General features: G+C 34.6%; 10 protein-coding genes and 1 long non-coding RNA gene across 21 annotated transcripts; 7 read left to right on the top strand and 4 right to left on the bottom strand.

Annotated features, from left to right (window-relative positions):
• Positions 1-13,783: 13,783 nt before the first annotated feature.
• Positions 13,784-15,744, bottom strand: LOC127843836 (protocatechuate 3,4-dioxygenase beta chain-like). Its single transcript, XM_052373707.1, has 2 exons — positions 15,672-15,744; positions 13,784-14,565 (listed from the first exon to the last, which is right to left on the bottom strand). Exons 1-2 carry the CDS (start codon positions 15,676-15,678, stop codon positions 13,952-13,954), a joined length of 621 nt encoding a protein of 206 aa, XP_052229667.1. The 5' UTR covers positions 15,679-15,744; the 3' UTR covers positions 13,784-13,951.
• A 16,021-nt stretch (positions 15,745-31,765) lies between these two features.
• LOC127843835 (uncharacterized) lies at positions 31,766-33,780 on the top strand. The gene has a single exon (XM_052373706.1). The coding sequence runs from the start codon at positions 31,797-31,799 to the stop codon at positions 32,481-32,483; it is 687 nt and encodes a 228-aa protein (XP_052229666.1). The 5' UTR covers positions 31,766-31,796; the 3' UTR covers positions 32,484-33,780.
• A 19,976-nt stretch (positions 33,781-53,756) lies between these two features.
• Positions 53,757-85,800, bottom strand: LOC127843821 (eukaryotic translation initiation factor 3 subunit E-A-like). The gene is made up of 12 exons (XM_052373666.1): positions 85,669-85,800; positions 80,472-80,589; positions 79,700-79,817; positions 77,135-77,177; positions 76,706-76,810; positions 74,457-74,582; positions 71,737-71,982; positions 68,519-68,620; positions 67,822-67,931; positions 66,306-66,408; positions 60,413-60,544; positions 53,757-54,036 (listed from the first exon to the last, which is right to left on the bottom strand). The coding sequence occupies exons 1-12, from the start codon at positions 85,756-85,758 to the stop codon at positions 54,010-54,012; spliced, it is 1,320 nt and encodes a 439-aa protein (XP_052229626.1). The 5' UTR covers positions 85,759-85,800; the 3' UTR covers positions 53,757-54,009.
• Positions 85,801-85,930: 130 nt separating this feature from the next.
• On the top strand, positions 85,931-107,282 carry LOC127843826 (E3 ubiquitin-protein ligase rnf146-like). Its single transcript, XM_052373685.1, has 2 exons — positions 85,931-86,108; positions 104,853-107,282. Exons 1-2 carry the CDS (start codon positions 86,012-86,014, stop codon positions 105,917-105,919), a joined length of 1,164 nt encoding a protein of 387 aa, XP_052229645.1. The 5' UTR covers positions 85,931-86,011; the 3' UTR covers positions 105,920-107,282.
• Positions 107,283-113,064: 5,782 nt separating this feature from the next.
• LOC127846169 (beta-1,4-galactosyltransferase 2-like) lies at positions 113,065-119,566 on the bottom strand. Its single transcript, XM_052377346.1, has 9 exons — positions 119,538-119,566; positions 118,958-119,115; positions 118,375-118,516; positions 117,545-117,638; positions 116,987-117,174; positions 115,472-115,594; positions 114,730-114,841; positions 114,308-114,446; positions 113,065-113,081 (listed from the first exon to the last, which is right to left on the bottom strand). Exons 1-9 carry the CDS (start codon positions 119,564-119,566, stop codon positions 113,065-113,067), a joined length of 1,002 nt encoding a protein of 333 aa, XP_052233306.1.
• Positions 119,567-120,183: 617 nt separating this feature from the next.
• On the top strand, positions 120,184-130,623 carry LOC127843834 (peroxiredoxin-like 2C). Its single transcript, XM_052373704.1, has 5 exons — positions 120,184-120,716; positions 122,436-122,558; positions 124,662-124,770; positions 126,436-126,558; positions 127,377-130,623. Exons 1-5 carry the CDS (start codon positions 120,504-120,506, stop codon positions 127,502-127,504), a joined length of 696 nt encoding a protein of 231 aa, XP_052229664.1. The 5' UTR covers positions 120,184-120,503; the 3' UTR covers positions 127,505-130,623.
• A 1,194-nt stretch (positions 130,624-131,817) lies between these two features.
• LOC127843823 (pituitary homeobox 1-like) lies at positions 131,818-173,470 on the bottom strand. 9 transcript variants are annotated; one of them, XM_052373674.1, is made up of 3 exons: positions 173,392-173,425; positions 157,912-158,153; positions 131,818-132,550 (listed from the first exon to the last, which is right to left on the bottom strand). In XM_052373674.1, the coding sequence occupies exons 1-3, from the start codon at positions 173,398-173,400 to the stop codon at positions 131,848-131,850; spliced, it is 954 nt and encodes a 317-aa protein (XP_052229634.1). In that variant the 5' UTR covers positions 173,401-173,425; the 3' UTR covers positions 131,818-131,847. The 9 variants fall into 9 exon arrangements, with proteins under 9 accessions (XP_052229634.1, XP_052229630.1, XP_052229629.1 ...); XM_052373670.1 differs by lacking the exon at positions 173,392-173,425 and adding an exon at positions 163,784-163,989; XM_052373669.1 differs by lacking the exons at positions 157,912-158,153; positions 173,392-173,425 and adding exons at positions 152,315-152,556; positions 157,329-157,533.
• Positions 173,471-186,666: 13,196 nt separating this feature from the next.
• LOC127843837 (pituitary homeobox 3-like) lies at positions 186,667-187,767 on the top strand. The gene has a single exon (XM_052373708.1). It carries the CDS (start codon positions 186,836-186,838, stop codon positions 187,751-187,753), a length of 918 nt encoding a protein of 305 aa, XP_052229668.1. The 5' UTR covers positions 186,667-186,835; the 3' UTR covers positions 187,754-187,767.
• A 3,131-nt stretch (positions 187,768-190,898) lies between these two features.
• Positions 190,899-249,342, top strand: LOC127843817 (phosphatidylinositol-glycan-specific phospholipase D-like). Of its 2 annotated transcripts, none has more exons than XM_052373650.1 (24): positions 190,899-191,047; positions 198,133-198,191; positions 198,398-198,476; positions 199,438-199,646; positions 200,005-200,053; positions 200,706-200,766; positions 206,560-206,673; positions 207,964-207,991; positions 208,536-208,675; positions 209,088-209,277; positions 216,004-216,167; positions 217,677-217,789; positions 218,760-218,851; positions 220,110-220,229; positions 221,209-221,292; positions 235,128-235,278; positions 237,583-237,635; positions 238,378-238,481; positions 239,077-239,263; positions 244,396-244,575; positions 245,323-245,410; positions 245,897-246,003; positions 248,073-248,156; positions 248,654-249,342. In XM_052373650.1, exons 1-24 carry the CDS (start codon positions 190,927-190,929, stop codon positions 248,729-248,731), a joined length of 2,655 nt encoding a protein of 884 aa, XP_052229610.1. In that variant the 5' UTR covers positions 190,899-190,926; the 3' UTR covers positions 248,732-249,342. The 2 variants fall into 2 exon arrangements, with proteins under 2 accessions (XP_052229610.1, XP_052229611.1); XM_052373651.1 differs by lacking the exon at positions 206,560-206,673 and adding an exon at positions 201,160-201,270.
• Positions 249,343-257,971: 8,629 nt separating this feature from the next.
• LOC127843871 (uncharacterized) lies at positions 257,972-261,808 on the top strand. Its single transcript, XR_008032392.1, has 4 exons — positions 257,972-258,051; positions 260,804-261,000; positions 261,369-261,466; positions 261,703-261,808. It is a non-coding gene; the product is annotated as an uncharacterized LOC127843871 (long non-coding RNA).
• Positions 261,809-267,551: 5,743 nt separating this feature from the next.
• LOC127846650 (uncharacterized) lies at positions 267,552-269,695 on the top strand. 2 transcript variants are annotated; one of them, XM_052378087.1, is made up of 3 exons: positions 267,552-267,900; positions 269,067-269,294; positions 269,560-269,695. In XM_052378087.1, exons 1-2 carry the CDS (start codon positions 267,690-267,692, stop codon positions 269,291-269,293), a joined length of 438 nt encoding a protein of 145 aa, XP_052234047.1. In that variant the 5' UTR covers positions 267,552-267,689; the 3' UTR covers position 269,294; positions 269,560-269,695. The 2 variants fall into 2 exon arrangements, with proteins under 2 accessions (XP_052234047.1, XP_052234046.1); XM_052378086.1 differs by having other exon boundaries at positions 269,067-269,303.
• Positions 269,696-272,353: the final 2,658 nt, after the last annotated feature.

The raw sequence follows: 272,353 nt of genomic DNA, 5'->3' as shown, positions 1-272,353 counted from the left end.
AGTGTACACTGTGTCTGATCTTTAAAGGACAGGCATTGTTGATATGAGTGTACACTGTGTCTGATCTTTAAAAGACAGGCATTGTTGATATGAGTGTACACTGTGTCTGATCTTTAACGGTCAGGCATTGTTGATATGAGTGTACACTGTGTCTGATCTTTAAAGGACAGGCATTGTTGATATGAGTGTACACTGTGTCTGATCTTTAAAGGACAGGCATTGTAGATTTGAGTGTACACTGTGTTTGATCTTCAAAGGAAAGGCATTGTTGATATGAGTGTACACTGTGTCTGATCTTCAAAGGACAGGCATTGTTGATATGAGTGTACACTGTGTCTGATCTTCAAAGGACAGGCATTGTTGATATGAGCGAACACTGTCTGATTTTAAATGGACAGGCATTGTCGATATGAGTGTACACCATGTCTGATCTTTAAAGGACAGGCATTGTTGATCCGATTGTACACTGTGTCTCAACCTGAAAGGACAAGCATTGTTGATATGAGTGTACACTGTGTCTGAAACTTAAAGGACAGGTGTTGTTGATATGAGTGTACATTGTGTCTGAACCTTAAAGGACAGGCATTGTTGATATGAGTGTACACTGTGTCTAATCTTTAAAGGACAGGCAGTGTTGATATGAGTGTACACTTTGTCTGATCTTTAAAGGACAGGCAGTGTTGATATGAGTGTACACTGTGTCTGATCTTTAAAGGACAGGCATTGTTGATATGAGTGTACACTGCGTCTGATCTTTAAAGGACAGGCATTGTTGATATGAGTGTACACTGTGTCTGATCTTTAACGGTCAGGCATTGTTGATATGAGTGTACACTGTGTCTGATCTTTAAAGGACAGGCATTGTTGATATGAGTGCACACTGTGTCTGATCTTTAAAGGACAGGCATTGTAGATATGAGTGTACACTGTGTTTGATCTTCAAAGGAAAGGCATTGTTGATATTAGTGTACACTGTGTCTGAACCTTAAAGGACAGGGATTGTCAATATGAGTGTACACCGTGTCTGATCTTAAATGGACAGGCATTGTTGATATGAGTGTACACTGTGTCTGATCTTTAAAGGACAGGCATTGTTGATATGAATGTACACTGTGTCTGATATTTAGACAGGCATTGTGTATATGAGTGTACACTCTGCCTGATCTTTAAAGGACAGGCATTGTTGATATGAGCGAACACTGTGTCTGATATTAAATGGACAGGCATTTTCGATATGAGTGTACACCGTGTCTGATCTTTAAAGGACAGGCATTGTTGATCTGATTGTACACTGTGTCTGAACCTTAAAGGACGGGCATTGTTGATATGAGTGTACACTGTGTCTGATCATTAAAGGACAGGCATTGTTGATATGAGTGTACACTGTGTCTGTACCTTAAAGGACAGGCAGTGTTGATATGAGTGTACACTGTGTCTGATCTTTAAAGGACAGGCATTGTTGATATGAGTGTACACTGCGTCTGATCTTTAAAGGACAAGCATTGTTGATATGAGTGTACATTGTGTCTGAAACTTAAAGGACATGTGTTGTTGATATGAGTGTACATTGTGTCTGAACCTTAAAGGACAGTCATTGTTGATATGAGTGTTCACTGTGTTTGATCTTCAAAGGACAGGCATTGTTGATATGAGTGTACACTGTGTCTGATCTTCAAAGGACAGGCATTGTTGATATGAGTGTACACCGTGTCTGATCTTTAAAGGACAGGCATTGTAGATATGAGTGTACACTGTGTCTGATCTTTAAAGGACAGGCATTGTTGATATGAATGTACACTGTTTCTGATCATCAAAGGAAAGGCGTTGTTGATATGAGTGTATACTGTGCCTGATCAAAGGACAGGCATTAGCGATATGAGTGTACAATGCGACTGATCAAAGGACAGGCATTGCCGATATGAGTCTATACTGTGTCTGATCCTTAAAGGACAGGCATCGTCTATATGAGTGTACACTTTGTCTGATCTTTATAGGACAGATATCGTCGATATGGATGTATAATGTGTCTTAATCCGATAGGAAAGTCATTGGCCATATGGATGTACACTGTGTCTGATCTTAACTTGAATTAGCCACCACATTTAATCATTACAAATATAGCAAAATGCCATGCACACTGACATAACGTATTTTCCGGTTTTATTTCAGTTTTAATGAAGCCTTACATATTTTTTTCGAACTTGTACGAGTTCTTTTTCTGGGTTAGTTTTTCATGTATTTAATAATTGTTTCCAAATGTAATGTTTGTATCTAGGAAAGACTAAAGTGCACTGTTTCGACCGAGTAACGGTAATAAAACATTTACAACTACATTAATAATCGTTATGTTGTAATAGGCTGCTTAGAAATTGGCCGCTACAAACGGAAAACTCATGTCAGCGATTTGAGTATGATACAACACAGACATTGCAATTTCTATTTTAGAAAGCCTCTTAAACGGTTATTCCCCCCCCCCCCCCTCTCCCTGAACCTTACTTTAAGTAGTCTAACATTCACCGCATAGCTTCATTGAAATGGCGTTTTAGCGTTCGTTGAACTTACCTTTCTGGAAACATTATCTACACGTATATTTTTTAAGATGCCTTATCGTACTTACGTTTAAGTTCATTACTGACAATGAAAATAACTCATAAACAAACGGTAGTTATGCTGCTATACTGCTCCACATTCTTGGTCAGTTACGGTTTGTCCTGAAACAAACAAATCACGTTAAACAATATTCATGCCGCTCTCAAAATGTTTCAAAGAGTTGACACTTATGTTGTTAGTCTATCGACATATACGTTTTAAAGTTGTGCTCACTTCAGCAACTTCATAAATAATCCAACATATTATTCAAGTGTGACTAACTTTATTATTTTTTTACATTAATGTACTTAGTTTTTATTTTTCGTTCTTCCCTGTAAAATGTTTTACACTGTCGTACATAATTGCCTCTGGTGAACATACATAGCACATGCATGCATCGGTATTTTAAGTACTTTCAAAAAAGAAAGATCTGAAACATTTTCTGCTAAAAAAAATCACGTGGCTACCTCTATTTACAAAGTGTAAGATCATAGAATTTTGCTTCGCCATACTCATTTTAGCTGTTTGGAATCAGTTTATTTTCGCTGAAGTCATATCAATAATTAAAGTCGTACCCGGAAACATGTCTTATAATAGGCCTAGTGTGAACAAACTACTCATTTGTTATCAACACCCTTGGAAAGTCAAATATCTTGTTACAGTTGCACCTTTATTAATTTTGGCGCATATCTTGAGCGTTTAAATATAATTGTTCAATCTAAAACATACAATAGTTTTAATAATTAATGCTACAAGTCACACAAAAAACAGTTGTTATATTAAAATGGTGAGGGAAATATTTTCTGTTCGTTTATATTTTATTCCCTCTGAAACTGACAAAGTTGCCTCGGGATTAGGCTAAGTTCGAACAGCAAGATCAAAGTATAAAATCACCTAGTTGAGGAGTGGAACGTCTTAGAGGAAACTGCAATTAAACTGTCAGAAGAACATGACTCTCCATGATATAATGGATTTGCCAAGTAACATGAACTGAAAAAGGAAAATATGTTGTCTGTATACTATCGAGAATGACGCGATATGATTTTGTCACATTCGAGCATTCACGCCGGGTATGCGAATACTTCGTTGACGGATGGCACTTCACTAACAGAGAACAACAAACGCCACGCGCGAGAGGTTAGTTCTTCAGCTTTTTTGTATTTATGTTCTGTTTATTTGGTTTTTAGACACAGAACATTGTTTGGGTGATTAATGGTATAGCACTTCGTATTGCGAAGAAAGCAATTCGCGGAAAAACGGTGAATTGTTAAAAAAAAACGATAAAATTCCATCGATTATCAGCATGAATTGAATGATCAGTACATATTTTAACAAAATAAACATACTTGGAAATAAATCAAGAACGTGCTTACTATTCGAAATAAAAGATCAATATATCCAGTAATGTTACAACATGTAACATTTTAGTTTACTAATGTATTTGAGAAAATTCAAATGTTTTAAGATTCGCTTGCAAATTTTTAATCTGCACTTCGTTTACCGATCTTCTAAAAAACAATGGCACTTCGTTTCCCGATATCTAGACACTTTTTTCCAGATATAACACACTCGTTTTTTGTGAATCAAAAATGCCGAATTCGCTGTTGAATACTGTTAAAGTAAGCAGGCAGTAAATAAAAATGTATGTACTTAGTACGCAAATAAAAAACGAATTACCGAAGCATGTTCTTATCCCTTTGAAATATGATTATGATTTGGTATAAATGTGAAAGATAAATGTTAAACAAATTGGATATGTCTAATGAGTAAAATCTATATGACCATATATTTAAAATTACGTTCTAAACGGTTGATCTAAAGCATTTATCTTTATGTCCAAATGAAGGTACTAAGGCTATTTACTTATATATTAGATAGCATGTCATGAATAATCACTCTGCTTAAACTGCCTCTCAGAGAATAATATCAGCAGCGATGCAGGTCCGAAATTCTATTGGAACTTTTTGGCTCAATGCCAGTAAACGAAAATAGCAATAAAATAATGGGCGGGGTCGATTTAATCACACGACAGTGGTGTAAAAAGTTATGCATATCCGTCTTTGTTTTTAATATAATCAACGACGACACTTTCCGCCTAAACTGGATTTTCGTCAAGAAGAGTCTGCCTCTAAAAGAAAAGTACAATAACGGCGCAAAGTGTCGTCCCTGATAAGCCTGTGTGTATTGCACAGGCTAATCTGGAACGATACTTTACGCCAATGCATTAAACCCCCTTTTTACAGAGCTAGGCTTATATATATGTATATATAAACATGTATGTGTGTGTGTGTGTGTGTTTGTTTGTGTGTGTTATGTACACATTTATTTAATAATAAATATTATCTCATTTGAAAATTGCAATTATAATAAACATAGTATAAATTAATAGTAATGTGATTTTTGAAAGATATATTTTCAAAATGTTTCGTATGAATAGCCATTATATAAATAAATGCATTTAAGGTAGAAGATAAAACTCAGTTATTAGAGTGCCCGCTTTGTTGAAAGTCTCCGTAATCTGAAGTGCCCTTTAAATATCGGTAAACAAAGTGCCTGCAACTGTATGTATGCCACCTATTACAACATGCACTATCTTTGTTTATATTTCATTGAATACTATCAAAATTTCAGTATTTGAAGCACAGTGATTACTCTACATGCTGGAATAGCAAACAATTTCTTGCAATAATTCTAAGTAGTTTTGTTTTGTTAAAATGTTTACTGTTCATCCAGTTTATGCTGTTTTCCGATCGAATTTTCTATTTTTGGGCAAAACTGTACCATTCTTCCGTGAAATTGTGTATTCCCAATACAAAAGGATACACCATTTATCAACTCGACCATGTGTCTTGTCTTAAAAACTAATCTTTAGGATATAACTTTAAATAAAACAGAGGAACTTACCTCTTGCGCGTGGCGTTTGTTGTTCTCTGTTAGTGAAGTGCCATCCGTCAACGAAGTATTCGCATACCCGGCGGGGCATTATACATTTCAACAATTTAAAGAACGTAACGACGACCATTAATTAATTTGTACTAAAAGACGTTCGGTTCTGAATTATTAATAACAAGGAGGGAACTGGCCTATATTTATATACTAGTAACTGCGTTTGTCGGGTATGTCAGAAATGTGAAATTATATTGCTCTGCTGAATATTGAGCCATTTAATAATTAAATAGTGATAATATAAAAATGATATTCTTTGTTTTAAGCTCACCTGAGCACAATGTGATCGCCTTTTGTCCGTCGTCCGTCGTGCGTCGTCCGTCGTGCGCCGTCAACATTTGCCTTGTGAACACTCTAGAGGCCACATTTATTGTCTGATCTTCAGAACATTTGTCCCATTCATACCTCGACTGAGTTCGAAACTGGGTCATGCTGGGTCAAAAAGTAGGTCACTAGGTCAAAAAAAAGAAAAACCTTGTGAACACTGTAGAAGTCACATTTGAAGCCCAATCTTCATGTAACTTTGTCAAAATATTTGTCTAAATGATATGTTGGTTGAGTTAAAAAACGGTTTCGGTCCGTTGAAAAACATGGCCGCCAGGGGGCGGGGCAGTATTCCTTATATGGCTATAGAGAAACCCTGTGAACACTCAAGAATTCACAATTTTTGCCCAATCATCATGAAACTTGGTCAAATCATTGGTTTCATTGATATTTCGGACGAGTTCGAAAATGGTCCAGATCGGTGAAAAAACATGGCCGCCAGGGGGCGGGACAGTTTTCCTTTTATGGCTATAGTAAAACCTTGTTAACACTCTAGAGGCCACATTTATTTCCAATCTTCATGAAATTTGGTCAGAAGATTGGTCTGTATGATTTCTTGGATGAGTTCGAAAATGATTACGTTTGCTTGAAAAACATTGCTGCCAAGGGGCGGGGCATTTTTCCGTATATGGCTATATATGGCTATAGTAAAACTTTGTGAACACTCTAGAGGCCACATTTATTGTCCAATCTTTATGAAATTTGGTCAGAAGATTGGTCTCAATGATATCTTGAATGAGTTCGAAAATGGTTACGTTTGCTTGAAAAACATGGCTGCCAAGGGGCGGGACATTTTCCCTTATATGGCTATATATGGCTATAGTCAAATCTTGTTAACACTCTAGAGGCCACATTTATTGTCCGATCTTTATGAAACTTGGTCAGAAGATTCATCCCATTAATATCTTGGACGAGTTCGAAAATGATGCCGGTTGGTTGAAAAACATGGCCGCCAGGGGGCGGGGCATTTTTTCTTATGTGACTATCGTAAACCTTGTCAACACTCTAGTTATGTTATAAAGTGCTGCTTTAATGTATTCTTACAATGAAGACAATGTTAAGTTAATATCCTTCCTATTTTGCATATTAAACTTGCAATAATGTATATATTCTTAAAATAAAAATATCACCATTTATTCATAACGTCTTTATTTTATTTTTTTAATTCAGTTGCCCAATCTTCATGAAATTTGGTCAGAACATTTGTTTCCTGTGTAGTAAAGTTTGGTTTTATTATGTCATTATTATGTACCATTAACTGTTTTATTTACCTTATCATGACACAGAATTTTCATAATTAACAACTGTTTTAGTCATTATTACTTATGGTAAGCCTATCAACTAAGAGATAGCTGAAAGAAAGACAACATGTACACAATTTTGCGGTATCTATCTCCCTTGTTTAACCTGCTGAGTCATATTCTCCAATCTAATTTTAGTTCAGCTCTAGCATTTGTTAAACCCCAGATATTGATTATTGCAGTGTTTACCACTCAGCTTACTGACCCTCTCACTGTGCTGTATGCCAGATGTTAACACAGTGGTCAGTAATAAAAGCTGGTTGAACTGTTTGATATATTTTATTTCACAGTGGGAGTATTTAATGCATGTTTTTAACAATTAACACAAAATATGTAATTTAAATGGGAACTTCATATCAAAACAAGATTCCATAATGATTCACTCTATATAATCGTATTTAAGATATGTTAACAAATATCAAATGGATACTCTATGAAAACAATAAAGAAATAATTTCAATTATAAGTTTCTGGAGATAAAAAACAGAATCAGAATAACCTTCAAAATCAAGATTTACCTTTCTTATTTGCCGAGTTCATTCAGGCTTTATGTATTTAAACGATGTCAGAAAATTGAAAATAAAACGGTAATGAATGATACACAATATTAATGAAATGAAATATACAATTGATACATTTTCATATTTCTAAATTGTTTAGTGTAAAACAGCCTACTGTTGAATAATATGTTTATAAAATGATTCAAGTAAACGGCAATACCTTTACTTAATTGAATTACAACCAGTCAGCAGTGTCATCCTGATCGAAGATAAGCGATTGTGGAATAAATATTTCCGCATTACATAAGTGCTCACACAAGTTACATAACTCATGACCATCCCGTGACCAGTTCACTTGCGTAAGTAAACGAGACCGCACTACCACACCTGTATACGACAGTTGAGTTTGAAAATGGTTTGGATCTATAAAAAAAACAAGGCCGCCGGGGGTGTCTTTTTCCTTATATTTATATAGTAAAAAAGCTTGTGAACACTCTAGAAGTCACATTTTTTGCTTAATCATCATAAAAGTTTGTCAAAACATTAGTTATGTGGATGTCTCGGACGGGTTTGAAAATGGTCGTGATAAGTGGAAAAAACATGGGCACCAGGCAGTGGGGCAGTTTTCTTTATATGTATATTGTGAAAACATGTGAACAGTCTAGAAGACATTATCTTGATGAAATACGGACATATCTTGGAAGAGTTCAAAAATGGTTCAGCTCTGTTAAAAAAAAATGGCCGCCAGGGGGCCATTTGTTGTTCATTCTTCATGAAACTTGGTTAGCGCATTTGTTTCATTGATATCTTGGGCTGCAAAGAACAGGTCATTTCTTTTTAATTTCAGGTGAGCGACTTTGGGCCTTTCAGGCCCTCTTGTTTAAATTCTATTTAAAATTCTTTAAGATAAATGTTTGTTGACACTTCTGTGAATCGTTGTATTACTTAAGACACCAACTGTTTGTTATAACGGTAATATATTACACGTTTGAAGGGTCCAAATAACGGAGATGAATGCCATGAATAACATCTAGACATGAGAAGAGATCGATCGGACACTCACATATTTTCTTATAAGTTCATGTCCTCAGTATGTTTTCACACATAAAACCTCGACCTCGTCAAACATACCAGAAACAAGCAGTCATCGCAATTATAGTTTTATTAAGTTTGACTATAAAAAAGCGCATGTTAAACATGTTGACAAGTGAATACACACGTGTTTAATTAAGGAGCCATGTTAAACAGACGAATTACTTTAAATGTCATTGTCTGTCAGATTCTGTTTGGTGGTTTTCAAAGTCTTTGAAAGTTATCGACGGGGACTTATTTTGATATAATATTCTTCGATTTATAAGTATAATATGAACGCTTAATTGGCTTTTATTTTTCATAATGATATAAACCCTGATTGGAATCTATTTAGCATTATATAGAGAATAATAGGTTAGTGTTGATTATAGATCAGGTTTATCATGCGAGGCTTAGAAAACAAAAAGCACGAGCCTTGGCGAGTGCTTTTTCGTTTTCATGCCGAGCAGGATAAACCTGATCTATAATCAACACGAATCTACTATTCTATTTATCCCACGTTTTATTCAGTTAACCTTTTTATTTAATCAAAATAAGTTTAACTGGATGATTTCGCTGGATTTATGACGTCATTTTGTCGAAATCGCTGTAAAAGTGGGATAAAATATAAACCCTGATTGGCTTTTATTTATTATCATAATATAAACCTTGTTTGGATGTTATTTATAATTATAATATAAACTTCGATAGGGTGCTATTTACATTTATTTTTATATAAACTTATTTGATGCTATTTATCATTTTTATATCATTCCTGATTTGATGCTATTTATCACTACACTATAAACCCCGATATGCAACTAAATCCGTGATTGACAATTATTCAAAGGTCAATACGCACTTACCAACAATACAATCTGTTACACCACTAGATGAGCGGATTGAGACTTCTTTCTATTTCGTTTATAATGCTGCTTATTTTTAGAGAAGAACCTCTCTTGATCATTAGGTCGAAATAAATTACAAAGCACACAAATTAGTTGCATGTAAACATCCTTAAATCCAGCTTTACGTTTTAATGTCACAATAGAAGCCTAACAGACACAGTATTTCGGGGTGAGACGGTGTAATTAAATCAAATTATGCGAAACAAACAACCCATTAACGATTCCAGTAACTGGAAAGGGAAAATTTTTATTCCGTTACGAGGAATGACTTTAATTGTAGTGTAAATGAAAGCCGTAAATTTTCATGGACGGCACTTACTCCTTCAAGGCGAAACAAACTTTAATATGTTTGAAACAGATAGCGCGATAAACAACTTTTTTATCAGTATGTAAGCGTTATTTCTTTATATTTTTTATTCATTTTAAAGCATATATTGTATACATGCATGTTTTTTAAATTTGCAAACAATGGTTCTAACAAAGTATACAGAAACTATGCCTGATCAAGTTTTAGTCCTTGGTTTGTGGCATTTCTATCAATGACAACAGTATGTGTTCTGTTATATATAATCAATGATCTTATAAGATTGAATAAAACAAACTAAATAAAATATTTGAAAAAGATAAACTAACATAAAAGTGAATAGTATATAAGTGGACAAGCATTATGAGAATTTAATTCGATTTCATTTTTGTTCAAAGATTTGCAATGTGCCATTACTGAGGGCTATTTCTTTCTCAATCTGGATTTAAAGTTTAAGACTATGGATAAAACAATTAAAATTTGGTATTTGTGTTCTGTACATCATGTTAAAGATAAAATATTTCATCAATATAAGAATAAAATTCACAATATTATTACCGTCTATTGATTTAAATGAGTTAATTCCGAAACTAACACCTAAGAAGGATAGTTTAAAGTTTAGTTGTTTTAGTTCAAGAAAGGATTCAAGCTAACTGATTCCAAATAGGCTAGATGTGTTTGCACTCCCAAAATAGATGTTCTAAAGTTTCGATGTTTTCACCGCAGAAGTCAAATAAATTAGAGTTAGATAATTTGCATTTAAAGAGATATTTATTTGTAGCTATAATTCTATGGACGTATTTATATTGAACATTTCTCAGTGTGTTATCAATAGTTGCTTTAAATGGCATGATAACTATGTGTTTCCATTTAAGTTCTTGTTCTCTAAAAAGGACTTGCCATTAATTTTGGGTTTTGGAGTTTTCAATAGGGTTTTTAATTGGTAGTGTGTAAAAAAAATTCTTTTTTTTTCTTGCAAGCATGTTTTCTACAAATGATGTGTTATTTGTATTGATTATAGATTTAATATGTGTGGGTATGTTTTTGATTAATGTGTAGTACTTTAGGAATTTACTTGAAGGTATTCCGTATATATAACATATATTATCAAAAGAGTAGACGTCCTTAATTCTGTAGTCGTATAATTGGTCGACATATTTTATATTTCGTTCAAACCAATGTTTATAGAAAAACGTGTTATTGTTTGAAGTTATGTCTTTATTGTTCCATAAAATAGTTTTACTGTTGGTTTGGGTTTCTAGGTTATGAGCAACATTACTCCATGCTGATAGAACATTAGATAGAAATATGTTTTCGTTTGCAATTTCATGTTAGATATTATTGTTGATGTTACATTCAAAAAGTAAGGAATCACCTTTTTTGTATTGGTACTATCTTCTTTTAACACAGCTGCATTTGATTGCATTCAAGAATGAGTTTAATGTTCGTTAATTGGATACCCCCATTTTCGACGGATTGAATTAACTGAGTTCGTTTAATTTCGTCAAGTTTATCGTCTCATATGGAATTAAAAATGTTTGAATTTATATCGATCGTTAATAATATCATTTGGTGGATTTGGGAGAACTGTTAATAAATTAATTAATTTAGGAAGTGCAAACGTTTTTAATACCGTTTTCCGATTTGTGCACGCTACGGTGTTACCATGATTTGAATCAGTTTTTACATTTCTGTAATTTAGGCAGTATGTTTTTTTAGAACTGTATTATTTTCATTATTTCTGAATGTAATTCCTAACGTGGTGGTTTCGTTGAATGTCCAATAATTAAACTTCATTTCTTTTTTAATGAGAAACATTACTTTTTTTTAAACTTACCTACCCGTAGCACAGTACAGTTACGTTTGTTTAGTTTAAGACCCGATGTCATTCCGAAAAGGGTTAGCGACTCTATTAGGTTATGGAAAGAGTCGTAATTGTCATTTAAAAAATAAGTTGCATCGTCAGCAAATAGGGACTGTTTGATTTTTTCTCCATGTTCTAGCGATATGCCATTTATATGTTTATTTGATTGGATCGGATGTGATAGATACTCGATACATATAATAAATAAAGATGTTGGAAGTGGACACCCTTGTCGAACCCCTCGTTCAATGTTAAAGCTGTTTGAGAAGAAGCCATTGTTGGTAATTATACTATTAATATAGGTATAGAACAGTTGTACCCATTTAATGAGACTTTCACCACAGTTCATATTTTCTAAGCAAGCGAACATAAAAGAATGATTAAGTGGATCGAATGCCTTTTCAAAGTCTGCAAAGAATAGTAGACCATTATTTGAATTGTTGAATAGTTTAAGTTATGTTGTTATTTTATTAAAAAGCCACAATGAATTTAGCAAGTACACGCATTAAAGTATGTAAATGTTGTAATGACAATAATGTATATTATTATTTGTGTATATGGTATTTTACTTCATATTTGAATATATAATAACGTAAATGAAAAAAACATCTTGTTACAGTTGCACCTTTTTTAATTTTGGCGCTTGTCCTGAACGTTTGAATATTGTTCAATCTTAAACATACACTAATTTTAATAATTAATGCTACAAAAGTCACATCAAAACATTTGTTATATCGAACATGGTGAAGGACATATTTTCTGTTTGTTTATATTTTATTCCCATGAAACTGACAAAACGATGAAAAAGCTTTTAGTAAAGGGTTATTATGTGTATGCGAAGAGCGAGTACCAACACGTCAGGAAAGCAATGCTATTTCCATTGAAATTGGTAATGGCATTATTTTAACTCATATTAAACAGTTCACATTTGCATTGAGTGATTTAAGTATGCACTTTATAGTCGATATGTGTCCGAATCAAACTAGTACTGCGTATCCATCTTGGTTTTTAAATTAAAAAATAAATAAAGATAACATTGCATGGAATAGGTAAATATTGACTTGGCCAATGTCTACTGTAGTATTATGTTGATTTATTGAAGTCATGTTACGCTTGCTAAGATTCCGTAACCAGAAGCTTTATAGACATCGGTGCGACTAATTTCTAAATACTTCTAAAACATTTGTTGAATGTTCACGTGTTTATCAACCAGAATATGATCTGCAGCGTGGTTTATGTGTTATATATGCGAAAAATCTATGTTTGGAGTATTATGCGGTTAACCCTTCTTAAATTAGAATGTGTTAATATTTTTTTTTTGAGAAGTTAAACTACGACAAAATAGAAATAGTCAAAGACTTCGAATTCGTAACATAGTGCGGCCCATGCTTCATGGACCGACCATTGTTCACTCATGTAGTTAACAGTGTGCTAGATGGCATTCAAATGGCTAGTGGCGCTGGTAAATTGAGAGCAATCGCATGATGTCAGGAACAGAACAAAGACAAAACACATCTCCTATGAAATTTAACGACCTGGGTATTAAATGTCAAGGGGGTACAAATGTCATTATCTGGTTATAATGAAACATCGTAAACACCCTATAAGTCGCCGATTTCCGAAAAATAATCAGACAGTCGCTTCAAATATAAAACAGTGCACACACAAATTAATAAAATTAAATTGACGACTCGATTTTGTTGTATCGGTTACAAAACCTCGTTATCTAAATTAGGCAAATTTTCGTCTTGAAAGTATTTTATTTTGCAATTTGAGATTTCTTTTGTAAATTGCAAGTCCTGAAAAATCGCATCAGTGGCTTGAAGTATCGAACACTAAGACAATATCGCTGCATAAATAGGCAGAACGATAGCAGTACGGAGAAATATTTGTTATTGTTTTCTTTCTTGTATAAATCAGTTTTTTTTCTGCATGAATTGAAAAAGCGTTGTTTTCCACTCCCGTTATATTTGACGACAACATTGATAATTAACAACAAAGAAAATGTTAACGTGAAAACAGTAGTCAAAGTACTTAAATAAAATTATATATTTCATTCATGCGACATATCTAGCGGCTATATGCGATATAACCTTGCACCACAGGTCTGTACATTTCCCTCTCTAATGCCAGTCTGATGGTTTCTATTTTTGTTTGTCTGAAACCTTGGCGTCTGCCAACGTACCATTGATACGAGCCAGGACAATGTCAAAGTGTGCTGTAGCTATGCAGCACTCTCCGCCACCGTCTAAAGTGTCGCAACTGTCCATGATAGGGGTCACTAAGTCGCTACTTCCGGAGTGACACACAGCACATGCGTCCTTCTCTCCAAGGCTTGAATCCCCGCTGAAATACAGCTGCGTTACAAGCGTAGAAAACAGTGGTTTGACGATCCGGTAATGGATGTGTGCCGGCCTAAATTCGTCATCCATGGTATACTTGCCCGGACGAACAGTAATGAAGGCATACTGGCCGTCATCGTCGGAGAAAAGATGCCCCCTACACTCGAACTTTGACGAATATTTACCATCCGCGCCAGCTTGCCAGATCTCAATACGCGCCTTTGGCAACGGTCGACAGTTCTCGTCCAGAATCCGGCCCTCCACTACAATGTCTCGTGATTTCTTGGAACTGTGGCCCCTTTGCTGGCAGATCCAATTAGTTCTCGGAGCATTCTCTAAGTAATAAGGGCCGAGGATATCCGAAGTTGTCGGCTTACACGTTTCCTGTTGTCCGGCAATAGACGTTTCTATTGTGCCTATAAAAACCAGACATATAATAGCAAACATATTTCTGTTTTCAATATTTTAACATTGGAATATAACCTTTTCTTCACTTCAGATTTTTTCAAGTTAAAGTTTATATTAGTGTTCGTATCTGCGCGTAGCAAAATGCATATTTATATGACAAACCCAGAGAAATCGTTGATTGAGTCAGTGCTTAAGTGAGATGAACATATTAAATCAGAATTAACATATTGCCAATCCTTGCAGAAAAAGGAAGATTGTTAACGTATGAAACCAACTCTAAATAATTTGTGATTCGTATATATTTGTGCAAAAAAGTTTATCCTTATCCTTTATCATTTGCTTAGAATCACCAACTGTTAGTTTTTCTTATTAATCGCTTTATCTTTAAGTAGTTGATTCATTTAATTTGCATGTCATCCATGAACGTAACAAGCAAACATGTTTAAGCATTTGATGAGATTATGTGAATTCGCCATACAACTGCAAGAGAGTAGGAAGAAATAATGTATACAAAATAACGGTATTACGAAGGGGATGGGTGGACAGACAGCGATAAAATAGAATAGACATGTTCAATGTATATATAAATAATAATAAATGTTTGCTAACCACAGTACATTTGTACAAGAATTATCTAAATTAAAGCAAATACGGCGTTGGTGTTGATTTATATTGGTGAAACTTCAGTTAAATCAATGAAATCAAAGATCGCGGATGCTGTTTTTGCATAGTTCTTAGTTATATTACATCCGCTGCAATTACGGGGTGCTTTAGTTTGGGTGTCTTATTTTTCCTTATTATTGGAGCTACTTTGATTATGCATCTATTGGTAATACACAGACATACAATTTGAAATGGAAATAAAATCATGTATGGTATCCGGCTTAATGAATCATACATAAAAATTTCATATGTATCGTCGAGCAAGCTTGTTTTAGTGACGTGCCATCATACACACATATTTTACTCGAGTTTGGTAAGCAAGTATCGCGAATCATCACTAACCTACTCAATATATTGGTCAAGTTGATGGAATTTTTTTTTTTTATTTAATCAATCAAAAATGGTATTTATCACGCAATCGTTTAATACACTTAGAAATACTACTTGTTACCTGACATGCGTGCGGGGTAACTGCATACGACGAATTTCTTCTTAAAGGATGTTTCTCGTCTAATTGTATGTTTCGCCTAAGTAAAAACAAAGCGTAAAAATGACGATTCCCAGACAGCCTGAACGCGAAATGGCTTTGAAACCGATGGAACGTAACTATTTAACATGTTTAAAGATCAACGATAAAAATCATGTGGCAACAATACTTTTATGAAATTAAATAAACACGTTGACATAATTCAATATGGTAGTCATTCATATATGTGAAAACATAGCCTTACAGTATACAGTATACATGCTGGTGCTAACAATGTATCCTCCAAAATAGGACAATCTGTATTGATTTCGAGAGTTGAGGGAAAATAGTTTAGCGCTAATCATTCTGTTTAAAACCTTAAAAAACGCAATCATGTACTCCTTTATTTTATTTCTTTTATTTAGCCCTTGCAAAATTAGAAAATGTCCGGTGCTTTAAATTCGTAATTCACGGTTTTTGAAAGTGAAACATTTTCAGTAACAATGCTCGAAAATTTTAATTTTTACGATAAAATGACGTCGTGTTTTTTACGTCATGACATTATATTTCACGTTAAAGTATTAATTTAACCATTTAAAAATGTAAACAAATGTAGCAAAAGCAAAAATGTAACGGAAATGTGTTTCTATCGGTAGATTATTGGATTTAATCCACTCGTGATCTAAGAAATTAATATTTCCCCTCATGGCTGCTCCATTGATGAAAAGTGTAAGTTCTCTGATCACTCGTGATTTAAATTCAATATTATACCCAAACCAGCGAATAACCTCCATTTATTACACAGTAGCTCCAAAATATGTTCATGGTACATACCTTTATGAATGGCTCTATTAAAGAATCTCTACTGAGAATGTATCGATTTCCGTACTCGAAGAAATTTGAATCAGTTGAACCTAACTAAGTATAATGTTATGGTCTTGTGCAAAACGTAAAGGAAGAAAACGGTATGAATATTTAGGAAACAATTTACGCGTAAATGTATGCTTATGGAATTCACGAGTACCAGGTGAATATTGTCAAGCCATACAATAAATGAAATTGAACTAATTACTGTGTTATTTTATTGTTCGCATTTTGTGTCCTAGTTTCCCGAACATGTTAATCGCAGTCATGATGTTCGCATGGAGAAACCCGTTATTGTGGCAAAAAAATAAACAGTTTTGTTTGTCATCTAATGAACGTGAATGAAACAATTGTTCTGAAAATAGGTACAATACTATGAAAAGACGATGGGAATTATTAACAAAAATATATATCTATCTGATCTCACAACCTGTCTTACTAGGGGGCTTGAACCCCATATATTGTTTTATAAATAATACATTTAAAATATAGTGTTGTACAAATAATTCATAGACGACCTTCAACATTGTTTTACTTGGAGAACAATCTTTATATTTCAAAAGGCTTCTACAGAACAAAACTCTTTCTTCTCGCAGATGACACACTATCATTAAACCTCAGTTATACGATTTTAATAGACATGTAAAGGTATGATAATCGTTCAATTTTTATTTTACCATTTGAACCTTTTTTATACGTATCAGAGTATTAGGGTACTAATTGTATGGCTACATGAAACTAACGTTAGCAACAATTAACAAAATGAATGTATGAACTTATTACAATATTTTGTGTATGGGTCTATATTATTTTATAAAATATATCTCAAATCGAGATACATTTGACTCTTAAAAAAAAGCGGTAAAAAGGATCGGCACAGCTAACAAACACCGCATTTGATTGCACTTATTTAGGCTTTTGCCAAAGTGCCTAAATAAACACACGCCTCTGAACTGGTTTATTATGTGTGGTCTACTTTAGATGCAGTTAAAGAGATTAAGAACATTCCCGTTTGTCACATAAACCAGATTCACCATATGGTGCAATGTTAGCAGTTTAGTTTTGCTATATTTGTCCGCATTTGTTCGTATATCTTGCGGCTTAGCTAAACATATGAAACCACGAAGAGGCATCTTAAGAATATCAATCATATACATTAAGCTATGTTATAGCTATATTTGCGATTGAAACATCGCAACTTTGTTCGTTTGTGAAAGCAAAACAAGATGTTTATTTCTATTAACGTTTCCAAACATTATGACATATAGATTGATTAAACGTTTTTTGTTACTTTTATTAAAGACAAATTATGTCATAATTTTATAAGGATATTCAAGGACAGAAATCACTCAAATTTCTTTGCCCGCACATCTTTCATGACATTTAAAAGTTAATTTTGCGAATATATTCAAATTCAAAAAAAAATCGGATTGGCATCAATCATCAGGATTGTTTGTGTTAGTTCAAATAAGAAACTTCTTTAAAAGGCAGGCCTAATTAAATGATGACTGAATTACCACATTGGTTAAAAAGGCGTTCAGCTGACGCAATTGAAGCCGAATTGACTTGGATCAGCTCATCGATTTATGACCCTTAGATACTTAGGTAAATTAGAATCTTTTCCCCCAAAATGTGTATATTTATTTGTACAGAAGTAGTTTATACCTTAATGTCTTTAAAAGCTCACAAATCTTTCGTTGTATAATTTATGGTAATGCCAACTCAGAATAAACCTAATATAATTTTTTCTTAATTCATGTTAAAATGTAAATCCACCAAAGTGACACATGTATTCATACAATATCATTGTTTGAAATATGACAGTGAGAACTTAACGGTACATTTATTTATAAATAGTCAAGCTGTGGAATTCATTAAAACTATGAAATTCGTTTGTTTCAGTAACAGATGGTTAAAGCCATCTCCATAACCGCCGACACATCATGGAAGGCTTACAGTTCGTACCAGAATGCGGTGTATTATTTATCCACTGCACATACATTCATTGTTTTGCATACGAACATTTTGTACATGAATCATCTGTAAGTATGCGTTGAAATGCGTTGGAATTGAAATACAATAATTATCAAGTTAGGCGTAATTCATGAAGCAGTTTCTGTACTTTTAATCCCTTATGCCATATTGGATGGCACACTAGATTATTCAAAAAGACTATATTTAAATCAAAAAACTTGTATAGATTTAATTATTAGTGAGCTGTAAAGATAAAACATATTTACACAATTGATCAATCCTGAAAAGAAACCCGTATAAATCCCATTATCTATGATGAACATTCGGAGCTCTAAGATTTCTTTAGAATGTTTTCATGATAGGAGCAATTTATCTATTCTTCACGAAAATTGAAACTGGCAGAGTTAATGACTTTCAACTTTACTTTATTGCATATCATTATTGCTGGTAGTAAATGCATAAAGGTGTGTATATGTCTGCGATTCATGGTACAAACCTGTTGTCGATTACATTTTAACTGAAAAGTAGTGGCTTTTTATTAAGCATCTTTAAAAAAAAATATTAATGTTGGTAGTATTCAGATTCATTCACAGAAGACAATATACAAGCATATTCAGAATGTTTGAAACAATTTAAAAACGTTAATTTACTAAATTACCACTGCAATATCTGACATTAGAGGTATATTAAATTATACTTTATATTTGAAAAATGTAAACTTTTAAGGTTTAAATGGTACCAATGGATATATCAACACCACACGCCTATTTATCTTACACTATTCGCATCCGACAATAAACACCCCAAATAATACTCTTAAAGGTCCTGGGTATAATCATTACTTGGTGTCTAAAGAGGACATCTTAAGATTGCTCCAAGAAAAGCAATTAAACCTGGGGCCTTATGCTTACTAAGCAGACGACAAATCTGATACGAACAGCAATTTATTGTTCGTACAGGTTTTCAAATGATAGATTGATCATTGCAACAAGATGATATGCACTGCTCTGTAAACATGCATGCAGGCTTAGTATAACTTTAATTGTCAATTTTTTTAAGGTCTGATAGTTTTCATATTTTTAATAATATACTGTGTTTGAAGGGCTCTTACCATTTATGTTAAATACCTGCTGCAGGTAGCATCGAGGATGTCACAGATTACAAACATGTTAAATAAAGAAAATATATTCCGCTGAGATAATTCCATATTTGAAAAGCAAACGATAACATATTTACCAAATAAAGCACATTCTATCAGAGATATAGTTTACGTCCACAGCATGAAACCACTCTGCTTTACAAGACATTAAAATATACTGCAAGAGTGTAGTCAAGTGACCAATGTGTCCGTTCATTTAGCATGTGGAAAATACTACGGATTAATACAGAAAATAATGGAAGACCATTTACGTTTCTTCTTTTAACTTATTTGCTTTTGATATTACTTATTTGTTTGTTTGTTTTTCTAAGTTATTTTATGCGTGTTCTTGAGCAGGAAAATGTTTCTTCAACGTTTACTTAATATTGTTCTTTATTAATTTCTCGAAGGCTCTATAGTTTATTTAGCCTCTATTTTGATTAAATGTATTAAGCTGAAACTTCATAAATCTACATGGAACATCGTAGGAAGTCCAGATTTCAAGAATGATAACTCTTTGGTTTTTTGGAGTTATTGTCTTGTTTTATTTAGTGATAAAGTGATATTTTATTTTGACCATTATAAATCAAATAGTATTGGAGAGATTCAAATTTAACTGCATACATCGATGAAACAATTTTCGAAAAATACACTGTAAAAGAACAATAACAATAACCTTTTTATTTTAAGATGTAATTGCCCTTTGTTTTCAGGTGCAGAGTATAACGCTAGTAGCGTCACAGTGATTGGGATCAACAATGTTAAATAATTAGTGGACATTGTGAGGTATACAGAATTCGTATTTTTTGTTATGTTTACATGAATCATTTTCGATAATAACTCTATGTTTTATGTTAGAGAATCTTATGAACATTAATTAAGGGATTGGTAAGGGTATTATCGATGTGTACACACCGGTCTGACTGCAAATAACGCACAGAAATGTGTTTATAATACGCGCGGAAATTAAAGGGCGATATTGTGGGCCGAATTATCCATTAAATGGCATAAAAAGGCAATATATTTCAGGGATTTATCCTCATATCCACCTGTTAAATTAAAACCGACCTTTTCACGTTTTGGTAAATGGAAAAAAAAGAGAAAACATGAATTCATTCAGATTTGCAAATCTTTGTTGTAGTAATATAACTATTTTTCGAGGGCACAGTTATACTAAACATTTACTATGCTCTAAAATATACATTAAATGCACATTTTGACGATTGAAAAATAAACAAACAAAAAATTATAACTCGTTTGTATATTGCCATTACGAATCTAATAATTTATTACAAACGCGAAACCATTGAATAATTTGGAGAGTTCTGTTTTTATCGTTAGATTTTGTTACATAATGAGGTTCGCTTATATAAAGTTAAAAATACGCCACTCATAATATGAGCGCGAATGGCCGAGTGGTACATGTGCTAGACTTTTACTCCAAGAGTCAGTTGTTCCAGCCCAGTTGAGTGTGCCTTTTTTCTTTCTTTAATTTAAGATCGGTATGATTTCCGAACATCTCATTTTAATTAAACATATAATACAGATATTAAAAACATTTACAAACCTCTGGTCACTTGAAACAGAACTACATTGTACAGCTAGTTAGATCTATTTCAAAACCTAGTTCAAAAACGGTATACTATATAAATTTATTATAAATATATACTCTGCACTTAGTTTGCCATCTATGCATGACACGCGTCATGAGTAGTTTAACCAGTTACTAACAAAATTCAAGGACACAATCAGGGCAAGCTGCTCCTTATTAGGTTCGTAAATGGCAATATATAAAGCCGCGAATGTGTTTTGTAGATTTTCATCCCCACGCTTTTTGAAAAGCGTGGGGATATTGTGGTTATCTCCGCCGTCTGTCCGTCCGTCTGTCCGTCCTGGCCACTATCTCCTCCTACACTAATAGCACTAGAACCTTGAAACTTACACACATGGTAGCTATGAGCATATGTGCGACCCTGCACTATTAGGAATTTTGATCTGACCCCTGAGTCAAAAGTTATGCGGGTTGGGGTGGGGCAGGGTCAGAGATTTTCACTAATTTCTTGAGGTTATTTTACATTAACTTCTTCATTTCTACACCGATTTACTTCAAATTGATACTGAACCTCTCTTATGACAATAGGGTCAATCTCAACTATGCATGGCCCCATTACCAACCCTGGGGCGCCCCACCCACATAGACCACACCCACCCAAAATTGCCTTTTACTATAATTTCTTTGTTTCTACACTGATTCACTTCTAATTGATACTGAACCTCTCTTATGACAATACGGTCAATCTCAACTATGCATGGCCCATTACCAACCCTGGGGCGCCCCGTCCACATAGACCACACCCACCCAAAATTGCCTTTTACTATAACTTCTTCATTTCTACACCGATTCATTTCAAATTGATACTGAACCTCTCTTATGACAATACGGTCAATCTCAACTATGCATGGCCCCATTACCAACACTGGGGCGCCCCGCCCGCATAGGCCACACCCACCACAAATTGCCTTTAACTATAACTTCTTCATTTCTACACCGATTCATTTCAAATTGATACTGAACCTCTCTTATGACAATACGGTCAATCTCAACTATGAATGGCCCCATTACCAACCCTAGGGCGCCCCTGGGTAACATGCGGCGTGGGGATTCGCGTCGGCCTCTGCCGAGCCATTTCTAGTTAGAAATTCATATGGACACATTTTTGCGGACAAGGCCATTTTGAAGAAGTTAGAGTTTGTACAAAAAATTTGTTCAAGCGACCTTCATGTCACTGCTATATATGTCACAGGACAAAAAAGCAAGCGGTTTTATATATACATAATGTGAACCTTTGTATGGAACTGTGTAACCGTTGTTACACGCAGCTTTAAGCGAGCGCCACAGTTAGTTCATGGCGACATGACGCCTTAATATGATCATACAATTTGCCAATTAATATCGTTATCTCATCATTAAAGGTAAAAGAAATGAACTCAAACTATTCCCATATTAGGCTTATACACAAACACAAGTGTACTGTGTGACCGCCGTGTACTTTAAAGTGAACAAATTGATGTCAGTTTTGATATCAATATACTTTATGCCGATTTATTTTGAAATACCATCCTTCATAATACATTTATGGGCTGAAAACGAACATTTTATTTCATTACACAAGTTTAGGCCACACCAAATTGATTTGTTGGTCTACGGATTTTTTTGAAAAAAAAGTTGAAGAGGCGAGCGAAAAAAAAAATATTTTTTTTGAAAACAGGAAAATTCTCGAGCGAGCGAAGAGCGAAGAATAAAGAAAATCACATATCGATAGAAAAATATTGGATTATCAAGAGATACAGGTTTAAATAGCTATATTTTACATTCAAATCAATTCTTATACAAAGAATATATATCGACCTAATATTTATAGGAGTAAGTTGCATATGACCTTTGAAAACAAAATATACATGTAAACCATATCATTGAAGTGAGGGACACATGTTTATCTACTACTGCATATATTTGTTTGAAGTTTTAAACAGTGAAAGTTGTGAAAAGGTATACCATGTTGCAATAGCACTTGAAGAGGGACAATCATTAAGATGATAATGACAGACAGTCGGACAAAGGTCATGCATATAGTCCATTGTCGCTACCTTATTTTAAAAGGGGCCTATCGATGGCTAGTACGGTATTGTATTTTTCTGAAATAAATGTATACATTACAAAGAACTTATTTGATGTTTTTGAAATACACGGACCTAGCTGTTAAACATGTTCCGTCAACCATGTATTTTATAAATGATAAAACATTGTCCCTGTGAAACTTTTAGAATATAGCCAGCATTTAATGATTTTATGTTTATTTTTTGTTCACTTACAATTGTGTTATAGGAAAATTTGCCTACTTATAGGGAAATACCGTCCATATGCCCATTTAATGAAGAAAAAGTATTTAAAAAAACTTACGTCATGTTTCCCGATGTTGTTTGAAATTGAACGTGCTTCAACGGTATCTGCTGATAGATGTATGTTCGAACGTAAACAAACACATTCAAATAAGTCACAGAACGTAGAAGATGTGTTTACATTTTTAAGGGTTGGCTGCAGCAACTTTTCACCGCAATTTGTTAAAACGGTCATGACAGCGAAACATGTATTGCTCGCGCAGGAAGCCATTTTTTCTGGTCGTCTCGATCGAACTTTTTAGCGTCTGCAGTTATCGATTAAAAAAGTTACGAAACACTCTATTTGTCATTCGTATTCAGCGTCAAAATCGTTTCTGATAGATCGCGTTTTTTTTTCTTTCACAAATTAAAACAAATACATGCGCTATGGTTACAGAAGGACACAAAAATGAGTGCGAGCGGTAAAAATAAAAAATATATATAAATCCATTTAGAAAAAATAGGTGCGGCAAATCCGACGACCAACAGATCAATTTGGGGTGGCCTTAGCCATGTTAAAAAATAAATATGCCCCAAAATGCGAAGTCTCTTTAAAGTCTATACTCTGACATTGACCTTAAAACAAGCGACATGGTTGTTGCAAGCGACGCATTGCCTTGAATTGTTAATATGTGTAACTTTATTTTGAAATCCTATCATGCACCATGAAGTTATCGAGCTGTATCCATATATAAGGAGTAAGGGATTTGCACATAAGTGAAACGGTCTCAGTGACCTAGACCTTTAAGCAAGCGATGGGGCTGATGCACTGTCTAGATAATTTCTGCCTGTAATTCAAGGTCCAATCATACGCAATACCATTATTTTCTTTTCGATTAAAGGAATATACCAAAACTCTAAGCATCCGTAGCGATTTTGATTTTTAAAGGCGTAACATAATTATGTTCGCTAAACTTCGCCTATATAATAAGTTGTGCAAATTTGTTTCGAAACCCCATAATGCACGACTAATGTATGGACCGGAAAGATTCCATCTGAGTTCCTGTGCTTTATGACAAAATCAAACAGGCCTCATGTAGACGTTGGTTTTATACGTACCTTAAAATTTCGATGGATATGAGTAAGCAATAAGAATACAAACCCTTTTTACACTTTATTGTTAAACTGGTTTAATTTTTGTTCTCATACTGGTGGCCGTCTATCATCACCACCGGAAATATATGACCAGCGAAGCGCAAGTAAACATCACGCAAGAAGTAGTGCTCGTGAAAAGAGTAATTGTACCATTTTTATCGCGAACGTTTTCCAAAAACTGTGTGACAAATTAATAGTGGACATTTCAAACTTATATCGTAAGTAGTTGGAGTTCTTTATTAATACATTCGAGTGTTAAAATAGATCAATCTATTTCTACCAGGTACCGAAAGTTAAGTTCATTGAGACATCTTTTTTCCTTTTGTCCGAGGAAAGTATACTAATTTTGCCGAATTGTTCAATGGTGTGCACATAGAATTATAAAAACTATCGGTTTTTGCAAGTTTCAGTCCAAAAATCTAGTGAGTATGCAAATGTTTGGCTAAAATATAAACTTCGTTGTGTACGGCGAATATAACCTGGTGTGTACGGCGTATAGTAAAATAAAATTAAACTGTGTACGGCGAATATTTAGGGGTAGACCGTATTCAACATTCGGTTTTTTAACTTAATGACGCTTTATTTTTAAATCTTTTTCTATAAAGAAGGAATGTAGTTGACACTTGTTTGTAGTTTCATTTTATCGTTCGTCAAAAAGTTGTAACTCTGTTGCTCTGGTATCTTCAATACCATTGAGTAATTAAATTGTAATTAAATTGAATGCGTTTTTATTCCCTTTTATTATTGTTTGATTTGAGTTACAATGCTATGACGTTAAATTTTATTTACACTTAAATGTATTATGAATATTGTTGGGCCAAGTGTGAGGTTGAGCGCTCTATAACCGGTTTAAACCCCCAATGCTTTGCATTGACCGTTCCAAGGCGGTGACCCCAGCTTTATTCATATTTTGTGTTTATGTTGGTTTGTATTGTGCTGTATTGTGCTGTTTTGTACTGTTTGTGCAATCGGTCACTTGCCTTAAATAAAGGACCAACTAATTGTTTTTAATGAGAATTCAATATTGCTCCAGCAGCTGGAGTTTCACTTCTTTATATTGCAGTGGCATATATTTCATTCTGGTTTCTCCTCTTTAGCATAACTCTATATTGTGGATAGATTCTATTTTAAAAAGCAAAACAAGTGTAACATGTTCCCGCAGTGTATGTTTGGATCATAAATCATTTTCAGAACGAGTTTTCGTCTGAAAATGGTATTTGCAACCACTAAAAAAATAGCAGTTTACTGCATAGGCGTGGTAACATAAGTTGTTTCTTGGATGGGTTGTGTGATGCTCGGACACGTTTTGACAAGGTATATGAAAAAATGGTTGTTTTCTTGCCTGATCGGGCAATTTTTCAATCAATATTTCCCGGTCGGGCAAGTCAAAAAGGGATTCCCAAACTTTCCCAATCGGGCAAGATCCCCGACTGATTACATCATGTTGTGCTAACCAGACAAAACGGTTTTGAAATTAAGTATGCAACAAAACAAAACAATTCATTAACGAGTCTAGTAATTTAGAAGAATGGCATTTATTCAGTATTGTGAGAAGACGTTAGTTGAATTTGAAATGTAGTTAAAACAAAAACCAAATTATCTTCGTTGCCAGTTTAAATGAGGATCACGTTTATACATTTGTACGTAATTGTCGAATAAAGCATTATCATTTTGGGATATTTTTAACTGATTATGATGCACTATGTACATATGAATATAAATGTGGATTTCATCTTTTAAGACGGTTTTGATTGACAATGAGAATTCACGTTTGTATATTTACCTATTATATGTATATGCAGCTCATATTTCGAAATATTGTAAAGCTACTATACAGAAAATGGAAATAATTCTCAATAATTTTGTTAAATGACACATTCGCCCAGTCTTTTGTAATATAATAATATAATAATATGTAAAGGCACAAGAACAATTGGCGAATGGCGACTCCCAAATCAAAGCGTCCAATAACACAGATTGTGCACTTTGTGCCTAATAAAATGAGCACACACAATGTTAAAAAATCAACAAAATTCTTTTTTTTTTGTGTAGTGTATTCTCGATTTGGTATTTACTGATAATCGAACCATGCCGACAGACTTTCGTCTAAGAACTCTCAACTTAATATCATAAACATTAACACATTCCTTCTTGTAAAGTACAATTATTCAGTCGACCACCATGAAGTAAGGCTGCTCAGGAGGTATTCACACATTTGTAATTCTTGAAATTACTGGCGCTACGAACGTATTTATCATAAATCTTGAATCCGTCATCTTAAGTGGTACACATAGTTCGGTTTGGAAATAAATATAATTTAATTTGGCTGAGTATTAGAAGAATGTATGGTCGTGTGTTAATGCCGAATATAGACCTCATTACATGGTGCACTATATGAACTGCATTGAGAACTTGAGTTATCACATATAATTAGACGTTTATTGATTAAACCTGTTACGGGTTATTTGCCTTATAAATGCCACAATTTATATCAAAAGAAATTCAAGGCAAAGGTTGTAGAATACGCACCACAAACTAATCAGTACGGGTCACGTCCCATTCGTGTTTTTTAACATCGATATTGACACTATGATATAATGGGTATTTATTTGCGAAATTATTATATGAATAACGCTCATGAACTACGTTGACATTTTTTTTCATGGCCGGTTGTTTGAATATTTAAGTCTCTGGTTTGACTACGAATTCCGTATGTTATAGAATTTTATATTCTGTTGACAGCTTTATTGAAGTTTCCACTTTGAAGTGCCTCTTCAAAAGCTCGCAACAAGGTCAATCGATACAAACACATTTATTTTCGGCTATTGGAGCCACATTGTCAGTTTCACGTAGAAGAACATCATGTTTGGCTCATATAAATAACTGTTTTCTTATTTAATGTTCATCTTTACATGTTCACCATTTCGTTTAGAAATAGCCGAGTGTAATTAGGTTAAGCTTTGAAATATTATTTTATTTACCATACATCTGATACCTATTTTATGGTTCTTTAAAAAACGATAACCATGAGTATTTGAATTAAAATATAATAACTTAGGCGGGTCTTTTGCATGAGTGCGCATTCATTTCACAACCTACTGGTGTAGTGTGTATTGTGACATACGCAGCTCTTGAGGTACGTATGTATGACATAAATTGGCCTGACTTTCAATCTGTCAAAAGTCCATATAGCATAGCTAATTGATCCAAATTAGTGCTTCTTCTGAGATTTTGTATTTTTGCATGAAAATAGAGAGGTGCAGTAAATAAAGGAGTGATGCATTAAACAAAATAGTAGAAAGTTTAAGCTATCTCGAGGGAACGACTTAACTAACTCGTTACCACGAGTAAGTCTGCCAATCAAATGGTTTATTATACCAATTTAACTTTTACCCATGATCATCATGCACCCCTCATTTATTTACTGCACCGTTCTTTTTTAATTGAAATCCTCATTTTTCTATCACGCTCCCTCGAATTAGTAAGTCAGTGCCACGACATAGCCAACTCATTCCCTCGAGTTAGTAAGTCGTTCGCTCGAGTAATAATATCGTGGGAAAATAGAGGAGTGCAATTAAAAAATATCTCCTCTTTTGTTGTATGCGTCCCTCTTTAATTTACTGCACCGCACATTTTTTGATTGCACTCCTCTTTTATTTAGTTATGCACTACTTTTTTATATCTCGTTCCCTCGACTTAGTCTTTCCCACGACATAGCTAACTCGTTCGAGTTTGTCGTGGAAACAAGAAAGAAAAAAAGAGGATCTATAGCATTTAAAAAAGAGGAATGCATGCCAATTCTATGCCACCATATATATCCGTGCTGTGATTTATAATATTTATAGTATAGGGAAGCGACTAATTAATTAGTTCTACTGGTTTTAATATATCGATTTATTTAGTGGATATATAGATAAATTGACAAGATTGTTGGTTAAAAGATGACTGTTCTTGTATTTCGTGATGCAAATTTGTTAGCCAGAATGACATTTTTAGTGGTGAATACACAGCAGTTCGATTCCATTAGGCCAGAGCATGGCTCTCATAAAATATCATAGAGTATGCGTGGCAGAATAAAGAAAAAATGTTGCACATTAGTTTTCAAATAATTAGCATATGTGCTCTTTTATCATCAGTCGTTCACAGCGTTATTGTATAGGTTTTACTTGTTGTAAAAAAATGTTTTCGATGAAACTTTCACAAAGATGTTACATGAATATGCCGAATAAAAATTAAGATTAAGAAAGCTTATTCATTTTCAGCAAAGCAACCTTTCCTAAGTTAGCAAAGCAACATTGTTTTAGTGAATTTTATTATTATTTTAGTGGACAATATTTTTTTAACTAATCGTTTCGCCAATCCATTGTTAAGTATAATACAATACGTGTTGTTCAAAGTGTAAATTGATTCTCGTAATTGTTACCATGTCGATGTCTATAAATAGTAATGAAAAGCCAGTTCGACCAAGTAAGTTATATGCTATACAGTGTAATGATTATAAAGGTTTGTTCTAAGTTTAATGCATGGGCAGGAGATAAAATGCATTCTAAGAAGCCAATCATATGTCAACATGTGTACAGCAATATGATGAAGGTTTAATCGTCAACTGTAGCGGTACATTGAACAATCGAATTTGAAATCTATGAAACTCTTTTAAGGCTCAAACAAATATTAGCGTTAATATGAGCATCCTATTATATTAAATCTACTATTTATGAAATAATTTTTAAACTGAAAAACTTCTAGTTAATAATTTTTCAATCTAACATTATTTCTCAGAAAATGAGCATATCTCACCTAGTGTTACGTTAAAGGGATCTTTTCACGGTTTGGTAAATTGACAAAATTGAAAAAAGTTGTTTTAGATTCGCAAATTTTCGTTTTAACTATGACATTTGTGAGGAAACAGTATGACTGAACACTTACCATAGTCCAATATAGCCATTATATGTATCTTTTGACGATTTGAAAACCTAAAAATTATAAAGCGTTGCAACGCGAAACGATTGAATAATTTGGAGAGTTCTGTTGTTGTCATTTAAATTTACGAAACTACGAAGATTGCTTATATAAGGTATAAAATACTTAATTTGTGTATATCCGGCGATATAGCCGAGAGGGCTAATGCGTTTTTATTTCAGACTAACTCCAGGACTCCGGGGGTCACTGGTTCGAGCCATGGTACCGGCTACATTTTTTTCCTTTTTTTAATTTTATTCTTTTTTTTTACTGGAGCTTTTAAGATACAATGTTTACATTTATCAATATAAAGCATTTAATGACAAACTTCAAAATATGGCAAAATCTGTGAAAAGGCCCCTTTAAAATCCGACCTTGGTTTTAAGGACGCGTACAAATTGTCATTCTACCGTCTGTGTTACTAATCAGCGTTATCGACTTATGTAGGCATATACATGTACACGGTGGCTTGAACCTGACACGTACGTTGTTATGAATATGTGATTTTTCTGATATGAGAAACTCGTTCATTTGTTTTTCATGAATAAATCGCGGTTTTAAATTTGTGCATTGTGTTAAGGTTATTTGGTTTTGTACATTTAATACAGAGACTTGTCAAACAGTAAATAAATATCTCAAATACTGCTATTAATAATTAATGTAAAATTGTAAATTATTGCAGATTTAACAAACAATAGACTTGCTATGTATCGACAAGACTATGCCGACTTATCATTTTGTAAATTGATATGACCCCCCCCCCACCCCATGACCCCCCCCCCCCCCCCAGATATTAAAAGCAATAGTCAGCCGCATATCTGACAATAAGTACATTCGGACAGTCTTTTTCCAAAACCATAGTTAACTTCACTACAGTAAATAGCATTTGAACCTTTGAGTATTTGACCTTAGGTTAATTAGGACAAACTATTTTCAAAAACACATTAAATTACGCTATTGTGAACGAATTTGAACATTTTGTAAAAGTAATTTATGACAAATGTGTTCCAAAACATATTATAACACACGTAAACGCACACAACATATTTCAAAAGTATGTTATTCTACGCTGCTGCGGTAGATGTATTTCAATGCAATTTAAATATGCGACGAGGACCACAAAACATCAATGTTGACTAGGTATTTTCGAAATAGCAGACTATTCGACAGTACAAAAAATATTGACAAAATCTTGAATCAAACGGCAATTTAAATAAGGAATTTCAAACACAAATGACCATTTGGCATTGCAGAGTATTTCCCGCTCATTGGGCCAAATCGTAATACGGATAGATTTAAATTATGCACATATGTGTTTGTCTTCTTATTTAAGTATATAAGTTTATATCAAACACGTTATTACTTATTTTGTATGTTATATCATTTGTTGATGAATTTATTATTATGGTTGTATAATACTAATATGTGAATGAGTTTTAGTTGTATAATAATTTCCCATGGATGTATGACAGTCAAAAAAAGTTTCGACTATCTTTTGTTTTACATTTATAAATAACTTATGGCGGAACGAGCCAGCATTTATTGACATTTTGCTAAAATGATTATGAAGTGAAGAAAAACGCTGTCTCAAAACGAGTTCGGAGTAATTGTTTATTGACGCTGTACTTGATCCATCCTTAGAATAACAGGAAAATGCATGCGAAAATTAGCGACTATTCTCTAAAGTTGTTGCATATTATATTGCTTTTCGCAACTTGTCATAATTTATACAACCAATGTGCGAAACAAAACAGCTATTCCTGAATGTATTGAACGGTAAATTGTGTGTTCCCAGTTCGCACTGCCACGGAGTTCAGTGACGCGCATGATTTGAGAACATCTGAAGAGCCTCGTCTGATAGCTCGCCTTTCATTGGGGGACATCAGCCTACGATTCAGTATATATTCATCCGCGAGGAGCGCGCTATTTGCATTTTCCAGCCGACTTAATCTGCTAGGGATTTCTAGCAAGAGGATTTTGATTCCGTTGCTAAGAAGAACATAGAAAATTGCAAATTTGTTTTAGATATCTCACAGAGGACAAATTATTGAACGTCACAACGAAACATATAAAAGGATTGTCCTTTAATCCATCTGGACTTTGTTCTGATTTGACGATACGTTATCTACTTAACTTCGGATATGAAAACAAAAATGAGTATATCGTATTTTATTTTGGGTTGTTGGCTTTTGAACGAAGTCAGTGCGTATCAAGACAGAAGTTGTAAACCGACATCAGCCGATATTCTCGGTCCGTATTACTACCCCAACGTTCCTCGTCGGCGGCAGATTTGCGAGCGCGACAGAGCATTTCACCAGCAACGCCACCTGTTGGTGGAGGGTAGAGTGATGGACGAAACATGCCGACCGTTGAGCGGAGCCCGCATCGAAGTATGGCAGGCGGATGCGGACGGACATTATTTATTCAAAGACATGTGCAGGGGACATTTCTACACTCAAATCAGGGGAAACTACGCCTTCCTGACACTGCGACCGGGAAAATACTCCACCGACCCGACGGGACGTTTGTTCCGGCCAGCGCATATTCACTTCCGGGTGGTTGCGCCTGACCACGACATCTTGGTAACGCAGATGTACTTCGACGGGGACTCAAGTCTTGGTGTAAACGATTCATGCTCAACGTGCTCCTCGGATCATCCTGACCTGGTAGTGTCCACGCACGAAATGTGCGCAGACGAGAGTGGCAAGTACTGCATCGATATCGCGCACTTTGACCTTGTGCTCAGACGTGGCAGTGGCGTCGACGTTGTCAAAGACGTGGATGACTCCCTTCCGGAACTTCTGGACATGGCTAAAGAAGGAAAGTGAACGCACGTACGTGTATGTGTTGATTCGCGTGTAACTGTGGGTTGAGTGATAAACTTAATATAAGTATATTTCAATTCAGCAGCGTTCATGTAGCAATGCAACGAACATAGGGCAATGCATTTAAAGACATGTTCAGTGTTCATCTATTTTATTGATTTTAAAAGTGTCATTACTATGACATATTGGTTTAACGTATATATATAACGTAAATATTTTTATTCTTTATTTATATTAATAATACTAGTTGCCTACACGTAGATATAAACTTAATCCGTTGATAATTGGATGACAATTTTTCGTCAGAAGTTATAATATGTAAAAACATCGTTCTCATATAAAAAAAGGAAATGTTATTTTTCCCTTAGTTTCAAATTTAAATCAAATAATGCAGATGAGAACATCTTTACATGCGACTGATGGCTTATTTATGCAGACATGTATACATAAAAATACAGTTGTTATTTAAAAGACAAAGCTGTTTTGTTAAATCAAAGCAGTCGCTTAGAATCTGTATTTTTCATTCAACATATTTATGTTTTTACTTGTGAGTTAGCTGATGCTAAAATCAGAAAAGTACCAACTTAATTGTGGCAAACTTGTGGTAATTTCTTTAAATTGCGATTTTATCAGAGAAAAACGTATTTTAGCCATCAGTAAACGGACTAAATGGCGTTTAAATATGCATTTGATTTCCATGCAATCAAGCTTGAAAATAAGGTTTAAACCTAACACATTTTAGCTTGAATGTCTCATTTTGAATAATGTGTTACTTACATGGACACAATCGATCACATTTTAAAGATATATGTAAATAAATTAATGTAAATTAAAGTGTATGTTCGCTACCGAACATCACTTTGGTGTTCTGGTGTGTGCGCGAGCAGAATGAGCTATTAAAAATGTGCTTATCATAAAGTAATATATTTCAAATCTAAATTGAACAGGAAAAAAATAGTTAGTGCGATCTACGGATTTGTTCGCACATAGTTATCTGTTTTTATTTGAGTCTTATTTAAGAAAACTGGTGTCTTGATAGGCAGTTAGTTATTTTAAATGTTTATATATTTTGATAAAGTAATAATTTAACTGCTTGCTGTAATGGCACTTACAGTAGTTTTTTTCTTAGCATAGATAAGTTTTATTAATATATTGTTATCATACGCATACCACATAGTAATAATACGTGATAAAATGTGATTGTATTTAAATATTTATCATATAACAACGATATTATAGGTAGTATACACTAGTTCTACATGAATATTTGTCTGTTAGAAAAATAAAGAACCCAAACGTATATATTTAATGTTCTTTTTGACGATGCTGCAAAGCATCGTCTAAGTTATCATACCAGTGAAAAAATATTCACAATGGCGACCTATGTAAAAGACCGAGCCAGTCCGATTGAGATAGCTCGATTTTTCTAATCGGCACACCTCGCTGATTATCATTGATAAAGGTAAATATTAATAGAACAGCATATCCTTGGGAAACAGATTAAATAAGTGTATCAGAACGTTAATTTTAAATTAGTAATTTTACATCCATTTTATTTTTATGGACCAATGAAACAACTATATATTTTCTCTATTTTGTTTGATATTTGTTCTCGATTTTGTAAATAAATTGCGAATGAAAACATGTAAAATTAACTTTTTACGTGATCAAAAAACTAAAGAATGCGAACAATTTCGAACCTGCAAATTGTAAACGCTGCACTGCTATGATATATATAGATAAAACAACATTTCTTTGCGTAATTGTCCGTCCCGCTAGCGCAGTGGTAAGGACGTTCGATTTTTCACCTCTTCGACACCGGTTCGATTCCCGCAATTGGCGCAATGTTATATTTTGTCTGTTTTGTGGTCACCATTTCGGACAGGTGTTTTTTCCGGATAATCCTATCCTATAACCCGCAGCATAAGACCATATAAAAAATTAAAAAGTATTTCAGTACTAAACAAATAGCTGGAAATTGCAGCTATCATTCAAAATTCGTCCCAACTGTCGTCAATCTAATCTTATTAGGTAGGAGTGCTGGACACACTCCGGGTCCCAACATTATGCAGCCTCAGCGCGGAGGTAACCCATTACCTTGGAAAAACACAAATACACACACTGGGTGCAGCATAGGCGCGTATAGACTCAAACAAGGCAACAAACTAAAGTGCGGGCACAATCATTTTAAATTAACATATTGAATACGATATTCTAACAGAAATTACACAACCACCAAGTGTACATACCATGTTTGATATTTCGTTCGATTGTTAGATTTCAGCATATACATGTATTAGGTCATATCGCTTTGATTAGTTAACTTATCCATTAGGTCCTGGGCGAACTGGGATAGTCAAGTGCTCTTACGATTGAGCTCACCTGGTCCGGCTATGTGCTCATACCTACTTTCGAGAATCATCATGAAGGTATTGCCATACTTAATGAACAAGAATGTGACCCGCCTCCCATTTTCGCTCAAAGGTTCAAGTTACCCACGGGTACTACTTCCCCGTACCCCTAAACTTTTTTTTCGTACCAAAAATGTTTCGTACTCAATAAATTTTCGTACCAAATTTTTTTTCGTACCCAAAATTTTCGTACCCAAGTTTTTTATCGTACCCAAATGTTCGTATCAACATACACAATTGTGGTGATATAGATAAACTTAAATTGATGTTTTATATCCATCCTCTTCAAAAGCATCGTCACACCAGTACTGTCAGTGCTTTGATTAATTTCTACCATTATGTCACCCTTATTACACATGTGTATTTGTATTTAAATTTATTTAATTGAGATTATGTTAAGATAAATAGATTATTAACAGTTTAATGATAACATGCTCAGTTTAGGATGTTTGTCAATTTTGCAAACCTAACCGCTTATTTATCGTTTTTATTGCAAAATGGCAGCATGAAGATTCCTGATAAGGTCTTAACCGAAATATCACTGATGTTGATCTTAAACAAATAAAATATTTTGCAGTATTTATAACTATTATTTCGCTAAGCGGCCACTGATTCTGATGCAAATAAATGTGAGTCAATAAATGTGTAAAAAGACCAAATAAAGTGGCAGTACGGAGAAAATAACAAATGCATGAAGTGTTAAAATGGCAAGGTTAAAAAAATAAATACATGTTAAACTCTGATCATAAAAACTACAATAAGTTTGAATAGGCTGTAAATACTGACTGGTTGGTATACAAACATTATTGTAGAAAGGCTTTACGTTTAGGCCTTTAATTAATAAAGCTGATGGAATGAAAAAACTGGTTTTCGAACAAACAATAACATAATTCAATAGTTCTTCACAACGATTACTTAATATAGTAAATGACAAACTTGACCACCTTGTAATAAAAGGAAACTCTTATAACAATTTGAATACGTTTGGCAGAAATGTTCAATTAATATGGACAACACTTTTAATTCTGCCCTTATTGCTGGCCTCTGGTATATCGAAAATGGAATATATGCACATATATGTTTGTTGTTCCCTAAATAATAATTTACCATAAAAACTTTAATAGTTGACGATTACTGCGGGCAACAGACAGTTGGTGATTACCAAAACATATGACAGATGATGCAAATATGCTGACTTTACGGATTTCTTACAGCCAACAAAGCGTTTCACAAATTACAAATGTATGTAACAAAGTAACGAAATTTAGTTTCCCAACGCTTTTCATAGGACCACTCCAGCTTGCATTGGTGGTATTGCGGATATGGTGTCTGCGTACATACCTACATACCAGCGTGTGCGCAGCTTTTTAAAACAAATAAACTTGACAAATAAAGACCCAAACGTTTTGCATACACGTGTTTTCAAACGCTAGTATACCGCCTTGATGAAATACTTTTAATATTTTAAATTAGAATACATGTATTCGAATTAGTTTCGATAAAAGTATCATCCTAGAGAATAAGAGTTAATCAATAACGTTTAAGATAAATGTGAACTGAGTGAAAACTAAACCGTGATTACCACATTGCCCTATTTTAATCTGAGGACTACATTACATATAGCATTGTTACCGGACAAGAGTACATGCAAACGTGTAAGATGACTACCTCGCCAAGCCTTTGGGTTTGCAAAAGGCGACATGGCTTTAACGACCTTCGCGAGTATGTATGTAATACATACTACACAATATAAAATTATTTAAGAAATAATAATTATTTTTGATAATTAGTTATTGATAAAGAAAACGGTTAAAATGCAACTCGATTGATATTCTTCTCTAATTGGCACTAATCTTTTGATAGTCTAGACCATATTTTTTTAACACATGTTTGGAAAGCATGGGGCTAAGCCGATCTCTAATACAGTGTGTGAAACAATTGTATAATCGTGTGTAATTTATAATGGGTTTTTCTCTCATTTCTTCGACGTCAAAAAAGGGAGTACGGCAAGGTTTTCCCTTTTCGCCCTATATGTTATCATATGCATTTAATTACTAGCATATTATATAGGACAAATTACAATTTAAAAGGAAGTCACATAGACAAAATCGAACTAAAACACATATTATTTACAGATGATGCCTGTTTTCTTCTTGACCTTAACGGCTGTCACAAGTTTTTGAACAATTCATTATCGCCCTTGACACATTCGCCACAGATATGTAAAATTGTGTCCTCATAAACATTATATTGGGACTGTGAAAGAGCGATCGCACTTGGATAAACAATAAGCAACAAAACCAACATAACGACTAAGCCCAATATATTTAGGAATTTGAACACTGTCTACATAAATGGAAAATGGAATCCTTAACTAACAGAAAAAAAAGCAACTATAAGAACCTTTTTTGCCAAATCTAATATAAACATTAACAGTTTTAAAAAGACCAGATGACCGTTAAATTTAAAATTAAATAGAACTTACATGATAAGACGTGATCTAATTATTCAATAATATAAAATGGAGGTTTGAAGGGACCTTTTCACAGATTTTGGCCTGTGTTGAAGTTTGTCATTAAATGATAAATTGATAAATGTAAACATTGGAACTAAATAACTCAAGTATAAAACAAGAACAAAATTAAAGAAAGAAAAAGAAATCCTCAACTGGGCTCGAACCACTTACCCTTGGAGTAAAAGACTATTTCTTACACCACTCGGCCATCCGTTCTCACATATTGAGTCGTGTATTTGCTTTATATAAGCAATCCTCGTAATTCGTGTTGCAAAATATAACGATAACAACAGAACTCTCCACATTGTTCAATCGTTTCGCGTTTGTAACGCTTTATAATTTTCGGGTATGTAAATCGTCAAAAGATGCATATTACAGACATTCTAGAACATGGCAAATGTTCAGTTTTACCAAGCCAGTTACAAATAATTTTTAGAATTATTTTGTTAAGCGACCACTGATTCTGACGTAAAAGGGATTCAATAAATGTGTTAAAGAGGCCAAGTAAAGTGATTGTACGGAGCAAATAACAAGTGCATGAATTGCGAAAAATGGAAAGGTAAAACTAATATAGAACCAATAAACAACTATGAGTTGATTGAATATGCTGTAAATACTGACTGTGGTTGGTTGGCTAACGCTGTTCAAGGTAGACCTAAAATAAAGGGCATAAAATCATGAAAGCTGACATAATGAAAGAACTGGTTGTCGAGCTATACTATTCTATTATTTTATAATACATCAGTGACAACACAAACAAGCATTAAAACTAATCAATGTTTCTTCTTGACAATCATCAACACAAGTCATGGACACATTGGATCAGATTGCACAAAACTGCTTGTATTGGCAATATATAAAACTTTAAATACGTTTGGCAGCAATGTTCAATAAATATGGACATCATGTTTGTATACTGCACTTTTTGCTCGCCTTTGGTATATCAAAAACGGAATACAAATATGTTTATTTTTATGGCGTTAAATGTTTTCGGGGTCAACTTCCGTCGAACAAAACTACGATTTGTAATGCCTATAGAATAATTTACCGTAAAGATTTCAATATTGGATGATAAACACAGGGAATCGACAGTTGGTGCTTACTAAAGCATATGATCAAATAACACACGATGCCAATCTGCTGACATTACGGATTTTTTACAGCCAATTATGGATTTCACCAATTATGTAAACCAAACAATCCGATTCAGCTTCGCGACGTTTTACCTAGGACCACTTCTGCTTGGATTGGTGATATGTTAATGTGAATATGGTATCTAAATGCAAGCGTGTGTACAGCTTTTAGAAAAATATATAATAGATAAAAACACACACACGATTTGCGTTCACATGAAATTGCGAACACTAGCATATATACCGCATTTATGAAATACATTAAATATTAGAATCTCCATTTAGTTTCGATAAAAATTTAAAAAGTATTATCCTAGAGAATCATAGAGAAATTGTATTTGAAGTTATCGATTTACCCTCATTCTCTACGAATGAGCCAAAGCCAAACCTTGATCACCAAATGTAAACTTTTAATATGTAGATTACAGTAAATATATCATTATTGCCGGACAACAGAATACTGTAAGCTGACAACCGCGGATATCCTCTGATTTTGCCGTAGGGGACGCGTTTCCAACGACACACACGACTTTGTTAATTAAATACAATATTTTCAACCAGTCTCAACCTTTGATTGAACGACATTATTTTCCTTTGAATACTTTCGTGTGTATCAAGCGACAGTGTTTTAATGCATTTCAAGTTATGGGTTTATTTTTTTACTCAAGTATATTGATGTTTACACTTCAGTGGTACCGTAGTTTCAGATAGATTTTCTTCACATTTGTATTTTCATAACATGCAGTGTAGGATATATGCAATTGATGTATGCCTAAAGTCAACAAAAATTATTTCTCTGTTTTTGAAATTGCTCTCTATTTTAAATGTTAAACATACAGTAAATTTGGTATCAGATGCATTTCCAAACCATCCAAATATTTTATTTTTTTTATAAAGCAAATGCAACGGACTTCAATCTAGTAATTTACCCAGGGTCGCTGCCAAGTCGTAATCTAAAGCTGTTGACAGCTACCGGTATATCGGTTTTGAAATGTAGTTTGACCTTTAACTAATGTGTGGATGCCGAACAATTTAATATATTCATTTGAAATAATTATTGTGCCATTACCCAATAATGATGTTATCCGAGATTTAGCAAAGACTGAAATGTTAAACCTATATTTTGTGTCCTGTATAATTTGCTCTTTAATGCTTTGTATTGTCAAGATAATGAGCGTATAATGGCGGATATATCAGATTGAAGACGCATCAAAGTCGATAACAAACCTCTATACGATTGTTATATTCAGGGACAATCTCTATTAGAATTCACGGAAACTTCATTAGCATGTCTTGACGCATCATAAAATAGTAATTTGACAATATATTTTAGGGCATGCTGTGGATCTAAGCCATTTTTACAAGCGAATCTAAAATGTCCAGCATAATTTTAGAACGGACTTGACTTTTTTCTCATAAACAGCAACCAAAGTGGATTGTTACAAATATATTTACATACATTTCTAGAAAAAAATAAGAGTATTAAATCATTGACATATAAACGTTAATGCACGTCACTATATTTGTTCATACAAAAATTAAAAGCAAAGCAGTGCATATAAATTGTGTTCTCGTATTAAACGGTAATTAAGGTAAAAACAGGTTGATTCTCTCATTTATAATTACGGTGTTGGCAGTGATTGCATTATTTGTTTAATCGTTTCTCTATTGCAAAACATAATGCGTATTGCGATGTACTAATATACGTACAATGAAGATATATAACCCTTCAATGTGCGCGCAGAACACAAAATCGGTCGAATTTTAAGTAAGCAATACATGTATTTTGTTGATTTAGTGTTAGTAAAACGTAAAATAAATATTGTCTCCCATGAATCGTCATGTTTGTATATACTAAATGGCGACTCTCAGGGGAGCATGCGTATACGATAGTTAACCGCGTTAAAGTGAGAAAGTTGTCGCAAAACTTCAAAGATGGCGTCGTTTAAGTGTTTTTCGTGAAGGCGTAGCGGATATTTTCACCCGGGAAGCCAGTTTATATTAATATTTCTTTTAGATGAATAAGCCCTTTCGGCTCTACAGTGTTTGTGCTCCCCTCGGTTTTTCCTATGTTAGAAGGTTTTATGCAAAATAACTTTCGTGAATGAATTCTGCATTTGTGCGATTGTTTTGGAAAACATTTTCACTTGAGGAAATCAATAGTTTTCTTTTTTCTATTAATTGTTATATTAATAATTTTTTTTATTATATGTTTTATCGCGTACTTAACGCTAACATTTAGTGTGTGTAATATAAGACATTCGAAGGTATTATTAACACAGTGTCATTCTTACCTGTTTATTTTAACACATATGGACATACTTATGTTTGAATATGCATCAAACGGAATACTATGCCTACTAAACGAAATACTATGCTTACTATTTCAAGATATCAAGACGCCAGTTATATATTTTGAGGATGCCAATATTAAAAAAGACGGCGTAACGAAGTGTGTACCGCTCTAGAAAGCGATAGGTACATGAAAACCCACCAATCAAACAAAAAAGATTACGTCGGAGTACCATGCCAAACAATCACATATACGTGCAATAAAAGTGTAATGAAAAACAGAAAAGAGTAAAGCCGGTTTGATACTAGTATAAGGTTGATGTAACCAAATACTGCCATTGTTGCGATTCGGAATACATGAAGCAATTTGGAATACCTGACATCTGCTTAGAAGATGCATATCGGTGGATGTTTTTTTTTAAATGAAAACTTAAATATTAATTGTTTATTTAATACAATGACATTTGACGCGTTTTACCATAACGATACTGATACATGTATGTGACTTTGATGTGACACATTTTGGACGACCTTCTTTTAAACCAGTTCTGAGTTGGTCACTATATTATAATCGCAAAAAGTAAATTTGTAGTGGATAGAAAGATTTGTGCAAATGCAATACACGATATGATTTCAGTAGAAGTGATCAATATATACATGTATTTTTTTTCTCTTTTATACCTATATGAATACATATTATTTATGATTGTTGTATTGATGGAATAAAATATTGGTTCACTTAGAAAGATTATTTCGTTTGTTCCTAACATTGCCGTCTAATAGTAAGTAATGTTAATATGTCAAATGCAGAACGAATTAATTCCGACCCAAATCTTTTTTTATCATGTATGTAAGTGCTGAATACAATTGAAAATGTATGCAGAGACATCGTAGAAAGAAATGGCGTAACACAGTCACAGATAATGGTTTATTTTCATAACAAAGTGAGAAACTAGCATCATGACATATACGGAACAAAACGTGTAAGTAAGTAGCACTCATAGCAATTATATGTCAGACGTGTCTATGTAGACTTTATAAATTAAACAAAAACACAACAAACATCAGCTGTACATGTTTTGTTTGGTTCGTGTATTTTTATTTGCTGTTTTAGTCCGGCTCTGTTGAAGGATTCTTTCTTGCATATTCTACATTTAAACTCATGTGGTCCATGAATGGAACATGGTATTTCAATCCTCCCCTGATGTAAAATTCCTCATTACATATACTGCAACGAAAGATGCACTTATTTTCGCCCTTTAACCTGCATCATCTGAAAAGACAGTAAAAGAATGGTTAAAAAAAGTTTTTATCAGAATAAGGTCGACACATCATAAACTACATTAAATTAATTATAATATTACTGAAAGGGCTGATAAACGTTATATTATCTCGTACATCAGCCACCACACAACCCGTCTTCTTGAAAATAGGTGAATTGATTCAATTGGTCGGCAGGTTTTTCGTACAGCATTATTATTATTCTACAGTAAGTAACGTGATTAAAAAAAACACTTATATTGCACCACGTAACATGCTATAAAACTATAATATTGAAGTACACATATAAACTTTATTTAAGATGGGTAGGTATATCATGTCAAGCTCTTTTACATATGAAAGAGCTGTTTGTCATTTGTAAGTCAGGTCCCAAAATGTGCTTAAAAGGAAGTCAGTTCCAAATAAGGGGGTTAAACCAATAATGTTTGCCAATAAATTAATTATCAGTGATAAAACGGCGTCGGTAGAATGAAATAATCCTGATTTTATTTATATTTTACTATTCACGTGTGTCAATACTGTGTATTATAAGAGAAAATGATATTTGTACATCCAATTTATCGAACGTCCCGTAAGTAGACAACATATTTGTGGACGGTTTTCCTTCAATAACTGTTTTATCCCGACGTCTACGATCTTGAAACAAAAAACCGAGGGAGCACAAACACCGGAGAGCCGAAACGGCGTATTCATTTATAATAATTATAAATACAAAGGGGCTTACCGGGTGAAAATATCCTCGCTTCCTTTAAGAAAATCCAACAAACGACGCCATCTTTGAAGTTGTGCAACAACTTTCTCACTTAAACGCGGTAAGCTTCCGTATACGCATGTCCCCTGGACTCTAATTATTTGGTCAGATACTAACGAACACTGCTATGAACTGATTATGTCAATTGAAAAAACAACAACAAATAATCAATAATTCAAGGTATTTTATGCAACTTAACTGCAATCTGTATGCACATGTATTCAAGCATTTCAGTATTAATATATAATAATATTTTATTTCAATAAATGCCATTCTTATCTATTAAAAATCACGATACATATTGATCAGCAGCCATTTTTTTTAAACGAAAATTTCGTACAATATTTCGTAAAATAAACTTAACCAATTAAAAATCAGTGTTCCTTGTGGCAATTGCCGAAATTTCAACGCCAGATGTGGTCTGGTAAAATAGATGTTTGTAGATATAAAAATGCTCGTTGTTATTCCATTTTAATTTCCCGAAACGATATTTTTTCATACGACACATGAACACTAAAACGGTGTTCGTGTGTCGTATGAATAGAAATATTCGAGGGAAATTAAAATGGAATTAATTGTGTCACAAATAAATAATCAAAGCGCAAAAAGCACTGAAGTTGTTCGCTATTGCATAATTTAAGACGCAATTCATTTTTCAAAATTAATCGCAAGTTTGAAATAAACACACACCATTCACATTTATGAAGAGTGTGTCATAACGTACGGGTCGAGCTTTGTGTGCACTTTTTATCATCCTATTTATTTCATACAGATAACTTAGACAAAATAAAAACAACATGGCTTTTTTTGGACGTTCTGAAAGCATAGAAAGTATGATGAAAATGGCACTAAGAACTGAATATTAAAACAATTTGCATTCACCATCATATTAAATAAATATTGTTGGAATATCGAATACCTATCTCACTAAGAATATAATTTCATGATGAAAATTCACTTTACAAAACTGTTGATTTTTGACACCATATACAAATTCAAAATATACAAGAAGATCATTGATGAAAATAAATAAATAATAAATCTGCGAGCAATACTTTTTACTCACGAATTAGGTAGTCATCAAGACAGCCCTGTTGACCCGTACGTTGTTGTTTATGCATTACTTGTAACCTTAGCAGTTCACACGGTGTCAACAACTCTTACCTTAACATAGGTATAGAGCACTCATTCGCTTTTTCGGCATAGCTGTTTTACTCAGCTTTTCATCTTATTGACTTTTACATAACGCCCGCAGACACACATGAATATTTTCGAATATTTCATAGGCTGATTCGAGATAAAACCTCTGAACTTTGGCTACATCACTGTGCTCAGCGCAAAGGATGTAGCACTGTTCGGTGTAAGGAATTCCGGAATACTCTCTGAATGTTGAAATGACACAAATTGTGGCCCAGTTACAATTACGCGTTAAAATCTATTCAGCAGAATTTCAGTTTTGCTTTCAATATGAGAAAAGAATCATTACCAATATAGTATAGTGTCACGATAAGACGAAAATCGTTTAATTATCCAACCACAATGTTTGCCGTACTCCTTCAGCACGTCTGGAATCGTTCCTGAACGCCTGGATAGGCTGCCCTTATTTAAGATTGCTATTTTGAATTCAATTTTGTATCGAAAAGCATTGTGCTAAAATGTGCCATTTACAATTCGCAATGAGATTTTTAATGACCCTCGTCATGCGAAAGTGGGTCTTATTCCATATGCGCCCATATATATATATATAGCCCGCTCAGCCTGCTCATCTCTCAGTCTGGTCAGGAGATACATAATGAGACCATAACATATTGAGTGATTTTATAGCGAAGCATAGCCTCTGACCAGACTGCGCAAATTCACATGTTGAGTTTAAGAAACGCTGGTCGAAACGCATAAGACCCATTTTCGCATGACGCGGCTATGAAAGTGTGATTTAAATGTGTCGAAAGAAAACTGCGTTTAAATCAAACATTAACATACAATATATTTCGATAGTGAAGAAATATACTCATAATAAGGCATGTGAAGACACATATGATGTGCACTCCCGTAGTATATTTTTTTATCTTCTTACACTATTGTGTGGTTTGACACTGACAACATACATTTCATGCGGTGAATATGCAACTTATAAGTGAAAAAAAAAACACAATAGTTAAACTTTTGTTTTCATTTTATTTATTTATTTAGAAAAGTAAATTGCAAACTTTATTTCAAAGTCAGCGTTTACGCCGACTACATTTTAAAAAGATATTTCTTGTTCTATTTAGTCGTTTTCGGTTTTAGCGATTATAAAGCATTTTTGAGGTTGTCTATAGTATACCTGTAGTAATTGGTGAACTCATGTCCAACGTTTTATAAATTGAGAACTGTGAATTTAAACAAGCTTAACCTTCTACTATTGCGTTGTTAGCACCCGTAAATACAAACGATCGCCGCTATCTGTTGAGAACAAAAGAACGTTTCCCAGAAATCCCCGCTGTAGAAGCATGAACGAGGTTACGAAACAGATCATTCGTGTTATATTTAATTGTTTGTTATATTCGGTTTTAGCGATTATGAAGCATTTTGTTGTTGTCTATCTTATCCCTGATGTTATTGTTGAACACATGTTCAACGTTTTATAAATTGAAAATATAAACAAGCGTAACCTTATACAATTGTGCTGTTTTCCGGAATCTATTAATAGCCTCAGATTAACAAGCGTGACCTTATACTATTGCGTTGTTATCACCCGTTCAAAAGGACTCTCCCTTGTTTATCAGCAGCCACATCTATTAATAGCCTCAGATTTTGAATGGGCTGAGCAAAGATACTACGTCATGAAGACGCAGCAGAAAGTGGACTATTTAAATCATTCATAAACAATCTTAATCATTCATAAACAATCTCTTCCGCGACATGTATAATACAATCATTGTTTAGTGATTCTTTTCTATATAAGCTCCGTTCGAAACTATAACATTTAACACGATATTCATATAATGTTTCCATTTGTGAATAAAAATAGTTGGAGAACTCAAACCTGTTGCATAAATTATACAACTCTTTCTAGCGCCGATGTGGCAGGTAGAAGGCTCTCCGTAGATAAGCCGAACCGACTTGAAATTTTGAGTAACAACATTAGCTGATCGCTACGCGACCAACTAAAAACGAGCATTTTGTACCTACACAAATCTATGTAATCATACCACATCTAGCGTTGAAATTGTGGCTATTGCTATAAGGAACACTGATTGTTTAGGTGTTAACTTTATTTTACGAAATACTTTACGAAATTTTCGTTGATTTTGAGCGTTATAGAGACTTTAAGCGTAAGGTTACGGACCTGCCAGATATGTTAGTGACGAGACATTAACTACAAGGCGTCTGAACACATGTATTCAAATACGAGTTTTAAATAGATATTTTGTATAGACACAAAATGCAACTTGAAATGGGCCTTTAAAACGTGGCGTCGGTACTTGAGATACAATTCATTATGTTTTAGCATTATCGGTTTCAATGGCAGTATAGGACAAACGAGACTCTATAAATCTGCATTCTGTCAACCCTGAAAAGGCGCTTGAATGCATTATTAAAGAAAAAGAAAATTATGAATATTTCGGAAAATAACAAAAAATATGGCTAATCCAATATTATATATTATAATAATAATAATTATTATTATTATTATTATTACCTTTATTACGCTTTGCAAGAAGATAAAATGTAATCAAGACAAAATTCTTTTTTTCTATTGTGTTCATTTAAATATCATCTTAAATTTCACTTGCAAACCACAAACGCGACTAGGGAAATAGACACTATGAATATTGTGTGGGTGCAGATTTATTAGGGTTCATTACTTCAAATACAAATAAGCAGCCTTATTAGCAGCCTACGAAGGTTGACAAGGTGCTAATAAATATAGACGTTATACTTATTCAATACAATTACCAAGCACCCGTGAGTTGCCTGTACGGAGATTATTGGGCGCTTATTACTTCTATATTGTTTGTTTTACCTAATTAACCTCTTTATTGATATCTGGAAGAAAATAAGAAGCGGTTAATTAGTGCTTCAATGTTATTAAAACCGTTGGGGACCTGCAATTATTGAATGGACGCAAATAAATATGGGTTCATTATTTATATAATGCAAGAAAGGCCGTATAAGTATCTTCTAAAGGTTTGGGACCATTACGTGTACAAAACAATGAAGATTGTTTTAGCAAATGTGAATGCACACATTGCCTTTAAAGTCTGAACTTAAACCGTATAATATTCACCATATATAAGTTTTCTGCTTGAAAGAAACAAGAGGTTCATAAGTTCACAATCATTTTTAAACACATATAAGAACGTTCAAAGATTCTATGGCCGCGGAGGAACAGGGGTCCAGATTTATTAAATGCAGTGCAACCCGTATAAGCGGCTCAAATTGATTGGGACGCAATACTTATATAATGCCATGAGACTGTATCACCACATATGGATGCTATTTGGATGTAGATTGATATGGGTCCTTAACTAATATAAACATGTTTAAAAGTAATTGCGCCATTTGCAGCTAAGCTGGTATGTATGCAAATTTCTGAGGACTCATAACTTCCTTCTCTCTCTCTCTCTCTCCTTCTCTCTCCTTCTCTCTCTCTCTCTCTCTCTCCCTCTCTCTCCCTCTCCCTCTCCCCCTCTCTCTCTCTCTCTCTCTCTCTCTCTCTCTCTCTCTCTCTCTCTCTCTCTCTCTCTCTCTCTCCTCTCTCTCTCTCTCTCTCTCTCTCTCTCTCTCTATATATATATATATATATATATATATATATATATATATATATATATATACATATTTATTGAGGTTTGTAAACAATATCTGCTAAAAACTCTTAATTTTAACATATAACAGTTCGGACGCCTTGTAGTAAACGTGTCGTCACGTAATTCCAAAAACCACCATAATCCTTTTAAATTGCAGTAAAACGTAAAACGACATTATATATCGAAAGGCTATTTGATTTAAAAGTTCAGTGTAAAGTACAGTTATTACATTATTAATGAAAGCATATGTTGATCTCTTGTTTGAAATACAAAAATACACAATCAAATACACACGTATGTCATACATGAAACATAATTCTTTCAGGTGATAAAACAAGCATTATGAATAACATAGAAGATTATCTATCTGAATATAAAAGCTTCATTATCTAGAACAGATTACTCCTTAGACGTTCAAGAAGGACATCTTTATATGTTTCATATTTAAATTATGTTATATATTCTCTCCACATTCTTAATACTAGATGTTCAAGCGTCTTCAAATGGTTACGCCATCTTTGACTCGGTATTAAAATACAGAGAAAAATGTGTTTCTGTTGTCGGAGTTGTTCACGTGCGCAAACCAATACTCATTTATTAATTTTGTTTCACAGTTCTTACGGATTTCAATCTAAAAAGCCTAATTAAAACAACCATGATATTGAATAATACGTAACTATCATAGTGAACCAGTACTTCATTATTCAAATGCATATGTAGACATTATGGAGATATCTGCTTAAGTTATCAATACAAGTTTTCAGTTGTCGGACATTAATCTTTTCGTGTTTATTTCGGTAAAAGTGTTATGCATTTTTATACTTAATTGATTGACCTTCTGGACTAGTAAGTTTTTTCCCGATCTTCAATTAATATCAATAAATTTATATGAAATAAATAATGATACATAATACTCATTGGATTTCTTGAAAGTCAGTTTTCAACAAATATATAATCGTTTTGAATGTTTTAGTAATATTGACAATATAATGTATTCTATGTTTGATTGCGTCTTTTTCATCATGAATAAGCCGACGTTTGAAAAATGGTCAACAAACAATGTCTAGCAAATATATACACATATATCAGTATTGTCCAGTTTCTGAATGTTTTCATATCTTTAGTTTGTGTTGTCACGGCAACCGATGTTTTATCAAAATATTTTAGAAAAAAAACAGCATTAAACGGTTTTGTTAAAACAATTACTTATATATGATACGAGTATTTTGGTTTGAAAACAAATTGTTTGTAACACTGCGCATATAAATCGTATATGTTCAAAGCTTACGGTTCCTGATTATGTATCTCTACTGGCTTCTCTCCTGTATAACATTATCTTGTGCAAATTAACCTTGCAAATACCAGAATACATGAACTCCAAATAATACATTCATTAAACTGCACAGTCGTGCATATACAATCTTGAGAATTGCAACAAACCACCAAACCAATATCCATTTAACCTTTAAAATATAACTTAAATGTATTAATTATCATTATTAAAAAAGCATAGACATAATAGATATTTTTTTGAAATTAACACAATAGTAATATGTGAATATTAGGCGCTTGAAATCTTAATATGTTAAATAAAAAAAGAAACGAACAGAATGACAATCATAAAATACCATGTTGATTCACTTGCATTTAAGAAGCACTTAAATTGCGAAAATGGTTAAATGACATTTTGGAAAACTTCTGGCATTAATAATTAAACCAATTAAGCTATACAACAAAGTAAAATAAAAACAGTATATAGAGGATATTTGTTGGATTCGGTGGATTATCGATTTTAATTCACGAGTGATCATATAAAATATATTTTTTCTGTGATCACGAGTGAATTTAAATCGATATTCCACCGAATCCAACAAATTTTCTTTTTATTTTATGCTTTTTTTCACCGTTTATATATTTTGTTTAAGATTTAAGTAAAGAATTTCGGTGGGATAATGACGTCATTTCGTCAAAAAAAATGACGTCATTTCACAGTAAACAGTGAAAATTATCGATAATTTTCACTGATAATTTTCTTTGTTTGAAACAGTGAAATTATCAGTTTTAATTTACTGATATTTCTCTATAAACCAAGGGAAAGCATAAAATAAAAACTAATTATTCCTAATAATTAAACCATTTTAAAGAGAAAATCACCAAACGACCATAATTAAAGCGATGTTTAGTTCGTTTACAGAAAAACATAATTCACATAATTGCTAATTAATTTGAATGTTTGCCGAAACAGGCTATCTCGTCGTTTTTAAACCTGAAATGTTTTCATTATCAGGGTTGATATCAGTTAATATAAACATAAATTGGCGTCGTTCTGCAGTACATTCAAGCGCCTTAACATTTAGTACCATGTCTGATAATAATATTAGCTTCGTAAGCAAAGTCTGTGATAGATTTGAATGCAAATGCCAAATAAGTGCATTAATTGTCCTCATCAACGAGCAGTTCAAATGACTTATTCAAGGTAACATCCATCTAATCTCATACAAATGCTAAGTCTATTTATTATAGATCATCGGCTCACACATTCTTTTGATCTTTTCATAATGGTTCAGTAGTTTTGTAAATGAGCTCGTTTGAACATAACAACGCCTCAAGCATCGTTAACTTTTTCTTTGTCAAGAATATTATTACTGACATGTCAAACAGACATTTGCAGAAGCACTCCATTATATTATATGACATTTATTAGAGTATTGTAAACAGGTAATAACCGATTCTCACAACCAGAAATTGTTGTCAAGGACCGGATTCTGGACGAGAACTGTGCACCTGTGAGAAGGGTTGAGGTCTGACAAGCAAGTGGTGACAATAAATATCCACCAAAGTGCGTTTGAGGTGGGTGGGGGTAGGGTCTCATTTTCCTAGACGTCTACGTGGACGTAAGAATGGCGTGTTCCTGTTCATCCTTGAAACGAAATCATGGATGCAAAATATTTAGACAATAACACTCGGCAGATCTGACCGGACGTCAGTAATCGGCGCTAGCCGAATAATGGCCCTGCACTGCCGTGTGTTATCGTTTATATTACATAACATCCTCTTTTGCTAATTCACAAAGCAAAAACTTGCTTCGCATACTTGTATTTTCATTGCACACTTAATCTCATGACGACACACAATTTTTAGCTGGATTTTCTGGATTTTAGTGACAACAACTTGGACGCGTTGGTTTATTTCATTTTAAAACATCTTTTAAACCATCGAACGAATCGAAACAAGATTTAAGTTTGTGTGTTTTTATGCATAACTGGAACATTCGATAGGAATAAAATAAATGGCTCCTACCAGTCATTCGATTTCGTCAATCGTTGGTCAGAATTTTCAGAGTGACATTAATCTTATCTTAAGTGCAGTTTCAGTTGCAATCGATAATTTAATTATTGTAACTGTGTGCTAGGTTTTTCATCCTTATGTTCTATCCTTTCTTAGATTTGTTGTTTAACTGTATTAATCTATGTTTGCTAAGACTGAACATGGACGCCATTTTGTTCAGTATACGAACGTTGATTGTTATTGTTTACATTTCGATATTTCCGCGCATGCGCATTGACTGGAGGGCAAAAACACTGGTTACAGTAACGTAAAGCATGTATAAATGGCTTTTGCTTCGTCAATATTTTGATAACAAATGCGAAATAAAAATGAATATCTTTAAAAAAAATAGTGTTAATATATTATATTTAGTACCAATAAATGTATATTCACATATATATATCGATCCCTCTTCATAAAAACAATGTAGTTATAAGCATCAGAGTAAACGTGGTGGGAATACTAAATACTGACAATCCCACAAAACAAAACAATGAAATTGCCTTATTGTTTCTGATAGTAAGACTTTAATAAATGATATTGCAAAAATAATAAAACACTTATTAATTTGATAATAATTATTAGTGGTATGGATAGGTTTTTTTTCATCAGCTTGTAAGAGGTGCATTTAATCAATGATCAAACAAAGCCAAAAACGGAATACATAAAAAAAAATAAATGTTATGGTTATATACTTTTCCAATCAATACATTTTTTGTTTCGTTAACATTGAATGCCAATGTTAATAAATTTTATCATACAAACGCGGAAAAAAACCTGCATATTATGCAAATTGAATTGTCTTCGCATGTATATTGAAATCTCTTTACTAGTGACACGGAGCGTATATTGTCATCTAGAGTCCGTGCTAGTGATAATTAGTGATAATTTAAAGTCTAGCATTCTATTATATACACATTATAAATTTCATTTCTTTAACGCAAGTATTTTTTACCATATTGTGATAGCTTCTTTTCATGATGGTATTTTGTACACTGAAGTAACGTAAAATCTTTACACGTACTAGCGAAGTTTACATTTGCCGGATCCCTTAATTACGTAGCAGTAATACTGCACAATATGTTAAAATTATATTTATTGAACACTGTATTATAATGATTCAATTTACTGGCTAATATAATGCACTAGTTCCTGTTAATCCATTTCTGACAGATTTCGCCATTTTGTAATGTTGAAATATTTTATTGAAGCCACTTTTCTTTTTTGCTTTAAAATTTGGCTTTACTGATTTCTCAAAATGCCAAGAGATGTCATGGAGGTATCGTGAATTGTGTTTAATGAACAGACAATCGTCTGCAACATGTGGTTTATGGCATGGACCCAATGTGCCTTGGTTTATGACACCCTGTTGTCTTTGTCTGGACGGTCTCCGATCATAACGAGATAATCGATTTGTGATGAACAAAGGTGCAATTTAACACCTATGCTGCAACACAGAGTGTCAAAACTGGTGTAACAATTAAATAAATCAATAACATTAATCGATAAAATTTATTTAATGTGTAACAAGGTTAGTTTTTTTAGACATATAGAGGTTACTACATGCATACAGGTATGTTGCTAAGATAAAATCTATCTATTTGTTGTTTGTCTTCATCCTCAATTGTTTTCGTTCATTAAATCTATTTTATTCTGAAAGAATTACAATTTCTGAGACTTGTTTTAACTTCAAATGGTCGCAAAGAAGTGCAAGTAGAGAAATTTTGTGGTATCCATATACCGTATGTGCTCTAAAATGGTTTTCCACTCCCGAGTTCGTTTGAAGTAAAAACAAATAATAACAATATTATTCAAAAATAAAGTTCCTTGCATGCTTATGTCTTTTCAGACATCATAATTAAAATTATATTTGATATTATGCATGATTATCAACAAAAACGTTGATTTTGTCAAGGCAGTACTACGAGATAGATATTGAGATAGAGCTTCTGTATATGCGCTTTTTGCCCTCCAGTAGAAACTCGGGTCATTTAGCAGGTGCGCGTGACGTCACTCGTCAACGTTCGTATAAGCCACGCGATCCGATTCATTTCCGATATTCATTTCAGTACAAATCCGCTTAGTTTGTGTTTTAATATAGCAACACATTGTTTGGCATCATCTATACCCGACTTGAAGGTCTTGCCCATGGGGTGTCTTTCCAACAATCTGACATTTCAGCGTATTCTTGCTAAATATTTTAGAACGCAATACTGTCAGTTATCAGAGATTTTGCATATTAAGTTGTCATTTTGGAATATTTGCCCCTTACAGCTATTTTGTGTGAAGCTAATGAACATGATATGGCAGATTAATAAGACTACTGACAAATCACAGAAACAGTTGTAAACCTTTCATGGTTATTACTCTTTTTTACTTGTGTTCCAATTACGATGAACCAAGTAACTGGTTGATATCAGCTTTTCAGTTGCTTCTTCAGCTTTTCTCAAAACATGGCGAAAATAAACATTATGTTATAACACAACTTTGATGAGTAGATCAAGAGCAACTAGAACTGTTTATGCCAGAAAATTAATTGTGCAAGAGGAAGAGTTGTTGATAGACTAAAATTAATAATATCGGCAGAAATGAATGCTGCATCATACTTGACATTTGGGTTCACAATTGTTTAAGTTCTGATATTTTGCTTTGGTGAATCAAGACTTTAAGTTTGAACAAATCCTTCTGTGTACCATTTGAAATAATGATTAATATCGAGTGGCATCAAATGCATCTGTATGAAACACAAAGAGATATACAAAACAAAAAAAGGTTTTGTTTTCTTCTATATTTAAAATTTGTTACAATACCGATTATTTGGCGCTGATGAACAAAGCCTGTTTCTAGAAATAAATAATTAAGTTCCAAATTTATAATTAAGTCAAACACTTTAAAAGTCAAGAAAAGCTTGTAACAACACTTATTATGGTTACAGCCACAGTGTTCCATTCAATGCACTTAATCTGCTAAATCTGCGTAACGCTAGACAAGAGGGCTGATCCTAGCAATGCTGGTTGCCGTGGTAACTACTCCTGGGCACCCCACTGTGGAACCTGCAACAGAAGTCGATAATTGTTGGATGCCAATGATGTATGATAATGTTTCTTTTATGAAGAGAAAGATCTGGAGAAAAAACAAAAGCAAGGTGCTGTAACCTGCTCCTTTTCAGCCCCCCTGCCCCATCTGTAAAAACCCGTTTAATTATGGAAATGTTAAATGGCAAACGAATAGACAAAGATCTCAAACCTTAATTACAAGCATTAGACTAAGGAATTCCCTAGATTGATAAATGATTACATGTCAATACAATAGTCAAACTTCCCCCCCTCAGCAGCACACTGTACCTTTTGTATCCTAGCCATTTCCCTACAACTATGTCTACCATAACATGTTAATAATAGTATTATACATTTCAAGACCTAAATTCCATTACAGAAACGTTGCAAACACAGCATGTATCAAGTGGCAAAGTCAAGATATGCTTTCCAAGTTCAAGATAACAAGATCAAACATGAACCTAATCTAAACGAAAATTTCACTGATTGCAATACACATTCTAGGCAATGATCATTATAATAACATTAAGTTACTCTAGGAATCATCATCATGTGGCAAAACTAATGAAACAGGTCATTACAAGTAGTTTCACTTTCATTCTAGTAAAGGACCACTGTTCCTAAAACCAATACAAAACCGGTGTGCCTTGTGATTTCAACACAGATTTTAAAAAGCACAATGTGCTGGTGAGCCAATTATTGGATGTCCTTTTGAAGAAATAAAATAAATACAATGTGTGAAATCAATCTCCATGGTTCAAACAAAAATCTCAAACCCAAATTCAAGCACTTTTCAAGGACTTTTTAAGGCCAATGTTCATTTTCAAGGCCGAGAACCGTACATTAGTTTCCTTTAAAAAATTCATTTTGAAGCCAGATTAACACAGTAATAATATATCATTATTTGCTCAAACACATTATTAAACTTATTTCACAATAACTCATACATGTTATTTCTAGTTATTACATACAAATACATGTTATCCATCCTTAACTCAATGAGTCTCGCATATGCATTACTTTTTAAAGTTATTACAAACTAACACATTGTCTCTTTCTATGCTCACATCAAACAGACTAGTTCATTTCATTTAAACAGAAGTCAGTTACTACAAGAGGGCCATGATGGCCCTGAATCGCTCATCTGACTAACCAAATACATTTCATCAAGATAAACATTCTGACCAAATTTCATAAAGATTAGATAAAAACTGTGACCTTTATTGTCTACACAAGGTTTTTCTATTTGACCTAGTGACCTAGTGTTTGACCCCAGGTGACCCAAATACAATCCCAACCCAGATTTCATCAAGATAAACATTCTGATCAAATTTTATAAAGATTGGATGAAAACTGCGACCTCTTCTGTCTACACAAACAAATTGTTGACGGTTTTTCTATTATTTGACCGTGTGACCTAGTTTTTTACCTCAGATGACCCAAATACAATCCCAACCCAGATTTCATCAAGATAAACATTCTGACCAAATTTCATAAAGATTGGATGAAAACTGCGACCTCTATTGTCTACACAAGGTTTTTCTATAATTTGACCTAGTGACCTAGTTTTTGACCCCAGATGACCCAAATACAATCCCAACCCAGATTTTATCAAGATAAACATTCTGACCTAATTTCACAAAGATTGGATGAAAACCTAGACCTCTACTGTCTACTCAAGGTTTTTCTACTATTTGACCTAGTTTTTGACCTAGTGACCTAGTTTTTGACCCCAGATGCCCCAAATACAATCCCAACCCAGATTTCATCAAGATAAACATTCTGACCAAATTTCATAAAGAGTGGATGAAAACTGTGACCTCTACTGTCTACACAAACAAATTGTTGACGGACGCACGCACGCACACACATACATACAGACGCCGGACATCACACGGTCACATAAGCTCACCATGTCACTTTGTCGCGTTTCCCTTTTTGGGGGATTTTTTTACTTACTCTCTAATTATTACATTTGTACATGTTTGCACTATATTCATTGCTTTTTCCATAATTATGTTTGACAAGATTAAATTAAAATTGAATTGAGATATAATAAGCATGGGACACATCAATGTATTAAAAAACAAGATATTTTAGAAGTTTTCACAAAATAATCAAATTATAAGCATATAATCTTCATATTTGTGACCCCCAGGTCAGGGCCAAATTTGACCCAAATGGCGTAAATTGAAGAAACTTGGTAGAGGACTATGAGATGTAACTGCATACTAAATTTAGTAGCCCTAGGCCCAATGGTTTTAGACAAGAAGATTTTAAATAGGCAGTTTTTCAGCATTTATTAAATTTTGTGACCCCTGGGGCAGGGTCAAAGTTGACCCCAGGGGCATAATTTGAAACAAGAGGACCAAGGGAATGGTAGACCCTATATACTCCAACATGTAAACATTAAAGTGAAGTATATATCTAATATAAAATGTCTAAATGATGATGCCAGATCTGCTCATTTTGAGCAATTTCTTCATTTATCACAATGATTTATAAAATACCAAAATCAATTCCTTCATTTTCCATTACAATTTAAGTCTTTTAATTTGGAAAGTCCAAAATGTGTCATTTGGTAAAGCATTAACCCTTTACCAAATGACACATTTTGAACTGTCCCAAATTGAAAGATGATGCAGACAACACTTAAAATTATAATGGAATATGAAGAAATAGCTTTGGAAGAGTATAAATAATTGTGATAAAAGGAGAAATTGCTCAATATGAGCAATTTCTCCTTTAATCACAATGATTTATACAGTCTTCTGCACCAAACCCATAAAATCCTGTTACCGTTTGGTAATGGGTTATTCCAACCAAAAATGTGGAAATGGATTAACCCATTACAAACAATAACAATAATTTACTGGTTTATTGCAGACGACTCTAGAAATCATTTGTGATTAAAGGAGAAATTGCTTATTTTGAGCAATTTCTCCTTTTATCACAATGATTTCAACCCTACCAAAGCTATTTCTTCACATTCCATTACAATGTTCTTTGTCATCTGCGACCTCTTTGAATTTGGGACAGTCCAAAAGTTGTCATTTGGTAAAGGGTTTATGGGTTCAACAGAAGTTGACCTTACATCTTCACAGGTGTTATGCAATGAAGGATTTCTTGAAGTACTGTTAGGGGAGTTACCCTTCTACCTCAGATGACTTAAGAAGACAAAAGAAGAAATTGCTCATAGCAAGCAAAATCTCCTTTAAACACAATGTTTTCTACCTATTTGGTTGAGGACTATAAGATTTCACCACATACCAAATTTGGTAGCCCTAGGCCTTATGGTTATGGACAAGAAGATTTTCAAAGTTTTCACAAAATATGCAAAAACGTATAAACATGCAAAGTTCAAAGAGCTCCTGCGGCCATGTTTTTCGACGAAAAAATTTTCTTGAACAACTTTTTTAGGGGAGCCTTTAAGGATCATCCCTGTAAAAAAAATTGAAAATCCGACGAGCCGTTTCTGACGAGAAGATTTTTTAAGGTTTTGACCATATATGGGCATGGCGGCCAGCTGGGTTATGTGACCAAATTTTTTTTTAACAATATTTTTTTCCCGTGACGTAAGGATGCTCCACATGAAATTTGGTTGAAATTGGCTCAATGGTTTAGGAGGAAAATATGATCTGCTCAGGTACGCTAAAAAGTGGACTTAAACATTGAGATAAAAGGAATTTTTGCTTGTTTTGAAGAGATTCCTCTTTTTTCTCAAAATTGACAAGATATCATCCACTAAACAGGCAACCCATGTTCGCATAAGGAAAAGGGTAACTTGGAAAAAAATGGTATCCATTTAACCCTTTACCAATCAACATATTTTGGACTGAACAATTTCTCAATTTCTCACAATGATCCAACCCTACCAGAGCAATTTCCTAAGCAATAATCACCTCCCATTTTAAAAATGGTATCCATTTAACTCTTTACCAATCAACATATTTTGGACTGAACAATTTCTCAATTTCCCACAATGATTCAACCCTACCAGAGCAATTTCCTAAGCAATAATCACCTCCCATTTTAAAGGAAAAATTATTTCTCATCAACAAAACTACAGCATTAATTGATTTCTGGTAGTTAACCCTTTTCCAAATTGAAAGAGGTTGCAGACGACAAATTAAATTATAATGGAATAAGAAGAAACTGATTTAATAGGGTAGGAAGCATTGTGATGAAAGGAGAAAATGCTAATTTCAGCAATTTCTCCTTTTATTTCAATGATTTCCACAGTCACAAACATTTGCAGAAAGAATTAACTGTTCTGGGTTAAGGGTTTATGTGGTCTGCAGCAAAGCCATCAGAAGAAAATCGTGTCAGAGAAACCTGGCCTGTTGCCAGCAAATCCTTTACTCTAATAGCACTATTAATTGGAAAAAAGAGTAAACTATAATTATTTCTAAATCTGCCATCTCAAGGAGATAATTCTGGACTTAATGGTCCGATGTTGCTCATTTTCGACAGCGCTCGAGTTTTTATTGATATGAAGACACTGTGCAAGTTTGGAAAGAATTGAATGAAAAATTTGGACTTTATTGCATAAACACCATTTTCTCAATTCAAGGGGAGGTAATTCTGTACTTCATGGACTCATAATGCTCATTTTTGTAGGGTTCGTGTCCTCATTGATATAAAGACACTGTGCAAATTTGGAAAGGATCGGACAAAAAATGTGGAAGATTTTTGAAAGTTTTCACAAAATAGGCAAAAACGAATAAACATGCAAAGTTCAACGAGCTCCTGCGGCCATGTTTTTTGACGAATCAAATTTCTTTGAACAACTTTTTCAGGGGAGCCTTCAAAGGTCATCCCTGTGAAATTTTTTGAAAATCTGATGAGCTGTTTCTGACAAGAAGATTTTTTAAGGTTTTTACCATATATGGTCATGGCGGCCATCTTGGTTATGTGATCAATTTTTTTTTAACAATTCTTTTGTCCCATGACCTAGGGATGCTCCACATGAAATTTAGTTGAAATTGGCTCAATGGTTTAGTATAAGAAGATGTTTACAAATTGTTTACAGACAGACAGACAGACAGACAACAGACAGACGGCCGGACGGTGAGTGATCACAATAGCTAACCCCGAGCTATCGCTCAGGTGAGCTAATAACATTTTGTCTTTCACAGTTCTGTTGTTGTTTATGTCTGTTTAAGATTCAACAGTTTTAACAATAGTACCTTCCTGTTTCACCAAAAAACACATTGCAGGAACGCTGTTTGCTTCTCAATTTCATGTTTTCTGTGTGGGTTTCCCCTTTATCGTGGCTTTTCAAAGCGCTTTCCCCCATCCCCCAACACCAATGGTCTTCATATAGACCCAACATAGTGCTTTTCGAATGTCATTTGTTTTCTGTACCCAGGAATATTCATAAGTTTCGTGCAAAACATAACGATTAACATCATTTTGACAACTTGTTTATGACCAGAAAATAGCTCAATGAATATTCATGTTTAAAGAATATTGAGGTATCCTATAAGTTGTAATTATTTAAGCTTTTTTCTGCATATCATCGGTGTTTGTGACTAGAAAGTAGCGCCAGGAATATTTAGTTAACCACCCTGGTTTGAAACGACACTTTCCCATCGCTGCATTTTTACTCGCGAAAATTGATCACAATGGAGAACCTCTGACGTAGTACACATAATCTGTGACGTGTACACTTTACATTTCGTACCCAATAGTGAACGAAACTTATATTTCGTACTCAACTTTTAGCGCAAAGGAATTTATGATAAATTTTCGTAATATTTCCCTTAAGAAAGATTTAAGTTTATAATTAAAGCAATGATAAAGTAATTTTGAACAGAAATAAAAAAATTCAAGGCTTTTTTACATGAAATAAGCACTTTTCAAGCACTTTTTCAAGGCCAACCTTTGTTCAAGGGCTTTTCAAGACTTAGACTCGTTTTCAAGCACTTTTCAAGCCCTGTGCGAACCCTGATCTCCTTAATATTCAGTAACAATGCTAATATTAGAAACCTTAGCAAATAATACAGACATTCAATGTGAAAGCAAAAAAAAAAAATTAATTATTTTCATCAAAATGAAAATAACTACAAATCTACAAGCGGATTTTTAGGTTTAAGCAACCTAATCTAGTGAAAATGTACCACGTTAATGGGTGTTGTGTTCCAACTTCAGGTTGAACATTCTTTTTGTATTTTACTAATGTTGTATTAATTCGGCAAATGAGCTCAATATAATAACATCAAGGCTCAGTTAAGTTTCTCTATAATAATAATGAAAGGGATGACATTTAAAACAAGGCATTGGTGTAGCTCTACTATATGGCAAAACAACATTACAATGATTCTAATAATGTACTCATACACTTGATAGAAGTTTCTATAGCAACTGTTACCTCGTTAGATTTTGCGTTGAGTTTCTTCTCTATGTTCATGGCAAGCACCTGAGACCGGAAGGCCAGGTTTTTGGTCTTCTCTATCACCTGTTGGTATGGTGACACAGCCTGTGTTCCCATGACCACGTGACCCTGTGAACACACATGTCTCAAATAATATCACAGTGTAAAGCAACAAATAGTTGTTTGCAAGAAAATTTGGCTAAAAAAATTTGCAAGAAAAAAAGTGAAAAGTCATTTGGCAATGTGCTTTCATTAAAGGGATCTTTTCACGGTTTGGTAAATTAACAAAATTGAAAAAAGTTGTTTCAGATTCGCAAATTTTCGGTTTAGTTATGATATTTGTGAGGAATTAGTATTACTGAACATTTGCCATGGTCTAATATAGCCATTATATGCATCTTTTGACGATTTCAAACCTAAAAATTATAAAGCGTTGCAACGCAAAACGATTGAATAATTTGGAGAGTTCGGTTGTTGTCGTTTAAATTTGTGAAACTACGAAGATTGCTTATATAAGGTATAAAATACGCATCTTATGTATGCTTGGTAGGATAGCTCAGTTGGCTAATGCTTTTTTACTTCAGGTCTCCGGGGGTCACTGGTTCGAGCCCTGCTGCGGGCTACTTTTTTTTTCCTTTTTTAAATGTTATATTTTATTTTTTAACTGGAGCTTTTTAAATTTAATGTTTACATTTATCAATATAAAGCATTTAATGACAAACTTCAAAACATGCCAAAATCTGTGAAAAGGCCCCTGTAAGTGCCTACTTAAAATGTTGCCAGCACGAAGAACATTTGGTTTTTGAAAATACCACAATTCGGCCAAACATGTGTTTAATAAGTGCAAGGCTTTCAAATAATGTATATTTATGTATTTCTTAAAACATTGCACGAGTGGCATACCTGGCACTTAATTCTGCTATAACATATTTAAATTACCCTGCCAGCAATAAATACTGACTGACAGAAAGACAACAACTTAACACACACAATTATTATCATCAGATATTGCAAATGGACGTAACAAATAATCCTGTTTTTTTATAAAACTGCTTGTCACAATCATCTATCCTTCTAAAACACAGCTTTAAGTTCCAACCACAGAAAATTGATACATCATGCAAACTTCTTTAAATAAAAGTAATCATTAACTTGGTAATTAGCAAATATTCGATTTTCTCTCTTGAAATAGCCAATGATGTGTTTTACACCCTTTGATATTAACATAGAAACAGTTAATTTCCTGGGTAATTAAACACGGTCCGACCCAGCTATGGATATAAATTACAGAAATGACACTCGTAAATTAATTGGGTTAATGTAACCACTTTAGTAACACTCATTTTCTAAACAACTAATATCTTTACATGAACAAAATAGAAACAATTTAATCAAACCAGATCGTGTCTTTGGTCATTGCTTTTTTGACAGAAAAAATGTCAAACAGGCATTTTAATTTGTATACAAAATGGAAAACAGGTTTGTGACAAGATACCATATCACGTGTATAACTTGTTCTAAAACAAGAGCACCGCCTTGCAGGTGCAGACCGCTCATCTATTTTTCTTTTTAAAGGTGTAGGGACCTACCTAAATTTCAATCACAAAGGAGGGAGGGGTGGAGTGGAGAGGGGTGTATAGTGTGGGAGTGTGGTCATTTATTACATTATCTTCCAAAAATGAAAAAAAAAAAATGGGGGGGGGATTCTTGGGTGGGATGGTTGGAAGGTATTTCAAAAATAAAACAAGAGCACCGCCTTGCGGGTGCAGACTGCTCATCTATTTTCTTTTTAAAGGTGAAGGGACTCTCAATTTCAATCACAAAGGAGGGAGGGGTGGAGTGAAGAGGAGTGTATAGTGTGGGGGTGTGGACATTTATTACATTATCTTCCAAAAATGCGGGAAAAAAATGCAAAAAAAAAATTAACAAAAATTGTCGGGGGCGGGGGGAGGGGGGGATGGAAGGGGGGGAGGGATTCTTAAATAAAGAAGTTATGGCAAGTTTAGCAAAATTTAATAATTTGACCTTGAGAGTCAAGGTCATTCAAAGGTAAAGGTAAAATTCAACTTGCCAGGTACAGTACCCTCATGATAGCATGAAAGTATTTGAAATTTAAAAGCAATAGCCTTGATACTTTAGAAGTAAAGTAGATCCAAACACAAAATTTAACCATATATTCAAAGTTACTAAGTCAAAAAAGGGCCATAATTCCGTAAAAATGACAACCAGAGTTATGCAACTTGTCCTTTAATGTCAACTTATGATAGTTTGCATGTGTTTACAGTATGAAAGCAATATCTATGATACTTTAGGGGTAAAGTGGACCAAAACACAAAACTTAACCAAATTTTCAAGTATAAAGTGCCCATAATTCCGTCAAAATACCAGTCAGAGTTACAGTAAATCCACGAATATAAAACGCCCTCGTGCATAATACGCACCCCCGAGTTTGGTCAAAATTTATCGGTAAAAATTGAAAATCCGAGTAAAATACGCACTTAAAAAATCAGTGTCCGAAATCGGCCATTTCCGAAAAAATGTGTCAATATATTTTTTTGTGCTGTGAAAATAGCAAATCAATTTGGTGTTGTCAACTATCTGTTACCCCGGTATATTGATCGGGATGTGTTAGTGCTGTTGTTACATGTATGACAGTTGCATAATAAATATATCTGTCTATTGTTTATATTACCATTGATTGTTACCGATAACACACGGGCCCCTTGCTGACATCCGGGTCAAGCAGTCATAATCACAAAAGAAAGAAGCAGAGACGCTGTTTTTTGTTTTCACATTTAAATCAATTTGACAATCTTTGGGACCATAATAATTTTAATAATTATAAAGTAATAAGAAGACACAATGGTTACTTCCGTTTTTATAGTTGTCTAGATGAATTACTTTTTCTTTTTTCAAGTTACAAACTCGATACTTTAATATAACTTAAAATACAATTAAACTGCTCGTGTTTTTCATGATCTAGTTAATTAAAATATGCTGCTGTCATTAAGGCTAGTTTGGGAGTAAAAAACAAATTAATTAATTATCACCTTTCAATTTAATTCGGCAATCGGCAGACAGGTGAAATAGACTCTATTAGCATCATAAAACTAATTATTTAATTACTACATTTTACTTCAGATATGGTAAATATGCAGTAGAAAGATAAATAGTGGTCAGCTAAGAAATATTTATTTACGGGTATTGTCAGTTTGTTTTTTTTCATTTGCGAATCTCTTTATACGACTTAGCGTCCAGTCGCTATTTTGTAGGCAGACGACGATATTAACTGCGTATTCAAAGTATACAGTGTCTGCGCATGGATGACCCAATATTATCCGATAGCTCCTCCCGTTCTCACGTTTCATTCGACAACGTCATTTCATGTGTAAGCGAGCTCAATGTTGATTGGCCAGCTACCATGCGCACTTCAATAACAATAAGGTCAAGCGATGTCTCATAATCGGGTACAGACCGGGTTTCGTTTACTGTTCGAATTGCGAACACTTTCATTAAAACAAAGAGACATACCGTAGGTTTCCATGTATAGCGCGCTCCCGTGTATAGCGCGCAGGCTGTTTTTTTAATGCAAAAATGGAGAAAAAATATTTAAAGACAATAAAACCAACAAATCGGACCGAAAATGGCCGCCATTTTTCTATTGCACAATCCAATAATCCGGGACATTGGAAAGCTTAATTAAGCATTCAAAATAGGAAGCGTCATTATGATTAGGAGCATGGGTTGCATAGCACTATACTTTTTTTACAATTTTGTAATTTTCTAGCAAAAGATTAACAGTCCACGTGCATTTCGTGAAAACGTGAGAAAATAAGAATTAGTGTTCATCGTGTGATTTTTCATCGGGGAAAGCATGGGCATTACCGGTTAATTTGAATGTGGCATGGGAGACAAGGATACAATTGTTGAGGTACACCACTGTTCAATGTTCAATATTTATACACACAAAATGCAATTGCATATCTTCACGTTCTCATGCATATCTTCACGATCTCAAGTGTCAATTAGTTTCTCAAATATCAATAAGCGTCTTAACAAGTCGTGGCACATATTACTCAATAACATCTGCCAATTACGAAGTGCAAAATGACCCCCTTTCACACCTAACGTTACCCGCAAAAAAGACCTCGTTCCCACCTACCCTTGCCTGCTCTCCAGAATGTCGACAACAATCCCCATCGGAATTTATCAATAAAGAAGTGTAAAAACACAAACAAAGAAATGTCCGCAAGTTTATTCAAACAAATTTATTTTTGACCAAAACTTCTTCTACCGCATTCATATCTACCAGTAGCGACTTCTTGTTGTTTCGACAATGGCCGCTCAGTCTGTATGATTATAGGGTGGTAGTTTTCTTGAAAAAAACATGGCGGCCATTTTGATTATTAACGATTACCGGTATACAACATATTTTTTACCAATTTAGCAGTCAGGATAGCGTTGTATCAATGTATAGCGCGCACCAGCTTTTTAATTTGAATTTTGGAGGTAAAACACTGCGCGCTATACGTGGAAACCTACGGTATATAGAAAACCAGTCGGATATAAATGGCGGATGTTTTCAATGAATTTTTACTAGATTTTCGCATTTTCACAAATAAGATTTTTATTGAGTCAAATTCTCAATATTTTCGCAAATGACTCAAATGGCGAACGACAGCGCGAGCCCTGTTGCACCCCTTTGATGTAAAGGTGTAGTTCAAAATGGCTGCCACGAAGCCAATAACAGCGATTAAGTTGAAAATTTGCACAGGAAAAATTTTGTTCTGCTCTTAACTGGCATATTATACGCACCCCCTACTTGAAGAAAAAATCGGCAGGTAAAAAAGTGCGTATTATATTCGTAGATATACGGTACATAACTTTGCCTGCACAGTCCCCTTACAATAGTTAGTAAGTGTTGCAAGTATGAAAGCAATAGCTTTAATACTTGAGGAAAAAAGTGGACCTAAACACAAAACTTAATAAAATTTTCAATTTTCTAAGTATAAAAAGGGCACATAATTCTGTCAAAATGCCAGTCAGAGTTACATAACTTTGCCTGCACAGTCCCCTTATGATAGTTAGTAAGTGTTGCAAGTATGAAAGCAATAGCTTTGATGCTTAAGGAATAAAATGGACCTAAACACAAAACTTAACCAAAATTTTCAATTTTCTAAGTATAAAAAGGGCACATAATTCTGTCAAAATGCATGCCAGAGTTATCTAACTTTGCCTGCCCAGTCCCCTCATGATAGTAAGTAAGTGTAACAAGTTTGAATGCAATAGCATTGATACTCACTGAGAAAAGTGGACCTAAACGCAAAACTTAACCAAAATTTTCAATTTTCTAAGTATAAAAAGGGCACATAATTCTGTCAAAATGCACGCCAGAGTTATCTAACTTTGCCTGCCCAGTCCCCTCATGATAGTAAGTAAGTGTACCAAGTTTGAATGCAATAGCATTGATACTTTCTGAGAAAAGTGGACCTAAACGCAAAAACTTAACCGGATGCCAACGCCGACGCCGACGCCAAGGTGATGACAATAGCTCATAATTTTTTTCACAAAGCTAAAGATGAGCTAAAAATAGATGAGCTAAAAATGCAATAGTGGCACAGGGTCCCTTGCCAAAGTTTAACAAGAGACAAGACAAAAATACAACAAGGATAATTTGATTCACGTGAAATAGACGGTAACCCAAAAAATGTTTCTGTGGAATATTTGAAATCTGCTAATCATCAAGGCTCGCTTAGATTGTCTGATGCAAATAGGCAAACCTCTTCTTTGTTTTCAGTAATAATTTAAGAAAGCAGACTTTCTCTCTAGGTCAAACTGCTAACTTCTGATTCCTGCTCTGGGAATAATTATACCATATTACAAGATTTACCAATTTTGAGTCTATTTTTGCATCCAGTCTTGCATTTCTGATCAGGTTCACAATCCATCTTTCAGCATCTTCAGAAGTCATGTTCAACTTCTCAGCTAACATACTAAAACATAAACACACAAAAAATCACTGCATTAAAGAAATTTATCATTAGATGATATAAGATTTTCAAAAACCTGGAACATTTAAGTTTCTTATAATCCCGCTGTAACAAATGTATGATACTATCACAGGAAAACTTTTCTTTTAAATGAAATTGTCAAACAGTCTCAGGAAGTAAAGTCCTTTCAAAACAAATGAAGCTCAGTTATTTTTTATTAGATATCTGTGGTCCTTTTTGTAGCATGAGAACAAATAGTTATACCGGTACATGAAACTTAAGCAATAGAGATCAAGCTAATACATTTCACAAAAAGCAGAAATCTCTCATAGAAGACCACACAGATATTTTATTCAACTAATTTTTGGTACTTTATATTGAAAAATAATAGAAATGGGCTGTGCTATGCGAAAAGGGGGTTTAATGCATGTGCTTCAAGTGTCATCCCAGATTAGCCTGTGCAGCAGCACAGGTTAATTAGGGGCAACTTAGCCTGTGCAGCAGCACATGTTAATCAGGGGCAACTTAGCCTGTGCAGCAGCACAGATTAATCAGGGGCGACTTAGCCTGTGCAGCGGCACAGGTTAATCAGGGGCAACTTAGCCTGTGCAGCAGCACAGATTAATCAGGGGCAACTTAGCCTGTGCAGCAGCACAGGTTAATCAGGGGCGACTTAGCCTGTGCAGTGGCACAGGTTAATCAGGGGCGACTTAGCCTGTGCAGCTGCACAGATTAATCAGGGGCGACTTAGCCTGTGCAGCGGCACAGGTTAATCAGGGTCGACTTAGCCTGTGCAGCGGCACAGGTTAATCAGGGGCGACTTAGCCTGTGCAGCGGCACAGGTTAATCAGGGGCAACTTAGCCTGTGCAGCGGCACAGGTTAATCAGGGGCAACTTAGCCTGTGCAGCAGCACAGGTTAATCAGGGGTGACTTAGCCTGTGCAGCGGCACAGGTTAATCAGGGGCGACTTAGCCTGTGCAGCAGCACAGGTTAATCAGGGGCGACTTAGCCTGTGCAGCAGCACAGGTTAATCAGGGGCGACTTAGCCTGTGCAGCGGCACAGGTTAATCAGGGGCGACTTAGCCTGTGCAGCAGCACAGGTAAATCAGGGGCGACTTAGCCTGTGCAGCAGCACAGGTTAATCAGGGGCGACTTAGCCTGTGCAGCAGCACAGGTTAATCAGGGGCGACTTAGCCTGTGCAGCAGCACAGGTTAATCAGGGGCGACACTTTCCGCCTAAACTGGATTTTTGCTACTTAGAGACTTTCTTTAAACAGCACAGGCTAATCTGGGACGGCACTTTACACACATGTATTTAACTTCTTTTCAACAAAACAAAGCTAAAATGAAATCATTTTCTAAGTCCATCGTTGACATTATTTTAAACAAGGAACAGGTCACTGCTCATTACATACGTTATGCTGATGCATTCATGAATTCTGCAGAATGTCTCGAAGATCAGGAGGCGGGCATTCTCAATGAAGTCATCCAAGCAGGCAACCAGGAAGAAGTCATTCACGAGAACCTTAGCACAACATACAAACACTTAACAATCACCAGTACTCCAAATAATTGTTTATGATATTATTTGTTCACTTCCAGTTTTTGTTCCACAAATAGTTTTTCAAATCCAGGATAAAGCATCAATTAGTATTTGTATATTAATTTTATATTACAAGTAATTAAAATCTTAAAATTAATATAATGTTCATATTTGGAAAATCACTTTTATTTAGATTTATTGAAAAGGTTTGAAATTGTCTATTTGTCTATTTCAGTTAATCATATGTTGCTAGATATTTATCTTAAGGTGACATACATACATAAAATATTGTTTTTGTAAATTAATTTCCTTTACGTCTATAAATTTCCTTCAACAGTCTATTACATTGTTCATCAGATTCAATAAAGCAATATTTTGTCCACAAGAAACTGATTTACAAAAACAGTATGCTGTATTCTTAGCAAAGCACCAAGACCCATTTGTGAACAGGTACATGTACTCACAAATTATTATAATACTTACAAATGACAATTTACAAAAAAATACCAGATAAACAAAGCTTAAGTGTTCGGACCAAATCACAATACCAGGAAACAAAGTGTACAAACCGATTCACATTCTCTGAGTTTTTTCTGGGCTCCATCAAAATCAAAGTGCACATAGAGGCACTCCACAAACTCTGTGATAGGGTCCTTGTATGTGTAAGACTCCTGCAATACAGAACAATCCAGACTGACCAAAGACTTGACTATCATGTAATGACAGCCCACCCTCCTTCCTTTTATACTTCTTGTACAAAAGACATACAAGTTTACCCACCTTTAACTGACAAGTACCTGTATGACCTTTCTTATTTCCTAACCTGTTCTAGATTGTCGGAACCAGGCAATGCAAGTGTTAATGTATAAAAATCACCATAATGCATATTTTTAATTTTATCTTAAACCTAAACAGGAATTTTGAAAATACTATTAAATAAACAATTATGAATATTTTTAGTACATCTGATTGCTACATGCAACTACTATATGGCAATGTGAGGTATCACTATTTAAGATGCTGTTCTGGCATTAAAAAGCTACTACAGTGGAACCCCTCTAAACCGAACATAACCGGGACCAAGAGGAAATTCCGGTTTAGAGAGGATTCCGGTTTAGAGGGGACATTGGCTATTTTACTTTCAGAAGCTCAATTACATAGCTGATGTGGAAAGAAACATGTTCAGCAAAATTTAATAGTTTATTTACATATAACATTTACATGTATTGATACTGCATCACATAAGAACAACACATGTCACTTAATCTATTGATTCGAAAGCAATATCATTTACAACATAAAACAAACAGTGCACCCTGAAAAACAAACAATTTCACACATGTATGCATTTTTAGGTGAATTTAGTTCCTTTTTACACTGAAAAACATCTTCCAACGACACAGCCACCCATTAGACACTTTATAGTCACTAATTCCTAGTTCCTTAGCAAAGCTCCATGTCTTTTCCTGTATGATCGGACCAGAGGTCGGCAATGACTTAGCCCTTACAATACAGAACCAGTCCCATACAAGTTTGTTGATGTTTCTAAATTTAATTTCATTGTTAAACCGACTTTTGTTTGGTGAAGAGTTTTCCCAATGAGATATGTACGCAGACTTTTTTCGCACGATATCCCCGATCGTTGACATTCCTACCCGATATTTCTCTGACAGTATCTTGAGTGTTGGTTTAGGGAACATCTCTTTTATCAATTTGAATTTGGCTTCTAGAGACAAATTCCACGCGCCTTCGCTTAGAAGGAGGTTCGGATATTTTTTAGTCTTTATAGTTATCTTAATTACCAATTTGAAAATCTAAATGAATATCTGAATGCAATTGCTTCAAGAACTCTTCAAATCACCATTTTATATGACACTAAATTAGCATTTGTAATAAACTTCACAAAATATAATAGCATTAAGATTATTAAAATTTAACACGGCTTCCTACATCAACAACAAAACACACTAAAGAACTCTATGTTTGTAATCAGTAATTATAATCATTATTATCACCTCTATTGATCGATATGTACATCACAGGACAAGTATCTTTAAATTGGTTTGCGATTTTACAGTTTACAAATTTTCGACCACCTTTATCAATTTCACGTGTCTTTAATCCGCTATTCACAACTTTTCTACACTAGGTCTGAGGTGCGATAAACCGGCCCTGAGCGGTTTAGAGGGGTACAATTACGTATGGAATGACCCAATTTTGATCCAAAGAATGACCGGTATTCGGAATTGAGGGGATTCCGGTCTTGAGGAGATATTTTACGCATGGTTTTATAGGGGAAAAATGGGACCGGACAATATGTCCGGTTTAGAGAGGATTCCGGTATAGAGAGGATCCGGTTGAGAAGGTTTCCACTGTACTAGTATTTACCAATATCATCTAAAGGTCAGACATTTTTTATACTGGAAACAACAGGCTTTAGGGCATATATAATATATTTTTCTTCTTCTTGTTTTTCTTTCATAACATAATGCTTTGAAAGGCATAGACTAGACTTTCACAGTTAAGCATAATGCTCACGTTGGTCATAAAAAGAGACCATTGACAAGTTCTGTACCAGCAACAAAAATAGGTTATTTTCCAAGATGTCTATGGCTTTTATAACTAGAAAATTAATTACAAAAAATGGTTCATGGCCATTGGAAAAACATTTACGATGGCATCCATTGACATTTCCTAACTATTTCTCTCAGCTATCAGTAATTTAAAACATTTTTATTGACTCAATTATAGCCATCTTATTTCATATCATGATGCCTGTGGGGCATATACTTTGTTAGAGATTATCTAGAATAAGACAAACAACTACATGTATTTGATAACAAATTGCCCCCAAACAAGTATTCCTTCAATAAAGGGTATAGCCATAAAAGCACAACAATTTCATTGTTTTTTTTTTGTGTGTTCTATTATGCAATCCATGTACACGCTGGCCTAAAATTGACATTAACACATATAGGTACATGTCAAGAAAACTTTTTAAAGGCAGATACACTTTACACAGCTTCACCACATGGTGGTCATTTGTGGTATGATTTTGTTTAAATACATGACAAAGTTGCAGTCCAGATAAGCTGTTATATGTCTTAATTTAACATTTGACCTCTAAGGTTGACCGTGACATTTTAGAAAGGGTAATCTGTGTTACACTAATTAAAAGAAAATCCCCTCTTAAAATAAAACAAGAAAAGATAGCTAACATGTTGTTTTTTTAAAGATCATGTCTGAAAAACAAATATTTATATTGCTTAAAACATTGCAAGTGCTTACTTGAAATCCTGAATTGTTTAATTAAACAAAAACATCTGTTAAATTAAAAAAAAAAATTAACTAAAAAAATATTTTATTTAAACTAAAAAATTCATTTTTAAGGTATATAAATAAGTATTATAGAATTCATCGGCTAAAATTATTCTGCATAAAAAATTCCCCATGGAAGTACCCTGGTCCATTTCTCCCAGGAGTGAGAATGTACCATGTTATGTTTTATATGGTAACTGAAGAATCAAGATACAACTGAATGATGCAGTATGGGAAGTAACCTATATGTCTTCAACTTTGATAACAATGAATTACCCAGCTTTTAAAGATCAAGCAGCATACACGTACCCATTTTTGTTATATTTTTCCTTATTATTCTGAACATATACTTTTTAAAATACATTTTTTTAATTCATATAATCATTTTATATATAAATAATGACTTTCTGATATTTAAATGGTGAAATGACACATCTTTAAGAGACATTCATGCATACACGTCACATACCTGTTGAATAACTTTGACAAGGTCTTTCAGAACAGCGCGTCTACGTGACTTATTAGTGATGACAGCAGTCGTGAGATATCGTAGTATATGTGGACACATGGTCTGGATCGCATTCAGATACAGCTGGGAGTACAAGAACATGTCGATGATCAGGTCGCGACCTTTCGGGTGGTTGAAGAACACGAAGAGACTCCAATGAATGAGCCAAGTACGCTGTTGGAGGGACAGCAGGGCACTGCCAAAGGTCTGAAAGATCATTAAGATTTATAGAAGACCCTTTTGTTAACTTAACACCATGCATTTAACAATCTATTTGAAGGTTTCCTCAGGCATTTATGTCATATAATACAAGCACAATAACCATTTATCATGAGTGATATACAAATCCGATTAGACTACAATGTACTTCATTTTTTCTATTGTTCCATTTTATGTTTTTTCTTTCAATTGTCATTGTTAGTCTGATTCAATAGTTATTGGAAATAGTTTTATGTATTTAAATTTTTGTTATTCAGTCCATCATAATTTCAAAGTTTTATTAACCATTTAACTTGCTTTGTCAGCGATGAAACAGGCCAAATAACTTATAGTGCTGCAAAAAGGCACACATAAGTCGCTTATTTGGGAGAGTAACTGGCCACTGATCATAAACAAAGAGTTTTATATACACAAATGTTCGTCTGGGTCTGTAGATTATGGTACGAGATTTCATTTTTTCGAAAAGTGCTGGAGGGCTTCAAAATCCAAGACGGCGTCCAAGATGGCCACCAAAATGGTCTTACTCACGGTATACATTACGACTTCCATTTTATGTGGGGAAAATTGCTATCCACCTTCTGAATCAACATTTAATGAAGTGTGCATCTTAAATGCTTTACTTACCTATTACCATGTAATGAAATGCATATGTGTGCATATTTTACTGAAAATCAGCAAAAAATGCTCCAATTTTGGGGGAGAAGTCTAATATCTTAATGTATAACTATAAAGTATTTGATTAAAATATATTTAAAAACAGGTAAAATCAATAAGTATATTAATATCCTTTAAAACAAACGAAAAGGTAAATTTTCATGGTCAAGAATACGATCCAGATATCATTAAATAATATTTTAATTGATGGAGTGATTTGTAACTGTACTTTAAAAGTTGTTACCATTTATGACATTGGTTTTACTATGTTCTATTTTGAATAATAATAATACATTTTTTAAGTTAAATACTGAGTTATTTTCAACTTAGTTCAACTATGATTGTATGTCATGCTGCAAATACATGATTATGAATCTGAATTAAGTCAGATCATATCTCCTTTTTCGTAACACTTTATACAGATGGTGCATTTGTAATAACAACTGTTAAAAGATTACATAGTGACTAGTTACTTCATGCACATGATATGAATTATGATACAGGAGTTGTTTTTCAATGTTTTTCGCTTGTAAACCTAATTTGTTAATTTGCATCATTTGTATGAGTAAATTCAATGTAAAACCAACATTTGTAAATAACGTTTGAGTCTGTATCAAGCACTCATACCTGGTGCATTGATTGTTGAATAAATATGATAAATGGAACACTGCATGGCTGTTTTTAACATTTGTCTTAAGAAGTCTTAAAGCGTTAAAAATCAACATTTTCGTACAATATTTCAATGCCAAGAATACAATTCCGTTATTATTTGCTCATGATTTAGAAAATATCATTGTTTTAACCTTAAAAGACCTTGACCTTTAAATGACCTTGATGATGTTTTAAACAAACTTCAATAGCTATGGGTATTATATATAAAAGGTTAAAAGCAAAACTTGTTAAATTTGATGGTTATAATGTATGCCAAATGACTTTCCATGAACCAGGAAAATGGCTGCATAGCGTATGTAGTCTTGGTTACCATGGTTACCAACACAATTTTAGGCATTTGCTTTAGTTTAAAAGGAAGCTTGTTAATGTGGCTATATGATAAAGAGGTTAGTAATCACAATAAATGTAAAGCAATCGAATTAAAAAAGAAAATGATATGTCAATACTCAAATTTTCGTATATTTGTCCAGTTTGAACATGAAATGACCTTGACCTTTGGTGACCTTGGTGATCTGTTTGGTAGAAGCCCTATATCAATGGATTACTTCTTTCAGATATTGAATGCAGTACATATAGATGTTCAATAGACGTATTAAATTCATCTTCACTAGTAATTGAATCATAAAACAGCGGCCATCTTGGACGCCCTCTTGGATTTCTACGCCCTCCAGCACTTTCGAGAAAAATGATATCTTGTTCTGAAATCTACAGACCCTGGCAAACATTTTGGTATATAAAACCCTCTGTTTATGAGTTGTGGCCAGTTAGATGTTATAAAGCTTAACAAATTTGCAGCACTATTAATTAATTACTTGAAAAGTGTACAAGTAGACTTCTCCACAAACGAAACACACTTTATTTGCTACTGCAATTGCCGTGGCTAAATTAAACATAACATTACTCGGGAATGTGCGAATCATTGGGCATGAAAATACATCTACATGTAACGATGATTAATATCTTACGCTTCAATTTAATCACTTGATAAAATATGTAAATAATATGTCCGCCCCACTTAAGTATTCCATGGAGACCAATTGATGCATCTATCAACAGACAGAGTGAATAATATTATATAAACACTCACTGCAGTGTATAACAAAACAAAGGTCACAAAGTGAAATAAGGTCACATACATTTGCCTCAATGACTTCCTTGAGCCTGTTCAGATCCTCCAGGGCAGTCTCCCAGTTCTGCATGAGGATTTCAGAGGCCAGCTTGCCCCACAGAGCATTCAGGTAGTTACGGTCGTTAGGGGGAAGCTGAAATTAGAAAGTAACGTTGTTAAGAGGAAGTTGTATTTTGACAGAATGGAAGGAGGAAGCTGAAATTGAAAAGTACAGTTGTTAGAAGGAAGCTGAAATGGAACGGTACAGTTGTTATAAGGAAGATGAAATGGAAAGGTACAGTTGTTAGAAGGAAGCTGAAATGGAAAGGTACAGTTGTTAGGGGGAAGCTGACATGACCTTTGTAAGCAACCAAGTAAGAAATTTGAATACAAATGTCCTACCAATAGGCCAGAAAATTTTCAAAATAGAAAACTTGCAACCAAAAAGTAATTATCACATTTACATTAATAGATTATTCAATTGACTCTCTATTTTTGAAGCATAGGATATAATAAGGGATACTACAGTTTGCAACGATGTCAACTGCGTGTTCAGCATGAAACAATTTATCTCTAATGAAAATGTTTGAGGGACAGAACAGTTTCACACTCAACTTCCAACATCAATACAGTTTGCGTGTGCCCCTTTATACACAATGTATTTAGAAGATTGTCGGTGCCATAGCAATTGTACTTAAAAGCTATGTTCTCATATTTAGTAATTAATACCATATTGTATTCTGTGTACTAGTATATTTTAGATCATACAAGAAGCGCAACACCTGAAGGGTTTCACAGGATGGAATGTGTGGACAGATGAAATGAATTTGAAATAATGGCAACCATAGTTTTGTAGAGATTTTAATATGAATGTCATTATTTCAATGTGTGCTATTTTAGACGTCCGGTCCAGCTCTGGCATGTGTAATTGTTTAAATTACATAAAATCCTATTTTGTGCCTCCACTTTAATCTATACTGAAATTTATCTTCAAACCAGCTTTCTGATTTTAATTTTTCATTCAAACAATTGATGTCATTTCTGTGACAAAACACAATAGTTTATATTAGACTTTCTGGATTTAAAGGACAAGTCGGACGTGGAATTTAATTTAACAGTATTTTATTTGCATAAGAGCACTTGCCTTTGTATACAAACAATTTACCACAACTTATGTCATTGGTAAATTTTACTTCAAATTAATATTATTTCAACAACTGAAGACAAACTTTGTATTTTCATTTATTTACAATGCGATTTTACTTTACGATTTTTGCGAAACATAGCCCCGTGGCACTTAAGATGTGAATGGTGGTTAATCAGTCAGGCGTGAGTGACACCATGTCATAATCAGTCACAAAACTCTGGGGTTTTGTGACAGTTGTTTGACCTCGTTCTACCTAACACACTAATTGGTTCCTACGGTATTCTCCTCCACAATAAAACCAGTACCAGATACCGGATGTCATCCACATGGAAATTTTGCAATTAGATGCAGTATTACGTAAAGCATTTTAACAATTTATGACGGAATTAATTACACACAAGTCAAATGTAAATGTTTAAATGCATTCTTAAATGAGTTGATAATTCGCTAACTGCTTTTACTCAAATAGTTTGAAAAAGCCAGCAGTCTTTAATCAGATTTAATTGTTTATTTAAGCCGATAAGATGTACAGTTACACCATTGTTTTGTTTTCACACAAGTCATTTTCCTTGTCTCCATGCCCGGGTCTGACCGCTGTTGATACAGACCGTGTATCAAACTTTCCGTCAATAACACGGTGATATATTGTAACACAGTCTGCGGTTTAAAGAGTTAACTATTTATTCTCCGAAATTGCTAAATTTGTGCTATTGGCAAATTTTGCAATTGAAAGGTTTCACCAGAAGGGGACAATAATATCTAATAATGCAAAATAAGACGCAAAATCTGGTGCAACACCCCATAATCGATATGCTTGTGATTTGTGTGCAGTTCACATAGTCTAACCTTGAATGGCACTTTCCTCTTATATCCAAGTGTTTCATTTAAAGAAAGTCACTTAGTAATTAAATTCCAGATCAGGCAGAAATTGGCCGAAAGTGGTGTCCATTATTAGCCTTTGCAGATTACACTTCATGCACATGCATTAAGAATGGTTTAAACAAAGAGGTTCATATATTGTATGTAATTCTAGCTTGTATATCAGATCCTATACTTCCTCAAAAGCATGACAGGTATTATCATTAACAGGTTGTGTATCCCAACTGCCTGTGGTGACATTCTCTACCTACCAGGATGCGGACAAAGTAGAGGAACTCTGCAGCTGCCGAGTAGTTGCCGCACTCGTACTGGAACTTGGCATAGTTGTACAAAGTGTCCACCATCTCAGCCTTGAACTGGAGTTATAAACAACACAAATACATGTACATCTGTCACCCAGCCAGAAAAATCCCCGACCGCCATGAGGATAGAACCCGGGACCTCCTGGTTCCAAATCAGGCAGACACTCTACCGCATCGCTATAAAAGCTAGCTCATTTAGCAAGGCAGTATAAGTTCTCCTTATACCGAACCCTGCTACACACATCCCCTCTTATTGAGAAATTCTTCCATGAATTTCCCCATGCCACGACATCTGAGTTGTTACTGTATGTTACTCTACCAAATCACCAATAGCCAATCAATACTACTATAATCTGCTTCAGCTACTTCCCAACTTACACCATGCTCTTTGAACAAGTAATCTGACAGCTGTCTTCCATCCCTGAAATAAAAAACAAACAAATGTTGATTTTTTTCCAATTATCATTGATATCCAAAAATAAAACAAATATTCCAAATCAAATTACCAACAATCACATTTAATCTGGTAAACAAATGCACAAAATAAACTGTCTAGTACTGGTGCCTATGAGTGTTAGTGCTAACTTCAACTTAACAGCCTCTCTATTTAGCAATTGTACAAGGTCAATATGCTTATATAACTTAGGTTTACTTCCGCTACTTCCCAATATACAAACAAGAGGGCCAATATGGCCCTAGTTCACTCACCTGAGAGGAGTAGGTTCATTCAATCTTTACCAAACGTCAAACTTGACCTAGATATTGTACAGACAAACATCCTGGTCAAGTTTCATCATTATTGAACCAAAACTCTGGCATATGGAGTGATTTGTTTTCGTAAGATTTGACCTGGTGACCTATATTTTGAGTTGACCCCCCTTACCAAACATCAAACTTTGCTTACAAAAATAAATATTATGACTAAGATTCATAAAATCTGAAACAAAATTGTGACCTCTAGAGTGTTTACAAGGATTTTGTATAATATAATGAAAATTTAGACAATCTAAGGGCAATAATTATGGCATAAATAATGTGATATACATAAAACCAATCGTTTCACCAATTTCATGATGATTGGAAAAAAAAAGTGACTTCTAGAGTGTTCATAAGCTTTTTTTACTATATAAATATAAGAAAACTGCCCCCCCCCCAAGCAAGGTTATTCAAATGACCGGAACCATTTTCAAACTCAACTCTCATATCAACTCAAGGAAACAAATGTTCTGACCAAATTTCATGAAAATTGGGCCAAAAATGTGACTTCTAGAGTGTTCACATGTTTCCACTATATACATAAAGAAAAAAATGTCCCGCCCTCTGGCGGCCATTTTTTTTCACGGATCTGGACCATTTTCGAACTCGTCCAAGATATCAATAAAACCAATGTTTTGACCAACTTTCATGATGATTGGGCAAAAATTGTGACTTCTAGAGTGTTTACAAGGTTTCTCTATAGCCAAAAGAGGAAAACTGCCCCCCCCCCCCTGCAGCATTGTTATTCAAATGACTGGAACCATTTTCGAACTCAACTCTCATATCAAGGAAACAAATGTTCTGACCAAATTTCATAAAATTGGGTCAAAAATGTGACTTCTAGAGTGTTCACATGTTTTCACTATATACATATAGAGAAAAATGCCCCGCCAACTGGCGGCCATATTTTTTCACAGATCTGGACCATTTTCGAACTCGTCCAAGATATCAATAAAACCAATGTTTTGACCAACTTTCATGATGCTTGGGCAAAAATTTTGACTTCTAGAGTGTTTACAAGGTTTCTCTATAGCCAAATAAGGAAAACTGCCCCCCCCCCCCGGCAGCCATGTTATTCAACTGACCGGAACCATTTTCGAACTCAACTCTCATGTCAAGGTAACAAATGTTCTGACCAAATTTCATGAAAATTGGGCCAAAAATGTGACTTCTAGAGTGTTCACATGTTTTCACTAAATACATATAGAGAAAAATGCCCCGCCCACTGGCGGACATGTTTTTCAACAGACCGGAACCACTTTTGAACTCAACCAACATATCAATAAGACAAACATTTTGACAAAGTTACATGAAGATTGGGCATGAAATGTGACTTCTACAGTGTTTACAAGTTGTTGTTTTTTTTTACCTAGTGACCTAGTTTTTGACCCGGCACGACCTAGTTTCGAACTCAACCGAGATTTCATTAGGACAAAGCTTCTGACCAAGTTTCATGTAGATCGGACAATAAATGTGGCCTCTAGAGTGTTAACGAACAAATGTGGACGGACGGACAGACGACGGACAAAGACTGGTCACAAAAGCTCACCTGAGCAATCAGGTGAGCTAAAAATCAAAATCAGAAAAAAATAATTCTTATTATTTTATGCTTTCTGGTGGTTTATAGAGAAATATCGGTGAAATAAAACTGGTATTTCACTGTTTTAAACAGTGAAAAATAACAGTGAAAAATATCGATATTTTTCACTGTTTTATTGTGAAATGATGTCATTTTTCAACGAAATGACGTCATAAATCCAGCAAAATTATCCAGTAAAACTTTTTTACAATATAAATAAACAGTCAAAAAAGCATCAAATAAAAAGAAAATTTGTTGGATTCGATGGAATATTCACTCGTGATCATAAAAAATACACTCGTGCTGCGCCACTCGTGAAAATATTATTTTATATGATCACTCGTGAAATAAAATCGATATTCCACCGAATCCAACAAATATCCGCTATACAATCACCATTTTTGTGTATATGTATAACTATATGTATAGTTCAAAAGGTTCAAATACAATACGTTCCAGATAGTGAACAAGAAGTATTTTACAAACTGTGTTGTTATAATGTTATCAAACTTTAAGAAAACATGTGTTTTTTTCACCAACTGACAGGTCAAGGATAGTTTTAACATTAAAATTTTGGTGAAACATCCGTGATTCCTGATCAAACCTACCGAGAGCTCTGCATTTGCCGCATCACCTCCAAGTCTTCAAATATCTTGGTGATCATGTCTGTTTCCGCCTGCAGTGATTTCAGCTGACCAACAACATTGGTTCTTTTTTGGATAAATCCTAAAACAGAAATAATATTCCATAAACAAGAGCACCGCATAACTGGTGCCACGCTCGGCTACGGGTGCAGTTTTGAATAAATGAAAGCTTGTCAGAATTTATTTTTTTATTAAGGTCACAATGAAATTGACCTTTGACCTAGTGACCCAAAAATGGGTGTGGTGTGTAGAACTCATCAAGGTGCAACTACATATGAAGTTTCAAAGTTGTAGGTGGAAGCAATTTGATTTTAGAGCCAATGTTCAAAACCTTAACAAAATGTTAAGGTTTTAGCACGACGCGGACGGCACGACGAGCTGGCTATGACAATACCTCGAGTTTTCTCCGAAAACGCCGACCGAAAAATCATTAAGTGTCTCTTATTATATGTTTGAAACAATTTTATAGATGTAAGAGAAAATTGAAGTTGTTACTGATAAATAAACTAAACCGACTCCAAACAATAAATGCATGTAAATTAATATTTCTAGCAAATTGTGCAAGAGCGTTAATTGTCGCTTAAATTTTTTTACATCCTGTTTGGCAATTATTTTATAATAATCAAAGTGATAAAAGTTTCTAACTAAGTTGTAAAGGCATCATGATTTCTTAATTTGAATAGCAACAGCACCACTCACAAAATAGTGTGGAAAAACTCATTTCAAACACGCCTACCTCCTGGTACTTCCTGGTCAGGGTATAATGTTTTGTGGACGTCCATAGCAAAGTCCACCATGTTTGTATTGCTCAGCAAGTCTAGCTTGCCTTTCAGCATCTCCTTCTCATCATACAGCTGGAAGGAAACAAGATTTGAAATAATCAAATAGGCTTCATGTATCATGTTCAGGCTGCTAACCCTATACTCCTCAGATATGCACTATGAGGAATTTGAAGTCTCTTAGAAAATAAAAATAAAATAAATATATTTGTTCCTAGATTCAAGTTTAACAGGATTCATTCATATCCCTAAGATACTGATGAGCAGCAAACAGCATGAAACCTAAATAGACTGTGAGTTACTCGCAGTCTGTTTTGGTTTTATGCTGGTTGCACAGTGTTTTTTTCCACTTCATAACCCAAAGGGTTGCTTAGAGTTGCAATGCGCCATCTTTTTTCCAAAGGTACAAAATTTGGTCACCAATGGTTGGTCACCAATGAAAGGGCTAAGGAACCCTGAAACAGCAAAAACTTTTCAACGTTTACCTGTTTTTAGCACAAACTCATGCAAATGGTACCATTAAAGCAAGAAATAATGGCTTTTTATTTACTTTGTCATTCTTTTGTGTGCTCTATCCACCATATTAGGAACTGTTGTAATATTGTCAACATCAGTTAGGTCGCAGTACACCAATCTTTTGCACATTGCGATATATGATGTAACTAAGTCGATAACAATGTTGAACAGTTGTCGAATATTAACACTGTTCGAAATTTCAAAATTAAAATGTCAAAAAGAATAGTGTGATGAAATATTGTTGTGTTTTATAGGTTGAATGCAATGGATAACCACTGTAGGCTGACATTCAGGTAAATTTAATCTGTTTTCGAAGTTTATTCATCGCTTTCCTTTTGGTAACCAATGACGTCTGTTTAGTGATGGGCAAGAAATCTGTGCGTAAAACTGCAATTGTATTTATGAAGGGGTGCAAATGTACTCCCAGAGTCGCCATAGCAAAAATTATCAAAGACTCTGGGAGTACGTTTACAGTACAGGCACCATGTACTTAAACAAAAACGCCTGTCTGCGGTGTTCACTTTTCCCGTCCGATGGCTGACATTTCGCGGGGGACGGACACGCAACTGACAGCGGTGTTCGGCAAACACCGGAAATCGCTGCGAATGCATGCTATCGTTAACAGGAACACCAGTGATCACAGCGATGACTTTCTTCCAAAGTGTCTAGAACCCATGTTTCTTATCCCTAAATGTTAAATAAGCACGTGCACTATTAATTATTATGTTGGTCAGTACAAAAGGCCTATAGAAAACTGCAGACTGCGTCTTTGTTTTATTTCCCAATCAAGCACCCAAAATCCAATATCCTATGTATTACGAAACACAATTGTAGATAATTGTCTTCTGTCAAAACAATGATTGTACATGTCAGTAAACATATCGAAGTAATTTTCGTATATGATCTTGGAAACAGGACTTGCTTTAACCCTTTCCCCCTCAGAAGCAAAGTGAAAAAGGATTTTGCAAACATCATAAAACCAGAACAGCCTGCGAGTAACTCACAGTCTGTTCAGGTTTAACGCTGTTTGCTGCTCATCAGTATCTAAGGGTTGGAAATGAAGCCTTTAAAACTTGAATCTAGTAAGAAGGGCTTTAATTAAATATAACTTTGTAAGGGACTACAAACACGTAAAAATACGTACATCTAAGTGGTAAAGGGTAAACATTTACAATTATGATATTTATTTTCATAAGATTTGCTGAAAACAAATAAGAACCAAACAAACGTACACAGACAACACAAAATAAAAATAACCAGAGATGGCGCGGCAGAGGCCGACGCGTATCCCCATGCCGCATGTTTGACCCAGCGGCGCCCCAGGGTTCGTAATGGGGCCATGCATAGTTGAGATTGACCGTATTGTCATAAGAGAAGTTCAGTATCAATTAAAAGCAATTAGAAGTGTATCGGTGTAGAAATGAAGAAATTATAGTAAAGACAATTTTGGGTGGGTGTGGCCTATTATGGGCGGGGCGCCCCAGGGTTGGTAATGGGGCCATACATAGTTGAGATTGGCAGTATTGTCATAAGAAATGTTCTGTATCAATTTGAAGTAAATCAGTGTAGAAATGAAGAAATTATAGTAAAAGGCAATTTTGGGTGGGCGTGGCCTATGTGGGCGGGGCGCCCCAGGGTTGGTAATGGCGCCATGCATAGTTGAGATTGACTGTATTGTCATAAAAGAGGTTCAGTATCAATTTGAAGTGAATCGGTGTAGAAATGACGAACAGTAAAAGGCAATTTTGGGTGGGTGTGGCCTATGTGGGCGGGGTGCCCCAGGGTTGGTAATGGGGCCATGCATAGTTGAGATTGGCAGTATTGTCATAAGATGGGTTCAGTATGAATTTGAAATGAATCGGTGTAGAAATGAAGAAATTATAGTAAAAAGCAATTTTGGGTGGGCTTTGCCTATGTGGGCGGGGCGCCCCAGGATTGGTTATGGGGCCATGCATAGCTGAGATTGACCGTATTGTCATAAGAGAGGTTCAGTATCAATTTGAAGTGAATCGGTGTAGAAATGAAGAAATTATAATAAAAGGCAATTTTGGGTGGGCGTGGCCTATGTGGGTGTGGCCTATGTGGGCGGGGTGCCCTAGGGTTGGTTATGGGGCCATGCATAGCTGAGATTGACCGTATTGTCATAAGAGAGGTTCAGTATCAATTTGAAGTGAATCGGTGTAGAAATGAAGAAATTATAGTAAAAGGCAATTTTGGGTAGGCGTGGCCTATGTGGCCTGGGCGCCCCAGGGTTGGTAATGGGGCCATGCATAGTTGAGATTGACCGTATTGTCATAAGAGAGGCTCAGTATCAATTTGAAGTAAATCAGTGCAGAAATGAAGAAGTTAATGTAAAATAACATAAAAAAATGAAAATCTCTGACCCGGCCCCACCCAACCCCCATAACTTTTGACCCAGGGGTCAGATCAAAATTCCGTCACTGTCACCGTCGCACATTTGCTCATAGCTACCATGTATGTAAGTTTCAAGGTTGTAGTGCTAATAGTGTAGGAGAAGCAGGTGGCCAGGACGGACGGACGCACATCAATACAATATCCCCACTTTTTCTCCGAAAAACGTGGGGATAATTATAACAAATTAAATTCAAAAAACAGTTTATTTTCGAAAAAGAGTTGTGTTTGTCAGATACACAATACCCCCTATTGTGCCCCTTTGAAATAATATTTCAATATCATTTGGCAGGTTTAGAAATTATCTCTCTTTTAAAGCTTATTACTTCCCTTGGATTGTATTTTTTTACTTTTGACCTTGAAGGATGACCTTGACCTTTCACCACTTTTAATGTGCAGCTTGATGAGATACACATGCATGCCAAATATCAAGTTGCTATCTTCAATATTGCAAGTTATCGCAAAACTTTAACCAAGGTTAAAGTTTTGGAACAGAATGACAGACAGACAGGCCAAAAACAATATGCCCCCGATCATTCAATCCTGGGCAGGGCCCTCACACTACTTTGGGGGAAGGGGTCCGCAGCCCTTAGGAGGGGGAATTTTCGCGGCGTTTCCCTTTTTGGGGGATTTTTTTACTTACTCTCTCATTATTACATTTGTACATGTTTGCACTATATTCATTGCATTTTTCATAAATTAGTATGTTTGCAAAGATTAAATTGAAATAGAATTGAGATATAATAATCATGAGACACATCTTTCTATTTAAAAAAAAATTAATTATATTTTTTTTAATTTTTTTTTAGGGGGAATGTTTCCCCACAAAAGGGGAAAAAAGTATACTTTTCAGGTGGGGGACTGCCGCCGAATTTCGGCGGCAGATTTAATAGACTGAGGGCTCTGCAGGGGCATAAAAATCGCTTACACTTTCTCCCGATTTTCAGAAAAAGACTTATACATGTTGAATGAAATCGAATTATATAGATGACGCTGTTCATTGGTCGTTGTAAAAGAATATTCATGAACTGTACATGGCACTTTGTGTGCAATAAGATACAGTACAATAATTGTTGCAATATTAAACGAACTAAAAGATGATAATGACACAGCATTTTTGCCTTTTATTTTATGCAGAGGAAATGTCAATACCAAATCATTTGCGAGATACCCCAATACTTAAATGGAAATTCACTAGAAGTACGAAGCTTTTACAATGTTGTCTGCTCTTCCCAGTTTTTTGTGTATAAATTAATACACCCACGCCTATTTTCGTGCGCTTTTTGTCAAGGCAAAAACTGGACACGAAAATATCATGGGCATATACATGTATTTATTTGTGGCTACAATTTAACATGAACTGTACACGATGCGCGCACACCACATTAAGTGATTTACGCATGTTAAAATACCCTTGTCCAGATTGGACGCTTATTTCATCAAATCTTTAAATAGAAACATATGCCGAAATTCATTTGATACTTATTTTTGTTGTCAATATTAACACTTTGAAATGAAAGGGATCAATACAATACATTTATGTTCAATTATTTTATTTTTAGCGAACACGATGAACACCGCGGTAGATATGGGTCCGCTGTGATTTGCGGTGTTCGCCTTATGGAAGACGACCCCCGCGATATTTGATCTGAACGCCCATCGCTGGGTTCATATTGGTAAGCAAACACAGTGAGATGAACACTGTGGCGAGTGGCAGTTGTTTAAGTACACGGGGCCTGTACTGTATATAAACTAGTGGAAACATGTGTCTTAATTCCAAGTTACACTTAAAGCTACCCAGCGAACATCTTATACTTAATAGTCTTCAGACTGATATTAAGATGCATTTATTTTGTATAATTAAAAACTGACATTTATGTGATACAGAGATAAAACAATATGCACAGGAAAATGACCCATTAAATGTATTGTGGGCCTTAGATTTTCTGGGAAAACTCAAACACTCTTCAAAGACTTAGAGTCTTCAAAACCTCTGCTCTTGAATGCGACTTTGGCTCGTGCATGGTCGACTTTTGAAGTGAAAATGTCAAATGGAATTTAAACACTATCTAAGTAAGAAATCATAATAGTTTTTAGAATAATATTTATCCGGACAGTTGTGTCCGAAACCTAATCAACTGTAAGTACCATATGTAACTGACCGTTCTCTAATTTTTTACCTTAAATGTCTTTTAAACTAATTCAAATATACACATTTTATATAACCTCTTTAACAGACAGAAATTCCAACAACGGGAAAACCAGATGCCGGTCCAAATATTGGCCCATCCGCGTGGTAAGATCAAACTCCGCCATCTTGAATGCGATATCTTGACAATTCACCGCATACTCGTATTTCTAATTGGAAAACAACCAACAAGAACACCTTTTAGTGATAATTGCGTTTTTTTCCCCAACAACATTTTAAGTTTCAATTTTAATTCATTCACTTTTAAAACCCTGTTTACATTCAGAATTCGAAAAATACTATGTGTCTAGCTTTATAAGGAACAATCTAATTCATTTTTGTTGACTAAACAGACATAACAGTTCAGTCATAAGTCTCATCATGAGTTCAGAAGCTGATAGTGGTAAAGGAAAACTCGTCCAGGCCGAAACAGAAAATCTGCCTGAAGGAAAGGAATTCACCACACAGTCAGATAATGGTATCTTCTGTTAATTATAACCATAGGAACCGTTAAGTAAAAATATTCTATTAGCCTCTAAACCTATAAGTTCGTGCACCTTAAATTTCAATGGCATATCTTTCATGAAAGATTATTAGACAATAAATAAACGTGATATATACTTTATGATGTATCTTTTGTTTAACAAATAACGAGTGAAGTATGTTGGTTGACAGATAATAATAATGGAATTACGTACCTTTAAACATTCCTGTATATGGTAGTCTGCGTCACACAGAATTACCCTGTGACAAAATCCCAAATTGACGCAGTGAGAACCTTTATCGCAATAGGCTGGACAAGATCTTAACGTATGGTCTCGTGTCAACATTTGGGGGAAAAATTTTCCGCATATACAGCATACTTTAATCGTATTGTAATGCAAAGTACAGAGTCCAAAATACAAATTCTAGACGGGCCTCCAAAGGAAACTACTCTTACAACATTTTACGATCAAAACATTGACAAACATAGCTGTCTGGTGAAGGAAATGTGCAGATTTTAAACATTGTTTAGGCTATTTCTTTGGAACGAGGTCAGAAAAACAGACAATTTATATCATATTTATTTTTTTTTTTTCTCATGATTGTTGTCTTATCGGCTGTGGAAATCTCGCGTTACAAAAGTGAACAGTTTTCGGGTACGTGCGTTCGAATGTTGCTTAGAAGTTTACGTCATAAAAAAGTACACGATCTTATAGGGCTGCACGAAGTTATAGGAATAGAGGATATACTACATATATATACAAGGGATACAACTGTGAAAATTCCTGCACACAACCATGGTGTAAACAATAGCGAAAAATTTGCTTCCAAACGCAATAAATACACCAATTAAACTGTATTACAACAGCCAAGACATTTATCTTTCAGAAAATAATACACTTAGCAATAAAGTACAAGCTTTTCATTGAACTAAGAGAGAAAGTTTCATTCAAAATGCTCAAAAATCCTTACTTGGACACAGGTGTGCACAGCTGAAAACTTAGAATTCTAGCAGTAATTTTCGTATTCCTTTGTTATAAAGCTCTTTTGCTGGTACATATTCTTGGATAGTTTTTTTTCATAGTAAAATAGAACATAATAACTATTTAGTAAGCATATTTTGCTAGAAATTCACATCAATCTGCTTCAATTTCACAATGACAATGTTTTACTTTCATTTTGGATAGTTCACATGTATTTCAAACAGTGATTTGATTGGTTGAAATTCCACTGCAGTAATAAATCCAACCAGTCACGTTCCACGTAACATTACCTGACAAATTGCATACAAATCCTTGAAGATAGTAGAAATGTAAACAAATTTAATTTTTACGGTGTTTTGCATATATGCAGTTACATGCAATTATGGAAGGTGTCTACTTTGATTAATAAAGTGTCTATGGATAATAAAACAAGGTAAAATTTGCTCAACTTCTCTGTAATTATTAAATTATGAAACAAAATGTGTCAAAGTGGGTGTGCACACCTGTGTCGCATTTCGAAAATTTTACCGTTTTTCATGAAACTTTCGTTTCAAACACAACTATGAACACTTTTACTGCTATAAACATAGTTATTATCTGATAGATAAATGTCTAAGCTGTTGTTATACAGTTTTTTTGGTGTAATTATTGCTTTTGGAAGCGATTATTTTGCTATTGTTCAGACCATGATGTTGTGCAGGAAATTTGACCTTGTATATATGTATATAGTATAATAGAGTATTTTTTACCTAACGATCCCTGTGATTATAACATGTTACCGAACAGTTTAATGTTTACAGTTCGTGCACCTTAATCTTCAAAAGCATATCTTTCATGAAAAATCATTAGACCAGAGCTCCAGATAAGGGCCGTACAGCCGTAAATGCGCCTTTTTCATGAAGATTTACGCATTTATTTTTATAAACTGGACGTACAATTACGACATTAATATCCATTTTACGCATTTTTGAAAAAAATCTGGCCGTACCGATACGTCTGCGTCAGCGAGGCGTGATTTGTTGGTCTCTAACCTAACGTCGCTTTTTGTTAATTTAAATTACCGAAAAGTTGTAGACTGGGTTCATATATTAATGTCTATTCTGTCGCATTATTTCCTGTAACTTGTAAATCCATCAAAAACAATATGTCTGCGCGCAATGGAATGCCGGCTTAACCGAAAGCGGTTCAAAACAACACTTTGTTTTCATATAATGACTACATACAGTGTCGTCTAACCATCCTGACATTAAATCTGTAAACCCAGAAAAAGACATTGTCGCCCCGATATTAAACGATTTGATTGCATCAGTGGCTTAAAACGTTAGAAAACACGATGGGAAACGGATGAGACAGTGAAATAAGTGTTCATTTACTTACCCTTCTCAAAATAAAATACACTTTTTAACAAAATACGCTTTATAAAGTGTATTTTTTCTGCATTTTTACTGAAAAGTGTATTTTTTCTGCATTTTTTTCATAATTAAGTGCACTAAAGTGCATTTTTTCTGTATTTTCATTATCTTTAAGTGTATTTTACTGTTCTTTAAGTGTATCTTCTGTAGACAAAGTGCATCTTTTTATGCAATAAGTGCATTTTTTTAATGAAGTGCATTTTTTGTGCATATTAGTGTATCTTCTGATTTGCAAAAAAAATATTCTTTCTGTACAAGTGTAGTTTTAGAGCATCTTCATAAAAAAGAGCAACACTATAGCAAATAACTGAAGTTAAAGGACAGAGATATAGTGTTTAATAGGAGGATTGTACTGAATTCTTTTTTATCTTCACATAATGTTTATGGTCTTATTATTGCAATTTGTCTGCTCATAAAATATGTGAATCAGTAGAGCAGCTTTTAAAGGGAAAAGTACAACTAAATCAGGCTGTGGGTAAATAATTAAAAAAATTGAAAGTGTCAAACAAATTATGTGGGCTTGCCAGAATCAATTATATCTCCACAACATAAAAAACAAGTATTTGAACTTTCTTACACTGATATTTAACCCCAATTCAATTAATGTCTACCACATTGACTATTAACATACATTTTAAAAGACAATTTAAATAATATTTATAATATTATATTTATTTCCTAACACCATTCAGTATGCTATATTGAAATATTCACAATTAAATATAATATGCTAAGTGTGCTGTGTATTATTCAATAAATATCAGATAAGATCATGATCAGATAAGAGATCAATTAGCATCATAAACACTAATCCCTATCAGTGCTCCATCTAGCCAAAACAAAGGGGTGTTTATAGAATTTTGATTGGTTCTGGGACCATCTATTTGAAAACAAACCACTTTTGATTGGCTGGAGCACAGCAAAATATTCTGAGGACAGGAAGTTATTTTTGTAAACAATTTGGTTTCAGCAACTTAAATTGAGCTAAATTTTTAGGTATAATTCAGCAACATTTATTCTAGTGTCAAATGTCTTGAAATTCTTTCAGCACATGAACTATTGTGTGATGAAAACAATGTGTATTTACTACAATGTGTAAATCAACAATAAGTTTGTTGCAAAGAAGATTCATAGTGGGTGGTTAAAGTGATCAACAACTGCCGTTTTTGTTTTTTTGGAATGCTGAGGAACAGCTGTAACAGGTTTGTATTTTCATTTCTGCATCTCTTTTTAATTAAATTAATTATGATCATTATCATATTTATGTATTGTCACTGGGAAATGTAACTGGATGAGTAAATGTAATGCAATTTTAAGGAAAAAAACACCATTTGAATTATTATGGCTGTATTTTATGGTTATTGTCATCTTAAAATTTATTTATACCTATTTCTTGTCATTAATGAACAGATTTCTTTCCCCCATATTTAATCAGAACTTTAATATTTTATATTTGAAGGTTAAACCCCAAGGTGAAATTTACATTGATCGGAAGATCCATTGGACAGAATGTGCATCATCGCCTGCCAAAAAAGGGAGCAAAAGGGGGACTACCTGATGTATGGACATGTATACCAGGTTTTACCCTGCACGAGCAGGCCAACTTGAGGGGAACAGGAGTGGGAAACCGTGCCCTGTAGCTTGTCCTTGACCAAGAAAAGATGGATTTGTTGAGAGGTAAAACTATATAATAAAGGTTATTGCAATTCAAAGACGTCACACTTCCGACCAGTCCACACAGCCAAAGGAGACCACATATATTAGTACATTTATTAACAGTATTTTCTATCAAACGTAATTTCTTTAAATTATTTATGAAAAGCGTAAAGTCACATGTGATCACGAGATTAAAATTGCAAAAATAAACAAACAAAAACAACAAGCCAACAAACTTGTTTTGATTTAAATTTATGATATTTATAGCAACTGTTGAACAAGATTACCATAACAGCAATATTTAACACTTACATTATAAAATATCTTTCAGGACCTGATCTCAAATGAGATCATGCACGAGAAGCGCCTCACAGACCATGACAGTAGTATTCAGACTTGATCAGCTGGTGAAGTGCTCTATTAAGGGTTGTTTATGAATGCATTCTTTGTAAGGAACAGTGTATAACAACAAATATAGTGACAGGGGCTAAGCTGCTTAATATTGTCAGCATGTATGCAGTGAATTTCTTTGGAAATTCAAAACAACCTGTACGTACTGTTTCTCAGAAGGGCATGTTTTAGCGCAATAATGAACAAAAAAAGGAAGATCTTAAAAATAAGGTATAGATTTATATAAATTTCATGAATACTGTTCATTTATCATATATTAGGATCCAGAATATGATTGAATTAAATGTGCTGCTTTTGTCCATATCAAAAAGGGATTTTGAATTAATGTAATATATAAAAATATAGTAAATGATAGGAAAAACATTTCAGCTTAAGGAGGGGAAAACTTTAATATTTTTGAAGTGGAAACCATCTGTATTTGGCTGTTAATCAGTTACCGGTAATCAGAGGGGAGAAAAATCACTGGTATGAGCTTGATATTTTCAATTGTTAATTCCAGATAGGCAATAGCCCGTTTGAATCCTCTCTTTTATGTAGATATGTAACATTTGTTTTTGTTTTTTAAGGTTTAACATTCTAATAAAAGTGTGTATTTATCTATTGAATTGTACTTTTTGTTTTTTATGTATGTGTTTACACTAACCTTTCATTTAAAGAATGAATGCTGACTTTAAAATGCTGGGATTTTTTTTAAATTTGGTTAATTTTTAAGCATATTAATTTGAAGTGATGAAAAGTACACTTGAGCGTATAATGCGCTTAAAAAATTCACTTCCAACACTTCAAAAAGTGTATCATTTGTATGACTGAAAATGCACACAAGTGTATTAATGCGCTTAAAAATTCACTTTTAATATTGTAAGGTGTATTATTTGTATGACCGGGAATGCACTCAAGTGTATTAATGCGCTTAAAAAAATTCACTTTCAATTTTGTAAGGTGTATTATTTGTATCAGTGGAAATGCACTCAAGTGTATTAATGCGCTTACAAAAATTCACTTTGAATACTCAATGAAGTGTTTTATTTGTAAGTCTGGAAATGCACTCAAGTGTATTAATGCGCTTAAAAAATTCACTTTGAATACTCCATGAAGTGTATAATTTGTATGAGTTAAAATACACTCAAGTGTATTGATGCACTTGAAAGATTACTTTAGTTACTGATAAGTGTATTATTTGTATGACTGGAAATGCACTCAAGTGTATTAATGCGCTTAAATAATTTGCTTTTAATTCTGTAATGTGTATTATTTGAATGACTGGAAATGCACTCAAGTGTATTAATGCGCTTTAAAAAATTTACTTTGACCATGAAGTGTATTATTTGTATGTCTTAAAATACACTCAAGTGTATAAATGCACTTAAAAATAAACTTAAGCGCACTTATTATCATAATAAACGCACTTAAGTGTATTTTTCGTGGAAAAAAAATACACTTAAATGTATAAACACACTAGTAAAAAGTTGTTTTTTTTAACAGATTAAAATGCACTTGTTAAGCAAAAAATACGGTGCCAATAACATGCGCATTAAATGTGCATTTAATGCGCATTAAATGCGCATTTAGTGCACTTTTTCGAGAAGGGTAGCTTACTAGTTGGCTTGTGTTTTCTTGTAAAGAAAAATGAAGAAATAGTATTAGTCATGAGTTTTAATGTGTAGTTGTATTTGCATAATAATTCAGAATGGAAAACCTAATACAGTAACTATTTAAGAAGCTACATGTATTTATTATAATTGCTGCAAATGTTTCTGTAAAGTCAGTTATACACCCTTCAATATCCAAGAACACAGGTAGTACAGTACTACCTGTATTTTTGGATATGGTAGTACAGGTACTAATTGATTTTAAGCGTTACTCCGTTTCTTTCTGTCAGTGGCAGTACCGTTACTAATTTCACAAATCCTTATCTGGAGCTCTGTTAGACAATAAATAAACTTGCTACATACTTGATGATTTATCTTTTGTTTAACAAATAACGAGTGAAATATGTTGGTTTACCGATAATAATAATGGAGTTACCAGGGCTCAACATTAACCTAAAAACTTAGTACTTAGAAAATCTACTTGCCCTGAACATAAAGCCACTTGCCCAAACATAAAATATCACATTACCTGTAAACCTCATATTTTTTTAATAAAGATCAAAATGATACACCACAAAACCTTATTTTTTAACATTAAACAAAATGATTACAGCAATTTGTCTTATTAAAGTCTAAATTAAATGCTCTTTGTTCTTTTTTGCACTTGCCCAGACGGACAATTAGATTATAAAATAACTTGCCAGGACCTAACTTTTACTTGCCAGGGGCAATAGGACAACTGTTAATGTTGAGCCCTGGAGTTACATACCTTTAAACATTCATGAACATCGTAGTCTGCGTCACACAGAATTACCCTATAAGATCGTGCACTGATTTTGATGACGTCACAGCGAGGCCCTTGGATGTGTTTATAATAACCCGATTATGATTTTGTGAATATGTGTTTATTTGTATTAAATATGTGTTGTTTTAGATGAATTTCGTGTATAAACTGTATTGAAAAGAATGGTTTAAACAAAACTGGTCTTCATAAAAACGAAATATTAACTGTGATAACTGTATTCAGAGGTCTAGATAAAGTGTATTTACTAAAGGAAAATAGCTACCGGTAAATAAAATTATATTCACAATGGAGGCATAAAAAGCTGTCACCCCTTCTAATGACAGTTGTTTTGTGACAAAATCCTAAATTGACGCAGTGAGAACATATATCGCAATCGGCTGATCACGATCTTAACATATGGTCTCGTGTCATCATTTGGGGGTAAAATCTTCCGCATACACAGCATACTTATGATACTTTAATCGTATTGTAATGCAAAGTACAGAGAGCACAATACAAATTCGAAACGGGCCTCCAAGGGAAACCACTCTTACAACATTTTACGATCAAAACATTGACAAACATAGCCGTCTGGTGCAGGAAATGTGCAGATTTTAAACACTGTTTAGGCTATTTCTTTCGAACGTTTCAGAAAAACTGATAATTTATATCATATTTATTGTTTTGTCCTCATGATTGTTGTCTGATCATCTGTGGAAATTCTCGGCTAACAATAGTGAACAGTTTTCGGCACGTGCTTTTGAATGTTGCTTATAAGAATTTAGTTAACGTCATAAAAAAGTACACGATCTTATAGGGCTGCGTGAAGTTATAGGATCAATAGAGGATATAGCGGATTTTAGTGAGTATTTAAACCGATAGGTTGAATGTTTTTTTTCAAAATACTTTTATTTATGTTAAGATTTATAGTTTTCTATGAATTGAATACAAAAAGCCTATCATTGTTAAGTCGATTCATGTTTTTGTTGACGTGTTTCAATGTTTACAACTGTTACTTTTTTCAAAAGCAAAACAAGGTCACGTTATGTATGCACCGTTTTTGTGACGACAGGAAAAGTGCAGACGAATGGTTTCTTGAATTTTGCAGATTTTTTTTGGTAAACATAATGTTCATTGATGTAATATTTTAGTATTATGCGTCCTTTACAAAAGTAAGAATGCTCAGAAACCAAATTGATGCGTACCATATAAAATAAGCATGAAAGCTGCAACTCGGGATTTAGTGAATAACGGACATGTGGTGACTCATATTCAGGAATGTAGGATTGTCTCAAAATAAATATAAACTCAATTGAAGTTGTCCAATACACATGTGGTTAGCGTGTGGCTATGATATTAATTAGTGAAAACGTCATTTTTAATGAAAAAAAATCAAATTATAACGAAAAAATTGATTTCTCTGAAAACATATTTTTCAATATCAAATCTATATATATATAACAAGGTATTCAACTCAAAATGACCCGAATATAGGGTGCATCGCTTTGAACAGCCATTAATTCATCAAATGTGCAGCGATTTCCATGAACTTGGTCTTATTAAACGCAGAAATGAATTTCCTTTCTGGAAATGTACATATATTGCAATTATTTTTTACAAATGCTGTGTCAAATTTCAAGAAATAACAAGATACACATGTAATCCGATAAAGACCTAAGCGATCCGGTAATGGCAAAATCAGTGTACCATGAAATTCGCGCTGTAAACAAATAATATTCTTTCGCGAATTTAAATTCGCTAGCATGTTTCAATAGGAAAGACATGTGTCTATCTAGGTTTAATGGTTTAATTACTGAATGCATGGTGTTAACGTTGAAATGAGACTCAAAGTCCTTAGCTATCCGTTATACACCAATCCACTGTAGCATTTTAAAACTTTATAGTTTTTAACCTTTTACCACTTATACCTCAGTCACAAAAAGAGCCTGATCATCGTCCTATCAGGGGACAGTGTATTTTAACACCCATCGGGCTGGCCCCTTGCGGATGATCTAACGGACACTGGGTCATTTTGTAGCATGGGGCGGTGTCTGGTTACATTTTAACTATCACTTAAAATTTTGCCAGATGTCGAGGAATCGAAGGAATCAAGTTGAGATTGAAAAAAAATCGGTCCATCAAAGCCCGGTTTCTGCTGACCGAAAGCCCGATTGGATTCATTGTACATGTATCGAAAAAAATCAAGATATTTCCCCGGGACAAATACATCAGCTGGCAACTGTCTGAGGGCCCCACAGGATTACTGCCAGACGCTGGACAGAGCTCATCATCATACATGTACAACAATCCTGATGTCAGGCGATTGCCAGGTGATAACTGTGCATTGATAGTCCGATCTTTTTTCGATCTCAACTTGATTCCTTGCTGGGCCCGATGTCGGGTAAAATTTCAATTAAGACTTAAAATTAATCCAGGCGCCGTTCGATGCTACAAAATGTCCCGGTGACTGTGCCATCATTGGCTGGGCGCCAGCCCAATGATTGGAATAATATGTCGTCTGCATATCGGACAGTGATCGGTCTTTATTTGTGACTGAGGTATTTAACTGTGTCACTCATCAGCTGGCGGACGGCTTCGATGTGTCCAGTCTTCTCAATGCATGTAGAGCCGATACATCAGCCGGCGACTGGATTATTTGGGACTTAGGCATTAGATATGTATTTTGACGCATTTGTAGTCCCTTAGAAAATTAAATTTAATTAAAGACTATTCTTACTAGATTTCAGTGTTTAACTTTAAGTCTTCATTTCCTACCCTTAGATACTGATGAGCAGCAAACAGCATAAAACCTGAACACAATGCGAGTTACTTTGCACATAACCATTTTCACTTTGCTTCTGAGTGGGAAAGGGTTAAACTTAGTAGAAAAACACAAATGTAGCACTTTCTTTCTGCTATGGCTGGAAAATAAGCGGCATAAAGTAATTAAATAACAGTAATAATGGGTATAACATGGCGACAAATACCTATTTTGGCATGGACTTTCTTTAGATCATCAAGTGATTACCCCCTCTGTTGGGGCCATCCTCAGATACAGTCAGCTTAGAATGATGTTATCAATAAGAGTGTGTGGAGGCTTTTGTATTTGAAAATGGCAGAGAAAGATGGTGTTGCACAGCGCCAGGCAAAAAGGGCCTGGGAAAAACACCATATATTATATTATTATTCTGGCCTATTTCTTCCATTCTGTTGTGATGGTGTTAAAGGGTGATGAATGAAGTATCCAAGGAACCAACCTATACATGTATGTGGTTCTGGCATGTCCACATGATTGCGGACATGTCTGTCTTGCCAGAATTAAAAAGGGTGCAATACCACTAGTAAGTATGTGCAAAAATTAAAGCTTTACACATCTCACAATCTATCACATATAACTTGGTTTGTTAGTGCCCTTGGGCTTGTCTGTCTTGAACTACAATTAAGTTCAGAATTGTTATGTGCCAAGAAATAATTTGTTTGATCTTTTTGTCCTTACTTTTAAGAGCGTTGACAACTCCCTCAGGCTCTTATCATGGCAAATGTTATGCAAAAAATCCCTGTCATTTTGGCATGATCACGTGTTGGTGACTTTCTACTCCATTAAAAAGCCAGAACTACAAATCCTAAGCACAAGTTAGAGTAAGTATGTGTTGTGTTGTGGTTAGGATTGAACACATGATGACTTGTTGGCGTCGCCCTGGAGGGCGGCGACTAGTATGTAATGCATTTTTTTTTCGCTTATGGGAGGAGAAGTTATTTTACGGATCAATGTATATATTTTTGTTTTAAGAATATCTTGCATAGTGGTGATCTTTTGTGTAAATTAGTGTAAATAAGTACTGCATTTGTGCCTATTACATTTATTACAACATTTATTGCCAATAATGCAAAGCTTATTGTTTTAATTAATAACTGATCCACAACTGATCACAGGGTAAAGATCACAGGGACTGGGCAAATACGCGAAACTTTCTGGTTTTGTATAAAAACAAAACATAATCAAAATATATTTATTTTGTGGTTTTTCTAATTTGCTTATTTAGTGGAGAATCAATGTAGTACGATATTTGACGACCTATCACGAAAGCAAGTTATTGGAAGGCGTAGTGGTACGAAAACAAACAATGTATTAGTTTATTAATAGACATATAATAACGATTGCTATACACAACTTCACCAAATAGCAGTATATTAGTGAATGTCAGCCGGAATAGCTCAGTTGGGAGAGCGTTAGACTGAAGTTGTTTACGCAACAGTCATATAAAGGCCCCCAGTTCAATCCCGTGTTCCGGCACGAACGGAACAGTTTGGCGGCTGACAATATTTTCAGTCAGGTTAATAAATATAATCAAGCTTTATTTTATGTAGACATTTTAAAATCCATTTTACTACAATTGGACAATTTATTAAAATTAATGGATGAAACGTGGTGACAACGTTAATTAAAATTTCTTACATCACTTAAACATCTTATAAAAAATACACATGTTTTTATATTAACAAATAAATGCAAACAACACATCTATTATCCATGTATTTTTTTGGTTGTCTATCATAGGCTTATCCCTACCACATATAGAGCATGAAGCGCGACACGTATTATTGATTGTAGCAATGAGTTGCGATAAAGGAAGCAGCCGCTTATCAAGGAGGAGCTGTGTCCCAGCAACCCGTTTCCCTAGAGTCAAGCACTCTTCAGAGTTTTTTTTTAAGAACCACATATAGAGCGCGAAGCGCAACACGTATCCAGGTGGTATGGGCCCTTTAGCCTTATCCGACCATTACGTCCATAGTTATATTCCTTAGAATTTGAGAAATTTTGAAATCCTTGTTCGAAGTCCAAAATTTTCATCCGATTGTTCCCAAACTTTCACAGGTTTTTTTTATGCCCCCAGAACATAGGTTCTGGGGGCATATTAAAATCGCACCGTCCGTCAGTCAGTTAGTTAGTCAGTCCGGATTAGTTTCCGCTCAATAAGTCAAGCAATTGTCATCAGATCTTCACCAAACTTCATGAATATGTGTTAGGCTATAACATCTCAGTCAAGTTCGATAATCGGCCAAATTGACCCAGACACTCCTGAGTTATGGCCCTTGAATTATTGTAAAATTGGGATTTTTCTTGTTTCCGCTCAATAACTCGAGCAAATGTCATAGGATCTTCACCAAACTTCATGAAAATGTGTAAGGCTATAACATCTAGGTCAAGTTCGATAATCAGCCAAATTGACCCAGATACTCCTGAGTTACGGCCCTTGAATTATCGTAAAATTGGGGGTTTTCTCGTTTCCGCTCAATAACTCAAGCAAATGTCATAGGATCTTCACTAAACTTCATGAAAATGTGTAAGATCATAAGATCTAGGTCAAGTTGTATAATCAGCCAAATTGACCATGACGCTCCTGACTTACGGCCCTTGAATCATTGAAAAATTGAGTTTTTTCTCCTTTCCGCTCAATAACTCAAGCAATTGTCATCGGATCTTCAACAAACTTCATAAAAATTAGTAAGGCAATAAAATCTAGGTTAAGTTCGATAATCGGCCAAATTGACCAAGACACTCCTGAGTTACGGCCCTTGAATCATCGAAAAATTGAGTCTGTTCTAGTTTCCGCTCGTTAACTCAAGCAATTGTCATTGGATCTTCATCAAACTTCATAAAAATGTGTAAGGCAATACAATCTAGGTTAAGTTCGATAATCAGCCAAATTTACCCAGGCACTTCAGAGTTATGGCTCTTGAATCATCAAAAAATTGCGTTTCCGCTCGAAAAATGCTCATAACTTCTATGTCGCTTCAGATGTAAATTTCATATTTGGTATGCATGTGTATATGGACAAGGCCTTTCATTACGCACGCAAATTTTGACCCCTTCTTGACCTTGAACTTAGGGTCCGCGTTTAGGCTTCAAAATCTGCATTTAGGTTTCGAAAAAGCGTTTTTTGGGGCATATGTCTTCCGATGGAGACAGCTCTTGTTTATCAATGAGGACCCAACCCAAACTCTATATGAGCAATATCAGACCATAAGTCCAGAATTATTTCTCTTTGAATTTAAGAATAAAAGTGAAAAACTGCTTGGTTAGGTGATTGTGTCAACGTTTTTCATCAGATTAATTTCAAACTTACAGTGTCTTCATATCAATGAGCATTTTTACCTCATTTAAAATGAGAAACATTTTTTTCTATTAAATTTGACATATTAAACAATTTCCACTTGTTTAAATGATTTCACAACTTTCGTCTGAATCTTTTCAAACTTGTTAAGTGTTTTTATATCAGTATTACTCGAACCCTATTGAAAACGATGAATATCGGAGCAATAAATCTATTATGATCTTTTAGGCCACGACTTTTATATTTCTTGGTTTACAAAACCGCCGACCCTAATTTTTGGAAAATGGGAAAAAAAATAAAATCGGAAAATCGTCTTTTTTTTTTTAAATATTTTATTCCCGACCGCACTGCAAAACGAGCGAAACGAGAAAAAAAACGATCCGGTTTGAGTACGGTTGCGAATAAAATCAAGTAAGTACAATCAACGATTGGTTCACATATATTTAATTGCAGAGATCGGGATATTTTTCAATGTGACACATTATGTACCAGTCCTTTTATGGGCACTTCTCAAAATTTATTTCGGGTAAAAATTACAGACAATAAGAAAATCAGCGTCAGTCAAATGTCGACCCCATCAAAATTTATTTCCGTGTCTGTGACGCAACTATATTGTTTAACATGTTGATTATATTAAACAAACCCGATAGTATTTGATAATTAGTATAAATAATCCAATAAAACACTGCCATTATTTACGATATATGTGTTTAGGAATTTTGTAAAAACGTCCGCCATTATAGTTTATAGGAACTGTACAGAAAGTTTGGAAATCGGAACAAATCGGTATATCTCGGAAAATCATTGATAAATGCATTTGTCGTTTCAACGCTTTGGGCCGAGTAATTTCGGCAAATCGGAACTCAACTTGTGTAAAACACTAGCTCAATTAACCGTTAAACTCCGCCTCCGTTCTCTGCAAAAGATTCGAAGGCGGAGCTATGCACGTGCTTTTATTAAATTGGAGGATTGGAATTGAGAACCAAACACACAATTGATTCGGCATGTTGATTGCTAGACAAAGGAAGCCAATTTTTTCGGCGCGAAATTTGTCGCTTTATTGCTTTCGACAGAAAGCGGCTTTCCTTTGATGACGTCAAACTGTCAATTCACACAGACTGCACATTTTCGGAAGACTTTAACTGACTCCTTGTTTACAATTCCAGTAAAAAAGAAAACACTTGCTAACATTAAACTTTGGATTAAATTATCAAAATAAAGCAAAAGCGAAGTTGACAAATATGATTAAATTAATTCGCGTCAGTTCAAATAAGACGTTTTGCGTTGTAAATCAACGAGTTTTCATGACAACAACAACTTTGACAAACATTACCGCGACGACGCATGGATCGATCTACCTCGATTTTTTTTTCATGTACGATCTCATAAGTCGAGTAAGAGCAAACGGTGTACGGAAGAAACCCCCTCCGGAAGAAACCCCCTTCGCTAAAAACGGCAGGGCGGAAGAAACCCCCTTTCATAGTTTGCATACGCGGAAGAAACCCCCTCGCTAGTTTTGCATAGGCGGAAGAAACCCCCTCGCTAGTTTTGCATAGGCGGAAGAAACCCCCTTCCATAGCGGAACAAACCCCCTTCCAGACGATTTAGTTACATTAAAACGCACGGTAATTGTTTACAGAAATTCACTTTCATTTTCAGAAAGTTCCCGGTAAGCATGATTGCAAGATTCAATTTTTTTTTAAAGACGAATGCTATTGTAGGAAAATATGTGTACGAAATATCTTCGTCACTATCGTCTCTGGGATAATTTTGAGTTTTTGTTATTTTTATCAATCTAGTACAAGTTAACGCATATAAAATGGTATAATCTCCCTGAAACGAGTGCAAGACAAATTCACACGAGCATCTCATCATAAACAACTTGTGAACATACGGCCGGTACACCTCTTTACTCAGCACATAACAGTTTGGAAATAGATTTTCACACCTTCATTTAATTATATAAAAGGTCCTTTAATGTACCGGCTATTGTAGATAATGATGAGAAGTTGTGTCATGATCGGCGCCTTTGCGGCTCGTGTGAAGTTATTACAGTTTTTTTAATTACATTAGCATTCGGCTATAATTGTGTGATTTTAGGGAATGATTTGATCTTTGTAAATAAATTTAAATATATGCCTGTTTATCGTTAATAAATGCGTGTCTTTTTTCAACAACAAATTGTTTATTGCTTTCTAATATATGCTTGTTTGAGATCTTTGTAAATAAATGTAAATATATGCCTGTTTTATCATTAAATGCGTGTCCTTTTTTGCACCAACAATTTGTTTAAAGTTTTCAAGTATAAGCTTGCTTGATCTTTGTACATAAATGTTAATATATTTCATTCTTTTTTTGTCTATTTTATCCTTCAATAATAATTCTTTCCCCCATTCATACATTATTCGTTTTATTACCATCTTGATTATTTCTTCACAACTTGTGAACAAACGGCCGGTACATTTCTTTACTGTAAATCCGAAACACACTCCCGTAAGTTGGTGTTCACGCGTTTTTAATACGAAACACACTTCCAAATGTAAATGTTACCGCAACGTTGAAATATTTTTGCAGTGTAAATTCTATTTTGTGTTGACTCTTTTTCTCAATAAAAAGGGCGCGAAAATTATGCAGCATAGAAAGCGTGGGTGTATTGAGCGTTGTAACAAGCACACAACTAGTCAGGGGATTGATGCATGTTCGGAGGGAATATTTCATCAAGTCTATATATAGTCACTTATGCCGAAATTTATTTGATAAAAGAGAAAAAATGGCAAGTTTTGTGTTAAAGAAATTATTGAGAGCTTTTATCGTTAATATTTACCAGAAAGTGCTTGAAAAAAATTATATAAACGGGATTATCGGGAAATGAATATAAACTTGAAAAGTAGCAAGCATGCAGTAATAGAGTCGGGTTGAAACGGGTGTATTGGGGAATCGTTCGAGTCGGGATTTTACTACCTCTGCGGGAAAAGACTTAACACTTAGGAAGGAGGTTTATTCCGCCTCTCTGAAAACACGAAGGGGGTTTATTCCGCCTGTCTGAAAACTCGAAGGGGGTTTGTTCCGCCTATGCAAAACTAGCGAGGGGGTTTCTTCCGCGTATGCAAACTATGAAAGGGGGTTTCTTCCGCTATGCCGTTTTGAGGGAAGGGGGTTTCTTCCGAAGGGGGTTTATTCCGGTAATCAGAGCAAACACATACCGGGTAATTTGTGTATGAGTAGTTTATCTTATATAAGATTTATGCAACGGGCATCGCATTGTGTAATGGTGCGCATCCAATTATGGAAATGAAGCGCAGTTTTCCGTTTTAATGGGAGAAGAACGCTTGTCATGTAATGCAGTGTTTAAAATTGCCTGATGTTACATAAGGTGCTGTTAGGACTCATTTTATTTGAAGATATAGATGTGTTTCATTGCATAATTTGATTTTTTGTCTCTGTGTTTAAGGTTAAACTGATGTTCTGATGTTATTAGTATTAACTTTTTTTTCCAATGATGTTTTTTTTTTTTTTTTTTTTTTTCGACCGCCCGATGGACCATTTTCAAAATAATTTTTGTAAACCAATAAAAAAAAAAGTCGTGGCCTTACTGAATTTCTATGTATTGTAAAATGAAGCTTCTTTATACAATTGACAGTTTTCATTCTTTTTTTTTCAAACTTTTACAGTGTTTACATATCAATGAGTACTCAACCCTTATCGTAAATGAGCAACGTAAGAATAAGTTCAGAATCATCTCCCCTTGACGTTGAGAAAAATATGAAATAATGCTTACAAGATGAAGCAGATTTTTTAAAACCTACACAGTTCTGTTTCATTAATGAAAACTGCACACATATACCAGTATAAAAAAAGGAAACCAATGTAAATAAAATGAACTATGAAATATTTGGGAGTTACAACACAAAATCATAGATAATGGTTATTTAAGGGTTATAACACAACATCATAAATAATGGTTATTTGGGGGTTATAACACAAAATCATAGATAATGGTTATACCAGTATCTTTTTCTATTTTGTTTAAAATAATCGGCCAATATATTAATATTTACAGTAGAAAAAAATCTTTCCATGTAACTTTACAGAGTTCCTTTTACACTGAAATTCCCAACGCCCTTTGATGCTTTGCATCAATACTTATCCTGTAGGAATTTGCATTGAATTAAACAATTGAAACGAAGACAAATATTATAAACAAAGGCTAAAGTAATTGAAAAACTACTCTGATTATCTAATATAATGTACAGTGAAACATTGCTATTAAGACCACCCTGGGGACTTTTGAAAAGTGGTGTTCATAGCAAGGTGGTCTTAATACTTACATGTAGTTTTCATGAATTGTTTTCATGTGAGTTTCTCATAACAATCTATTTCTATTGTAGGGGCAAATTTTTCAATGGCTCATGCTGATAAAAAAGTCACTGTTTCAGCTCACACAACAATAAATCCATAAAAATAATAAAACAAAAGAAGATCCACTTAAATGGACATTTATTATTCATAACATTGCCAATAGGTTATCAGCTGCATACAAATCTAATAAAGCAGATAGATGTCTAGCTATCTAATGAAGGAACGAAGCAACACAAATAAGGTTTTTGAGGGACGTAAAAATTAAAAAGTAAACACACCTGTGTCTTTTCAAAAATGCAGAATAAAGCAGCCAACTTGTAATTTCCGATTACACGCATTGATTCAATCAATCTTTTCTTTTAAACGCAACTCTTTCTGTTTACGCTTATCTATGTTGAATAACAATATGGCATACAGGGCAGTTTTTATATCCATCCTGAACCAAACCATCTTACCGGAACTCAATCCTCCTTACTGTTTAATTAGTCACTATCTTTAAGCTTGAAAGTGTGTAGCAAACAATAACCAATTTAACCAACAACAACTCTATCAGAAAAGCTAATTAGCAATCAAAAATCAAGGGTAAAAAAGAACAACAAGGGCCAAAAATCACACCTCACAGTATATGCAGTCACAATAGTTTAGTACAGAAACCTGATCTAACCACAAACCCCAATCAAGTATGGTGTGAAAGTTACTGGTCTATGACCAGGGGGTGACAATTTAGAGCAATGTCGTTGATTGGTACTGATTAAAGAGGTCTTTAAAGGGATCTTTTCACGGTTTGGTAAATTGAAAAAATTAGCCTCTTGTGGATTTGTTGGATCAGTGAGTGTAACGTTCATTGAAATATAGAAGGAAGAACAAATTCTCTACTGAAAAATGGTGGTCGTCATAGCGAGTTGGTCGTTATGACAGGGTGGTCGTTTAGAGAGTTTTTACTGTAACTTACATGTATATAAGGATGTTTGTGTAAACAATAGACAATTATTGGACACTTCTAGATCACTTGTAGATCCATACAATTATATGTGATTTCATAGTCTGCAAGCAATTCTTTAAAATAAAGCCCAATACACACTTAAGGCTGTATATACATGTAAACATCGGGAAATAAATATTATCCAGTTTGTGACAAAAATGATACCAAATAATTTTAAAGGAATAGAGATATACTGTAACTGATACCATTTAAACAGCAAAAATATATTGTTAAATGCATTACAAAATTATTTTAAAAAGCAACCTTTATTTGCATGTATAAATGTGGTTTTCGCGTGGTTTTGCATAATACTTTATAGGCGGTCATTTTACTACCTGTGATTTTATTATTTGGTTTTATTGTGGCAGTTTCAACCAGCTTCAGTTTGTAATAGTCCTTAATAATAATTCTTGCAAAATAATAATTGATTCATTTATTTATTTTCAGGTGAGAAAAAGACAGATTTTGAGTGCCCAGTGTGCCTACAGAAGGCAAGCTTTCCAGTACAGTTACCATGCAGACACATTTTCTGTTTCTTGTGTGTGAAAGGCGTTGCTAACCACAGTCGCCGATGTGCATTGTGCAGGCAGGACATTCCAGAGGACTTCTTTAATCATCCCAAGGTGTTGACCGTGTTGTGTGAAGAGGAAGTAAAGGAAAAGTCAAGAGCTATCTACGACGAAGGCTATCAGTGGTTTTACGAGGGAAGGAATGGCTGGTGGCAGTATGAAGAGCGGGCAAGCAATGAGCTTGAAGTGAAGTACAAAAAGGGAGAGAAAACATTCGAGTTAATGATTGCTGGTTACATGTATATTATTGACTTGGAAAACATGAAACAGATTCGGAAGAATCATCAATCACGAAAGAGAAGAATCCGTAGAGACTTGAGAAGCATTCCTGATATTAAGGGTATTGCAGGACTCAAATACCAAGAAAATCAAAGTGTTCGTCCCAGTGGTGATGGAAATGAGGGTGCTACTGCAGATGGGAACCAGATTTCAATTGCAAGCAGGGCCCAGCCATCAGCCAGTTATCACAGCCATCTGTTAGGTATGCCAGCAAGTGACTCGGGGCCTAGTGGCCTTGACGATGCCTCACCAATGCCCTCAGCCCCAAACAACACTCCTCAGACTCCCATGACCCCTGCTGATAGCCACCCAGGGAGCTTGTCGGGGTCACAAGAAGATTTGCATGTTAACTTTCAGAATCTAAATATCAATTCCAACAACTCTTCTCGTGGTTCACCCACACCATACGGAATGGACGCTAACCTTCACTACTCGCACTTGTCCCATTCACCGTCGGATTCTTACAGACGTCCTTATGTATCTGATGATGACACAAGTTTGGACAGTGTTGCCAGTGCCCATGGTATGCCACTGGATGAAGGGTCATCAGTGGATTTGCCAAGTCTTGCTTCACATGATGATGCAGCAGCTTCTAATGCTCTGGATGGTTCACCAGCAAACACTACCCAACCAGACTGTGATGCTAACTTGGGGACTTTTGTTTGATGAAGTACATCTTATTGTGAAGCTGTGATAGCAATTGCTGGTCAAACCAGTTTGCATAATAATCCATTGTGTGGATATCTAAAATATGATTATGCAAGTGAAACTGGAAAGTACATTATTTCCTCTGATACTTAGTATGATTGAACAAAACATATAAACAGAACTTTTATTGATTACATTGATAAAATAATGGTAATTGCTTCTGTAAATTGTAATTATTATATGTAATATTCATATTTATTATTTATACTATCATGCTATTACTATAACAGTATAGTAGGGATTTAGCTCACCCAGAGTGGCTGTGGGCCTTCCTTTTTATGCTTCATCCTTTTTGAATATGCTGCTACACTATCATTTGTATTGCCAAATTATTGTTGTTCCTCATTCATTTGTCTTTTTTTTGTAAATACAGACACACTCAACATGCTTTATTTGCTGGTGATGATGTTGAGAAACATGCAGTATTACTTGTGCTAGCCTCATATTTATTTTTTCATCAGGAACAATAAATGGATGCTTGGACATAAGAAGTTAAATGTAAACAGCAAAATTTAATCACTAACAATTACAAAGTTTACCCCACTAGGATTTTTCACAAAAGAGTTGGCCCTGCCCCTTTTCTGGCCCTTCTGCCATTTTTTTTATCAGCTGAATCCCTACTTTTAATGCACGAAGTGCACATTGCAGCTTTTGTTTGATTGTTGATATATTTGTATTATATTATTGTGATATAATAGCAAAGTTCATCGTGTACATGGTTTTGTTTGAAACACTTTCATCTGAAGTTAAGTACATGTATATCATATACTGCTTAAGTAGTGATGGAAAGGAAAGATCTTTGCACAATGTTAATGATTCATAAGTCTTGGAACTGAGCAACTATACTGAAAGAACTGTATCTCACCATACTCTTTTATTTAAACCTCTTCTTCAGCATCGTTTCACCACTGATCAGAGTGACAATTTTTGCTATGTGCCATTATTTCTTAATATATATTATGCATGTTAAAAATGATTATAAAGAGAGAGTTAAAAGGTTTGAATAATTAAACTCAACTGACTTAATTAATGAATGTTCAAAATCTGCAGCCCCAATAATTGGATGCTTTCCAATTGTCTGTGAGTTTTGTATCAAGAAATATGAAGAAAGATGTAGGGAATTTACTTAAAATGTGTTATGTTTGTAGTTAAATAATATTATATCATGGCTTAATTATAATGTGCCTTTCCTAAAAAACATTCACTTACATGTACAGTTATGTTGTTAATGTTAAATCAATAACATGGAATAAGCCTTTTGCATTATTTTTGTTATCTTTAGTTTTTGTTTGTACATTACTATAAAGTCTAAAGAAATTAAGGCTTGGTTCTGTTGTATTCAACTAGGTATGTTAAAATTATACTTATTGTCTCATACTTGCAAGAGTTTGAGTGCAACTATTTATAAGGAATGTAATCATTTAGTGCTATGGTCAAGAACTCTGAATCTGTTTATAGTGCAGGTACATGTAATCAAATTTCAATTGAAACTTCATACTATCCAGGTAAATGTGCAGAGGCCCAGAAAAACGCATTTAGTTCTGTGTAAAATACCCATGGAAACTTTCTTAATATGAATTTACTTACAAGTAAAAAAGATGGTAAAATCCACATACCCATTAAGACCTATTAATGTTGGTACCAGCATTGTGTTAATTCATAGTATTTCTGTGAATTCACTGAACAAGGCCCATAACCTTTTTAGCAATAGCTAGAAATATGCCACAATGCCCTTATTTGAACATTAAGTCCATGTCAAGGTTATTTTTAAGTAATCGCTGAATAAGTTGCGTCTAGCCTTTTAGCAGAATAGCCCACCTTTAAGAACAAATGAAAGCTAGGCAGTTTGCAAAGTCTTTATAGGAGGTCGCGCAATTGCAAGGAAACATTGTGAGGTCGTTAGAGTAGGTAGTGACATTGTCTTGGTTTGAACTCTGCGAAGTGAAGTCTACATTTTAGGTCGCACAGTCTTCAGGTCAGGAGTAGGTCATGGTTCAGGGAAGGTCTTTTTGTAGTCATATTAGCTAGTACATTCACTGTGGTGAGTTATTGAGCATCTTTGTCAGGGTATTTAATCAATAATAACTATGATAACGAACATGTTATCTCATATACATATACACATATGTACCAAGAGCTTATCAGCAAATCTTAAATATTATATGCTTGTAAGAATGCATCTAGATACACTTAAAACCTACGAATACCTGATAAATCGAGTATAATTGAACTACCTGTAGTTTATACTGTTTGCAATGGATATGCATAAGCATTATAAATAATACGCCCATTAAAAACCATGAACTATAATTGATTTACAACTGTCACTCAAACATTAAGTCTTCTTGTTTGAAAAATAATGTATACATTTACTAATAATGTGATAATTTATTTCTTCAATCCATCAGTGAGGCTTTTTATGTCCCCCACTATAGTTGTGGGGGACATATTGTTTTTGCCCTGTCTGTCTGTTGGTCTGTCTGTCTGTTTGCGCCAACTTTAACATTTTGCAATAACTTTTGCTATATTGAAGATAGCAACTTCATATTTGGCATGCATGTGTATCTCATGAAGCTGCACATTTTGAGTGGTGAAAGGTCAAGGTCATCCTTCAAGGTCAGAGGTCAAATATATGTGGCCAAAATCGCTCATTTTATGAAACCTTTGCAATATTGAAGATAGCAACTCGATATTTGGCATGCATGTGTATCTCATGGAGCTGCACATTTTGAGTGGTGAAAGGTCAAGGTCATCCTTCAAGGTCAGAGGTCAATTATATGTGACCAAAATCGCTCATTTTATGAATACTTTTGCAATATTGAAGATAGCAACATGATATTTGGCATGCATGTGCATCTCATGGAGCTGCTCATTTTGAGTGGTGAAAGGTCAAGGTCATCCTTCAAGGTCAGAGGTCAAATATATGTGGCCCAAATCGCTTATTTTATGAATACTTTTGCAATATTGAAGATAGCAACTTGATATTTGGCATGCATGTGTATCTCATGGAGCTGCACATTTTGAGTGGTGAAAGGTCAAGGTCATCCTTCACAAGGTCAAGGTCATCCTACAATGTCAAACATCATATAGGGGGACATTGTGTTTCACAAACACATATTGTTTCATCAGCAAAACTCTTGTCAACAGAGAAGCTTTTGTCAGCAATGGGGCTGTTTGTCAGCAAGGCTTATGTCAGTAAAGATGCTCTTGTAAGAAGTGGGGCTGTTTGTCAGAAAGGCTCATGTCGGCAGAGAAGCTCTTGTGAGCAATGTGGCAGTTTGTCATCAAGGCTTTTGTCAGCAGAGGTTCTAAACAGCAATGGGGCTGTTTGTCTGAAAGGCTTTTTTCATCACTAAGGCTCTTGTCAGCACAGAGGCTCTTGTCAACAATGGGGCTGATTGTCAGCAAAGCTCTTGTCAACAGATAGGCTCTTGTCAGCAGTGGGCTGTTTGTCAGCACAGCTCATGTCAACAGAGTGGCTCTTGTAAGCAATGGGTATGTTTGTCAGCAAGGCTCTTGTCAGCAATGGGACTTTTTGTTAGCAAGGCGCTTGTCATCAGTGGGGCTGTTTGTAAGAAAATATCTTGTCAACAGCATTTGTCAACAGAGAGCATCTTGTCAGCAGAGAGGCTCTTGTCAGTAATGGGGCTGTTTGTCTGCAAGGCTCTTGTGAACTGAGAGGCTCTTGTCAGCAGTGGGGCTGTTTGTCAGCAAGGCTCTTGTCAACAGAGAGGCTCTTGTCAGCAATCGTACTGTTTGTCAGCAAGGCTCTTGTCAGCAGAGAGGCTCTTGTCAGCAATGTGACTGTTTGTAAGCAAGGCGCTTGTCAGCAGTGGGGCTGTTTTTAAGAAATGATCTTGTCAAAGAGAGGCTCTTTTCAGCAATGAGGCTGTTTGTCAGCAAGGCTCTTGTCAGCAGAGAGGCTCTTTTCAGTTATAGGGCTGTTTGTCTGCAAGGCTCTAGTCAACAGAGAGGCTCTTTTCAGCAATAAGGTTGTTTGTCAGCAAGGCTCTTGTCAACGGAAAACAGGTCTGTTTAACCCCATACATGTTTACACGCTATGCATATGTTCACAGTAAATGTCAGTATAACCCTGCATATGTTTACACTAATGTCCGTATTACACGGTACATGTTTACATACATATCCGTATTACAAATGTGTTTACATAATGTCTGTATGTCCCTGATGCGAAATAGCACAAGCCACGAGAGTGATACAAACTGTTGGAACAATTGACCAGCGTAATATTCTTTTTATTATGTACAACAACTGACGAAAACAGTTAACAATTATATTTTTTACTTTAACAAAACTGACAAAATAATGACTTAAACGGTACGCCATAGTTTATTTAAGACGCGTATGAATACAGTTTATGTAAATTAACGTGTAAACATTCGAACCGGGAAAACACATGTTTCCGACACGCGTACCTTCATTAATGCCATCGTTAATCCAATGTTTATAATAATTAATGAGACAACTTTAATCCGCTGTTTATAACAAAAACGTTGAAACAATATGCACTTCCACTTCTATCTTCCATGTCTTTATCGAAACCTAGTTTAAACCACACTATTTTATTGTATTCCTATCGAAATATACATTTATGCATGATAAACACACACTCCAAAATACGTTTTGAATTCGTTCGATGTTTTTAACAAATAGTTTACTGTTAAAAAACACCACGTCCGACATGTCCTTAAATTCCATAGGGTTTAGATAACTATTGTGTTTCGTCACAGAAATGACGTCACACGATGTACTACGTAATATATTTCGTAATATAAAATATTTCTATTTTCGATGCGCGTAATGTGACGTCATTAAATGGGTCGAAGTAGTCCGGCTAGTATGGTAATACGGAATTGGAAACAGCGAGTAGCGTCATACGGGAGTTTTTGTTTCAACGATTGATACAACCTGTATTTTGTTAAATGCATTAAACAGGTATATAATAAATATCTGTATTACAAATCATGTGTTTACATACATGTCTGTATGTCCCTGATTGTCTTTACAGTGCATGTCAGTATAACAATGTACATGTTTACTGTACATGTATTTGTATCACTGCATGTATTCGCAATTCTGTGTGACAAATCTACGTAATTATGCAACAATATGACACGTTCACATAATTATGTAACTGCGAACAATACTTGTAATTGCGGCGCTCATGTAGTAATTTGAAGATATTCCAAACAATACATATATATACAAGAAATTGTACATACATATTCAAGAAATTGCAACATATCAACAACAATTTCATGGTTGGCTCATTATTGCAAATTTCTTGAAATTTAACATTTTAATTTTATGAAAAATAAAGATCGCTAAAAAATCAAAACTAGAAAAGTTTGGTGATTGTACAAACAGGAATGCATAACAATAACGTATAACGTTACTCTAATCTGCACACTGTGAATCAGTTTTGCAATTCAATTTCGCCAAGAACAAAGCGGTGTGTCGCGTATGGGATTTACTTTGGTAATAATAAAGACCCATTTATGACGAATTATTTTCTGGAACGTATTACTACGAATGAGAAGCTTAACCCATTGGTGCCTAGTAGACTCCCATCCTTCTAAATTGAATCAATTTATTTCCAAAATTAGGGATGTCTAGTATATATATTTATTTCTAGGTCAAGAATTTTTCTTACAGAAATTCCTTTAAGCAAACAGCGCAGATCTTGATGAGACGCCGCATCCTGTTTGTCAATGCCTTTTTGTTCTAGACGCTATGCATAAATGGGTTTAACTTAAAGAAATGCGACAAATCCGTAGTCTAGTAGTACACAAAATGATCCAGTAATCGCAGGTTCAATCCTCATGATGGCCTATGAAACAGGGCGCCCTCTGTAAACATGTCATCTGCGATCGCCATATATAAAATGTACTTTAAACACTAAAGTCATTCAGCATTCAGTACAGATATTCCGTCACGATGTTATGATGGCTTTTTGAGCTTCGCGTACGCTTGCTTCACATCTGGGTCGATAAAGAAAATGTACTGAAATGTGAAAATAAAATAATACATTGAAGACATTAGTCAAAATTTATTAATAATGAGCATTATGGTTAACGATAACATGTTTGAGAAAGGCGATTGTGATTATATTGTACTTTTACATCAGTGACGCGATTATTGTATTATCTTAAACTGGTTAAAATGTTTCAATCGGATGAAATATAATATCAAGTATGCTTTTGTCAATATGATAATTGTACAGATTACGTTTACTAAGTTTCCTTAAAGAGCCAGACGCTTCCTATTTAATTGACAAAAGCGCACCTGTAATGCTAATAGTTCGTGAAATATAATCAGCGGCCTACCAATAAAATCGAGGATTCCGCGTGAAATTATTGATACTAATATCAAATAGAAAAAACCGTATAGAATTAGCAACAATTCATTGTATTCAGAAAAATTACTTTTTTTAAAGATAAATGGGAAACATTTTTTAAGTATCTTACTGTGCGGTGAGGTATTTTGAACAAACAGACAAAACTGAAAACACGTTTTTTACTTCTTTTCTATAAACGAGATAACAAGTCACAGTGGATACAAACAAGTTGCTTCATTTCACGATCAATGTTCGAAGTGTTCACTATACTACTCATAGTTTGCACCTTCATGACGTCGATCTCGCTCGTGTTTACGTACACCCACGTGTACAGATGCCGGAACTCCAGCGCCAAGCGGCGATACATCACGCGATTCAGACCGTCACTTGACATGCGCTTTTCGGCTCCAAATAGCAGACTGTCGCTGCATTGGTAAGCAAAAAGCTAGTAACATGCATACTGTGAGCGGGGAAAAAAAAGAAAAAAGCGAAGTGTTCGAATGTGTTTTTCGGACGAAGATCATTTTTGACACAGATTTATCAACATAAATATGCAGCGGGAGGATTTAATGGTGAATAGTTTTGCGCAATTTTCTAATTTTACGAAAGGCAACGTAACAGCAAATGTTTGATGCCAACACATAATTAAATTGGTTATAATTGCATAAATATATGGATTCAAATTAGCATAACAAGTTACATAGGTTTCTAGATCAAAGTTATGAATAAATTTTCAACAAAAACACTAGACCTGAGACAGGACTGAACATTATCAGACATAAAGTTCATGAAAAGAATGCTGTTTTCATTCATTAAAATCTATAATTATGAGTCACTGTATAAAATACCACGCATTGAGTGTTCCATTGACAACACAAACATATAACGGTGAAATGCTAGCTTTTCAATACAATTTTATTTTATTTTTCATATACATAAGTATTAAGATTTAACTGTAAACGCTTTAAAGCATTGCCGCTGACTTTGAAATGAAATACATGTTTATCAATACATATAGATGCAATTTGAAAGATGCAAAATTGTCATTAAATCTATAGCCTAGTTTTAGCAAGTAATTTATTATTTTTCAAACGGTACCGCTTTTAAAACCGAATGCAGGATTTTTAGACGTATACGTCCATTTTTACACACGCGATTATTTTTTAAGTTTTCAAACGCAAAAAGACGGATGTACACCTTGTTACCACCAAATATATTCTAATTGGCATAATTAAAATATGTTTCTTATTTATTAATTTACTATGCCAAATAAGGTGTGTGACTTTAATAACTTGACATCATCTCATCTCATCTTCGCCTGTGGTCCCATCTGGGACATAGGCCGCCAACCAGCTTCCTCCAGGCGTCTCGGTTCTGGGCGAGTCTCTCCAGCTGCCTCCATGTTTGGCCCATCTGCTTAGCATCTACATCCAGGTCACGGCGCCAGGTGTTTCTAGGCCGCCCTCTCTTCCTTTTCCCTTAGGGGTTCCATGTGAGACATTGCCTTGTCGTATTGGATGCAGGCTTGCGAAGGGTGTGGCCTATCCACCTCCAACGTCTCTGAAGGATGTCTTTTTCAACTGGCTGCTGGTTTGTTCTTCTCCATAAGTCTTCGTTGGAGATCTTGTCTGGCAAGCGGATCTTGAGGATCTTTCTGAGGCAGGTGTTGATGAAGACCTGTATTTTCTTTATGGTGGTGACAGTGGTTCTCCAGGCTTCTGCTCCATAGAGTAGTAGCGTCTTCACGATGGTATTGAAGAGCCTAATCTTGGTGGTGATGCCAATTGCACTGGATTCCCAGATGTTATTCAGCTGATGGACGGCTGCTCGTGCTTTACCGATGCGGGTTCTGGCATCTGCATCCGTTCCTCCCTGGTTGTCCATAATGCTGCCGAGATAGGTGAAGCTGTCCACCTCCTCCAGCGCCTCGCCTTGGACTGTGATTGGTGTGTTGTTGGATGCGTTGGTCCTGAACACATTGCTCTTACCTCTGTTGATGGTGAGGCCTAGTCTAGCTGAGTTGTCCTCTTGCATGTTTGATTTTTCCTGCATCTGTTGTTGGGTGTGGGAGAGAAGAGCCAAATCATCGGCAAAGTCGAGGTCTTCCAGCTGCTCCCAGAGTGTCCACTGAATTCCATTCCGCTTCTGCTCCGTTGATGTCTTCTTTACCCAGTCTATGGCCAGCAGGAACAGGAAAGGTGAGAGTAAACAGCCTTGCCTCACACCAGTTCTCACAACAAAGGCATCTGTGAGCTGTCTGCCATGAATAATTCTGCAGGTCATTCCCTCATAGGACTTTACATACATACGGTATTATTGTCATTTTCTACAGAAACAGCGTGTCGGGTAAGAATTTGTAAATACAATAAAAAAAATTAAAGCCACTCAACAAGCCCTGAAAGTTTCATACATACGAGATTGGATTGTTCGGATTGGCGGTGTCCGATTCAGGGTGCGGTAACTCTTCATACACGCCGACGGTCGCGTCCGGGCGTTCTATCGTGTAACCCTTGCTGGTGATGCTTAAATGAAGTGGCATTGATAATCGTATTACATTTTACAGTTATGTCGCACAATTAAGCCCAAACGTTACAAATTTAAGAAAGCGTATGACGTGCAATTATGTCGCAAACCATAGCCGTTGAACAAATGAGCCGCGTTCTGAGAAAATTGGGCTTAATGCATGTGCGTAAAGTGTCGTCCCAGATTAGCCTGTGCAATCCGCACAGGCTAAGCAGGGACGACACTTTCCGCTTTTATGGTATTTTTTTAGTTCAAGGAAGTCCTTCCTTACCGAAAATCAAGTTTAGGCGGAAAGTGTCGTCACTGATTAGCCTGTGCGGACTGCACAGGCTAATCTGGGATGACACTTTAATCACCTGCATTAAGCCAAGCTTTCTCAGAACAAGGCTCAAATAATAAAACAAATCTTATACCTTTGCGGACCGCGTAGCTCTATACCAGCCTGCGCAGTCCCGCAGTCTGGTCGTGAGCTACCATGTCCACTAATGCCAGCCATGCTCCTGACCAGATTGCGCAATTACGCAGGCTGTTCCGGAGCTATTATGGACACATATGAAATAAGACCAATTTCGAATCACGCAGCTAAATGTATTACAGTATACGTTTTTACTCAAGCGTTTACTGAGTACCGCTTTCTGAGATCATCGTCCTCCCGCCCCCATCCAAAGTAAGCGTTGCTGAACCCATTTATGGCCTCGAACTGAGCCGGGGTAAAGGCGATCACTCCTCCGATGTAGTGACCATATGGCAGTCTGTAAGTAATAAGATTTGCAACACACTGTCGCCTAGCTAAAGAAACTTCAGCGTACAGTTTATGTAGTATTGACAGACCTGTACGCTGAAGCTAACCTCGTATCGAAAGTCAACCAGAGTCGTAACATATTTATGTCACGCTATAAATCAAAGAAAGCTCATTTTCTTGGATACATTTCTACATATATTGGTGAATGAATATAAATTACTGCATTGAGGAATATTTTAAGGTTCAGATGTTTCAAATGCATCTTACAATAGATGAAAATAACTCTCATCAGTCTTAAATTCACAATTTTGACGCCATTGTCGCTTTGTCACGTGACGAGTTTTCATTTGGATACTTTCGGATCGACCTTGACATTTTACGCTGAAATTGTAAACATTATTTTCGTTTTCTGAAATCTATTATTTGTGATTAACAACTTACGTCTGGTGGATTATAAGACTGATTTCATGGTGAATCAGGTAGTTTTATATAATATTCACTTTGACTTTGTATTGACACTACAATTTGTTAACAAAATAAGCCAGAATAATTAAAATACCGGGAAAAGTCATTCTGAATTTGAAAACACTTGAGCACATTGTTTGTTACTAAAAATAGAAATAACGTCATATGACCGTGAAATCTCGGGAGATTCGCATTTCAAGAAAGTCTGTCACATCGCTGTTTTTCTCGATATGTATGAGCAGAAAAGATACATTTTAAATGTTTAAGATAGTATTTTGTGAAAGAATATATCAGTCAAATGTGAAAAATGTCAATCGTTCCAATCAAGTGGTTGATTTGGGCCAACAACTGCATTTAAAAACTATTTTGGACCGGTCTTTGATAACTGTCAACTTTTCGGAAATTTCTGGTTGACTTTCCTAATGGGGTTGGTCCATAACTATAAAGTCGCGCCAGTCAAAAATCATAAAAAGCGACATTTAACGTTATGGGAGCCAGAACTAACTGTCGCCATTTTTTTCCAGAAGTTAATTATACGAATTGCAATACTCATTTAAATACATATAAACGCGTTAACTAATAGATTTCGAGTGTTCGTCTATATTATTTAAGACACTAGTTTTTTACACACCCATTTTTTTATTGTATGCCTGTTCATTATTTTTTTACACGCACCATTATATCTTTATACTCAGTAACACAGCCTGTTTTAGTCATGGTGTACATACAATGAAAGTACATTTGAAATTTTGTTTAGTTATGGTCCTAACTTTTTAAGTAGAAAACGCCGACTTGTATCATTTCATTGTCGACACACGTGTGGACCACGTGTATTTTTAAGAACAAGTACAAGTGTTTCGCGCTAAGTGAGCATTTTTCAGAAACAAACATGACTTTATATACACACTATGTTCAACCAGCTCTGAAAATGTCATACGCGTATCCATATTTTGATGACCTCACTGCAAGATGGTGGGGTTGGCGGGAGCATCGGTACAGATTGGCGTCACGTGTCGGAAGACGGTCGACGTCATGAATGACGTAACACGTGAAACGCCCAATGTCTTTCGCCGTCAGGTAGCCAACGTTTGCGAGAATTCCGCGATTGAATACCGTTGGGTACGCCTAGTGTCGGAACAAAAATTAAAAAAAGGGAAACTAGACGAAAGTAATCACTCTAAATATCTTGGGACACTCGCAAGGTAGGTCGAACCATAAAGTTTGGGCCAATGAAATATTTTTCCCAATTTTTTAATTTGTTGCCATTTTAAATATTCTCGATGTTTGCAATATTCGTTTAGCAAATTAATAATGGTTATGCGGGTTTTTATCGTTTCAGGCAAATAAAAATGAAACACTAATACACGCTAGACCAGTTAAAATATGTTCAAATATATAATAAACCATTTTATTTGTTGTCTAAGCCATTTTAACAAACTAATACTGACAGTAAACAGCTCATAAAACTCAACGACGATAAATTTTTAATACTCACCAGTTCTACAACAAAAATGGTGTACTGTATTTTCTGTCGTTGAAGGAACGTGTGCAGATAAAAGAGAAGAATCCGCAAGTTGGACCGTCTGTTCCTGAAGTATAAACACCAAAAGCTTCACAACCTTACTAATATAAATAACGCATACTGATATTTCATAGACAATCTGGGCTAAAAGGAAGTTATTGCTTTCATCTTCGCATACCTTTTTGCATTGCTACCTCGACGATGAGTTTTTAGTAGGTCTGAACAAAACACACACACACACACACACAAAACACAATTTTAACAGGCTTTGCCGTTCTTCATAAATAGCTGCTATTCCTCTTGTAATATTGTCACACCGGTAATATAATTATCTCAAATAATGGATTCGCGTTCTGAGAAAACTGGGCATAATGCATGTGCGTAAAGTGTCGTCCCAGATTAGCCTGTGCAGTTCGCACAGGCTAATCAGAGACGACACTTTCCGCCTAAATTGGATTTTTTCTAAGAATAGACTTCATTTAAACGAAAAATCTCATAAAAGCGGAAAGTGCCGTTCCTGATTAGCCTGTGCGCATTGCACAGGCTAATCTGGAACGACACTTTACGCACAAGCATTATGCCCAGTTTTCTCAGAACGCGACTTAACGAATCTCACTGAAAGCCGTGACTTTGACTGCATTATTCGGGTTACAAGCTCGGGTAAAATTAAGAATCTTTCATAGACCGTATACTAGCCCACTGACAATTACAGTAAGCACACCATCACTCTTGCTAGAAGAGTATTTGGGAATGTAATGCGAGACAGAGCTCACTGCCCCCACCCCTTATAATGACCTATTTACCTGTATGGTATAATCACTGCGACGAACTCCTGGGGGTTACAGTCTGCAGGAGTGTAAGCACCGCCTGCCGATACCCGGCGCAGTGACGTCACATTGTACACGTCACGTGCACTGATATTACCGCCTTTGCTCCAAACACCATCTGAATATTGTTATTACAAATGCCTTATAACATCCCATTTCTGTGATTTTCTCGATTTATGAACAATATCTTATAGACTTCTTGTGTGTAACAATATCTGTGTATGCAGGTCTCGATATTGTTATGCGTTATGCAGTGGAAATATTTATTTATCCACTTTAAGTACTTTCTCTGGGTAAATCTTTGAAATGCAGGCAATCAATTGCATTACTCGGTAACCACTGCTGCATATAATATATACTTCTTTTTTGATTCGTCTATATACTTCAAAAAGGTCTAGCAAAAAAGCTGGTTCGTCCGTCTGGCCAAAAATATAAATTTCAAACTTGAACCTTTTTGCGAAGAAAACAAACTTAAGCCAAACACAAAGTGAATATAAGTACCGGAATATTACACAAACTATAGGTTGAGAGATAAACGTGTACAAATTATGCTGTTTACCTAGAGAGTCTGCTGCGATAATGCAAGGCTCAGTCTTGTGAACGGTCCGAGTGCCATCTCGAATCCTTTCATTGCTCGAAATCAATGCACTTTCGTCTTTAAGGAAGTCAAAGGTGTTGTATTCATAGTGCAATGAGTCTCCGTCTTCATGCAACTTTCTGTCGTATGAACCATGCTGACAGTAATCAGAAAACACTGAGTATAATAGCACCAACCCGAATAGTAGCACCGTTAATGATAACAATTTAACTCTGAGCCCGTACCTCCGTAATATGCGCATTTCAGATTCAGTCGTTAATCTTAGCACAAATCTTAATGTTAATGCTTAAGATTTGTTCATGTTTATATGATATTGATTGTTGTTCTTGTTTCAGTTTTGTCGAATGAAACTTGACCCCTTTTGTGTATAAACCTTTTGTTTCAATAGAACAAACACGTACCCTGCAAACCGATTAAAAATACGCAGCTTTAAATGACAAAAATGGCGCATAATAAGAACCATGCATGTGAGAAAACAGATTTTAAGTAATTGTATTCAATGGGGTTAAATATGAATGACTAATATTAAACTTAATTATACCTGTTTGAAGAATATATCTGATCAGCCATCGTATCACAATAATATTGTAGAGTTGTAAAGGGTCGTAACAACAACTTGTCAATAGACTCAGCAATATTTGTCTGATACTGATACTGCAGCTATGGTCAATGAATATGATCTACAATCTATATGTAGACACAAATGTCCATGGATGAAAGTCCATGGATACACGTAACTAGTACTGTATAATAATGCATGCTTTAATACATGCTGCATCTAGATTATCTGTATGAGAAATGTATACAAGAAGAATCGATCTACAATTATGTCTGCGTTTTATAAAACTTGTTATATGGAAATGCATACACTTGAGACGAGAGCCTTGAATATTTTTACGAAACTCGCACATACTATTTAAATAAATTATTTCATAAATTTTCGTAAAAATATTCACTATAAATTTGCAATGCATGTTTTATCAAATAATTTATTACATAAATTGTATTTTATATAGTTTATATTGTGGATATTAATAAAGAAATATATGATGGTTTAGTTTTTTTATTTGCAATGTGCAAATACGGGTTCACGTAAGGCGATTATAACTGAGCACCGTATTTTAGCATACTTATATCCATAGCAATAATATCAACAACTAATCACAAAAAGGGAGGTAACTTTAATGTTGCCATACAAGTATAATTGAACACACTGCATGTATAATTAAAATCTAAGTTAAAAGAAAATAATAATACGACTATCAGGTTATTTTAATGTAATCATTCATCTATTTTTTTAGGAGTTTAATGCATAAAAATATTAAATTCTGACGAAATGCCAAACTTTAATTCTTACGTGAGTTACCTCCCGTACAACACATTACGTTTCCGGTTTTGTCCTGACATGTTATTTCGTGTGTAGAGACGTGCGAAGGGAATCGTTGTTAACTTTAAACGACCAAACCACAACAAAGAAGCTAGTTAAGAGTGACAGACGGACGCAATCATGTCTCAGGATGCAGACGACGACATTTGTGAGCCAGAAGAAGGAAATGCCGTCGAGGAGGTGGACGATATGCGAATGTCGCGAACCATGGAGCCTGAGTATTCTGTGAATTTTAACAAAATTAGAGACAAAATGGTGTTCGATGGCATGGGAAATCAGATACGTTTCGGAGACATTTACGCAAAGCAGAAAACAGTTATCATATTTATACGGGTATGCTTCTAAATAATCAAGTAATAATAATTTTATCCAATTTAAAGTTAAATTGATGCTAACATTTTCATATTAATTGGTATAGACTATAGGTCATGAAAAGTGAGGAGAAAAAGCCCTGTTATGTTACATCATGTTGTTTTATTCACCCACTATGAAAAGTAAGTGCAGAAAAAAACTTTTTTCTCAAATGAGTCACCGCAAAGTGTCCATATGTAACAGATTCATTTAAAGCACTACATATTGTCTGTATTGTGATTAGTCCAACTTGTTGACGCTCTCAAATATTAAGCTACTTTTATATTGGTAATATTTGGAGCGTACAACCTGGGAGGCATTCAAACAATTGTGGACATTTTTCCTTCTTTGTCTATATTGTTGCACAAGGATTTTGTGTGCAACATTCAAGTCCCGATATCAGACACTTAATATCAACGGATTGCAATAATATTTACATACCTGTGTAAATAATTCATTTCTTGATAATGTTCCCTAAAAATTATGTAATAACACTTTGAATTTTGCACGCCTGAGCAATTTAAATCCAACCACTATTCAAATGTTCAATATCTCTCGATTCGCTCGCTGTGTAGATATAAATCGATAATGCGGCCTCGATGTAAAGCATCTGGTTTAAATGTGGAAGAATAAACGGCGTAAAATACAGTTTGCACTTGTCTGTTGTGGTGCAGAGCGTTACATAGTAAACAGATGTTTTTACTTTTCTGGATTAATTAAGCATTGTTTTTTTTCTAAAGTGACAATTAAAAAGTTCTGAAATAAATTACATCTTTTATTTTTATACTGTACATAAATAATATTGATACAGATCGTACAGTATACCGTCCTATGTAACATAGAATGTAAGTACATAAAACAACACAGACAGAAGTGCGAAAAAAACATGCATAAAAAGTTGCTGAAACTTAGAAGAGTGAATAGAAACTGCACCATATTTGTTTTGAACATTTGCTTATTTAATCGACAAAGATGAGCATACTAGATCTAGTTAGGTAAATATCTCATGTTAAATAAAATTACGCATACACGTTACACCATAATGCCTTCTTCTGATTGGTTGATATTTAAATCTGTTTCATAATATGGCAAGAGGTCAGTGATATTGTTGCAATTTCAGCAGAAGTTTAACTGAACAATGTATGCCTTTCTAACTTCAATTTGACGATATTTCAGGTAAAAATGGACTTCTGAACTAAAACTGAATGAGTTAGTCATGTTATTTTACAAGTTTACGCAAATTGATGATAATTTAAACTTTCTGGTGCCCAACACATAATGGGTCCTTCACCGATAAGACGTTCCAAAGAATTTAGCCCATATAAAAAGTATCTCTAAATTCTTTGCGCGTCTTATATATAAGACTATATTGAGATGAAAGTTATCAAAACTTTATGATTATTGATTTTATTTTGTTGTGTTTGATGTTGTTGTGTTTTATGAGTTCTAAACAGACACTTTCATAGAAATACAATCATAAGGTTTCTAGTATTGAACAAAACATTGCAGTAAATAAGATAGTTCTGAAAAACAAAATCCATTTAACTCTCTTGCAATTAGTTCAGTTTGGACAAAAGTGTATCGTAACTAAATTAAATTACAATATTAATGCTGTACATTTTCTTCGAATGTTTGGACATTATTTTCTGAATGCGACACATGCAACCCAGTGTTTTGTAATGCATACTGTTTTATTTGCAGAATTTTCTGGACTTTGTCACACAAGACTATGTTGAGGATTTAGGTTTGATACCTGTGGAATATTTACAAGAGGCTGATGTGCGGTTAGTGGTTATAGGATGTGCACCTTACAAGTTTATAAACGTAAGCATATACTGGAGTTGCGTTTTGAGAAAACTGGGCATAATGCATGTGCGTCAAGTGTCATCCAAGATTAGCCTGTGCAGTCTGCACAAGCTAATCAGAGGCTACACTTTCCGCCTAAACTTGATTTTCGGCAAATAGGGACTTCCTTGAAACTAATAATACCATAAAAGCGGAAAGTGTCGTCCCTGATTAGCCTGTGCATTAAGCCCAGTTATTTCAGAATGTGGCTCATATACTGTATGTTTTGGGTTTCATTGCCTATACAGAATGCATGTTATTTAATAACTAGAACTAAATTCTCATACTGTTTTTTTTCCAGAGTAATTGTTTTATCTAACCTTCACATGAAGAGCTCAAAGTGAACTGTTGTGATCACCCTTTGTGTATGTGTTTGCATCCGCAACGTTTTGCTTGTAAGACCATTCTTGATGAAACTTTGTTTAAATGTTTATCTTTGAAACATCAAGGCCAAAATCATGTTTAGATCATGAAAGTAAAAAAATAGGTCATCAGGTCTAATTTTATAAAAACCTTGTTAGCACTCTAGAGGAATCACTTATGATTAAATCTCTAGAAACTTGGTAAGAATGTTATTTGTCAATATCCTTTGGTGGAAATCTGATGTTGGTCATGGGCATGTATCATTTAAGAAAAACCTTGTAACCACCTCAGAGGTCACTTTTGTGACTCAATGTTGAAACACAGTGACATGTATTGATGTTGACAATCTCTTGGTTGAGTTTGAATGATCAATCAGGTTCTTCTGCATCCATGTCAAGAGGTCAAAGCTTAGAAAAACCTCCTTACCACTGTAGGTGGCAATGTTAAGGCCGAGTATGAATTGTGGTCACATGTTACCAAAAATAAAGTGACTTGGTAAACTCGTAGAAAACCATATTACCACTTTTGAAGCAACATTTATGACTCAATCACAATTAAAATTGGTAAGAGTGTTTGTCTTGGCAATATGGCAATATATAGCCATTGATGAATCTTGCTCTTATTGATAAAAAATTATGACATGAGGTCAAGTCTTTGTTAATTGAGTCGCGTTCTGAGAAAACTGGGCTTAATGCATGTGCGTAAAGTGTCATCCCTGATTAGCCTGTGCAGTCTGCACAGGCTAATCAGGGACGACATTTTCCGCTTTTATGGTATTTTTAGTTTCAAGGAAGTCCCTCCTCACCAAAAATCAAGTTAAGGCAGAAAGTGTTGTCCCTGATTAGCCTGTGCAGACTGCACAGGCTAATCAGGGATGACACTTTACGCACATGCATTAAGCCCAGTTTTCTTAGAACAAGGCTCAATTGGTGTACGTTGAACTCAGGTGAGCACTTTATGCCAGTATCTTACTATAACCAAATATTACAGAAACCAGCTAATGGTATCTGATTTTCATGTACATGTATCTTCAAGTAAAAAATTATATACACATGTGTAATGTAAGCCCTTTTGTGTTTTTGTGAGGATATTGTGACTTGGAAAGATTTTTAATATAATCTTTTGCACACAGTGACATAATAAATATATTGATGAAACTATTTTATATATGTATGAAAGTTATTTTTATTAAATTAGTCTTATCATGATATGATAAAAGGAAGCGTGTAGAACTTAATAGCGAGGCAAAAAGTTTGAATTGTTCTGTGTGAATGCAGTAGTTTGTATCAACATACATTTCATCAATATTGTCCTATTTTCAGTCTTCAAAGGCTGTTGTCTGTTGAGTAACATCTGATTGTGTTATCTGTCGCACGCTTTTGCCATTGATTACTTGCCATTAACCCTTTACATGCTGGGAAATTTGTCGTCTGCAAAAATGTTGTCTGCTGAATTTCTAAAATTAGTATTTTTTTTTATTTTTTTCAAAGCAATAAAAAAGAATAGCATTGAATAGCAAACAGTTTGGATCCTGATCAGACGCCACATTCTGTGGCGTCTCATCTGGATCCAAACTGTTTGCAAAGGCCTTCAAAATACGGTTCCAGCACTGAAAGAGTTGAAGAACCTGCATCATATAATTATGTTTCTATCCAGCTAGTGCATCTTAAGTTGTTTTGTATTTGTATTTGATTTATATGAAGAAAATATTTGTTTCAGAATTTCAAACAATCAATCAAGTACAACTACACTTTATACTGCGATCCCGAGCGCGAAATCTACTCTATACTGGGTCTGAGTGCAAAATTTGAACATGCCAGTGTCAGAAGTATGTTCTTCTTTCTAGTTTAACCCATTTATGCCTAGCGTCTAGAAAAAAGGCCTTGGCAAACAGCGTAGACCCAGATGAGACTCCGCATGATGCGGCGTCTCATCAGGGTCTGCGCTGTTTGCTTAAAGGAATTTCTGTAAGAAATATTCTAAATATAAAAATATATATACTAGACACCCCTAATTTTGGAAATAAATTGATCCAATTTAGAAGGATGAGTCCACTAGGCATAAATGGGTTTAAGTCCTACATAAAAATATTTACAGTACAAGGCAATACAATGAAGGGGTAATAAATTAATAAAGTCATTTACTTTTGGCTTTATAAATCTGTCTCTAGAGATGTGAACTGGCCTTTTTTGCAGTTACATACAAAGTTACATGACTTGCAGCTTGAAAAATGAAGAAAAATATTCCACAGTTCATTGGTGCTCAATCAGCTCTTAAATTAATGGGTGAACATAAATATATGAACATTTTACATTTTACCATAGATTTGACATATGTACTTATAGAACGTACATTTAAGAAAGTGCACAGAATCACCATTTTAAACAATGCTCGTCTTTAGCATTGATTACATTGAATACCTCAATATAAATGTCATGATGTTATTGTTTAATGATGTTATTTGCTATACACATTGAAATTCATAAATGATATTAGACATAACATCTGTCTTTTTTCCTTATAAGTTTGTATGTCTTCTCCGTTTGAAGAGGAATTGTGTTTTACCTTACTCAAAGCCAAAAAGATAAAATGCCATCAAAGGCAACCTGCTTCTAACTTGCTTTAAACTTGACTATTACATTTTTTACAACAAATATTTTTCATGAAATTCAGCACTTTTTTCTGGAATTTATATAATTATACTTCGTCCATGTTGACTCCAGTAAACCCTCGCTCCTGAAACGAAACCTAGGGTGGATTGTGTGGGAATTTGTCTGTCCATTGTTTGTGTGACGAAGTTCTCATGCAGACTGTTCCTTACAGTCTTATGCATATGCAGTTTTATTAATCTATTTATGCCTAGTAGACTCTCCCTACCTTCTAATTGGATCAATTAATCTCCAAAATTAGGGATGTCTAGTTTATTAATTTCTATATGTAGAATATTTCTTACAGAAATTCCTTTAAGCAAACAGCGCATATGCTGTTTGCCAAGGCCTTTTTTCTAGATGCTAGGCATATGGGTTAATCTACGTTAATACTAAAGTTTTGCTCTTTTTATGGTCACTGGAGTTTATTCCCTACTGTGACAAGCTCTAGTTATGTTGTTTCTGACCAAAATGTGTCTGTATTACAATATTTTTAAAATCCTGACTTTACTCAATTTGTTGGAAATCATTAGCAGATATAGGTACACAATTGTATTATTTGCCTTAACAATTGTTCTATATGAGCTCTGTGAAAATAGGGTTTAATGCATGTTCGTAATGCAGTCTGCACAGGCTAATCAGGGACGACACTTTCTGTCTAAACTGGATTTTTGTTTTAAGAAGGGTCTGCCTTCAAACGAAAAAAAAATACAATAAAAGCGGAAAGTGTTGTCCCTGATTAGCCTGTGTAGACTGCACGGGCTAATCTGGGACAACACTTTACGCACATGCTGTGACATGCATTAAACCCTTTTTTCACAGAGCGTGGCTCATATTTATTACAGGCAACAAGCACGTCAAGCAGAATGCGGTGATGGGGGTACTGCGAGGCATGTGGCGCATCATGCGATCTCAGGAGTGGGAGGGGGATAACAAACAGAACGGCGGATCTTTCATCATAGGACCAGGTAGACCAGATAATCAATATGCTAAATGATTTTGTTTTAACTCTTCCAGTGCTGGAACCGAATTTTGAAGGCCTTTGCAAACAGTTTGGATCCAGATGAGACACCACAGAACGTGGCAACTCATCAGGATCCAAACTGTTTGCTATTCTGATAGTATTCTTTGAAAAAAAATGGAAGAAAATGCTAATTTTAGAAATTCAGCAGAAAACATTTTAGCAGACCACAAATTTCCTAGCATGCAAAGGGTTAATCTCACCTGAGCTGAATCTTAAAGTATAGGGAAGAGCTCTGTCGTCTTCTGTATTATGCCAACACTTGTGGACTGTTGCTTTATAAGAGACCTCATTTTCATCCAATCTTAACCAAACTTGCTCAGTTTGTGTTTGACCATACAATCTTGGCAGGGATTGTTTTAGAGTCGCATCTGAGTAGTACAACTGGAATTATTGTCGACAAAGAAAAATATTTATAAGCTGTTGTGATCTGGAATCTAGATTTAAGAAATACAACATTTGTTCATCATGTGTAACAGTGAGCTGCTGTGGTGAGGTAGTCGTATAGAGTAAATCTTTTGAGCTATGTCATGGGAAAATAGGTCTTATGCCATTAGTGGTAGCTCCAGACCAGACTGAAAATCTAAGCAGTCTGGTCAGAAGCTACCTTGTCTGATTTTAAGTCAGGTTAGATTTCGTGGTCTCGTTAGCTGACAGAATGGAGGTACCCTGGCCGCATATTATCATAAGACCCACTTTACGGTGACTTGGCTCGTTTTTGAAGCTATTTGAAGAAAATGTGTGACATGTGGTCTTGATATACAGGTGAGGAAGTTCACTTCAGTCACATAGACAAGAACCAGGTGGACCAGATACCCATTAATGAGCTCCTGGAAAGGGCAGGGGTGCAGCCGGTCAGTTTCCCACGAGATCCAAGGGTACTCAAGTTGTAGTTCTGTGTCGGGTTTGGATATTAGACTCGTGTTGTTGTGATGCAGATGTTGAACACTAGCAGAGATGGTTTTGCAGAGTCTGAGGAGGAGATTCTAAAACAGAGTTCAACTACAAACAGACGTTGTAAAGCAGGTTCAAACAATATAACTAATATTCATGTCTCAACATTGAGTAGGCTATTAACATATTGTGCAGCAGTGAACTATGTAAATAAACAGTTAAAAATTATGTTAAATATAAGAGCAAAGAAATGTATAATTCAATGTACTATTTGTTCTGTAAATGCAACTGTCATTGTATATGAAACAGTGTACATGTTCTATGCAAGTTTGATGGACTCCTTCAGTTCTGTAAACTTTGTTTGTGATCTTGGTTTCCCTCATCGGACCAAGAAAACCATGTGTAATCAAATACGACAATTTGTTTTAATATTAAGAATATAGATTTGTTGTAAGCGTAACATTTTATTTTCGTCAGTTATTATTTGCATAAAAAACGCAAAATATTTTCCCAGGCATTTAAATTGCTCATCCATATTAAATCTGATCAAATATGCATGTGGTAATGTTTAAGTTATTGTAAACCCGTCTTGTGTGTGCATCTAGACATGTTTCAGGTTTTGTATGTTGTATACATTTATATACCATAACATAGTGACTGTCTTTTGTATATGTAAAATAAATAAATTGTTTATGTAAGATAGAATAAGGTTATTTATTTTGTTATGCTAATTATTTGTATGTACACAATTCTAGGCTCTGCCTGCTAAATATTTTACCCAAATATGTCATTTCCCATGACCTTCTGTCATATTAAATCAGAAACTCATGGTTTGGGTAGAATTTAGAAAACTGTTTGATTTGAAGTATTAACAACACTTTTTATAAAATGGTCAGCTAGAAATTAATAAGGGATCTTTTAATATATTACAATAATTTTACTATTTAATTAGTTACCTGGTAGATATATGTTCCACTAGCCAGATCATTATTATCTGCGACAATCAGGATGTTGATTGTAAAATTGAAATTTTCTCAATGCTAATTTAAATCAGAATGATTTGCCTTTCCCAGCCAATTTAATAAGAAAGCATGTACATACATACATGTACATGTATGTTCAAATTAAATTCAGTTTTGTTTGCTGTACCTTGTGTTAGATTTAAAAAAAAACTTAAATATTAATCACTTTATTTTTTAAATGTTGTTTGAACAATATTTACTCTTCAATAGCACCCATAGTCAACCTTTGGTACCTGTGTCATAAGTGCAAATGGAATGTTAGCAAGTTTACTTTTTACTTTACAGTGCATTGAAATGCTCTCATTTTTTGTTTGAAATATTAGTTAATTCATGACTTTTTATATTTAAGTATTAGGATAAAGATGTATTTAAACCTTTTTTTCAAGCAATTTATTTAAACTGTGTTTTCTATTGGAAAAAAATCACACATTATTGTTGTGTTTACAGTCATATGAGCTGCATCTTGCAAAAATGGGTCTTATGCTATTTTCAGCCAGCATAGCTTCAGACTAGCCTGTGCATTGGCGCAGCCAGGTCAGGAGCTATGAACTCAGCTGTAAAGTCACGCTAAAGTTCATCAAACTGTGCGCATGCGCTGGCTGATCTAGAGCTATGATAGGGTGTATATGGACATGAGACCCATTTAGCCTGCCGTGGCACATTTAAATCCTGAAATGCGTTCACAATTTGTTTGAATTATATATTAATTGTTTGGAAGCCTTCTTTATTTGATAATAACAATTCAGATGTATTGAATGCTTTATTTTCAAGCAATTTATTTGAATTGTTTAGTCTATTGATAAAGATTATATTCTCATTTTATTGTTGTCTTTACAATCATGCTTGGCTGATAGTGTTTCCTTTTCTTGCTTAAAGCTTATCAATGTCCTCCAAACATTAATACTTAATTTATGAATATTATGAGTTATCAGCCATTAGTAATAATGTCTTATTATATTGCTTGCAATACATTCGTCGTATATTTCAAAACTTTATACTTTGTATGCAATTTATATCATATTATTAACTTGCATCTACTTGTTATTACGAGCAAATTGGTTGTATTAGTTACATGCTCATCAAGGTTCAAAATATCATCACTTTTGGATTTTATATCAGCATGATTTGTTTTCAGGTGTTAAATTTAGGTTGTGTTTTCCATTATTCAATATTCACATTAATTTTGAAATATGTATGTAACGTATATTTATTAATTAATTTTTTTGGATCTGAATATTTCTATGTTTTTATTATGCCCTGGTACATAATATTTGCACTGTTTGTCTATCAGTCCGTCCGGCGTTCGTTTCTGTCGTTATTTCCTAAGCGCCTTCAAATATATGCCAGAATATTGGAGTATGAGTCTACGTGCATGACTAACAGATCAAGTTCGAGTTTCGTTCCGGTCCAATGTCTTATTGCAAAATTGACGCGTGTTTGGTGTGTGAGTCTACCATAACTAACAGATCAAGTTCGAGTTTCGTTCCGGTCCAATGACTTATTTCAAATATTGGCTTATGTTTGGTGTGTGAGTCTACCAAAACTTATCGATCAAGATCGAGTTTCGTTCCGGTCCAATGACTTATTGCAAATATTGGCGTATGTTTGGTGTGTGAGTCTACCATAACTAACCGATCAATTTCGAGTTTCGTTCCGGTCCAATGACTTATTGCAACTATTGACGCGTGTTTGGTGTGTGAGTCTACCATACCTAACAAATCAAGTTCGAGAATCGTTGCGATCCAATGACTTATTTCAAATATTGACGGATTTTTTTATGTGTGAGTCTACCTGAATTACTAACAGATTATGTTTGATTTTCGTTCCGGTTCAATGACTTATTGAAAATATTGACGAAAATATTGACGTATGTGTGTGTGTCAGTCTGCCTGCATAGCGTACAGTTCGAGTTTCGTTCCGGTCATATGACCTATTAAATTATATTTGTGGTGTTTGAGTTTACCTGCATAATGTAGAGATGAAGTTTCGAGTGCTGTGCGGCTTCAACGTGAAGCAGGTGCATTGTGTTTCATAATCACAGCTCTTGTTACTTCTGTTACTCTTAAAATGCATCTAATAAATGCTGTTACACTAAATCATTTGTTCTGTATGGTTTTCGCTGGTCACGTCGCCTGGTCTGTAGTTTAAAGCTTCATTATACAGGATACTGATCTGGCAATGAAACATAGCCGCTAATGGTATACTGGTCATAAGTAGTGACATTTTTGCTGAAAAGGACATTCAGGCTGTACACATTTTCATTAAAAAATAATGTATGCCCACTGCATCTTGATGCGGTATATAGTGAGTGAGTCTTTCTTTCATGGCACGTTAAGAAGACTTATCCGTGTCGTCTAGCAACACCCTGTTGCCGCAACTCAATTATACTTGCTTATATAGTTGTGGCTCTTGACCACTCATTTACCACCAGTTCCGTAATTTCACGTTAACATTAATAAATCAGTTCGTAATGCTATTTTGCTATGTTTAGTGACCATTTAAACACGTACCGTTCAACTATTGTAGGATGGATACTTTACGCAATAACTTGACAATTAAGTGCAGTATATTTGGCTTCGAATACCTAGTTTGAATACTTCTTTGATCACATTATTTCCCTTAATGGTTTAGTGACTCCGACGCTGCATCAGGTTATCTTTTGAATTTGGTACAAGATTTTAAGAATCTACATCTTGCTGATTATGTTTTATCGCGATATCCACTATCTATGTGTACATGAATGTACGTCAATATCCGAGGTTTTACGGAAAAGACAAGTAGAAAATGTTCTGTGTGATCGCACCCGTCGAAAAACGTTTTTTTAAAGATTCGCAATATGGTTTGTTTCCATGTTTTTTTGCGAGCTCAATCGCAGTTAAGTAAGATTTGTTCAGTTCTGCGAGACAGAGGCATGCAGCCTAGAGTCAACGGTATGCGGACAATCTAAATCAATAAAAACGGCGCATACTCTCGGACCTTAAGTTAGATCTCTCGGGTTAAAGAGCCCATCGAACATAGGAATGCCTCTGATTCCCGGGAAAATTATGGATGATTGCTAAGTTTGTTTAAAGTCAACATACCTAAGATTAACAAGTCATTGAATATCAAATTTCATTTTATTGAAGCACTGTACAAACATAAGACAACAATAGCACATGCTCAAACAATTACCAAACACCGTGCAACATATTTTGACTGTTCATCAAATTGTTTTGGTGACTTTCGTTCAGCTGTGACGTCATCCTAGTATGTGGGTAGAACGAGATCGCCGATTGATAGCTGGTAGGGTTGACCATCTGAGGATAAGGTTGCGATGATGGTTATGGGCTATAACTTGATGACGACAACGCGATATTTTGCTCGAATGCCGGAAGTAGCTGGTTGTTGTTGTGGCTAAACGTTCCTGTCTGCATCCATGGGTAGTTCTGATATCCATATACCTGCTGTGGCGTCACTTGATTGTATGGGAACCCGTATGACGAATATGGTGACATCATAGTGGCCGACGGTGTGTAGGACTGCATTGAGTTGTTTACATTCTCCACTCGCCTACGCCATCGGGCGCGCTTGTTCTGGAACCAGATCTTGATGTTGGTTTCCTTGACGCCGAAGTCCTTTGCAATGTTATCCATCATCTCCGAGTCAGGGTACGGATTCTCGTGAAAGATTTTCATCAACGTCTTCAATTGCTCTTTCGTGTAATTTGTTCTTGCCAGTTTCTTCTTTTGATCAGGTTTATTATCCGGACTGGCCGCTAAATCGGCATCTGTTTGGGAAGAGTCGGATCCATTTTCGGTTGGAGAAGCAGTGTCGGCAGTGGAAGAAGATGAAATAGGTGATAACGACTCGAACGACGACATGGAGCAGTCGCTCGTATTCGGAGTTCCTCGGTGCTCATTAATGCCTGTTGCTGCGCTCATTTCCGTTTCTACAGCATCTGTGGATTGGCATCTCTCGTGTCTTGCTTGTTTTGATGACGCTGTGTATGCCACGTCATACGGAGAGTATCGCGCTGCTCGTGACCTCTCTCTTTCAGTATCACTGCCGTCTTTGATTGGCTGCTGGTGTCCATTAAGTATTCGCGTGATGTTATGAGAAATACCAGTTTCAGCAATGAGAGGAGAATCAAAGCTTGGGCGGCTTTCTGACCGCCTTTCACAAATAGGTACATTACTGTTTTGCGACACAGGCGTTTCTGCAGACATCCATGTGTAGGAAAGAAGACTGTCCAGGCTGAAAGCGGCATTTGTCGTCTGCTGAGTCGACTATTAAATGGAAGAAAGAACGTTTATTGAAAAGTACACAACAATTAGATTATTCAATATTTAAAGGGACCTTTTCACGTTTTGGTAAATTGACAAAATTAAAAACAATTGTTTCATATTCGCAAATGTTCGTTTTAGTTATGATATGTGTGAAGAAACAATAATACTGAACATTTACCATGCTCGTTCGTGCCTGGTTGAGGTTACTTTTTTCTTTGTTTAATTTTATTCTTGTGTTTTACTGGAGCTTTTTAGATCCAATGTTTACATTTATCAATATAAAGCATTTTATGACAAACTTCATAAAAAGCCCAAAATCTGTGAAAAGGTCCCTTTAAAATATGGTTAACTATGATTATTATGTTTTATTAATACTAGTATTTAACGAAACATTGTATGGTGTTTCGCTCTTAAAAATAAAAAAAGACACACAACTTTCTATATTGATTATACAAGAGAGTATATATGCATTCTGCCTACATATTTATAATGATTAACTGCTATAATCGCAATGATTATATTTCTATTAACTCACTGATAATAAGTTATTAAACTTACCAGTTCCATTCACTGATTTTTAAGCGATGGCTTCTCTTACTAATGAGCTCAGGATATCTCTTGATAGCTGTTATTGTTCAGTAATCACACGATTATGATTAGCTTGGAGAATTAGGGGCATTATATACGAGCTTGGATCTCAGACATGATGGCATTGTTTGAGTGAACTCGTTCTACGGTTACCAAACTTTTCACACCCGCCATTTATGGTAAATTTGAAATCAGCTCATCCCGTGCTGTCAATCAAAGGCATAATTCATTGGGTAATTACTATTTAAAAAGGCATTATTCACACGTTGGCAAACACGATAAATTAATACCTGAATAATATGTTCTAAAATGTATTCACTTCATGTTAAAATATCGTCGATTCAATATAAATTGTGTGTACACACGGCATTGGTTAATATTTTAATTAACATACAAAATTAAAAGTATTGAAGATTTACAAATTGCGAAACATTAACAACGAATACGAATGCACATATAATGCTTGTAAAATAAAAACAACAACTCGCAGCAAATGAGTGGATAATAAGAGAATTTAGTAAACAGAGAAAGAAACTAAATGAACGAACGAACGAAATTGTTTGTTATGAGGCTCACAAGGTGAAAGATAAATGTCAGACAATCTCGTATGAAGACATTGGCTTCTGAATTATATCTAAAATACGTCAAGTTAACAAGGGCTTGTCAAAGGGAATTTCTTACCAAATACTAATTATTCGACCTACTATCATGCACATTGGTGTAATGGTAGTTTAGACGGAACAGAGGAAGTCCATTAAATTTGAGATCATCTTGTTAAATGTCAAGGTCATGGGGGTTGGTATCATGAAGTTTATTTCAAAATATCTATTGAACGCTTTACATATGATTCTCTAATTTCTATGTTTGTTACTTGGGAAGAAAGAGAGAAAGATTTTGAAAGTAAAGAGACCATGCATCAAGGCCACGTATGCTTGTAGAATAAATATTGATTTAAAAGAATTTGTGTATACTGCTTTGGAAAAAATATATTTCTATGCTTGATAGTCTTAACAAAGTATGAACCATAAGAGTATTCAAAGTAAGAGATCTCCTCCTACGACATGTACGACGTAGGAGGGAGTTGAGGAGGGGTCAAAATATGAATGAATATGAATGAATATGAATGAATATGAATGAATATGAATGAATATGAATGAATATGAATGAATATGAATGAATATGAATGAATATGAATATGCATGAATGAATATGAATGAATGCATAGGAATGAATGCATATGAATGAATACATATAAATAAATGCCTATGAATGAATGCATATGAATGAATGCATATGAATGAATGCATATGAATGAATGCATATGAGTGAATGCATATGAATGGATGAATATGAATGGATGAATATGAATTTGAATATGGATGAATGAATATGAATGAATGAACATGAATTAATAAATATGAATATAAGCGAATGAATATTAATAAATGAATATGAATGAACGAAAGAATATGAATGAACGAAATAATATAAATGAATGAATATGAATAAATGAATATGAATGAATGAATATGATTGAATGAACATATATAGGATCTGGCACGTGTTGTCATATCATACCATATTTTATTAAACGTGTTCAGGAATTGTGTTTGTAAGCGAGCCTTATGCGAGCTTACTAACGAATTTCCTTAACGAGATCTTTTTTATCACATGCTTTTAAATCAGCAAATTGAATAAATATTTACCTAAACATAATGATATATCCCGAATGTTGTGTACATTTCGTGACCTCATTTCAGCAAAATAACAAATTGCGATTGGTCAATCGAACGAAAACGAAGCCAATGAAAACACTTAAAAAGTACATTACACATGTTAAAGATAAAATATTCGTAATGGTTATATTACATGGGAAACAGGGTATGGCATGTGATACAAATTAATTTATATTAATGCATTAATATTAATGAATGAATATCAATGAATGAATGGCAGAATGGGATAAATGCAAATAAATTAATGAATAGAAATAAATGAATGAATAAGAATGAACGGATATAAATGAATGAATGGGAATAAATGAATAGGAATGAATAAGTTAATTCATGAAGAAAAGAAAGAACGAATAATCGAATGAATAATTGATTGAATGCATGAATAAAGACATTTATTCGAATGAATAAGCGGGTTGACAAACCGACCGACCGTAGCATTGAATTTGTTTCTGAACATTTTATTGATTTTTTTTTAATATAAAAGATGATAATTTACAGTGATAATAAGGTCGTCCTATCAAAGGTCACGGTCACAGGAGTTTGTATCAGGAAATTCGTTTTGGCATTATATTTTGACAACGCTTTGACCTACGAGCATGCATATTATTATAGGAATTTTAATAAATGGCATAATTGATTGGGTAATTACTATTTAAACGGCATAACTCACACGTTGACAAACACGGTAAATAAACATCTATATAACATGTTGTAATATGTATTAACTTCATGTTAAAATATATTAATTTAGTACATCTTCGATTCCATATAAATGGCGTATATACACGGCATTGGTTTCATGACTATACATTTAATAAACATTCAAAATTAAAAGTATATAAGAAGATTTACAAATTGCGAAACAATATCAACGAATATGAATACATGCAAATACATGTATAATGCTTGTACAATAAAAACACCAACTCGCAAATGATAATTGGAGTATTAAGTAAAAAGAGAAAGAAACAAAATGGACGAACGAACGAAATTGTTTGTTATGAGGCTCACAAGGTGAACGATAAATGTCAGATGAGCTCGCATGAAGACATTGGCTTCTGAATTATATCTAAAATACGCCAAGTTAACAAGGGCATGTCAAAGGGAATTTGTTACCGAATACTAATAATTCGACCTACCATAATGCAAATTGGAGAAATGGTCGGTTAGTTGGTACAGAGGACGTCCATAAAGTTTGGGATCATCTTGTTTAAGGTCAAGGTCATGGGGGTTGGTATCATGAAATATAGTTCAAAATATCTATTGAACGCTTTCCATATGATCATCTCATTTATATGTTTGCTACTTTGGAGGAAAGAGAGACGACTATAGATTTTGCATACATGCATGACTATGAATGAATGAATGAACGAATACATGAATGAATGAAAATGAATATGAATTAATGAATATAAATGAATGAATGAATATGAAGGAATGAATATAAGTAAGAATATGAATGCAAAAATATGAATGAATATGAATGGATATGAATAAGTGAATATAAATATATATAAATGAATATAAATGAATATAAATGAATATAAATGAATATAGCTGAATATAAATGAATATAAATGAATATAAATGAATATAAATGAATATAAATGAATATAAATGAATATAAATGAATATAAATTAATATAAATTAATATAACTGGATATCAATGAATATGAATAAATATGAATAAAAATGAATGAATATGAATGAATATACGTGGATATAAATGAATAAATAAATGAATAAATAAATGAATAAATGCATGAAAAATGAATGAATGAAAGAATAAATGAATTCATATGAATTAATATAATAAATATAAAATTAATGAATATGAATAAATGAATATGAATTAATGAATATGAATAAATGAATATGAATTAATGAATATGAATTAATGAATATGAATTAATGAATATGAATTAATGAATATGAATTGTTGAATATGAATTGTTGAATATGAATTGTTGAATATGAATTAATGAATATGAATTAATGAATATGAATTAATGAATATGAATTAATGAATATGAATCAATGAATATGAATTAATGAATATGAATAACTGAATATGAATAACTGAATATGAATTAATGAATATGAATTAATAAATATGATTTAATGAATATGAATTAATGAATATGAATTAATGAATATGAATTAAAGAATATGAATTAATGAATATGAATTAATGAATTAATGTCACGTATGCTTATAGGTTGAAAAAAGTCAATATCACTGTTACTGAAATGAAAAAACTTGTTTCCGCAAAAGAACTAAAGTTTGGATGGAAGATATGTGCTGATATTGTTTGTTTAGGTAGCTAACATGCATACTTATCAAAGATTGCAAGTGATTTAAATACAAGTAAATTCACAAATAAAGCATAGAATAAAACATTTGATATTGTTTGTGTGTGTAGCTAACATACAGACCTTTCTAAGATTGCAAGTGAACAAATTAACAAATAAAGCATATAAAACGTGGCAATGTAATCTTAATTGTTATCTTTTAAAATAGATTTTCACGCCTTTAATAATTTGGTGACTACATTATATTAACTATTGAATTTGATACAAATATTCAGAATTTACATCTTGCTGACAATGCTTAACTCGTGTTATACGATAGTTGTACATGGGTGTACGAAAATATACGAGGCTTTATGGTAACGACGAGTACAGTATAGACCAATTGTTGAAATACGTTTTTTTGAAATATTCACAATATGTGTCGTTTCCATGGTTTCTTACCGACTTTAATGACATATAAATACGAAAATTGTTCTTAATGTTTTTCAGAGACATGAAGCCTTAAATCACTATTATTCGGAGAGTCGAATTCCATTAAAACAACGAATACCCATCGGACCACAATGTAGATGTGTTGGTTTAAAGACCACACATAACTAAGAAGAGCCAGTGGTTAACGGCATAATATGGATGATAGACGTGTGGGTTTTAAGATCACTAAGGAGAGCCAATAATTAACTGCATAATATGGATGATTACAAAGTTACGATACATTCAACACAACAAAGGTAAGCTACTCATTGAATAACAAATAACATTTTATTGCAGCACTTTACATATATAACACAACAATATCACATGCTATAATTAATAAACACCATGCAACATAGTTTTACGGTACATCATATTGTTTGGGTAAATTGCTTGCAGCTGTGACGTCCTGATATTCTGTGCAGCCGATGGATAGCTGGTGGTGTTGACCATCTGTGAATAAGATAGCGATGATGGAAATGGGCTATAACTTGATGACGACAACGCGATATTTTGCTCGAATGCCGGAAGTAGCTGGTTGTTGTTGTGGCTAAACGTTCCTGTCTGCATCCATGGGTAGTTCTGATATCCATATACCTGCTGTGGCGTCACTTGATTGTATGGGAACCCGTATGACGCATATGGTGACATCATAGTGGCCGACGGTGTGTAGGACTGCATTGAGTTGTTTACATTCTCCACTCGCCTGCGCCATCGGGCGCGCTTGTTCTGGAACCAGATCTTGATGTTGGTTTCCTTGACGCCGAAGTCCTTTGCAATGCTATCCATCATCTCCGAGTCAGGGTACGGATTCTCGTGAAAGATTTTCATCAACGTCTTCAATTGCTCTTTCGTGTAATTTGTTCTTGCCAGTTTCTTCTTTTGATCAGGTTTATTATCCGGACTGGCCGCTAGATCGGCATCTGTTTGGGAAGAGTCGGATCCATTTTCGGTTGGAGAAGCAGTGTCGGCAGTGGAAGAAGATGAAATAGGTGATAACGACTCGAACGACGACATGGAGCAGTCGCTCGTATTCGGAGTTCCTCGGTGCTCATTAATGCCTGTTGCTGCGCTCATTTCCGTTTCTACAGCATCTGTGGATTGGCATCTCTCGTGTCTTGCTTGTTTTGATGACGCTGTGTATGCCACGTCATACGGAGAGTATCGCGCTGCTCGTGACCTCTCTCTTACAGTATCACTGACGTCTTTGATTGGCTGCTGGTGTCCATTAAGTATTCGCGTGATGTTATGAGAAATACCAGTTTCAGCAATGAGAGGAGAATCAAAGCTTGGGCGGCTTTCTGACCGCCTTTCACAAATAGGTACATTACTGTTTTGCGACACAGGCGTTTCTGCAGACATCCATGTGTAGGAAAGAAGACTGTCCTGGCTGAAAGCGGCATTTGTCGTCTGCTGAGTCGACTATTAAATGGAAGAAAGAACGTTTATTGAAAAGTACACAACAATTAGATTATTCAATATTTAAAGGGACCTTTTCACGTTTTGGTAAATTGACAAAATTAAAAACAATTGTTTCATATTCGCAAATGTTCGTTTTAGTTATGATATGTGTGAAGAAACAATAATACTGAACATTTACCATGCTCGTTCGTGCCTGGTTGAGGTTACTTTTTTCTTTCTTTAATTTTATTCTTGTGTTTTACTGGAGCTTTTTAGATCCAATGTTTACATTTATCAATATAAAGCATTTTATGACAAACTTCATAAAAAGCCCAAAATCTGTGAAACGGTCCCTTTAAAATATGGTTAACTATGATTATTATGTTTTATTAATACTAGTATTTAACGAAACATTGTATGGTGTTTCGCTCTTAAAAATAAAAAAAAGACACACAACTTTCTATATTGATTATACAAGAGAGTATATATGCATTCTGCCTACATATTTATAATGATTAACTGCTATAATCGCAATGATTATATTTCTATTAACTCACTGATAATAAGTTATTAAACTTACCAGTTCCATTCACTGATTTTTAAGCGATGGCTTCTCTTACTAATGAGCTCAGGATATCTCTTGATAGCTGTTATTGTTCAGTAATCACACGATTATGATAAGCTTGGAGAATTAGGGGCATTATATACGAGCTTGGATCTCAGACATGATGGCATTGTTTGAGTGAACTCGTTCTACGGTTACCAAACTTTTCACACCCGCCATTTATGGTAAATTTGAAATCAGCTCATCCCGTGCTGTCAATCAAAGGCATAATTCATTGGGTAATTACTATTTAAAAAGGCATTATTCACACGTTGGCAAACACGATAAATTAAAACCTGAATAATATGTTCTAAAATGTATTCACTTCATGTTAAAATATCGTCGATTCAATATAAATTGTGTGTACACACGGCATTGGTTTAATGACTTTATATTTTAATTAACATACAAAATTAAAAGTATTGAAGATTTACAAATTGCGAAACATTAACAACGATTACGAATGCACATATTATGCTTGTAAAATAAAAACAACAACTCGCAGCAAATGAGTGGATAATAAGAGAATTTAGTAAAAAGAGAAAGAAACAAAATGAACGAAATTGTTTGTTATGAGGCTCACAAGGTGAAAGATAAATGTCAGACGAGCTCGTATGAAGACATTGGCTTCTGAATTATATCTAAAATACGTCAAGTTAACAAGGGCTTGTCAAAGGGAATTTCTTACCAAATACTAATTATTCGACCTACTATCATGCAAATTGGTGTAATGGTAGTTAAGACGGAACAGAGGAAGTCCATTAAATTTGAGATCATCTTGTTAAATGTCAAGGTCATGGGGGTTGGTATCATGAAGTTTATTTCAAAATATCTATTGAACGCTTTACATATGATTCTCTAATTTCTATGTTTGTTACTTGGGAAGAAAGAGAGAAAGATTTTGAAAGTAAAGAGACCATGCATCAAGGCCACGTATGCTTGTAGAATAAATATTGATTTAAAAGAATTTGTGTATACTGCTTTGGAAAATATATATTTCTATGCTTGATAGTCTTAACAAAGTATGAACCATAAGAGTATTCAAAGTAAGAGATCTCCTCCTACGACATGGACGACGTAGGAGGGAGTTGAGGAGGGGGCATAATATGAATGAATATGAATGAATATAAATGAATATGAATGAATATGAATGAATATTAATGAATATTAATGAATATGAATGAATACGAATGAATATGAATGAATATGAATGAATATGAATGAATATGAATGAATATGAATGAATATGAATGAATATGAATGAATATGAATGAATATGAATGAATATGAATGAATATGAATGAATATGAATGAATATGAATGAATATGAATGAATATGAATATGCATGAATGAATATGAATGAATGCATAGGAATGAATGCATATGAATGAATACATATAAATAAATGCCTATGAATGAATGCATATGAATGAATGCATATGAGTGAATGCATATGAATGGATGAATATGAATGGATGAATATGAATTTGAATATGGATGAATGAATATGAATGAATGAACATGAAATAATAAATATGAATATAAGCGAATGAATATTAATAAATGAATATGAATGAACGAAAGAATATGAATGAACGAAATAATATAAATGAATGAATATGAATAAATGAATATGAATGAATGAATATGATTGAATGAACATATATAGGATCTGGCACGTGTTGTCATATCATACCATATTTTATTAAACGTGTTCAGGAATTGTGTTTGTAAGCGAGCCTTATGCGAGCTTACTAACGAATTTCCTTAACGAGATCTTTTTTATCACATGCTTTTAAATCAGCAAATTGAATAAATATTTACCTAAACATAATGATATATCCCGAATGTTGTGTACATTTCGTGACCTCATTTCAGCAAAATAACAAATTGCGATTGGTCAATCGAACGAAAACGAAGCCAATGAAAACACTTAAAAAGTACATTACACATGTTAAAGAAAAAATATTCGTAATGGTTATATTACATGGGAAACAGGGTATGGCATGTGATACAAATTAATTTATATTAATGCATTAATATTAATGAATGAATATCAATGAATGAATGGCAGAATGGGATAAATGCAAATAAATTAATGAATAGAAATAAATGAATGAATAAGAATGAACGGATATAAATGAATGAATGGGAATAAATGAATAGGAATGAATAAGTTAATTCATGAAGAAAAGAAAGAACGAATAATCGAATGAATAATTGATTGAATGCATGAATAAAGACATTTATTCGAATGAATAAGCGGGTTGACAAACCGACCGACCGTAGCATTGAATTTGTTTCTGAACATTATATTGATTTTTTTTAATATAAAAGATGATAATTTACAGTGATAATAAGGTCGTCCTATCAAAGGTCACGGTCACAGGAGTTTGTATCAGGAAATTCGTTTTGGCACTATATTTTGACAACGCTTTGACCTACGAGCATGCATATTATTATAGGAATTTTAATAAATGGCATAATTGATTGGGTATTCACTATTTAAACGGCATAACTCACACGTTGACACACACGGTAAATAAACATCTATATAACATGTTGTAATATGTATTAACTTCATGTTAAAATATATTAATTTAGTACATCTTCGATTCTATATAAATGGTGTATATACACGGCATTGGTTTCATGACTATACATTTAATAAACATTCAAAATTAAAAGTATATAAGAAGATTTACAAATTGCGAAACAATATCAACGAATATGAATACATGCAAATACATGTATAATGCTTGTTCAATAAAAACACCAACTCGCAAATGATAATTGGAGTATTAAGTAAAAAGAGAAAGAAACAAAATGGACGAACGAACGAAATTGTTTGTTATGAGGCTCACAAGGTGAACGATAAATGTCAGATGAGCTCGCATGAAGACATTGGCTTCTGAATTATATCTAAAATACGCCAAGTTAACAAGGGCATGTCAAAGGGAATTTGTTACCGAATACTAATAATTCGACCTACCATAATGCAAATTGGAGAAATGGTCGGTTAGTTGGTACAGAGGACGTCCATAAAGTTTGGGATCATCTTGTTTAAGGTCAAGGTCATGGGGGTTGGTATCATGAAATATAGTTAAAAATATCTATTGAACGCTTTACATATGATCATCTCATTTATATGTTTGTTACTTTGGAGGAAAGAGAGACGACTATAGATTTTGCATACATGCATGACTATGAATGAATGAATGAACGAATACACGAATGAATGAAAATGAATATGAATTAATGAATATAAATGAATGAATGAATATGAAGGAATGAATATAAGTAAGAATATGAATGCAAAAATATGAATGAATATGAATGGATATGAATAAGTGAATATAAATATATATAAATGAATATAAATGAATATCAATGAATATAGCTGAATATAAATGAATATAAATGAATATAAATGAATATAAATGAATATAAATGAATATAAATGAATATAAATGAATATAAATGAATATAAATGATTATAAATGAATATAAATGAATATAAATGAATATAAATAAATATAAATGAATATAAATGAATATAACTGGATATCAATGAATATGAATAAATATGAATAAAAATGAATGAATATGAATGAATATAAATGGATATAAATGAATAAATAAATGAATAAATGCATGAAAAATGAATGAATAAAAGAATAAATGAAGTAATATGAATTAATATAATGAATATGAATTAATGAATATGAATAAATGAATATGAATTAATGAATATGAATAAATGAATATGAATTAATGAATATGACTTAATGAATATGAATTAATGAATATGAATTAATGAATATGAATTGTTGAATATGAATTAATGAATATGAATTAACGAATATGAATTAATGAATATGAATTAATGAATATGAATTAATGAATATGAATCAATGAATATGAATTAATGAATATGAATAACTGAATATGAATAACTGAATATGAATTAATGAATATGAATTAATAAATATGATTTAATGAATATGAATTAATGAATATGAATTAATGAATATGAATTAAAGAATATGAATTAATGAATATGAATTAATGAATTAATGTTACGTGTGCTTATAGGTTGAAAAAAGTCAATATCACTGTTACTGAAATGAAAAAACTTGTTTCCGCAAAAGAACTAAAGTTTGGATGGAAGATATGTGCTGATATTGTTTGTGTAGGTAGCTAACATGCATACTTATCTAAGATTGCAAGTGATTTAAATACAAGTAAATTCACAAATAAAGCATAGAATAAAACATTTGATATTGTTTGTGTGTGTAGCTAACATACAGACCTATCTAAGATTGCAAGTGAACAAATTAACAAATAAAGCATATAAAACGTGGCAATGTAATCTTAATTGTTATCTTTTAAAATAGATTTTCACGCCTTTAATAATTTGGTGACTACATTATATAAACTATTGAATTTGATACAAATATTCAGAATTTACATCTTGCTGACAATGCTTAACTCGTGTTATACGATAGTTGTACATGGGTGTACGAAAATATACGAGGCTTTATGGTAACGACGAGTACAGTATAGACCAATTGTTGAAATACGTTTTATGAAATATTCACAATATGTGTCGTTTCCATGGTTTCTTACCGACTTTAATGACATATAAATACGAAAATTGTTCGTAATGTTTTTCAGAGACATGAAGCCTTAAATCACTAGTATTCGGAGAGTCGAATTCCATTAAAACAACGAATACCCTCGGACCACAATGTAGATGTGTTGGTTTAAAGACCACACATAACTAAGAAGAGCCAGTGGTTAACGGCATAATATGGATGATAGATGTGTGGGTTTTAAGATCACTAAGGAGAGCCAATAATTAACTGCATAATATGGATGATTACAAAGTTACGATACATTCAACACAACAAAGATAAGCTACTCATTGAATAACAAATAACATTTTATTGCAGCACTGTACATATATAACACAACAATATCACATGCTATAATTAATAAACACCATGCAACATAGTTTTACGGTACATCATATTGTTTGGGTAAATTGCTTGCAGCTGTGACGTCCTGCTATTCTCTGCAGCTGATGGATAGCTGGTGGTGTTGACCATCTGTGAATAAGATAGCGATGATGGAAATGGGCTATAACTTGATGACGACAACGCGATATTTTGCTCGAATGCCGGAAGTAGCTGGTTGTTGTTGTGGCTAAACGTTCCTGTCTGCATCCATGGGTAGTTCTGATATCCACATACCTGCTGTGGCGTCACTTGATTGTATGGGAACCCGTATGACGCATATGGTGACATCATAGTGGCCGACGGTGTGTAGGACTGCATTGAGTTGTTTACATTCTCCACTCGCCTGCGCCATCGGGCGCGCTTGTTCTGGAACCAGATCTTGATGTTGGTTTCCTTGACGCCGAAGTCCTTTGCAATGCTATCCATCATCTCCGAGTCAGGGTACGGATTCTCGTGAAAGATTTTCAGCAACGTCTTCAATTGCTCTTTCGTGTAATTTGTTCTTGTCAGTTTCTTCTTTTGATCAGGTTTATGATCCGGACTGGCCGCTAAATCGGCATCTGTTTGGGAAGAGTCGGATCCATTTTCGGTTGGAGAAGCAGTGTCGGCAGTGGAAGAAGATGAAATAGGTGATAACGACTCGAACGACGACATGGAGCAGTTGCTCGTATTCGGAGTTCCTCGGTGCTCATTAATGCCTGTTGCTGCGCTCATTTCCGTTTCTACAGCATCTGTGGATTGGCATCTCTCGTGACTTGCTTGTTTTGATGACGCTGTGTATGCCACGTCATACGGAGAGTATCGCGCTGCTCGTGACCTCTCTCTTACAGTATCACAGACGTCTTTGATTGGCTGCTGGTGTCCATTAAGTATTCGCGTGATGTTATGAGAAATACCAGTTTCAGCAATGAGAGGAGAATCAAAGCTTGGGCGGCTTTCTGACCGCCTTTCACAAATAGGTACATTACTGTTTTGCGACACAGGCGTTTCTGCAGACATCCATGTGTAGGAAAGAAGACTGTCCAGGCTGAAAGCGGCATTTGTCGTCTGCTGAGTCGACTATTAAATGGAAGAAAGAACGTTTATTGAAAAGTACACAACAATTAGATTATTCAATATTTAAAGGGACCTGTTCACGTTTTGGTAAATTGACAAAATTAAAAACAATTGTTTCATATTCGCAAATGTTCGTTTAAGTTATGATATGTGTGAAGAAACAATAATACTGAACATTTACCATGCTCGTTCGTGCCTGGTTGAGGTTACATTTTTCTTTGTTTAATTGTATTCTTGTGTTTTACTGGAGCTTTTTAGATCCAATGTTTACATTTATCAATATAAAGCATTTTATGGCAAACTTCATAAAAAGCCCAAAATCCGTGAAAAGGTCCCTTTAAAATATGGTTAACTATGATTATTATGTTTTATTAATACTAGTATTTAACGAAACATTGTATGGTGTTTCGGTCTTAAAAATAAAAAAAGACACACAACTTTCTATATTGATTATACAAGCGAGTATATATGCATTTTGCCTACATATTTATAATGATTAACTGCTATAATCGCAATGATTATATATCTATTAACTCACTGATAAAAAGTAATTAAACTTACCAGTTTCATCACTGATTTTTAAGCGATGGCTTCTCTTACTAATGAGCTCAGGATATCTCTTGATAGCTGTTATTGTTCAGTAATCACACGATTATGATTAGCTTGGAGAATTAGGGGCATTATATACGAGCTTGGATCTCAGACATGATGGCATTGTTTGAGTGAACTCGTTCTACGGTTACCAAACTTGTCACACCCGCCATTTATGGTAAATTTGAAATCAGCTCTTCCCGTGCTGTCAATCAAAGGCATAATTCATTGGGTAATTACTATTTAAAAAGGCATTATTCACACGTTGGCAAACACGATAAATTAATACCTGAATAATATGTTCTAAAATGTATTCACTTCATGTTAAAATATCTTCGATTCAATATAAATTGTGTGTACACACGGCATTGGTTTAATGACTTTATATTTTAATTAACATACAAAATTAAAAGTATTGAAGATTTACAAATTGCGAAACAATAACAACGAATACGAATGCACATATAATGCTTGTAAAATAAAAACAACAACTCGCAGCAAATGAGTGGATAATAAGAGAATTTAGTAAAAAGAGAAAGAAACAAAATGAACGAACGAACGAAATTGTTTGTTATGAGGCTCACAAGGTGAAAGATAAATGTCAGACGAGCTCGTATGAAGACATTGGCTTATGAATTATATCTAAAATACGTCAAGTTAACAAGGGCTTGTCAAAGGGAATTTCTTACCGCATACTGATTATTCGACCTACTATCATGCAAATTGGAGCAATGGTAGTTTAGACGGAACAGAGGAAGTCCATTAAATTTGAGATCATCTTGTTAAATGTCAAGGTCATGGGGGTTGGTATCATGAAGTTTATTTCAAAATATCTGAACGCTTTACATATGATTATCTAATTTCTATGTTTGTTACTTGGGAGGAAAGAGAGAAAGATTATGAAAGTAAAGAGACCATGCATCAAGGCCACGTATGCTTGTAGAATAAATATTGATTTAATAGATTTTGTGTATACTGCTTTGGAATAAATATATTTCTATGCTTGATAGTCTGAACAAAATATGAACCATAAGAGTATTCAAAGTAAGAGATCTCCTCCTACGACATGGACGACGTAGGAGGGAGTTGGGGAGGGGTCAAAATATGAATGAATATGAATGAATATGAATGAATATGAATGAATATGAATGAATATGAATGAATATGAATGAATATGAATGAATATGAATGAATATGAATGAATATGAATGAATATGAATGAATATGAATGAATATGAATGAATATGAATGAATATGAATGAATATGAATGAATATGAATGAATATGAATGAATATGAATGAATATGAATGAATGCATATGAATGAATACATATAAATGAATGCCTATGAATGAATGCATATGAATGAATGCATATGAGTGAATGCATTTGAATGGATGAATATGAATGGATGAATATGAATTTGAATATGGATGAATGAATATGAATGAATGAACATGAATTAATAAATATGAATATAAGCGAATGAATATTAATAAATGAATATGAATGAACGAAAGAATATGAATGAACGAAAGAATATGAATGAACGAAATAATATAAATGAATGAATATGAATAAATGAATATGAATGAATGAATATGATTGAATGAACATATATAGGATCTGGCACGTGTTTTCATATCATACCATATTTTATTAAACGTGTTCAGGAATTGTGTTTGTAGGCGAGCCTTATGCGAGCTTACTAACGAATTTCCTTAACGAGATCTTTTTTATCACATGCTTTTAAATCAGCAAATTGAATAAATATTTACCTAAACATAATGATATATCCCGAATGTTGTGTACATTTCGTGACCTCATTTCAGCAAAATAACAAATTGCGATTGGTCAATCGAACGAAAACGAAGCCAATGAAAACACTTAAAAAGTACATTACACATGTTAAAGATAAAATATTCGTAATGGTTATATTACATGGGAAACAGGGTATGGCATGTGATACAAATTAATTTATATTAATGCATTAATATTAATGAATGAATATCAATGAATGAATGGCAGAATGGGATAAATGCAAATAAATTAATGAATAGAAATAAATGAATGAATAAGAATGAACGGATATAAATGAATGAATGGGAATAAATGAATAGGAATGAATAAGTTAATTCATGAAGAAAAGAAAGAACGAATAATCGAATGAATAATTGATTGAATGCATGAATAAAGACATTTATTCGAATGAATAAGCGGGTTGACAAACCGACCGACCGTAGCATTGAATTTGTTTCTGAACATTTTATTGATTTTTTTTAATATAAAAGATGATAATTTACAGTGATAATAAGGTCGTCCTATCAAAGGTCACGGTCACAGGAGTTTGTATCAGGAAATTCGTTTTGGCACTATATTTTGACAACGCTTTGACCTACGAGCATGCATATTATTATAGGAATTTTAATAAATGGCATAATTGATTGGGTATTCACTATTTAAACGGCATAACTCACACGTTGACACACACGGTAAATAAACATCTATATAACATGTTGTAATATGTATTAACTTCATGTTAAAATATATTAATTTAGTACATCTTCGATTCTATATAAATGGTGTATATACACGGCATTGGTTTCATGACTATACATTTAATAAACATTCAAAATTAAAAGTATATAAGAAGATTTACAAATTGCGAAACAATATCAACGAATATGAATACATGCAAATACATGTATAATGCTTGTTCAATAAAAACACCAACTCGCAAATGATAATTGGAGTATTAAGTAAAAAGAGAAAGAAACAAAATGGACGAACGAACGAAATTGTTTGTTATGAGGCTCACAAGGTGAACGATAAATGTCAGATGAGCTCGCATGAAGACATTGGCTTCTGAATTATATCTAAAATACGCCAAGTTAACAAGGGCATGTCAAAGGGAATTTGTTACCGAATACTAATAATTCGACCTACCATAATGCAAATTGGAGAAATGGTCGGTTAGTTGGTACAGAGGACGTCCATAAAGTTTGGGATCATCTTGTTTAAGGTCAAGGTCATGGGGGTTGGTATCATGAAATATAGTTAAAAATATCTATTGAACGCTTTACATATGATCATCTCATTTATATGTTTGTTACTTTGGAGGAAAGAGAGACGACTATAGATTTTGCATACATGCATGACTATGAATGAATGAATGAACGAATACACGAATGAATGAAAATGAATATGAATTAATGAATATAAATGAATGAATTAATATGAAGGAATGAATATAAGTAAGAATATGAATGCAAAAATATGAATGAATATGAATGGATATGAATAAGTGAATATAAATATATATAAAAAAATATAAATGAATATCAATGAATATAGCTGAATATAAATGAATATAAATGAATATAAATGAATATAAATGAATATAAATGAATATAAATGAATATAAATGAATATAAATGAATATAAATGAATATAAATGAATATAAATGAATATAACTGGATATCAATGAATATGAATAAATATGAATAAAAATGAATGAATATGAATGAATATAAATGAATAAATAAATGAATAAATGCATGAAAAATGAATGAATAAAAGAATAAATGAAGTAATATGAATTAATATAATGAATATGAATTAATGAATATGAATAAATGAATATGAATTAATGAATATGAATAAATGAATATGAATTAATGAATATGACTTAATGAATATGAATAATGAATATGAATTAATGAATATGAATTGTTGAATATGAATAAATGAATATGAATTAACGAATATGAATTAATGAATATGAATTAATGAATATGAATTAATGAATATGAATCAATGAATATGAATTAATGAATATGAATAAGTGAATATGAATAACTGAATATGAATTAATGAATATGAATTAATAAATATGATTTAATGAATATGAATTAATGAATATGAATTAATGAATATGAATTAAAGAATATGAATTAATGAATATGAATTAATGAATTAATGTCACGTATGCTTATAGGTTGAAAAAAGTCAATATCACTGTTACTGAAATGAAAAAACTTGTTTCCGCAAAAGAACTAAAGTTTGGATGGAAGATATGTGCTGATATTGTTTGTGTAGGTAGCTAACATGCATACTTATCTAAGATTGCAAGTGATTTAAATACAAGTAAATTCACAAATAAAGCATAGAATAAAACATTTGATATTGTTTGTGTGTGTAGCTAACATACAGACCTATCTAAGATTGCAAGTGAACAAATTAACAAATAAAGCATATAAAACGTGGCAATGTAATCTTAATTGTTATCTTTTAAAATAGATTTTCACGTCTTTAATAATTTGGTGACTACATTATATTAACTATTGAATTTGATACAAATATTCAGAATTTACATCTTGCTGACAATGCTTAACTCGTGTTATACGATAGTTGTACATGGGTGTACGAAAATATACGAGGCTTTATGGTAACGACGAGTACAGTATAGACCAATTGTTGAAATACGTTTTTTGAAATATTCACAATATGTGTCGTTTCCATGGTTTCTTACCGACTTTAATGACATATAAATACGAAAATTGTTCTTAATGTTTTTCAGAGACATGAAGCCTTAAATCACTAGTATTCGGAGAGTCGAATTCCATTAAAACAACGAATACCCTCGGACCACAATGTAGATGTGTTGGTTTAAAGACCACACATAACTAAGAAGAGCCAGTGGTTAACGGCATAAAATGGATGATAGATGTGTGGGTTTTAAGATCACTAAGGAGAGCCAATAATTAACTGCATAATATGGATGATTACAAAGTTACGATACATTCAACACAACAAAGATAAGCTACTCATTGAATAACAAATAACATTTTATTGCAGCACTTTACATATATAACACAACAATATCACATGCTATAATTAATAAACACCATGCAACATAGTTTTACGGTACATCATATTGTTTGGGTAAATTGCTTGCAGCTGTGACGTCCTGCTATTCTCTGCAGCTGATGGATAGCTGGTGGTGTTGACCATCTGTGAATAAGATAGCGATGATGGAAATGGGCTATAACTTGATGACGACAACGCGATATTTTGCTCGAATGCCGGAAGTAGCTGGTTGTTGTTGTGGCTAAACGTTCCTGTCTGCATCCATGGGTAGTTCTGATATCCACATACCTGCTGTGGCGTCACTTGATTGTATGGGAACCCGTATGACGCATATGGTGACATCATAGTGGCCGACGGTGTGTAGGACTGCATTGAGCTGTTTACATTCTCCACTCGCCTGCGCCATCGGGCGCGCTTGTTCTGGAACCAGATCTTGATGTTGGTTTCCTTGACGCCGAAGTCCTTTGCAATGCTATCCATCATCTCCGAGTCAGGGTACGGATTTTCGTGAAAGATTTTCAGCAACGTCTTCAATTGCTCTTTCGTGTAATTTGTTCTTGTCAGTTTCTTCTTTTGATCAGGTTTATGATCCGGACTGGCCGCTAAATCGGCATCTGTTTGGGAAGAGTCGGATCCATTTTCGGTTGGAGAAGCAGTGTCGGCAGTGGAAGAAGATGAAATAGGTGATAACGACTCGAACGACGACATGGAGCAGTTGCTCGTATTCGGAGTTCCTCGGTGCTCATTAATGCCTGTTGCTGCGCTCATTTCCGTTTCTACAGCATCTGTGGATTGGCATCTCTCGTGACTTGCTTGTTTTGATGACGCTGTGTATGCCACGTCATACGGAGAGTATCGCGCTGCTCGTGACCTCTCTCTTACAGTATCACTGACGTCTTTGATTGGCTGCTGGTGTCCATTAAGTATTCGCGTGATGTTATGAGAAATACCAGTTTCAGCAATGAGAGGAGAATCAAAGCTTGGGCGGCTTTCTGACCGCCTTTCACAAATAGGTACATTACTGTTTTGCGACACAGGCGTTTCTGCAGACATCCATGTGTAGGAAAGAAGACTGTCCAGGCTGAAAGCGGCATTTGTCGTCTGCTGAGTCGACTATTAAATGGAAGAAAGAACGTTTATTGAAAAGTACACAACAATTAGATTATTCAATATTTAAAGGGACCTGTTCACGTTTTGGTAAATTGACAAAATTAAAAACAATTGTTTCATATTCGCAAATGTTCGTTTTAGTTATGATATGTGTGAAGAAACAATAATACTGAACATTTACCATGCTCGTTCGTGCCTGGTTGAGGTTACATTTTTCTTTGTTTAATTTTATTCTTGTGTTTTACTGGAGCTTTTTAGATCCAATGTTTACATTTATCAATATAAAGCATTTTATGGCAAACTTCATAAAAAGCCCAAAATCCGTGAAAAGGTCCCTTTAAAATATGGTTAACTATGATTATTATGTTTTATTAATACTAGTATTTAACGAAACATTGTATGGTGTTTCGGTCTTAAAAATAAAAAAAGACACACAACTTTCTATATTGATTATACAAGAGAGTATATATGCATTTTGCCTACATATTTATAATGATTAACTGCTATAATCGCAATGATTATATCTCTATTAACTCACTGATAATAAGTAATTAAACTTACCAGTTTCATCACTGATTTTTAAGCGATGGCTTCTCTTACTAATGAGCTCAGGATATCTCTTGATAGCTGTTATTGTTCAGTAATCACACGATTATGATTAGCTTGGAGAATTAGGGGCATTATATACGAGCTTGGATCTCAGACATGATGGCATTGTTTGAGTGAACTCGTTCTACGGTTACCAAACTTGTCACACCCGCCATTTATGGTAAATTTGAAATCAGCTCTTCCCGTGCTGTCAATCAAAGGCATAATTCATTGGGTAATTACTATTTAAAAAGGCATTATTCACACGTTGGCAAACACGATAAATTAATACCTGAATAATATGTTCTAAAATGTATTCACTTCATGTTAAAATATCTTCGATTCTATATAAATTGTGTGTACACACGGCATTGGTTTAATGACTTTATATTTTAATTAACATACAAAATTAAAAGTATTGAAGATTTACAAATTGCGAAACAATAACAACGAATACGAATGCACATATAATGCTTGTAAAATAAAAACAACAACTCGCAGCAAATGAGTGGATAATAAGAGAATTTAGTAAAAAGAGAAAGAAACAAAATGAACGAACGAACGAAATTGTTTGTTATGAGGCTCACAAGGTGAAAGATAAATGTCAGACGAGCTCGTATGAAGACATTGGCTTCTGAATTATATCTAAAATACGTCAAGTTAACAAGGGCTTGTCAAAGGGAATTTCTTACCGCATACTGATTATTCGACCTACTATCATGCAAATTGGAGTAATGGTAGTTTAGACGGAACAGAGGAAGTCCATTAAATTTGAGATCATCTTGTTAAATGTCAAGGTCATGGGGGTTGGTATCATGAAGTTTATTTCAAAATATCTGAACGCTTTACATATGATTATCTAATTTCTATGTTTGTTACTTGGGAGGAAAGAGAGAAAGATTATGAAAGTAAAGAGACCATGCATCAAGGCCACGTATGCTTGTAGAAATAAATATTGATTTAATAGATTTTGTGTATACTGCTTTGGAATAAATATATTTTCTATGCTTGATAGTCTGAACAAAGTATGAACCATAAGAGTATTCAAGTAAGAGATCTCCTCCTACGACTGGACGACGTAGGAGGGAGTTGGGGAGGGGTCAAAATATGAATGAATATGAATGAATATGAATGAATATGAATGAATATGAATGAATATGAATAATATGAATGAATAGAATGAATATGAATGAATATGAATGAATATGAATGAATATGAATGATATGAATGATATGAATGGAATATGAATGAAATATGAATGAATATGAATGAATATGAATGATATGAATGAATATTGAATGGATATGAATGAATATGAATGGATATAGAATGAATATGAATGAATATGTGAATATGAATGAATATGAATGAATATGAATGAATCTGAATGATATGACTGAATATGAATGAATATGAATGAATATGAATGAATATGAATGAATATGAATGAATGCATATGAATGAATACATATAAATGAATGCCTATAAATGAATGCATATGAATGAATGCATATGAGTGAATGCATTTGAATGGATGAATATGAATGGATGAATATGAATTTGAATATGAATGAATGAATATGAATGAATGAACATGAATTAATAAATATGAATATAAGCGAATGAATATTAATAAATGAATATGAATGAACGAAAGAATATGAATGAACGAAAGAATATGAATGAACGAAATAATATAAATGAATGAATATGAATAAATGAATATGAATGAATGAATATGATTGAATGAACATATATAGGATCTGGCACGTGTTTTCATATCATACCATATTTTATTAAACGTGTTCAGGAATTGTGTTTGTAAGCGAGCCTTATGCGAGCTTACTAACGAATTTCCTTCACGAGATCTTTTTTATCACATGCTTTTAAATCAGCAAATTGAATAAATATTTACCTAAACATAATGATATATCCCGAATGTTGTGTACATTTCGTGACCTCATTTCAGCAAAATAACAAATTGCGATTGGTCAATCGAACGAAAACGAAGCCAATGAAAACACTTAAAAAGTACATTACACATGTTTAAGATAAAATATTCGTAATGGTTATATTACATGGGAAACAGGGTATGGCATGTGATACAAATTAATTTATATTAATGCATTAATATTAATGAATGAATATCAATAAATGAATGGCAGAATGGGATAAATGCAAATAAATTAATGAATAGAAATAAATGAATGAATAAGAATGAACGGATATAAATGAATGGATGGGAATAAATGAATAGGAATGAATAAGTTAATTCATGAAGAAAAGAAAGAACGAATAATCGAATGAATAATTGATTGAATGCATGAATAAAGACATTAATTGGAATGAATAAGCGGGGTGACAAACCGACCGACCGTAGCATTGAATTTGTTTCTGAACATTTTATTGATTTTTTTTTTAATATAAAAGATGATAATTGACAGTGATAATAAGGTCGTCCTATCAAAGGTCACGGTCACAGGAGTTTGTATCAGGAAATTCGTTTTGGCACTATATTTTGATAACGCTTTGACCTGCGAGCATGCATATTATTATAGGAATTTTAATAAATGGCTTAATTGATTGGGTATTAACTATTTAAACGGCATAACTCACACGTTGACACACACGGTAAATAAACATCTATATAACATGTTGTAATATGTATTAACTTCATGTTAAAATATATTAATCTAATATATGATAACTCCCCATCGACCCTGACCTGGATTTTACGGCCCTCTAGGAATGCTCTGAGGTAGTGGAAACAGTATCCAGTGATTCCATAGTCAGCTAGCTTTTTTAGTATGCCGAAGGTCCATGTTAAATCAAAGGCAGCCTGAAGGTCCAAAAAAATTGCTAATACTGATTGCCCTTGATTTTTTGCAGAAAGAATATCATGTTGTAATCTAGCTAGCTGATCAAGAGTAGATCGCCCCTTCCTAAAGCCAGACTGGAAGGGGTTTAGTATGTTATTTGATTCCAATAAGTGTTCTAATCTATTTTTGACCATTATTTCTAGTAATTTACCTGCATGTGATGTTAGACTTATTGGTCGATATGAGTTTGGATCATTTTTGTCTTTACCAGGTTTAGGAATTGGAATCACTGTGGCCTGCTTCCACTCGGGTGGTATCCTGCCTGTCCTATACACCTGATTGAATAGGTTAAGCCAGATTTTTAGAGTTATGGCTGGCATATTTTTAAACATTAAATATGCTATTTTGTCAGGCCCCGTGGCGGTGTTGCTCCTGCTGTTAATGGCACTTAATAATTCTGTAATAGTGAAAGGTAAATTAGTAATCTTAATTGTTATCTTTTAAAATAGATTTTCACGTCTTTAATAATTTGGTGACTACATTATATTAACTATTGAATTTGATACAAATATTCAGAATTTACATCTTGCTGACAATGCTTAACTCGTGTTATACGATAGTTGTACATGGGTGTACGAAAATATACGAGGCTTTATGGTAACGACGAGTACAGTATAGACCAATTGTTGAAATACGTTTTTTGAAATATTCACAATATGTGTCGTTTCCATGGTTTCTTACCGACTTTAATGACATATAAATACGAAAATTGTTCGTAATGTTTTTCAGAGACATGAAGCCTTAAATCACTAGTATTCGGAGAGTCGAATTCCATTAAAACAACGAATACCCTCGGACCACAATGTAGATGTGTTGGTTTAAAGACCACACATAACTAAGAAGAGCCAGTGGTTAACGGCATAAAATGGATGATAGATGTGTGGGTTTTAAGATCACTAAGGAGAGCCAATAATTAACTGCATAATATGGATGATTACAAAGTTACGATACATTCAACACAACAAAGATAAGCTACTCATTGAATAACAAATAACATTTTATTGCAGCACTTTACATATATAACACAACAATATCACATGCTATAATTAATAAACACCATGCAACATAGTTTTACGGTACATCATATTGTTTGGGTAAATTGCTTGCAGCTGTGACGTCCTGCTATTCTCTGCAGCTGATGGATAGCTGGTGGTGTTGACCATCTGTGAATAAGATAGCGATGATGGAAATGGGCTATAACTTGATGACGACAACGCGATATTTTGCTCGAATGCCGGAAGTAGCTGGTTGTTGTTGTGGCTAAACGTTCCTGTCTGCATCCATGGGTAGTTCTGATATCCACATACCTGCTGTGGCGTCACTTGATTGTATGGGAACCCGTATGACGCATATGGTGACATCATAGTGGCCGACGGTGTGTAGGACTGCATTGAGTTGTTTACATTCTCCACTCGCCTGCGCCATCGGGCGCGCTTGTTCTGGAACCAGATCTTGATGTTGGTTTCCTTGACGCCGAAGTCCTTTGCAATGCTATCCATCATCTCCGAGTCAGGGTACGGATTTTCGTGAAAGATTTTCAGCAACGTCTTCAATTGCTCTTTCGTGTAATTTGTTCTTGTCAGTTTCTTCTTTTGATCAGGTTTATGATCCGGACTGGCCGCTAAATCGGCATCTGTTTGGGAAGAGTCGGATCCATTTTCGGTTGGAGAAGCAGTGTCGGCAGTGGAAGAAGATGAAATAGGTGATAACGACTCGAACGACGACATGGAGCAGTTGCTCGTATTCGGAGTTCCTCGGTGCTCATTAATGCCTGTTGCTGCGCTCATTTCCGTTTCTACAGCATCTGTGGATTGGCATCTCTCGTGACTTGCTTGTTTTGATGACGCTGTGTATGCCACGTCATACGGAGAGTATCGCGCTGCTCGTGACCTCTCTCTTACAGTATCACTGACGTCTTTGATTGGCTGCTGGTGTCCATTAAGTATTCGCGTGATGTTATGAGAAATACCAGTTTCAGCAATGAGAGGAGAATCAAAGCTTGGGCGGCTTTCTGACCGCCTTTCACAAATAGGTACATTACTGTTTTGCGACACAGGCGTTTCTGCAGACATCCATGTGTAGGAAAGAAGACTGTCCAGGCTGAAAGCGGCATTTGTCGTCTGCTGAGTCGACTATTAAATGGAAGAAAGAACGTTTATTGAAAAGTACACAACAATTAGATTATTCAATATTTAAAGGGACCTGTTCACGTTTTGGTAAATTGACAAAATTAAAAACAATTGTTTCATATTCGCAAATGTTCGTTTTAGTTATGATATGTGTGAAGAAACAATAATACTGAACATTTACCATGCTCGTTCGTGCCTGGTTGAGGTTACATTTTTCTTTGTTTAATTTTATTCTTGTGTTTTACTGGAGCTTTTTAGATCCAATGTTTACATTTATCAATATAAAGCATTTTATGGCAAACTTCATAAAAAGCCCAAAATCCGTGAAAAGGTCCCTTTAAAATATGGTTAACTATGATTATTATGTTTTATTAATACTAGTATTTAACGAAACATTGTATGGTGTTTCGGTCTTAAAAATAAAAAAAGACACACAACTTTCTATATTGATTATACAAGAGAGTATATATGCATTTTGCCTACATATTTATAATGATTAACTGCTATAATCGCAATGATTATATCTCTATTAACTCACTGATAATAAGTAATTAAACTTACCAGTTTCATCACTGATTTTTAAGCGATGGCTTCTCTTACTAATGAGCTCAGGATATCTCTTGATAGCTGTTATTGTTCAGTAATCACACGATTATGATTAGCTTGGAGAATTAGGGGCATTATATACGAGCTTGGATCTCAGACATGATGGCATTGTTTGAGTGAACTCGTTCTACGGTTACCAAACTTGTCACACACCCGCCATTTATGGTAAATTTGAAATCAGCTCTTCCCGTGCTGTCAATCAAAGGCATAATTCATTGGGTAATTACTATTTAAAAAGGCATTATTCACACGTTGGCAAACACGATAAATTAATACCTGAATAATATGTTCTAAAATGTATTCACTTCATGTTAAAATATCTTCGATTCTATATAAATTGTGTGTACACACGGCATTGGTTTAATGACTTTATATTTTAATTAACATACAAAATTAAAAGTATTGAAGATTTACAAATTGCGAAACAATAACAACGAATACGAATGCACATATAATGCTTGTAAAATAAAAACAACAACTCGCAGCAAATGAGTGGATAATAAGAGAATTTAGTAAAAAGAGAAAGAAACAAAATGAACGAACGAACGAAATTGTTTGTTATGAGGCTCACAAGGTGAAAGATAAATGTCAGACGAGCTCGTATGAAGACATTGGCTTCTGAATTATATCTAAAATACGTCAAGTTAACAAGGGCTTGTCAAAGGGAATTTCTTACCGCATACTGATTATTCGACCTACTATCATGCAAATTGGAGTAATGGTAGTTTAGACGGAACAGAGGAAGTCCATTAAATTTGAGATCATCTTGTTAAATGTCAAGGTCATGGGGGTTGGTATCATGAAGTTTATTTCAAAATATCTGAACGCTTTACATATGATTATCTAATTTCTATGTTTGTTACTTGGGGAGGAAGAGAGAAAGATTATGAAAGTAAAGAGACCATGCATCAAGGCCACGTATGCTTGTAGAATAAATATTGATTTAATAGATTTTGTGTATACTGCTTTGGAATAAATATATTTCTATGCTTGATAGTCTGAACAAAGTATGAACCATAAGAGTATTCAAAGTAAGAGATCTCCTCCTACGACATGGACGACGTAGGAGGGAGTTGGGGAGGGGTCAAAATATGAATGAATATGAATATGAATGAATATGAATGAATATGAATGAATATGAATGAATATGAATGAATATTGAATGAATATGAATGAATATGCATGAATATGAATGAATAGATGAATGAATGAATATGATGAATATGAATGAATATGAATGCATATGAATGAATATGAATGAATATTAATTGAATGAATATGAATGATATGAATGAATATGAATGAATATGAATGAATATGAATGAATATGAATGAATGCATATGAATGAATACATATAAATGAATGCCTATAAATGAATGCATATGAATGAATGCATATGAGTGAATGCATTTGAATGGATGAATATGAATGGATGAATATGAATTTGAATATGAATGAATGAATATGAATGAATGAACATGAATTAATAAATATGAATATAAGCGAATGAATATTAATAAATGAATATGAATGAACGAAAGAATATGAATGAACGAAAGAATATGAATGAACGAAATAATATAAATGAATGAATATGAATAAATGAATATGAATGAATGAATATGATTGAATGAACATATATAGGATCTGGCACGTGTTTTCATATCATACCATATTTTATTAAACGTGTTCAGGAATTGTGTTTGTAAGCGAGCCTTATGCGAGCTTACTAACGAATTTCCTTCACGAGATCTTTTTTATCACATGCTTTTAAATCAGCAAATTGAATAAATATTTACCTAAACATAATGATATATCCCGAATGTTGTGTACATTTCGTGACCTCATTTCAGCAAAATAACAAATTGCGATTGGTCAATCGAACGAAAACGAAGCCAATGAAAACACTTAAAAAGTACATTACACATGTTTAAGATAAAATATTCGTAATGGTTATATTACATGGGAAACAGGCAGGGTATGGCATGTGATACAAATTAATTTATATTAATGCATTAATATTAATGAATGAATATCAATAAATGAATGGCAGAATGGGATAAATGCAAATAAATTAATGAATAAAAATAAATGAATGAATAAGAATGAACGGATATAAATGAATGAATGGGAATAAATGAATAGGAATGAATAAGTTAATTCATGAAGAAAAGAAAGAACGAATAATCGAATGAATAATTGATTGAATGCATGAATAAAGACATTAATTGGAATGAATAAGCGGGGTGACAAACCGACCGACCGTAGCATTGAATTTGTTTCTGAACATTTTATTGATTTTTTTTTAAATATAAAAGATGATAATTGACAGTGATAATAAGGTCGTCCTATCAAAGGTCACGGTCACAGGAGTTTGTATCAGGAAATTCGTTTTGGCACTATATTTTGATAACGCTTTGACCTACGAGCATGCATATTATTATAGGAATTTTAATAAATGGCATAATTGATTGGGTATTCACTATTTAAACGGCATAACTCACACGTTGACAAACACGGTAAATTAACATCTATATAACATGTTGTAATATGTATTAACTTCATGTTAAAATATATTAATTTAGTACATTTTCGATTCTATATAAATGGTGTATATACACGGCATTGGTTTCATGACTATACATTTAATAAACATTCAAAATTAAAAGTATATAAGAAGATTTACAAATTGCGAAACAATATCAACGAATATGAATACATGCAAATACATGTATAATGCTTGTACAATAAAAACACCAACTCGCAAATGATAATTGGAGTATTAAGTAAAAAGAGAAAGAAACAAAATGGACGAACGAACAAAATTGTTTGTTATGAGGCTCACAAGGTGAACGATAAATGTCAGATGAGCTCGCATGAAGACATTGGCTTCTGAATTATATCTATAATACGCCAAGTTAACAAGGGCATGTCAAAGGGAATTTGTTACCGAATACTAATAATTCGACCTACCATAATGCAAATTGGAGAAATGGTCGGTTAGTTGGTACAGAGGACGTCCATAAAGTTTGGGATCATCTTGTTTAAGGTCAAGAACATGGGGGTTGGTATCATGAAATATAAGTAAGAATATGAATGCAAAAATATGAATGAATATGAATGGATATGAATAAGTGAATATAAATATATATAAATGAATATAAATGAACATAAATGAATATAAATGAATATAACTGAATATAAATGAATATAAATGAATATAAATGAATATAAATGAATATAAAACAATATAAATGAATATAAATGAATATAAATGAAAATAAATGAATATAAATGAATATAAATGAATATGAATGAATATGAATAAAAATGAATGAATATGAATGAATATAAATGGATATAAATGAATAAATAAATGAATAAATGCATGAAAAATGAATGAATGAAAGAATAAATGAATTAATATGAATTAATGAATATAAATAAATGAATATGAATTAATGAATATGAATAAATGAATATGAATTAATGAATATGAATTAATGAATATGAATTAATGAATATGAATTAATGAATATGAATTAATGAATATGAATTAATGAATATGAATTAATGAATATGAATTGTTGAATATGAATTAATGAATATGAATTAATGAATATAAATTAATGAATATGAATTAATGAATATGCATTAATGAATATGAATCAATGAATATGAATCAATGAATATGAATAACTGAATATGAATAACTGAATATGAATTAATGAATATTATTTATTGAATATGATTTAATGAATATGAATTAATGAATATGAATATATGAATATGAATTAATGAATATGAATTAAAGAATTTGAATTAATGAATATGAATTAATGAATTAATGTCACGTATGCTTATAGGTTGAAAAAAGTCAATATCACTGTTACTGAAATGAGAAAACTTGTTTCCGCAAAAGAACTAAAGTTTGGATGGAAGATATGTGCTGATATTGTTTGTGTAGGTAGCTAACATGCATACTTATCTAAGATTGCAAGTGATTTAAATACAAGTAAATTCACAAATAAAGCACAGAATAAAACATTTGATATTGTTTGTGTGTGTAGCTAACATACAGACCTATCTAAGATTGCAAGTGAACAAATTAACAAATAAAGCATATAAAACGTGGCAATGTAATCTTAATTGTTATCTTTTAAAATAGATTTTCACGCCTTTAATAATTTGGTGACTACATTATATTAACTATTGAATTTGATACAAATATTCAGAATTTACATCTTGCTGACAATGCTTAACTCGTGTTATACGATAGTTGTACATGGGTGTACGAAAATATACGAGGCTTTATGGTAACGACGAGTACAGTATAGACCAATTGTTGAAATACGTTTTTTGAAATATTCACAATATGTGTCGTTTCCATGGTTTCTTACCGACTTTAATGACATATAAATACGAAAATTGTTCTTAATGTTTTTCAGAGACATGAAGCCTTAAATCACTAGTATTCGGAGAGTCGAATTCCATTAAAACAACGAATACCCTCGGACCACAATGTAGATGTGTTGGTTTAAAGACCACACATAACTAAGAAGAGCCAGTGGTTAACGGCATAATATGGATGATAGATGTGTGGGTTTTAAGATCACTAAGGAGAGCCAATAATTAACTGCATAATATGGATGATTACAAAGTTACGATACATTCAACACAACAAAGATAAGCTACTCATTGAATAACAAATAACATTTTATTGCAGCACTTTACATATATAACACAACAATATCACATGCTATAATTAATAAACACCATGCAACATAGTTTTACGGTACATCATATTGTTTGGGTAAATTGCTTGCAGCTGTGACGTCCTGCTATTCTCTTCAGCTGATGGATAGCTGGTGGTGTTGACCATCTGTGAATAAGATAGCGATGATGGAAATGGGCTATAACTTGATGACGACAACGCGATATTTTGATCGAATGCCGGAAGTAGCTGGTTGTTGTTGTGGCTAAACGTTCCTGTCTGCATCCATGGGTAGTTCTGATATCCATATACCTGCTGTGGCGTCACTTGATTGTATGGGAACCCGTATGACGCATATGGTGACATCATAGTGGCCGACGGTGTGTAGGACTGCATTGAGTTGTTTACATTCTCCACTCGCCTGCGCCATCGGGCGCGCTTGTTCTGGAACCAGATCTTGATGTTGGTTTCCTTGACGCCGAAGTCCTTTGCAATGCTATCCATCATCTCCGAGTCAGGGTACGGATTTTCGTGAAAGATTTTCATCAACGTCTTCAATTGCTCTTTCGTGTAATTTGTTCTTGCCAGTTTCTTCTTTTCATCAGGTTTATGATCCGGACTGGCCGCTAAATCGGCATCTGTTTGGGAAGAGTCGGATCCATTTTCGGTTGGAGAAGCAGTGTCGGCAGTGGAAGAAGATGAAATAGGTGATAACGACTCGAACGACGACATGGAGCAGTCGCTCGTATTCGGAGTTCCTCGGTGCGCATTAATGCCTGTTGCTGCGCTTATTTCCGTTTCTACAGCATCTGTGGATTGGCATCTCTCGTGACTTGCTTGTTTTGATGACGCTGTGTATGCCACGTCATACGGAGAGTATCGCGCTGCTCGTGACCTCTCTCTTACAGTATCACTGACGTCTTTGATTGGCTGCTGGTGTCCATTAAGTATTCGCGTGATGTTATGAGAAATACCAGTTTCAGCAATGAGAGGAGAATCAAAGCTTGGGCGGCTTTCTGACCGCCTTTCACAAATAGGTACATTACTGTTTTGCGACACAGGCGTTTCTGCAGACATCCATGTGTAGGAAAGAAGACTGTCCAGGCTGAAAGCGGCATTTGTCGACTGCTGAGTCGACTATTAAATGGAAGAAAGAACGTTTATTGAAAAGTACACAACAATTAGATTATTCAATATTTAAAGGGACCTTTTCACGTTTTGGTAAATTGACAAAATTAAAAACAATTGTTTCATATTCGCAAATGTTCGTTTTAGTTATGATATGTGTGAAGAAACAATAATACTGAACATTTACCATGCTCGTTCGTGCCTGGTTGAGGTTACATTTTTCTTTGTTTAATTTTATTCTTGTGTTTTACTGGAGCTTTTTAGATCCAATGTTTACATTTATCAATATAAAGCATTTTATGGCAAACTTCATAAAAAGCCCAAAATCCGTGAAAAGGTCCCTTTAAAATATGGTTAACTATGATTATTATGTTTTATTAATACTAGTATTTAACGAAACATTGTATGGTGTTTCGGTCTTAAAAATAAAAAAAGACACACAACTTTCTATATTGATTAAACAAGAGAGTATATATGCATTTTGCCTACATATTTATAATGATTAACTGCTATAATCGCAATGATTATATCTCTATTAACTCACTGATAATAAGTAATTAAACTTACCAGTTTCATCACTGATTTTTAAGCGATGGCTTCTCTTACTAATGAGCTCAGGATATCTCTTGATAGCTGTTATTGTTCAGTAATCACACGATTATGATTAGCTTGGAGAATTAGGGGCATTATATACGAGCTTGGATCTCAGACATGATGGCATTGTTTGAGTGAACTCGTTCTACGGTTACCAAACTTTTCACACCCGCCATTTATGGTAAATTTGAAATCAGCTCTTCCCGTGCTGTCAATCAAAGGCATAATTCATTGGATAATTACTATTTAAAAAGGCATTATTCACACGTTGGCAAACACGATAAATGAATACCTGAATAATATGTTCTAAAATGTATTCACTTCATGTTAAAATATCTTCGATTCTATATAAATTGTGTGTACACACGGCATTGGTTTAATGACTTTATATTTTAATTAACATACAAAATTAAAAGTATTGAAAATTTACAAATTGCGAAACAATAACAACGAATACAAATGCACATATAATGCTTGTAAAATAAAAACAACAACTCGCAGCAAATGAGTGGATAATAAGAGAATTTAGTAAAAAGAGAAAGAAACAAAATGAACGAACGAACGAAATTGTTTGTTATGAGGCTCACAAGGTGAAAGATAAATGTCAGACGAGCTCGTATGAAGACATTGGCTTCTGAATTATATCTAAAATACGTCAAGTTAACAAGGGCTTGTCAAAGGGAATTTCTTACCGCATACTGATTATTCGACCTACTATCATGCAAATTGGAGTAATGGTAGTTTAGACGGAACAGAGGAAGTCCATTAAATTTGAGATCATCTTGTTAAATGTCAAGGTCATGGGGGTTGGTATCATGAAGTTTATTTCAAAATATCTTTTGAACGCTTTACATATGATTCTCACATTTCTATGTTTGTTACTTGGGAGGAAAGAGAGAAAGATTTTGAAAGTAAAGAGACCATGCATCAAGGCCACGTATGCTTGTAGAATAAATATTGATTTAATAGAATTTGTGTATACTGCTTTGGAATAAATATATTTCTATGCTTGATAGTCTTAACAAAGTATGAACCATAAGAGTATTCAAAGTAAGAGATCTCCTCCTACGACATGGACGACGTAAGAGGGAGTTGGGAAGGGGGCAAAATATGAATGAATATGAATGAATACGAATGAATATGAATGAATATGAATGAATATGAATGAATATGAATGAATATGAATGAATATGAATGAATATGAATGAATATGAATGAATATGAATGAATATGAATGAATATGAATGAATATGAATGAATATGAATGAATATGAATGAATATGAATGAATATGAATGAATATGAATGAATGCATATGAATGAATATGAATGAATGCATATGAATGAATACATATAAATGAATGCCTATGAATGAATGCATATGAATGAATGCATATGAGTGAATGCATTTGAATGGATGAATATGAATGGATGAATATGAATTTGAATATGGATGAATGAATATGAATGAATGAACATGAATTAATAAATATGAATATAAGCGAATGAATATTAATAAATGAATATGAATGAACGAAAGAATATGAATGAACGAAATAATATAAATGAATGAATATGAATAAATGAATATGAATGAATGAATATGATTGAATGATATATATAGGATCTGGCACGTGTTGTCATATCATACCATATTTTATTAAACGTGTTCAGGAATTGTGTTTGTAAGCGAGCCTTATGCGAGCTTACTAACGAATTTCCTTAACGAGATCTTTTTTATCACATGCTTTTAAATCAGCAAATTGAATAAATATTTACCTAAACATAATGATATATCCCGAATGTTGTGTACATTTCGTGACCTCATTTCAGCAAAATAACAAATTGCGATTGGTCAATCGAACGAAAACGAAGCCAATGAAAACACTTAAAAAGTACATTACACATGTTTAAGATAAAATATTCGTAATGGTTATATTACATGGGAAACAGGGTATGGCATGTGATACAAATTAATTTATATTAATGCATTAATATTAATGAATGAATATCAATAAATGAATGGCAGAATGGGATAAATGCAAATAAATTAATGAATAGAAATAAATGAATGAATAAGAATGAACGGATATAAATGAATGAATGGGAATAAATGAATAGGAATGAATAAGTTAATTCATGAAGAAAAGAAAGAACGAATAATCGAATGAATAATTGATTGAATGCATGAATAAAGACATTAATTGGAATGAATAAGCGGGGTGACAAACCGACCGACCGTAGCATTGAATTTGTTTCTGAACATTTTATTGATTTTTTTTTAATATAAAAGATGATAATTGACAGTGATAATAAGGTCGTCCTATCAAAGGTCACGGTCACAGGAGTTTGTATCAGGAAATTCGTTTTGGCACTATATTTTGATAACGCTTTGACCTGCGAGCATGCATATTATTATAGGAATTTTAATAAATGGCATAATTGATTGGGTATTCACTATTTAAACGGCATAACTCACACGTTGACACACACGGTAAATAAACATCTATATAACATGTTGTAATATGTATTAACTTCATGTTAAAATATATTAATTTAGTACATCTTCGATTCTATATAAATGGTGTATATACACGGCATTGGTTTCATGACTATACATTTAATAAACATTCAAAATTAAAAGTATATAAGAAGATTTACAAATTGCGAAACAATATCAACGAATATGAATACAGGCAAATACATGTATAATGCTTGTACAATAAAAACACCAACTCTCAAATTATAATTGGAGTATTAAGTAAAAAGAGAAAGAAACAAAATGGACGAACGAACAAAATTGTTTGTTATGAGGCTCACAAGGTGAACGATAAATGTCAGATGAGCTCGCATGAAGACATTGGCTTCTGAATTATATCTATAATACGCCAAGTTAACAAGGGCATGTCAAAGGGAATTTGTTACCGAATACTAATAATTCGACCTACCATAATGCAAATTGGAGAAATGGTCGGTTAGTTGGTACAGAGGACGTCCATAAAGTTTGGGATCATCTTGTTTAAGGTCAAGGTCATGGGGGTTGGTATCATGAAATATAGTTCAAAATATCTATTGAACGCTTTACATATGATCATCTCATTAATATGTTTGTTACTTTGGAGGAAAGAGAGAAAGATTTTGAAAGTAAAGAGACCATGCATCAAGGCCACGTATGCTTGTAGAATAAATATTGATTTAATAGATTTTGTGATACTGCTTTGGAATAAATATATTTCTATGCTTGATAGTCTTAACAAAGTATGAACCATAAGAGTATTCAAAGTAAGAGATCTCCTCCTACGACATGGACGACGTAAGAGGGAGTTGGGGAGGGGTCAAAATATGAATGAATATGAATGAATATGAATGAATATGAATGAATATGAATGAATATGAATGAATATGAATGAATATGAATGAATATGAATGAATATGCATGAATATGAATGCATATGAATAAATATGAATGAATATGAATGAATATGAATGAATGCATATGAATGAATACATATAAATGAATGCCTATGAATGAATGCATATGAATGAATGCATATGAGTGAATGCATTTGAATGGATGAATATGAATGGATGAATATGAATTTGAATATGGATGAATGAATATGAATGAATGAACATGAATTAATAAATATGAATATAAGCGAATGAATATTAATAAATGAATATGAATGAACGAAAGAATATGAATGAACGAAATAATATAAATGAATGAATATGAATAAATGAATATGAATGAATGAATATGATTGAATGAACATATATAGGATCTGGCACGTGTTGTCATATCATACCATATTTTATTAAACGTGTTCAGGAATTGTGTTTGTAAGCAAGCCTTATGCGAGCTTACTAACGAATTTCCTTAACGAGATCTTTTTTATCACATGCTTTTAAATCAGCAAATTGAATAAATATTTACCTAAACATAATGATATATCCCGAATGTTGTGTACATTTCGTGACCTCATTTCAGCAAAATAACAAATTGCGATTGGTCAATCGAACGAAAACGAAGCCAATGAAAACACTTAAAAAGTACATTACACATGTTTAAGATAAAATATTCGTAATGGTTATATTACATGGGAAACAGGGTATGGCATGTGATAGAACCAGTACTTGGTGTCTTTGGGGGAGATCTAAAGAACGCTCCCACGGTGGGGATCGAACCCGTGACCTCCCGGTCGCAAGGCGGACACCATATCCATTACACCAGGGCGACCTTATTTTAATTTAGTACATCTTCGATTCTATATAAATGGTGTATATACACGGCATTGGTTTCATGACTATACATTTAATAAACATTCAAAATTAAAAGTATATAAGAAGATTTACAAATTGCGAAACAATATCAACGAATATGAATACATGCAAATACATGTATAATGCTTGTACAATAAAAACACCAACTCGCAAATGATAATTGGAGTATTAAGTAAAAAGAGAAAGAAACAAAATGGACGAACGAACAAAATTGTTTGTTATGAGGCTCACAAGGTGAACGATAAATGTCAGATGAGCTCGCATGAAGACATTCCTTCTGAATTATATCAATAATACGCCAAGTTAACAAGGGCATGTCAAAGGTAATTTGTTACCGAATACTAATAATTCGACCTACCATAATGCAAATTGGAGAAATGGTCGGTTAGTTGGTACAGAGGACGTCCATAAAGTTTGGGATCATCTTGTTTAAGGTCAAGGTCATGGGGGTTGGTATCATGAAATATAGTTCAAAATATCTATTGAACGCTTTACATATGATAATCTCATTTATATGTTTGTTACTTTGGAGGAAAGAGAGACGACTATAGATTTTGCATACATGCATGACTATGAATGAATGAATGAACGAATACATGAATGAATGAAAATGAATATGAATTAATGAATATAAATGAATGAATGAATATGAAGGAATGAATATAAGTAAGAATATGAATGCAATAATATGAATGAATATGAATGGATATGAATAAGTGAATATAACTGAATATAAATGAATATAACTGAATATAACTGAATATAAATGAATATAACTGAATATAAATGAATATAACTGAATATAAATGAATATAAATGAATATAAATGAATATAAATGAATATAAATGAATATAAATGAATATAAATGAAAATAAATGAATATAAATGAATATGAATGAATATGAATAAAAATGAATGAATATGTATGAATATAAATGGATATAAATGAATAAATAAATGAATAAATGCATGAAAAAATGAATGAATGAAAGACTAAATGAATTAATATGAATTAATGAATATGAATTAATGAATATGAATTCCTGCATATGATACCTGCCTATGACATTACTGAAATGATAATGAATCGAATTATTCATTGATTCCTGAATATCTTGTTCTTGCCTTCCTGCCTTGCCTTCTTGCTATGCCTTATGCTCTGAATTATGAATCTGCCTATGAATATGCCTTCAATGAATATGAATAATGATATGATAACTGAATATGAATAACTGAATCTGAATCACTGACTATGAATTATGAATATGATTAATGATCTGATTAATGAATATGAATAATGAATATGAATTAATGAAATGAATTAAAGAATATGAATAATGAATATGAATTAATGAATTAATGATGTCACGTAGGCTTATAGGTTGAAAAAATCAATATCACTGTTACTGAAATGAGAAAACTTGTTTCCTGCAAAAGAACTTAAGTTTGGATGGAAAGCTATGTGCTGATATTGTTTGTGTAGGTAGCTAACCATGCATGCTAATCTAAGATTGCAAGTGATTTAAATAATAATAAAGCACAGAATAAAACATTTGATATTGTTTGTGTGTGTAGCTAACATACAGACCTATCTAAGATTGCAAGTGAACAAATTAACAAATAAAGCATATAAAACGTGGCAATGTAATCTTAATTGTTATCTTTTAAAATAGATTTTCACGCCTTTAATAATTTGGTGACTACATTATATTAACTATTGAATTTGATACAAATATTCAGAATTTACATCTTGCTGACAATGCTTAACTCGTGTTATACGATAGTTGTACATGGGTGTACGAAAACATACGAGGCTTTATGGTAACGACGAGTACAGTATAGACCAATTGTTGAAATACGTTTTTTGAAATATTCACAATATGTGTCGTTTCCATGGTTTCTTACCGACTTTAATGACATATAAATACGAAAATTGTTCTTAATGTTTTTTAGAGACATGAAGCCTTAAATCACTAGTATTCGGAGAGTCGAATTCCATTAAAACAACGAATACCCTCGGACCACAATGTAGATGTGTTGGTTTAAAGACCACACATAACTAAGAAGAGCCAGTGGTTAACGGCATAATATGGATGATAGATGTGTGGGTTTTAAGATCACTAAGGAGAGCCAATAATTAACTGCATAATATGGATGATTACAAAGTTACGATACATTCAACACAACAAAGATAAGCTACTCATTGAATAACAAATAACATTTTATTGCAGCACTTTACATATATAACACAACAATATCACATGCTAAAATTAATAAACACCATGCAACATAGTTTTACGCTACATCATATTGTTTGGGTAAATTGCTTGCAGCTGTGACGTCCTGCTATTCTCTTCAGCTGATGGATAGCTGGTGGTGTTGACCATCTGTGAATAAGATAGCGATGATGGAAATGGGCTATAACTTGATGACGACAACGCGATATTTTGTTCGAATGCCGGAAGTAGCTGGTTGTTGTTGTGGCTAAACGTTCCTGTCTGCATCCATGGGTAGTTCTGATATCCATATACCTGCTGTGGCGTCACTTGATTGTATGGGAACCCGTATGACGCATATGGTGACATCATAGTGGCCGACGGTGTGTAGGACTGCATTGAGTTGTTTACATTCTCCACTCGCCTGCGCCAACGGGCGCGCTTGTTCTGGAACCAGATGTTAATGTTGGTTTCCTTGACGCCGAAGTCCTTTGCAATGTTATCCATCATCTCCGAGTCAGGGTACGGATTCTCGTGAAAGATTTTCATCAACGTCTTCAATTGCTCTTTCGAGTAATTTGTTCTTGCCAGTTTCTTCTTTTGATCAGGTTTATTATCCGGACTGGCGGCTAAATCGGCATCTGTTTGGGAAGAGTCGGATCCATTTTCGGTTGGAGAAGCAGTGTCGGCAGTGGAAGAAGATGAAATAGGTGATAACGACTCGAACGATGACATGGAGCAGTCGCTCGTATTCGGAGTTCCTCGGTGCTCATTAATGCCTGTTGCTGCGCTCATTTCCGTTTCTACAGCATCTGTGGATTGGCATCTCTCGTGTCTTGGTTGTTTTGATAACGCTGTGTATGCCACGTCATACGGAGAGTATCGCGCTGCTCGTGACCTCTCTCTTACAGTATCACTGACGTCTTTTCTTGGCTGCTGGTGTCCATTAAGTATTCGCGTGATGTTATGAGAAATACCAGTTTCGGCAATGAGAGGAGAATCAAAGCTTAGGCGGCTTTCTGACCGCCTTTCACAAATAGGTACATTACTGTTTTGCGACACAGGCGCTTCTGCAGACATCCATGTGTAGGAAAGAAGACTGTCCAGGCTGAAAGCGGCATTTGTCGTCTGTTGAGTCGACTATTAAATAGAAGAAAGAACGGTTATTGAAAATTACACAACAATTAGATTATTCAATATTTAAAGGGACCTTTACACGTTTTGGTTTATTGACAAAATTAAAAACAATTGTTTCATATTCGCAAATGTTCGTTTTAGTGATGATATGTTTGAAGAAACAATAATACTGAACATTTATCATGCTCGTTCGTAACTAGTTGAGGTTACTTTTTTCTTTGTTTAATTTTATTCTTGTGTTTTACTGGAGCTTTTTAGATCCAATGTTTACATTTATCAATATAACGCATTTTATGACAAACTTCATAAAAAGCCCAAAATCTGTGAAAAGGTCCCTTTAAAATATGGTTAACTATGATTCTTATGTTTTATTTATACTAGTATTTAACGAAACATTGTATGGTGTTTCGGTCTTAAAAATAAAAAAAGGCACACAACTTTCTATATTTATCACACAAGAGAGTATATATGCATTCTGTCTACATATTTATAATGTTTAACTGCTATAATCGCAATGCTTATATTTCTATTAACTCACTGATAATAAGTTATTAATCTTACCAGTTCCATCACTGATTTTTAAGCGATGGCTTCTCTCACTAATGATCTCAGGATATCTCTTGATAGCTGTTATTGTTCAGTAATCACACGATTATGATTGGCTTGGAGAATTAGGGGCATTATATACGAGCTTGGCTCTCAGACATGACGGCATTGTTTGAGTGAACTCGTACGGTTACCAAACTTTTCACACCCGCCATTTATGGTTATCGTGTTTGCCAACGTGCGAGTAATGCCTTTTTAAATAGTAATTACCCAATGAATTATGCCTTTGATTGACAGCACGGGGTGAGCTGATTTCAAATTTTAAAATTTATACCTGAATAATATGTTCTAAAATGTATTCACTTTGATGTTAAAATATCTTCGATTTTATATAAATTGTGTGTATACACAGCATTGGTTTATTGATTTTATATTTTAATTTACATACAAAATTAAAAGTATTTAAGATTTACAAATTGCGAAACAATAACAACGAATACGAATGCACATATAATGCTTGTAAAATAAAAACACCAACTCGCAGCAAATGAGTGGATAATAAGAGCATTTAGTAAAAAGAGAAAGAATCAAATTGAACGAACGAACGAAATTGTTTGTTATGAGGCTCACAAGGTGAAAGATAAATGTCAGACGAGCTCGTATGAAGACATTGGCTTCTGAATTATATATCTTAAATACGTCAAGTTAACAAGGGCTTGTCAAAGGGAATTTGTTACCGAATACTAATCATTCGACCTACCATCATGCAAATTGGAGTAATGGTAGTTTAGACGGAACAGAGGAAGTCCATTAAATTTGGGATCATCTTGTTAAAGGTCAAGGTCATGGGGGTTGGTATCATGAAGTTTATTTCAAAATATCTGAACGCTTTACATATGATTATCTTATTTCTATGTTTGTTACTTGGGAGGAAAGAGAGAAAGATTATGAAAGTAAATAGACCATGTATCAAGGCCACGTATGCTTGTAGAATAAATATTGATTTAATAGATTATGTGTATACTGCTTTGGAATAAATATATTTCTATGCTTGATAGTCTTAACAAAGTATGAACCATAAGAGTATTCAAAGTAAGAGATCTCCTCCTACGACATGGACGACGTAGGAGAGAGTTGAGGAGGGGGCATAATATGAATGAATATGAATGAATATGAATGAATATGAATGAATATGAATGAATATGAATGAATATGAATGAATATGAATGAATATGAATGAATATGAATGAATATGAATGAATATGAATGAATATGAATGAATATGAATGAATATGAATGAATATGAATGAATATGAATGAATATGAATGAATATGAATGAATATGAATGAATATGAATGAATATGAATGAATATGAATGAATATGAATGAATATGAATGAATATGAATGAATATAAAGTAATGTGAATGTATATGAATCAATATGAATCAGTATGAATCAATATGAATCAATATGAATCAAAATGTTTCAAAATGAATCCAAATGAATCCAAATGAATCCAAATGAATCCAAATGAATCCAAATGAATCAATATGAATCAATATGAATCAATATGAAAGAATGAATATGAATGAATGAATATGAATAAATATGAATAAATATGAATAAATATGAATAAATATGAATAAATATGAATAAATATGAATAAATATTAATGAGTATGAATGAATATGAATGAATATAAAAGAATATGAATGAATATAAATGAATGTTAATGAAAATGAATAATCTTGCAAATTGGAGAAATGGTAGTTTAGTTTGATCAGTTGACGTCAATCAAGTTCTTGGTCAAGGTCATGAAGGCTGTTAGCATCAAATTTATTTCCGTAAAAAATCTATTGAACGCTTAACATTTGATCATTATACTTTCTATGTTTGTTATTTGGGAGGAAAGAGTGACGACTTTAGATTTTCAAGTAAATAGGCCAAAAATCAAGGTCGAGTGTGCTTGTAGAATAAATATTGATTTCATAGAAAATCTATTTACTTATTTTGAATAAATATATTAGTATGCTTGATAGTCTTAACAAAGTATGAACCACTAGGTTATTCAAATTAACGAGCAATGAATAAAGTCACAAGTACGACGGTGGGAGTTGTGGAAGGGGCTTACATGAAAAATGAAGAATTAATGAATGAACGAATCCGTATGAATAAATATGAGTGAATGAATATGAATAAATATGAGTGAATAAATATGAATGAATGTGAGTAAATATGAATGAATGTGAGTAAATATGAATGAATGTGAGTAAATATGAATGAATGTGAGTGAATATGAATGAATGTGAGTAAATATGAGTAAATATGAGTAAACATGTGTAAATATGAATGAATATGAATCAATATGAATCAATATGAATCAATATGAATCAATATGAATCAATATGAATCAATATAAATCAATATGAATCAATATGAATCAATATGAATCAATATGGATCAATATGAATCAATATGAATCAATATGAATCAATATGAATCAATATGTTTCAAAATGAATTAATATGAATCAATATGAATCAATATGAATCAATATGAATCAATATGAATCAATATGAATCAATATGAATCAATATGAAATAATATGAAACAATATGAATCAATAAGAATTAATATGAATGAATATGAAGCCATATGAATCAATATGAATTAATATGAATCAATATGAATTTATATGAATCAATATGAATCAATATGAATCGATATGAATCAATATGAATCAAAATGTTTCAAAATGTTTCAAAATGAATAAAAATGAATCAATACAAAAACATGAATATGACTGAATTAATATGAATAAATATGAATGAGTATGAATGAATATGAATGAATATGAATGAATATGAAAGAATATCAATGAATTTTAATGAATATTAATGAAAATAAATAAACTTGCAAATTGGAGTAATGGTAGTTTAGTTTGAACAGTTGACGTTTATCAAGTTCAAGGTCAAGGTCATGGGGGCTGTTAGCATAAAATGTATTTCCGTAAAAATCTATTGGACGCTTAACATTTGATCATTATACTTTCTATGTTTGTTATTTGGGAGGAAAGAGTGACGACTATAGATTTTGAAGTAAATAGGCCAAAAATCAAGGTCGAGTGTGCTTGTAGAATAAATATTGATTTCATAGAAAATCTATTTACTTCTTTGGAATAAATATATTAGTATGCTTGATAGTCTTAACAAAGTATGAACCACTAGGTTATTCAAATTAACGAGCAATGAATAAAGTCACAAGTACGACGGTGGGAGTTGTGGAAGGGGCTTATATGAATGATGAAGAATTAATGAATGAACGAATCCGTATGAATAAAAATGAGTGAATGAATAGTAATAAATATGAGTGAATAAATATGAATGAATGTGAGTAAATATGAATGAATGTGAGTAAATATGAATGAATGTGAGTAAATATGAATGAATGTGAGTGAATACGAATGAATGTGAGTGAATATGAATAAAAGCGGGTGAATATGAATGAATGCGAGTGAATATGAATGAATATGAATTAATATGAATAAATATGGATGAATATAAATGGATATGAATGAATATGAATCAATGTGAATCAATGTGAATCAATGTGAATCAATATGAATCAATATGAATCAAAATGAATCAATATGAATCAATATGAATCAATATTGTTCAAAATGAATCAATATGAATCAATATGAATCAATATGAATCAATATGAATCAATATGAATCAATATGAATCAATATGAATCAATATGAATCAATATGAATCAATATGAATCAATATGAATCAATATGAATCAATACTATTCAATATGAATCAATATGAATCAATATGAATGAATTTGAATCAATATGAATCAATATGAATCAATATGAATCAATATGAATCAATATGAATCAATATGAATCAATATGAATCAATATGAATCAATATGAATCAATATGAATCAATATGAATCAATATGAATCAATATGAATCAAAATGTTTCAAAATGTTTCAAAATGTTTCAAAATGAATCAAAATGAATCAAAATGAATCAAAATGAAACAAAATGAATCAAAATAAATCAATATGAATCAATATGAAAGAATAATTATGAATGAATGAATATGAATGAAAATGAATAAATATGAATAAATATGAATGAGTATGAATGAGTATGAATGAATATGAATGAATATGAATGAATATTAATGAATATGGATGAATATGAATGAATATGAATGAATATGAATGAATATAAATGAATATAAATGAATATTAATGAAAATGAATTATCTTGCAAATCGGAGTAATGGTAGTTTAGTTTGAACAGTTGACGTCAATCAAGTTCCAGGTCAAGGTCATGGGGGCTGTTAGCATAATATTTATTTCCGTAAAAAATCTATTGAACGCTTAACATTTGATCATAGAAAATCTATTTACTTCTTTGGAATAAATATATTAGTATGCTTGATAGTCTTAACAAAGTATGAACCACTAGGTTATTCAAATTAACGAGCAACGAATAAAGTCACAAGTACGACGGTGGGAGTTGTGGAAGGGGCTTACATGAAAAATGAAGAATTAATGAATGAACGAATCCGTATGAATAAATATGAGTGAATGAATAGGACTAAATATGAGTGAATAAATATGAATGAATGTGAGTAAATATGAATGAATGTGAGTAAATATGAATGAATGTGAGTAAATATGAATGAATGTTAGTAAATATGAGTAAATATGAATGAATATGAATGAATATGAATGAATACGAATGAATATGAATTAATATGAATTAATATGAATTAATATGAATTAATATGAATTAATATGAATTAATATGAATTAATATGAATGCATATCAATGAATATCAATGAATATGAATGGATATTTATAGATATGAAGAAAAAAACGTGATTTGAAAAAAAAATTAATACGTTTATTATTTGAATTCTGTTTATCTATATTGTTAAAACGAATTTTCAAACGCGTCTTTAGCTCTATGGATCATTACCGAGTAATATATGTTAACTAAATATTTATAATAAAAAACTGCCATACTGTTAACTAAATTACTAGTATAAATATCAGAGATTAAGTATATATTAACTCGATCTTCAAATTATGATATTAAACTTACAAGTTCCATCGTTGTTTCCGTAAATGTAATGGCTTCTGTTTCTAAAGAGCTCATACTATTTCTTGTTAGCTGCTTTTGTTCTAGTAATCACAATATTATGATTAGCTTTTATATACGAACTTTGGCCCCGGGTACAATGACAGCGTTTGAGTGGACTCGTTTCCAAACTGTCAACACAAGCCACTCATCATTATAGACATAGTGTTTCATCACCTCACACTGCCTAATCAATCAGATCATACTACGTAACCAATAAAGGCAATGTGTGAGATTTTTAAGTATTTTCTCAAGTTTGTGATTTTTCTTAGTACACCAACATCAACATCTGGATTAAGACTTAGCGCGTTTTAATTATGCCAATGGAACTAAAACATTATTTTCTACACTCCAAATTTTTAAATTGCATTTTAAATTTAGAGATTGTTTTAATCGCTTCCACTGCAGGAAATGTTTATTTGTAAATTGTAGTGCATACGCCTATGTATTTTTTCATGTTCATACAGTTCATATTATACAAAGTACATATCACATTTTAAATGCACTTTTATTAACTTATACTATTATATGTTGGTATTTGCACGAACTTAGAAATAAAGAGCAGGCAATATTAATTACACGAAATGGCATGAATCATCAAATTGCATTCGATTATACCCATGCATGGGTCTAGCGTCTAGAAAGAAGGCATTGGCAAACAGCGTAGACCCAGATGAGACGCCGCATCACGCGGCGTCTCATCAGGATCTGCGCTTTTTGCTTAAAGGAATTTCTGTAAGAAATATTTTAAATATAGAAATAAATATATTTGAATTCCCTAATTTTGGAAATAAATTGATCCGATTTAGAAGGATGGGTGAGTCCACAAGGCTTAAATGGGTTAAAGGGTATTATACATCAGATCATACTAATTGTGTCCTCAGAAGGCATATTGTGCATTTAATAGTTAATTCACGATTGAAACACACAGTATGTTACAAGTAGTATTTTATTCAGACGCAGTTTTATTTCGTCACATTTAAATTACAACATTAAAATGCATGTATATCTAATTGCCTTTTGTAAACAGATAATTAAATTTGATAACTTTCAATAGAATCTTGAAATCATAATGTATTATATGTAGCAAATGTGAAAATGGAAAGTATTTCGTTTAAAAAAAACGCATGCTTAACCCAATTTATAAAACACACGTCAATATAAAACGTGTGTAAGTAATTAATTAATTAATGTTAGCTCCTAAATTGATCATCACTTATACTGTAAAACAAAATTACAGTTTAAATACGGGCATTGTTATCTAGTATAAAAATAATTCGTCCTTGAGGCTTAGCCAATAAAAAACGCAAGGTTAAACCAACTCGCAGGCAACATAAACTAGATCAATGTTGGTGACATTAGTTTCCGGAATACTACAAAAATAACACAACAACAAACACTATACGTATATACTTAATTAATACTTATTGTGACTAGATCTTAAATCGAAGGCCATTCTAGTAAATTTTACTAGACTTATTAATGTCTATCTAGACGAAGTTTGTTACTTAAACATTCATTCATAATTACACCCATATTACACCTTGTACATAACCGTTCGCTTCTTGGAATATTTCAATATGTACCTACTTCAACTAATAGTGTGCAGGTTAGCGTAGTCTAGTCAAGCAAATTATATCCCCAACATTTACAACCGTATCTAAACAGATTTAGAAATCAAAATTTGATTTAAAAAACGATAAGTATTAATTTCGGGCAAGTTATCAATACCGCTAACCCATGTTTGTAAACTGATATCCTTTAAACGTTGCCATATACAATTAACATCAGTATTGGTTATATCAGATTTATAATACAACAAAGACCATTTTCATTCCCGACACAGCCAATAAAGATCCACTCATACTAACATCCCCTCCATTGTTTTAAAATTGTGGACATATAGACACGCGCCGATATTTCCTAAATTTCAGCTACTACACTGAATGTAAACTGAAACGCGACACACTATGAATATTTTACAATCAAAAGTATTCAAATATTTTATTAGCGTCCCTTTAAAAGTTTAAATTTGAAAAAAAAAACAGGAGCAGTAAGTATAAGTTTCCTATTTTAGCCAAATGGTGAAACCCAAAATAGGAAACAGATGTGAACGCACTAGAATGCCAGACTGTTTACAATGAGTATTGTCACGTGATTTGGCGCGAAACGGTCATGTTTTTTTTCAAGGCGGTGAACAAATAATTACAATTGGATTAACAACGTGGTATTTTGGAATATAAAAACGCTCAAATTTGTTTTAGATGCATTTTAAGTAATTCTAATGGGAAAAAGGAATAGAAAAGACCGATACAGTAGTGATAGTGACATAAACAAACAAAACAGTAAACAACCAAAACAAACTGGCCCGTCAGCAGATACACCACTTAGTGACATTCTTAATAAAGCTAGCGCTGTGCTGTACGATACGGAGGATGTAAACAGTAGTGTTTTTGTAAACGAGCCTGTGAACCCGTTGGACAATATGGCTGAGTCTGGAGGGGAGCCTACAAATCGTGACATTATGAACTGTTTAAATGCCATTAAATGTCGGTTAGATACTGTTGAAAAAAAACTAAGATCTATTGCCAAACTCGAAGAACGCTTTTCAAATTTCGAAAAAGACATTAAGTGCATGTGTCTGGCCCTAGAGACTCGCATTAAAGGAGTCGAACAGCGTGTCGACCGACTAGAGCACGATACGGAGGGCTCGGGCATCGCAGTTGCCGAGGTAACGAGTCGCGTGGAACACCTGGAGAAGGAGCGCGACAACTTAAGAGACGATATGGCATATCTGAAATCTCAATCTATGAGAAATAACCTCATTTTTACTGGTATACCAGAAGTTAACAGTGAAACATCGGAAGTTACGGAAACTAAACTCCGAGCGCATCTACAAAATGCCATGAAGATTGCCAAGGAGGTCGTCGATTCCATGCAACTTGAGAGGGTACACCGCTCTCCGGGCCACCCAACACCAGGGAAGACCCATCAATCGTGGCAAAGTTCGCATTCTTTAAGGACCGCGAGGCTGTGCGGCGACAGTGGAAGGAACTGAAAGGTACTAACTTTAACGTTTTTGAGCAGTTCCCACCGGAAATGGTAGCCAAACGAAGACGACTGGTACCGAAAATGAAAGAGGCGAAGGGGCAAGGCAAACGATCCTGGATAGCCTACGACACCCTCTACGTTGACGGTCGTCCGGTCAAGGAATAGGGGCACGATGGGGGAGAACTTGCAATCCTGTCGTGGAATGTGAATGGTCTATCACAATCCAAGATTGACAATACTTTATTTGTTGATGTTTTGTTAAAATATGATATTTGCTTTTTGTTCGAAACTTGGACCAATTTTTCACGTAACATTTCTTTAAACGGATATATTTCTCACAATTTTTATAGGAAATTCCAGAACAAGAATGCTCGTAGATGTAGTGGTGGGGTAGTTTTGTATCTTAAAGAACAATTAAAAGATGGCATTGACATAATACAAAATCATCATGACTCAATTATATGGGTAAAATTAGATCGACATTTTTTTGGTTTGAATGAAGATATTTATCTTTGCGGATGTTATGTTTGTTGCGAAGATTCACCTGCATACAATATCATAAGTGTAGACTTTTTTGATTTACTCGAAAATGATATTTCTATTTATGAAAATAAATTACGCGTTTTACTTTGTGGTGACTTTAATAGTAGGATTGGGTCCCAATCGGATTTTGTTATTCATGATGTTGTAAATAGTTTTATAGATGATGTTGATTATGATCCAGATATGTACTCTGTTAGGGCCTCCGTTGATAGATCTCATAACAATCACGGAATCAAATTGCTTGATCTATGTAAATCCTCTAATTACCGTGTTGTCAATGGAAGAATAGGAGATACGAGTCAGTTCACTTACTTCTCTCACAATGGCTTATCCACAATCGATTATTTGATTTGTCATGAACGAAATTTTGCACTTATAAAAGAGTTTGTGGTGCACGTTTTTAATGAATTCAGTGATCATGCACCGTTATCGTTTTCATTATATTGTAACAACAAAACAGTTGATCGATTGCCATACACTGAAACGAAGTTTAAATGGGACGATTCATTGCGTAACCAATTTAGAATGGGTATTATAAGCAACCTACCTATGTTTAACAGAATTGTAGAAGATTTAGATTGTTCAAGTTGTGACTCTATAAATAGTGCTTTAAATAAATTTACTGATGTTATACGTAATGTTGCGGATCCTTTATTTTCGAAAGAATATTTAATAACAAATACACCCAAATTTGAACAGTGTAGCGCTGTTAGACATGCCAATTGGTTTGATGCTGAATGTAAAACAGCACACGGTCGCTATGTTTCCCTTTTAAAACAATTTAATTGTAATAAGTCGGAAGAAAATAGACTCCAATTGTTGCAATATAAAAACGAATACAAACGAATAATCAATAGAAAGAAAAAAAACTACTTAAGGAATAAGGCCAATGAGATAGAAAGCTTAAAACATCGTAGACCTAAAGAATTTTGGAAATATTTTAAATCAAATAATCGAACGAAAAACGAAAATATTCCTTTGGAAGACTTTCAAAACTTTTTCTCTGATATAAGTCATGGTTTGTTTGATTGTGTAAATGATGAGGCTGAACAATTTTGCAGTACTCATAATTTTAATTTGCCCAATTCGCGTTTCCCCGAACTAGATCAGCCATTTACCGTTGAGGAGATTAAATTGTCTGTAAAACGATTGAAGCGCAACAAAGCATATGGGAGTGATTATACTTTGAACGAATTTTTAATTGAATGTATTGACATTTTAGCATTGCATATATGTGATTTGTTTAATGCTGTGTTGAACTCGGGTTGTTTTCCAATGAAATGGACGGAAGGTATTATAATCCCTTTACATAAGAAAGGCGATAAATCTGATGTAAACAATTACAGAGGGATTACTCTTCTAAGTTGGTTATCTAAGCTATTTACATCAGTTGTTAACACTAGATTAGAATTTTTTTGTAGTAACTTTAATATAATTTCGGACGCCCAATTCGGATTCCGAAAAGGGCGCTCAACAATTGACGCTATATACATCCTAATGTCATTAGTTCAAAAATATGTTAATGAAATGCTTTGATTCTGTTTATCGTAATGCATTGTGGCTTAAAATATACAAAGCCGGCATAGAAGGTAAATTACTTAGAATAATAAAAAATATGTATGAAAATGTTAAGTCATGTGTTAAGCATTGTGCTTCATACTCTGAATATTTTAACTATGCTGTAGGATTACGGCAAGGTGAAGTTATGTCCCCTTTGTTGTTTTCCCTTTTTGTAGAATACTTAGAATTATTTTTACAGAATGATCCCTCTTCCGGTCTAAGTATTGATGACATTGTATTGATATTGTTGCTTTTCGCAGATGATATGGCCATTATCGGTAAATCGCCTGGGGAAGTACAGAAAAACTTAGATCTTTTATCAAATTACTGTAAATGCTGGGGATTAAAGGTTAACACTAATAAAACTAAAATTATGGTGTTTCGCAAGCGGGGTAATTTATTACCATCTGAAACATGGACGTTTGAAGGTCAGAAAATAGAAGTAGTAAATGATTTTAATTATTTGGGAACTGTTTTTAATTATACTGGAAATTTTCAGCTAAATCAAGAACATTTATGTGGAAAAGCACTTAAAGCTATGAATATATTATTTAACAAATGTAAAGAATTTGACTTAGAACCTAAAACACAATGTCAGCTATTTGATGCTTTTGTTGGATCCATACTGAATTACGCTTGTGAGATATGGGGTAAAATAAAGACAATTGAATTGGAAAGGGTACACTTAAAGTTCTGCAAACGAGTTTTAAATGTTAAGCAAAATGTATGTAATGCTGTAGTGTACGGCGAATTAGGAAGATACCCACTATTTATTCATAGATATGTTAGGATGGTTAAGTACTGGTTTAAACTTATTGAAACCGATAACATAATTTTAAAATCAATTTATAGCCAAACTCTAAATGATTGCCAAAATGGTCGTTCTAATTGGGTATCTAATATAAAAAAAATTGTTAGACATCTACGGTTTGTCATACGTGTTTAATAATCCAAGCTCTGTTGATGTTAAAATATTTATACCACATTTTAAAAATGTTGTTATTGATACCTATAAACAAGAGTGGTTTAGCTCTGTTGAAAATAGCTCTGTCTTAGATATGTACCGTGTATTTAAGCCTATGTTTGTTTACGAAAATTATTTAGATTTACTACCTAAAGCACTAAGACACTACGTCACAAAGCTTCGAACTTCGAGTCTGCCACTTAGAATTCAAACTGGAAGATATGCTGGTCAAAATATACCTCGAAACGAACGTTATTGCCTTAGTTGTAACGAATTAGATGTCGAAGATGAGTTTCATTTTGTTTGTAAATGCCCTTTGTACATTGATATTAGAAGAAATTACCTTAAGAAATGTTACTATGTTAGGCCTTCTGTTTATAAATTCCACCAATTGTTGAATACAACGAATAAATTTGAACTAATTAAATTAGCAAAATTTGTTAAAGATGCTATGATTTTAAGAAATAATATTTCTAATGTTGTTACCTAACTTCAACAGTTATCCCTCATATTTAAAAGAATATTTTACCTTGAATTTTCGTAACCGTATACGATGCTGCTTATGTTTATATTTTTACTATGTTTATTTCTGTGACATATTTGATTGTGAAATTTATATTTTTTAGACGATGTACACTGTGCAAGTCTGAATAAATATGTCTTGTCTTGTTTCTGGGTATGTTTTGACCAGCATTGGTTTGAGAATACGTGTGTTTGACTGTATGTGCGTAATGCCTACTCACTCATTCTCTTATATATTGGTGCACTATGGTATTATATGTTTAATGTTTATGCCACATGGTTTTTTTTCTGTTTCATTAACCTCTAGACTCTAAAAGATTTGCTTTCCTTTACAATACCAATTTAATTCCATGCCTATAAATAATAGTTCAAATATATGTGTATATAAGTCTACTCTTTACTGTGTTGATCGGTTAAAAAGAAGAAGTGTAAGATATGTATATTTATACATATAACTCTTATAATATGTGTTAGTAAATGTAAACCTGTATCTTATTTAAGCTTTTATTTGTTCAGCTCTTCATGTGCATTGAATTCGGAGGAAATACAGTTGTATGTTAAACTTAAGTAAGTTTCAATTTGACTAGGCTAAAGGATTCAATGAAATGACTGCAAAATTAATATTTATATGCGGAAATCCGTGTCAAAGAAAGAAAAACAGTTACATATTCGCTAAAATTGTTTATATATATATATATCTCTATTAGCCTTGTTTTATTTAAACAAAAACGCTGTATTTATTTTTTGCCGAAGCTTTCGACCTCACGGTCTTCATCAGCGGCAATTTTTTATTTTCAGATGGTATATATATATATATATATATATATATATATATATATATATATATATACAAAATCAGTTTGTAATTGATTCCCATTTTGAATGCCTTTTTTTCATTGTTCCTACGTCGTTTTTGTTACGTATTTCAAAGTGTTCAATGATTTAATCACTCGCGTATGTCAACAATTAAATAAGACATATTGACTGACAGCACGCGGTGAGCTGATTTCACACTTTATATGGCAAATGAGTGACGAGTGTTATAAGTTTGCTGCAAGTAAAACAAGTTCACTCAAAAAGTATGATTTTGTCTAGGGTCCAAGCTCGTATATAATGGCCATAATTCTCCAAGCTAATCATAATCGTGTGATTACTGAACAATAACAGCTATCAAGAGCTCATTAGTGAGAGAAGCCTGCGCATTAACAAAAACAATTATGGAACTGGTATGTTTGATTAGTTAATAGAAAGACACTTATTGAGATCATAACGGATTATCGACTATAACGATGGAGGCAGAAAATATATATTTCTTTATTATAATATACATACTAGTTGTTTCCATTTAGATTTTCGAAATATCATGCGAGGTTTTGTTCAATATTGCGAAAACAACATTATTATAAACCATATTGAAAACATAATATTTTGCGAGTTTCTTACATTTAAGTTGACTTTCTGTCTTCTGTTTTCCAGTGGACTCAACAGACGTCAAATACCGGTCTGTTATCCCGCCAATGGATTTCATCAGTCCCGCCTGTGTCACGAAACATCCATGTACCTGTTTGTGATAAGCAATCAGCAAACCTCCGAAGCGTTCATTGTCCTTCTACAACCGAACACGGTATTTCTCATAACATCACGCGCATGCTCAGCGAACATCAGCAGCCAATCAAAGACGTCAGCGAGACTGTCAGAGAGAAGTCAAATGCTGCGCGGTACTTCCCATATAACGCGGCATACACAGTGCCGTCTAAAAAAGCAACGCACCAGATAAGCCGGTCCACAATTGCTGTTGAATCGGAAATAGACCAAGCCACAGACCTTGAAGAGCGCGGAGAAACTCCGAATACGACCGACTGCTCCATGTCATCGTTGGAGTCCTTGTCACCAATTTCGTTTTCTTCCGCTTCCGACATTGCATCTCAAACCGGAAGTAGTTCCGATGCTAGCCTAACAGATGCCGAAGCTATTACCAATCCGGAAAGTACACCCGATCAGAAGAAGAAGAAAATGACAAGAACTAATTACACTAAAAAGCAATTGAAGATGTTGATGAAAATCTTTCACGAGAATCCGTATCCTGATTCGAAGGTGATGGAAAACATTGCAAAGGACTTCGGCGTCAAGGAAACCAACATCAAGATCTGGTTCCAGAACAAGCGAGCCCGATGGCGCAGACGAGTGGAGAATATGAACAATTCAATGCAGTCCTACACGCCGTCGGCCACTATGATGTCACCATATGCGTCATACGGATCCCTTTATAACCAACTGATGTCACAGCAGGTACCTGGATATCAAAACTACCAATGGATGCAGAATGGAGCGTTAAGTCCCAACAATAACAACCAACTTTCGGCAGTCGCGACAAGAGTGTCATTGTCGACATCAAGTTTTAGCCCTTTTTCATTAGCTCAATCTTATCCACAGATGGTCAACACAACCAGCTATCAACCGGCGATCTCATCCTATCCACAGAAAAGCATGACGTCACCACAGCTGAACGCATGTAACCAGAACAATTTGATGTACAGTCCAACTATGTTGCATAGTGTTTATTAATTGCTTTAGTATGTGCTATTTTTGTCCAACTTATGTTTGTACAGTGCTGCAATAAAATGTTATTTGTAATTCAATGACTATCTTATATTTGATATGTTGACTTCATGTGAACGTAGCCATCATCCAAAGCATGCATTACATGACATGCTTTCGTAATTGATGTGTGTTCTTTTCACCCAGGGCTCTATCCGTCAATGACGTCCGACAGTATGGGTCGTTTTGAAGCATCATTAAGACTCTTCGAATACCACTTGACTTTTCTAAGCCTCGCCTGATATATGGAGACTGACAGGTGACTGCCCTATCGTTTTGTAATATGATGAGTCTTGTTCTGTGAAAATGGGGTTTAAAGCATGTGCGTAAAGTGTCGTCCAAGATTAGCACGTGCAGTCCGCACAAGATAATCAGGGACGACACTTTCCGCTTTTATGATATTTTCTGTTTAAAGAAAGTCTCTTCTTAGCAAAAATATAGTCTAGGCGAAAAGTGTCGTCCCTGAATAATCTGGGTTGACACTTTACGCACATGCATTAAACCCCTTTTCATAGAGCACGGCTCATATCATGTGAGGCTGAGATTTATAGAACGACGAGGATTCATGTTCGCCGATCCTGATTTATTACAGAACAATAGGGCCGTAACCTGTTTTCAGTTGTCTGTTTATCAGACATCTACGTCCCTATTATAAAAACACAACAAAATATATTCTCTACGACGCTGTATCTTTTTTGCAAAAATTAATATGATGTTTGACATGTTAAAAAGGATGCCATTAGCACATTCAGTTTAATATTTGCAAAATTTCTTGTTTTTGTTTTTTTGCTGTTTGTGTTGCTTTTTATACAATTTTTTCCTTTTTAATTGTATCATTTACTTTTTCATTTTTAAAACTCGCGGTTGCAATATCAATTCGATTTAAATGCTTTAAGATATAAGTGTATGGGGTGATTAGCGTGGAGATATTACTTTGTCGCCTGGAAGCCGTTCTATCGTGAAGTCAGGTACGAACCAGTCGGTTCTCACCTAACCTCAACTGTCACTACTGGTTCGGGGCATTTTATCCAACCACACACTGGTACCCGCTTCTGTTGGCGGGTTACACGAAGGGATGGGTCTGGCTCGCTTCATACGACCAGTTGCAAATATTTTAAGAGGAGATGGGCTTAAGAGGAGACGGGCGCCGCCAAGATTGCCTCAAGCCCATTGAAAGGAAATGACGAGAACAAACAACAGACTACCACGCCGGATCAGTCGGGCCCGGAATAACAACGACCGCGCACTCCATCGCCAGTGTCTAAGGTGGATGCGACATGTTAGCTATTGGAGCTAATCCATCGATCAAGTTTACGATAGGAACATGGAACGTAAATACACTCAATGCGATGTCCATCAACCGATGCACGAGCTGAAGCGCTACCGCTAGGACATGGTCGGATTAGGTTGCTAAGCTTCGGAGAAACATCAAGAAACGAAGGGAACAAGACCTGGTTTAGCGTTGATGATTCTTTACATCACCAAGGGGTTCCTTTCATCGTTAGGAGAGAAGTAGTCAACAGCGTCATCAGTAACACACCAGTCTCAAGCAGACTAATTTCAATCCGTATCTCAGCGAGACCTCACAACATCACTATCATCTCGGTCTACGCACAAACAGTTGACTTCGAAGACGAGGAGATTGAACAGCTCATAAAAAAATAGTTTGCATCATAAGCAAGGTCCCTAAGAAAGACATCTGCACTGCCCAAGGCGACTGGCGCCAAGGTTGGTCCTGGCGTATACCAAGACTGGTCAGGGACATTAGTTAGATTTTACTTAAAAGAGACCAACGACAGGATGTAGAGACTTCTTGAGTTCGCCATAAGCCATCAACTTTTCCAGAACAGCGACATGGCATGCGCAAGTACACAACCAGATCGATTTCATACTGGCGCCGCAACGGTTCAAGTCCAGCATCAATAAGGTGAACACAAGAACGTTTCCTGGCGTAGAGATCTGCAGTGATCATCAAGCTGAATTTAAAGTCCAAGCACATCACCAAGAATCCTCGCGTTAGATTCGACTCTGAGAAATTGAAAGATCTAGTGATGGAAGAGGAACTTCAATCAAAGATTGATGGCACACCTGCAGCCTTCATAACAAACAAAAACACGGATGTCTTACTGACATCGGCCGAAGAAGTTGTTGCGGCAGTGAGAAGGAAGAACAAGCCATAGGTGAACACCGAAATCATGGACCTTTGTGAAACAAGAAGAGGGATCATGTATGAGAAGAAGAAAAGCCTGGAATATATGACAAATTACCAGAAAACGAACAGTGAGATGAGGAATAAGAAGAAAAGGCCAAGAAGGAGTGGTTTTAAGAGCCATTTATCAACATCGACAAAGAGATGACCACTGGCATACCCATAACGAAGACTAGTCAGCCCGAATCAATGGTTATATCAGACGCTGACGAAAATCTCCTTACCGAAAGTGCCATTCTCCTAAACAGGTTAATTGAATACTACAGTGACCTCTACAAATGTCCGCTTCAACCAGACTTTAGTCTTCTTCAGAATGATCCCAGTCCAGGAACGCACGACGAAGGTCCGTACATACTTTGGCCTCGCGCGGACATATTTAAAATCTTAATACGCGCTTTCTTCTTACAGACATGACGCGAACTGATATTATACCTTGCAGGTTGGCATGAAAGTGAAAGTGAAAGTAAAGCCTCAAACCGTATCGTTAGAGATAAAATTTTGTTTCATGCTGAATACGCAGTTAACATCGTTGCTAAACGAACTGTATCCGTTTTCATACCCTATACTTCTCAAAAATAGAAAGATAGATTTAATAACACGTAAATGTGAAAACTGGTTCCAGATTGCATGTTTGATCGCTTACAAAGGTCAGCTAAGGTGAAAAGCTGGGTTAGACAGCTTTGCCGAATATGTTGATATTGCCAAACATTCAAAATACGCGTGCATCGTCGTACAAAACGAAAGCGTTTATGTCTTCGGATTCACATTCTTGCGTTTCTGACGCTGCTTGATTATGAGTACAGAAAATTGAATCGGGAACGAGTATGCTTAAACAGGTACGGGGTACTAGTGTACGAGTTAACTACGGTACGATTTGAGCAGTTACCATTACGGTCACGTGACTCAAAAGCCTAAGTCACATGATACTAAGATGGCGAAGCAGGCAGAGCTGTTTATCGTGGAAGTTATTAAAATAATTTTTGTGTTAATACTTTTGACCTCTCTTGTAAACAGATGCGATGCTTGTGGAATAACGACACATATCGAAATAAGTATGTTGATTGCTCGATCCTACCATTACCATTAGCAGTTTCACGCCAAACAATAATTGCTTTCGGAAACCGAAAGTTAATTCAGCACTTTCTTTGTAGTGTGGTTGTGGTTGTACATTAAGCTACATAAGGGAAACATTGTCTAAAGAGCTGCACAGCTGAATAAGATTGTTTTTCATTCATTACTGTGTGCCAAAAGCTTATTTAGGGTGTAGTTTTGGGCAATGACCTATGGAAAATAGTAGAGTCATGATGATTGCCTAATGGTCTAATTGCATAATTGTCTTATTTAAATCAACACATAGCATGTTCATCCGTTGTATCGACCCTCTTATTACTAATGACGGGTTTAGCCGGTTTAAAATTAATAACTAATACATTGAATTTGTATTTGTTTTGTTGATTATCATGTAAGCTGTCAATTCGAGGTGAAAGACCGAACAAAAATATTAACGGTATCGGTTTAAATTAACCGGACTTACCTCCCTCTGCTGCTCCATGTCATTCGAGCGCTGTCTCATTGTATCGCCACTCATGATTGGTTGCTATTTATTATTGGAAAGGGCAAGAGTTCATGCTACAATTCAGTTCGCAAAGTGAAGTACAACTTCTGAACGTAACAGGGGCAACGAAAAAGTTAAAAGAAATAATTGGTTTAGGATATCAAGTAGTTTTTTTATATATATAATCCATTTGTAACAGAAAGCTAATTCAAACATAAAATACGCAATTCAATACACAATTGTAACCAATAACAAATGAACAATTAAACCAACAATTAACTATTTAAGTCAATGTTTTCCAACGGTAAAGGTTAATTTCACAAATCGTCTTGACATTTTGGACAAAAGAATTGACTATTCCGCCTCACAACCGGAACTGAAGTGCAGAATGCAAGATGCACCCAACCATCGCACTTGTCGCACTGGGCCCAATTTACAATCTTCAGACAAGGTTGATTGCGTAGTGTAGGCGGTGTGATCTGGTTGCACATACAGCGCGGAATGTCATCGTCCAATTCTTCATCTGAGTCAGTCAGATCATGAAATTCATTTCAAATGGGATTTATCCCACTTGTTGATGGCCCCTGAATTTCACGAGTTTGTATGGCATTCAAGGTGTCTTGGCTTTCATTATTTTTTTTCAATTTGTTGTCCCGATGTTTTTGATATTGTTTAAGTTCGAATGAAACACGTCATTTGTTATTTCTTTTCCACCAGATGACGGCTTCTTCACCGTCCCATCCTTTTGTTCAACTTTCTTCATGGGACATGAACATTTACACATCGGACATGCTTTGTTGATAGAAAAAAGGTCCTGCGATGTTTTGATGTGTTGTTCCATGAACAGCTTCACTGCTTCTTCTCCACCTTTTAAAGCCTTCACTTTTCCGATTGGGTCCTTTTCGCGAAAGCTTTCACAAGGGAATAGTTTTTGTTTTGGCACAACATCATTTGCATAGGGGAAAATGCCAGTCTTTCGGAAAGCCGACTGTATGTTTGCGGTTATCATTGACTTTAGGTAGGCTTTACTAGCTAGTGCGCAAAGTTCATACCTAGTAATTTGCTGCCCCATGTTTTTTGTCAAAAACGATGCGCATTCCGCATTGTAGTACGTTTTGAAGGGTCCAAAAACGCCTACATCCAACGGCTGGAGAAGATGGGAGGTATGAGCAGGTAGCACAAACAGAACTACATTATGGCTCTTGGCCCATTCAATGGTGTCTATCGAAACATGTGAAGCATGTCCGTCGTAAATCAACAATACATGTTGATTGGGATTGGCGTTCATGTTGCCGACGTGTGGAATCACGTGGTTTTGGAGAAATTCCTTAAATATTGTTCCATTTATCCAGCGGGATTCAGACATTGTGCAGTATGCTCCCACTGATGCGCCGCTCATTAATGCAGGATCGAATCGCTTCCCCTTGAATATGAAGAACGGCGGGAGTGCATTTCCAATGGCATTTGCGCATCCAATTATGGTTGTTGTGGTGGAACGTTGTGAAGTTATGGTCTGTGCTTTGACACCAACGGGAGCAATAATGTTTGGAGGTCTGTGTTCTGGGGTTATGCCGGTTTCGTCCATATCAGTGCCTTCCCCAGACCATTTAAGCGCCCCTTGCCGGGGCGCTTGAATTTCGAAATCAGAATCCCCGGGGCGCTTGAAATTTTCCGATCAGTGTATTCTTCAGTAAAAGAAAGTGGAGATTGTCCAAAAAAATCAAGGTTTCCCTATCAGTGTATCAATATTCCCTGTTTTAAAAGAGCACTCGGTACCTACTTTCACAAGTAATCGCCATAAACACCACATGGGGTAATGGATAATCCACTGATAAGAGAATAGCATGACGCGCGTATCGATTATTCTAACATTACACGGTCATTTAAATGCTGACAAGGATGTATCTGGTAACTTTCCAGTCGTCAAACTGTGAAGTTCATCGTCCAATCGGTTACGCGAATGCTTATGGGGGCGGGGTTAACTATCGACCATTATTTTTGATTGACGTCGGGCATGAAATAAGAGTTTATCGCAGCTTGATTAGCAAATAGTTGTACCATTTGAGTAATATAAAACCGGTAATTAGTACAGTGCACAACATTAAAGACGGTTTCGGGCATCATCATCACACCTTTTTATTGTAAACAAGTGTTACCTATGACTCATAATTAATACGAGAAATTAATTGCAAGTGGTAAACAATTAATTATTATAGCGGTTACAATTATGTGATAACAATTTATTTAATTCCAGAACATGTATATTTCAACATGTCCATTTATAGAACTGATTCACCTCGTTTTTTTGACATTTATTCGACACGTAATGCGCTTTAACAAATTTTCGTTGAATTAATTACGCACACTTGTAAATGTTTCGTCCGATAATCGATAGTTAGAAGACTGATGATGGCAACCGGCCGTGATCCTCGTGGACAACGTGAATTTCATGCATAATTCCGTCAAAACATTTATTCGACTCGTAAAGTGTGTAAACAAATTATCGTTGAATTTATAACGCAACGGTTAATATTTGTTGAAATCTCAAATGGGAATAATTAAATTTGTAATCCGAAACCCATTACCGTATGTCGATGTTAACGCGTTTTTAATCCGAAAAACACTTCCGAATGTAAATGTTACCGCAACGTTAAATATTTTTGCTTCAAATAAGCAGTGCAAATTTATTTTGTGTCGAATCTTTTTCTCAATTAAAAAGAGCGCGAAAATTATGCAGCATGTACAACGTCGCGTTTATTGCATACAAATGACGTGTATTGAGCGTTTTAACAAGCACACAACAGGTCAGGGGATTGACGCATATTCAGAGGCAATATTTCATCAAATCTATAAATAGTCACTTAAAAAATGGCAAGGTTTGTGTTAAAGAAATAACTGAAAGCTTTTATCGTAAATATTTACCAGAAAGAGATTGATAAAAACGGAATAAACGGTATTATCGGGTAATAAATAGAAACTTGAAAAATAGTAAGTATACAGTAATAGAGTCGGGTTGAAACGGATGTATTGGGGAATCGTTCGAGTCGGGATTTTACTATTTGTGCGGAAAAGTTTTAAAACAAACAATAAAAAATTTTTTTTTAAATGACTGGGGGATTTTTTTGAAGAGTCATAGTGCACCAAATGACGTCTTTTGACGCTGTTTTTCTTTGAGTTATAACGCACCACAGAACGTGCATTGACACGTTAAATTAAAAAAAAATCAACGTCGGGAGGGGGCACCCCTCCCGAACCCACCCCCGGGGCGCCTGAACAAATTCCTGGGGAAGGCACTGCATATTAAAGATTAAGTGTGGTTTGTCTAGGAGATTGTACGTTGTCAATGTGTTGAGTAGATTTTTAAAGTAGATGTCAACAGCTTGCGGCGTTGCTGACTTGGCCCGTGTACTCTCCAGCCTCTTAGCTGAAAGCGAAGCGATTTGGTGTTCCCATCTGTGAAGAAATCCGTACAGCCAATTGTTGCTCATTGGTTTGTTGATCTTTTTTCTTCTAAACGAGAAGACCAGGTCGCCTGCCAGTGTTTTTAGCCTCTCATTGGTGAGTCCGTACCCAAGCTGCGCTAGTGTTTCCACGTAATCAACAAGTACCCGCTCCTCATCGAGACTCAAAATAGGGGCCCAGCCAACTACCGCTTTATCGTGATTCACATGGCCAGACACCCTATCTCTAAGCGTTGTACGGGCAACACCAAACATTCTGGCTGCAGTTTTAACTTTAACGCCTTTCTCGTTGACTGCTTTATACGCGAGGTTCAATGACTCGATATCATATTGACACCTCTTTATTTTATTTATTAAAAACCTATTGGGCTTTTCCTGAAAGGAAAATTTTATCTTTAAAATGTGTATTTTGTATTCACTCACTCACTCGCCTAGTCACTCACTCACTCGCTCAGTCACTCACTCACTCGCCCACTCACTCACTCGCCCAGTCACTCACTCACTCGCCACGTCACTCACTCACTCGCCCAGTCACTCACTCACTCGCCCAGTCACTCACTCACTCGCCCAGACACTCACTCAATCGCACAGTTACTTCCTAACTCACAAAAGTCACTAACCCTACTCATGCATACACTTTTCTCAAAAACAATTTAGATATTTTTGGATATATGGTCACGTCATAATAAATGAGATTAAAATGACACAGACAATTTGCGCGTTAATTTTTGGACGTGAATGTGGTGTATTTGAAGCGGTAGATTACAGCTACTGAACTATCGTATACATAAAGCATCTGCATGAGGTGAACAGGCAATGTCAAGGTAAATATTGGGAATTAAAACATTTTATAGTGATAATTGCGAAATATTTTTTGAAACTCCAGTGTTTTTAATACGATTAAATGTGTTATACCTGTTTTTTACGCATGATTTCAATGTTGAAAGGCAAAATACGTCTGCTTGCAATAAACGAACCGTATTCGGACAACTTCGGATAAGCGCGAGCCTTGATTCTTATCGATTTTCGTTACGTGACGATACGATGAGGAGGGGCGATACGATGAGAGAAAGTGATATATGCATTTCATTTTCAGAAGAATCTTGATAGACTCTCAATTTAAATCTTTATTGGCAAACTACAGCAACTCAAACAGTGAGATAGATGAGCCACACTCTGAGAAAACTGGGCTTAATGCATGTGCGAAAGTGTCGTCCCAGATTAGCCTGTGCAGTCTGCACAGGCTAATCAGGTACGACACGATCCGCTTTTATGGTATTTTAAGTTTCAAGGAAGTTCCTCCTTACCAAAAATCAAGTTAAGCGGAAAGTGTCGTCCCAGATTAGCCTGTGCGAATATGGGATGACACTTTACGCACATGCATTATGCCCAGTTTTCTCAGAACATGGCTCATACCATTTCAATTTGTCAGATTTAAAATTTCAGTTTATTTATAAACATCGTCTGATTTGTAAATGCATTTAATTGTAGGTTTTGACAAGAAAAAGAATAATGGCCAATACTTTAGCAAACAAATTTCATATTATTTTACAAATTGAAGTGTTTTTCACAATCAACAACAACATGTACATACTTAAGTATCAATGTTGAAGAAGGAACTGATCAGAAATCTTGCTATATAATAATATCAGCAGAATCCACTTATCCGTACACCGGAAATATGGCGATCTCAACATACAATCTGAATAGTGGATTGGTTTGAAACGTGGGGATTTAATGATAATGTCAGTGTAATTATGATTTACAAGCTGTCAAGTGTGCACTTAATCAGTCAACTACACTGACTCTAAGTCAAGGTCACTTCAAGGTCAAAAGATTTGGTGGGGGGGGGGCATACTGCTATCTCTTGAACTGAATTGGTAAAATTGTCATTTAATGTCTTAACTGTAAAGAAAACCCTGACAAATTCACACTCATTGCCCTGTCCTGGTCAATCTGATTGACATTTTTGCCTCATAATTAGTTATGTTTTGATTAAGCAAAATAAGATTTATATATTTATCTTTTAGAGCAATAGAATTATACTTGCCAAAAAATTGTTTTGAATTTAAAATGGATTCAAACACAATTGAAAGGGATAGATAAAAACATCATACAAGCGGAAAATGTTGTTCCTGATTAGCCTGTGCAGACTGCACAGGCTTATCTGGGACGACACTTTACGCACATGCATTAACCCCCCGATTTACAGATCACGGCAAAATATATACAATTGATGCTGCTATTTATGCTCCTGCTGACATTTAAATGTGATAATGACCTTCTGAGTTTCAAATTGCTTAATTTGATTGTGCAAAAGATATGAAGATAAAATTAAGTATGCTACAAATTGACAATGACTAACTTAGGCCTAAATGTTAGCTATCATGCCTAATCAGTTTATTTGGGTCATTATGTTATCAAATAATATCAACGGAGAAATATCTTTAACAATTTGCAAACAAACTTCACATCTCCGTGTCTATACTATATATAAGATTATAATGTTCTACAAAGATAACTTATTTACTTGGCCATGACCAGATTAATAATTAACCCTTTGCATGCTGGGAAATTTGTTGTCTGCTAAAATGTTGTCTGCTGAATTTCTAAAATTAGCCTTTTCTTTGATTTTTTTTCAAAGAATACTGCCAGAATAGCAAACAATTTGGATCCTTATGAGATGCCGCGTTCTGTGGCGTCTTATCAGGATCCAAACTGTTTGCAAAGTCCTTCAAAATTCCGTTTCAGCACTGAAAGATCTAATAATTCTGAAAATTATACGTATGAATATTTGTTATATGTTAGTTTAAATAAGGTTCAGAAAAACAGAAAATGGTTTATATGTACTTATCAGTAATGTATCAATCAAAATATTCAAATTTTGAATACTTGTTTTTTATGCTCATTTTTTCAGAAAATATAAATCTGATTTTAATGATGTTTTAATTAAATGCATATTTATGCCATGACATGCTTTATCTTTAATTGTTCTTCCAATTTTTAAACTTATGCCATTAAGAGATGAATATCATTTACCACAATCATGTACATACATTGTCATGTTTTCGAGGAAACAAAAAGAAAGAAAATCTTTTTCAATCCCACTTTCCATTTTCAGGCCATAGAGCTCAGCAGTACTTTGAGGATGACAGTGGAAGTCAGATTGACTATGGGAAGGTTGGATGTTTTACTATAAATTTTTTTGTTAATTTGCTATACTTGATTGGTTGAGTAATTATATATAGATACCAACGATAATTCCAGAATAAGAGATTTATTTTTATTTTGGCAAATGTTATTGCTAACTTTTGATGGATAGGCGGCTCAAAGCTTACATCACATGGTTGTTTTCAGTATTGCTGAAATATGAATGTTCATTGCAGTTAATTCATGACAATCTCGATGCTTTGATGGCAGGCAGCCCCTATCCAGATTCCTACTATGATTCATTATGTGCTAACGGTAAGTGTTAATTTGATATCATACATGTATGTTTCTTGTTCTGTGAAAATTGGGCAAAATGCATGTGCGTAAAGTGTCATCCCAGATTAGCCTGTGCAGTCCACACAGGCTAATCAGGGACGACACTTTCCACTTTAATGGTATTTTTCGTTTCAAGGAAGTCCCTCCTTACCGAAAATCAAGTTTAGGCAGAAAGTGTCGTCCCTGATAAGCCTGTGCGGACTGCACAGGCTAATCTGGGATGACATTTTACACACATGCATTATGCCCAGTTTTCTCAAACATGACTCATATACATCTTACTAGCGGTGAGTAGTTGTAATATCTTGGACATCTATTATGTTCTAACAAGGGGTGTTATTGTGATTTGTGTACTATATGTGCTAATTGTGATTATTACTATTGTATTATCTGCTTATGGTAAATGATTATGCCATTTATTGTATTTGCTAATTGGTAGTTTCCTTAATATAGCTTATATATTGGGTTCTATGATTGTAATTGTTGTATTTTCTGCTCCCACATTGTTATGCATTATTTGATTTCCCCTTTGACAAAGGACAAACATTAACTTTTTCCTTGCAAGATTTGACAAAACATAATACTAGTGTTCAATTAAAGTGGAAATAACATTTTCATTTTGGAGCACCCACATATAATATAGATGCAGATTATTTTATATGTCATTGTAATTCAGTGAAATATAATTCCAATTTGAAATGTTTATGGAGATTTAACATGAAAAGGTATTTGATAGAACATTATTTCGTGTTTAATCATCATGCTATGTAATGTAAGAATAACCATTTCATACATTGAAAGCCAGAGGGGATTTCCAATTTTCATTACATACATCAGGAGCTACTAAAAAAACTGTTTTATCTGATATTTGAACTCGCTCTCAATATAATTCAAATGAGCCAAACTTCCTGCATTTTTGTGATTCTTCTAAATTGTACAGGCGACTACCATGATGTGTCTGAGGACACCCACTGGGCACCGTTCCTGAACGCGACCGTCAACTACATCAACAGCCGATACCCGAAGCCCTGGGACGATGCCACAAAGAAGCTTGTCGTGTTTGTATTCGGCATCGTCTCTCATCAGGTGGCCGACATCCTGTGGCACAGTCTCGGCATCGACCAGGGCTTCATACGGGCCATGGCTAATGTAAGGCTGCTTATCAAATTGTTCAGTTTTAACGTAAGCATTCTTTAGTCTGAAATGTTATCAGACAAAAAAAGTCTAACGGCATGGCCTGAAATTTCAAATAAGGCTGTTTTATTTTTGTTGTCATTGCAGCTTTTACTACATGTACATTGATATATGTCTGTTTAATCTTTGCATTCAACCATGCTTTGAGAAACTGCTTACGTTGTTTAATATCAACATGTGCTTAGTTGCATTGTTTGCATTTTAAGTACTTCATTTATACAGAAACACACCATAGATATCACAATTATTCTTTTTATGTGAAAACTTTTTACATAAAAAACAAAGGTGAACAGATCATCCTTTTTGTTTGTAGATGAACTTTTTTGGAATATTCCAGGATGCTCACAGTGTTGCGGACTTTGGTATGTGTCCAGTTTGGCTAAAATATTTCAGCTATTGAACAATCAATAAAACATAGCTTTTAAATAATAGCTTATCTTCTTGTTATGTCACCTATAACACCTGCCAATTGTAGGTGTATTATTTTTGCACTGTCTGTCCTTGAGTCTGTAAGCACTTTTTTGTTTCTCTGTATGTTCCGTTATATCTGACAGTCATCAGACTTTCTTCAAAAGTTATCTTTTCGAATAAAATGTTTGGCCAATATAAATAACATTCCAAATTATACTAGGTACTTTGCAGTTATGAGCCTTTAGAAACTATTTTCCCAAAAATATGGCTTTTTGATGATCTTTAACTCAACCAGGTTTTGTCTGTTTATCACTAAACTGTTTTTATATAATTGCTATTAATCACAAAATGAAGGGCAAGTACATAAACCATACACATCCCATCTGGCACATAAGAGTGAAAGCTTAAATGTTGCATTTATCATGCATCTCATTATCTTTAAAGTCAAGGCCTCACTTAGAGGTCAACTACCTCAATTTTCTACCTGCATATACAGTCAGTAAAAACAGAACTTATATATGAATTATGTAAATACCAGCCAAATTATTAAAGGTAGCCAATAAAGAACACACTGCAAATTGAGCCCAGTATTTATTATTGCAGGAGGTGATGTTTTTACCACGTATGAAATGGACACATCCTATATCCCATTGGAAGAAGGCTGGTAAGTAGCCTTGAGCATTCTAGTAGACTGTAGCCCATTGATTTTTTTATTGAAAATAAATGGAAATATGCATGTTATTCTGATCTGGTACATCTTATTTATACCCGATACCAAGATTCAAAGAGGGTGAAAATTAAATATTTTGGCTGAAAAGGAGGATGAACATTAAATATTTGTCTGAAGAGGGGGGTGAAAATTGAGAAAATTAAATATAATTTGGCTGAAAAGAAGCTTTTTGAAATTTTAAAGTGTCCGAAAATATTACTGTATTTGATAATTCATGAATTAAAAAAGATTATTCTGCTAAAACTTACTGACGGCTGTTCTTTTTCACCGAATTATAATTTGATACCATGTATTTATGTATATATTTATGTTGAACATTGCCTGTAGGTATATCCCAGCCAGTGATCTTTACAACATTTATGAAAGTTATTATGGGAATAAACGCAAGGTGCCTTACTATATCATAGTTGGATGTTCCACTATATTGTTTTTGGAAAGGTAACAAAATTCAGGTAGACTGTTGCTTGTGTTCTAGCATTGTTACTAACATGGCATGGAACAATTTGTACTGACTAATAACAGGGCCTGCTCTGCCATTCACTAAATTAGTAAATGGCTACAAAAAAAAAATTTGGCTCAAGAAATTTCCATTTGGCTATAACTTTTTCTTCATAAAACCCCATGACTGATAAAATGTAAAGAAATTTATGTGTTCAACCATAAATTTGGCTATGGAAAATTTTGAGCCAGAGGGGGCCCTGCTAATAAATGGCAATGTGCAGATTATCATTTCATTCCTCCCTCTGTTTGTCTGTCTGTTAACAAGAATAATAATAAATAGAAAAGTGAATGAAATGTGATCGTAAAACTTGGTTTATAGTTTATACATAAGAAGTGATGTAAGGAATATTCATGACCTTATATTTCTTAAGGTAAATGATCCAGTGACAGTTACTAAAAATACATTACGACTTAATACTGCTATGACTCACATTTTTTGTAAAATATGTCCATGAAAAAAAACAATTTTGAAGAGCAATGTTAAGCTTATGAGGAACATTTGTTTAATAGAGATCAAATGTGCGTCTGCTGAATGTTAATACAAGCATCAAACAATAATATAACCATAATGATGCAGTCACAAATGGACATAGGATTTGATGATCCAGTGTGACACATCGTCGCTGTCGTTCTCAAACCTCGTAGCTCCAAAATTTTCAAAATATTTTTTTTGTCTTTTCCGAATATATTAAGTCTGGCGCGTGTTTTGTGCTATATCTCGTAGCTCTACGCCAATCAGAGCCCTTGAAAAAGCCACATGACGAAATGTTGTAGAATGATTGTTGGCTTTTTTTCCCGGCGAAAAGTCGTAGCGACGCCATTTCACCTATAGGTACGATTTTCGTTTGGACAAATTTGACAAAAACGTTTTTATAAAAAAAAAATATTTGCAATTACGAGGTTTCCTTTCAGGACAAATTGTCGTACCTCATAAAAATGACAAAACTGTGGTGACAAAATATCGTAGCTACCATGTCTGACTGTCAGTATGACTTATCAGTATGACTTACGCGTCTACGGCTTATACTGTATTTTGCAGCTTCATTTGTTTGGTATTTTTACAGAATTTCAATTTCTAAAACATCGTTATAAAAAAATAAGACGTTTTTTTCTCTCTCCTGAAAAGTTGGCATTTTGTAGCTACGAGGTTTGAGAACGACAGCGAGGACATGTACACAGAAAGGGCAGTATGAATGCAATGAACTTTCTTTCTGTGAAATGGAATTTCATTGTCAGGTTAATAGTGTTTTGCTTTCATTACTGTCTTACCCTTGTTTAAGTATGTGTAATTGCCCAATTTGTTCAATAATTTAAGTGTTGGAATTACATTTTATAAAATCAGCATAAAAGCATTTGTTTTACTAGCAGCTTTTAAACATAGTTCAGGCTTCAGACACAAATAGTTTCTTCTATCTTTGTCTCATTTTATCTTAATCGCTTGTGTGTATGTTCAAGGTGGTCACCTGCTCTATACATCTACTGCATGCTGGTGCTTGTTTAACCTATTTTGTGGATTTATAATACACTTGCCCCATGACTGTGAATATCCTTGTCGTAGTTTCAACATTCAAATTTGACCAATGAAAATGCTTATTACATTTCAGGAATGATATTTATTGGTAACAAGTTAAAGATTAAACCCAGATTGAGCTTTAAGATGTCACAGTCACGGGTCCTTGTACTTATTTTCCCCTTTATTACTTAGATGCGTATTTTGCAAGTTTGCAGTCCCTTAGAAAGTTAAATTTAATTAAAGACCTTTCTTTTTAGATTCAAGTTTTAAAGACTTCATTTCCAATCCTTAGATACTGATGAGTAGCAAACAGCATAAAAACTGAACAGACTGAGAGTTTCTCGCAGGTTGTTCTGGTTTAATGCTGTTTGCACATAGCCATTTTCACTTTGCCTATGAGTGGGAAAGGGTTAAGCCGGTTTCTGGTGTATCGATGTTCGTAAAGTATAATTATCACAGATTTATAGCCTGTGCATTTTGTACATGAAAATAGGAATTGTATTCCGTCATTAGCTTATGATTAGAGGCATATGTGGGAGGGTACTTTAACCCTTTCAGTGCGGGAACCGAATTTTAAAGGCCTTTGCAAACAGTTTGGATCCAGATGAGACGCCACAGAACGTGGTGTCTCATCAGGATCCAAACTGTTTGCTATTCTGATAGTATTCTTTGAAAAAAAATCGAAGAAAATGCTAATTTTAGAAATTCAGCAGACGACATTTTAGCAGACAAAAAATTTCCCAGCATTCAAAGGGTTAAGCACATGCATTAAGCCTGGGCCTTCCAGAGGGCAGCTCATTTACTTACATATCAAAACACCTTGAAAATAGTCAAACTTTTAAGTTTGTGTGTTCGGACACTCAGGTCATTTCTAATTACTTTTCCCAATATGATGCCTGATTTTCCAATATTTTAATAAATAGTTTCTTGAATCAGAAATATGGTAATGAAACTATGCAATTAAGCATGTATCTGTACTCAAGAGTGTCATTAGAGCTGTATACTATGCATGTCATCTGTGTATTGGGTATCAATTAGATCTGATTACAACCAACAATTTTGTTCCAGAAATAGCAAGTTTTTAGCATATGTATCAACCATTTAGCATACAACATGGTTCAGTTTAGCTATATTTTAGAAAATGCAATAGTTGGCAAAATAACATACAATATTTGTCGATGACAATCTTTGACTAAGTCAATCAACACTAATGAATATGTGCAAAAATGTGAATTAATACAAACAAATCATTGAAACATGCAATTTATTATGTTTTCACTTTTCTGACAAGTTTGTTTGGAAGACTCTTAGAAAATATCAGGAATTCTTATTCATTGCAAACAGGGATCCTAACACATAGCAAATATTAGGGATCCTAATTCATAGCAAATATTGGGGATTCTATCACATAGCAAATATCAGGGATCCTATTACATAGCAAATATCAGGGATCATAATGCATAGCAAATATCAGGGATCATTTTGCATAGCAAATATCAGGGATCCTATCATGTAGCAAATATCAGGGATCCTATCACATAACAAATATCAGGGATCCTTATGCATAGCAACTATCAGTAATCATATCGTATAGCAAATATCAGGGATCCTATTACATAGCAAATATTAGAGATCCTATCACATAGCAAATGTCAGGGATCTTATCACATGGCAAATATCAGGGATCTTATCATATAGCAAATATCAGGGATCCTATCTGAAAGCAAATATCAGGGATCCTTACACATAGCAAATACAAAGGGATCCAAATTTATAGCAAATATCAGGGATCCTATCATATAGGGAATATCAATGATCCCATCCCATCGCAAATATCAGTGATCCTATGATGTAACAAATATCAGGTATCCTGTCATATAGCAAAATTCAGGGATCCTAACACAGCAAATAGCAGGGATCCTAGCATATAGCAGATACCATGGATCCTATTACATAGCAAATATTAGGGATCCTAACACATAGCAAATATCAGGGATCCTAACACATTGTAAATATCAGGGATACAATCACATAGCAAATATCAGGGATCCTTATTCAAAGCAAATATCAGAGAATGTTTTTCATAGCAAAAAATCAGGGATCCTAATTCAAAGCAAATATAAGGGATCCTTATTCATAGCAAATATTGGGGATCCTAATTATTAGCAAATATCAGGGATCCTAATTTATAGACAATATAAGGGATCATATTTTATAGCAAATGTTATTGATCCTATTTTATAGCAAATGTTAGTGATCCTTTTAGTATAATTTTTATCAAATTGAGAGAAAATTTATTGCATAGCCCTTTTGTTTAAATCTAAGTGCATAGCACTTATGAGGGATACTATTGAATTGCAATGTGTGGTTTCCTAATATTTAGCAAATTGAAGGGATCTACATGCATAGAGAATGTCAGAGATCCTTATGTATAGCCAATATAAGGGATCCTAATTCATGACAAATATTAGTAATGCTTATGCATAGCATATATGACGGATCCGATTTCATAGCAAATCTTAGGAATTGAAATATATAGCAAATTTAAACGATCATTATACATAGCAAGTATACAGTATCCTAAGGCATAACAAATATCAGTGATCCCAACACATGGCAAATTAAAGTGGACTTATTGCATAAGCAATTTTTGGTACCAATTGGATTACAAATGTTAAGGATCCTATTTTATAGCAAATATAAGGTATCCTTTTGCATAACCAATTTGTTTTGCTTATTATAATATCCAAATACTTTGGATCCTAAGCATAGCATATTTTGGGGATAATAATTCATTACAAAATTAGCGATCCTATTTCATAGCAAACCATACAGCTCTAAATGCATAGCAAATGTTGGAGGTCTTTATAAGTATTATCTTTGTAAGAGATCCTTATGCAGAGGCCATGCTATAGATTCTAATTCATAATCTGTTTTGTAGATTCTAATGCATGAAAGGACCAACTAATTGTTTTTAATGAAAATTCAATACTGCTCCAGCAGCTGGAGTTTCACTTCTTTATATGATAGATGTTTGGGTGTTTAATGGATTGCCTATGTACTAGATTTTAATCAATAGTAAATGTTGGGATCCTTATCCATAATTTATGTAAAATATTCTAAATCATAATAAATATTGGGGGTCCTTATTCATAGCATCTGTTGTGGATCCAAAATGCATTGCCAATATGAAAGAGCCTAATGCATACCTGATGTTTGGGGTCTTTATGAAGAGCAAATATATCCAAATCCAGAACAAATATTAGTTATCCAAATGCAGAGCAAATATTAATGATTCAAATGCAGAGCAAATATTAGTGATACTAAAGCAGAGCAATTATTAGTGATCCTAATGCAGAGCAAATATAAGTAATCCTAACGCAGAGCAAATATATGTGATCCCTAATGCCGAGCAAACGTTGGGGTCCTAATGCTAAACAAATGTAACGAATTTATTATACAAATAAAGATAATACCAGGGATCCTTATGTATACCTAATGTGAGGGATCATAATGCATAGCAAGTTTTAGAGATCCTAATGCTTAGCATATAATATTGATCCTAATGTTGGGAATCCTGATTCATAGATATGTTTGTGATCAAATGCATAGTAAATATTCAGGATATTCAACTGCATGGCTTATGTTTAAGATCCGAATGCAAAACAAATTGTATGTACTAATTAATGTTGACTATTATTTGTAACTGCCAGGTATGTTCCTGTGGATGACCTGTTCCAAATTTACATCAACTATTACAATGGAAACTATACTAAAATGCCAAGGGCCATAATCCAGGAATGTGCCCTTGTCTTGTTTGTTGGAAGGTAGTTTCCCTTGTGTGTGGAGAAACCCCCATATTCCAAAACCATTATTTCCAAAGCTTTTTAGATACCTTCTTGCTTTACCCAGAGTTACATTCCTTGCATTGGAATATGTTGCCATATTTCTACATATAAAAGCATGACAATTCATCATTTGTCATTGGCCAATATTTAATGTCTTGTATTTATACATAAAAATCTGTTAAAAAAACTAGTTGAAGCAAAGATGTGTAAAACATGTATTTGTTACACCATTCATATTAACCTAGTGTTTTTTTAATTTGTAGTCTATTTGACTTTGTGATTTTTATTGTTACCATATTTTTTTATTATTATTGATAACTATTGATTGAAATGTATTCTGCTATAACTTGAAACATTCCAAGACCTCAAAATATTTTAATAAATGTGATACATGGGACCCTTTTGGGGTCCATGACAACAGGACAATGAATGCGATGTATATTGCTCTCTGAATATGAGCTGACTGTTTTATGCACAGCTAGCCTGCCTTATATACCAATAACTCCATATGGTTGTTGCACGATTAGGTAACTAAAACAGCACAAAAATGTTGATAAATTAATATTTTGAAATGTATTACAAGGTGTTATGTATACAAGCAAACAGGGAAAAACCGGCACATCAGTATTCACATGATGATAATTATTCCAGAGCCAATTGATTACAAGCAAGTTACCAATAAATGACTGGATGAATTTTACGTGTAGACATGTTTCTTTTCAATATTTACCATATACTAGTATGTTTGACCTTACTTTGTCACTTCACCAATCTTACCTTGCTCACCATCTTGAATTATTTAGCAAAGGAATAGTTATCAAAACTGGTTTTGACTTTCTTAATAGAAGTCTAAACAGCATTCATGTAATCTTTTCTTCTTTTCTAGCTTATCAAACTTATTATGGAACTATTTGTTAACAACTTCAAGTTTTTGAATTTCTGAATATTTATTTATAAAATTGTGCTTTTTTTTTAAGATCATTTTTAACATTCAAAAACATTATTCAAGTTAGTCATTATCTCATGTTTAAATTTGTATATATATAAATATAAATATATATATATATATATATATATATATATATATATATATATATATATATATATATATATATATATATATATATATATATATATATGAAAACTGTCTATGAAAACTATATAAAGCCGAAGACATTTATAATTATCTATTCAATTAATCTATTGGTGTAAGAAAATTAAGTGTCAAACTTATTTTTACCTAAAAACAATGTTGTTTTATTTATGCAGATTGGCTGAAAACCTTGCGGCAAAGGAGGTATTTCTTTTATAATACTATTATGTCATACTTTATTATTATTATTTATTTTTTTGTTGTTCTATAATGTCAGTCAATTTTCTATTAGTTTGTAAATGAACTTTTCTAAGAAATGGCAAGATTATTCACTTGCCTCAATGTATTTTTAACATCATAGCTAGTTTAAACATTTTTTGTAAAGCTGGTCTTCATGAATTTCTTAAAGGATGTCGTTCTTAATTAAAATCTTTATTCCCCACATTTATATGCATCACTTGACCAAGTTTGGAAGCTCCCGTTTTAATTTCTATGCCCCTGCAGTTGCACTGTTTGTCTGTCGGCCATCTGGCATTCCATTTTTCAGACTTTTGCCTAAACGCTTTAAGATATTGACCTGATACTTGATATAAAAGGGATTTAATGCATTTACGTAAAGTGTTGTCCCAGATTAGCCTGTGTGGACTGCACTGGCTGATCTTGGACAACACTTTTAGCACGTGCATCAGGCCCCCTTTTCACAGAGCATGACACAAATATTTATTTCACGGGTTTCTCTATTTTCCAGCTGTACGCAGACTATGCAGATCAGAGTCCCTTCCTGCTGGATCAGCTGGAGAAGTATTTCATTGGCGGTCTGGACGATATGGCAGGATGGACCAACAGAATCTGGCAACAGACTATCACCATGTTTGAGAAGGGAACACAGTGTGTATCTTTTAATGTTGTGTAGCTGTTGCAGTGATATGTAATGCACACCTTTCTTTGTTAGTGGAAAATGAACAATAATATTTTAAGTATTGGAGGAATTCAGTTGAAAGGTCCTATAATAGTAGAGAACATTAAGAAGAACTGCATGGTTGTCCAAGAATCTTGACTGTTTCTTCAATACATACTTATTGTTGCTATGTACTTTATTTTCTTGTGTAGTGTTTAGCTTGATTGAGGTTTGGGTATATCAAGTGATACTTTATGTAATAAAACTGCTTTTCTTACCAAAACATATCCCGTTAAAATGCCCTTAAATACCAATTTTAAAAACAGCTTTGTATCATAGTTATTTGTAGTTTAAGACTTTCTTGTTTTCCTATTAGCTGTTTCAAGTTTTTTACTTCTCCAGGTCATGTTACATCCCCCAGAGCACACTGTTCTTGCAATGCAATGCAAGCCTCCCTCAGGTCAAAGGTTACAGAAACCCAGGCAAGAATGGTTACTACCGACAGCCACCAAGGAATGGCGTTACCATGGACGACATCATAGTAACCAGGGAGCTCCGTGGTGTCAGAGTGAAACCATCTATTTCCTATATGGTAAAATACATTTTTTTTATAGTTTAAGTTCAAATCTGTCTGCCAGATCTTGTTGCAGATTGTTAATAAAGCGCTGGTCATCCCCCCCCCCCCCACCTGCACCACCTCTCCTAGGATGTTGTCAATTCAACTTCTTCACAAAGGATGTGATGGTTGTTGTTGTTGTATGCTGGAGGACTTCTGGTTCTCCTGTGATTCTACAGTTTTAAATTTCTGAGCAGTATTCTCTACATCTTTTTAGGATGTCTTGTTCTTCAGTCAGACATTTTCCATCTTTGTCATGGATTTTGGTTGTTGGCTCTTACATTGTGCTTGTCCATTCTGTCACCAACTCGTATGCTTTCTTGCTCTTGTTGTTGTTCAGGTTTTCAACAATAACATTGCACTGTTTTTCAATGTACTTTTCTTTTGCCATTTACATGTTTTCTTGATTTCTTGGTTTACTGCTCTGTAATGCTTGGCACCTTCTGCGCCGCTTTTCTTCTTCTTTATGTCTCTCGTCACACAGTTCAAGTACATTGCTGTAACCCAGGGCTTCTTAACAAAGCTATGCTTTCCAATGAAATTACCTGCTGTTTTAGTTACTGCCATGTTGAAGGTGTCAATCAATGTGTGTATGACTGTGTTGGCAGCGTCTAGGATGGTGAGAGCTGCAAATTTTCCTCCTGGAAGGCTTCTGCTCCTTCCGGATCCATCAGCCTTTCTAGGTTGAATTTGATTATTGTGAGGCCAAGTTTCTTGACCTTTATCAGGTGTAGCTGCCAATGTCGGTACCAGGAAAGCACTTAGTCTTGGCGATGTTCACACTAGAGCAGAAGCGCCTATTCACCATGATGTAGTCTGCTTATGATGATTATGATGTTCTCTATTTTATTCATGATGGTTTGTAAGGGCCAAACCTATTTGCTTGCATGAGGTTGTTGACAAATTCCAGGAGCTTCAAGCCCCTATCATTGTTCTTGATGTTGCATTCTCAGTGACCCAGGATGGTCCAACAGTACTTTTTCATCAAATATGTTTGTTCTTCCACTTTTCTCGCTTCTTTCTTTTGCCAATATTCCTTTCACTCATTCCATATTGGTATGCCCCCGGATCGATAGATTGGGGGTATATTGTTTTTGTCCTATCTGTCTGTCATTCTGTCCAAAACTTTCACCTTGGTTAAAGTTGGATAACTTGTGCAATATTGAACATACCAACTTGATATTTACCATGCATGTGTATCTCATGGAGCTGCTCATTTTGAGTGGTGAAAAGTCAAGGTCATCCTTCAAGGTCAAAGGTCAAATATCATTGTATTTTTCTTTCCTAAATCTTTAACCTTCGTTAAAAAAATAAAAATCATTTTTCCATTCAATCTCTCACTTACTTGTCCTGGAGCTGCACATTTTGAGTGGTGAAAGGTCAAGGTCAACCTTCAAGGTCAAAGGTCAAAATATAAAAAACATAAAATTTCATAACTTTTTTAATATTAAACACAGCAACTTCAGATTTGGCATGCATCTCCTGGAGCTGCACATTTTGAGTGGTGAAAGGTCAAGGTCATCCTTCAAGGTCAAAGGTCAAAATTTAAAAAAAAAATCATTTCTCCATTCAATCTCTTACTTTCTTCTTGTGGAGCTGCACATTTTGAGTGGTGAAAGGTTAAGGTCAACCTTCAAGGTCAAAAAATAAAAAAACATAAGTTTTGAAATAACTTTTGATATGTTGAACATAGCAACTTGATATTTGGCATGCATGTGTATCTCATGGAGCTGCACACTTTTAGTGGTGAAAGGTCAAGGTCATCCTTCAGGGTCAAAGGTAAAAAAGCGGCGCAGTAGGGGGCATTGTGTTTCTGACAAACACATATCTTGTTTTTTTAATTATAAATTCTTATAATTCTTTAGAATTGCCCCATTCCCTTTCAGGGTACACATTAGACTTAAGGAGTTTTATTTTAAATGATAGTTAAAGGTTGCATTAAAATTTATTCCTTTGGGAAGAAAATCCTTCTGTATTATTAGCTCCACTGGCCAAAGGCCAGCGGGGCTTATGTCATGGTCCTGTGTCCGTCGTGCGTGCGTGCGTTAACTTTTTCTTTAAACATCTTCTTCTCCTAAAGTACTGGTCCAATTCTGATGAAATTTCTCAGCAATGTTCCCTAGGTGAACCTCTTTCAAATTTGTTCAAATTATGCCCCTGGGTTCAAATTTGACCCCACCCCAGGGGTCACAAAATTGAAAATTTGCTTATATAAGGCTTATTTTGTGAAAACTTTCAAAATCTTTTTTTCCATAACCATTGGGCCTAGGGTAATCAAATTTGGTATGTAGAGACATCTAATAGTCCTCTATCAAATTTCTTCAAATTATGCCCCTGGGGTCAAATTTTACCCTGCCCCAGGGGTTACAAAATTGAACAAATGCTTATATAAAGCCTATTTTGTGCAAACTTTAAAAATCTTCTTGTCCATAACAGTAGGGCCTAGGGCTACCAAATTCGGTATGTAGTGACATCTAATAGTTCTCTACTTAGTTTGTTCAAATTATGCCCCTGGGGTCAAATTTGACCCTGCCCCGGGGGTCACAAAAATGAACATATGCTTAATATATCCGCGGCCCGCGAAATCTCTTCGCATTTTACACTGGTAGATTCTGCCTAAGCATTTTTAAAACAAGCGATATAATTGGCTGTCGTTTCCCAATCTTCCAATTAAAATTGGTTTCATAAAATGTGTTTGGTATTTCGTATGCAAATGGCGCCGCTGTGAAGCGAAAATTAAGATTATTGAAATGACAAATATCAATCGAATTAACGACTGACATCATATAGTTTGATAGGAATAATGAAATGTGTTTGTCAACGAAAAAGACTACGTTTTAGATACAAGAAACACATATTTTGTTTAGAAATGTGCACAGTGAATTTGTGTCACGGAAACCAGTGTTTCTAGCTGTTTGCAAATTGGGAGTTCAGTCTACTCGCCAAGTAAAACAATTTAGAAGAGGATCTTTCGAACATGGAAATAGACAAACATGATTTGATTTATATGATAGTGGATCTGTGTATAATCAGATTCATATGCATATTCTGCTTAATTATGTTAATTAATCAGTTAATTAAAATAGCATTGAACTAAAGATGTGAAATGCAAGATATTGAAAGGTAAACAAATTATATATATTAATTTAACTCAGTTTAATACATCATTAACACAAGAAGAACACTCAAGTGTGTTTGTTTATATTTAGTACATTAACCTTGTTTGTATATAACATTAAAAAAAATTGTATTGTTTTGTTTGTTTTCACCAAATGGTAAGTATTATTCTTTTATGTTAACATTCTCAAAATTCTTGTTTTATTACAGGCCCTATTTATAAAAAAAAAATTGTGAATGACATCATTTTATGATTTATAAACAGATTGCAAAAAATGTTTGTTCAAGATAAACTTAACAACAAATTGTTACATTGAAATTTAGTGATTTTAATATTCAGTTGCAAAAAAGTAAGGAGAATCCAACTTAAACAAGAGGGCTAAGATGGCCCTAGTTCGCTCACCTGAGAGGAGTCGGTTCATAAATCTTTACCTAATGTCAAACTTGACCTAGATATTGTCCAGACAAACATCCTGGTCAAGTTTCATCATTATTTCATCTGCGAGTCATGATCAATGTACATATGAAGTTTCATGATCCTAGGCGTTAGCATTCTTGCGTTATCATCCGGAAACCATTTTTCTAAGTTGAGTCACCGTGACCTTGACAGCCATTGTTTGAATACGTTTTTTGTCACTGTGACCTTGTCCTTTGACCTAGTGACCTGATAATCAATAGGGGTCATCTGCGAGTCATGATCAATATACCTATGAAGTTTCAAGAACCTAGGCATAAGCGTTCTTGAGTAGTCATCAAGAAACCATTTTACTATTTCAGGTCACCGTGACCTTGACCTTTGACCTAGTGACCTGAAAATCAATTGTGGTCATCTGCAAGTCATGATCATTGTACCTATGAAGTTTCATGATCCTAGGCATAAGCGTTCTTGAGTTATCATCCAGAAACCATTTTACTATTTCGGGTCACCGTTACCTTGACCTTTGACCTAGTGACCTGAAAATCAATAGGGGTCATCTGCGAGTCATGATCAATGTACCTATGAAGTTTCATGATCCTAGGCCTAAGCGTTCTTGAGTTATCATCTGGAAACCATTTTACTATTTCGGGTCATCGTGACCTTGACCTTTGACCTAGTGACCTGAAAATCAATAGGGGTTATCTGCGAGTCATGATCAATGTATCTATGATGTTTCATGATCCTAGGCATAAGCGTTCTTGAGTTATCATCTGGAAACCATTTTACTGCTTTGGGTCACTGTGACTTTGACCTAGTGACCTGAAAATCAATAGGGGTTATCTGCGAGTCATGATCAATGTATCTATGATGTTTCATGATCCTAGGCATAAGCGTTCTTGAGTTATCATCTGGAAACCATTTTACTGCTTTGGGTCACTGTGACTTTGACCTAGTGACCTGAAAATCAATAGGGGTCATCTGTGAGTCATGATCAATGTATCTATGAAGTTTCATGATCCTAGGCATAAGCGTTCTTGAGTTATCATCCAGACACCATTTTACTATTTTGGGTCATCGTGACCTTGACCTTTGACCAAGTGCCCTGAAAATCAATAGGGGTTATTTGCGAGTCATGATCAATGTACCTATGAAGTTTCATGATCCTTGGCATAAGCGCTCTTGAGTTATCATCCAGAAACCATCTGGTGGACGGACGGACTGACATGAGCAAAACAATATACCCCCTCTTCTTCGAAAGGGGGGGGGGGGATAATGAGAAAACTGCCCCCCTCCCAGCAGCCATGTTATTCAACTGACCGGAACCAATTTTGAACTCAACTCTTGTATCAAGGAAACAAATGTTCTGAGCACATTTCATGAAAATTGGGCCAAAATTGTGACTTCTACTGTTTTCACATGTTTTCACTATAAACATATAGAGAAAAATGCCCCGCCCACTGGCGGCCATGTTTTTTCACCAATCTGGACCATTTTCAAACTCGTCTGAGATATCAATAAAACCAATGTTTTGACCAACTTTCATGATGATTGGGCAAAAATTGTGACTTCTAGAGTGTTTGCAAGATTTCTCTATAGCCAAAAAAGGGAAAACTGCCACTATATACATATAGAGAAAAATGCCCCGCCCACTGGCGGCCATGTTTTTTCACCAATCTCGACCATTTTCGAACTCGTCTGAGACATCAATCGAACCAATGTTTTGCCCAACTTTCATGATGATTGGGCAAAAATTGTGACTTCTAGAGTGTTTACAAGGTTTCTCTATAGCCAAATACGGAAAACTGCCCCGCCCACTAGCGGCCATGTTTTTCAACGGATCAGAACCACTTTTGAAATCAACCAAGATATCATTAAGACAAACATTTTGACAAAGTTACATGAAGATTGGACATGATATGTGACTTCTACAGTGTTTACAAGGTTTTTCTTTTTTTTTGACCTAGTGACCTAGTTTTTGACACGGCACAACCCAGTTTCGAACTCGGCCAAGATTTCATTGGGACAAAGCTTCTGACCAAGTTTCATGAAGATGGGACAAGAAATGTGGCCTCTAGAGTGTTTACGAGCAAATGTTAACGGACGGACGGACATACGAAGGGCAAAGACTGGTCACAAAAGCTCACCTGAGCAATCAGGTGAGCTAAAAAGATGTATCTATTAAAAGTATTTTCTACCAATGCCGTGAACAATCCCCTTGTTTATAACATGACTGCCGCTAAGTCTATTTATACTAGCAACCTATCAGAGAATAGGTCAGATACCTTATTTCAATATATGGCAATCCTAGTATTTTTCAAAAACAAACATGACAGGTAACCAATGTCAGATGGAAAAAGTAAAGAAAAGTTAGGTCAAGCTAATTGTTTGTCATGATATCTCTTTAAACCTCACGCCATATGCAAGTAGTGTTGCCATGATCGCAACATCTTGATGAATTATAATTCAATTTTTTTCTCATAAACATTTACTTTGTTTAACAAACAACCTCTACAAAGTTATCATCCCTACTGCCTTTCAGCACCTCATGAACCTGAAAAACTTGTAACTTTATGTTTCCTCAGGCAACTATCTTCTTTGTACAATAAACAATTTCTTCACCACGTTAACAATCCTGCTACACTCACTAATGCCTCAAGAATGAAGTAAAGTTCAGGTGATCTACATCATTAGGTATTTTACATATGTCATGAACTATATAAGTAACAGAAACTTTGAAACCTACAAACACTTTTTGGAATTTTGGAAAAAGATTAATGATTGAATGAAGGAGTTTTCATTAATCTTGTAGAACATGCGTAGATTTGATCTTCAGCATCTAAAAATATGTGAAATAAAAAGAACGACAATATCTTTTGGAGAGATAAATGTACCTATGTTATAAGCAAAGGACCTGTGCGACAATTCCCGGACTTTTTAGTCTGTTTAGTTAACACTGTAGTAATGTTTTCCATATATAAAAAATGCTCACCCTTCCAACTTTAAGCGCCCAGTGGGACAAGGGATAGAAAGAGAAAGTCACATGCTTGAGTACATTTCAACCCATGCGCATTGCACGCTTTTTTCGCATAAAAAAACAGTGGAGCGATACAGGGCCACCATGGCCCTCTTGTGTTTTATCCGTTTTAAGAATGCATGATTTGTTGAAGGAAAAATTGAAGAAGCACAGAATGCAGAAGGCTGAAGCGGCTGAAAAGCGCCAGGCTGAGGTGAAGAAATTCAGGCAGAGCCAGACAAAATCATCCTTGGCTGCAGAACCGCGTTCGCCTGACAGAGTCTTCTATGTCAGCAATGACTACGCCCGACTTGGGGAGTAAGTGATCTTTTAAACCTTGCCAAATCTAAGATTTGTTGTTTAATTTTGAGTGAAAATGTGTAAGAGGTTTTAAAAGTTTCAATTTTTTCTTTTCGTTAAACTTATGAATGTTTCTAAGCACATATTTCCTATTGGTAACAAGAAACCTGAAACAAATACTATATATGTTAAACTTAGATTTTTATGCCCCCCTTCGAAGAAGAGGGGGTATATTGTTTTGCACATGTCGGTGGGTGGGCCCGTCCACCAGATGGTTTCTGGATGATAACTCAACAACGCTTAGGCCTAGGATCATGAAACTTCATGGGTACATTGATCATGACTAGCAGATGACCCCTATTGATTTTCAGGTCACTATGTCAAAGGTCAAGGTCACAGTGACTCAAAATAGTAAAATGGTTTCCAGATGATAGCTCAAGAATGCTTAGGCCTAGGATCATGAAACTTCATAGGTACATTGATCATGACTGGCAGATGACCCCTATTGATTTTCAGGTCGCTAGGTCAAAGGTCAAGGTCACAGTGACTCGAAATAGTAAAACAGTTTCCGGAAGATAACTCAAGAATGCATAGGCAAAGGATCATGAAACTTCATAGGTACATTGATCATGACTGGCAGATGACCCCTATTGATTTTCAGGTCACTAGGTCAAAGGTAAAGGTTACAGTTACTCGAAACAGTAAAATGGTTTGCGGATGATAACTCAAGAATGCTTACGCCTAGGATCATGAAACTTCATAGTTACATTGATCATGACTGGCAGATGACCCCTATTGATTTTCAGGTCACTAGGTCAAAGGTCAAGGTTACAGTTACTAGAAACAGTAAAATGGTTTGCAAATGATAACTCAAGAATGCTTACGCCTAGGATCATGAAACTTCATAGTTACATTGATCATGACTGGCAGATGACCCCTTTTGATTTTCAGGTCACTAGGTCAAAGGTCAAGGTCACAGTGACTCGAAATAGTGAAATGGTTTCCGGATGAAAACTCAAGAATGCTTACGCCTAGGATCATAAAACTTCATAGGTACATTGATCATAACTGGCAGATGACCCCTATTAATTTTCAGGTCACTAGGTCAAATGTCAAGGTCACAGTGACTTAAAACAGTAAAATGGTTTCCTGATGATAACTCAAGAATAATAAGGCCTAGGATCATGAAACTTCATAGGTACATTGATCATCACTGGCAGATGACCCCTATTGATTTTCAGGTCACTAGATCAAAAGCCAAGGTTACAGTAACAAAAACCGTATTCACAGTATGGCTGTCACTACAACTGACAGCCCATATGGGGGGCATGCATGTTTTACAAACAGCCCTTGTTTTATGTAATTTTAACACTTACTTTATCATTTTAAATTTACATACATTTATCAACTGCTAAACCAAGGCTTTTATCAGTATGTAACTGGATGAGGAGAAGGAAAATTTTGCCATTTTTTTAATACAACTTGAAAATTGTACATACATGTACTATCATACTTATGCTTTTACAGTGCATTTGCTGTTGGTGATTTAAACTCTGATGGCTTTGATGACTTGGTCATTGGCGCCCCTGGCTACAGCATGCCAGGAAGTCCGCAGGAGGGACGGGTCTACATTGTATATGGTAGGCATCTGCATGGATACATCTGTATTCTAGATTTAAGTGTTGCAAGACGTGAGTACAGTGTTTATATGCCTCATGGTCAGGCAGCCTATTATTTCTGTCATTTGTTGTCATAGCCTGACTGCACTTATTCTCTCATTCTGGTTTATTTCCATATATTTAAGAAGTATGCACATTACATTTTGAACATAATTAGTTTAAGAATTGTCAAACCCTCTCACATTAAGTTTCATAAGAGGGGGAAAAGAGTGAGTTTTTAGTTTGTCTGTCTTTTGGTAGTTATCATTGCAAATGTTTAAAGACACATTTAACATTTTTATTTATTTATGATGATTTTTTTTTAATTTTGTAAATGACAGGTAGAGTATAAAAATAAATTGCAAAAATAAGTGTTGAAAGTATTATGGCCCCTTTGCACCAAATTTTCCAGCAAAACATGGTTTCTGGATAGTAACTCAAGAAAGGCTTACATATTCAAATAGTTTCTGGTGCACATGTGTAATATCATCAAATACAGGTCAGGTTCAATTTTGGCTACACAACAAGTGTATTAAGGTTCTTGACGTTTTTAACATAAAAAGTATCCAAAACATAGTAGATTGATCTGCTTGAAAACTCAAGTGAAATTTGAAATATTCAAAGACCTTTTGATGCACATGTGAAATATGAAAATATTACACGATAGAGACTTGAGTGGTTGAAAACTGTGCACTCAATCCAGCTTATTGTTCCTTAAACTGTTCACATTACTCATGCCGCTATTTCTACAACCGTTTTTTCATCTAAAATATGAACAGTGTGTAATTAAAAAAAATAAAAAAATAAGTAGTTGCCCTGATGTGGTAGAATGCTAAATGTGGCTGAGTGTGACAAGGAATAGTTTTTATAGACTAATTGACCACACGTACATGGCTCAAATAAAGTGTAGATATATTGAAATTGAGAAATAAACATTAATTTATGTTCCTAGGTGATGCAAGTGGTATCCCGGAGACAGTGAACCCTGACCTTGACAACCTGGAGTCTTTTAAGCAGGGCCAGATCTTAAGAGGCTTTGGCATGGTAAGAGTGTTTGAGGGAAACATGCCATTTACATACAAGTAAACTATATGAAAGTGAATACTGCTATTTCCATCACTTGTAGCTTGACATATAATTTTTTCATACTTTGTGAAAGTCCAGATTTTTTCTTTTTGATTGAAGTTTAAAGTGATATTATGGGCATCTTAACAGTTTATAGGTGTCTATCGCAACCGTTGTTTATTTTTGGTGTTTTAACTTCATATACACTTATATTTGTTAATGCAGCATCAACATACTAAATTAATATCCTGGAAAGATAAAAAATAATGCATTTGAATATCAACCGTACTTTCGTTTGACAACTGATCATGCATGTACGATGTTAAACTAAAGTGCAGATAGGTTCATGCGACACAATGACACAATTTTGTTTTACGGATCATCTTGGCTTATAGAACTGGGTGAGTCACGTAAGAATATTGAATATAAAATATATTTTTATAAACAACTGGTAGCAAGATGAGTGAAGATAATTGGTCAGTAACCACATTTTAAATAACTCTTTTGACCTGTTAATTCTTTTCAGCTCAATTCAACAGTGAAAAATGCCCATAATATCACTTTAATAGATGTGTTTTAATTGCCTAATTGTATTCTATATTAAGCGTTTTTTTGTTGGTCAGAATGGCTTTGAAATGGGCTTTTATATATATCGTTGATCTCATATATAAGGGGAATATGGAAGAAATTATATAAAAACCAGTTTTCTCTGAAGAGCAATTTAATCAATATTTGTGTTTACTTGTAAATTGTCCCCTACCGGTGAAACCAAAGGGGACTTAATGGTTTGCGCTCTGTGTGTCCGTTAGTATGTCAGTCAGTCAGTTAGTTTGCCACACTTTTCTGGATCCTGCAATAACTTTAAAAGTTCTTAATATTTTTTCATGAAACTTGAAACATGGATAGATGGCAATATGGAGATTATGCATGTCATTTCATTTTGTTCCTAGGTCAACAATTCTGGTTGCTATGGCAACAAATATAAAAATAAAATATAAAATCTGATAATGGTGGAGTTTCACCGGTAGGGGACCATAATGCTTCACTTCTATATATTGACAATAGTCTTGTTTAAACAGGTCTTTATATCACAATCTTTTGATTCTTTATAAAAACTTTGATTTATATTATTCTTTGTTCTAATCTATAATGAATACATTCTGTTGGTCATGTTTTGTAGAAGTATGGCATCCTATATCCCTTAAATGTGTTAATGAACATTCCGGGCTTTTGTCAGGCTCAATCTAGGTATGGCACTTCTGTTGCCGTGGTAGATATCAACCTGGATGGTGTGGCTGACCTCGCTATCGGGGCTCCTGCCTTTGTGAATGCTGGTGACGATCCATTACAGTACCTTGTGAGTTGTGACCCATTGTCTGAGAATTGTCTGAGAATCGTTGCCTGAAGAATGTTTTTGAATCCATCCTCTTAAAAATTAGTTTTCTTTCGCATCAGTCTGTCTGTCAGCAAAACTGGACCCCAACATTTCTCACAAATTACTGAAGATACTTGTATGAAACTTGTTATGATTAGAAAGGGAAATGTTAGGAAACCCCCTTTCCACCAGAGGTAATAGGACAGGTCACTATTACTAAAAATAGAACAAAACTAAATACTAGAGTATATAAACATGAAGTTTCATATACACATGGACCTTTAGGTTTGCCTTATATCTGTCTGTCAATCCCTTCCTCATCATTCTTTCTGTCTATCCATCTGCAAAATCTTCAATGATTTGAAAAGTACATAAGGTTATTCTGGAACCAGCAATTTCTCAGAAAGTACTTAAAAAACTTGGATGAAACTTGGTTATACTTATAAAGGACAATATGGGGAGCATTCAAGGCCTATCATTTTTCACTAGAGGTCAAAGTTCAGGTCACTTTTGTTAACAACAGAACTTTGAATGCAACTTTGGTTTTATGTTTGCCATGTTCTGTCTGACAGTCTCCTCTATTCATCCATTCGTTTCGCTGTCAGTCTGTCCTCAGAAACTGAAACTAAATAATTGCATAAGATATGATCGAGAAATTTGATATGCATTTATGCATTGTAAAAGTGATGGCTGGATTATGCAGCATTCCCTTTAATTTGGTTATAATTAAATATAAAATATACATAGTATAATCTTTTTACGCATATTTACAAACATTTAAATGTTAAAAACCAACAAATCTTCATACTGCTGCAACAAATGGACAAATGCTTTTATTATGGAGAATTAAACAAGTACAGAAAGTGATTGATATTGGTTTTGACATGCAAGGGGCTCTTATATTTCCTGTGATACTTTCAAAGACCTGTTTTGCATATTTTTTCTCATGTTCTTTCCACAGGGTTCGGTGTTTGTTTATTTTGGAAATAAAGCCAAAATGAATGTGTACAATGGTGCTGCTAACATCACTATAGCCTGCTCCAAGGTAATGGGTTAACATGCAGTAGTCAGTGTGTAATAAGCGTAACATAAAAAACCAACATTTTATTATAATCCCCCGACGTCGGGGGAGGGATATTGTTTTGGCGTTGTCTGTCCGTCTGTCTTTCCGTCTGTCTTTCCGTTCGTCCGGAGCCATATCTTGAAAGTGCTTTCACGAATTTGATTGAAACTTGGTATGACTATATATATGGATACTAGGATGATGCAGGCCAAATGGCATTGTACACCATCTGTAAATAACGGAGTTATGGCCCTTTGTATCTTGAAAAAATGCTTTTTTGAGTGTCAAATATAACACTTTTGTGTCCAGAAGCATATTGGCGGGGGATATCAATTCAACGAATTTGTTTGTTTGAGTTGATTTCTGTATATTGAATCACAGGTGGTTAGCGTGTTGCTATGTTATTAATTAGTGAAAACATCATTTTGAATGATAAATAATCATATTATAACGAAAAATTATCTTTTCTGAAAAAAAAAATTCACTATCAAATATAAATATAACAAGGTATGCAACTCAAAATCACCCTAAAACGGGGTGCATCGCTTTGAACAGCCATAACTTCATCAATTGTGCAGCGATTTTCACGATCTTGGTTATATTCAACGCAGAAATGAATTTCCTTTCTGGAAATGTATATGTCTTGCAATATTTTTACAAATTATGTGTCAACTTTTAGGAAATAACACGATACACAACTCGCATGACCCAGTTGTCAATGATCATGCAGTCTTTATGAATGAAATCTCCAGTTGTAAAGACACACCTCCGCATTGGACCTATGAAATCACTCGTTTGTTTAAAATGTCAGTTAGTTAAAATGTATGTAAACAAAGGTTTCAAACGGCGCTGGACAGTTAGTCTTGATGCATAATGTAACGACAAGAACGGTAATAATTTTTTTTCATACGTTTTATTGAATTATGGTATCGCTGTACATGAACTTTGTAGGGAAGATGCCCTTTACTCCGTGAAGATTTCAGTCTTAAAGACTGCATGATCATTGTCAACTGGGTCATGCGAGTTGTGTTATTTCTTAAAAGTTGACCCAGCATTTGTAAAAATATTACAAGACATATACATTTCCAGAAAGGAAATTCATTTCGGCATTGAATAAGACCGAGATCGTGAAAATCGCTGCACAATTGATGAAGATATGGCTGTTTAAAGCGATGCATCCCGTTTTGGGGTGATTTTGAGTTGCAGGCCCGTACCCAGGCCATGGGCCCAGGGGCCCGGGCCCCCCCCCCCCCCAGCTGGCTGTCGAACTACGATTTTTTTTTAATTATCAGTCCACTGCAATTTTTTCTCTCGTGCAAGGGCCCACAGTATACTTTCTCTCAAAACAAAAGAGCAGCTATGTTTTATTGTCCCTGATGAACAAGGGGATTAACGCTCGCCAATCGAGATAAGCCTCTAGGCAATGTTTTCTTATCGCCTTGTACACACATCCCCGATCAGTCCCCCATTGTGATTATGAATGCTTCATCTATCGATGGTTGATGTAACATGTATTTTGATACGTGCAGCGAATGGAAGCAACTGCTACAGGAGTTCGTAGACTTTGGTCTGATAATTGCCGTCGCAAGTTTTTTCTTCTTTGAGAAGGCCCTAGACGTATTTTTCCCTTCTAAATTTAAAAAAAAAACACCTTTTATTGGGAATTATTAGGTCCCAATATATACTTTTTGCATTTAGAATAGGGCCCTGAATTTGAACTGGAACAAAAACACTGACAACGGATTAAAACTGAGTATTTATAATTTTTGAAAGGAAATCACTGAAAAAGACTACGATGAGATAGTTAACATGTTTGTTTAAAAGAAAAACAGATTCATAAATTTTCCGATTTAAAATAATTGAGTACCGAGAATTGAGTAATATCAACCTATTAATGGCTCATTGGTAAAAAAATGAAAATTGAAACAACAAATTGATCTCATTGTATAAGTTAACCTGATCCAGTGTAGAAAAATATTGTATAATTAAATCATCTCTTTCCTTGAATTTGTTTGAAAACAGTAAAATATGTTAAATTGATTATTTAAGACTTTCATTATTTCTCTCAAATATTAGGCGTTTCGCGGATTTTTTTCCCTCAAAAATGATCTTTCCCAAAAAATCAGATTTAAAAAAAACCTGTGACGTTTTTGATTTGTGAAAAAAATGGTGGAAGCAATACGAGAGTTGATTTGGATAATTGTTAGTTTAAACCTGTAAGTTTCGGAAATCTAAAGCTTTTAATATTGTTGGGAATTCACACCAATGTTTAAAGTTTAAGACTTCCGAAATGTGCTGATTTACTTGTTATATTCCATTAATTCATATCACAAAATACGTTTTTATAAGCATTTAAATTCACCTTGCAAAGTGCCAAATTAAAAAAAGTATATATATAGGGAGGGGAGACCCCTCCCAAACCCTCCCCGGTTGGGCCCCCCCAGTAAAAAAATCCTGGGTACGGCCCTGATTTGCATACCTTGTTATATATATTGTAAGCCGAGCGGTATCGATGATGTTGCATTTTATTTATTCAGAACTCAAACGCATTAAAAAGAAGTCAGGATGGTTTCTGTAACTATTTATTTATTAGGGCAGAAGCTTAACGTTTGCCATATAAACAGTACTATGAGTGGTTAATTAAACAACAAGTATGATATTAACTATTTGAACAGCAGTTCAGATTAAATAAAGCGATGAAATCAGTCGTCACTCTTTATAGTTATTCTAAATAGTATTTAATGCAGATGCAAAATGTCAGTTAGAACTAGTCAGAACTATGACGTACAGATGTAGATTAAACGTAGGTAAGTGAGTCGTATATGTTAGTTTTTACCTTTGTTGGCTTTTGACATCTTAAATGGGTTGTTAAGTAATGAGCGACTATTCTGGGTCAAGTCACTACTGACTAGTGAGTTACGACTGACTTCATCATCAACCACAGCTCTATTTATAAGCAGTTGCTGAGGCTGGGCGTTGCTGGCGACCAATCAGAGCCAGACTTTCATGAAAGTATTTAACTATGTAAAACGGTTTAAGCAACATTAACAACATTTGCATTAACAGCATTGCAAGTCTAACAAGAAAGCATTACATCAATAAAAAGCTCAGAAAATATTATGCATAACTATACAATGCTTTCATTACATTTCTCAATCATAATAATAATATTTCATCTAACACATAGTGAAAGCAATGCGAAAGCATTGCGCGAAAATACTTGAAATAGTTCCCCACCAGCATTAATATCTGACAGGACTACTAACTGTATAAGTAACATTGTAACAATAAAACAGTTAACAGGTCATAATACTACACATAAACATTGGGAAAACACATTTCTTCGATAAGATATAACTTATTCGCGTAGAATTAACTTGCTATGTCATAACCTTCGACATTGCAAATGGCGGACATTTTGGAACATTTAACCCGCGTTCGATTCAATGCTGGCGATTCAAATTACAAGTAATGGATATTCAATAATGGAGAAAGCATTAACTGGATTTAACAAACATTTGATAATGGTTGTTAAACCAGATAACAACAAGGAAAATTTGGATTATTAAAGTTAAACAGGTAAGGCATTCTTAAGTGTACATATTTCGGACGTGTATAGTATTCGGATACAGGGTATTACACTTCCCCCACCTTAAAGACATAAACTTCTCCTGAAGTTTGAAGTAAAAATTTAAACTTACAGATATATACAAATTTGAAATGAAAGAATAACAATTACTGAACAATTAACACATTAATAACAATGCATAAATAACACTACATTTCTGTTTCAGGTACAATCAAGTCTTCTCAGTGCTTTGATTTCAGACACAGTTTATGAAGCTCACCCTAGTTTGCAGACTCAAGAACAATTATGCAAGAACTAGTATCACGTAAATGTATTTGTTTTACCCAATTAAAGGTTACGTTCTTTAACAAAAAAAACAAAAAAAGTCAATAAAAGTTATTTATTGAAAACAGAATATCTCAAAATATTATTTTAAAACACTTTATTACACATAAACATTTAATCAATTACCATACTTACAATATAGTATGAGCTCATACTTTAAACTCACACACAATAATGTCTATGCAAATAATTAATCAATTTTGAAATGTCAGTTCGCGAGACATCAGCAAACTGGCACATGGCATCAGAGATCACAGGCAGGATTGGAACGAAACGTCAGAAGGCAGGAACAGAGCATCAGGACAGCAACAGGGCATCAGGGTCTTTGGCAGGGCGTCGGTTAACTGTCAGGGCAGCAAGGCAACAGGACATCGGAATCAGGGCAGCAAGGTAGCAGGACATCAAAATCAGGGCAGCAAGGTAACAGGACATCGGAATCAGGGCAGCAAGGTAACAGGACATCGGAATCAGGGCAGCAAGGCAACAGGACATCAAAATCAGGGCAGCAAGGTAACAGGACATCGGAATCAGGGCAGCAAGGTAGCAGGACATCGGAATCAGGGCAGCAAGGCAACAGGACATCAAAATCAGGGCAGCAAGGTAACAGGACATCGGAATCAGGGCAGCAAGGTAACATAATGGTTTTATTCAGACGTTAGCCTCAATGGGACGGCAGCAAACTTCACCATGTCCACAGGACTTAAAGATTGAAGACATTCAAGAAACTGCTTCTGGAATTCCTTTGGGAAGGTACTTATCCCAAGAGCAATGTCCCGAACTGTTTTGAAGTTGAAGAAAATCATTTGTGTGTCCTTGTTTGGAGGAATCATGGCTCCAGTCAGTGAAAGATAGCTGTATTTATACAAAAGGACTTGGCGCTGGATCGGGTGAATTCCGCTTGCCATTTCCAGCGCACCAGCAGCATACTCAGTGAGGACACCCTTTTCTTCTGGTGAAAATGATGTCCAATTCTTTGGTGGCCACGATAGACAGGGGGTCAGATGAGCGCTTTCATCAGGGACCAGACTCCATTCTCTGGGTGCTGGAGGGAGGACTGGCATATTTCCAGTAGACAAGAGGCTTCGAGCCATTAGTTGCAGGTCGTTATTTTTAGGAGTGGGGATGTAGATGGGGGCTGAAGGAGAGGAAGGAACAGTTGGTGGTGCGAAGCGGACTCTTGCTTGTACGGGCCTGAAGGATGTCATCGTTGTAGGATGATAACTTGGCGTTGCACATGATGATGGGACGTAGAGTAAGGGAGTACTGCAGTCTTGAGGTGGTCTGTAAAACAACGGAGATACTTGGGGAATGGTCGCAGCAGCAGTTGTACTGGAGTCTGTTGTAGTTGTGTGAGTGCTGGAGGCTGCATGGACATTTGTTGAAGGGGTAGTATTCTCAAGGTCGATTGGTGAAGGAGATCCTAGAGAACAAGGTGATGGTGTTTTCAGATCATGCAAGGATGATGTTGATGATTGACTACGATCTGAAACAGGTGAGACAGGTTGCGGAATAGGGGTGATGGATGGGGTCTTTGATGGATGTGTAGGTGGGTGAGAAGGCGGCAGTGGACTGGCACAAATCTTCTTGGCTATGTGGGTTGTATGGATTGGGAGGGACCTCTTCAATGTGTAGGGCATCTGACGGACTGTGGTTAGATCATTTGCGTCGATGGCAAGCAGTTTGGAGATGTGTTTCCGTGCTTCGTCATCAGGACACAATTCAAACTTTGCAGCAGGTGGGGCGATAAACATTTCTACGGTTGTAGCGGAGAGGGTCACAATTCTCCCTATCACCTCGGGTCTACTACGAGCCTGCTGAAGCAGCCTGACCTGATAGAGGTGGGTTTCCGATGAAACGAAAATCTTGACGGCCCCATTCGAAATGTCGATAGATTTCAAGATGAGGGGGAAGGACAGTGGTAAAGTGGTGGACGAAGGAGTCTTGGAGTGGTCAGTGGTTTTCTGAGATGAAGAGGCGATCACTGATGATGATGAAATCTGGGGATTGGTGGAGGTGGACTTGGCAAGCTGCCAACCTGTCATCCAATGTGAGGCCCCAGGGGTGCGACCAGTGCACCACTGGGCAACACTCTTCATGGCGAACTGGGCTTCTAGGGACGTGAATACAGACACAGCAACAAAAAGTTCCATGTACTGTGCTGGCACCTTGGAGAAGTAGAAACAGTTGGCTGCTGTCAGGGTTCGTGGGGGCAAGGAGTGGTAGACTTCAAGATGCTGATGTTGGGTATGCCTGCTGAGATCCGCGGGATAACGGAAGAGATGCTCAGCCTTAATGCACCATGGACACAGCAATTCGCAGGACTGGTGCGCTTTGATGGTGTGGTGCACCACATCCCGGTGACAAGTAAATATTTCGTAGCAGTAACTACATTTGTGGATGGTCTTGCCTGCAATATACAAAACATTCAAGGTTTCTAATATGGTGTTGCCTGTAGTGTGATATATGATACCAACATAACATTGTTATATATTTATATGTAAATAATAGACTACCAAATTTTAATCCTAAATTGTTTGTATTAAACAAAAACAACTGAATCCATCGCCATTAAATATGAATGCTGTTATGTACCACTATCCCTGTTTTAAAAGCTTTCCTAGCTTTATTGTATCCATCCAGAGGACTCTTTCCTTATAATAAAAAAAATCTGTTCTTAAACCCTAGATCTTGTATTAACATTGTTTTCTATCTATTGTTGATTCCAGGAAATAAAACGCATTGCGGAGATCACGTCTACGCAATCTCATTGCAAAAATGAAAAGCCTCGTACAAAACTTAAGACAAATCTCCTGTGGTTGATCAGGCCACTGAATTGTCGTCCGGACTATCAGGTAACTTTACACAAGCATAAAAAATTATTCTCCTACAGGAATCAACAACACACAATATTCAATGAAAATACATTAGAGTTTAGATCGACTCATCTCTAACAACTTTAAAGAGTTCCTGGATATAAGGATATGTTGTATGCATCTATGATGAACATCAGTCATTTGTAAACATGGATTATGGATTAAAAAAAAAATATTGTGGTTTAAAACTGTTAAAGAGGCCTGATTGTGCTAATAAATAATATTATAATAATTCTTGGTTGTCATGTGAACATCTATTGTGTTTTTCTTTGGTCAATTAACCAACTTGGTAGGTTTGTGCACTTGTATGCCGTTAGACGGTCAATGTGAATTGACTTAATTGGTCCGCTGGCAGAAGACTTGATTAGATAAACGAGGTCATCTATCCTTTTGACTATCATGTATGGGCCCTTCCAATTAGCTCCCAGTTTAGTACAGACTCCAGGTTTCCGAGAGGTGTCATGAACCCATACAGCATCACCTGTTTTGAAAGCTCTACTCTTGGCTGTAAGGTCATAATGGCGTTTCCGATACTCTTGTTTCTGTTTCAGGCTGACCCGAGCAAGCGAGTGGATTTCTTCAAGCTGCTCACGAAGCTCTTTCACGTAGTCATCTGTGGCCTCCAAGTCAGTGTTGCCCGAGTCTTGCGGTGGAAGACCGATGAATGCCTGAACAGGTAATACGACATCCCTTCCATAAACCATTTTGTTTGGGGTTTGACCAGTTGTTTTATGGGTACTTGATCTGTAAGCCATCATAACTTGAGGCAAATACTCATCCCATAGTTTTTGATTTGTTTGACAATACATGCTAAGCATGGTCCCTAGTGTGCGATTGAATCTTTCCACTGAAGCATTTGACTGTGGATGCATAGGAGTTGAAAAAGTGTGATGCATTTGAAGTAACTTGCACATTTCTGCAAATAATTTGGACACAAAGTTTGTGCCTCTGTCTGTGTGAATTTGTAATGGGACACCAAATCTGCTGACATAATTATTCACAAACGTTTTTGCTACTGTTTCAGCAAGCTGATCCGGGATGGCTATGGCCTCTGTCCAATGAGTGAACAAATCAGAGATCACTAGAACATACGTGTTGCCTTTTTCGCTGCGAGGCAGAGGACCTAGAATGTCAAGAGCGACTCTTTCTAGAGGGGCGAGGACAGGCTGAGAACCAAGTGGAGCCTTCTTTGGCTTAGGTGGTTTTCGGGCGCCACAGCTGTGACATTGACTGCAATATTTTTCCACATCGGTAGTCATACCAGGCCAATAAAAAGTCTGGCGGAGTTTATCAAGCATCTTGTCAGTACGCAAATGTGCTGAGGAAGGAATGTCGTGCATGTACCTCATCAACTCCTGGCGCCTTATTGCAGGTACAATGACCTGGCGTGAAGATTTGTTCTTCTCAAACCAAGAACGCATTAGACATCCATCAGTGATAGAAAGCCGGTCCCACATTCGCCAGAGACTTTTGACACACTCACTCTGAGTTGAGATTTGTTGCCAAGAAGGGCGGATAGATGACCTTTCTAGTGACTGTATTATGAAGAGCAGCGAAGGATCTAACTTTTGTTGTGAATTGATATCACCCAAGGACCACTGTTGAACTGGGTAGGATGTCTGTTTGAAGACAATCAATGGATAATTCTGACTTCTTGTGATCATTCGCACAGTGTCAGTGTTAACCACTGGAGATGTTTCTTCTCCACATGGAGTGTCGTCATTTATCAAGTTTTCATGTGTGAAAGTCTCCGTGATCCCTTGTTGTTTGGCACACCTACTGCATGGAGCTCGTGACAAGGCATCTGCATTCCTATGTTGTGTCCCGGGCCGATGTACAACAGTGAAATCGTATGTTCCCAAGATCTGTAACCATCTGGCGACCTGACCTGTTGGCTGTTTTAGGTTGCGCATCCAAGACACAGCTGCATTGTCAGTCCTTACAAGAACAGACTGCCCATAGAGAAAATGATGAAAGGCGTTGAAGGCGTTTAATACAGCGAGAAGTTCTTTTCGAGTCACACAGTACTGTTGCTCATGTATGTTGAGGCTTTTGCTGTGATAGGCAATCACAACCTCCTTGTCATTTTGCAGTTGTGACAAGACAGCACCCGTTGCAAAGTCGCTTGCGTCAGTGTCGAGGACAAACGGGGCGTCATGGACTGGATATCCGAGAATGGGTGATGTCGTCAGTGAGGTTTTGAGGTGCTGAAAAGCACGCTCGCATTCCTCAGTCCAATGAAAAGCAGTACCCTTGTCAGATATCTTATGCAGAGGCCTTGCAATTTGTGCAAAACCAGACACAAATCGACGGTAGTATGAGCATAGTCCAAGAAAAGATTTGACCTCCTTGACATTTCTTGGAGTTGACCAATCTCTCACAGCTGATATCTTTGCTGGATCGGTGGCAACACCTTCTTCCGAAACTAAGTGCCCAAGAAATTTAACTTGCTTCTGAAAAAAGATACATTTTGAGGGCTTACATTTCAAGCCTGCATTTTTGAGCCGTTGAAAGATTTTTTCCAGTCGCTCAAGGCCCTGATGGACTGACTTGGATGGGACAATGATATCGTCCATATACAATAAGCATTCAACCCATTGCAAACCCCTCAGAACATTTTCCATGAGGCGCTCAAAAGTAGCCGGGGCATTTACCAGACCAAACGACATTAATGTAAATTGATACAATCCCATTGTGGTTGTGAAAGCAGTTTTCTCTTTATCTTTCTCATCCATAGCCACCTGCCAATATCCTGAGTTAAGATCTAATGAGGAGAAGAAACGAGAACCAGAGAGGGCATCAATGCAGTCGTCAACACGAGGTAGAGGATAGGCATCCTTTATGGTGACTTCATTGAGTTTGCGATAGTCAACACAGAACCTACAACTGCCATCTTTCTTTGTGACCAATACGATAGGCGATGCCCATGGGCTAGAGGATTGTTCAATGACGCCTCTGTCAAGCATTGTCTCAATTTCTTGTTTTTCTATGGCCCTCTTGCCAAAAGGAAGACGCCTAGGTGGTTGTCTGATTGGGACGGCATCACCTGTGTTAATTCTATGCTTGACCAGATTAGTGAGGCCAATATCCTCTGATGACTGAGAAAATACGTTTTGATATTTACACAGAAGATCAACAAATTCGGATTTTTCCTGATCATTTAAGTGCTGAGAGCTCCTCTCATAGAGGTCAACAAGATGGTCTGGCAAAAATTCTTCATTATGTTGTTCTTGGACACAGGCAACCCTCTCAATAGGCTGCATAGGAGGTTCAAAATAAGACTCACATGTCCCCAGGTTTGTATTTTTATACAGTCTGACAGATGAATTGCCGTAGTTAAGTACAGTCATTACTGGATCAGAAGAGATGCTCACAACACCACCCATCAAGCTTATCTCTTTTGTAGCCATCAAATGAAAAGATGGTTCAACCAAACCAAGCTCGGATAAATGCTCTTTTTGTGGAATTTTAATAGGAACCATCATCGTGCTGTTCGCAGGAATCTCAACTGTTTGCTGTAATTCCACTCTACAGATATGCAAAGCCTGACCACCAGTCCACAATGGTACTACATCACCACCCATCATGAGACATGAACGTTTGTAGTTGATGCTATCAACATTAGCCCTCAGAAAATCTTGACCTAATATCCCATCAGCCTCTATGTCACAGACCACAAATGACACATCAAAACACTCGTTTCCTATAGGAACTAATAGATCAACATTTCCAACAACTCTCATGGCCTCACCGTTTACTGTCTTAAGCACGTTTAATTGGGGACGGACGTGAAAAATGTTCTTAGGATCAAATTTCTTTAAGCTTTTCTCAGACAAGAGAGAAGTTGTAGCACCACAATCTATTAAAAAGTTGATTTCCACCGACCCAACATGAGTCGTCAGGTAAAATCCGTTGTCAAGTTTGTTGAATTGAGATCCCGATCTTGCAGTGTGCACATTATCGGAAGGAATATTATCTTTAGGCCGTCGAAATGACTTCGTCGACTCCTGGCCCGTGGAGCCGACGGCAACTAGTTTTCCTGGTCGTTGGGAGTGGCATTCCTTGTGTAAGTGTGGGTATCAATGGTGTTGGTGCTCGGGACGTTGGAGTCTTGTCGGTCTTCATTGCGCGAACGATTTGCATGTAGCAGTCGCTCATTCACGTATTCTTGTGGCGGTTGGGCATTCTGTTGCCGTCCGTGTTGATGAACATGCGGATATGGACCCCCGTAGTGCGATCGGTTGGTGTTATATGACATGTTCATATGATTGTTCTGCGGTCTAGACTGCGGCTGTGGTCGACCAGATGGGTGTCTAAAATGTGGGCTTTGGCGTCTTGTGTGATTCATGTTTTGTGGGCACGATTTCCAGAAGTGTTCAGTAGAATTGCACCCATAACACTTCTTTGGTACTGATTGTGGAGAGTTGCGGGACTCGAGGTTGCTAAGTCTATCGGTTATTTGTTTTAACGCCGATTCGACACTAGTGTCAACATTGCATGCCCTAATATTAGTTGTTGACGTTCCGAGGATGGACTCGTAGCGCTCAATGACGGCTACGGCCTCAATTATGTTAGTGCAGTTACGGTCAATGCATCTGCATTTCATGTCATTGGGGATCAGCTTGTACAGTTGGTGTAACGCTAACTGCTCTTGTGAGCGGTGATCAAATTCACTGTATGCTTTTTGTGCGAGCTGACGTATATCATGTGCTAGCGACGAAATGCTCTCGTCCTTCACACGCCTGCGTTCCTCGAATTTTGTTAACCACATATATTGATGTTTTCCTGCGGTGCCAAATCTATTGTTAAGTCGTGAAGACAATATGCGGTAATCGCGGCGTTCCTGTTCTGGGAGAGACATGTAATACGTTCTGGCAGTGCCACGTAAACTGGAGGAAAGCATCAACACTTTAGTTCGCATGTCCCACCCACTCAATTCAGCGCAGTCCTCAAAGTGTGACACGTAAGACTCAAAGGGGCCAGAGCCTTCGTAAGTGTCTGGTTTAACGTGCATGTGGTGTGGTGATGACATGTAGGCGTGTGGAACATTGTCGCCGTGCCCAAATCGTCTATCATTTTGATATGTGACGGGAGTGTCTCTGGTATAGGGGGCGTTCTGTTGTGCTGCGTGCCTGTTGTTATTTGACGCGTCGCGGGTCTCTACACTTCCGGTATACGGAGTGCTTTCATGCACGATGCCCGTGATTATTGGTTGATCACCCTTGCATTCACGTCGAAATATCGGTCTACATTCATTAATATCATTTTCCCTTAGTAAAGACTCCTCGTGTGCGGACCCATGTGTGCGTTGAATATCAAAAGATATATCGGGATCTGGCGAAGAGGCCATGATAAAAAATTGTATTGTGTCTTGAGAGACCAGAAGGTTATTAATCTTATTGTCAATAAACTATTATTTAATTACTGTTGTTCACTTATTATATGACAGTAAAAAAATGCAAGGTGTGAGCCGTGGACAGATGCTAAAAATCTATCCGTATCCCACTTCTGACACCAAAATTGTAAGCCGAGCGGTATCGATGATGTTGCATTTTATTTATTCAGAACTCAAACGCATTAAAAAGAAGTCAGGATGGTTTCTGTAACTATTTATTTATTAGGGCAGAAGCTTAACGTTTGCCATATAAACAGTACTATGAGTGGTTAATTAAACAACAAGTATGATATTAACTATTTGAACAGCAGTTCAGATTAAATAAAGCGATGAAATCAGTCGTCACTCTTTATAGTTATTCTAAATAGTATTTAATGCAGATGCAAAATGTCAGTTAGAACTAGTCAGAACTATGACGTACAGATGTAGATTAAACGTAGGTAAGTGAGTCGTACATGTTAGTGTTTACCTTTGTTGGCTTTTGACATCTTAAATGGGTTGTTAAGTAATGAGCGACTATTCTGGGTCAAGTCACTACTGACTAGTGAGTTACGACTGACTTCATCATCAACCACAGCTCTATTTATAAGCAGTTGCTGAGGCTGGGCGTTGCTGGCGACCAATCAGAGCCAGACTTTCATGAAAGTATTTAACTATGTAAAACGGTTTAAGCAACATTAACAACATTTGCATTAACAGCATTGCAAGTCTAACAAGAAAGCATTGCATCAATAAAAAGCTCAGAAAATATTATGCATAACTATACAATGCTTTCATTACATTTCTCAATCATAATAATAATATTTCATCTAACACATAGTGAAAGCAATGCGAAAGCATTGCGCGAAAATACTTGAAATAGTTCCCCACCAGCATTAATATCTGACAGGACTACTAACTGTATAAGTAACATTGTAACAATAAAACAGTTAACAGGTCATAATACTACACATAAACATTGGGAAAACACATTTCTTCGATAAGATATAACTTATTCGCGTAGAATTAACTTGCTATGTCATAACCTTCGACATTGCAAATGGCGGACATTTTGGAACATTTAACCCGCGTTCGATTCAATGCTGGCGATTCAAATTACAAGTAATGGATATTCAATAATGGAGAAAGCATTAACTGGATTTAACAAACATTTGATAATGGTTGTTAAACCAGATAACAACAAGGAAAATTTGGATTATTAAAGTTAAACAGGTAAGGCATTCTTAAGTGTACATATTTCGGACGTGTATAGTATTCGGATACAGGGTATTGCACTATATTTGATAGTGATTTTTTTTTTTTCATAAAATTTAATTTTTCGTTATAATATGATTATTTATCATTCAAAATGATGTTTTCACTAATTAATATCATAGCCACACGCTAACCACATGTGTATTGAATGCACAATTGTTGTTTTCTTCAATTGTTCTGCCTAACCAGATTTCTGATTGCAAGTTGTTTTTATCATTTCAACATTATTGCTTGACCCAATAAATATTGCATTTATGAAAGCTAATATAAAAAAATCCCCTTCGATCTCATAGGAAAATAATATACCAGTATACATGTCAGAAAATCATGCATGTCTGCAATATACTGACAATTGCCAGTGTGTTTTAAATAAATTTTTTAGATGCAGTATTGTAACCTTGGTTTCTCCATGACGGTGGGTGATGTAAACCATGATGGCAACCCGGACCTACTTATGGGTGCCCCATTTGCTCCTACGGGTGGGGAACAGGTTGGCATGATAACAGCACTGTTGGCAAGCAAGGACAATTTAGGTATTAAATGACTGATACAAACTTTGCTTCAATTTCTGCAACTAATGGGAGTTATGGTACCTTCATGTCCCATGTTCCCCTCCATTTCTCCAAGAAGGCGGCATATATATAGATTTGAATGTTTCTCCGAAAACTCCTTTCTCAGCCATAACTTTTCCAATTATTGCTAAAATTAATCATTATACAGAAATTTGACTTTTATGTAAACCATCATAAGACAACATGGTGCTAACCCTTTGCATGCTGGGAAATTTGTCGTCTGCTAAAATGTTGTCTGCTGAATTTCTAAAATTAGTATTTTCTTCGATTTTTTTTTCAAAGAATACTATCAGAATGGCAAACAGTTTGGATCCTGGTGAGACGCCACATTCTGTGGCGTCTCATCTAGATCTAAACTGTTTGCAAAGGCCTTCAAAATTCGCTTCCAGCACTGAAAGAGTAAAACCCGTCTCAAGGTAACACTGATAAGGGTAAGGCAAAAGATAGAATCAAATTGTTCTTGACTGTAGTTTTATGCAAACAATAATTCTATTTTTAAATATGATTATATACTAAGTGTTTCAAATCATTTGCATTATTTTCGAACTCCCAAAATTAAAGAAGATATTGCATTTGACTATTTGTCATAATGTTTTAATATTGCTGTTTCTCTTAGGTGATTATTGTATGATATGCTTTGATTGTATTTTGTATTAAAAGTTGTAAGCATGCTTATTGCATGATCATGGAAGTTAAATTGAACTTATGATGGATAAGTATGCTCTAGTATGGAAGCCTATAGTGCAGAACTGTCCGTCAGTTTGTAGGATTTTTCGTTGTCCGGTCTCTTACTCAACCAGTTTGCATCTGATTGTCACTAAACTTTCAGAAACATTTGATTTACATGCAATTTAGACTATGTTTAATAACCAGCATAACCTCAGCAGGCACTTCTGAAGGCTCAACCAAAGTGCATCCGGATTTCAGTCTGAAATTTTCGGTCTCAGGGGTAACTTTGATGGATTTTAAAATACCTGTAACTTGGCACAAATGTAAACTATTTTTGAACTATGTGTAGAATTTAACACTAAGAGGTCCGAAGTCATATTTGGTCATAAAATAGTTTGCTACTGTAATAAGGGGGATTTTTTAGAAAATGGAATATTGGGGCATCAGTTCCAGTTTGTCACATGTTTTGTTGGTCTTTTTTTTCACATGTCTTGTTGGGGTTTTTTTAAGTACAAGACACATGTATCAATCTTTTAACTTGAATGAAATGATTAAACATGAGTTTAGAAGTCATTATGCCTTACCAGCTTGATTTGACACTAGAACATCGTATAATAAACTTTGCCACAAATGCACATTAATCTTAATAAAGATTTTAAACCAAACAATGCTCATAATTTACCATTTTTATGTCCCCCACTATAGTAGTGGGGGACATATTGTTTTTGCCCTGTCTGTTGGTTGGTCTGTTGGTTGGTTGGTTTGCGCCAAATTTACCATTTTGCAATAACTTTTGCTATATTGAAGATAGCAACTTCATATTTGGCATGCATGTGTATCTCATCAAGCTGCACATTTGGAGTGGTGAAAGGTCAAGGTCATCCTTCAAGGTCAGAGGTCAAATATATGTGGCCAAAATCGCTTATTTTATGAATACTTTTGCAATATTGAAGATAGCAACTTGATATTTGGCATGCATGTGTATCTCATGGAGCTGCACATTTTGAGTGGTGAAAGGTCAAGGTCATCCTTCAGGGTCAGAGGTCAAATATATGTAGCCCAAATCGCTTATTTTATGAATACTTTTGCAATATTGAAGATAGCAACTTGATATTTGGCATGCATGTGTATCTCATGGAGCTGCACATTTTGAGTGGTGAAAGGTCATCCTTCAAGGTCAAATATATGGGTCAAAATTGCTCATGTAATGTCACTTCTGCAATATTGAAGCTAGCAATTTTATATTTGAAATGCGTGTGTATCTCAAGGAGCTGCACATTTTGAGTAGTGAAGGGTCAAGGTCAAAGTCATCCTTTAAGGTCAAACGTCATATAGGGGGACATTGTGTTTCACAAACACATCTTGTTCTAATTGAAAATATATATATATTTGCAAAATTGGCATTGCGCTTCTTAAGCTCTATGCTTGGAAATTAATACATTATCAATTTTTGGAGAGTTGTATAAATAAATTGAGAACCATGGACACAAATAAACCACTTTACTGGATTGAAGCTTCATGGCAAAGGAATAACTCAGTCGATACTCTTCATGCAAGAAAAAAAACAATAATGACTCATGGTAATTTTCTATACAGGTTATCAATATATTGAGGTAGAAGATCTGACATGGGGCAAAAATGGGGACAGGGTATGTACACGTTTTAAATATCTTTTTATTTGGTTATTTTGTTAATCTCCATAGAACCACAGGTGGTTAGCATGTGGCTATGATATTAATTAGTACAAACATCATTTTGAATGATAAATAATCATATTATAACGAACAATAAACTTTTCTGAAAAAAAAAATTGAATAAGACCAAGATCGTGAAAATCGCTGCACAATTAATGAAGTTATGGCTGTTCAAAGCGATGCACCCCGTTTTCGGGTGATTGTGAGTTGGATACCTTGTTATATATATATTTGATAGTGAAATTTTTTTTTCCAGAAAAGTTGATTGTTCGTTATAATATGATTATTTATCAATCAAAATGATAATTTCACTAATTAATATTATAGCCACATGCTAACCACCTGTGCATAGAACAGATGTACATGAGAAAATTATAAAAATCTTTTGAGCATGCGTGTTATGGTATCATGGGCTGTTGAAAAAATGCATGTACATATTTGATATTTATTTGACAACTTGCTTGAAATTAATGTTTTTTTTTTTACTTTCCTTAGTATAGTACAGTGGAGTTTTAATTTATATTTCGGTACATAGTTATGTTTCTTGTCTTGGACTTGGTCCAATGTAGTTTATGTACAGTTACTTTGGCTGGTCCGTCACGTCATCCACTGGAAATTATATTAAATACCACCCTTTTGCCAACAAATTAAGCAACTGATTAAGTGATGTGTACATAATTACTAGTATTTCTTGCAGAGCTATGATTGGTTTGGCTATAACATGCATATGAAACAGTGGAATGGAAAGCCAGTGCTTTTGGTTTGCCAGCCTGAATACAGAGAATGTTTGGACAAGTACAAGTATGTGAACAAGTACTTCTGATTTTTATAAAGAAAATGTGATGGTGGATTTTCAATTAAATTAGTTATGTATTATACTCTAAACCTTTATCATTGCTTGTAGGCTTTTCTCACTTTTTATTCCCCTGGATCGACCTCTATAGTGGGGGACATATTGATTTTGCCCTGTCTGTTGCTTTGTTTGTTTGTTTGTTTGTGCAAACTTTAACATTTGCAATAATTTTTGCAGTATAGAAGATATTTGGCATGCTTTTGTATCTCATGGAGCTGCACATTTTGAGTGGTGAAAGGTCAAGGTCATCCTTCAAGGTCAAAGGTCAAATATATGGGTCAAAATCGCTCATTTAATGTACACTTTTTGCATTTTTGAAGATAGCAACTTGATATTTGGCATGCATGTTTATCTCATGGAGCTGCACATTTTGAGTGGTGAAAGGTCATGGTCAAGGTCATCCTTCAAGGTCAAAGGTCAAATATATGGGGACATAGTGTTTCACAAACACATCCCTTGTTTTAAATATTATTACACATGTATTTCTTTTTAACAGAAACAAGAGCTATCTTTAAGCTATTCTTTGACTGTTTTTGTTCACAGCCCTAATTGCACAACGTACAGCAGAGTGGATAGTCAGGCAATGGGAAGACTTCAACTTTTCTATGGTCCAGACCTTGAAGCAAAATGGGCTGTTGAGTTAAATATTGATCCTTACGGCATAGAATCCTTCAAGCAAGTTGGATGGGACGCTGATATTGGTTCTCCGTTTGCAGATAAATCCACACAGGTTACCTGTCTATTGTTTGTAAAATTATACATGTTTATTTGTTATGCCCCCGGATCAAATGATCGGAGGTATATTGTTTTTGGCCTGTTTGTCTGTCATTCTGTCCCAAAACTTGAACCTTGGTCATAACTTTTGCAATATTTAAGATAGCATCTTGATATTTGGCATGCATGAGTATCTTATGGAGCTGCAATTTTTTAGTGGTGAAAGGTCAAGGTCATCCTTCAAGGTCAAAGGTCAAATATATGGCTTCAAAGCGAGGCAGTAGGGGTCATTGTGTTTCACAAACACAGCTCTTGTTTAGTATACTTTGCTTCAATTGTACTTGGTACTCTAAATGTTCAAATCCCATCATGATGCAAATATGCCTTGACGTTGGAACATATGAGTTGTGTTCTGAGAAAACTAGGCATAATGCATGTGCTTAAAGTATCATCCCAGATTAGCCTGTGCAGTCCACATAGGCTAATCAGGGATGACACTTTCCGCTTTAATGGTATTTATCGTTTAAAGGAAGTTCATTTTACTGAAAATCTACTTTAAGCTGAAAGTGTCGTTCTTGATTAGCCTGTGCAGACTGCACAGGCTAATCTGGGATGACATTTTATGCACATGCATAATATGCCCAGTTTTCTCAGAACAAGACATATTACTATGAGGTTGTTACAATTGTTCTCTTGATATACTCTAAACACATGACTTTAAGACGAATCGGTATAAACTTATTATAGGATTATGCATGATACAAATGGAACTTGATAACAAAATTACATTTTGAGAGTGTAACACCATCCTGTCATATATTTGTTTAGACTTTTCAAAATTTCTTTGTGCAATTCTTGAAAGGGAATGGAGTTCACAATTATTGTTTAGTGCGGTCAAGAAACTGCCATATTTTGCGCTAAGTTACAAATAACTGCAATAATTTTAACAATATTTATACTAAAATGAATAGAATAGTTTGTTCATTTAATTTTATTGTTGTTGTTTTTCTAATTTTGCAATTTTATCTAAAAATAATCACAAAACAAACTCATGTCAAAAGAAATCTCAATCAAATGTACCTATGCAGAATGAAAAGAACATATTATCAATAGTTAATGCACAGGAATATTTGCTTCTTTTCATAAGTTTCAAGATGCCAAATTCTCAAATTTCTTCAATCAGACGTTTTCCAAACAAGGCAGAAAAAAGCCCTGCTTATAGAATATTTTAAAAAAAAACATTAAAATTTTTCTCTGTAAATTCAAGGTCAGGTGTTTTATATTTGGTGTGTTACATTTTCTTTTCATCTAATTACTTTGTTCAAATCATTATCAGGGGGTCAAAACTGGCCAAACCAACAGCTCTCATGATTTATTGTTTGCATTCTGTCCGTCAGTCAGTCCGTCACACTTTTCTAGATCCTGCGATAACTTTACAGTTCTTCATATTTGTTCATAAAACTTGAAACATGGATAGATGGCAATATGGAGATTATGCATGTCTTTTCATTTTGTTCCTACGTCAATACTTTTGGTTGCTATGGCAACACATTTTTTAAAAAATCTGACATTGGTGGAGTTTAACCTGTAGGGGACCATATTGCTTGGCAATCTCTTGTTGTAAATAACTTAAACAAGAAATATCTTTAAAAAAAGATATACAGCGTATATTGTGGTTGGAGTTCATGAAAGGTAAAGAGTTCAATGAATGAGATCAAGGATAGCTAATGTCTTTTTCTGTGCAGTTCTTAGCTGCATCACACGCAGTACAGGATGTTACGCGGAGTTTTTGCAGCTTATTTTACATTATTACATATTGCTGGTCATAAACCTATAGATACAAAACAGAAAACCAAAAGAATAATGGAAGTGAAATTAAAACATATGAGTCAACCGGCCACATGCGAAGTATCGATACATATTTTAAGTATTTATACGCGCGTTCTTTGAACAAACCTGTTTTAGGTTATTAACAGTATCGAGAATCATATCGCTCATGCTTAATACATTAGTCAATATGGTGGAATAATTCTTGTTAAATAATTAAAAATAATATTTATGATGGTATTGTTGAAAACACATGAGGAATCTATTATTGACATACCATAATTATATATCGCTGGATATCTTTATTTAACATCTTTCTGGTCTAAAGAAAATTCCAGTTCACCTAGTTCATGCAATAGCGTCTTTATTATATAACGATTATTTTACTGGCCGCGAACTCCGGTAAGCACATAAGGTAGTCGTGAAGACGCAGTGATGACCTGTATATAAACTCTGACATTCACACACACTAACTGCGAACTGACGAAGGTGTAGAATCTACGCACAAATTGTATTCATGTGAAGAGTTGAGTGTAAAACTGTTCTATCTATCATGCCTTTTCATAAGAGATAAAATTGTTTCATGCTGAACAGGCAGTTAAATAGTGTTAGAAAGACGCGGCCATGTTTCCAATGTTCTGGTGGTATTCTCAAATCAGCCAATGGACTAAATAAAGTGTATTCATTCGTGGGTAGCCGCGGGCATTTTTATGAATGTAACCTAAAGGTCACCTAAGGTCAAAAGTGATGTTAAACAGCTACGCCGAAAAAGTGTATTCTTTAAAACGGTAGGTGTCAGGTGTTTAAATTGTCAAGTGGTCCCCTACTAAGTAAGTCCAAATAATGCCCTAAGGGTGAAAACTCGCTATGCCCCGGTCACATGAATTGTATAGACTTGCGCAATAAATTAACATATCAAAAAAGCTTCATTTCATAGTCTGCATGGGTCAAGGTCTTAATATTTGGGTTCTCAATTTGTTTACCTAGCATATATACAGTTGTTTTTTTCAAATTAGGCCCCTTTGTTCAACACATTAAAAAAACTCTCAAAAACCATAAGTACCAGAACTTTGATATTTGGTATGTAACATCAAGTAATAATAATATTCAAAGATTGTTTGAACATTAGCTGGGATCAAAACACGCAACTGTCTGGTGTCACATAATTTATATGTACTGAATTACATATACATTTATATATAGCATATTATGGGCATCTAACAGTTAATAGGTGTCTATCGCAACCGTTGTTTATTTTTGGTGTTTTCACTTCATATACACTTATATTTGTTAATGCAGCATCAACATACTAAAACAATACATGTATCCCGGAAAGAGAAAAGTAATGCATTTGAATATCAACCGTACTTTCGTTTGACAACTGATCATGCATGTACGATTTGAACCTAAATTTAGTTTTAGTGCAGATTCATGCATATGACACAAAGACACAATTTTGTTTTACGGATCATTTCGGCTTACAGGACTGGGTGGGTCATGTAAGAATATCAAATATAAAATATATTTTTTATAAACAACTGGTAGCAAGATGAGTTGCAGATAATTAGTCAGTAACCACATTTTAACTTACTCTTTTAACCTGTTAATTCTTTTCAGCTCAATTCAACAGAGAAAAATGCCCATAATATCACTTTAATAGATGTGTTTTAATTGCCTAATTGTATTCTATATTAATCGTTGATCTCATATATAAGGGGAATATGGAAGAAATTATATAAAAACCAGTTTTCTCTGAAGAACAATTTAATCAATATTTGTGTTTACTTGTAAATTGTCCCCTAAATGCCCATAATATCACTTTTAAGGAACTTGTTCAAGCTTTAATAAAAAGGACTTTTAAAAATAAAACAGTGTCATAGACTTAAAAAAGAATGCATGCATAATATTTAAACAAGCAAAATAATACTAGATACTTATTAGTATGTAAGAACGTATGATTATGTTTTCATCAATTAAAATCATAAAATGTAAAACATGGTTGTAACGCTTTTCATCAATAATTAAGCACAATCATGTGTAATAAACGTCGAGTTTTTAGTAGATTCTGTAGCCAGCATTGTTTAGCTCTTTCAGTGCTGGAACCCAATTTTGAAGGCCTTTGCAAACATTTTGGATCCAGACGAGACGCTACAAAACTTGGCGTCTCATCAGCGTCCAAACTGTTTGCTATTCTTATAGTATTCTTTGAAATAATTCGAAAAAATGCTAATTTTAGAAATTCAGCAGACGACATTTTAGCAGACGACAAATTTCCCAGCATGCAAAGGGTTTACCCCCAGGACAGGCAGTTTTGTAATTATTATTTTTCAGTGTTATTGTTATCATTGGAAACTATTCCAAATGCTATAGATTTGTTTGTAAATTATTTTTATGCGCCCCTTCGAAGAAGAGGGGGTATATTATTTTGCACATGTTCGTCAGTCCGTATGTCCGTCCATATGTCTGTCTGTGCACCAGATGGTTTCTGGATGATAACTTCATAGGTACATTGATCATGACTCGCAGATGAACCCTATTGATTTTGAGGTCACTAGGTCAAAGGTCATGGTCACAGTGACTCGAAGTAGTAAAATGGTTTCCGGATGATAACTCAAGAACGCTTACGCCTAGGATTATGAAAATTCATAGGTACATTGATCATGACTCGCAGATGACCCCTAATGATTTTGAGGTCATTAGGTCAAAGGTCAAGGTCACAGTGACTTGAAATAGAAAATTGGTTTCCGGATGATAACTCAAGAATGCTTACGCCTAGGATCATGTAACTTCATAGGTACATTGATCATGCCTCGCAGGTGACCCCTATTAATTCTCAGGTCACTAGGTCAAAGGTCAAGGTCACAGTGACTCGAAAGAGTAAAATGGTTTCTTGATGATAACTCAATAATAATTACGCCTAGGATCATGAAACTTCATAGTTTCATTGATCATGACTCACAGATGACCCCTATTGATTTCAGGTCACTAGGTCAAGGTCAGGGTGACTTGACACAGTAAAATGATTTCCGGATGATGTCTCAAGAATACTAATAGGCCTAGGATCATCAAACTCCATAGGTACACATGTACATTGATCATGTCTGGCAGATGACCCCTATTGATTTTCAGGTCACTAGGTCAAAGGTCAAGATCACAGTGACAATAAACGTATTCACACAATGGCTGCCACTACAACTGACAGCCCATATGGGGGGCATGCATATTTTACAAACAGCCCTTGTTAATATAGCCCTTGATTATCCTATATTTATATTTTTAATTCTAGAAGATTCTTAACTGCATGTTTATGGTTGGTTTTAGGTTATTGCAGTCTCAAATGTTGGCATGGACATTGATGGTAGAATATTGGCAAAACAGACATACTTCGAGCAAGCTGGAAATGTTTTCTTGTTCAATACAACCGATGGATTTATTCCTGTTCAGCTGAATCAAACAATCGATGGGGATCGACGTTTTGAAAGATTTGGAACTAAAATCAGGGTATTTAAATTGTTATTTTTTGTTATCTTAGTTAACAAAATTGCATTTGTTTGCCTAAACAAACACTTTCCTTTACCTAAATGTCAATTTGAATAACTTAAGTAAATGTTGAGCAATATACTGGGATTTATTTACAGTCCAGCATGTACATTTTTGGAGTCAACCTTTTTTGACAACATATACTTAAAACAAAATCACAACTGACATAAATATGAGTCACGTTCTGAGAAAACTGGGCTTACTGCATGTGCGTTAAGTGTCATCCTAGATTAGCCTGTGCAGTCTGCACAGGCTAATCAGGGACATTACTTTGGATTATAGTGTACAAGAGACTTCCTTTAAACGAAAAATACTATAAAAGCGGAAAGTGTCGTCCCTGATAAGCCTGTGCAGACTGCACAGGCTAATCTAGGATGACACTTAACGCACATGCAGTAAGCCCAGTTTTCTCAGAACACTGCTCATATATTTCAGGTTGAGTCTGCTCTGTGGGTTGGTCATAATCAACTTGTCAAATAATTTTAATATAAGGCCGTGAATAAGTGAAAACAAATGCAAGTGAATGCTTACCAGTGAATATCAGATTATTTCCTTCCCTTTGTTCGAGTGAAAGTATATGGTTTGATCTTTAAACACTGCAGATTTGACCTACATGTACCATGAAAAAAATATACAATCTGACAGTGAAATAAACAAATAGTTGTTTAACTGCAAACACTTTAAACTTTCTGATATTGCCTGTTTCAGTTTTTTGATGTCTCAGGAGATGGACTTGATGATTTGATCGTGACAGCACCACTTCGGTCCCAGGACATCTCCGAGGAGTTCTATGGCGGTAGGTTAAACCGTCCTGTTTTGTATGGCATACGGAGAAAATCCCATCCGGACAAAAACCCTCCTGTAATTTTCATAGGGCGCAGACAAAAACTCTCCCATGAAAAAACGGGGGCGGACAAAAACCCTCCCATGAAAAAATGGGGGTGGACAAAAGCCCTCCCGTGAAAGCAATTAAACACTGACAAATGTAATTGTTTCACACAGTGTTGCATTCATTTTTGTATTGCATCTAGTTTTATATTGATGATACATGTATAATGTAAAAAGCTTTCTTGAAAGCCAATCCAAATAGCTTTCTTTAAAGCCAAGCAAATTAATGTAATTTCTTTAAATGACAATTTGTACGGAAATGCTTTAAGTTTTAAGTTACATTACTTATAAATGTGATATGAGGTAAAACATGGTATCAGTATGCAACAGTAACAAAAAATGATGAACTCATTTACACTTCACCAAGTTCTATATTTATACACATATCCCATAGCTGACCAAGGTCAGGTCTACATATACAACGGCGGAACAAACTTCCCGTATGATCCAGCACTGGAGCAATGCAAGGGGGAGCTAGTGAAGCCATGTCCGGGCAAACAGGTAAGCTTCTGTGCATTCATTCATTATAATTTCACTCAAGGGTGTAGGAAAAAAGTGGAATTAGATACTTTTAAAGAGATTGATCTAGTGTTGTTGTTTTTTAATAAATATTAATAAAATAAATTCATTGATATAATGTTATATTAAAAAATCATCATATCAAAGCTCTAAACAATGTGTCAAAGCAGTATGTTGGGGAATTAATAAACTTGTGTTAAAGCTCTAAAAAATGTGTCAAACAGGTTTGTGGGGGCTTCAATTACCTCATTTTAAAGCTCTAAAGAATGAGTCAAATGGGTTTGTGGGGGCTTCAATACCCTCATGTTAAAGCTCTAAAAAATGTTTCAAACAGTTTGTGGGGGGATTCAATAACCTCATGTTAAAGCTCTAAAGAATGTGTCAAACAGGTTTGTGGGGGGGATTCAATAACCAAATGATAAAGCTCTAAAGAATGTGTCAAACAGGTTTGTGGGGGCTTCAATACCTTATGTTAAAGCTCTAAAGAAAGTGTAAAAGTGGAATTTGGGGGCATTTACTATGTCGTTGTAAATATCTAAATTATTTCTCAATGTGGTTTGTGGGGTTATCAATCTCAAGGTGTCATGTAAAATCTCTAAATAATTTGTCAAAGTGATATGTCAAGGAAATTAACCACCTTATTTTAAAACTAAAGAAAGTGTCAAAGTGGTTAGAGGGGGCTTCAATAACCCCATGCAAAAGCTCTAAAGAAAGTGTCAAAGTAGTTAGAGGGGCTTCAATAACCCCATGTAAAAGCTCTAAAGAAAGTGTCAAAGTGGTTAGAGGGGCTTCAATAACCCCATGTAAAAGCTCTAAAGAAAGTGTCAAAGTGGTTAAAGGGGGCTTCAATAACCCCATGTAAAAGCTCTAAAGAAAGTGTCAAAGTGGTTAGAGGGGCTTCAATAACCCAATGTAAAAGCTCTAAAGAAAGTGTCAAAGTGGTTAGAGGGGCTTCAATAACCCAATGTAAAAGCTCTAAAGAAAGTGTCAAAGTGGTTAGAGGGGCTTCAATAACCCCATGTAAAAGCTCTAAAGAAAGTGTCAAAGTGGTTAGAGGGGCTTCAATAACCCCATGCAAAAGCTCTAAAGAAAGTGTCAAAGTGGTTAGAGGGGCTTCAATAACCCAATGTAAAAGCTCTAAAGAAAGTGTCAAAGTGGTTAGAGGGGCTTCAATAACCCAATGTAAAAGCTCTAAAGAAAGTGTCAAAGTGGTTAGAGGGGCTTCAATAACCCAATGTAAAAGCTCTAAAGAAAGTGTCAAAGTGGTTAGAGGGGCTTCAATAACCCAATGTAAAAGCTCTAAAGAAAGTGTCAAAGTGGTTAGAGGGGCTTCAGTTACCCAATGTAAAAGCACTAAAAAAGTGTCAAAGTGGTTAGAGGGGCTTCAGTTACCCAATGTAAAAGCTCTAAAAAAGTGTCAAAGTGGTTAGAGGGGGCTTCAATAACCCCATGTAAAAGCTCTAAATAAAGTGTCAAAGTGGTTAGAGGGGCTTCAATAACCCCATGTAAAAGCTCTAAAGAAAGTGTCAAAGTGGTTAGAGGGGCTTCAATAACCCCATGTAAAAGCTCTAAAGAAAGTGTGAAAGTGGTTAGAGGGGCTTCAATAACCCCATGTAAAAGCTCTAAAGAAAGTGTCAAAGTGGTTAGAGGGGCTTCAATAACCCCATGTAAAAGCTCTAAAGAAAGTGTCAAAGTGGTTAGAGGGGCTATAATAACCCCATGTAAAAGCTCTAAAGAAAGTGTCAAAGTGGTTAGAGGGGCTTCAATAACCCCATGTAAAAGCTCTAAAGAAAGTGTCAAAGTGGTTAGAGGGGCTTCAATAACCCAATGTAAAAGCTCTTAAGAAAGTGTCAAAGTGGTTAGAGGGGCTTCAGTTACCCAATGTAAAAGCTCCAAAAAAAGTGTCAAAGTGGTTAGAGGGGCTCAGGAAACCTCATGTTAAATCTCTAAAGAAAGTGTCAAAGTGATACCTGGGTCATTTATCACCTCATGTGAAAGTTTAAGTTTTGAAAGGTTCATCCTCCTTCAAAGCTGTAATATTATGGTTTCAGGCGAGCACTGTTCTAACATGGGGTGGCGAGATAGCACAGACTCGCTTTGGCTCCAACGTTGAGGTGTTGAAGGCAGAGTCAGGGGTATGCATGATATTGTGCTGTTTTATTAGATCTTAGTTAAAATAATACAATTTATTATTACAACATGATCTCACCTTATTCTACAACTTATATTTAGAGATATATATCGAACTATGTATTGCTTTACATGTTTAATTATTATCTTTCCTATATTGTTTATTATGAAAAGTACTTGAAATATAATTTAGGAAACATATGAAATTTGTAAATTCTAGTTTGTCATTATGAAAATAAAATTCTTCAATTAAATAAAACCTTAGCTGTAGCGTTTATGCTCTAGGAATTTACATCATGCTTCAAATAAAATTGTGACTATTTATTTCATACATTTGTAATTAATTGAATAAATTAATAGTTATGTTAAACATTTATTTTTCTTGCATTACTTGTACAAAAGTGTCTAAATTATGTTATAATTATTGTTTATAAGTAGCCTGTTTAATTTGTAAAAAAATAATTTGAAATTGAATATAATTTTCATTTGCTTTTATTTATAGCGGCAAGTGTTTATAACTGCTCAGCATTCAAGCCAGTTTGCCAGACTAGCGGGTGCGGTGGGGGTTTTCAACTTCTAGATAATGTCCTAGAATGTAACATTTAAGTATTGGTGTATACATTCCAACATGAAACTGTTCAGCAATTCTTTTGTTATGCCAAATATCACATTTGCACACACTTTTTGCATTTCAAATGTGTTTGTTAAATGGTTTGTGTTGTTGTTCTGTTGAATGGAATATTGTTATAACATTTCCATAGATAAACAGTGAATCTTTGAGATTACGAAAAGCTTATGCACAATGTATACCTGTTTTAAACAGTGCAAATGTATGAATTACTTGTTCTTCTAAAACTTGAGCATCTCAATGTTATTGTTATGTAGCATTTACTTGTTTTTTATTATAATAAACAACAAGTAATAATCCAAGTTATAGAACACTTTTTGTGTAAAATGAAATCCAATTGTATGATATTAAATCTAACTTGTGGAGAAAAGGCGTTTCAACCAATTTTTGCGTGACTACACAGCTGAATGACTTAAAACTATTATTTGTTGTTCTGTTTTTAACATATGTGCAATATTTGTATAATTGTTTTATTTATGTATCAAATTGTTGATGTCATGGGACTGTTATGTATCAATAGTTTATTAAAAATTATATTAACGGTATTAAATGATTCAGCGTTTCATTATTTTGTTATTCTTGTAATTTAAGTGTTTGAACTATTTACTCAAGCAGGTCTTTTACTGGAGCTTGCTTCCTGTACAGTGTGACGTGATATGTATCTCGATTTGCGTCAGTTTGTATAGGCTCACATGTGCAAAAAGTTCTAAATTTAAGCTACTTTGATCAGACTTTTTCCAGCGTCGTACATTGTGCACTGTCTTCTTTCAGATTGTTTCTACTTTTAAGTCTATGGTTTCGACTTAAGCTTGCAGAATCAGATTATTTATTTTTACAATATCTTGACCAAATTGAAATCTGGTTAATCTGGCGTCCAAAACTGGTTCAACTGGTCAAATCTTACAAAAACATTGTTACCACTATAGATGCCACGTTTATGACTCACTATTAAAGAAATGTGGACATGATATATGAACAAGATATTCATATTTACATTCTCTAGGCCAAGTTGGAAGCTGTTTTAATTTCGATTTAAAAAGGTGACCATGTCAAATCTTAGAAAAAATTCAACCACTTAAGAAACTACATATATAACCCAAACTTGATGAAACTTGGTCAGATTTTTAACCCTTTGCAAGCTGGGAAAATTGTCTTCTGCTAAAATGTCGTCTGCTGAATTTATAAAATAAGCAGTTTCTTCGATTTTTTTCAAAGAATACTATCAGAATAGCAAACAGTTTGGATCCTGATGAGACACCACGTTCTGTGGCGTCTCATCAGGATCCAAACTGTTTTCAAAGGCCCTCAAAATTCGGTTCCCGCATTAAAAGGGTTAATCCTAACACTATCTAGACTGAGTTCAAATCTTGCTCGAATGAACCACGTTCCTTTAAGTATTGTTGTCTTATTAAAATTACCAGCCATTGTTTTTGTCAAATGTATATAGTTTATTATAGTCTCATCAGCAATGGTTGCATGCAATTACAGATATACCAATACTTTAAAAACATAAAACACAATCATTACTGCCTCTCAATATTGAGTAACAGGTGACTAGTAAATCTTAACATCACAGACATATTAATTATTTAAAACTTATTGAAGGGGAGGTAACTCAGAAGCTCACATTGTATCATTTGTAATTAAGCACTTCCAAGTTATCCTCCTCTCTTTTAAAACTTATATCAAAATATCAAACATACTAATAACACAATTATATATCAACTAAAGTTTACACATAAAACCTAGATTGTTTTGCTAAACTTATCGTTAGATACTGCAATAAAATGTCAAGAATCAAACACTGAATTGGAAAAAAAAGGTGCAAATGCACACTGAAACGAAACAAGAGGCTTATGAGGGCCTGAATCGCTCTACTGGCTGGAATTAATAGGGCTCAAGCCCTTGATAGTATGAACAATTTGAGTAAGTTTTAAATAAACAGACCCAAAATGGGAAATTTACGCATAAACAAGAAGAAACGTAAAATTTAAACTTCAAATGGCTCCTTTTCAACAATAAGTTGGACAAATTTTCTTCACTATCAAGGGGTTCTGGCCCTTGATGATATAAAACATCTGTTAAAGTTTCAAAAGGATAGAACTTTAAATGTAAACAAACAAGAAATATGTTTGTCGGAAACACAATGTCCCCTTCTGCGCCGCTTTGATTGTTTTTTACCTTGAAGGATGACCTTGACCTTTCACCACTCAAAATGTACAGCTCCATGAGATACACATGCATGCCAAATATGAAGATGCTATCTTTAATATTGCAAAAGTTATGGCAATGTTAAAGATTTTCATTTTTTTATAAAATTCAAGGGGAGATAATTCTGGACTTATTACTCCGATATTGCTCATTTTCAATAGGGTTTGACTCGTCATTCAGGTAAAGACACTGTGCAAGTTGGGAAATGATTGGATGAAAACTGTGGACTTTATTGCGTAAACAAGCCTTTTTCACAATTTTCTCAAATTCAAGAGGAGTTATTTCTGGACTTTTTACTCTGATGTAACCCATTATCAAAAGGGTTCGACTCCTCATTAATATAAAGACACGGAACAAGTTTGAAAAGAATTGGATGAAAACTGTTGATTTTATTGCGTAAACAAGCCTTATTTCACAATTTTCTCAAATTCAGGGGGAGATAATTCTGAACTTTTTACTCTGATCTAAACTATTTTCAATAAGGTTCGAGTCCTCGTTAATATAAAGACACTGAACAAGTTTGAAAAGAATCGGATGAAAACTGTGGACTTTATCGCGTAAACAAGAAACAGTCTAACGCACGCACGGACGGACGACGGAAACCACGCCATGACATCAGGCCTTCGGCCAGTAGAGCTAAAAAATGTCTTGGAAGTCAATGAACCAAGATGTTAGTTAATCGGTTGCAAACTAATTCACAATAATTATTTATATACCAGGTAAGACAATTAGCCCCAATTCAGATCACTCCATCTGATACAATGAGCCACACTCTGATCGATGTGCGACACGTGTTTAATGTCGAGTTTGTTACTTTGGGCCATAATTCGTATCAGTCCAGATATCACAATTAACTACAAAGTATATCATTCTAGATGGTCAAAAAGATTCGCTGGTATTACAAATCTAGTCGCAGAATTTGTGCTAGTCAAGCTGCCTTAATGAGCTATTGTCTTTTGGTCACAATTGGTATCTAGGGTTATTAATCGAGTGGTCACAATGCGTTATCCTTTCAGCCCTGATATCTGGATGAGCAACAATGTTATCAGTGCAGTTGTAACCAAGACCCACAGCCACATCATTCTACGTGCCAAGATGAACCATTAGCCAAGTTAATGCACTTCTCTCAATGAGCAACAACACATATTAGTCCACTTCCCTTAATGAGCAATAATTCATGCCTGTCCCTTTTTCTCAATGATCCTCATTTTTAATAAGTCAAATTACCTAAATAATCAACAAAACATACAAGTCTAGTTCGCTAAGTGTGCATTGAGTCAAATTAGTCCATTGCCCTAAATAAGCGACAATTAAAGCATTTTTTGCTGCTTGAATCTGGCCAATCAGGAAGATAGAGATACAGAACATTGTTGAATTATTATTTTGTGAAGCACGAGTTATTTTTTTTAACTCAAATAACATGTTAACACAATAACATCAATATTTTTTTTATTAGAAAGTGGTTACCAAAAAATCAAAGTACTGACCGTACTGGTGTGACGATGCTTTTGAGAGGATGGATATAAAAGCATCAAGTTAAGTTTATCTACATCACCACAATCACCACAATTGTGTATGTTGGTACGAAAAAAAATTTGGTACAAAAATTTTGCGAAAACAATTTGGGTATGAAAACAAATTTGGGTACGAAAAATATTTGGGAACAAAAAAAATGGGAACAAAAAAAATGGGAACAAAAAAAATGGGACCGAAAAAAATTGGGGTACGAAAAAAAAATGTGGGATGAAAAAAAAAAGGGTATGAAAAAAAATTTGGGTACGAAAAAAATTGGGTACGAAACATTTTAGGTACGGAAAAAAAATTGGGGGAACGGGAAAGTAGGACCTGTGGGGAACTTGACCCACACTCGCACATTTTCGGCCCTTTCCGTCAAACATCAGATAAGTTCCTCGAAGGCAATAGTATGAATACACATTTCGGAAGCGGTAATGCGGTCCTACCAACGCGCGTCAAAATGTAAGCGAAATATGTCCACAAGTCTGTCAGGAATGATTGACTTAACGAAGAAAATCGTGTATAAGTGTAAGTTTTTTGAAGAAATGTGCAGAAAATATATTAAACAAGAGCTGTGTTTGTGAAACACAATGCCCCCTGCTGCGCAGCTTTGAAGCCATATATTTTACCTTTGACCTTGAAGGATGACCTTGACCTTTCACCACTCAAAATGTGCAGCTCCATGACATACACATGCATGCCGAATATGGAGTTGCTATCTTCAATATTGCAAAATTTGACCTCTGACCTTGACCTTGAAGGATGACCTTGACCTTTCACCAATCAATATGTGCAGCTCTATGAGATACGCATGCACGCCAATATTGAAAAAGTTATGGCCAATGTTAAAGTTTTCGGACAGACAGACAGACAGACGCTTTATATTTGACATTTGACCTTAACGGATGACCTTCACCTTCACCTTTCACAACTAAAAAAGTGCAGCTCCATGAGATGCACATGTATGCAAAATATCAAGTTGCTATGTTCCATATTAAAAAATTTATGGCAATTAAAGTTTTCGGACGGACGGACAGACTGACACACTGACTGACTGACTGACTGACTGACAGTTCAACTGATATAGGCCACCCTACCGGGGGCATAAAAAGCAATGGCGATATTTTTCTCAGCCACATAATTGTTAATAGTTTGATATCACAAAATGAAAGTGAAAGTAGAACTGTCAAAAATGACAACCTGTCAACGTGTTATTTTTGCTGGCACGAGAGGGCGATTACACTCAATGTGTTCACATTTTGACCATAGGCTTTGTCAATGACCTTTATAGTATGGGTAGCTTTGATATTATTTATTGCTATCATGTAACTGCATGATTGTGAATATGTTTACAATACACAAAGCATAAATAATGATATAAATATACTGATTGAGCTTATAATAATCTGAGAGCTATAACTAGGTCAATTAAGGACTTAAAATACAATTTTGTGTCCTGAATTCATGAAGAAATGACCATGCATGTCCTAGATTTCAAAATCAAGGCCCTGGTGTGACATATTGGTAGCATAACCGTTAAACTGTTACCAGGCTTATGAAATTAGTTTTTATTGAACTATCTAAGGAAATCTAAATCAGGCACTGATTTTTCTTGTTTAAATACAGTCATAGATCAGTTGTGGCCTCTGGGTAATGACCAATTTTTGCTTACTTGTCACACCCTTAAAACTTTGCACACGTCTATAATAGCAAATCTGTATTTAGGTGATCTTCAATGGTACATTTAAATTTTAGCTCTGTTACAAGAGTGCTGGTAAAGTCCAGTCACATATTTAAATCGAGGCCATGTCAAAATCAAAGTGTCAAAGACAAATGAAAGATGCGTTCATTAATTATTGTCCAGTTGTTTACTGCTGCTGTAAGTTTTTATATAATATGACTGATGAACATCATGTGAGAGAAAATTCACATTATCATTGTATATCAGGTTTAGCAGCCTATTAGATAACAAAGTATGCTAGTTTTCAATGTGGCTTCTGGGGATCAAACCCGTAGGGCTTTTAGGAAGATTCTGAAATTTTCGATCCCTCGAGAGCAACCAAACCAAAAATTAAGTCAAATATTGCCGACTCGGTTTTTTTAGTCGGTTCATGAGGAATACTGGAGCTTGATTGGTCATTGTCGGCTCTGGTACTACTTACATGTACCCCGGGTACTCTTAAGTATACTTACATGTACCCTGGGTACTCTAAGTATACTTACATGTACCCCAGGTACTGTAAATAAACGTAATTGTACTCGGTCCATATTAGACTGTACCCTAGTTGTATTCGCGCCCAAAATCCGATGTCGTAAAACGCGCAACCGATTATCTTAAACACACTTCTCTTCAAAAAACACTGCATCAACATGCTTTTTGAGTATGTGTTCCGATAATATAGAGGCCATTCTACAGAAAATTGACATAAATGTGTATATATAATTATTACAAAAAAATAGTCGACAACGACTGATTTAGGGTTAAATTTCCCGGGTACATTTTAATATATTTACCGTACCCGGGATACATGTAAGTATACTTAAGAGTACCCGGGGTACATGTACGTAGTACCCAAGCCGACAATGAACAATCGAGCGATACTGGAAGGTGCAACATCTCTCACGCCCCCTAGCATCGCCTTTAGCAGTATTCAATTCTCAACAGGAAAGTGCTGGAGTCATTGATCCCAAGGGACAAGAAAAACAATTGATTAATGTTCGAAATAAATAATTTGATTAATGACAATTCTATTATTTTAGCCAGGTCTCAGGAAAAGCGCAGTCAAATCAGTATCCAATTAAATTATTTGTTATTGTCAGAAAAAACGCTTTTAAGCAAACAGCTTTCAAGCGACTGCAGGCTGATCTAGATCCAAAATGGCCACAATCGCCTTAATGTCTCTTTTACTGTGACACAGTTCATTTAACTTTAAAATGATAAAAAGTACTAACACTAAGAAAGAGTACCAACCAGTTAAGAGTTTGAAATCAATGTTGAATTTCAGGACAGCTTGGTGATCTGCAAATCCCCGATGAAATGTTGATATCGGGTATCATAGTCATTCAATAAGTCGCAAAATGCTCGAATACAATTTATAAAGCACAATGTGACTTATATTGATAACTAAAAATACCAGTATGCCAGTTTTGCCGTGTCAAGCTGTTACGATCCAGAAAGTCCTTCATTCACATCGAGTATATATCCTTCGAATTCCAACTATTGTTGTCATAAGCGGAGATTTAGTGAATAAATAATTCATATATCCTAAATGACAGCTTCTAAATAGCGAAACAAGCCAACTTATGCAGTAAGAAAGTTTTGAATCGAGACTCTCATGGGGGCGGCCATTGTTGAATGTTGAAACACGAACGACAACTCTGCTAGGAGAATGTTATCAATGACGAGCAATCTCCTACGCAGTGGCGAATGCAAAAGGGGTTTAACTGAAAAATCGAGTTATCTCAATCGGACTGGCTCGGTCTTTTACATAGGTCGCCATTGTGAAATTTTTTTGGATGGTTATGATACCTTGGACGATGCTGTTCGTCAATAGTCATTAACCATTTCTTTGTCCCGCTTGTGGAGAATATCTTTGTTTGCGACTCGACTTATGTTACTTCAGTAATTTTATAACGTATCACTAGTTCACTATATTCAGTCTTTTCCAAAACTTTATTTATTCGTCCCTTTCATATCCCGAATATTAAATATGTAAAATTTCACTCGAACATTTCAGATGAACCGAAATTGGAACCATACAATTTTGTTTTAATTCGGTGTCCGCAATTTTATTTCGTTTCTTATATATTGATACATGTGTAATAAATTTATTTTCACTATGAAAACAAAAACATTCACCGGCTTAAATAGTAGATCTAACAGACATTAAAATATTTTGTCTGTGTAAAAGTTGTCATGACGTTATTCTTACTTAAATAGTATGCAAATTTAAACTAATGACGCCCTAGGTGAAACAATAGCGAAAAAAAAATTCGAGAGGCGTCCTTCTGTTTGGTGAAGGCAGAAAGATGACGTCAACAGAAGCCCTTTAGGTAGCATACAATAAACACAAATTGTGTGACAAAGTAGTTCAAATAGTCTCAAAACTATTTTTTCATTTTACTCAAGTAAAATGCACAGATCTATTAGTCTACATCATTGATGATTCTTAATTGTATTCGTTTTGAATGCCCAATCCAATGCCCTGAACATATTGGGCACCTGTCGATTTCGATGTGTTCCGTAAGAGAATGACATTTCTGCATTCAAGGCGTTTCTGGAACATACCGGAACTGCGTGTGGAAGCCCAATCATCAGTCGGGTCGGTGCAAGAGTCTTTGTATGCAAAGACCCAGTTAAAGACTGTAACTAGGCAGAAGAAGTGGTTTAATAATATCGGCGAATACTTTAAAAAAAAAACGTTCACAAATACAACGTTAAAGTCACGAAAATATACAGAAGTTCGCCACGGTATCTAACATGTGTATAGACAATTGCGAAACAGTATGTTAAATAATGTTATAATCACTAGGAATTTTGCACATAAGGTTTTACGAGACTGGTATATATTTTATAATGTAAATTGTCATTTTCACGAACGTTTTTTACTGCCGCTCGTAGTTACGAGACAATCTTAGAGTGCAATATTCTAAAGAAGAAGTGCCTTAAATGGTTTCACTAAATGAACTGTCACATGTTGAAAATTACCATATTTTATTATAAATGAGTTTGTGGTCAGTTGCCATAAATGAAAGGTCACGTACTGTGAACACAAATAATAAAATATAATCTAATCATTTTAATGAGATTTTATTCGTGTCATTTATTCAGATGTTATGATTTACTACAAGTTTTTCATTCATAATGAACCGTTATTTGAGGTCAAGTCGTGCTTTAAAATAAATCCGATTGAACCAGTCATATGAATAAAACACAACATTATCATATTTATTTATTTTGATAAAACAAATCTACCTTTAACCAGATTCCATTTGTTTTCTTCAATATTTTCACTGGTTAAGTCGTCGTGATGAGAGTTTGTTAACGAACAATATTGTTCTCAAACCATGACATTTATGTGTCCATGAATCTTTAACACAAGGAGTTTACTCGAAGACACGGACTCCACATATTCAAACTAGGCTTAACTATGTGTACTATGTAGCAAGGGACACAACTTGTACGTGCCTACAATGGCGTATGCGAATACGATTATCTGCATTATAGTATAACGCTATTATACGTTTGTTATCTTCAAGGGAATTAAGTATTAGATTGACTCATACTAAAATAACTGTCGGTTGTTAAACTATTATTATGTTGTATCTGGAACATGACTTTCTATTAATAAGGGAGAAATGTTATATATGAATCTTAAACACCAGGACTTTTCTCGAAGACATGGGCTGGACAAATTGAAATTAGGCTTAACTATGTGCACTATGTTGCAAGGGAAACAACTTGTACGTGCCTACAATGGCGTATGCGAATAGGATTATCTGCAATATAGTATAGCGCTATGATTAGTTTGTCATATTTAAAGGAAGTAAGTCTTACAGGTTTTCATACTAAAATAGCTTTCGGTTGTCGAACATAAATTATACTGTGTTTTAAGAACATGACTTTCTATCAATATGGGAGAAATGTTATATACGAAATGGTCAATCCATGTTTAAGAATTTAATGCACCACACACACACACACACACATACCACACCACACTGAACACACACACAACCGCATAATGGCATAAGGACATGTAATATTACCCCTGCCCTTGTTTGTGTCCGGCTTATAACCTAGGCGAGGATTATGGGAATTTTTTTTTGAATAAATTTACAACAAATGGCTATCACCTCAAGAGGACATGTCGCGTGTAACAGTCATGTTTATCGCTTGAATTTCGGGGTCATAGTTGACTGTTGAGGTTTGTGGATTATTTCTGTTCGTGCCCAGACCAAAACTGCAGTATATGTGCATGATGGGATTTCGAAATAAATTAACAAAAATGACCATCATATCAAAACAACGCCTCGCATGCAACTTGGGCTGGCGATTGTGAAATCAATGTCCAATTAGAAAATAGGCATGATTTGTTATAACAGTAACGAAAAATACACCCCATGTGTTTTTCATTCCTATATTTTAACAGTGTTTAATGTTTGCCACAAGACACTAATTATTACGTTATCAGATTTCCCAACATTAAAATTTTATGAAATTGTATTTAAGTAGTTATATGTGCAAATCTTTATAAAAAAATAACGTGTTATATCTGCGCAATTTGGCATATTCAGTTTGTGCTAAAATGTTCCCATTTAAGACTGATGTGTACATAAAATGCATTTCAAAGATTCAAATAAAAAATCAAGATTTTTTTCATTAAGATGTTTTGTTGAATTACAAACCGGAACTATACATGAATAAGACATACACTTAGTCCTTATATGTAGTTAAACATTCGTTATAGAAATGAAGATATACGTTCATGCGGAAACGTGTAGTAAATGACTAAGAAGTTATACCCTAGCGTATGCTGTATATATTTGATTGAACTAAAACCAATAAAGCACAGGAAATACCATCCTCTAAATGTCGATCCGTCCATTGGCGCCACGTGTCTTAATTATATAAAACACATATACATATACCATGTTTTGCGATCGGAAGTTGTGGGATATATTCTCGAAATAACAACATTTATACAGCCAATGATTGATAAGGAATGTATGTATTAATTGGAAATCGCTTTGCGAAAAACATATTCTCCTTTAGTCATATGTTTTGCTAAAGGCAATAGTATGTTGTTTACGTGTATCGTATTTCACTATCTGGTAAGCATGTGTTTGATACCAAATTACAAACAGAATGTTATCCACCATGTAAATGTTATCTTATTATTTCTTCACTTGCGCTAATGTGCGACATTTTACATTAAAATTGGAGTCTCAGATTGTTTGGTCTAACATGGTTAATGCTTTAAGATTACATGCCCCTTGGTCATTTGAAATTTTAGTATATATCGACTATTAGTTTTTCAAATCAAAGGTGTGCCCTTATTTCGTATTCTTTGGATCTGCATCAGCATCCATATCAAAACTAATTAAACATAAATCAAAGCAGTTTATTATATCATAATGGACGCTTCCAAAACTGAGGCAAGTCAATGAACAATTCTGGCACAGCGTAGCATTTGTAAAACACTTTTAGCGGTCTGAATCATTTTTACATAACCTTGACTATGGTTCTTCCAATTAAAAACAGTGTGGTAATTTGTGTTTTGTAATTAAAAATTTAAATTTTAATCACCCTATTCGTTTAATGTTTCTTGGATGGTTTTTTATTAGCAAACTTTCGATGAGTCCATAATGAGACGATATACTTTTATAGTATGCTGCACTAAAGACAAGCTCGAATTTTGTTTAATATCTAAGACAATATACGCGGCAATAAAAAACATTCCCGTTTTGTATGATAAACACCAAAATAAGGATCGCATGTGTAATGTTGCCAATTCTGTGATTCATTAGAAATCACATTGTTTTATCAATCAAGTTTCAACAGAAATAGATTAGACGCGCCGTGTCTATCAAAAGAAAAGAATGCACATATGATTTGGACGTAAATGACGCTTACACGTTCTGATAAGTTAATATCACGAAGTGCTACAGTCATAAATCTTTCGTATTGAATATACGGCAACATTCAATTGGTACTTGGTCTTCCTCTCCTTATTTGTTTACATGACAAGGAAACCTAAAGGGATATGGCGACTAGGCCGTCACACTTCAAACAAGTTTTCTGATAATTTCATTGGCCTCGAAGTATTTATTGATGTTCTCGATTGATTGACTTTCCTCGAATTGAAAAACAATTACCGGGACATAAACAAACCGTTTATATGTTTGTCAAACGGCGTGGCGCCTTTCTCGAGTATTTAAATACTCAGTTACAACTAGTCTGTCATTTTAAGTGGAAAAGTGAGTATACATCGTGTTGTTTCTATGAATTATTTGTGAAAACATTTTTTTTTATATAAAGCAACAATTGTTATAAAGCATGAATTCGTATAATCACTAAATGAATACAATTCGAATTTCGCGGATTAATGTAAGCAATTTATAATAACACTATTTATAATGGTTAATAAAAAATAAACAATTTAGTTCTTCTTCGGATATTTATTATACATTTAATCTTAGCGTTTGGTAAACCTTCGATTATTTATAATTATGAAACCCTCTTACTATTGTATAAACGCGTGTATTATTATATACTATATTTACGTTCTTTTATAGCAATCGATAAAGGACAAACATGAAAATATTCGTGCTGGGATGTATGTGCGTGTTGAGCGTGATTGCCATGGTTTCTTCCACGGCAATGTATGGTGCTTATCCGGCTTATACCGGCGTTGGATACGGTAGCTATGGATACGGGGCACAAAGCGGCGGCGGTGGCGGATTCGGGGGCATCTTTGGCATCCTTATTTTCTGTAAGTGCTTGATTTCTTTTATTGCAATGTTGTGATGTAAAGACTGGTTTGTTGCTGTGTCTGTATAGGCTGTATTATGCCTGTGTAGTTTCTTAAAATTTTGCCTATATATTGTCATAAACAAATTCGTAAGGTGAATTCAAAAGTTGTAGAAATCAAGCTCTATTTCTCAGTATTATAGGCTTCTATTCTATTTTCCCTTGATATTAGCATTATAACAATTCCTACACGCAATTCAAATATGATAAATACTTTGTGGACAACTGCTTGTTTTTTATCTTTTTTTTCTAAAAAGGTAACGGATATGAATCAACAAACTCTTCTTGTGTGTATGCATGATTTATATATGTATATATTTTGTCTTGCAGTGTTTGTATTTATCATCATAATCAACCTTCTGTTCGGCGGTGGTATCGGAGGCGGCAATCGAGGCGGAAAGAACAACAAGAACAATTACTAGACAGTGGTAACTGGTTAAAGTACTTTATTAACGCATAATAAACGCATTATAGTCTCCAAAGATCATATTTATAACGGTTAAATGGTAACATGATTAATACATATGTGCGTGTTATGCGTACACGTATGGAAGCTACGTGTTTATACATATATTTGCCGGTATAAAATGAATCGACATTATGCTGTTTTTGTTTTGTTGTTACTTTGTTCTGTTGTAAAAATAGTTCAATTTTATCTTTGCAGGTCAGATTCGTGACAACCATGCAACACGATTGATGGAAAAAAGAACAAACGTCTGCAATACTATGTGACTTTATTTATCCATATTAAATAAGAGCATCCCACAATATGTTTTGTTGTTCATTGGTTTCTTTTTCTATTAAAGATAATTATTGAACCAAAGACATATTTATTCCAATAACATAAATAAGCAAATTGACTTTTAAAACGTTTAGGCAATAAATTGTCCGTCGATATAGACGATGAATGCTGCCGATTTCACATCAGTTAGTGGAACATTAAGCGGTGACAACGAAACATCCACTCGGGTGGTTGAGCTTGTTCATGTATACGTCTTACGGTCTAAAGGCAACAACAATACACTAAATGCGATCAAATATATACAAAGCTAATAGAAATATATGCAACCTGAAACCTTATTGTTAAGGTAGATATGCAATGGTAACATCTTACAATCAGTCGTTTAATTTATATGCATATATATTTGTGACAACAATGCGCTCTAGTTTTGCCATTCTAATATAATTTGTCAAAACAACAAAGTAGAAAAATTTAAAATAACACAAATTAACGGTACATTCATTTTCAGGAATGAAAGATATTCATATAAAAATGTTTTAATGACACATAATGTGTTTTGAAATACATGTGTTAAAGTAATAAAAAGGTATTAAATGAGTAGGCCCTTCTATAAAGATAATTTATTGGGAAAGTGTTTCGAAAACGTGTTTTTAAGACTGTAAAAATAAAATAACATTACACAAACATGTCTGAAGCGTTCATACATATAGAAAATTGGTGCTTTGATGTGAGTTCGAGCCAACCGGAAAATCGAGCCAAGCGAGTTCGAGCCATCGGGTTTTCGACTGTACTTATTTTTTACCTGTGTAATTTTTTGTACTTGATTTCATGATCTATGGACATTGAAACTCGCTTATTTTAGAAGCACTTTGTTTATTTTAACATATAAATATATATGATTTTCCAAATAAAAGTACACATTGGCCTTGATGAGAATTTCAATCTTATAGAAAGATATGTACACAACGGTTGAATGGAACAGGGATGAATAATTAGTTAAAGGACCATCACTGTATCTTATGGTTTGATCAAGGTATTGAGCTAAGCCAAGGTGCAACCGATCGCATTTTTCTTGTCGCTCTGCAGCAATCGCAATGCTTGTGCGGTTATATATATGTGTTGTGTTTTGTGAAATTTGGGCAAAATGCATATGCGTACAGTGTCGTCCCAGATTAGCCTATGCAGTCCGCACAGGCTAATCAGGGACGACACTTTCCGCTTAAACTGGATTTTCGGTAAAAAGGTACTTCTTTTAAATGAAAAATATCATTAAAGCGGAAAGTGTCGTCCCTAATCTGGGACGACACTTTGCACACTTGCATTTTGCCCAATTTCACAGAACAAGACACATATGCATGAATTGATGCACATTTAAGTGTCAAGTAATGGCTGCTTTTCCAACTTCCAAACTAGTTTAGTACGAGTTGGTTACAAGCAGTAGATCACGAAAAAGATTGCATTAGCTTATTTTTTTTAAATATTCATTAGTACTGGGCTGATGCATCGTTTTGTTCAAACATCGAAATGATTATTACAAAATAATAGACGTCATGTAATAGTTATACAGTCCGTTTAAAGGGGCTTTTTCACAGATTTTGGCATGTATTGAAGTTTATCATAAAATGCTATATATTCATAAATGTAAACATTGGAACTTAACAGCTCAAGTAAAGAACAAGATTAAAATTTAAGAAAGAAAAAAGTAACCCTTAACTGGGCTCGAACCGCGGACCCCTGGAGTAAAAGTCTATCGCTTCTTTAAAGACCTCTCGGCCATCCGTTCTCATACCAAAAGTGGTGTATTTTATACTTTATAAGCAATCCTCGTAGCATCACACAATATAACGACAACAGCAGAACTCACCAAATTATTCAATCGTTTCGCGTCGCAACGCTTTATAATGTTCATGTTTTTAAATCCTTAAAAGATGCATATAATGGGTATTTTAGAGCACGGTAAATGTTAGTGTTACTGTTTCCTCACAAATATCATAACTACAACGAAAATTTGCGATTCTGAAATAAAAAATGATAATTTTGTCAATTAACCAAAACGTAAAAAAGGCCCCTTTAAATTCAATTATTTATGTATGTTTTAACAACAATAGTTTTGACCATTCTTGTTTCAAATTGTATCAAAAGGAGGAAGCATATATTTAAACAGGGACAACTGTGTAAATGAAACGAAATATTCATACATACTGAACGCTTGTTATACATGGAATCGCCGTGATTAATCGACCACGCTCTCAATTTTGCCGCTGATTAATCAACTAATATTTTGAGTATTGAAGTAAACGTCTTATATTAAATAGACAAAATAGTCTTTCCCGGGTAACTCGATTTCAATAACCGGTAAATAAATCGCGCGCAGGTCACTTATATAGTATCAATGTGGTACCATATACATGTAACTTGATGAATTTATACATAATTGAGATGTTATCGTTGTTGTGACATTAACAACTCTGCTCTCTTATAATTAAATGCACAATGAAGTAATTAGTTGATTATACTCGTTGCTTACGTACCATTCACATTTGTATATAAACTATAAACACAGAATAATGAGCGACTTGGCTATTTCGATACAAATTGTAGCAGGCGCAAAGATGTACACGTGTAAATAAAATGTTATAAACGCCGCGATTAATATGAACACAGTAATTACCCTTATCAATGCATTTGATTACATGTTTATGCTTTTATTAACTTGAATGATTATACATAAACTGAATATGCCCAATCTTAATTTCTTGATACACAGGTTTGCTTTAAATAATTTAAAAGCCATTAAAAAAAACATGCCGACACATCAATTGTTATGGAAGGACGTCGTTAAAGTTTGATATTTTTTAATAGTGTATATGGGGTAATAAGCTACTGCATCATACTTTTTAAATCCATCAAAATGATATTTAAAAAAAAATCATAAGCATGCGAAATCAAACATATGTTGCAATTATAAAGATTATTGTTTAAAACTTTTTATGAATATGTATGATATTATTGATAATAATGATAATAATAATGATAATAATAATAATAATAATAATAATAATAATAATAATAATAATAATAATAATAAAAGTAATAATAATAATAATAATAATAATATAGTAATAATAATAATAATAATAATAATATCATCATTATTAGCAGCAACAGAAGAACATTGTTTTATGTTTAATGTCCATTCATAATTTAATATGGCATTTATATACTTGAAATGTTTATTTTTAAGATAAGACGAAAAAATAACTTCATTTCAACACATCAGGGGTCGCCTTAAGCTGAGATGTTCTCACTAAGCCATTTATGCCGAGTGAACTCTCCCATCCTTCTGGATTGAATCAATGTATTTCCAAAATTAGGGATGTCTAGTATACATGTATTTATTTCTATATTTAGAATATTTCTTACATAAATTCCTTTAAGCAAACAGCGCTTACCCTGATGAGACGCCGCATCATGCGCCGTCTCATCTGGGTCTACGCTGTTTGCCAAGGCCTTTTTTCTAGACACTATGCATAAATGGGTGAATAAATTCAGACCCTTACAGTATGATTCGGAACAAATAACTTGATTAGGAAAATTATGAATTAAATGTTCTTCTTTGTGCATGTGCATCAATACTTAATTTACATAAGACTTTAAAAAGTTAAACTTTGTATTTTGCACAAGACTGCAGTGTTCTTTGTCCACCTAAGTTCTAATATGTAATAAATCGTTTAGCATATACTCCATGATGTATATTCCGTATTATAATAATACGATGTTTTAATCAATTGATACTGTATGCTATTCTTTTAAATCGTCAAAAGCCAATAAAAGCCCATTGATTGCGTGTGTATTTACGAGAAAATCGACATAGCATAATGGGGGAAATTATGGAGCACGTTTTAAGACAGGCATACACATGGAAGGGGGTAACATATTTTAAAAGAGTAGGACATAAAAATGAATGGGGTTGGTTCTACAATTTTGTTTCAGTCAGAACCCTTGGATATATCACTTAGATCATTGCATTTATGTCAATACATCACTACATTAAAGTGCTATTATGGGCATTTTTCACTGTTGAATTGAGCTGAAAAGAATTAACAGGTCAAAAAGAGTAAGTTAAAATGTAGTAACTGACCAATTATCTGCAACTCATCTTGCTACCGTGTCGTATGAACGAATCTGCAGTAAAACTAAATTTAGGTTCACATCCTACATGCGTGATCAGTTGTCAAACGAAAGTACGGTTGATAGTGTTTTAGTATGTTGATGCTGCATTAACAAATATAAGTGTAGCTATATATGAAGTGAAAACACCAAAAATAAACAACGGTTGCGATAGACACCTTTAAACTGTTAGATGCCCATAATATTATGCCCATAATAAGATATTTGTATTATTGAACCATTTCCTTGTTAACATGCCTTGTTGTTTTTTTTTATAATAATACACACGTCTGCCATATGAAGAATATATTGTTGAAAGAAGTTTTTGTTCGTTTTTTCAATCTGTAAAGGCTACTTGTGTTTTTAAGCTGAATAGATACAGGTACTATTATATCAAGAGTAGGACGCACAATCTTTAGCAAATATGATAACGATTATCTTAATTATATATGATAACACTCATATTCTTAAGCATCTCTTTGTTGCAAACGGATTTATTTTTATATTAATGGTAGATATTATGTACGTTTATTTTGCACAACACTCTTTATGAGTAACATGATAGCATAGTAAGGATTCATATATTGACTTTTTGTGTTTTTTGCAAAACGTGGTTTACATAAGTCTGATAAGATTTGCACATATGAGGCAGTTTTTCATAGAAATAATAGCTTAATGTAGATAACACACGTTACAATGAATAATTACAAAACTATCTTATATATATTGTACATAATAAAGGACAGCCATTTTTGATTTTTTCCTGAACATTCGGTCCCAAACCTCTGCCGAGTGTCAGTCACATGGCCCCCGGACGATGTAAATGCGTTTTGTAGTTAGTGTCGCGCGAATTCGAGACAGACATCCCGTGTTATGTTGCACCAAAACAACCCCTTTGTGTCGTCATGTAAGGGAGATGAAAGTAAAATGTCTTGTCTAGACATTTTTCAACTTTAATGTAAGGTTATGTCGTCCAATAACAAAGATAATGTATGTATTTCTCAAAAACTTGATTCTGAAGCATAAACATACATTGACAGTCACAATTAAAAAATACAGAAATGTTACTAATTACAGTCATGCGTTTGTCTTACGTTACATTTCGCATATAAAAAAAAGTTCGACTCTACATCAATGTACTAGTCGACGTTTGGTATATTCTGATTATTATTTATGCGTATGACCATGTACAAGTTGACGGACGGATATGGTAAAAAACATATATTGATGACGTAGTTGTACGCCTCCTTGTGTAGCAGCCACACACGTATAAGATCAATCAGGTTTGTATAAGATAAATCAGGTTTGTATAAGATCAATCAGGTAAAGGATGGAGACGGAATGTTATTTGAAACCGAATAGCGCTCTAGGCGTCGGATATCTTGTTGGGATTGAAACATACGACTGACTATTTAACGGGCATTCTGCGTTGGCAATTTGGAAGGTGCACAGCAGGAAAGATATCCAGATCGTGAGTATAACATACTTTTAACGTTCCATGTTCGAATGATAGAAACAACATTATGTTATTGTAATTTAAACACCAGAAACAAACATTAAGTTATCACAAATTACATAATTGAGGTGAAAATTTAAAACAAATGTATGGTGTTTAAAATGGTCTGTTATTGACTTTAAAGTTAATATATTTTATCACAAGGGCAAAGTCATATTTATCAAAACATTCAAATTGCAAACATTTTTTTCAGGACACTTGGATATACAGAGAAGATACAGCCATGAGGGTTTTTTTGATCGGATGTCTGTGTGTGATCAGTACGGTGCTCATGGCAACCGCCATTGACGCCTACTACGATATGGCTAGCCTCTACGGGGGAGGCCATGGGATTGGCTCCTATGGCTACCCCGGTGCCATCGGGTACGGGGGCGGTGCTGCAGGCGGTGCTGGCGGCGGAGGAATGGGTGGAATATTTGGAATCCTCATCTTTCGTAAGTACAGGAGTGAACATGTGTTTATTTTTTACACATGTATATGTTTATTTTATATGGTTTGTCCAATTTTAAAATACACCTATGTCATTTGATACCTGAAACTAATTTGTATGCCTTAACCCAAAATTAGGGATGTCTAGTATATTTATGTCTATATTTAGAATATTTCTTACAGAAATTCATTTAAGCAAACAGCGCAGACCCTGATGAGACGCCGCACCATGCGGCGTCTCATCTGGGTCTACGCTTTTGCAAAGGCCTTTTTTCTAGACGCTAGGCATAAATGGGTTAAGCAGTTAAGCGTATTTCAGAACCCTCCGTGTACACATGTGTTATAAGACTTTTTAAATGCAATTTCTACTTAAATTCCTACATCATTTATTAGATCATTTGTAAAGAGGGACTAAAGAAGGCATTTAAGCATAGTGGACCCTGTGTTTTAAAATTCGATCTTTTTTCATCAATGTTCCAGTGTGTTGGGCGATGACATCCATCTGGTTAATACGCTCAATATGTATGTTTGATATTTTTTTACTCAGCGAATCGTTAACATATATTTGGTTGTACCAGTTTGATCCATGTTCATTATTCTGACAAGCATTGAGTTTGTGCAATGTGTTTTGTTTTCTTCCCACGTCAGTGTCTAATGATGCGAACATGAATATATTAGTGTTTGATGACAGAATCACCATTGATGCGATTACAGCAATAAATGGTTTACTGAACACCATCAATGTTTATACTATTTTATAAAAATAATTAAATTGTTTTTGCAGGTTTGTATATGATATACGAAGAATTAATATAGTTCGTTTTGAAAGCTTGAATATCAAATCAAGTTTGTTATATTTGTAAATTAAATTTAAGCCGTCTGAAAATTTACCCATTTATGCCTAGTGGACTATCCCATCCTTCTAAATTGGATCAATTTATTTCCAAAATTAGGGATGTCTAGTAGTCTACATGTATATTTATTTCTGTATGTAGAATATTTGTTACAGAAATTCATTTAAGCAAACAGCGCAGACCTTGATGAGACGCCGCACCACGCGTCGTCTCATCTGGGTCTACGCTGTTTTCCAAAGCTTTTTTTCTAACCGCTAGGCATAAATGGGTTAATGAATATATTATAAAATTGAGTCTCCGATCTTTTCCCGTTTCAGTGTTTGTTTTCATCATCATCATAAATGTCTTGTTCGGTGGTTCCGGTGGGTTTGGCGGCGTCGGCGGGGGCGGTTCAGGAGGCGGCGGCAGCAGAAAGGGTGGCAGCAACTACGGTGGTGGTGGTGGTGGTAGCAGCTACGGTGGTGGTGGTGGAAGCAGCTACGGTGGAGGCCACTACAATGACGGATGGGGCCACGGATGGAGCAACAGCGGATATAAAAAATAAAGTAAAAGTGGTATGTTTAAAGATACATTTAATGTTTTTTTCAATGCATTTATACTCAAGTATTTGCCATCCGTAAAATGCGGAGTCAGAATAAAAAACAAAATCCATAGAGTATGTTGATTTTTTTATTTAAAAAACCTTTACTGAAATTAATAAATATTCTAGTTTAACACGAATGCAATCGTTATTTACTGAAGCGATGATTGTGTACTTTTGCATTAGTATAACTTGTTTTCATTTCCTAATATATCTTAACTATTTTGCAGATGAACACAACGGAAAGAGGGACGGAGAGATTTGGAACACGTATGATTTTGGACAACGCAACTCATTTAAAACAACATTGCATTTGTTGTTTTGTAAATGATGTTTTATTTTAATTAAATTAAATACGCATCCGCATATTGAATTGTTATACTTGTATTGGTTCAATTGTCTCGAGCATGGGAATTAGTTTTTGATCTGATTGACAATAGTCAATACTTGTTTATGACAGATTAAAGCTTTAAGAAAGGTGATAATATACAATAAACAATAGAAATAGACATTGGCATGTCTAATACAGTTGTTTGATTAGGTTTTGAGGTATTTTGATGTATTTACTTATGTGTGTCAAGTAATTTCGAGGAAATGTATGAAACAATATGTTGAGTATTTAAATTAGAAGTCTATCATTTATTCAACAAAAGACAAACTATCAATCACTTGATAATTTCCAGACCAGAAAACATTATTTTAATAATAAATACCGATGTTTTCTTGAAATGCTCTTATATCCAAGTAGAGATTCGTTTGAATATCTTTTTATTTTCCACAATAACGGGACTTCTTAACGTAAAATCATTTCATTGATCTGTAATACGCCACAAATATCAACATTTAACTGAAAATAAAATTAATATAACTCCAGTTTCATACAGTACATACAAATCATGTGAGTTTTTTTATTTGTTAAATGTTGATTTTAATATTGATGGATTAGAGGTCGCAGTGGTGCAGTGGATATGGTGTCCGCCTATCGATCGGGAGGTAACGGGTTCGATGCCCGCTGTGGGAACGGTCTTTAGATTTCTCCCTTGGACACCAAGTACTGTTGTAGTCCCAGGAAACGGACTTGAGAGCGTTTCAAATAAGCCTTAGACTTTCTATGCAATCGAGCTAATAGGTTTGAAACTCATATTAATGGATTAAGATGCAACACCCTGATTATGTTTTTTTTTATCCAATTCTCGATTTATTTAATTCTTGTTAAATAAAACCAGCCAAATAGCATACTGCAGCATACATTTCTTCGATGGCGTGAATTGTATATCCGAGAACACTCGATACTGTCAGTACTTAAAGGGCCTTTTCACAGATTTTGTCATGTTTTGAAGTTTGTCATTAAATGCTTGATATTGATAAATGTAAACATTGGATCTAAAAAGCTCCAGTAAAAAATCAAGAAAATAATATAATATAAAAAAGGAGCCCTCAGCAGGACTCGAACCTCTGACCCCTTAGACCAGTCGGCCATCCTTCCGGATACAATATCTGAAGTATTTTATACTTTATATATGCAATCCTCGTAGTTTCACAAAATATAACGACAACAACAGAACTCTCCAAATTATTAATTCGTTTCGCGTTGCAACGCTTTATAATTTTCAGGTTTTCAAATCGTAGAAAGGTGCATATTATTGCTATTTTAGAGCATGGTAAATGGTCAGTATTACTGTTTCCTCACAAATAGCATTTATAAAACGAACTTTTGCGAATCTGAAAAAAAATTCAATTTTGTCAATTTACCCAAACGGGAAAAGGCCCCTTTAAGTTGTAGGACGGACGGTCAGTTAACCTACTTCCTGGTCAAGCTAGTTTAACAAAACATAGTGTTGATACTTTTTCGAGAAACTGGCTGCAACTGCCCTACTTCAATACAGAGCAAGGAGGAGAATGACCGTAACAATGGTTGTATGACCAACACTCCCTTACTATGTGATCGCAAATGGAATCGAACATTACCGTTTATAGCTGGTCAAATTAAACGACTGTATTAACTCTTTATCACTTAAATATTGACGCATTTGTAGTCCCCTAAAAAGTTAAATTTAATTTAAGACCTTTCTTGCTAGATTACACTTTTAAAGGCGCTATTTCCAACCTTTAGATACTGATGAGCAGCAAACGGCATAAAACCTGAACACACTGTGAGTTACTCGCAGGCTGTTCTGGTTTTGTGCTGTTAGCACATAGACATTTTCACTTTTCTTCTGAGTGGAAAAGGTTTAAGCAGAGCAAATTTAGAACAAAGACATGCGTACACATAATTCTGCGATAATAAAAACACGACTCGGTAAAGAGCTCAACCCATATGAAACTAAACATTTGAACTATATACTTATTGTCATGTCAGATTAATGTCGGGTAACTGCTGGTTACATTGTTGAATATGCTTTTTAATTAAACCAAATTAAATCTTTGGTGTCGGCTTTTTTCCAAAGCAGATATGACTAACCACGATTAAAAGGGTTTACGCAATGGTGATTTCAATGTTACTGAAGGCATAAGATTTCATTTCTAGATCATCAAGAAATTTTGTATCGCCATGTAAATGAACAACTCTACATAAATAATGTTTTATGGCTAGTTGCATTTCTCTTTCTTGCGAAACATTCGCTTCTGGTTACGGTCTCCTGTATCACATTATGCTATTAACAACTTTTCATGATTGGCAGCAACTATGCCAATACAGAGAGTACTGGTTATTAAAATGCAAGCCGCTTGCCTCACTATTTCGAGCGCAAAACTTCTCCAATCGCAACAATGTCATGCAGCACGTCAACATACTGTTAAACACACATTTCCCTTTGACAACACTCATGTATATGTGCTTTAATAACAATCTCCCTCCCCTGTAGTATACTCGATTGTGCATGTTTTTGACAGGTGAAAGCCAATCAGACATTATAAATCAATGAAAAGCGTTACAAAAGCTTTAGTTTACAGATATCGATTGATGATAATCAAACAAAAGAGTGGATATGTTCACCGCCTTTCTTATTCAGGAGTGTGATTGTG

This window comes from Dreissena polymorpha, chromosome 9 (genome assembly GCF_020536995.1).
Source record: "Dreissena polymorpha isolate Duluth1 chromosome 9, UMN_Dpol_1.0, whole genome shotgun sequence".
Lineage (NCBI taxonomy): Eukaryota > Metazoa > Mollusca > Bivalvia > Myida > Dreissenidae > Dreissena > Dreissena polymorpha.
Note: the sequence above shows the minus strand (reverse complement) of the source record. Positions and strands in the feature narration are given on the sequence as shown.

Bases quoted from the DNA above. Each gene is read 5' to 3' on its own strand.
- LOC127843835 (XM_052373706.1), top strand. From the start codon at position 31,797: ATGAAAACAAAAATGAGTATATCGTATTTTATTTTGGGTTGTTGGCTT.
- LOC127843821 (XM_052373666.1), bottom strand. From the start codon at position 85,758: ATGGCGGAGTTTGATCTTACCACGCGGATGGGCCAATATTTGGACCGG. The intron at 76,811-77,134 runs GTAAGTTGGGAA...TTATAACTCCAG, and splicing joins ACTTGTTCAAAGAGCATGGT to TTCAAGGCTGAGATGGTGGA. The intron at 66,409-67,821 runs GTATGTAATGAG...TTTATGTTTTAG, and splicing joins CATGAATGCATCAGCATAAC to TATGTTAGCTGAGAAGTTGA.
- LOC127843826 (XM_052373685.1), top strand. From the start codon at position 86,012: ATGAGTTCAGAAGCTGATAGTGGTAAAGGAAAACTCGTCCAGGCCGAA. The intron at 86,109-104,852 runs GTATCTTCTGTT...ATTTATTTTCAG, and splicing joins CACCACACAGTCAGATAATG to GTGAGAAAAAGACAGATTTT.
- LOC127846169 (XM_052377346.1), bottom strand. From the start codon at position 119,566: ATGGCTGATCAGATATATTCTTCAAACAG. The intron at 114,842-115,471 runs GTACTCAGTAAA...ACTTCATTTAAG, and splicing joins GACGATGATCTCAGAAAGCG to CATCACCAGCAAGGGTTACA. The intron at 114,447-114,729 runs GTATGAAACTTT...AATGGAATTCAG, and splicing joins CGAACAATCCAATCTCGTAT to TGGACACTCTGGGAGCAGCT.
- LOC127843834 (XM_052373704.1), top strand. From the start codon at position 120,504: ATGTCTCAGGATGCAGACGACGACATTTGTGAGCCAGAAGAAGGAAAT. The intron at 120,717-122,435 runs GTATGCTTCTAA...TTTTATTTGCAG, and splicing joins CAGTTATCATATTTATACGG to AATTTTCTGGACTTTGTCAC. The intron at 124,771-126,435 runs GTATGTTCTTCT...TATTTATTACAG, and splicing joins TGAACATGCCAGTGTCAGAA to GCAACAAGCACGTCAAGCAG.
- LOC127843823 (XM_052373668.1), bottom strand. From the start codon at position 163,978: ATGATGGATAGCATTGCAAAGGACTTCGGCGTCAAGGAAACCAACATC. The intron at 152,557-163,783 runs GTATATGGATAT...TCCATTTAATAG, and splicing joins ATCAAGTGACGCCACAGCAG to TCGACTCAGCAGACGACAAA. The intron at 138,791-152,024 runs CTGATCAAAAGA...CGGATAATAAAC, and splicing joins GGCCAGTCCGGATCATAAAC to CTGATCAAAAGAAGAAACTG.
- LOC127843837 (XM_052373708.1), top strand. From the start codon at position 186,836: ATGCTCAGCGAACATCAGCAGCCAATCAAAGACGTCAGCGAGACTGTC.
- LOC127843817 (XM_052373650.1), top strand. From the start codon at position 190,927: ATGGCGAAGCAGGCAGAGCTGTTTATCGTGGAAGTTATTAAAATAATT. The intron at 191,048-198,132 runs GTATGTTGATTG...TTCCATTTTCAG, and splicing joins AACGACACATATCGAAATAA to GCCATAGAGCTCAGCAGTAC. The intron at 216,168-217,676 runs GTAAGTGATCTT...ATGCTTTTACAG, and splicing joins GACTACGCCCGACTTGGGGA to TGCATTTGCTGTTGGTGATT.
- LOC127846650 (XM_052378087.1), top strand. From the start codon at position 267,690: ATGAGGGTTTTTTTGATCGGATGTCTGTGTGTGATCAGTACGGTGCTC. The intron at 267,901-269,066 runs GTAAGTACAGGA...TTCCCGTTTCAG, and splicing joins ATTTGGAATCCTCATCTTTC to TGTTTGTTTTCATCATCATC.